Here is a 286,401-nt window from a genome sequence, read left to right as displayed (position 1 = left end):
CACAACTTTACCTTCACTACCATGTCAGGATAAAACTTCTGTCGTTGTAAGCCACCCAGTTTTGGTAATTTGTTATGGCAGCCACAGGAAATTAATACAATGTCCAATTCCAGGGGTTGTAGTAATTGATTCACACATGGGCACATGACCCAGTTAATGCATTGAGACTCTATTACAGGGCATTTGCTGGAGCTGCTGGGAAAGGGAAGCTCTTTTTGCCACTAAGGCAACCCATACTAGGAAAAGATAAGCCTAGAGCTGTTTGGGGCCTCCATGTGGAGACATCAGCCTAACATGTTGAAAAAGACAGAGACAAAATCTAATGTTGCTATCATTTGATCTTCTGTATCCAGCCATATCCAAAGCCAGTCCTATCCCTGGACTTTCAATTACATCAGCCAATTAATTCCCCATTTTACTTAAACCAGTATGAGCTGGGTTTCTGTCACAAGCAGCCCAAAGAAATCTAACTCATAGAGTCTTTTCGTTACCTGCATAGGGTTGTCAGATATATATGAATTGTAGATAAAGAACAAATAAATTTTTAGTGTAAGTATGTCCCAAATATTGCATGGGTCTGATACCATATGTGTATATATTGTTGTTTAACTGAAATTCAAATTTAACTTGGCATCCTGTTTTCTCGGTTTTGGGGGTTTTTGTCTTTTGCCAAGTCTGGCAATCCTATGTTGAAAGAAGGTTTTTTATTGATCATCTGAAACCTTTGAAAGACCAGTTGTTATAGTACAAAGGAAGATAGACATAATCTTTATTCTAAGTAGATACCTCACAATTTTAGGCATTTGAATTACTGTCTTCAGTCTCTTGTATTGACCGGGGCTGTAAAAGAATGTGATTATAGCCTCATAATGTCACGAACCTTCATATGATTTGAAGTTGAGAAGGACACATTATCAGTTTTTAATAGCCTGAGCAATACTGAGCAAAGCAGTAGAAAGGTGCCTGAATGTGTTGAGACACCTACAACAAAGATGTAAAAATAAATAAATAGGGCTTCCTTGGTGGCGCAGTGGTTAGGAGTCTGCCTGCCGATGCAGGGGACACGGGTTCGTGCCCCAGTCCGGGAAGATCCCACATGCCGCGGAGCGGCTGGGCCCGTGAGCCATGGCCGCTGAGTCTGCGCATCCAGAGCCTGTGCTCCGCAACGGGAGAGGCCACAACAGTGAGAGGCCCGCATACCGCAAAAAAAAATTAAATGAAAGAAAGAAAGAAAGAAAGAAAGAAAGAAAGAAACTAGTATTTTAAAAACAAAACAAACCAAAAACAAACAAACAAAAAACGGATGCTCTTCCAGAGCTGCTTTCACAGTTTCCTCTACTTGGTGTGATGTACCCATTAGGGTGTGGTCCAAATGCAAAGGATTATGGGAGACCCAGCTGGAGGAGCAGAGGAGGGGGCCAGGCAATGACCATTGAGCAGGTGAGAAAAAACAAAATGGCCAAGCCGAGGGTCTCCTGAAATCTGGAGACCGGCCTGACGGCATGAAGTCTGGCATATATAAAACAGTACCCCAGCCCAGGATATACGGGAATAGTGTTGTGTATTTTTTGCACCCAGATGCAGTGTTGAAGAAAAGAAGGTTCTTCTACTTTACTAATGCTTGCATGTCTTTTGTTCTCAAAAGCCCCTTCAAAAGACTTCTGTGGTAGATTAGTTCTTTAACCTTGAGACGTATATCTAGAATGAGGGATTCACAGTTTGTTTTAACTGTGCAGCAAAGGTAAGAATACTTGAACACTTACAAACTTGAGAAGTTGCCTGGCTCAACGACTCTTCCACTATTGCTTATTTTTCAGTGATGTTTGAGAAAGGAGGATATTTTTTGAAAATACAGTTTGAAATGTCAATTGTGTTTCAGTCGTTTCTGCCCTTTGTTTTGATGTGGATTCTTTTTCTCACGCAAGTATATAGTTGAGCACTGTGGAGTAGAATACATGCATCCGATTCTGCTGTCTGAGCTTTTGCTTATGTTTCCACTGACTGACCATCTTACCAAATCTGGCAAGTCCCCCACGCCCAGCAAGATCTTCTCACAACTTGTGTTAAGAACTACTTTGTGTCACCTACGGTGACATAGTGAGATCACACCCTTGTGGGTATGGGATGGGTCATGCCCAGTAATCGTCTTCAGAAAGAAAGAACTAAAGTGGGTGGGTCAGTCTCCTTGGCCTGGAGCAGTGGTTCTCAGCTGAGGGTGGTATCCTGCACCGAGGGAGCATTTGGAAATGTGAAGAGACTTTTTCTGTTGTTCTAAATTGTATTTTACATATAACATTGTGTAAATGTAAGGCGTATAACATGTTAATTTGACGTATTTCTATATTGTAATATGATTGCCATTGTAGCGATATTTAGCACCTCTATCATGTTTTGTAATTATCATTTCTTTTTAGTGATTGGAATAATGAAGTTTAGTCCCTTGGCAAGTTTGATGATTATAATCTGTCTGTTTATAAGTCTGTTTTTAAACAGTGATTCATGGGGGTGGGGAGAGGTCTGCTATTGACCTTAATTGGGGATCCTACACAGCAAAAAATGCTCCTACCCCAATGCCATTAGATTCTCTGGTCTCAACAGAGAGCCTAACGATCCAGTGAGCAGTACAAGGATAATCACACTATGGAAGGACCTGGAAAAGATCTTTATTCCCTGTAGGGTTCCACCCTATGGGACATGAACTTTAAGCACAGAAAGGGTGCTTTGCTGTGTTTATCATTTTAGGATTGGGTTCCGCTGCCAGTGACAAGAAACCCAAATAATAGTGGCTTAAGCCCACAAAGTTCCATTCTCTCACAGATGAGTCTCCAAGTAGACAGTCTTGGCTGAAGTAGTAGGTCTGCAGAGTCGGCAGGAATTCCAGCTCCACTGCTCTGAGGTGTGGCCTTCATCTGCATGGTCCAGGATGGCTGTTTAAGCTGAAGCTGTCACTTTCACATTCCACCCAGATGAAGGAGAAAAGGAGAAAGAAGAGCTTGTTCTCTCCCTTTGAGGACACCTCTCAGAAGTTGCATGTGACATTTCCATTTACATTCCTTGGCCAGAACTTTGTCTCATGTCCATTCCTAGCTGCAAGGTAGTTGGGAAATAGAGGCTCCTATTCTGGGTAGTTGTGTGCCCAGCTGTGGGCACACAGAAGAAAGAAGCAATGTTTAGCAACAGCTAGCAATTTCTGCCATTCCTAGCAAGGCAGATTACCTACATCAATGAAGTGAAGCCCTAGTATGTTATTAAAGCTGGTCCAGCCTTGACTAAGTAGGGAAAGAAAAAAAGTATTGACTTGCCTTGGCCCCAGAATTCTTTGACACTCCTCCCATTGAGACTGGGGCTGTGTCTCCTCCCCATAAATCTGGGTGGGGACTTACGACTGCTCCAACAAATAGAGCACAGCATAACTGATGTCATACAAGGCAGCATAGCTGCCCTCTGGCTTTCTCTGGGATGTTCGCCATTGGGACCCAGACACCACGCTGTGAGGGAGCCCGGGCCACATGGAGGCCACATGTGGGTGTTTGGCCGCCAGCCCCAGCTGTGGTCTTAGCCAACAGCTACCATCAACTGCCAGACCTGTGAGTGAAGAAGCCTCCAGATGATTCTCCCTCGAATTCCAGAGTCACCCACTGCTGTGACCTGAATGTGTCCCACCGCCAGATATTTAACCCCCAAGGTGATGGTATAAGGAGATGGGGCCTTTGGGAGGGACTAGTGCTTTTACAAAGAGACCCCAGAAAGCTCCCTTCTCCTTTCACCATGTGAGGACACAGTGAGAGGTCGGCAGTCTGCAACCTGGAAGAGGGCTCTCACCTGGTCCTCTGACCTCCAGCACCATGAGAAATAAATTTCTGTTGTCTTTAAGCCACCCAGCCTGTGGTATTTTGTTACAGCAGCCTGAATGGACTATGACAGCCTTTGGGTTTTCCATCTGACTGTGACTGCAGGAGGGACCCTGAGCAAGAAGTGCCCAGCTGCGTCTAGTCAGCACCAGGGCTTTCGGGAGGATCACAGAATGATTATTGTCTTAAGCCACTGCGTTTGGGGGTGGTTGTTTATGCAGCAACAGATAATCAGAACAGACCGCAGAACACTGACACTTTAGTATTAACTGGTTTTCCAGTGCATTCCTGAGGCCAGTGTGTGTCAATCAATCAGGAGAGACATCAAGAACACAGTAAATCAGGGCCCAGTGGGGCGGGTGGGTGGGGATGGGGGTAGAGATTGCGGAGAGAGAGGATGTTGCTTAGAAAGCGATGCAGCTGCTCTTCATCATCAAGGGCATGTTCTTCCACCGTCAGCCTTGGTGGCACTAGTTCTTCACATGGTACATTCAGAAGAAACCACGTGATGTGAATAAAAAAGTAAGGAAGCTGGGAGCCAAAGTAAAGGAGGAAAATGTGTTATGTGTGCCAAGGGACTGTGACTGGAAATAGAGAAAGACAAGAATCCAAAAATCTAAATTATATTGTCCACTGTGTATATTTATACCACATCTTCTTTATCCATTCATCTATTGATAGGCACTTATTGCTCTCATATCTTGGCTACTGTGAATAATACTGAAATGAACATAGGGGTACATATATCTTTTTGAACTAGTGTTTTGTTTTCTTTGGAAAATAACCCAGAAGTAGAATTGCTGGATCATTTTGTTCTCCATAGTGCCTGCACTAACTTACATTCCTAGCAACAGTGCACGAGCATTCCCTTTTCTCCACATCCTCGCCAACACTTGTTATTTGTGGTCTTTTTGATGGTAACCATTCTGACAGGTATGAGGTGATATCTCATTGTGGTTTTGATTTGCATTTCCCTGATGATGAATAGCGTTGAGCATCTTTTCATGTGCCTTTTGGCCATTTGGAAAAATGTCTATTCAAATCCTCTGCCTATTTTTTAATCAGGTTGTTTGTTTTTTTGATGCTGAGTTATATGAGTTCTTATATATTTTGGATATAACCCCTTATCAGATATATCATTTGCAAATATCTTCTCCCATTCAGTAGGCAGCCTTTTTGTTTTATTAATAGTTTCCTTTGCTGTGCAAAAGTTTTTTCGTTTGATGTAGTCCTGTTTTATTTTTGTTTTGTTTTTCTTGCTTGAGGAGACATATCCAAGAAAATATTGCTAAGACCAATGTCAAAGAGCATACCAACTATGTTTTCTTCTCGGAGTTTAATGGTTTCAGGTCTCACATTCAAGTCTTTAATCCATCTTGACTTTATTTTTGTACACTGTGTGAGAAGGTAGTCCAGTTTGATTCTTTTGCATGTAGCTGTCCAGTTTTCCCAGCACCATTTATTGAAGACAGTATCATTTCCCAATTGTATAATTTTGCCTCTTTGTCATAGATTAACTGACCATGTCAGTGTGAGTTCATTTTCGGGAGTCTTTATTCTGTTCCATTGACCTACATGTCTGTTTTTGTGCCAGTGACATACTATTTTAATTACTATAGCTTTGTAGTATAGTTTGAAATCAGGTAGCATGATACCTCAGCTTTTTTCTTCTTTCTCAAGATTGTTTTGGTTATTCAGGCTCAGGACCACAAAATTTTAAGTAGACACACTTAAAAATTATTGATGGGGAATTCCCTGGTGGTCCAGTAGATAGGACTCGGCACTTTCACTGCAAAGGATGCAGGTTCAATCCCTGGTTGAGGAACTGAGATCCCACAAGCTGCGTGGTGCAGCCAAAAATTTAAATAAAAATTAAAAAAAATAAAGTGATAACTTATTATTTTTTAATTATTTGTGACCCCAAAGAGTTTTTGATCATGTGTGTTCCACTATCAATATTTTAGAAATTAAAAAAACATTTATTACTTTATTTAAAAACAAGTTCATTCCATGTTAACATAAATAATACTCTTCACATTACCTTGTGGGAAATGGGGCTCAGAGGACTGGCATGAATGTTGATGCCTCTGCCTACTGCTCTGGCTGTGATTAATCAACTGTCCTTTGTCTCTGCCTCAGAAGTCTCCCGTCTTCTATGAGCATCTGTGACACCATGATATGCTAATTTGTACCCTTTGAAGGAGGGCAAAACCTCAGCCCTTCACAGTTCTTGAAATAACCTCTAACTGAGACTCAGCATACCTTCCATTTTAATGTAGCAATAGACCTCACTGTATTCACAGTACCCATGACTTTGTAACCAATAGAAAACACAGGTATTTTCATAACATACCATATTTGTATCAAATATCTCTAAATAACATTTATGCATATCAACACTTTGAAATCAAGGTACTTAATCTTACTGATATATTAAACAAGCATGTATATTACTATATCACAATTTGTTTTTTAATATATTGACAACTGTATTTCAACATGATTGTTTTCTTTTTCTTTTATTTTTATGCATTTAACATTTTTATTGTAAGAAGGGGTCCATAGACTCCTGATCTAGGCACTCTGTTCATTGCCTGAGGCTCTGAATGGCACAGGAAAACGAGAAAGAAAAAAAGTTTCAATTATTGGTGTTTGAATTTTCCAAGCCCAGGCGTCAGGGAGAAATGGAGGGATGCATGCATGTAGAAAGAGATTTGGAAGACATGAAAGCAGTAAAAAGCCTTCTGTACCTGAATCTGGAAGGGAGTCCCTGGACTGGGGGGAGGGGATTGGACACAAGGGTGAGACTGATGAAGTCTGGATGGGGGTACAGAATGTGAAGGGTGGATTTCACTTCTAGAGGCCATCAGCCTCCTCTTGACATCCAGGAGGCCTCATGGGGGCTTCTCCAGCCTGCGGCCCACCTGCTCTCCATCTGAGTGAGCCACAGAACTGCCTCACCTCAGTCTACCTTCTCAGAGACTAGTGAGGCCCCCTTCCTCCACAGCCAGAAGCCCCCATGCTGTACCTGTGTCAGTCACCAAATTGTGTTCAGTCCCAAGCAACTCACTTCTCTCCCATTCCATAGCCCAGGATGCAAGCCTCATGAGTTGTAGGGTGGCTCTAAGCCCTTAGAGGGATGGTGCATTGTGGAACAGAAGGTCCCCTGGCCTATATATTGGGTCACCCCTATATTGAGTGAGATTAAACAGAACCATCTTGAGGTTTTCCTCAGCATTGGGTTAAGAAAAACTCTATCAGATATATACAGGAGAGGAAAGAGGTCTGGAGGTGTGTAATAATTTGCCCAAGAGATAATCTCTCCCTATTTTTAATGTCTGTGAGCTAGGAAATGCAGAGTTGCCCCTTTAGCAGGCCTGAAATGGCTGTGACCCCAGATCTGCCATTGTGTGGGAGCAGGTACCCCCCTGCCCTTCGTTGGTGCTGATTTCAGCATTGTGCTCCTATTGCTATGGTAATGAGCCTGCATAAAAGAGAGGATCAATCAGGGCTACAGTTTGACATCTGAAAGGAGTCAGAGTAGAGAGACATGAAAGTTTGAATTATTGATGGAAGAAATACAACAGTGTGGCCAGCTTACCCCAGGGAAGGAGAAGGGGCAAGAGAAGAGGCACATTTTGGGAGGCTCAGAAGTAGCTTGTCCTACCCCCAACTATCTCCCTGAAAAGCCTAACTGTTCCAGATGTCTGATTTTGCACCGTTTGTACTGTATCTCCTTGTGTGTTTACCTACATATGTGTATTTTTAAGCAAACCCTCCAGAGATGAAGAATACATATATCAAGAGAGTAAGGCATTTGATTTTAAAATTTTAAAAAGACATTTTAAAAAGATATTTTCTGAGCTTCCCTGGTGGCGCAGTGGTTGAGAATCTGCCGGCTAATGCAGGGGACACGGGTTCGAGCCCTGGTCTGGGAGGATCCCACATGCTGCGGGGCAACTAGGCCCGTGAGCCACAGCTACTGAGCCTGCGCGTCTGGAGCCTGTGCTCCGCAACAAGAGAGGCCGCGATAGTGAGAGGCCCGCACATCACGATGAAGAGTGGCCCCCGCTTGCCACAACTAGAGAAAGCTCTCGCACAGAAATGAAGACCCAACACAGCAAAATAAATAAATAAGTAAAAGATCTTTTCCTTTTCCCCTATCAGAATAGAGCACCATTCACATATGGATGGAGCAGCTAGAAAGGGGCATGTGTGACAAAGAAGAATGAGGAGAGAATGGAGAGAGGGTTGCTGAAGATGGGCTTGTGAATTGCCTAAGATTCCAGGACTAGTGATAAGGAAAAAATCACTCAGAACACTGACAACACCAAATTCTCACAAGGAAGTGGAGCAACAGGAACTCTTATTCAATGGAACAACCTCTTTGGAGGACAGTTTGGCAGTTTCTTAAAAAACTTAATATACCCTTCCCATAGGATCCAGCCATCATGCTCCTTCCTTGGTATTTACTAAAAGAAATTTAAAACTTATGACCACACAAAAACTTGCACATGGCTATTTATAGAAACTTTGTTCATAATTGCTAAAACTTGGCAGCAGCCAAGGTGTCCTTCAGTAGTGAATGGATAGATAAACATTGGTCCATCCAAGACAGTGGAATATTATTCAGCGATAAAAAGCACTGAGCTGTCAAGCCATGAAAAAGACCTGGAGGAAACCTAAATACCAATCACTAAGTGAAAGAAGCCAGTCTGAAAAAGGTTACATACTGTATGATTCTAACTGTATGACATTCCGGAAAATGCAGCTATGGAGACAGGAAAAAATCAGTGGTTGCCTGGGGTTGGGATGGGGGTAGGATGAATAGGTGAAGCACAGAGGACTTTTAGGGACTCTGTAATGATGGATACACGTCATTATACATTTTTTAAAACCCATGGAATGTATAACACCAAGAGTGAATCCCAAGGTAAACTATGGACTTCTGGCATGATATATCAGTGTGGGTGCATCTGTTGTACCAGATGTATCACACTGATGGGGATGTTAACGCATGGGGTGGGAGTAGGGGGAAGTATATGGGAAACTCTACCTTCCTCTCAATTTTACTGTGAATCTAAAACTGCTCTTTAAAATAAAGTCTTAAAAAATAATGATAAAAAATGGTAGGTTGTACTCTTATAATTAAAATGTTACTTAATCATGTTTCATCTTGGTATAAATTATTTATTAATATACATTTGTATTAGTTTGCGAGGGCTGCCATAACAAAGTACTATAGATGAGGTGGCTTAAACAACAGAAATTTTTTTCTCATAGTTTTGGAGGCTAGAAGTCTGAGCTCAAGATGTCAGCAGGGTTGGTTTCCCTTGAAGCTTCTCTCCTTGGCTTATAAATGGCTGTCTTCTCCCTGTGTCCTCACATGGTCTCCCCTCTGTACCTGTGTCCTAACCTCCTCTTCTTATAAGGACATCAGTCATATTGGATTAGGGCTCACCCTAATGACCTTAATTACCTCTTTAAAGACTATCTCCAAATACAGTCACATTCTGAAGTACTAGGGGTTATGGCTTCAACTTATGAATTTTGAGGGGACACAATTCAGCCCATAACATGTTTGTAAAATAAAGCTGTTCTGTTACTTGTAAGCAGTTTTCTAAAAATGGCTGTGGTAACATAGAATTAAATAGACATAATTCCTTCACTTTATGCTAAAACAAGGAGTCGCTAGCTCTGCTCTTATTAAAAAATATAAATAAACAGTAAAGACTCAAAAAGAACACAGGGGCCTCCCTGGTGGCGCAAGTGGTTGAGAGTCTGCCTGCCGATGCAGGGGATACGGGTTCGTGCCCCGGTCTGGGAGGATCCCATATGCCGTGGAGCGGCTGGGCCCGTGAGCCATGGCCGCTGAGCCTGCGCGTCCGGAGCCTGCGCTCCGCAACGGGGGAGGCCACAACAGTGAGAGGCCCGCATACCGCAAAAAAAAAAAAAAAAAAAAAAAAAAGAACACAGACCTGGAAGTCTCATAAATACTAGTACAAACATCTGTGACAATAGCCAGCAATTCCCAGTGATTACCATCTGTCATATATGGTGTTAAATTCTTATTTACTCCCTGCAACAACTCCATGAAATAGATACAATTATTATTATTATTTTACAAATAAATATAGGCTTGGAAGGTAAGTGACTTGCTCCAGTCACAGGAAGTGGGAGAGGAGAAGTAGGGCTGAACACCAGGTGCCTCAGGCTCCAGAAGCCAGACTAGTGGCTGCTTTGCTCTACAGTAAGTCCCCTACATACGAACCTTCAAGTTGCAAACTCTCAAAGGTGTGAACATGTGCTCGCAAGTCCAATCACATAGGTTAGTTCACGTGTCTGGCGTACATTGCCACATGCATGCATCCTCTACAAGTGGTTGTGCTTTTGTGTACTCTACAGTATTGTATAGAGTTACAGTAGTACAGTATCTTTACTTCAAGCCCAGTATGTCTGGAAGCAAGCGTAAAAGCAGCTGTTTTTATAGCTGATACTGCTAAGTCTCCTATTGCTGACGATCCTCCAGCTCCCACCTCCTCCCCCTCCTCCAGTCAGTAACTCTTCTTGCCTGTTCACTCTATGTGTCCCTGTATGCCAGCTGTTGTACTGTACTACTGTACTTTTCAAGGTACTGTACTGTAAGATTTAAAATGTTTCCTTTATTTTTTGTGTTTGTTTATTTTTTATGTATTATTTGTGTGAAAAGTATTATAAACCTATTACAGTACAGTACTATATAGCTGACTGTGCTAGTGGGGTACCTAGGCTAACTTTGTTGGACTTACAAACAAACTGGACTTAAAAATGCGCTCTTGGAATGGAACTCGTTCATATGTAGGGGACTTACTGTACTTGACATAGTTCATACTCTGATGGTGCTCCAAGTTCATAGACACCAGCAAGAGCCTTTCTGACCAAGGCCTCTTGGTGACCACAAAACATGAATTCAGATCCGGCTCTGTGTCCTAATACAAGCCTGGGCCACCATTTGGTAGCATGGTATTCTTTTCCTATATGCCCAAAAGTGGTGTTTTCATGAGGTAGAAATGAAACTTTTTGGTATTTTCTTGTATGGAATATTTAGATACAGTGAAATGCACAGACACTCGCTGCATTGACAAATGGATTTACCTGTGTAACCACAAAACCTGCCTGAATTCTTGTCCAGCCTCTTATCAATTTCTCCTGATTTAGCTGAAGGACTGAGGTCTTCACAGTGAGAATTCAGGGTGGACCTTAAATGGAGAGGCAGCTGTCGGCATCTTGGCCTTGAATCCACATCACATAATGAAGCTGTGTACATCGCAGGAACTTAAGGAAACAGCTACAGAGCCTGTCACCTGGGGTGCCTGTTTGAAAAGCTAATGTTGGGCCCCATCTTTAGGAATATTGATTCCATGGCTAGAGTGGCACCCATAAATGTGGATTTTAAGAGAAGATCCTAAGTCATTACTCTATGCTTTGAGAAATGTTGCCTTGGGAGTGAAGGAAATGAAGTAGACACAATTTTGACAATGTACGATTCTGAGAGACTCTTCCAGCAGCCCCCACACCAAATCAAGGGGTGTGTATTAGTGTGCTGGGGCTGCCATTAGAAATTACCACAAACTGGGTGGCATAAAAAACCAGAAACATGTTTTCTCACAGTTCTGGAGACTAGAAGTCTGAATTCAAGTTGCAGGCAGGGCCATGCTCGCTCTGAAGGATGCGAGCATAAAGGAGGATGCTTCCTTGCCTCTTCTAGCTTCTGGTGGCTACTCACAATCCTTGGTATTCCTTGGCTTATAGCTACACCATGTCTGGTCTCTGCTTCCTCTTTTCACATGGCTTTCTTCCCTGTGTGGATCTCTGTGTATCCTCTCCTCTTACAAGGACAGCAGTGGTTGGATCTAGGGCCCACCCTAATCCAGTATGACCTCATCTTAATTTACGTCTTAGTTATATCTGCCAAGACCCTATTTCCAAATAAGGTCACAGTCACAAGTACTGGAGGTTAGGTTAGGATGTGACATATCTTTTTGGGGGATACAATTCAACCCATTACAGGTTCTATACTCTGCTACTCAAAATATGATGCTCAGACCATCAGTACTGGTCTCACTTAGGAGCTGTTAGGAATGCAGAATCTTGGGGTGTATCCCAGACCTACTGAATCAGAAACTGCATTTTTAACAAGATGCCTGGGTGATTAATCTGCATATTAAAGTTTGAGAAGTGCTGTGTTACAGGTCCAAATAGTTCGAAGTAAAAAGGAACAAATGTTCTTTTCACACCTAATCCTGGGAAATAAGGGTTTGTGTTCCCTGGAATTTCCAGCTATATTCCATTTATCCAGTTGGAATCATCTCTTTAACCCCACAGCAATAGATTCTTTTGAGAATTTGCTCTGTACTTAGTTTTACAGATGGCAGAGACTAATCCTTGTTCCCCATTATCTGTTCTCTTCTTTTCAGCAGTATCAACCTTGAGTTTCAGTGGGACATATGACCACCCTGAATATACTTTCCATTTTCCCAGCTTCCCTGGAAGCAAAGCTTGCCCATGTGGCTAAGTTACTTACAGCCAGTGGGATGTAAGGGGAAGTGATGTATGTATAATGGTTTCTGGGACATAGCCTTAAAAGGAGGGGATGTATACTTTCTTTTCTCTTTCTTCCATCCAAATGAAGCAGAAGAAAGGAAATAAATATCAAAGTGGAAATCAGTAATATAGAAAACAAAACAATAGACAAAATTAATGAAAATCTGATTTTTGAGAAGATTGATAACATTGATAAACTTCTAGACAGACTGATCAAGTAAAGAAGAAAAGATACATATTACTAATATCAGGAATGAGATGGGCGACAGCTACAGATGTTAAAAAGATAATAAGGGAATAACATAAACAACTTAATGCCAATAAATTCAACAACTTAGATGAAATGGGCAAATTCCTGAGAGATATAAACTCTAGACATAAACCCTAGCTCACTGAAGAAAAGCATACATAACCATAGTAACCCTATATTTATTGAAGAAATTGAATTTGTAATTAAAAACCATCCCATAAAGAAAACTCCAAGCTGCTATAGTCTGAATCTTTGTGTCCCTCCAAAATTTATATGTTGAAACCTAGCCCCCGAGGTGATGATATTAAGAGGCGGAGACCTTTGGGGTGATTAGCTCATGAGCATGGAGCCATCGTGAATGGGATTAGTGCCCTTTTAAAAGTGGCCGGAGAAAGCTCCCTTGCTCCTTCCACCATGTGAGGATAAAATGAGAAGTCAGCTGTCTGCACTAGGACGAGGGCTCTCACCAGAACTCGACCATGAAGGCACCTTAATCTCGGACTTCCAGACTCCAGAACTGTGAGAGAGAAATTTCTGTTGTTTATAAGCCACCCAGTCTGTTATTTTGTTATGGCAGCCTGAATGGACTAAGACACAAGCCCCAATGGCCTTACTGGTGAATTTTAAAAAGGATTTAAGGAAAAAATAATAAAAATTCTACACAAACTCTTCCTCCAAAATTGAAGAGGAAGAATAAGCAATACTTTCTAACTCATTCTACAATATAGGGCCAGAATCACCCTGATCCTGACACCAGTCAAAGGTAACACAAGAAAAAAAAACCTGCAGACCAATATCCTTCATGAATATGGGTGCAAAAATTCTAATATTTTAACAAGTTGAATCCAACAATATATTAAAAGGATAATACAACATGACCAAGTGGGGTTTATCCAGGAATGCAGAGTCATTTTAACATTTGAAAATCAGTTATTATAATTCACTATATTAGCTAAAAAAACAAGAATAAATCATATGATCATCTTAATAGACGGAGAAAAAGTGTTTGACAAAATCCAACGTTCATTTCTTATAAAAGCTCTCAGCAAACTAATAGTAAAAGGGAACTTCTTCAATCATATAGAGGGCATCTGCAAAAAACCTGTCTGATGTCATACTTAATGGTGAAAGACTGAATATTTTCCCCCTAAGATCGGGAATAGGACAGGGATGTTTTCTCTCACCACTTTTATTTAACATTGTACTAGGGGTACAGTTGGACAAGAAAAATAAACAAAAAGCATCCAGATTGGAAAAGAACAAGTAAAACTGTCTTTATTTGCACACAAGTGCATCCATCAGAACATTCCATCAGAATATCAGATGGAATGTGAAAAAAGAAATAAATAAAATAAACAAAAAAAACACTAGAACCATTTCTTAAAAAGTTAAACATATATCTACCATATGATCTAGCCATTCCACTACTAGATATTTAAACAAAAGAAAAGGAAATATTCATCCATACAAAGACTTGTACACAAATGTTCATAGCCACTTTATTTGCAAGAGCCCCAAACAGGAAACTACCCCCATCCGTGGGTAAATGGATAAGAAAGAATGTAATATATCAACAGAATAGAGTACTCCTTAGCAATAAAATGGAATGAACTATTGACACACACAACAACATGGATGGCTCTCAAAGTAATTTTTCTGAGTGAAGAAACCAGTCAAAAAGAGAATAAATATTTGTATGATTCCATATATATTTTAAAAGTCTACATTTTTTAGAATTGGAATTGTTGAAAGGTGATCAAAAGGTACAAACTTTCAGTTATGAGATAAATAATTACCAGGGCTGTAATGTACAGCATGATGACTGTAGTTAACACTGCTGTGTGATATGTAGGAAAGTTGTTAAGAAAGTGAATCCTAAGAGGTCTCATCACAAGGAAAACATGTTTTTCCTTTTTGATTTTTCTTTTTGTTGTATCTATGTGAAATGATGGATGTTAACTAAACTTATTGTGGTGATCATTTCACAATATACGTAAATGAAACCATTATGCTGTGCACCTTGATGAAATAAAATTTATATTTTAAGACAGGACAAGAAAAAATTAAATATAAAATTCTCTTTGTGTGTCTGTTTGGGCCTCCTCCCTCCCTGATGTGCAGTGTGCATCTGCATTACACATTAACCAGGGGAGCTCTGGTTAATGGGAGAGCCAGCTCAACCGTAAAGATCATTTTTTTTTTCTTTCTTCTGATGCTAGTAATATAACTTAAAGAATAGTGTTCTTTCGCAGCTCTGTGGGGGGTCACAGTGACTTGCTGCTTGCTTTGTACGTGCTTACCTGGACTACGTATCCTTGGTGAACTTTATGTAACATATCAGTATGTCATTTTGATGTATGACCCTTTGTCTCAAAAAGTGTATTCGACTTCCAGCGGGAGGAAGAGTTCTCAGAGCTTTCTGAGAATCTGCTTCCACGGTTATAATTCTCAGTTTGGTTCTAATAAAATTCCCTTTTTTTCCTCTTAACTTGATAGTTAATTGAATTTTCTTCAACAACCTTAAATTTATACTGTGATGTGGGTCAACTCTATCTCAATAAAACTGGGGGAGGGAGTCTAGAAAATGCAATTTATATGGACAGAAAGCACATCAGTGGTTGCCTGGGGTTGAGGAATGGTTGGGGAGGGTTGGGAGGGCCTTTTAAACACTGAGGTGAAAATTAAATTAAATTAAATTAAAAAGTAAACGCCAGAGTGAACTAAGGAAAAGTCCTAGAGGACATTAAGAGACGTGATTAGAGGTAATGCCCATTCCAGGCAAAGGTTTGCCTTTCTTAGCATTTCCTCATCCTGATGTATTTATTAAGGAGGATGCTAAAAGCTGAGACAATTATATTAATGATAATTATGGATGTATTTGCTACAAGCAGACAGTTTGTGGGCAAAACAAAAGAAGGGAATGGGAAATGAAGTCTCTCCCTCATGCGCTTCTTCCTAAAATAAAATTCTGCATTATTAATGTGGTAACGCATATTTTAGAGGGTAGCTAGTAATCTTTGCTTTAGTGGAATATGTATTTTCTAGGACATGTTTAATAGGAAGATAATTCTTGTAAGCTCCTTGCAATTATAATGCATCTTTATGAAAAATTAGAACTTTTAATATTCAAATATTTTAAATATCTCTTTAAAAAGAGAGAGAGAGAGATATGATTCTGCCACCTGTGTCTGCTAACTGGTGCTTATTGAAGTTGGTTCCTACCCTCCCACAAAGACTGCATGACAGGGGCCTTATCCTTCTTGATGGTCACATTTCAAAGGAAAGGCTCTGTTTGAGAAAGACATTCCTGGGTTGTAGAAGATACATATACTTCTCAAAGAGACAGGACAAAGGACTTACAATTGCAAGTTTTCTAACATAAATGCTCTAAGAAAAGGGAGGTGGAGGCTTATCAGGTCTTGGCTGGAACAAACAGTAAATTCTTTTGGCAGCCTGGGTTTTCCCAGGCAGGAATCTAGGGGGGCTGGGTCAACCCCGGGACACAGCGTTAGGCTACTAGGAGCCAAGTTAGAGTTTGGTCAAGTCTCTTAGTGTTGGGATTGGATGGAGTCTTTGTGTTGAGAGATTTTGCAATTTTCAATACATAGGTCAAACATCAAATTATACACTTTAAATGTGTACAGTTTATTGTCTGCCAATCATACCTCGATAAAACTGCCTTAAAAAAGAAAACACAGCATTGTAAATTAACTATATTTCAATTAAAAAAAGAAAAGGGAGGAAAAGAGGGAACCAGAAATTCAGCTTTTTTCTTTCTTTTTTTTTTTTTTGCGGTACGCGGGCCTCTCACTGTTGTGGCCTCTCCCGTTGCGGAGCATAGGCTCCGGACACGCAGGCTCAGCGGCCATGGCTCACGGGACCAGCCGCTGCGAGGTATGTGGGATCTTCGCGGACCGGGGAACGAACCCGTATCCCCTGCATTGGCAGGCGGACTCTCAACCACTGCACCACCAGGGAAGCCCTCAGCTTCTTTCTTGATAAAGAGTTTCTTTGCTTTGGGACCAGATGTGACCACGGCATAAGGTTAAAAAATACCTTGCTCAGACACAACATTTCCTAATGTTCTCAGAAATAACTTAGTGTCTTTGTAAACACCAATAGCCCCAGGATCCAAACTTTGGCTTAAATTGATCTGATGGACAATTTGACTTTTTTTTCTTACCAAAATGGAAGATTTGCAATACTTCCTGATAATTTGCTCTCGAAATTTAGCATAAACTGTGCCTTAAGAAGCGGCATAAGTGCTTTTGAGTTTCATTTTTTGAATAGGTAATACATTCACATGATTCACACATTAAATATGTATACAGTGAAAAGCTCTCCCTCCTGCTCTTCATCCAACCAACTCCCAACCTGCAAGAAGATAATAAATGCCATTAGTTTTTTGTATATCCTTCTAGAGTTTTTTATGTATACGATGCGCACTCTACTCTATACCACTGATCGTTTTGTCTACCATTACGCCAATACCATGGTGTTTTAAATAATGTAGCTTTATAATATTTCTTGAAATCATGTACTGTTAGTTCTTCAACTCTGTTCTTTTCCAGACTTGTTTTGGCTCTTCCAGGATCTTTGCACTTCCATTTGAATTCTAGAATCAGTTTAGAATCAGAAAAAAAGCCTACTGAGATTTGGATTGGGATTGCATTGAATAAACAGACACACACACACACATTTTTGCTTCTCTGTACCTCAGATGAAGAATGCTACTCATAGGTGTCTTAGAAATTATTTTAAGTTAAATTCAAAAGATACTGAAAGATAGTACATTCATACTATAACAAATTCAAAAATAGTGAAAAGTATGTCCCATCCCACTCACCCCCTCTCCAACTCCTGGTCATGCAGTTTTTGTCCCTAAAGGAAATCTCTGTTACCAGTTTCTTGGGAATGTTTCTGTGTTTATTCTCTGCATATTTATATCCTCTTCCTCCCCATTCTCTGCCTTCGGCATGAATGGGAACACATCATACACACTGTTTGCTCCTTACTTTTGTCAGTGTCCAGTGTGTTCTGGGCTTGCTCCCTGTCAGCACATATGGCTCTGCCTTGTTCTTTTTAATGGGTGCATAGTCCTGACCTCAGTGCTTTAAAGCCATGTATTTATGTGATTCATCCTCCCTTTGCTTAGCTCTGGAGTTTGTGAGGACACAGGCTTGACTTTGGCAGGCTGGGTATCAGCTCAGTGCCACTTTTCTATTCCACCCCATCTTCTTGTGCACTTGCGGGTCCAAGCGATCGTGAGTTTACTAAGGGCAGGGACTCCAGTCTCCATAGTTATATCCTCCACCACAGGTAATGTTCTACAAATAGCAGATACAAGGAGAGAACACAGCACAAAGTTTAGATCCAACCAGCTTCAACTTTGTAGAGCAAGCAAGAGGGACTCAGCAAGAATTAGCATCCTTTCAATTAGTGAGAAGCTGGTGTCTTATGGACAAAGTCTGCATACTTGAAAGGCTGCTCTGAGGTCGATGATAACACCCATCTGTTTGGGGGTTCATTTATATGGAGTGTTTGTCTTCTAGAATTTCCTCACAACACCCTTTAGAAAGGATTTTGAAAGTAGTGGAAAAATCAGTATGTGCAGCCACCAACGGGGGAAAAAAGCCAGCCATAGTTATTCACGGTCATTTTAACAATCAAGCCATGTTTGCCCTGCGGGTGAGGAGGAGAGAAAACAGGCCTGTGTGAAGCATTTTCTACAGCTGAGCTCAATTGACCTGTCAAAGAAGGCTGGGTCACTTCTCCCGCTGAGCCCCCTCTCAGGCAGTGTGTACTTTTGTTGGGAGCCAGCTGGGCCCCCAGACTTTGGCAGTGTTCCTTTGGACAGAGTGATGGAACAGCTGTTCATTCATGAAGAAAACTGGCTGTCTCCATACAATCAAGGTTAACTTGACTCCGTTGAGATATTTGAGTGGCCACTGGGTCTCCTGGCCTGGCTGCCATCATGCCTGTGGCTTTTAATTGGGCCCCTTGAGTGTTTGCACTACCGTGAAATAGGCATGACCTGGGTCAGCTCCCCACTAGAGTTGGGAGCCTTGAAGCTAAGGAACCTATGGGTGAGGCAGGGCGGTTCTCCGAGTCTCTTCTAAAATGATTTTGAAACCGATAGTATGTGTGTCTGTAAGATCTAGCCTGGAGGAAAGTGCTGTGTTCGGTTTGTGACTTATTTTCTTGGTGGCCAGCTTTATATGTTGTCTAGCTTTTACCTTTGTTTTATTACTTTATTAAGTAGCTGTCACAAGAACAGGGACCATTTCCTCCATATTTGGAGTCTTGTTTGACTTGATACCTCTAGATATGTGTCCTAGGGGCAGGACAGGAATAAAGACCCAGACATAGAGAATGGACTTGAGGACACAGGGAGGGGGAAGGGTAAGCTGGGACGAAGTGAGAGAGTGGCATGCACATATATACACTACCAAATGTAAAATAGCCAACTAGTAGGAAGCAGCCGCATAGCACAGGGAAATCAGCTTGGTGCTTTGTGACCACCTAGAGGGGTAGGGAGGGTGGGAGGGAGACACAAGAGGTAGGAGATATGGGGATGTAAGTATATGTATAGCTGATTCACTTTGTTATAAGGCAGAAACTAACACACCACTGTAAAGCAATTATACTCCAATAAGGATGTTAAAAAAAAGAAAAATAATCATTATATGTGACCCAAACTGGAAAATAAAGTGAATAATAAAAAAACTAAAAAAAAAAAAAGTGTCCACTTTAGAGATAAGAGTCTTGAGAATTAAAAAGTATGGACAGTTTTTATCCTTCAAACAAAACTGACATATTTAAACATTGGTAATCAGTAAGATTTGTCAGTATGCCTTTCAATAATCATCATAGTATTTACAATATTTATAAATCATAAACATAAATTCATATTGCAACAAGTTATTGACAATGTCCTATAAACCTAAATGCACCATGAATGCAAAATAAATTATTAGAGTTCATGAGCAGTACTTGCACCTGTTGAATTTTTTATGACCTTCAGCATTCAGCCCCCTGTTCAAAGAGGAGAGCAGCTTTGCAGTACAAGATTTTGCTCTAGCTGAGGACTCAGGTTACTGAAGAATTTCAGTTTAGGCCTTAGTGGATCCGCCTCTTCTTGGTTATTGTAAAAGTCCACAAGACTTTGTTTCCTTGATATGCTAGACATTTGTCTTGATAAAGCTCCATCAAGGGGGCCTGAGAGAATCTCCCTGGAAAGAAAACTACAATTTATTGATGATAAGGATGAAGGTGAGGGTGATGATTACAGTGATACAGGCATTGTGAGATGGCCATAGCTTGAAGAAGCTCATGGCAAGGGTGACAAGCCACAGCAGATTTATGGAACATGTATGCACTTACTCAGTGGTATGGGCTGAGTTGAGTCCCCCTCCAACTTCAGGAAGCTCTAACCCCCAGTGTGCTTGTATTTGGAGATGGGGGCTTTATGAATTAAAGTTAAATGAGAACCTAAGGGTGGGGCCTTGATTTGATAGGATTAGTGTCCTTTCCTTATAAGAAGGGATGCCAAAGAACTCTCTCTCTCTGTCTGCCATGGGGGCACACAGTAAAAGAAGGAGAGAGAGAACACAAACCTGATCATAACCATACTGGTATTTGTCTTTAACCAGTTGGTAACATTTTAGTGTTTCTTCTCTTTCTTTTTTAAGAGAAATAGGACTTGAATAGACATATGTCCAAAGAAGAAATACAAATGGCTAACAAATGCATGAAAATATGCTCAACCTCACTAATCATAAGAGAAATGCAAATCGAAACCACGGAGACGTCACCTGATACTTGAGAGTAGGATGGCTACTATTAAAACAAAACAAAACAGAAAATAACAGGTGTTAGAGAGGATGTGATAAAATTGGAACTCTTGCACACTGTTGGTGGGAAGGTAAAATGGTACAGCTGCTAGGGAAAGTAGTATGGAAGTTCCTCACAAAATTAAAAATAGCACTACCATATGATCCAGCAATCCTACTTCTGGGTATATATCCAAAAGAACTGAAAGCAGAGTGCTGAAGAGATATTTGCATGCCCATATTCATAGCAGCACTATTCACGATAGCCAAGAGATAGAAGCAACCCAAGTGTCCATCAACGGATGGACACATAGACAAAATGTGGTATATACAAGCAATGGGATATTATTCAGCCTCAAAAAGGAAGAAATCCTTGCACATGCTACAACACAGATGAACTTTTAGGACATTATGCTAAGTGAAATAAGTGAGTCACAAAAAGACAAATACTGTATGGTTCCACTAGTTTGGGGTACATAAAGTAGTCAAATTCATAGAAAAATAAAGTATAATGGTGGGGCTGGGGAGAAGGGGTAAAAGGGAGTTGTTGTTTAATGGGTACAAGGTTTCAATTATGCAGGATGGAAAAGTTCTGGCGATCTGTTTCACAACAGTGTGAATATACTTAACACTACTGAATTGTACAGTTTTATAAAAAGTATATCATAGTCTCAAAGTGATGTTTCCAATTCAAATGTAGGGCTACAGAGTTTTACTTAATCTCTCTTATTTTACAGCTCTATCCCTTCTCTCTCTCTCTCTCTTTTTTTTTTTTTTTTTTGCTGTACGTGTGCCTCTCACTGTTGTGGCCTCTCCCGTTGCAGACCACAGGCTTCGGACGTGCAGGCTCAGTGGCATTGGCTCACGGGCCCAGCCGCTCCGTGGCATGTGGGATCCTCCCGGACCAGGGCACGATCCCGTGTCCCCTGCATTGGCAGGCGGACTCTCAGCCACTGCACCACCAGGGAAGCCCCTTGGTCACTTTTATTCTTACTTTTTTTGGTCCTTTGCCCATTTTCCTATGGGGCTGTTTGTCCTTGTTTATTGATTTATGAGCACTCTTTATACTAAGGAAATTAGGCTGTTATATGTGTTGCAAACATATTTTTTCAACTTGAATTTTTTCCTTAGCTCTGCAAAGGATTTTAATTTTCACTTAATCAAATCTGTCAGTTGTTTTACTTATTTATTTGCTGCAGGCTTAAATAGGTTTTCTCTCCAAGACTTTAAACATATTCTTAATGCTTACATTTATTCCTTTATGGGTTTTAGTTTTTACACTTGAATCACTGATATATCTCAGTATTACTTTGATATGAGGCACTCTATAATTTTACCTAATGAGATGCATAAAGTCCAAACTGTATTAAAGAAAAATGTGCCTCAAGATAACACACTGTCTGGGTATAAATTAATTACTGACGTGCAGTGTCAAAAAATTTAAAAATCAGTGATCTTTTTCTTGAAAATTTATTCTAAAGAAATATCTTTTTTAAAAAATAAAAAGTTATATGCATGAACACTTTTCTATACATTTTACTTACAATATAAAAAATTAAAAACAAACCATGTTTAATACTAATTAATTGTGTTATTTTAACTTGAAATGTTTCCTTTAAAATTTTAATTGTCAAACTATATAAAAATATGAAAAATACATATAACTTATTGTAAAGAAAATACAACATTGTATTTATCCAATGATTTCAATATATAGTGCCTTTATATGAGGGAAAAATGAAAATGGACAGGGTTTACTCTGAAAGTCTGGGGTTTTTTTTTCCTGTTTTTGATTTTCATTCTTGTTACAATGTTTATTGATGCAATAGTTTTTTTTTAATCCCATCATATTTATACTATTATAAATATCTGTAAATCATAACTGGATTAAAAGTTAAAAATGCCTTTTAGGCGACTAAGAAAAAAGTAACTACAATGAGAGAAGCAAGAAGAGCTACAATCCTGCAGCTTGTGGAAGGAAAACCACATTCACAGAAAGACAGACAAAATGAAAAGTCAGAGGGTTATGTACCAGATGAAGGAGCAAGATAAAACCCCAGAAAAACAAATAAATGAAGTGGAGATAGGCAACCTCCCAGAAAAAGAATTCAGAATAATAATAGTGAAGATGATACAGAACCTTGGAAAAAGAATGGAGGCAAAGATCTAGAAGATGCAAGAAATGTTTAACAAAGTCCTAGAAGATTTAAAGAACAAACACCTAGAAGAATTAAAGAATAAACAAACAGAGATGAACAATACAATAACTGAAATGAAAAATACACCGGAAGAACTCAATAGCAGAAAAACTGAGGCAGAAGAACAGATAAGTGACCTGGAAGACAGAATGGTGGAATTCACTGTTGCAGAACAGAATAAAGAAAAAAGAATGAAAAGAAATGAAGACAGCTTAAGAGAGCTATGGGACAACATTAAATGCACCAACATTCACATTATAGGGGTCCCAGAAGGAGGAGAGAGAAAAAAGACCCAAGCAAATATTTGAAGAGGTTATAGTCAAAAACTTCCCTAACATGGGCAAGTAAAGAGCCACCCAAGTCCAGGAAACGCAGAGAGGCCCAGGCAGGATAAACTCAAGGAGAAACACACTGAGACACATAGTAATCAAACTGACAAAAATTAAAGACAAAGAAAAATTATTAAAGGCAAGAAGGGAAAAACGACCAATAACATACAAGGGAATTCCCATAAGGTTTACAGCTGATATCTCAGCAGAAAGTCTACAAGCCACAAGGGAGTGGTACTATATATTTAAAGTGATGAAAGGGAAGAACCTACAACCAAGACTACTCTACCTGGCAAGTATCTCATTTAGATTCAGTGGAGAAATCAAAAGCCTTACAGACAAGCAAAAGCTAAGAGAATTCAGCACCACAAAACCAGCTCTACAATAAATGCTAAAGGAACTTCTCTAAGTGGGAAACACAAAAGAAGAAAAAGACCAATGAAAACAAACCCATAACAATTAAGAAAATGGTAATAGGAACATACATATTGATAATTACCTTAAATGTGAATGGATTGAATGCTCCAAACAAAAGACACAGACTCGCTGAATGGATACAAAAGCAAGACCCATATATATGCTGTCTACAAGAGACCCACTACAGACCTAGGGACACATACAGACTGAAAGTGAGGGGATGGAAAAAGATATTCCATGCAAATGGAAATCAAAAGAAAGCTGGAGTAACAAGACTCATAACAGATAAAATAGACTTTAAAATAAAGAATGTAACAAGAGACAAGGAAGGACACTACATAATGATCAAGGGATCAATCCAAGAAGAAGATATAACAATTATAAATATATATGCACCCAACATAGGATCACCTCAATACATAAGGTAAATGCTCACAGCTATAAAAGAGGAAATTGACAATAACACAATAATAGTGAGGGTGTTTAACACCTCACCTACAACAATGGACAGATCATCCAGACATAAAATTCGTAAAGAAACACAAGCTTTAAATGACACAATAGACCATATAGATTTAATTGATATTTATAGGACATTCCATCCACAAACAGAAGATTACACTTTCTTCTCAAGTGCACATGGAACATTCTCCAGGATAGATCACATCTTGGGTCACAAATCAAGCCTTGGTAAATTTAAGAAATTGAAATCATATCAAGCATCTTTTTCCACCACAACTCTATGAGATTAGAAACAAATTACAGGGAAAAAATGTAAAAAACACAAACATATGGAGGCTAAACAATACATTACTAGATAACAAAGAGATCACTGAAGAAATCAAAAAGGAAATCAAAAAGTACCTAGAGACAGATTACAATGAAAACATGACAATCCAAAACCTATGGGATGCAGCAAAAGCAGTTCTTAGAGGGAAGTTTATAGCAACACAAGCCTACCTCAAGAAACAAGAAAAATCTCAACTAAACAATCTAACCTTACACCTAAAGGAACTAGAGAAAGAAGAACAAACAAAACCCAAAGTTAGAGAAGGAAAGAAATCATAAAGATCAGAGCAGAAATAAATGAAATAGAAACAAAGAAAACACTAGCAAATATCAATAAAACTAAAAGCTGGTTCTTTGAGAAGATAAACAAAATTGATAAACCATTAGCCAGACTCATCAAGAAAAAGAGGGAGACAACTCAAATTATTAAAATTAGAAATGAAAATGGAGAAGTTACAACAGACACCACAGAAATACAAAGTATCCTAAGAGAGTACTACAAGCAACTCTATGCCAACAAAATGGACAACCTGGAAGAAACTGACAAATTCTTAGAAAGGTATAACCTTCCAAGACTGAACCAGGAAGACATAGACAATATGAACAGACCAAACACAAATTTTGAAATTGAACCTGTGATTTAAAATCTTCCAACAAATTAAAGTCCAGAATCAGATGGCTTCACAGGTGAATTCCATCAAACATTTAGAGAAAAGCTAACACCTATCCTTCTCAAACTCTTCCAAAAAATTGCAGAGGAGGGAACACTCCCAAACTCATTCTATGAGGCCAAAATCACCCTGATACCAAAACCAGCCAAAGATACTACAAAAAAAGAAAATTACAGACCAATATCATTGATGAATATAGATGCAAATATCCTCAACAGAATACTAGCAAACAGAATCCAACAACACATTAAAGGATCATACACCATAATCAAGTGGGATTAATCCCTGGGATGCAAGGATTATTCAATATACACAAATCAATCAATGTGATATGCCATATTAATAAATTAAAGAACAAAAACCATATGACCATCTCAATAGATGCAGAAAAAGCTTTTGACAAAATTCAACACTGATTTATGATACAAACTCTCTAGAATGTGGGCACAGAGGGAACCTATTTCAATATAATAAAGGCCATATATGACAACACCCACAGCAAACATCATTTTCAATGGTGAAAAACTGAAAGTATTTCCTCTAAGATCAGGAACAAGACAAGGATGTCAACTCTCCACTATTATCCAACATAGTTTTGGAAGTTCTAGCCACGGCAATCAGAGAAGTAAAAGAAATAAAAGGAATACAAATTGGAAAAGAAGAAGTAAAACTGTCACTGTTTGCAGATGACATGATACTATACATAGATAATCTTAAAGATGCCACCAGAAAACTACTAGAACTAATCAGTGAATTGGGTAAAGTTGCCAGATATAAAATTAATGCACAGAAACCTCTTGCATTCCTATACACTAACAATGAAAGATCCGACAGAGAAATTAAGGAAACAATCCCATTCACCATTGCAACAAAGAGAATAAAATACCTAGGAATAAACCTACCTACACAGGTAAAAGACCTGTACTCAGAAAGTCTATGAGACTTTAAGACACTGATGAAAGAAATCAAAGATGACACAAACAGATGGAGAGATAAAACATGTTCTTGCATTCGAAGAATCAATATTGTGAAAATGACTATACTACCCAAAGCAATCTACAGATACAATGCAATCCCTATCAAATTACCAATGGCCTGGGCTTCCCTGGTGGCGCAGTGGTTGAGAGTCCGCCTGCCGATGCAGGGGACACGGGTTCGTGCCCCGGTTTGGGAAGATCCCACATGCCGCGGAGCGGCTGGGCCCGTGCGCCATGGCCGCTGAGCCTGCGCATCCGGAGCCTGTGCTCCGCAACGGGAGAGGCCACAGCAGTGAGAAGCCCGCGTACCACAAAAAAAAAAAAAAAAAAAAAAAAAATTACCAATGGCCTTTTTTACAGAACTAGAACAAAAAATCTTAAAATTTGTATAGAAACACAAAAGACCATGAATAGCCAAAGCAATCTTGAGGGGAAAAAAAGGAGCTGGAGGACAGACTCCCTGACTTCAGACTATTCTACAAAGCTACAGTAATCAAGACAATATGTTACTGGCACAAAAACAGAAATATAGATCAATGGAACAGTATAGAAAACCCAGAGATAAACCCACGCACCTCTGGTCAACTAATGTATGACAAAGGAGGCAAGGATATACAATGGAGAAAAAACAGTCTCTTCAATAAGGGGTGCTGGGAAAATTGGACAGCTACATGTAAAAGATGAAACTAGAACACTCCTTAGCACCATACACAAAAATAAACTCAGAATGGATTAAAGACCTAAATGTAAGACCAGAAACTATAAAACTCTTAGAGGAAAACATAGGAAGAACTCTCTTTGACATAAATCACAGCAAGATCTTTTCTGACCCACCTCCTAGAGTAATGGAAATAAAAACAAAAATAAACAAATGGGACCTAATTAAACTCAAAAGCTTTTCCGCAGCAAAGGAAACTGTAAACAAGACCAAAAGACAACCCTCAGAATGGGAGGAAATATTTGCAAACGAATCAACAAAGGATTAATCTCCAAAACATATAAACAGCTCATGCCACTCAATATTAAAAAAAGAAACAACCCAATCAAAAAATGGGCAGAAGACTTAAAGAGACATTTCTCCAAAGAAGACATACAGATGGCCGAGAGGCACATGAAAAGCTGCTAAACATCAATAATTATTAGAGAAATGCAAATCAAAACTACAATGAGTTATCACCTCACACTGGTTAGAATGGGCATCATCAGAAAATCTCCAAACAACAAATGCTGGAGAGGGTTGGAGAAAAGGGAACCCTCTTGCACTGTTGGTGGGAAGGTAAATTGATACAGCCACTATGGAGAACAGTATGGAGGTTCCTTAAAAAAACTAAAAATAGAACTACCATATGACCAAGTAATCCCACTACTGTGCATAAACCCTGAGAAAACCATAATTCAAAAAGAGACATGTACCACAATGTTCATTGCAGCTCTATTTACAATAGCCAGGACATGGAAGCAACCTAAGTGTCCATTGACAGATGAATGAATAAAGAAGATGTGGCACATATATACAATGGAATATTACTCAGCCATAAAAAGAAACGAAATTGAGTTATTTGTAGTGAGGTGGATGGACCTAGAGTCTGTCATACAGAGTGAAGTAAGTCAGAAAGAGCAGAACAAATACTGTATGCTAACACATATATATGGAATCTATAAAAAGAAAAAATGGTTCTGAAGAAACTAGGGACAGGACAGGAATAAAGATGCAGATGTAGGGAATGGACTTGAGGACATGGGGAGGGGGAAGGGTAAGCTGGGATGAAGTGAGAGAGTGGCATTGACATACATACACTACCAAATGTAAAATAGATAGCTAGTGGGAAGCAACTGCAAAGCATAGGGAGCCCAGCTCAGTGCTTTTTGACCACCTAGAGGGGTGGGATAGGGAGGGTGGGAGGGAGATGCAAGAAGGAGGGGATATGGGGATATGTTTATACATATAGCTGATTCACTTTGTAATACAGCAGAGACTAATGCAACAATGTAAAGCAATTATACTCCAATAAAGATGTTAAAAAAACCAAAAAAAGACACATGCACCCCAATGTTCATTGCAGCATTATTTACAGTAGCAGGTCATGGAAGCAACCTTAATGCCCATGACAGACAAATGGATGGAGAAGATGTGTTACATATATACAATGGAATATTACTCAGCCATAAAAAGGAATGAAATTGGGCCATTTGTAGAGATGTGGATGGACCTAGAGAATGTCATACAGAGAGAAGTAAGTCAGAAAGAGTAAAACAAATATTGCATATTAATGCATATATGTGGAATCTAGAAAAATGGTACAGATGAACCAGTTCACAAGGCAGAAATAGAGACACAGATGTAGAGAACAAACATATGGACACTAAGGGGGGGAAACGGGGGTGGAGGGTGGGGGTGGGATGAATCAGGAGATTGGGATTGACATTATACACTAGTATGTATAAAACAGATAACTAATAAAAACCTGCTGTATAAAAAATAAAATAAAATTCAAAAAAAAGTAAGTACAATGAGATATTAGTTTAGAAAAAGATGACATGGTAATGCTATTTGAGGTAAAGAAAATCACATTGATTTTAAGAAGAATAAAATAAAAACAAAATATTTTTTTAAATCTCATAAATGTGGAATAAATAAACAAATAAAGTTGTCACTGCCAGTATTCAATCTGGGAAAGGAACTGGCCACAGAGATAGAGAAACAATATGGTGAAGTTTATATTGTTGTCCTTCACTGGTAAACGTTTAAAAAATAAATTTATTTATTTATTTATTTATTTATTTATTTATTTATTTATTTTTGGCTGCATTGCGTCTTCGTTGCTTGGCTCGGGCTTTCTTTAGTTGTGGCAAGCAGGGGTTACTCTTCGTTGCGGTGTGTGGGTGTCTCATTGTGGTGGCTTCTCTAGTTGCGGAGCATGGGCTCTAGGTGTGCGTGGGCTTCAGTAGTTGTGGCGTGCAGGCTTTAGTAGCTGTGGCCCATGGGCTCTAGACCGCAGGCTCAGTAGTGGTGGCGCAGCCTTAGTTGCTCCGTGGCATGTGGGATCTTCCTGCACCAGGGCTCGAACCCATGTCCCCTGCATTGGCAGGCAGGTTCTCGACCACTGCGCTAACAGGGAAGCCCTTAACTGTCAAACTTAGTAGCCAAGGCTTTTTGTCCTGTACAAGGCAACACATTTCTTTACAATTTCCAAAAGAAACTGAATGAGTTGTTTTGTTCTGGTCTTAATAGACTGTTTTTTGTTTGTTTGTTTGTTTTTGTAGGAGTTTTAGATTTATAGGAAAATTGAGTGTAAACTACAGAGAGCTCCTATAACCCTCCCCACTCCCAGTTCCCTATCATTAACATCTTGTGTTAATGTGGTACCTTTGTTGTAATTGATGTGCCAGTGTTGATATCGTATTATCAGCTAAAGTCCATAGTTTCATTAGAGTTCATCCCTGTTGTTCTATATTCCTTGAGTTTTGACAAACATGTAATGACATGTATCCACCATTATAGTATCATTCAGAGTAGTTTCACTGCCCTAAAAATCCTCCGCACTCTGCTTATGCATCCTTCCCTCCCCTCAAGCCCTTGGCCACCACGGATCTTTTTACTATCTCTATAGTTTTGTCTTTTCCAGAACGTCATCAAGTTGGAATCATACAGGATGTAGCCTTTTCAGATAGGCTTAAAACTTAGTAATATGCATTTATGTGTCATCCAGGTCTTTTCATGGCTTGATTTATTATCTGCAAGTACCAGAGTTTGTTTATCCACTCACCTGTTAAGAATGTGGGTTTGGTTTTTAATCATAGGTTCAGTTTTAATCAACTTTAAGTGGTTAATGATAAACCTCCAGGTATGCTTGTACAATGAAGTTCCGGGGTGAAAGTAAAGGGAAGCAACAACTAAGTGGATTAAAGGTTGGAAACAGCCTACTACTGTTGAAAGTACTATTCTGACTTAAAAAAAAAAAAAAAAAAACGCCAATACCAAAAAAAACCCTTCTTATTCCCATATTCTTTCATCTTTATTATACAATGAAAATGATCAAATACCTGAATATGATGAATTCATTTTCTGTTTGAAGATGCACCAAATCCATTTTAATAATTACAATTCACATAATATATAGTTATTATGAAAAAAACTAGAAAATGCAGGTTGGCAAAAATAAGAAAATTTAAAATACCATAATTCTATTCATTACCTGTTTGTATAACTGTTTGTATGCCTGTGCATATTCTTTCATATTATTCCATGTATTTGTGTATATGCATACATCATATAAAATTCATTTCAGTGGATGTACTGTTCAGCTGATTCTTATTATTCCCAGTAGTTATGTTCTACAAAGTAACCACCAACACTGAATTCTAGAATACTGAACCATTGCTCCTAGAGGAAATACAGGGTTGGGTTCCTGGGAGCCTTTGATCACCACATTTTCACCAACGGACCAACACATAACCTTGTTTTATGTATGTTTCTGTTTAACGATCACTTATTATGTATATAGCTGGTTCACTAACATTGAACTCATGGCCAACAGGACGATAACTGCCTGAATGAAGCTTATCTAACACACATATTTTCTCTATAAGACACATCGCAGACTTCTTGCACTTAGGAACACTAGTCAGCACTTCAACACTATATTTGGCCTCCATTTTAAACAGTGGAATCACCAAAAAAGAGCACAAAAATATAGAAAATGTGGCACTAAATAGACAGCAAAAGGACACTTGCTTATAGTATGAGAGCTGAAACAAGACGGCAGAGTGTCATCTTGTCTGATCTCAGGTGGGAACGTGCACATCAAGATGACTCAAATTTTTGGCCTCTCCATGCATGTCTGAAAATGACTTTGATTTGGAAGTTACAAATCAATTTTAGCAAGCAGGCAGATTCACAAGTAGGGAATCTTCAAATAACAAGGATTGACTGTATGTATGCCAAAATCAAGCACGCTGTTTTGTAGGCGGCACTTTCTTCCTAATATATGAGTAAACACTTTCCACATCAACAAGCATACTTCCTCATGACCATTTGTCATGGGTTAAAAAGTATTTTATTGTGTGCCTATAAGAACATTGATTTAGACAACCTGATTTTCCAGTGGCTGCTATAACAAATTACCACAAACTTGCTAGCTTAAAACAACAGAAATGTATTCTCGCATAGTTCTGGAGGCCAGAAGCCCAAAATCAGTATGACTGGACAGAAATCAAGGTGCTGGCAGGGCTGTGCTCCCTCTTGGGACTCTAGGGGAGAATCCATTCCTTGTTTCTGCAGCTTCTGGGGGCTGCAGGCATTCCTTGGCCTGTGGCCACCTCACTCCAATCTTCAAGGCCAGCATCTTCAAACTCTCTCTGCTCTACCTTCATGTCACCTTCTCTGTGTGCCCAGTCTCCCTCTTGTCTCCCTCCGATAGGGACACTAATGATTGCATTTAGGGCCCACCCTGATAATGCAGGGCCTGTGAAAACAAAACCTCAGACACGGAGCTAGGATGCAAATTACATTTGCCTTAATCAAGCCTAAAGACACAGGTTCTGGAGGGGCTTCCCTGGTGGCGCAGTGGTTGAGAGTCCGCCTGCCGATGCAGGGGACACGGGTTCATGCCCCGGTTCGGGAAGATCCCACATGCCACGGAGCGGCTGGGCCCGTGAGCCATGGCCGCTGAGCCTGTGCGTCCGGAGCCTGTGCTCCGCAACGGGAGAGGCCACAACAGTGAGAGGCCCGCGTACCGCAAAAAAAAAAAAAAAAAAAAAAAAAGACACAGGTTCTGGTAAGAAGGGAGCAATGGGTGAGGGCAGCTCCAGGGTCTCCTCATGGGAGACAGGCTTGAGGTGAGTGTAGAAATGGTCAGAGGTCCAGGCCCACACCATAGGAAGACCCAGACCAGTGTGTTTTAAAACTCTTGTATCCCCCAGCCAACCTTGGAACCTTAACACAATTCATTTATATGGCTGCAAATATTCTCTTAGGGAAGCTATGTCACCCAGGGATGTCACCTAGTTCTGAGTTCGTATTCTTGCTGTGTCGTCGGTGCCATATTTTGGTATCAGTCATAAATCATGTAATAAACTACTGTAATCATGTGATGATGAGCTTATCATCATTGCATGCAAGCATGTGTTTCTTTTTTTTTTTTTGCTGTATGTGGGCCTCTCATTGTTGTGGCCTCTCCCGTTGTGAAGCACAGGTTCCGGACGCGCAGGCTCAGCAGCCATGGCTCACGGGCCCAGCCACTCTGCGGCATGTGGGATCCTCCCAGACCGGGGCACTAACCCTTGTCCCCTGCATCGGCAGGCGGACTCTCAACCACTGCGCCACCAGGGAAGCCCAAGCATGTGTTTCTTGTACACAAGGCCTGGGTGTGGGGAGCAGAGTGCAGCAGGCTTGGCCAAGGCCAGCCACCCTCCTGGCATTTCAGGGACTGTGGCTACAAAGGCTAAGGTTCTGCCGTGGTAGGAATAGAATCTGGAAGTGGACAAGAAGCTAAGGATCTGCCCAGGGGACTAGAGCTGGGACGTGGGGAGCTTCTGAAGAAGTGAAGGGAGTAGCTGTGGGGCTGGATTGAATTTGAAAAAAACAAAAACAAACAAACAACAACCATATATATATATATATATATAATTCACACACGGTTGGAGTTCAGGACATACTACCACCCCAAATATGGCACCTTAGCATACTGAATACTTTATGCTGGAGGAATTTGAGCAATGGCAGGTGCAGGAAGGATTTCTGGTCTTCCCCTGAAGCAAGTCATAAGACTTTCACGTGAGAGGTGCCTTCCCTATACCCAGAGGAAAGGGGATGCTGAGGAATCTGAACAAACAGGTCTTGCTGTTTCTTCCAGTTTACCAAGCTTACCTCATACCCTTCTGTCCTATTGTGTTTCCCCACAAGTCCCTGCTCTCATCAAACTTGGCATAAAAACTCAGGTAAAACTCTTCCTTCAGACCTTCCTTCCCTTATGGAGGCTCCTGTATCATGTAAAACTTATACGAAATAAACTTGTATGCCTTTCTCTCATTAATGTGTCTTTTGGTACAGGAGCCCCAGCTGAGAAATTAGGAGGGTAGAAGGAAAGATCTTTTTCCTCCCCTACAGCACGAAGTCAAGGAAAGCGTGGACCTACATTGAGGGTCCCCATGCTCCAGGGATAAAGGGACTCTGCAGTTTGAGGAACTGACAGGGGACTGACAACGCTTATTTTACCAAATACAGTTATATGGTGGAGTTGGGGAAATAATTATAAATAAGATCTCCTCACAACCCAGCAACATCCTCTCCACAAATGATAGAAAAGAACGAAACAGTTTCATTATTGAACAAGAGTTGAACAAGACTGTGGTGTACATTCCAGGTCGTCCACTAAAGAGGTTGCAGAGATGGAGAGAAATCCCTCCCCTTTGTATAGCCAGGCAGATAAGTCCATTACATACATGTGAACTGTCTTTATCTAAGGGAAAAAAATAAATAAAAATAAAACTACCCAGATCTTTCTGACAAGCAGGAAGTTACAATTCGGAGATAGCACCAAGGCTGGATTCCCTCAGGGACAGGAGACAGGATACCATCCTTCTTGATGTTCACATTTCAAAGATTTGGCTCTAAGGCCTCAGAGAAAGACACTCCTGGGCTGCACAACTGGTGTGAGTTTTACTCAGCTTCTTAAAAAATATACCTACATCTCAAAGAGACAGAGGAAGGATTTACCATGACCAGTTTCCTAAAGGGAATGCTCTAAGAAAAAGAGAGGGAGGGAGTTTTCTTTCCCTTTTGGCACCAGGGAAAATTCAAGCATTTTGTAGATCTTACTTGCCCATACTGATGGAGCCTGTCAACCATGGTCGGTTTCTCCTTTTTCCACAGCAGCAGAGTCTGAGCAGGTTGCAAAGTTGCCAAGTGAGAGAGTATATTTCTCAGCCCATCGTGCCGCTGGCTGTGGTTCTGATACTAAATTCCTGTCCAGTAGTAGACATGAACAGAAGGAGAGTGTGCAACTTCTGAGTCCTCTCCAACCCCAAGAACAGACTGCCTGCCTGGGGTTCTCTACTTTGATGTGTCCGTGACCCAGGTTTGACCACATAGACAAGGAGATCCCACCTGAGGGAGCAAGATAATAAGACTGAAGGACCCTGGGTTCCTGAATGAGTGCATGAGAAAGGCTGCCCCACCAACCGTCTACTCACCATGGGACAGTTATGTGAGAGAGGAATACTCCTCTCTCCTCAAGACATTGAATTTGGGGCCTTTCTTGGTACAAAAAGCAGTTAGTTGGTCATTACTCTGAACAATACAAGATATTAAAATATATTAGTATACATATTCATATTACATATAAATATGTAGTATATATATCAATGTTCTGTATTGTTATGTATATCTCACCTATTGTGTGTGTGTGTGTGTGTGTGTGCACATGGACACGCATGGGTCTTACCTTCTATTTACTTTACCAGTTCATAAAAGAAAAATATTTTAATACCAAAGAGTAGGAAGAGAATTATTTATCTTAGAAAAAAAAGTGTCCTTTTACCTCCATGAAAACTCAATACATGTCCTTATTTTTCCCATTGTGCAACTGATCAATAAATGATCTATTGTGGACCAGCTTCAGAACATGCGTTGTTCTTTGGGAATCCCTGTTCTTCATTATGGAGAACATAAGATCTGATTTAACTGTACATATAGGGCACACAACAAGTAGCAGAAAATAGATTGTCTAAGAAGGGGCACAGAATACATTATCCCAAAATATGGCACTTTGGCAAGTGGATTATTTTGAGCCGAAGGCAATCATGACCCAGCAGACTCAAGAAGTTTCACCTCTCTCTTAATTACCTAAAAGAATTTGTTATGGAGTCCAAGCTCATACTGGTCCCCACATGACAGGCCATCAATCAAGAAATGAGGCGTTGGGGCAAGGAATAATGACTTAATTTGGAAGGCCAGCAGATGGAGAAGATAGTGGACTAGTGTCCCAAAGAACTATCTTGTCCAGATTTGGATGCTAGTTTCCTTTATAGAACAAAGAGTGGGGGTTGAGGAGGTAAAGTAAAAAAGACTGCTAAGTTGTTGCAAGCATTTCCTGGTTCCAGTCAGACTCTGGAGAGGATGTGTTAATTTCTTCTTGCCTGCAGCCATTCGCAGGTGGGCCTGGTCAGGATGTTTTCTGCCAGCTAAAAAAGGTATTTTAGCTTAAGCTCAGGCAGGGGAGGCAGGGTTCCTGCAGATGGGCCATTATGTGTACTTTAAGTGGTAGGCAACAACCCTTTAGTGATTAACTTGTAGCAAAAGCAATAAAATACAAAGTTTAAAGTGAAAGAAAGGGGGCTTCCCTGGTGGCACAGTGGTTGAGAGTCCGCCTGCCAATGCAGGGGACATAGGTTCATGTCCCGGTCCGGGAAGATCCCACATGCCGCAGAGCAGCTGGGCCTGTGATCCATGGCCACTGAGCCTGAGCGTCCGGAGCCTGTGCTCCACAATGGGAGAGGCCACAACAGTGAGAGGCCTGTGTACTTAAAAAAAGAAAAAAAAAAAAAGAAAGAAAAGAATAGTGCAAAAAATGCAGTACTGTATATAAAATAGATAACTAATAAGAACCTACTGTATAGCACAGGGAACTCTACTCAGTACTCTGCAATGACCTATATGGGAAAAGAATCTAAAAAAAGAGTCATTACATGTATATGTATAACTTTGCTGTACACCTGAATCTAACACAACATTGTAAATCAACAATATACTCCAATAAAAATGTTTTAAAAATAGTGCAAAAAATGGAAACTATAGAATAATTGCACCTACATACAGGTAAATTTTCTAAGTACAATAATAGGAAATAGAATCCAGAAATGCATTTTAACATCTATACATTCATATACATATATTATTAATAATTTAATCGCTCACCATTATTTCTTGCACTCTGAGTTCTTGCTAAAGTACATAATTTACTAGTAGGTTTTTCAGCTGGAGATTGTGGATAGTAAGCAATTTTAGCTCTCATGTTTTAAGGTGTATTTATTTTACCCCTACTATTTAAAGAGAGTATGGCTGGTTAGATAATTCCAGATTGACAATTGTTTTCCCTCAGGATGTTGAGTATGACACCATCACCTTCTGACATCTATTATTAAAGAAAGTTCAACTATCAATTTGTCATTTCTTTTTATGTAATCCATCTTCTCTTTTTTGCAGATTATGTTTTCCTTTCTTGCTTAATGCTCTACAATTTTGCTACAGTGTTTCTTGGCGTAGATTTATTTTTATTTTCTTGCTAATCACTCTGTGAGTTTTTTTTTTTACAACTTTATTGGAGTATAATTGCTTCACAATGATGTACTAGTTTCTGCTTTATAACAAAGTGAATCAGTTATACATATACATCTGTTCCCATACCCTTTCCCTCTTGCGTCTCCCTCCCTCCCACCCTCCCTATCCCACCCCTCCAGTCGGTCATAAAGCACTGAGCTGATCTCCCTGTGCTATGCGGCTGCTTCCCACTAGCTATCTACCTTACGTTTGGTAGTGTATCTATGTCCATGCCTCTCTCTTGCTTTGTCACAGCTTACCCTTCTCCCTCCCCATATCCTCAAGTCCATTCTCAAGTAGGTCTGTGTCTTTATTCCTGTTTTACCCCTAGGTTCTTCATGACATTTTTTTTTCTTAAATTCCATATTTGTGTTAGCATATGGTATTTGTCTTTCTCTTTCTGACTTACTTCACTCTGTATGACAGACTCTAGGTCTATCCACCTCATTATAAATAGCTCAATTTTGTTTCTTTTTATGGCTGAGTAATATTCCATTGTATATATGTGCCACATCTTTATCCATTCATCCGATGATGGACACTTAGGTTGTTTCCATCTCTGGGCTATTGTAAATAGAGCTGCAATGAACATTTTGGTACATGACTCTTTTTGAATTATGGTTTTCTCAGGGTATATGCCCCCAGGACAGCCTCTTCAATAAGTGGTGCTGGGAAAACTAGACAGGTACATGTAAAAGTATGAGATTAGATCACTCCCTAACACCATACACAAAAATAAGCTCAAAATGGATTAAAGACCTAAATGTAAGGCCAGAAACTATCAAACTCTTAGAGGAAAACATAGGCAGAATACTTTATGACATAAATCACAGCAAGATCCTTTTTGACCCACCTCCTAGAGAAATGGAAATAAAAACAAAAATAAACAAATGGGACCTAATGAAACTTAAAAGCTTTTGCACAGCAAAGGAAACCATAAACAAGACCAAAAGACAACCCTCAGAATGGGGGAAAATATTTGCAAATGAAGCAACTGACAAAGGATTAATCTCCAAAATTTATAAGCAGCCCATGGAGCTCAATAGCAAAAAAACAAACAACCCAATCCAAAAATGGGCAGAAGACCTAAATAGACATTTCTCCAAAGAAGATATACAGACTACCAATAAACACATGAAAGAATGCTCAACATCATTAATCATTAGAGAAATGCAAATCAAAACTACAATGAGGGGCTTCCCTGGTGGCGCAGTGGTTGAGAGTCCGCCTGCCGATGCAGGGGACATGGGTCCGTGCCCCGGTCTGGGAAGATCCCACATGCCGCAGAGCGGCTGGGCCCGTGAGCCACGTCTGCTGAGCCTGCACGTCTGGAGCCTGTGCTCCACGATGGGAGAGGCCACAACAGTGAGAGGCCTGCGTACCGAAAAAAAAAAAAAAAAAAAAAACTACAATGAGGTATCATCTCACACCAGTCAGAATGGCCATCATCAAAAAAATCTAGAAACAATAAATACTGGAGAGGGTATGGAGAAAAGGGAACACTATTGCACTGCTGGTGGGAATGTGAATTGGTACAGCCACTATGGAGAACAGTATGGAGGTTCCTTAAAAAACTACAAATAGAACTACCATATGACCCAGAAATCCCACTTCTGTGAGATTTTTTAATTCAAGATTTCATGTATTTCTTCATTTCTGCAATTTTCAAACATCGCTTCTTTTCAATTCTCCCTATCTTCTTCTGCAACTTATATTGGATATATTTCTGAATTTCTCATTCTACACTCTGTACCTTTAACTTCTTTCATAATTTTCTCCTTTATCTTACTGTGTTGTGATCTAGAACACTCTCTGTCAGTGCTATCTTCCAAATCATTAATCCTCTCTCTTCAGATATATCTAGTATGCCATTGAGATAATTTATTGAGGGTCATTATTATTATTACTATTATTTTCTTTTCAAAGACAATATTTTTCATTCCAAGATTTCCAATTTTTTCTTTTTCAAATCTTGTTCTTGTTTCATAAATGCTACTTCCGTCCTCATGTCTTTGAGCAGTTAGTGTATTATTTTTAAGTTCTCAGAATGATCTCTATATCCTCAGGTGTCACTTCTTCCATTTGTTGAATTTAACTACTATTTTTATGATAATGGACTTCTTCATATGCTTAAAATATTTTTAAGAGCTATTCTTGCTTGGGAGTTCGCCTTCATATGCACCCTTTTTCATAAGATCTAAATTGCCTCAGCCTTGGGTTTCACTGGTCCCAACCAGGTCTTATATTAGCAGATCAGTTTGGATCTTTTACTCCCTAATAATGGTTTAATATTGAAACTTACATGCATATTTGTATGACTCAGTTTCTATTTTCCATGTTGCCACTGCTTCTTTGCTTTTCTTGTATAAATTCAGTGCTCTCAAAAGCAAGATCTATATCCAAGATGTTTTAATGAACTACATATCCAGTTAAGAAGAAGTTAACTTTCTTGGGTAATCAACCTGAGGATAAATGACCAAAGACTTTTGTACTAGAGGTGGGGAAATAGGATGAGGCGTCTGCTGGCTCCCTACAAATCTCTTCTCACTGTTGTACTTTATGTTTATAAATTCATCTGAAGTGCAGCGCTTCCACTTCACAATCCCCTTGTAAAATCTCCATTCCAGATCCCTTAGATCCATGAATTGTTTTTCTGAAAAGAATCATATTTTCAAAGAATCACATGATGGCCTTATTTAACCTTCAGTTATTTAGAGATGCTTCATGGACAGAATAAATCTTTGATGAACTCAAGTCTCCTTCTCCCTTGTGTTCTTGAACTTTCTGAAGCTTTCTGTTTCTGAAGCTTTGTAAACTAAGGGGGAACCTACAATGTTCATCTCCTCTAAAGCCGTCCTCCAAATGGGGAACTGGGTGTGTCTGGCTAACTGGGCTGGAGTGGACCCTGAAGGGCCATCGCACGTAAAGGTATCTCCTCTGGTGCAAATGGAGAGAACTGCAGAGCACTGGGGTCTACTGGGAGTAGAAAAGGATCCTAATGAGTGGTTAAAACAAGGAGGAAGATTGATCAGAAATACATATTGCTAGTGTCATTTCTTCCAAGAAGTGTAGTGTAAGCCCTGAGTATAAAAGGGCAGTGATTTAGCTAGAATTTGGCTCTTTTCCCTACACTTTCAGGACCTACCAGCTTGGGGCATCGTTAGTAGTTGTAATCCTTATAAGGAGGCAATGAACCACGGAAAAAATCAAGCCAAAATACGCTGCATATTCTCCTACTCAGCAGCCATTTCCCTTTTCCTTCCCTTCCATTCTTTTCATGGCTAAATAAATTGTAAACAAAAACAAAAACAAAAACAAAAAACAACAACAGAAAAGCAAGGCCTAAGGCAGCAGCTTGGCTGTAAAACCAGAGGCCAAAGAGCAAATGAGTGTAAGGAGTATCAGGAGTATCAGGAGTATCAGGAGAACAGGAGAAACATGGGTAGAGCAAAGAAGCAGGAGGGCTGGTCTATTTCTCGTAGGTGACTGTATCATCTTCCTTGTGTGGTGATACTTGAGCAGGTCACCTCTGGCCCAGATACTGCCCCTGTCCCAGTCAGGCCTCCATCCCTGGGAAGGGCTTGAGTTTCTCTGAGTCTGCGTGGTATGTCTTTCTATAAGTCTTTCTATATATTCTACAAATGCCTGAAGTAGGAGACCGGGGCCAGGGACTGTTCCTTGAGTTCAGATCTGGCCATGATGTTCAACTGTCTGTTCCTAGGGCCCAGCTGCCAAGTTTCAGGGAGTCTGACAAGATCTTGGCAGGCCTGGCATAGCAGGAAGGACAGGGATATTTGGCAAGGCCATAGGATGGATGATTTTGATCAGTGAAGAGCTTTATTTAGTGATCTGTGGTGGACACTATAGGTTGGCTCACTCTATACCAAGTAAAGTCCTTTTCTGCCTTCCTCTCCTCAGAGGGTGGGAAGCTTAGATTTCTATTGAGCAGCCTTCCTTGCAGTAAGTGGTGGCTATGGGACACAACTGTGGCCAAGGAGATGTGGGGAGAGGTCACCTGAGGAGGGGTGTTCTAAGTAGCCAATGTGGCCCTTTCTCCTAGCTCCCCTTCCTCCCTGGAATACGTCCATAGCACCTGGAAGTGAAGAAGACATATTTGGCCATGAAGACAAAAGCCACACATAAAAAGATGGGGGAGCATAGGTTCTTGACAACATCAAAAAGCATTGCTCTTACTCTTGTCTGCCTCCAGATGGAAAAATAGAAAAACAACTCTTAGCTGATTTTTTCTGTTATTTTTGGTCAAACACATGTCTAACCTACATGGTCCTATAGGATTGATCCTGAGCAAGAGCAACTCATTTGATATGAGAAGAAAAAAAATGGTGGCACCCACTCCCTTTTCCTCCCCCAGTTCTTGGTGCTAGTAAGGATATATTCTAGAATATTCTTTGGTATATCAGGAGTCCTAAAGTTCTTCTGGAGTAAGAATACTTTAGGGCTGGCTGGCTGATACAATAATAGCAATACTAGGCAATATATGATAGTAAAAGACGAATTGTTACTATTAAACCAAAGGAGTTACTGGAGATTCCTCATATGGATGCCTATTTGGCTTCATGCATATTCCTTGAATAGACAGGACATGTCCCAGAGATTCTAACTCCAAAATCTCAGGAAATGAGGTCATGGAGGCAGAGGAGAGATTTCAACACAGAGTCTGAAAGGGTTCATGAGAGAACTCCAGAGGTTAGGTAGACAGCAGGCAATCCATGTATTAGGAAGAAAGGACAATGTGGCCCATGTGGGTGGAAAAGCCATAAATGTTCCAGACCTATCAAACATCAGCACTTCAGCACTTCTTTAGTAAGTTTTTTGCCAATTCTTATTGATTCTCAACACTTTCTATGCTTCTTCCTCCCCAGTCCCAGACTTTACTTATGTACATTTGTGGACTGTCTAGGCTGTTCCTACAATTTTCCTAATTTCCACTTCTGCCTGGGCTCCATAAGATACTAAGTGTGACTCTATCAAAGGAATTTGAGACCTGAATTAGGCTCTGTCAAGACATCAATGTAGGGAATTACAGCAAAGATTCATCCAGCATCTTGGACCAAATATGATCAGAGTAATAAATCTATTTCTTTAAATTTGTTCCTTCAGACACTATTTTTAATATAAAAATGGTGGTGTCAAAACATTTGCTGGTCTTGAGTCAAGAACCTACTGCAGAGGGTCTCAAATATTTTATCATTGATTTAATCTATTTTTATAGCTACACAGAATGACAAAATATTACTTCCCTTGCTTATGCAAGGAAAACGGAGACCTTAGGAAGAAGACACCCCATCCTTGCTAAAACCCACCATCATGTTTTATAACATTTTAAACTTTCTCTGTATGGTCTTTTGCCTTATATGGGTGCCTCCCTATTAAAAACTCAGATACAGCTCACTCAGAGTTCCTTCACTCAGATTTCTTACACACTCCCTTACTCAGTTTCCTCACCCCCTTCCCTCATTCAGAGCACCATCATACCCTCTTTCTCTCAGAGTTCCCTCACATCTTCCCTTAAAAAAGAAAGGAAGGAAAGAAGAAATAAAGAAGGAAGGATGGAAAAAAGAAAGAAAGAAAGAAAGAAAAAGAGAAAGAAAAAGAGAAAGAAGGAAAGAATCAGTTATGAAGAGTTTCCTTTTGTTGTTTGTGTCATTTTGAAAGCCTTGATAGAGATGTAATAATAAGGAAAGGATAAAGGTTCATGAAAAAATATTTTTAAAAACCTCCAATTGCAGTTAAGGCAAGATACTTAAGAAAAATCATTACTCAATAAACACTTACTTCATGAAACTGGAAACAAATAGTGAGTCCAAGTTTAACTGGCTCACTTTATAAATGCTTAAGTGCCACATCTAAATAATACACCCTTTCAGGGATGAATCTGAGATTTGGCCCTCAGATGTTTGATTCCCTATTCTCTACTCCCCCTTGTCACTGTAGGGAGAAAGGGCATCAGCCCTGAATCTCAGAACTGCAAGATTCCCCTGCGTCAAGGACTCTAGGAACCTAGGTACATTTTGCAGTCAGATTTCACTCATTTTCTTCCATGTGGCATCATCTGTTTAGATTACCTGGATCGACTAATAAATGTTTAGGAACTTTATCTTCAAAGATAAACTTTTCTGGCGAGATAGTCGGAATGCCCAGTCTGCACTGTATTTCGGTGCTCTGAATCCTCTTCTGTATGGCGACCAGTGACATCGATTTGGAGTGATCCATGAGAATCTCATAAGGAAAAGTGTGCACGGGCGGAGGGATCCCATACAGAGAGATTCTCTTCTGGGATTTGGAGAGTCTCTCCACTGGGGAGAGGGATCTGGTCAGCAAGCTGCGGTGTAGGAGTTCAGTCATAGATTCTGGCCCTTCTTCTTTTCTCACCACCTTGCACGTGCAAACAGGTTGGGAATCCTCTCCTCTCCCATCAGTTCCCCTGGTTCCATTCAGGTTTTGACTGAGGATTTTCTGTGCTTCACTAGGTGAAATACAGTGAGTTTTTAGGAGATTCGATTTCTTGTCCTCCTTATTAAAATTCTCAACAAATGCATATAATTCTGGCAGCTATAGAAAAAAAGTGGGAAGTCATGAGATGGATGAAAATGTCATTGTCTGTAGACCCACAAATCCTAGAACAAATAGGACAGCAACCATACGAACAGAAGCATCTATATCATTGAAAGATATCTTTGCCTAACTAACTAAAACAAATTAATTGTGGCAATGTGGAACAGAGACCAGAGGGTCGAATCTCAGATTCATTCCCCCAAAGGGTATTATTTTGTCACATCATTAAGCCTGCATTATAAAAGAAGCCCATTAGACTCGGAGTCTAATGTCTTTAAAGATCTTTCCAACTCTAAAATTCCATGAGTGACCATGGAGAGAGACCGCTGCGGCGGTTTGCGACCTCTGTTTTGAGTAAGGCTACATTTCTTTTAAGGAAGAAAGGGAGCCAGTTAATCTAGATATCAAAGCTTCATCCTGGTGTCCAAAGGGCTTGAATGTTCAGGAATGCAGCAAAAGGAAGCTGTAATTGTCCTTATTCACTGAAATATTTTACCAAAGCAAATAGGTTTGTGGAGTGTTTGAAAATAGTTGCTGGCAGAAAAGACAGGAAATGTTCCCTCAGAGTACCCTTCTCTGTCTAAAATCCTGTATTGAAGGAATAAAATCCTATTTCTAGAGTATTCTGCCTACTAATCCTATTACTTCTAACAGGCTTCTTAGGCCCTTGATTGGAAGGCCTAGGAGGCCAAAGTGAGATCCTGCATCTGGGCCTTTTGAGCCCACCCAAGTGCAGTTTCCCTTCAGTCATGGTCGGTTCTATTGCAAGAGCAGCAGATAGGAAGGAAGCTAAAGTTGGTGCAAGGCTCCTTCAAAGGCATTGCCATCATCGTGAAAACACCTTAGCACCCATGCCTACCTGCCGGGAAGTGCTGCATTTTGCTGTAACAACAAAGGGTAAGTCACCAGAGTGAACTTTTTGTGTTTCCGATGGCCCCCAGCCATGTCACTGTGTATTCAATAGTTGGAGTTTGTACCATTCTTGAATATAAAGTGTGCTGTACCCTAAATACATACCGAACATGTCAGAAGCTTGGCTGCCGTATCATCTTTACTTGGATCTGTGTCTCTATTGAGGAACATTGCACTGGGATTTTATTTTCTGACTCCTAAAAGATCTAAATAAGGGAAGACCAAATGAAAGATCAAAAATTAGATGAAATACAAGAGAGAAAGGTAACGCTCTTTAAGTCTTTGGAAGGTTGTAAGACACTTTCTAATTTTATACCCTTAAAATTTTTCTTTTGTTGTCTCCTTACTCTGTCAGTCAAATTAATTACATTTCAACCAAATCTTTTCTCTGAAACACCTCAAATTCTTACATGACATGTATGTTCAGGCATTTAATACTGGTTCAAAGAATCCTATATGGACTTTTAAAATTTTTTGGTTTTATATATTTTTTTTGATCAACTTTCAGTTCCTCTGAAGAACAACTCACGTACCTCCTTATCCAGGAAAAGTATTTTTTATTCAGGAGAAAAAGGCTAACAATAACGACAACAACAATTAATGTTTTGAAATAATTTGCTTTGGGCCACCTATATCAGTAAGCACTTTACATATGGGATTTTTGTTTAATCCCTTTGTGAGAGATTAAAAATGGCCATAGAACCTTTACAATTGGCATCGTGGAAGTCTGCTCCACATTTGACCCTGGACTGGCCTTGTGCTTGACTTTGACTGACAGCATAAGTCAAGGCACTGAGGTGCTTTGCAGCGTCACTTCATACTCTGGGAAGCCTGAGCCACCCAGTGAAGAGAGGTCCAGTTTCTCCCTTCTGGAGAAACCAGGTGAAGTCAAAAGCCAGCACCAGTCCCTATACACATAAATGAGGCCATCTTGGATCACAAGTCCCACTGGTGCCTCCAGAAGACCTCCACTGCATGAGCAACTCTAGATGAATCCAGATGGAGAAGAACCACCCAGCTGAGCCAGCCAACTCCAAAGTTATGGCACATAATGAATTACAGTTGTTTCTAGACACTGAATTTTGAGTGGATTGTTATATAGCAATAAATAACAGATAAACCCCATGATATTTCACATTCTTGGTCTGAATTATTCCAGTGAATCTGGGTTGGTAGATAGGGGAAAGTATGTGGGAAAAGGACTTCCTGGGCACCACTGTATCCTGATTGGTGACTGTGGTCACTGGGATGAGTATCAGAGATGAACCCAAAATGCTCATTTGGTGTTTGGGGATGAAGCAAAAACAACTAGGTTCTTCCCCCTTCCCAAGCAAAGTGGGAAAATCCAGAATGAATATATACATATATATTTGAATACATACTCATTCTGGGATATCTATTTATTGTTTGAAAATATCTATCTATATCTGTATGTCTAAAATATAGATATATATCTAAATATATTATTGTCACCACTGAGTCCACTATATCTGTCTGTCTATCTATCTATTTATCTATTTTTTAAATCAGGGAATTCCCTGGCGGTCCAGTGGTTAGGACTCCACACTTTCACTGCCGAGGCCTCGGGTTCCATCCCTAGTCGGGAACTAAGATCCTGCAAGCCTCGAGGCACGGCCCGGGGTGGAGGTGGGGTGGGAAACAATGACAATATAATGCATCACGCCTACCCCCCTTTCCTACATTTGGGCAGTGGCTTCACAGACTTGTCCATCCCCGACCAGTTAAAATACGACTTGACTGTGCTTTCCTTTCGACAATTCCTGCAAAGGAAACTATTTCTCTAACCTGCTTCATCTAAAACCTCTGGAGTCTCGTGGTCAGCGATGACTTGTTTTCTGGGGTGTCGCCCACCACGGGAGAGCTGCCTTCTCCCATTACCAACAGACAAGACGTTTTCTTGCCCAACTGCTCTTAAGGACCTCTCCGTCTCATTGAAGGGTCAGGACACAGAACGCTACAACAGAACATTAGCCAACGATGCTTTTATCCAGTTGAATGCTGACTTCACTAACATACTCTCACTCTTTGCCTGAGCCAAGTTGATGCCTAAACCTGGATTAGCCATTTAACGCAGCCTCCCATGAAGAGCGTTCCTGGAAAAGCCATGAAAACATAGCCAACGGTGTGTTACAGATTCACGCCACTGGAGGGAGCCCTTGCAGGGGCTCTTCAGCACTTCTATTCATGTTTTGTCATTCCCGGAAATGCCTACCGTCATTTCTAATTTTACCAAGATCAAGGGCATCTCACAGGAACTCTTGGGTGGTATCCTCCTCTCCACTTGCTATCATACCCAACTTCTCTCTGCTCAACTAGTGGTAACTGTCTATCCCATCCAGAGGGGTATATTTTATCCTCTTCCTAACTCGTGAAATTGTTCCCCTTCCTCCTTTCCCTTCAACGGGGAAACAACGTTTTCTCCTCTTTGTTTATTGTTCTCTTATCTTCAGTCTCATGTTCCCCAATGACTCCTTCCTTTCTTTACAGACAAGTAAAATCTCTTCCATTTGGGGAAAAAAATACAGCTTCTCTTGACTCTGATCCTACCACTAACCCTCAAACTTTCTCTCTCTTTTAACTCTCTGTACTTACTATTTTTAATATTCTCATGACCTATTCTTCAGAATTATGACATTTAGCTTCCACCCCGACTGATGAACCAAAATTGAATACTTGAAGGCAATAGTGACTTCTTAATCATCAGTTCTAATGTTGTTTTTACAGTCCTCATTTTCATCAATCTCAACTCTTAAGTGCCCCTTCACTTTGAAAATGGTTTTTTAAAAATACCTTCCTTATTCTTTCCAAACGCATTGTAATGATTCTAGCAAGAAACCTGATTGATTTCAGATTTGGACTATTGGAATCATCTTCTGGTTTCCTTGCTCTTACATTATTATTATTATTAAAAAAATTTTTTTTTTGCAGTACGCGGGCCTCTCACTGTTGTGGCCTCTCCCGTTACGGAGTACAGGCTCCGGACGCACAGGCTCAGCGGCCATGGCTCACGGGCCCAGCCACTCCACGGCATGTGGGATCTTCCCGGACCGGGGCACGAACCCATGTCCCCTGCATCGGCAGGCGGACTCTCAACCACTGCGCCACCAGGGAAGCCCTATTTTTTATTTTTACTTTTTTACCTCTTTATCCAGCCATTCATTAGCTCATTTTTCAAACTTGTCTCCTTATTACTTTTAGGATAAAATATAAAATTCCTGACCAGATTTACAAAGACTATCTACAATCTTCTCCTAACACTTTCTCATCATTTAAAAACCATATTTCTGTGTCACTATAAGGCAGCTGGGCCAATTCATTTATTTCTGAAACAATTTTCTGTGCTTCCATGCATTCTTCCTTGAGGCTTGTTCACTCTGACTTCCCATATAATCAGCCAGAATGTTAATTTAACATTCCTTCTCTTTTATGCCAATCCAAATAAAAATATAACTTAAAAACTATGTAATAGAATTGAAGATGAAATTGAAGGAAGCACAATGTTGAATAGCTTTTGTGGGAAACAAAAGCAAAAAGTAGAACAGGAAATGGAAATAAAGAAAAAGTTAAAAATTACTTAGGGAGGGTTTAGTTATAGTCAACTGATTTTTTACACAGTTGCCAAGACCATTCAGTGGGGGAATGAATAGTTTTTTCAATAAATGTTGCTGGGACGACAGGATATGCACATGCAGAAGAATGAAGTTGAACCCCTACCTCAATCCATACACAGAAATTAACTTAAAATGAATCATAGACTTAAACGTAAGAGTTAAAACTGTAAAACTAGAGAAAACATAGGAGTAAATTTTCATGATCTTGGGTTAGGCAATGGTTTCTTGGATACAACACCAAGAGCAAAGCAGAAACATTTTAAAATTGATAAATTGGACTTCATCAAAATTAAAACCAATGGGCCACTCCCGAGCATATATCTAGAAAAGACAGAAACTCTAATTTGAAAAGATACATGCACCCCAATGTTCAAAGCAGCACTATTTACAATAGCCAAGACATGGAAGCAAATTAAATGTCCATCAACAGATGAATGGATAAAGAAGATGTGGTACATGTGTGTGTGTGTGTGTGTGTGTGTGTATTACTCAGCTATAGAAACAAATGAAATAATGCCATTTGCAGAAACACGAATGGACCTAGAGATGATCATACTAAGTGAAATGTCAGACAGAAAAAGACAAATATATGATATCACTTATATGTGGAATCCAAAAAAATGATACAAATGAACTTATTTACAAAACAGAAATAGACTCACAGGCATAGAAAACAAGCTTATGGTTACCAAAGGGGAAAGTGGGGGGAGGGATAAATTAAGAGTTTGGGATTAACAGATATATACTACAATACATAAAAAAGATAACCAACAATGAATATAGCACAGGGAACTATATTCACTGTCTTGTAATAACCTACAATGGAAAAGAATCTGAAAAAGAATATATATAATTCTCTCTATATATATATAACACACGGAATTATATATATATATATATATATATATATATATAGGGTGGGCCAAAAAATACCTTCGGTTTTTTAAGTAAAAATGAAAGACACAGTTTTCATTTTTACCAAGAACTTCATTGAACAACATATTCACCCTTTTGTTCCACTACCTTCTGCCATTTTTCAGGCAACTTCATAATTCCATTTTCCCAAAACTTTTTATCTTTTTGAGTAAAGAGCTTTTCCAGGTGTCTTTTACAGTCTTCCAGGAAATTGAAATTTTTTCCATTAAGAGAATTTTGTAAAGACCAAAATAAATGGAAATCCAAAGTTGCAATGTCTGGTGAATAAGGTGGATGAATCAGAACTTCCCAACCAAACTGTAACAGTTTTTGCCTGGTCATCAAAGAAACAGGCAGTCTTGCGTTATCCTGATGGAAAATGATGCGTTTTCTGTTGACTAATTCTGGACGCTTTTCGTCAAGTGCTGCTTTCAGTTGGTCTAATAGGGAGCAGTACGTGTTGGAATTAATCATTTGGTTTTCCAGAAGGAGCTCATAATAGAAATCTCCCTTCCATCCCCACCATATACACACCATCACCTTCTTTGGATGAAGACCAGCCTCTGGTGTGGTTGGTGGTGATTCATTTCACTTGCCCCACAATCTCTTCCGTTCCATATTGTTGTACAGTATCCACTTTTCATTGCCCGGCACAATTTATTTTAAAAACAGAACGTTTTCATTACATTTTGGTAGTGAATCGCATGTGGAAATATGGTCAAGAAGGTTTTTTTCGCTTAACTTATGTGGAACCCAAACATCAAAGCGATTAACATAACCAAGCTGATGCAAATGATTTTCAGCACTTGATTTGGATATTTTGAGTATGTTGGTTATCTCCCGCATGGTATAGCACTGATTGTTCTCAGTTATTGTTTTGCTTTGGTCGCTATAAACTTCAATTGGTCTACCAGACCGTGGAGCATCATCCAGCAAGAAATCTCCAGCACGAAACTTCACAAACCACTTTTGACACGTTTGATCAGTCACAGCACCTTCGCCATACACTGCACAAATCTTTTTGTGTGTGTCAGTTGCATTTTTACCTTTCTTGAAATAATAAGACATAATATGCTGAAAACGTTGCTTTTTTTCTTCTGTCTTCAATATTAAAATGGCTACACAAAAATTCATCAATTTTGATGTCTTTTTAAAAATGCATGCTGATGTGACAGCTGTCACATACAATCTAACAAAATTGTTTCGAATGAAGTTAAAAACAACTAAGTGCTACTAGAGCCATCTTATGGAAAAAAACGAATGAACATTTTGGCCCACCCAATATATAACACTGAATGCTTTGCTATATGCCTGAAACTAACACAACACTAAATCAACTATACTTCAATTAAAAAAAAAAAAGAAAACCAGTGTGTATTCCCCCAAGTGTTCTATATAGGCTTGCCTCTTTTTCCATCAGCTCTATCAACATGAAATAATTTTAATGTTTTTATCTTTGCCATTCTGGAGTCTTAACTGTCTTCTTGAACTACTTATGTCTCAGTTTCCTTACTGTAAAAACAGGGCTAATGATAGCATCTATTCATAGAATTATTATGAAGACCAAGTTAGTTAATATATGAAAGGACTCAGAGCAGCATCTGGCACATAGTAAGCACTATAAATGTTTGCAATTATTATTACTTTCCTTGATGATGTATGGTCCACCTCCATCATTTTTTCTTTTTAAAAAATTATTTATTTATTTATTTATTTATTTATGGCTGTGTTGGGTCTTCGCTGCTGTGCGTGGGCCCTCTCTAGTTGCGGTGAGTGGGGGCCACTCTTCGTTGTGATGCGCGGGCCTCTCACTGTCGTGGCCTCTCTTGTTGTGGAGCACTGGCCTCAAGGCACGCAGGCTTCAGTAGCTGTGGCACGTGGGCTCAGCAGTTGTGGCTCGCGGTCTCTAGAGTGCAGGCTCAGTAGTTGTGGCGCACGGGCCTAGTTGCTCCGTGGCATGTGGGATCCTCCCGGACCAGGGCTTGAACCCGTGTCCCCTGCATTGGCAGGCATATTCTCAACCACTGTGCCACCAGGGAAGCCCACCTCCATTATGTTCTATTAGTTCTTCAGAGTCCCAGTAAATTATTATGGGCCTTTAATTTCTCAAAGTTTAAAAATTTATTATACCTTTTAGTATTTTGTTCTGTCTTCTTCTTTAGTAACACCTAGTATATGTATGTTGGTTCTTCTATATTTTCTATATCATCTTCTTATAATCTTGACTTCTTTGTTCTTGTTTTCAATATATTCTTTTGTCTTATCCCTTTTTTGATCTTTTTTTCACAGAGCCCATGTTTTATTTTCTTCCAGAGCATGGAAAAATTTTATTATAAAATTGTCTTGTTTCCTTGAGTAATTCTTCTTCCACAGACTATGCTTCTTAAAAAAATATTCACATGAAATCCCTTTATAATGACCGTATCAATGTGTGTCTTTAACAATATTACTTTATCATAGTCACACAATTAAACATCCTTTTTTGCCCAGGAATACTGACTGCACTGTTGTGCCACCAGGTGGCACTCATTGGAAGTCTGCCTCCAATGTTTCCTATAACTTTTTCTTTCAATATCTTTCTCTCCTTCCTCCCTCCTTCCCTCTCTCCCTCCCTTCCTTCCGTCCTTCCTTCCTTCCTTCCTCTCTTGACTGATTTTTTGGCTTTAATTTATGGTATGCCTTAATTCAGCAAATACTTTACAATGTGTCCGTTACTGGACTAAGCCTTAGGAAAGACAAATGAAGTAACTGTGTGTGCAAATAATAAGGAAAGATTTCTGACATTTACCAGTATTTATTGGACACCAGTTATGCCCCAGGCACTGTTTAAGTCCTTGGCATACATTGTCAAAGAAAACAAAGATTTCTGTTCTTGGGAAGTTTACATACAGGGGATACACACAGAAAATCATATATATAATAAATGAATTAATAAGTGTGAAAGTCCTAAGCGCTGTAAAGGAAATAAAATATATCAGGGTCAAGGGGATTGAGAGTGCTTGGGGGCCGGGTGTAACTTAATAGTGTGGTCAGGGGAGAGCTCATTGAGGTACCATTTGAGCAAAGACTTGTAGGGGGTGTGAGCCTTGAGGAAAACTGGGGGGAACCTTCCAGATGGAGAGAAGCCAGGGCAGAGGCCATATGTTGGCTGCCTGGAGGAAGAGCAGGTTTCAAGAGAAATGGGAGTGAGGAAGTGAGGGGAAGAGGGCAGAGAGGAGGGGGAGGAGGGCTCTGTGTCCTCAGGGTTTTGGAAGCTGGCTTTCCTCAGAGAGAAACCCAGAGCCATCGCAGCCTCTGTGACAGGTTCTGACTTACATTTTTAAAGGGGCACTCTGGCAGCCATGTGGAGAGACATATTGTTAAAATATGTTCTATCCATATAATGCTAATTGTACAATATGATTCCACACATTAAAAAAAAGAGCTGGGAGGAGATATGGGGATATATGTATATGTATAACTGATTCACTTTGTTATAAAGCAGAAACTAACACACCAATGTAAAGCAATTATACTCCAATAAAGAGGTTAAAAAGAAAAGAGCTGTATGTGTATTTTATGTAGGAGAGAAAATATATTTGCATTTAAAGTGAATATATATACATAGATGTCAATTCATAGCAAATCTTCTGGAAGGATATGTACAAAATTTCAACAGAAGGGAGTGAGTAGGAAGGGGATGAATGGGGAGCTTTTGTTCTTTACTATTTATTAATGTTTTGCATTTTGCTTGGATTTTTTTTAATAGTAAGCATGTGTCCCTTTTGTAATGCCAAAACAATTAGACATTGTTAGAGACATGGCTGACTTCCTGCTTTAAAGAGAAAGTGGTGTATTATGGAAAGAAAGATAAACCTATGTCTTCGTGTATCAGTGGAGTTACTAATGTACTCGATCACGTGATAGGCCCTTGTGAGGATACTGAAGCAACATCTGAAACAATTCCTACTCTCAAGAATATCTTTTGATATAGAAAACTGGTCATAGAGAGTTCTCTCCTTCTTGAACACAATATAGTGACAGTAAAGGAATTAGTTGTTTAAGTATAAAACTACTACTAAAACAAAACAACAAAGGAAAAACTTAGGAGGTGGGCCAGGAAATGGTTTCACAGAGAGAAGGTTGGCAAACTTCCACTGCTCTCCAACACATATACCCCCCAGGGGTAAAATGTGAAGAGATAAAATCAGGATACCGGAAGCCATTAGGTATTCTGAGTTCATTGGGAGTGGTGGCTCAGGCCTCCCAGCCTCCTCGAGGGAATGTGCTCTCCTGCTGTCTGGGTTCACCAAGCCTCTTAGACCCTCCCCACGCTCCCACAGGCTCTAGCAGCCTTTGGTAAGCCATTCACCCTGAGTCTAACATTCAAAATCCAGGTTCACTTTCTCCCATGCTTCCACCACTATCTATCTCCCTACAGCATCCTTAGGTTTTGTAATAATAACTAGTCCCCACACCACAGGTCATTGCATTACAACTACTATATTGTATCAACTTCATGTTTTAACATGATTGAAAAGTAGGATGCATTTTATAATCAACAGTGATTGGTCTCACAGTTGACATTGGCCCAGCGGCCGTCAAGACTATTCTCATGGTCTGTGTTTGCATGAAATCAGACATGGCTGTTGACAATGCCATCCATTCTCCTAGGTACATGTGTTATGGGTAGTACTGGTTGAATTTAGTTGCTCTTTGAAGTGTTTTCTAAATCTGCGCCTTCCAGTAGGGTAGCCACTAGCTCTGTGTGGTTATTGAGTGCTTAAAATGTAACTAGTCCAAATTGAGATGTTCTGTAGTACGAAAAAAAGAACAAAAATATCTCACTCAGGATTTGAATGTTGGTAACATGCTGAAGGTATACTATTTTAGATGTATTGGGTTAAATTAAGATATGCTAAAATTAATCTTGGCTGTTTCTTTTACTTTTTCTAATATGGCTACTAGAAAATTTAAAATCACATAAGTGACTTCCATTCTTATTCTATGGGACAGCACTGATCTAAAAATTAAAACTGATTTGGTAATGATCATAGGTAGGTGCTGAAAAGAACAGCAGATATATGATACAAGTTAATGTCTAAACAGTCTAAAGGGCTCTTCTCTAAAAGAGAGTAGGTATAGCATAAAAATTATGTCATAACAAAGCATGTCAGAGTTAAATGGGAATGAATAATTATGAAATTCCACATGTCCAAAACCCAGCCTAAGAAATAGAATGTCAGGAACACCACTGAAGCCCTTTGTATCATCCTCAATTCCATCTTCTGCCTTCCTCACTCCAAGAAGTAACCGACCTCCTGAATTCTGTGTTTAGCATTCTCTCTCTTTTTTTCTTCAGTTTCCTTATACGTGCATGCATCCCTAAATGACATATTGTCTTTTTGGCATGTATTGGAACTTTATGTAAATGAAAGCATCCTAATAGATTTCTCCTGCAACTTGCTTCCCTCTTTTTAAAGTTTTAATTATACCAAAATATACATAATATAAAATTTACTATCATAACCTATGCGTACAGTTCAGTACTGTTAAGTATTTCACATTGTTGTGTGACAAATCTGAAATTTTTCACCCTTGCACAACTGAAACTCTGTACCCATTGAAAAACAGCTCCCTATCTCCTCCTTCCCCTACCCCCTGGCAACCACCATTCTACTCTCTATCTCTATAAATTTGAATGCTCTACCTCATATATGTGGAATCATACAGTGTTTGTCTTTTTGTGACTGGCTTATATCACTGAGCAAAATGTCCTCAAGGTTGATCCATGCTGTAATAGCATGTGTCAGAATTTCTTTCCTTTTAAGACTGAATAATACTCCATCATTTGTGTATACCACATTTTGTTTATCCATTCATCCATTGATGGGCACTTGGGTTGCTTCCACCTCTTGGCTATACAATGCTGCTATGAACATGGGTGTACACTTTCCCTGTTTAGTGTCAGCTGGAATTTTTTTCTTAGCTTGCCTCCAAGTCATTCTGATTGATCCATTCAGTGGGTCGTCACACAATTCTAATGAAAAGAAAATATTTATCACAGTTCTTAAAGCAAAAATATGACCTAAAAACTATTTTTTCCTATGTGTGAGAGAAGATGCTCTTATTCTAATCTTCCCCCAGGAATCATGATGATACTTGGATACTAGGTCTGTTTCCACATCCAACAGATTTCCTTTGACAGTATTTCTATTAAATAGAAAAGCTCGGCTCCCAGTTATAGGTCTTGTGAAATGATAGCTCGTGTTTGCGGGTCCTGTCAGGTGGCTTATGGTCTTAGGAAGCGTGATGGGGCGACATCCCTCTGAAGGCTCCTCCTATTGGCACGTCACATTCCAGAGATGGACAGTTGACCATCTCAGCCAAGGAGAACAAACAACTTGCCAATACATGCTCCACTTGTATTTGACTCTGAGAAGCATTTCTTCATGTTCTCTTGCAGAGAGAGAAATCACATCTCTTTAGATGTGATTTTAAAGGACACCGAAATACACCCCATTGATTTCTTTCACTTTTTCAGGAAAAAGTGAGGAAAAGTAAAACACTCGGTGACTTAGCCAACTGTACCACACTTTGGACTTAAGCCTAATACTGCATGTTCCTCATTTATAGCCCGAGTTTTCAGTCCTGATGTACAGGTTCAAGCTGTGCAGGGACTGATTATACAGCAAGGACACCCTGTGAGCAGCCACTTAAAGCAGTAAAACTGGCCTTTATTGGCATTATCAACACATGAAAGACAGGAAAATCTCCTTTGCACTTCAAAAACATTTACAAATACTTTTCTTTCAACATCTAGTATACTTGAGTGTGAAAATGGGGTGTAGACTTTATGTGTACTATTTAAAGAATTAAAAAAAAGGAACCAGCATGTACTTACACCCAGGTGAAAACAGAATGTCTCCAGAACCTTAGAAACCCGTGGATGGTTTTCTCCAAACGAGGCACCTGCCTCGGGTGACCATCACCTCAGTTCTTGTTGTTCTCTATGGTTTTACACAGATTCATGTATCTCTAACACAGTAGTATTCCCCTTTGAAAACAGAATGGCAAGGCAGCTGTGAAAGGAAAAACTGGTGTTGCCCTCATTAGATGCAGGCTCAGCGGGAAACAACCTGCACAGAGTTGGGGTCCTTGTCCAGCCTTGGCTTCCCTGTGCATTTCAAGGACACTTAGGGGGAGTCAAAGGCAAAATCATGATCAAGTCCTGGGTAAGGGAGTGTTCATCACAGGTGGGGCATCTAGTAGGACGAGGTCGTGGGTCAGAGAAGGCAATCCAGCAAAATATGGTCAGGGCAGGGCGCTGCTCTGCATTTTTTCTATTTTCTGCAATTTCTGCTCATGATGGTCAACCTTCAAATCTTAAGAATGGGTCAAAACAGAACTTCTCTTTGGGATGCAGTACATACCCTCTGTTCACTTCTTCTCTCTTGTTTTTTATCTGGTTGTCTTTTTCATATGCTTTTTGGAGCATTTTCCTTCACTTTATCTTTTAACACGTGTGTGTGTGTGTGTGTGTGTGTGTACACACACACACACACACAAATTTAGCTTATATGAACAGTTCTTATCCTGAGTGTTCCTTTTCATGTCCTTCTTTCTTGTTTCATGATATATCTTCTCCTACGATACCTTCTCCTATCCCTCTGAAGATACTGTGGTTGTTTTTTTGAAGTTTTCTTCTGCCAACATACACCCACCCCTCTTTTTCTGTTTGTTTTGGCCCCTAAATTCCAAGAAAGAGGCAGGGTTCCCATGTCTGGTGATCTTTACTTTCTGCTCACGAATAGGAATTAGGTCCCAAAAAGCTGGCAGGAAGCCCTGTATGCATGGATGGGGCTGGTAGACCATTTGGGGAGAATCCCTTGACGTGAGTATCCAGGTCTTTCCTGGGCTGGTAAGATTCCCTAGAGAAGCTTTCCATTTTCTGGCATGGAGGTGAGAGTCTCCCTGCTGGAGAATGTTGAATGCAGAGTGGAGGAAGGGGCTGGGGGTCCACACTTATTAGAAGTATATTCACAAAATCTCTTGTTTGGGTTGTGTTTGTTGGTTGTTTTTTGGTATGGTGCTCATACCCTCTGCTGGGCCTGGCCTCCCCCAGGAGATCCTGTTTTAGCTTCTCCACAGAGACAAACTTTGGGTCCAGCTAGAGGCATGGAGTGGGGAGGGCACCTAGGGATATCTTTCTCGTACAGTGCCCACTCAGCTGCCCTCTTAGCCCACTTTCCCTTCACCCTTATTTCCAGGAACACCCAAGTCACCTGTAAGTGCAGCCTTCTGAGAATCCTGAGGCTTAAGTTCATCCAGGCCTCAGTTTCCTCAAGTCCTCCAGCCAGTGACGCCTCATCCATCTGCCTTCTAGCTTGCAAATGTTATTGATGTTAGCTTCTCTCCAGATCGCATCTTTGTGTTATGTCTTTAAAAAAAAAAAAATCCTTGTATTTCAGCTTTGTTCGGGTGTCAAGAGTCATGAAATTACTTACAGGTTTCAATCCATTGTCTGAAGTTCAGGAATCTCACTCTTTCCCCATTTCTTTGCATGGCAGGATGAAAATGCAGTGGCCACAAGTTGATTATGTGTGCGGTTTTCACTATATCTTCCCAAGCTAAAGCAAAACCAAGAGGCAGCTCCCTGGGAAGGAGAAGGAGTGTGGATGGACATTCAGAGACAGTTCCTTCATCTCCAGAGCAATAGCCTTCCTCACTGCTTCCCCCAGGTTTCCTTCAGTGTGGATACCTGGCCATCTATTTCAGTCAACAGCCCACCCCCTGAGGTGTCTTTTCACTTTGTTTTTAAAGAGAATGAAGCACCTCTGTGGCTTTCTTCTTGGTGTATATATATAACATATATATATATATCAACAGCTCACCTTTGCAATTAAAAATGTTCTGTCACATGGTATACTGTTAATATTTGTACAGTAAGATCCTGGATAAAACTCTTGTTAATAGTTCATTTTGTTTCTCTCTGAGCATAAATATGTGATTAACTTGTAGGTTTATGAGATTCTTAACAATAATGTAACACGTACCTGTTTTTGCTTCAATAAGTAAAACTTTGAATAACAGTTACTCTGTGTTTACCAATGAAATTAATCAATTCTGTCCTGAAAAGCATTTTTTGTACTTGTTCTGGGAAAATTCCATTGGTTGATAAGAATGTCACTGTCTTCACTTGTTGAATGACTCAAAAGCCTCAGCGGTATCCTCCAAGCAGGAATTAAAACTTTGCAGGGAGGTCTTGGACAGTGAGCTTTGATCTAATCAAATTCAGTTGTCAGATATTCATTGTGGCACCTCCTATTCAGTTTCAATTTTCAACCACTTTGTGTAAAATCATCACACCTGCAGATTTGCTTGACTCAGTAAATCCTGACATTCTACATTATCTGGAGTCATAGGTACTTTGTGTGTTCATAAGATTATTCGTATCTGTAGGATATATGTCACTATTTCCATCACTATTTTATGCTTCAGTGAACACTTTTGAGCTACTGATCCTTTTTAAAAAGTGAACTTGAGTAGACTATAACCCAATAGCAATAACAAAGATTGCAAATTTGATCAACATAAACAAGCCAATGGTATGAAAAATACATTAACCATGATGAACCTCGTTAGCCGAATGTTATGTACGTCAATCTGATCAATGGAGTCCTTACGGGAAATGCTCCACATTGGAAGAAACAATGGTTACTGAGAACAAAATGGTATTTCTGTGAAGTCATGATAATCTTACATTTCCAATTCATGAGGCATGATCACAACTGTTTTATTGCTTTTTCCTCTGAAACACCCAAAGCCCCTGTGGTGTCAGGAGAGATCTCTGCGTTCCCTGCTCTGGGGACACTTCTAAGCAACGGAGCCTCCCTGGGGGGCAAGTGAGAGCCCAGGGACCTGAGGACTAGGGATTGAACCCATGTCCTTGGCAGCGGAAGTGAGAAGTCCTAACCACTGGACCCCCAGGGAATTCCCTGACTGGTTTGTTGTATTTTTTTAGTGGAATAATTGCTTTTTTAAAAAAAATTATTTATTTTATTTATTTATTTTTGGCTGCATTGGGTCTTCGTTGCTGTGCACTGGCTTTCTCTAGCTGCAGAGAGCGGGGGCTACTCTTCATTGCGGTGCGCAGGCTTCTCATTGCGGTGGCTTCTCTTGTTGCGGAGCACGGGCTCTAGAGTGCAGGCTCAGTAGTTGTGGCACGTGGGTTCAGTAGTTGTGGCGCATGGGCTTAGTTGCTCCTCAGCATGTGAGATCTTCCCAGACCAGGGCTTGAACCCGTGTCCCCTTCATGGGCAGGAGGATTCTTTACCATTGCACCACCAGGGAAGCCTGGAATAATTGCTTTTTAAAAACTTGAGTTTTCTTAGGAATGCAACTATATTGCTAATTTAATACAAGACTTCTTTTTTTTTCTATAATTAATAAGCTTTGTTTTTTAAAGCAGTTTTAGGTCTAAAATTGATTGTAAAGTACAGAGTGTTCACATATGCCCTCTCCCCATCATACACAGTTTCCCCTATCATTAACGGCTTGCATTAGTGGGATACATTTGTTATAATTGATGAACCAACAATATACATTATTATTACCTAAGTCCATAATTTCCATCAGGGTTCATTCTTTGTGTTGACTTTATCCTTAGGGTGTTGACAAATGTATAAAGACATGTACCCATCATTGTGTATCATACACAACAATTTCAGTGCCCTAAAAGTCCCGTGCTCCCACTTTTTACCTTCTATAAGCCATGCTGGGTTAGCCTTCCTAAAAGAGATTTCTGATGAAGATTTGCTCTTGCTTAAAGCCGTCAGTGGCTGTCCAGTGGCCCATAAAGTACAAGTTTGTTAGCACTCGGACTTCTCACCATCCAGCCACAGCAACACCTCACCTGTGTCCACCACTGCTTCCCTTCCAGGTGGTTCTACTTCTGTCACTGCTTCTTGACATTCTCCACATGTGCCCCTCACCTCTCCAGTCCCTGCCTGTTTATGCCGGTCTCCCCACTTGAGGGCCCGGGGCCTTCTCCCCAGAGCTGCAGTCTCTCAGAGCCCATCTCAGGAGCTGTTCCTGTGACATCCTCCGTTCCCTCGTGGGAGTCATCTCCTGCTTCTCGGAGCCTCCCTGACACTGTCCCTCTGTCTCCTCAATGGCATTTACAGGCAGACCTTGCGTTATTGCGCTTCCCAGATACTGCATGTTTTACAAGTTGAAGGTTTGTGGCAACCCTGTGTTGTCACATGATGGTTAGCATTTTTTAGGAATGAAGTATTTTTCAATCAAGGTATGTACATTGTCTTTTTTAAGATATAATGCTACTGTACACTTAATAGACTACAGTATAGTGTAAGCATAACTTTTATAGGCCCTGGGAAACCAAAAAAATGTGTGTGACTCAGTTTGTTGCGATATTTGATTTCTTGCTGGGGTCTGGAACCCAACCTACAACATCTCCGAGGTCTGCCTGTATCATTTTCCAACTTGTTTAGTTGTCTGATTTTCCCCAGTTGAGCAGAGTGGATAAGAGAATATGCTCTGGAATCAAGGCCTTTCTGGTTGGCCTTTGACCTCAGTATCGGGTATACACATATGTAACGTGGGGACGATTTGCATGGTGTGAACTAGCTGGAGTTGTGTGAAGATTAAATGAGCTAATTCACATGGTGTCGACAAGACAGTCTGGCCCCCAGGAAGTGCTCTCACCATCATTAGCTGTTTAATTGCTACTCCTACCCTTGTCCTCACACCACGCTCCTCCTGGAGGGCAAGTTCCTGGGAGCCCAGGGCCTGTCACATTCATCTCTGTGTCCTCCACAACTCAAGGCTCAATAAAGCCTTAGAGCAGGGGCTCAATAGACGCTTAATGATTACATAGCTGGAGCCCTGCAGTCACACATGAAAAGCAAGTCTAAAAAACAAACCAATGGGGCTTCCTTGGTGGCACAGTGGTTGAGAGTCTGCCTGCCGATGCAGGGGACACGGGTTCGTGCCCCGGTCCGGGAGGATCCCACGTGCCACGGAGCGGCTGGGTCCGGGAGCCATGGCCGCTGGGCCTGTGCGTCCGGAGCCTGTGCTCCGCAACGGGAGAGGCCACAACAGTGAGAGGCCCACGTACCACAAAACAAACAAACAAACAAAAACCAATAAGACAGATCTCCACGTGGTGATGGTGGCGATTCTTTGAGCAATCTCCAAACAAACCAGCCCCCATCCTCCCCGAGCCCATTAGAAAGAAAATGGTCATGAACATCTTGTTGTAATGCTTGCAGTTCAGTATGTTGTGTTACAGGGTCTCAGGGGATGGGGCAGTGGGGCAGCTCGCGAGCTTCAGGAAAGGTGTGGGTGTCAGTATTTTCAGAAATGGGAGAGAATCAGTACCTGGCATAGGCTCCAGGGAAGCCGTCCGTTTGCTTCTGGTCCACTTGGTAGAGGCAGCAGCACTTGGCCTACAGGCTGGAATCCCAAAAGGAAGAAGCCAGGCTCCCAAAGATGGAAACCTAGAGAAGAGGGACACCATTCTGCTCAGCAACCCAAAGGCAGAGGCTTAGAGCTCCTTGGTGTATCTTCTAATTCCAACCGTGCCCACCTATCTCTGCACCTACAACCCTTTCTACTCTACTTCTTTTGATACCAAAGAAAAGCTGTGCAGCTGTGGCAGGGCTTACCTCCCCACCTCTTCCCCAGGGAACCGGCAAATACACTGAACGGGATTTGAGGTCACTCTGGAAAGACTGCCCAGGGGTCAGCACTCACGGTACCACGATGCGTCTATGGGTGATCCAGCACCTGAAACGTAAGGCCGCACACATGCAGGAAAGAAGGAAGCAAAGATGCTGGGTGGGGAGCAGCAGAGGTGGGGGGGTGGGGCTGATCAGAAACAATGTGATCCCATCCAAGGGAATTGCCGTGGAGAGCTGCCCGTGCTGACTGTCCTGAGCGCTGCAGACAGTCCCCAGGGAACCGACCTGCTCAGGACCTTCATTGGTTGGATGGACAGTGGCCTTGAGGACTGACAGGCCTGCTGGGGCAGGAGGAGGAGGGAACACCTGGCAGCTGTGGATGGGAGCCTTGGGATGACTAGTTCACTTAGCTCCATCACTCAGGTTTGGTGCAAGAGACAGCTTGTCCCTCTGAGCTGGTTCTGAAAAAGGGGAGAGAAAGTTCTCTGCCCTTTTTTTGACCTCTTCCTCATTCAGATTCTCATCTCTAGCGAGGCTGTAACTCTTAAGGCTGGATGTGGGGAGAGGGAGAAGAAAGGACACCAGGCGTGGTGAGGGCAGAGCCATCAGTGGGCATGTGGTGGAGAAGGCAGGATGTGCAGAGACGGAGGGGAGACCGTGTGGGCTCAGTCCTCACCACTGCGGCCAGCTTCCCGTGACTCCTTGAAGGAGCTGAAGGTCTCCCGACCTGATTCCTAGACATGGGCCCAGCCGCCATCTGCCTCCCGGCTCTGATTTTTTCTGTCTCTCCCTCCACCTCCCACTTAACCCCACCCCTCCTTGCTGAGCCCGGACTGGCTTCCTTTTCACTTCTCTGTGCTCTCATTATGCTCCATGAGTTATCAAGCTCTGAACTTACCACTTGTTTTACAATTCTTCATTTATGTAGCCAGGTGTTTCATGAATTTACGCGCCTGGGGGCAGGGGCCGGGTTGCATTCACATGTAGCCCCGAGGCCTAGCCCAGCATCTGGCACAAGCCAGCTTAGGAACTGCTGAGTAGATGAGTAACTGCCCACTGTGACATATGGACAGCCTCAAGGTCATAAAAACAGCTGTGTGACCCTAAAGGTCAGGGGATTATCTTCCTGCTTGAGGGTAATGGGTAGAGAATGGAGAGATGTTTTAAAAAGTGAACATTAAGGGCTTCCCTGGTGGTGCAGTGGTTAGGAATCCGCCTGCCAACGCAGGGGACACGGGTTCGAGCCCTGGTCCGGGAAGATCCCACATGCCACGGAGCAACTCAGCCCGTGGGCCACAACTACTGAGCCTGCACTCTAGAGCCCGAGAGCCACAACTACAAAGCCCGCGTGACACAACTACTGAAGCCCGTGTGCCTAGAGCCCGTGCTCTGAAACTAGAGAAGCCACCGCAATGAGAAGCCCGCACACCTCAACGAAGAGCAGCCCCTGCTCTCCACAACTAGAGAAAGCCAAGACACAGCAACGAAGACCCAGTGCAGCCAAAAATAAATAAATGAAATAAATAAATTTTAAAAAGTGAACATTAAATAGCTGAATTGTGAATATAATTTCTAATCAGTCAAGTTTTCCCTTCTATATGAACAAAGTGCAAAGGAGATGTCAAGGCGGCTAAATAACAGGGGGCAGACCATTGCTCCCTGCATCTGCCCAGAAGATTCGGTTGGTCGTGCTAACTCTCTACATGAGCCAGGTAGCCGTGCTCTGGACTCTGTCCTCACCCTTAAATGGCTGCCTGCTCAGGAGATTGTTACAGCAATCGTTGAAAATTCTGCCCAACGACCATTTCCCCGGAATGGAATCTGCTGGTGTATTAGTGTTCTCCAGAGACACAGACCAGTAGGATAAACACACAACACACACACACACACACACACACACACACGCGCACAGTCGGCTCTCAATATCCTCGGACTCTGCATCCACAGATTCAACCAACAGTGGATCAAAAATATTGGAAGAAAAAAAATTCCAGAAAGTTTCAAAAAGCAAAACTTGAATTTGCTGTGTGCTGACAACTACTTGCATAGCATTTATATTGTATTTATGACAATTTACATAACATTTACACTGTATTAGGTATTGTAAGTAATCTAGGGATGATTTAAAGTATACGGGAGGGTGCAAGTAGGTTTTATATATGGAACTTGAACATCTGAGGATTTTTGTATTTGTGGAGGGTCCTGGAACCAACCCCCTGCAGATATAGAGAGACGAAGGTATACATAAAAGGTGATTTATTATGCAGAACTGGCTCACACAATTACAGAGGCCAAGAATCTTTGGTCTGCAAGCTAGAGACTCAGGAGACCCAGTGGTGTGATTCAGTCTGAGTCAAAGGTCCTGAGAACTAGAGGAGCTGGTGGTGTAAATCCCAGTCCCAGAACAGGAGATGAAATGACATGTCCCAGCTCTACAGTGGGGCAGGAAAAAAGGGGGACAAAATGTGCTTTCTGCTGTTTTTATTCTATTTGTGCCCTCACTGGATATGATGATGCCCACCCACATTGGGGAGGGCCATCTACTGTGTCCTGAGACACCCTCCCAGACACACCTAGAAATAATGTTTAATCTGGGCACCCCTTGGCTAGTCAATCTGACATATAAAATTGACCGTCACCATTGGGTAATTAAGTAATCTGGTTAATTGAGAGTCACCAGCTTTTAAAAATTGTTGGGAAATATATATAACATAAAATTTACTACTTTAACCATTTTTTAAGTGTAGTGGCACTAAACACATTCATATTGTGCAGCCGTAGCGACTATCCACCTCCAGAACTTTTTTATCTTCCTAAACGGAAACTGTGCCCATTAAACACTAACTTCCAATTCTTCCCTCCCCCAGCCTCTGGCAACCACCATTCTACTTTCCTTCCCTGTGAAGTTGACTCCTCTAGGGACCTCATATAAGTGAATCATACAATATTTGTCCTTTTGTGACTGGTTTATTTCACTTAGCATGGTGTCTTCAAGGTTCATCCATGTCATAGCATGAGTCAGAATTTCCTTATTTTATTTCTTTTTTTGTGTGTTAGTTTCTGCTTTATAACAAAGTGAATCAGTTATACATATACATATGTCCCCATATCTCTTCCCTCTTGCATCTCCCTCCCTCCCACCCTCCCTATCCCACCCCTCTAGCTGGTCACAAAGCACTGAGCTGATCTCCCTGTGCTATGCGGTTGCTTCTCACTAGTTATCTATTTTACGTTTGGTAGCGTATATATGTCCATGCCACTCTCTCACTTTGTCCCAGCTTACCCTCCCCCCTCCCCGTATCCTCAAGTCCATTCTCTAGTAGGTCTGCATCTTTATTCCCGTCTTGCCCCTAGGTTCTTCTGACCATTTTTTTTTTTTTAGATTCCATATATACGTGTTAGCATATGGTATTTGTTTTTTTCTTTCTGACTTACTTCATTCTGTATGACAGTCTCTAGGTCCATCCACCTCACTACAAATAACTCAATTTCATTCCTTGTTATTGCTAAGTAATATTCCACTGTATATATGTGCCACATCTTCTTTATCCATTCATCTGTTGATGGCCACTTAGGTTGCTTCCATGTCCTGGCTATTGTAAATACAGCTGCAATGAATATCTGGTACATGACTCTTTTTGAATTATGGTGTTCTTAGGGTATATACCCAGTAGTGGGATTGCTGGGTCATATGGTAGTTCTATTTTTAGTTTTTAAGGAACCTCCATACTGTTCACCATAGTGGTTGTATCAATTTACCTTCCCACCAACAGTGCATGAGGGTCCCCTTTTCTCCACACCCTCTCCAGCATTTATTGTTTGAAGATTTTTTGATGATGGTCATTCTGACCAGTGTGAGATGATAACTCATTGTAATTTTGATTTGCATTTCTCTAATGATTAATGATGTTGAACATTCTTTCATGTGTTTGTTGGCAATCTGTATATCTTCTTTGGAGAAATATCTATTTAGGTCTTCTGCCCATTTTTGGATTGGGTTGTTTGTTTTTTTGATATTGAACTGCATGAGTTGCTTGTATGTTTTGGAGATTAATCTTTTGTCAGTTGCTTCATTTGCAGATACTTTCTCCCATTCTTAGGGTTGTCTTTTCGCCTTGTTTATGGTTTCCTTTACTGTGTAAAAGCTTTTAAGTTTCATTAGGTCCCATTTGTTTATTTTTGTTTTTATTTCCATTTCTCTGGGAGGTGGGGCAAAAAGAATCTTGCTGTGATTTATGCAATAGAGTGTTCTGTTCTGTCTATGTTTTCCTCTAAGAGTTTGATGGTGTCTGGCGTTATATTTAGGTCTTTAATCCATTTTGAGTTTATTTTTGTGTATGGTGTTAGGGAGTGCTCTAATTTCATTCTTTTACATGTAGCTATCCAGTTTTCCCACCACCACTTGCTGAAGAGGTTGTCTTTTCTCCACTGTATATTCTTGCCTCCTTTACCAAAGATAAGGTGACCATATGTTCATGGGTTTATCTCTGGGATTTCTATCCTGTTCCATTGATCTATACTTCTGTTTTTGTGTCAGTACCATACTGTCTTGATTACTGTAGCTTTGTAGTATAGTCTGAAGTCAGGGAGCCTGATTCCTCCAGCTCCGTTTTTCTTTCTCAAGATTGCTTTGGCTATTCGGGGTCTTTTGTGTTTCCATACAAATTGTGAACTTTTTTCTTCCAGTTCTGTAAAAAATGCCAGTGGTAGTTTGATAGGGATTGCATTGAATCTGTAGATTGCTTTTGGTAGTAGAGTTATTTTCACAATGTTGATTCTTCCAATTCAAGAACATGGTATATCTCTCCATCTATTTGTATCATGTTTAATTTCTTTCATCAGTGTCTTATACTTTTCTGCATACAGGTCTTTTGTCTCCTTAGGTAGGTTTATTCCTAGATATTTTATTCTTTTTGTTGCAATGCTAAATGGGAGTGTTTTCTTAATTTCAGTTTCAGATTTTTCATCATTAGTGTATAGGAATGCAACAGATTTCTGTGCATTAATTTTACATCCTGCTACTTTACCAAATTCATTGATTAGCTCTAGTGGTTTTCTGGTAGCATCTTTAGGATTCTCTATGTATAGTATCATGTCATCTGCAAACAGTGACAGCTTTACTTCTTCTTTGCTGATTTGGATTCCTTTTATTTCTTTTTCTTCTCTGATTGCTGTGGCTAAAACGTCCAAAACTATGTTGAATAAGAGTGGTGACAGTGGGCAACCTTGTCTTGTTCCTGATGTTAGTGGAAATTATTTCAGTTTTTCCCCATTGGGGACGATGTTGGCTGTGGGTTTGTCATATATGGCCTTTATTATGTTGAGGAAAGTTCCCACTATGCCTACTTTCTGCAGGGTTTTTATCTTAAATGGGTGCTGAATTTTGTTGAAAGCTTTCTCTGCATCTATTGAGATGATCATATGGTTTTTCTCCTTCAGTTTGTTAATATGGTGTACCATGTTGATTGATTTGCATATATTGAAGAATCCTTGCATTCCTGGGATAAACCCCACTTGATCATAGTGTATGATCCGTTTAATGTGCTGTTGGATTCTGTTTGCTAGTATTTTGTTGAGGATTTTTGCATCTATGTTCATCAGTGATGTTGGCCTGTAGTTTTCTTTCTTTGTGACATCTTGGTCTGGTTTTGGTATCAGAGTGATGGTGGCCTCGTAGAATGAGTTTGGGAGTGTTCCTCCCTCTGCTATACTTTGGAAGAGTTTGAGAAGCATAGGTGTTAGCTCTTCTCTAAATGTTGGATAGAATTTGCCTGTGAGCCATCTGGTTCTGGGCTTTTGTTTGTTGGAAGATTTTTAATCAGTTTCAATTTCGGTGCTTGGGATTGGTCTGTTCATATTTTCTATTTCTTCCTGGTTCAGTCTCAGAAGGTTGTGCATTTCTAAGAATTTGTCCATTTCTTCCAGGTTGTCCATTTTATTGGCATATAGTTGCTGGCAGTAATCTCTCATGATCCTTTGTATTTCTGCAATGTCAGTTGTTACTTCTCCTTTTTCATTTCTAATTCTATTGATTTCAGTCTTCTCCCTTTTTTTCTTGATAAGTCTGGTGAACAGTTTATCAATTTTGTTTATCTTCTCAAAGAACCAGCTTTTAGTTTTATTGATCTTTGCTATCATTTCCTTCATTTCTTTTTCATTTATTTCTGATCTGATCTTTATGATTTCTTTCCGTGTGCTAACTTTGGGGGTTTTTGTTCCTCTTTCTCTAATTGCTTTAGATGTAAGGTTAGATTATTTGATATGTTTGCTTCTTAAGGTAGGATTGTATTCCTATAAACTTCTCTCTTAGAACTGCCTTTGCTGCATCCCATAGGTTTCAGGTAATTGTGTTTTCATTGTCATTTGTTTCTAGTTTTTTTTTGTTTTTTTTTTTTGCGGTACGCAGGCCTCTCACTCTTGTGGTCTCTCCTGATGCGGAGCAGAGGATCTGGGCGTGCAGACTCAGCGGCCATGACTCACGGGCCCAGCCGCTCCGTGGCATGTGGGATCTTCCTGGACCGGGGCACGAACCCATGTCCCCTGCATCGGCAGGCGGACTCTCAACCACTGCGCCACCAGGGAAGCCCCTCTAGGTATTTTTTGATTTCCTCTTTGATTTCTTCAGTGATCTCTTGGTTATTAAGTAGTGTGTTGTTTAGCCTCCATGTGTTTGTATTTCTTACAGATTTTTTCCTGTAATTGATATCTAGTCTCATAGTGTTGTGGTGGGAAAAGATATTTGATATGATTTCAATTTTCTTAAATTTACCAAGGCTTGATTTGTGACCCAAGATATAATCTATCCTGGAGAATGTTCCATGAGCACTTGAGAAGAATGTATATTCTGTTGGTTTTGGATGGAATGTCCTATAAATATCAATTAAGTCCATCTTGTTTAATGTATCATTTAAAGCTTGTGTTTCTTTATTTATTTTCATTATGGATGATCTGTCCACTGGTGAAAGTGGGGTGTTAAAGTCCCCTACTATGATTGTGTTACTGTCAATTTCCCCTTTTATGGCTGTTAGTATTTGCCTTATGTATTGAGGTGCTCCTATGTTGGGTGCATAAATATTTACAATTGTTATATCTTATTTCGGATTGATCCCTTGATCATGGTATAGTGTCCTCCTATATCTCTTCTAATAGTCTTTATTTTAAAGTCTATTTTGTCTGATATGAGAATTGCTACTCCAGCTTTCTTTTTTTTTTTTTTTTTTTTTTGTGGTACACGGGTCTCTCACTGTTGTGGCCTCTCCTGTTGCAGAGCACAGGCTCCAGATGGACGCGCAGGCTCAGCGGCCATGTTTCACAGGCCCAGCCACTCCGCAGCATTTGGGATCTTCCTGGACCAGGGCACGAACCTGTGTCCCCTGCATCAGCAGGCGGACTGTCAACCACTGCGCCACCAGGGAAGCCCTCCAGCTTTCTTTTGATTTCCATTTGTATCGAACTTCTTTTTCCATCCCCTCACTTTCAGTCTGTATGTGTCCCTAGGTCTGAAGTGGGTCTCTTGTAGACAGCATATATATGGGTCTTGCTTTTGTATACATTCAGCCAGTCTATGTCTTTTGGTTGGAGCATTTAATCCATTTACATTTAAGGTAATTATCGATATGTATGTTCCTATTACCATTTTCTTAATTGTTTTGGGTTTATTATTGTAGGTGTTTTCCTTCTCTTGTTTCCTGCCTAGAGAAGTTCCTTTAGCATTTGTTGTAATGCTGGCTTGGTGGTGCTGAATTATCTCAGCTTTTGCTTGTCTGTAAAGGTTTTAATTTCCCCATCAAATCTGAATGAGATCCTTGCTGGGTAGAGTAATCTTGGTTGTAGGGTTTTCTCCTTCATCACTTTAAATTCGTCCTGCCACTCCTTTCTGGCTTGCAGAGCTTCTGCTGAAAGATCAGCTGTTAACCTTATGGGGATTCCCTTATGTGTTATTTGTTGTTTTTCTCTTGCTGCTTTTAATATTTGTTCTTTGGATTTAATTTTTTTGTATTTAATTTTTGATAATTTGATTAATATGTGTCTTGGCGTGTTTCTCCTTGGATTTATCCTGTATGGGACTCTCTGTGCTTCCTGGACTTGATTAACTATTTCCTCTCCCATATTAAGGAATTTTCAAGTATAATCTCTTCAAATATTTCTTCAGTCCCTTTCTTTTTCTCTTCTTCTTCTGGGACCCCTATAATTCAGTGTTGCTGTGTTTAATATTGTCCCAGAGGTCTCTGAGACTGTCCTCAATTCTTTTCATTCTTTTTTCTTTATTCTTCTCTGCAGCAGTTATTTCCACCATTTTACCTTCCAGGTCACTTATCCGTTCTTCTGCCTCAGTTATTCTGCTATTGAGCCCTTCTAGAGAATTTTAAATTTCATCTATTGTGTTGTTCATCATTGTTTGTTTGCCCTTTAGTTCTTCTAGATCCTTGTTAAACATTTCTTGTATTTTCTCCATTCTATTTCCAAGATTTTGGGTCATCTTTACTATCATTATTCTGAATTCTTTTCCAGGTAGACTGCCTATTTCCTCTTCATTTGTTAGGTCTGATGGGGTTGTGCCTTGCTCCTTCATGTGCTGTGTGTTTCTCTGTCTTCTCATTTTGCTTAACTTACTGTGTTTGGGGTCTCCTTTTCACAGGCTGCATGTTCGTAGTTTCCGTTGTTTTTGGTGTTTGTCCCCAGTGATTAAGGTTGGTTCAGTGGGTTTTGTAGGCTTCCTGGTGGAGGAGACTAGTGCCTGTGTTCTGGTGGATGAGGCTGGATCTTGTCTTTCTCATAGGCAGGTCCACGTGTGGTGGTGTGTTTTGGGGTGTCTGTGGCCTTATTATGATTTTAGGCAGCCTCTCTGCTAATGGATGGGGTTGTGTTCCTGTTTTGCTAGTTGTTTGGCATAGGGTGTACTGCACTGTAGCTTGCTGGTCATTGAGTGAAGCTGGGTCTTGGCGTTGAGATGGAGATCTGTGGGAGATTTTCGCCATTTGATATTACGTGGAGCTGGGAGATCTCTTGTGGACCAGTGTCCTGAATGTGGCTCTCCCACCTCAGAGGCACAGCACTGATGCCTGGCTGGAGCACCAAGAGATTGTCCTCCACATGGCTCAGAATAAAAGGGAGGGAAAAAAGAAAGAAAGAAAGAAGAAGATAAAATAAAATAAAGTAAAATAAAATAAAGTTATTAAAATAAAAAATAGTTAAAAATTTTTTGTGTAATAAAAGAAATAAAAAAGGACAGAACCCTAGGACAAATTGTAAAAGCAAAGCTATACAGACAAAATTACACACAGAAGCATACACATACACACTCACAAAAAGAGAAAAAGGGGAAAAAAATACATATTGTTGCTCCCAAAGTCCACTTCCTCAATTTGGGATGATTCATTGTCTATTCAGGTATTCCACAGATGCAGGTTACATCAGGTTGATTGTGGAGATTTAATCCGTTGCTCCTGAGGCTGCTGGGAGAGATTTCCCTTTCTCTTCTTTGTTCGCACAGCTCCGGGGGTTCAGCTTTGGATTGGGACCCACCTCTGCGTGTAGGTCGCCTGAGGGCGTCTGTTCTTCGCTCAGACAGGACGGGGTTAAAGGAGTCGCTGATTCGGGGGCTCTGGCTCATTCAGGCCGTGGGGGAGGGAGGGATATGGATGCTGGGCGAGCCTGTGGCGGCAGAGGCCGGCGTGAGGTTGCACCCGCCAGAGGCGCGCCGTGCGTTCTCCCGGGGAAGTTGTCCCCGGATTCCGGGACCCTGGCAGTGGCAGGCTGCACAGCCTCTCCGGAAGGGGGCTGTGGATAGTGGTCTGTGCTTGCACAGAGGCTTCTTGGTGGCGGCAGCAGCAGCCTTAGCGTCTCATGCCCGTATCTGGGGTCCGCGCTGTTAGCTACGGCTCATGCCTGTCTCTGGAGCTCCTTTAGCAGCGCTCTTAATCCCCTCTCCTCGCGCACCAGGAAACAAAGAGGGAAGAAAAAGTCTCGTGCCTCTTCGGCAGCTCCGGACTTTTTCCCGGACTCCCTCCCGGCTAGCTGTGGCGCACTAGCCCCTTCAGGCTGTGTTCACGCAGCCAACCCCAGTCTTCTCCCTGGGATCCGACCTCCGAAGCCCGAGCCTCAGCTCCCAGCCCCCGCCCGCCCCGGCCGGTGAGCAGACAAGCCTCTCGGGCTGGTGAGTGCTGGTCGGCACCAATCCTCCGTGAGGGAATCTCTCCGCTTTGCCCTCCACACCCCTGTTACTGTGCTCTCCTCCGTGGCTCCGAAGCTTCACCCCCGCCACCCCCCATCTCTGCCAGTGAAGGGGCTTCTAGTGTGTGGAAACCTTTCCTCCTTCACAGCTCTCTCCCACTGGTGCAGGTCCCATCCCTATTCTTTTGTCTCTGTTCATTCTTTTTTCTTTTGCCCTACCCTGGTACGTGGGGAGTTTCTTACCTTTTGGGAGGTCTGAGTTCTTCTGCCAGCGTTTAGTAGGTGTTCTGTAGGAGTTGTTCCACAGGTAGATGTATTCCTGATGTATTTGTGGGGAGGAAGGTGATCTCCGTGTCTTACTCTTCTGCCATCTTGAAGCTCCTCCCAGAATTTCCTTACTTTTTAAGGCGGAATAATATTTCACTGTTACCCAACTCAGGTCTGGCTGAGTTCTAGGTACTGTCAGGGCAACCCAGGCTACAGGCTCAGCTTTATCTGTGACAGTTCAGGGGTGGCGTATTGGTGGTGTTAATAATGACCATGAATGACAGCAGACAAGGTGCGGTGAGAGAGGCGTGGTCTCTACAGTGACTCAGGTGGATTTTATGTGCCTAAGCTTATTGATTTTTTGTAATACAGATTTGATATTGTGTTTGCTGTCTTCCTCTGAGGAAAAATATCTGAATTTTTGTAGTATATATTATATAGAGAGACGTTTGCTATGTTGAGAGTAAAACATAATTTCCTACAATAATCTGGGTTTTCTCCCCTGTAGATTGGCTTAATGCCAAATTGCTTTGTTTCAAATAAGTGCTATCTTTCTCTACCCTGAGGTTTATCTTTTAACATGAAATTTCAGAATTACAGATTCTCAAATTTGTAGACAGGGAGAGCTCTAATCCCACCCTTTCATCATGTATAAACCTCTTCTGAAATACTGGAGAAGCGCATCCATCTCCACTTGAGTACCTGGGGTTGCCCCTCCCCCTGTGGCATTCCCCCCCCCAGTTGTTACAGCCTTCTCTGCCTGCCTGCTAGAGGGCACATACCATGTTTTACTCGTTTTTCCACAACATGTTTTACTTACTTTTAGTAAATTGTATGTGTAAGATCCTGTGAACATATAGGTTTTGTCAATTCTGGAATTCCCAGGGCCTCAAAAAGTCCTAGTATAGTGTAGGTATGGAATACGTTTTTGATGTTTGATAGAATGAATAAATGGATTGAATATTGGAAAATAAGGAACAAGAAAAGATCTGTTGCAGCATCAAATAAGTCTACTTAATTTCCTCACAAAAGTGAAGGAAGTCCTACATATTTAATTTATTTTGTTAAATTTGATAATGTTTCTGCCCGAGTCCTCATGAAGAGTTTCAGCTAGGTCAGTGCACTGTATAATCTTTTGATGCTTTTCTTAAAATGTCCCTAATTGTTCATAAATAACCATCAATAGACACACCATCAAAAGACAATTTCACAGCTGAATAATTAAGACTTTATCATCGTGGCTTAAAGGGCAACAGTAATAAGTGGTCAGTATATTTAGGCTACATCTAATGCTGACAAAGAAGATTAAAAAACATCACCAGGCACAAAAGCACAAATTGATTCCACTTATATGAGATACTTAGTCAAATTCATGGAGAGGAGGGTTGAAAAGATATTGTTTCATGGGTACACAGTTTCCGTTGGGATAATGAAAAAGTTCTGGAGATGGATAGTAGTGATAGTTGCACAACAATGTGAATGTACTAAATGTCACTGCACTTTACACTTAAAAATGGTTAAAGTGGTAAATTTTATGTTATGTATATCTTACCACAAAACAAATCTCCTAAGAAAGGAAAGGCCCTGGGATTTCCCTGGTGGTCCAGTGGTTAGGAGTCTGCGCTTCCAATGCAGGGGGCCTGGGCTCGATCCTTGGTCAGGGAACTAGATCTCGCACTCCTCAACTAAAGATCCCGAGTGATGGAGCTAAGACCTGGTACAGCCAAATTAAAAAAAAAAAAAAAAAAAAAAGGCAAGGCCCTGTGCCACCTTATATGGCCAAAGAAGAGCCATACTTTTCCCTTCTTTTTAGTCTTCCTGAGATGTCATATTCGGTCTTTGTATTTGAGAAGGTTCTGAGTCACGTGCATTAGGATAAAAATGACTTGTGGACCCTCCAAGTCACCTAGTTCTCCTGGTTAGGCAGTGGTGGCCGAGCTGGGGATGCCAGCTACCAAGGAAGCTACTAAGAAGAAATGAGGCTTGGGTCCCTGAGATAGTCTTAGAGTTTCAGAATACCTTAAGGAAATCATAGTCAGCACTTACAGAGTTAAAACTGCCAGGTGAACTGTCCTAGCCTTTGAGTTCTGTCACCTCACGGGTATTTCATGCTAATTGGAAACCCTACCGTGGGTGTTTAGTAAAAACGAACATGGGCATGAATTATCACTTAATACACCAGGCTCTTCCAGAGATAATTAATTTTAAAACTTGACACTCAAAGGTGGTCTGCAGAGCAACAGCATGGGCTCCATTTGGGCCTTGCTTGGCTGGATGTTCAGAACCCCAGACCATTGGAATCAGGACTGCATTCTGACAGGATTCCCAGGTGACTTACATACAATCCTAAATCTTGAGAAGAATTGCTTCAAGACTGGACTCCACGAAGAACAATAAAAAGGTACTCTATGGTGAACAGTTTGGGAATTACTTGTTCATGGAAGTAAAACCATGAAGTAACTCACAAAGTTATCAAAAAAAATGAGGGTTTTAAGCTGGGGGACTATTGCCGGACAAATCCCTTGCCTTCAGGAAGGTTGAGTTCCATGCAATTACCAAAGATTCTGTGGGAGTGACGGAGGATGTTGACATCCCACATTCCACAGAGATTTTTTTTTTTACATCTTTATTGGAGTATAATTGCTCTACAATGGTGTATTAGTTTCTGCTTTATAAAAAAGTCAATCAGTTATACATATACATATGTTCCCATATCTCTTACCTCTTGCGTCTCCCTCCCTCCCACCCTCCCTATCCCCTCTATCCCCACCCCTCTAGGTGGTCACAAAGCACCGAGCTGGTCTCCCTGTGCTATGCGGCTGCTTCCCACTAGCTATCTATTTTACGTTTGGTAGTGTATATATGTCCATGCCACTCTCTCGCTTTGTCACAGCTTACCCTTCCCCCTCCCCATACCCTCAAGTCCATTCTCTAGTAGGTCTGTGTCTTTATTCCTGTCTTACCCTTAGGTTCTTCATGACATTTTTTTTTTCTTAAATTCCATATATATGTGTTAGCATACGGTATTTGTCTTTCTCTTTATGACTTACTTCACTCTGTATGACAGACTCTAGGTCCATCCACCTCATTTCAATTTCATTTCTTTTTATGGCTGAGTAATATTCCATTGTATATGTGCCACATCTTCTTGATCCATTCATCCGATGATGGACACTTAGGTTGTTTCCATCTCCGGGCTATTGTAAATAGAGCTGCAATGAACATTTTGGTACATGACTCTTTTTGAATTATGGTTTTCTCAGGGTGTATGCCCAGTAGTGGGATTTCTGGGTTGTATGGTAGTTCTATCTGTAGTTTTTTTTTTTTTTTTTGTGGTATGCGGGCCTCTCACTGTTGTGGCCTCCCCCGCTGCGGAGCACAGGCTCCGGACGCGCAGGCTCCGGACGCGCAGGCTCAGCGGCCATGGCTCACGGGCCCAGCCGCTCCGCGGCATATGGGATCCTCCCAGACCGGGGCACGAACCCGTATCCCCTGCATCGGCAGGTGGACTCTCAACCACTTGCGCCACCAGGGAGGCCCTATCTGTAGTTTTTTAAGGAACCTCCATACTGTTCTCCATAGTGGCTGTACCAATTCACATTCCCACCAGCAGTGCAAGAGTGTTCCCTTTTCTCCACACCCTCTCCAGCATTTATTGTTTCTAGATTTTTTGATGATGGCCATTCTGACTGGTGTGAAATGATATCTCATTGTAGTTTTTTTTGTGTGTGTGTGGTACGCGGGCCTCTCACTGTTGTAGCCTCTCCCGTTGCAGAGCACAGGCTCCGGATGCGCAGGCTCAACGGCTGTGGCTCACAGGCCCAGCCGCTCCGCGGCATGTGGGATCTTCCCGGACCGGGGCACGAGCCCACGTCCCCTGCATTGGCAGGCGGACTCTTAACCACTGCGCCACCAGGGAAGCCCTCTCATTGTAGTTTTGATTTGAATTTCTCTAATGATTAATGATGTTGAGCATTCTTTCATGTGTTTGTTGGCAGTCTGTATATCTTCTTTGGAGAAATGGGTTCCGCATCTCGAAAGAGGCCGAGGGTAGGGTGGGGACATCCAGCCCTGCTCTCCCTCTGAAGGCTGGTGTGGCCTACCTGGGCCCAGGGGGCTCAGCTGCTACTCCTCCATTAAGGCAGGTTGCTCTCTACACAGGAATTCTCTTTATAGCTAATCAGCTACTAAGAGAATACGATTTCTCTGTATGATTACATTTTTAGTTCTTTTCAAACAAGCTACATGGTCATTTGAAAGAAATGCAGCAAATTTCCCCCAGATTTTAATATGGGACAATAACTCCTTAATGGCATGGAAACTCTCATTTCTGTGAACTCTTGCTTTGACTGATAATCCGTGGGTCAAAGGGGCTAGAACTATAACGTACTGAGTGTGCACTCTAAGCTGGATGCTGTTTATATGCAGTTATTAGCTCATCAACTTTCCCCAGTTCTGAGCTTGTTCTACGGAAGAGAAAACAGGCTCAGAGAAGTTACCTAATCTGTGCCAGGTCTCAAGGCTACAAAACGACAGAACCCGTGATTCAATCCAGGTGCACCTCACCCCCAACTTCTCCCTTTGCACACCAGCCTCCCATGAACGCACTAATGTTGGCATCCCATCTGTATTTACTCCACACTGAAACTGTCTCCCTGGCCCGGGGCACGTCTGCCCTGAGGCACAAATGGGACACTGGTAGTTAAAGAGCTTTGCAGGCTGTGAAGTTCCTTACAGCTGGTTAGATGGCAGCGGAATTACCAGGCAGCTTACCACCACAGGCTTTTGCATTTCCCTGGTCTCTCAGCCACCAAAACAAGATAAGAAAAGCTGATTTGTAAAGGTATTTCCTGCTGAATGAAATCTAGGAAGTACTGGAAACCTAAGGGACATCTGATCTTCCAGGGGTTTTTCTAATCCCATTCCACCCTTTCCCCTTTGAGAAAAGAAATCCTTCTTGTGGGTGCGGAGACAGAGGGCAGGGAGGCGCACTGCGGCCATGCAGCACGGCACCCCCATGCCCTCGGCTCCCGGAATTCTCCAAGGGGTGTTTCAGTCACAGTGGCCCGAGCACCCCCAATTAGCATCCTGCTGTGGAAGAGTGGGCTTCTAAACGTGATCTAATAACCATCATCAACCATCGACTCTGCCTCTGCGTGAAGCTCCCTCCACAGCAGCTGACAGCCTACATGTCACACAGGGGCACTGCGAAGTGACCTCACAGGACACCCGAGGTATGGAGCGGAGCTTGGATTTATAGGATGCAGAACAGACAGAACACCATATGGCTGTAGGGGTTATTTTGCCAAAAATAATTACCGTGTGCCTGGTGCTAAGTGAATATGAGAGAAAATGATTGTGCTCTTGTCTTCAAGAACCTTTCAATATTGTGCAAAAAACCAAACCAAAACCCAAACACCAGTACAAGCATTGCTAGTGTGACCGGCCAAGAGCCACAAAATGATGGCCTGTCTCGGTTGCTGTGTTGAGTCCCGCCCATTTCACCTAAGCCTTCCTCACACCAGCCCCTCCCTCAGGTCCTCATTGGGGTTTTGCAGTAGCTTCCTCCTGTCCACCCTCCTCAGGGCAGCCTCCTGCAGCCTTCTCCCCCTCCACAGGGCAGCCAGGGTGACACTGCTAAGTACAGTCCTTTTGATGAGCCCCTTGTGAAAACCTTCCGCAGCTCTCAGCACCCACAGAGCCTAGAGCGAGCCTACATCCCTGCCTTGCCTTCCATCCCGTCTCCTGACCCTTCTGTGCCTCACAGTCTTCTGAGTGCTTAGCTTCCTAGCATGTTTCTAACCCTCTTTAGTTTCGTTCATTCTCTTCCCTCTTCCCCAAATCTCTTCTAAGACTCGGCTCAGGTGTCATAACCTCTTAGATACTTTTTATTTTTTATTTTTTTTGCGGTACGCGGGCCTCTCACTGTTGTGGCCTCTCCCGTTGCGGAGCACAGGCTCCGGATGCGCAGGCTCAGCGGCCATGGCTCACGGGCCCAGCCGCTCTGCAGCATGTGGGATCTTCCCGGACCGGGGCACGAACCCGTGTGCCCTGCATCAGCAGGTGGACCCTCAACCACTGCGCCACCTGGGAAGCCCTCTTAGATACCTTTTTAAAAGGGCACCTGCAATCTCGGCTCTTATCGTGATGTGCAGTGCAGCCTAACTGCGAGGGGCAGGGGGCTGGAGCCAGATGGTGTGGGGTGTCACCCTGACTTGGCCACTTACCACGTTGCCTTAGGTCAACTGTTTGGTCCACGCCATATTTCAGTTTCTCATCTACGAAAAAGACAGTCATCAGACCTACTTCACTGGGTTGTAGTGAAGACTGTTAATTAGAACAGTTCCTGGCATGTAGCAAGTACGGAGTAAATGCTATTAGCAACACTTACCCTATTCTTTTCATTGGTGTCTGTCTCATTTGTCAACGCTAAGATCTTTCAGAGATGGTCTCTGGTTATCTGTGAAGCCTAAGGGATGGCGGAGAGCAGGTGCTCACAAATACGCCTGAAGGTAACTACCGCAGGGAGATGAACATAAAGCTCAGATGACAGAGTTGGAAAAAGCATTCCCTACTGAGAATAACAACATGTGAGAAAGTAAGGATGAAATTTGCGTGGGAGGCTGTAGAAGCAGCTTGGATGAGGTGAATGACCCTTATAGTGAAAAAGGGAGAAAGGCAATACAGAAGGAGAAAGGGAATGAGGACTCTGGAGCCCAGAGCAATCTGCAATGGTCTGTCAGTGGGCTGCAAGGGGACCCCAACAACTAAAAGAGTAGATGCAACAGAATCGGGTGGGGAAAATCCTGGCGGCAGGGAGACTGGTTAGGAAAGTAGAACATTACTTATTAGTAGCAACAATGGCTGCTATTCACAAACCCTGCTCTCTTAAAAGAAAAGGCAATTTTATGATCACAAAGAGGCTACATTTTTTTTTATTGGCAACTCAATCTATATATATACAGTATTGCACAAATTATAAGTGGGTTGACAGTTATATTAACAATACAAATTCATGAGCATTTACATAAAGCTACTGCTCTAGCAGGTTTTGCTGCATTTTGTGCCTGGTACTTTAGTAAATATGACAAACATAAAGGAACTCAGCTACTTCAATTCATAAGAAACGGCTTTCAAAAAAAGCAAATATGTCATCTCACAGAACACTTAATATGTCAAACCCAGGAAAATTAATAACTAAATGACAAAAGGAACACTGTTAAAGAAAAGTTGCTGATAAAATGTCAGGTTAAAATATTAGGCTTAAAAATTTTAGCAGTTGGACTTAGGACCCAGAGTGTACACACCATATTGGGAATTATAAGAAAAGATCCCCATGTTCTGCTTCACAATTACTACTACCTTCCAAAAGAACAGTTCTGGGTGGCTACAATGTCTTCTTCCCTGCTAGTATAAACGACTGTTCCACAGTCCTGGTGAAACAAGATGGTAATTCACATAAATGGGCTTTAAAATAAGATTCTTCTCACCCCAAATAAAATAAAACTAAATATGCTCTCCAAATTACAAAGCAATCTTATCCAAATGTTCACCAGATAAATAAGCCAGACCACCCATTTACCTTCACTGACTGCCTCGGAGCGCAGGGCTGGCGTGTCACCTACAAGACGGGGAGATGTGGGTGATCCTGGCTGTGCCCCTACCCAGCCTGCAGTGTGAGGGGGTACAAAAGCCCTTCAGCTTCCCCGGGTATAGAACTGAAGGGATGGGCTAGATGGCTTTTAAGAGAACTTCTGACTAAAAGGATCTAAGTCCGCTTGAGATCCCATATCCGAGCAGACGCTTAGGGTGGGCAAAAGAAATGGACTTAAAAACAGGTGGGTGAAGTATTTACCTTTTGATCCCATCACTCAGAACTATTCTGCACTACAGTTCAAGGAAATCTTTGTCCAATACTTTAATGGCTGGGGATGCTGCAGGGTAAGCAAATAAGGCATCTGACAATGAAGTTTTAGATAAAAATGTAGAAACGCTGTGCCCAGTTTGGGTAGAAAAACAGTGCACCACCACCACACCACACCAGCAGTCAAGACTTCCTGCCTCTGAATTTTAAAAGCCATCCATCTTGTTGGGAGATGTACGTTCAATCCTTTCAAAAGATCTACCAATCTACACCTATTAAGAATATGTTTTCCAGGGCTTCCCTGGTGGCGCAGTGGTTGAGAGTCCACCTGCCGATGCAGGGGATACAGGTTCATGCCCTGGTCCGGGAAGATTCCACATGCCGCGGAGCGGCTGGGCCCGTGAGCCATGGCTGCTGAGCTTGCGCGTCCGGAGCCTGTGCTCCGCAACAGGAGAGGCCACAACAGTGAGAGGCCAGCGTACTGCAAAAAAAAAAAAGAATATGTTTTCTGAAATCCCCCCGGGAAGGCAACTTCCATGAAACTAGCTCTAACAGAAAGGATGCAGGAAGGAGAATTTAATTGCAGGGTAAAACTTTTTTTCTTTACAGATCAGAAAGACGACACAAAGAGAGCAATAGATTCTCATTTTCTGTCTCCTATAAAGGACACAAGTATCAATTCTTCTGGAATCTAACACACTGGCTTCATTTTCAAATGCATCACTTTATTTTCCTTGTAAGGCAGCCATACGTTACAAATCTTAAGCATGCGACAGTCCTATGACTTCTTCAATAAGCCGTAGAGCTTCCACAGCTCTCCTGGGGCCTACAGCCCGAGCAGTCCTGAGGAGTCAAATGTTAAAGCTTTCTCCACAGCCACACGTTCCTTTGATGTTTGGGTTATTGAACACAAACTCACTGGATAATTTGTCTTCAACATAGTCCATTTCTGTTCCTAAAAGTGTTAGCTGTGCTTTCTTCTCGATGAACACTCTGACTCCTGGGGGAGAAGAAAACATGAGTTATATAAAGCCTGCCATCCCATGGAACCTGCTGATTCAAAGCACAACTGAACTTTAAATAGTAACCACTAACAAACGTCAAACAAGAGGCTTTTGGGGCTTCCCTGGTGGCGCACTGGTTGAGAGTCCACCTGCCGATGCAGGGGACACGGGTTCGTGCCCCGGTCCGGGAAGATCCCTGCGGAGCGGCTGGTCCCGTGAGCCATGGCCGCTGAGCCTGCGCGTCCGGAGCCTGTGCTCCGCAACGGGAGAGGCCACAACAGTGAGAGGCCTGCGTACCGCAGAGAAAACAAACAAAAAAACAACAAGAGCCTTTTGAATCTGTCTCATTATTTTCTTTAAGGGATGCAGTGCTCAGTTTTCTGTCCCCTTTCCTACACAATAATCTATGTCAAAAACAATTGTATTAAGCTAGACAGTTGTGTACAGCAAATTCTATGACAATTCTGTGTAAAACTAGAATTTGCCTTTCTTCGCTATACTTCAATTTGCTACATGAAGAAAATGTGTATATTCTCAGTAAGAGTTCTGTAAAGATGGAGTGAATGAGATTAATGAAAATCCTGAAATGACATTTGTACACACAACACACTGCCAAGCCTAGAGAAACACAAAGGACTATGATATAATGGGCTAGTTTAATAAGACTAAATCATAAATCAGTACAAGCAGTTCTGCTTTTCTGCTTATGGACCTGAAAACTGATAATAACATAACTCCCTAGTTATCTCTACCTACCTAGTTGGTAGAGGTGGGCACCTTCATAAATACTAATGGATTAAGAAAGCCTTCTTCCTTATAAAAAACTGCATCATTACTTAAATATGAACTATCTTTATTAGATCTCTTCTTTAAGATGAAAAGTTTCAGGTTTAAGATACTTTTACATATTGATTTTAAAAATAATATATTATTCCTGTCTTACCCCTAGGTTCTTCATGACATTTTTTTTTCTTCTTAGATTCCATATATATGTGTTAGCATACGGTATTTGTCTTTCTCTTTCTGACTTACTTCACTCTGTATGACAGACTCCAGGTCCATCCACCTCACTACAAAGACAAAGACCTACTAGAGAATGGACTTGAGGATATGGGGAGGGGGAAGGGTAAGCTGTGACAAAGTGAGAGAGTGGCATGGACATACAGACACTACCAAACGTAAAATAGATAGCTAGTGGGAAGCAGCCGCATAGCACAGGGAGATCAGCTCGGTGCTTTGTGACCACCTAGAGGGGTGGGATAGGGAGGGTGGGAGAGAGGGAGACACAAGAAGGAAGAGATATGGGAACATATGTATATGTATAACTGATTCACTTTGTTATAAAGCAGAAACTAACGCACCATTGTCAAGCAATTATACTGCAATAAAGATGTAAAAAAATATATATATATATATTAACAAATGTCTTTACTGATCAGTAACTTAAGTGCAATAAAAAGAATACACATCAAGAACCCATGAAAACTGGCTAATGGTGCACACAAAGCCAGTGCTGCAGAACCCATGCACGCTGAAACTCCCCTGAGGTTGTGGCAGTATTTATTTCGTTTTAAATAGATTTTATCAGATTATTGGGTAGGGGCAGGGACTGGGGGGGCGGGAAGGGCAAAATATAATTAAAGCACTGCAATTTTTAATAAAATTTGGAAATAGACCCTTCTAAAGCAGAAGATGACATTACTTATTTGACATAGATGCTTCACACCAAAGTGGCTGCTTCATTCTGAAGTTTTATCATCTTAAAATCTTTCTGCACACAATGATAACCTTTCATAACTGAAACAAATAAACAAGTTTATCCAATAATCTATCACTTAGTTACTAAGAGCGCAGCCTATGGAGTGAACTTGATTGTGTTCAAATGTTCATAAGGCCACTTACTGGCTGTGTGACCTTAGGCAAACATATTTAATCTCTCAGTGCCTCAGTTTCTTCATCTGCAAAATGGGGACAATACAGTACCATTCTCATTTTAGTTGCTGTGTATAAATCAGTTAATATTTGAAAGCCTGTCGAACCGTGCCTCCCTCACAGTGAGCACTATGTACACCATTCCTACTATTATCATCATTACACTCCATGCTACACAAGGCTAAACATTTTAGGGAGAAGAAAGTGTCCAGAAAAAGTTTGCTTAAAACTCACCATCTTGAACAACTTCTTCATCAGAGTCTCCTTTTGTCTTTGTATATTCCAAAGTGTAGGAAAGGCCATTACAACCCCTGGTTCGGACACCAACTTTCACACCAACCTGAAAAGGCATTGTAAAAATAAACTTAGTTTTAAAGTAGTACAGATTAAACAGTTATATTAATAAAAGCCCTATTTGATAACATTCATTTCTTCAAAAGCTAAAAGATAAATATTAGATTTCTGGCTATAAAGAGTCCCTTTAGGAAGTATAAGCAGAATGGGAAACCAGCATTTAAAAAATTTAACTACTGTACAAATATCATTACAACATTGGCAGGGATCCAAAAAGAATAAAAACCAATTATATACAAAGAAAGAAATATAGAGGGAACACTGCCCCCCAAAACTACAGTCACCAGTACCCTAAAAATGAGCTTGTGTGTTTTTTCCTATTTTCTTTCAGTCTTTGTCTCATATATAATCTAAACATGGGTTTTTTTTTTTTGGCCATGCCATGTGGCTTGTGGGATCTTAGTTCCCTGACCAGGGATTGAACCTATGCCCTTGGCCATGAAAGCTCAGAGTCCTAACCACTGGACTCCCAGGGAATTCCCTAAACATAGTTTTTATTAGAGCAGAAATAAAAAATTTATTCTCTACTTTGTTTTTTTTCCCACTTAAGACATCATTTTCCCATGTAATTAGCTTTTGTAATATCATTTGCAACTAATGCCTACATAATATTCCACTACACCTAAAGCATGTTTATTACTTAACCATTACTATTAACCATTTTGTCTGGGAATAACATTTTTAAGGGAAGAGTTTTAATTCCAAAAATGAATAATCACCTTTTTAAAAAAAAAAAAATCTGATGGCAGAGACTACCTAAGAAAACTGGACTTTCTCAAAAATGTTTTTGCTTCACCTCACCACGTGAGATGTTCCCAGGATATTTCCCTATGGTTAGGTTCACCAAGGTTCATAGGTCATCACCTGGCAATCCTATTGCCTCTATGTGACATGGGGCCTTAATTCTGTAAACATTCTCAAGTACCAGAAAGCAAAAGCCTGCAGTCAACACAGACGTTAAGAAGTTTAAAAGGTGGCCAAACAGCACTTTTAAAATACCAATGTCTACCTCAATGTAGTTTTCTAACAATATCTACCCAATTCCTATCTATTCTTGAGTCCTATCTGCTTTCTCGTGTGTGTATACAGCATTATCATAATAAGTATCATTTTAGCAAGCAGATCCTGATTCCCTGAAAAGCAGTAACACGTGCTTGCTCCAGGAAAGCAAACATAAAGTGGGAAGACACCTGATGAAGAGCGTGAGTTAAATGTTAAGCTGTTTGGTGGTTCTGATGAGTTGAAGCATTCAGAGTATTCTCTTCTGTCTTCAAACAAGGAGACAACTATAGCTTTATTCACCTTCAGAGTGACAGCTTAGAGAATGTGTAAGGGAATTTCACATATTCAACATGATAAATAATAAACTGCCTGGCTGAAATTCTGGAGCATACGTCATAAATACTTGTTTAACTTAGTTTTTATCTTTGCAAATAGGAAGACTCAAACAAGCAGGAAGTCCAACTATTAGGAATAGAGAGACACTTAAAAGAGTATGTGAAAATACAGCTTTAGGTAACTGGAGTTTGGAAAAGGGATTGCTTATGCCATAAATGACACCTGATGAAGTGTTTGCTCAACCCTTTTCATGACAATATGAACAAACATCCCTCAACTCTACAAAAGTGAAATTGTGTCAACTGGTCAATTTATACTCTAGTCATTAGTCTACCCAAATTGAGTTGGAATTGAGTTGGAACACTGATATACTTAGATTTAATAATTCTTAGGGGGAAGATGATCGAACTCCTGTTATATTGTAATACAGGTTGTACAGTGGAACTTAGAAACTACTCTGTAGTCTAATTATTGAATATTAATAGTCTTGGAAGTCATTTACAGTATCCCTTAGGCAATGAACAATGTGCTAAGATTAAGATGGTACGCACACCCCTTGCCCAACAATTCTACATCTACGAATACAGCTTACGTAGATGAAATAAGCTATGCCTACAGATCCAGAACAACGGGCCTGGCACACTACAGATGCTAAATATTTGTTGAATAATGTTTGTGGAAGCACTGAATGAGAACAACCCAAAAGACCTTTAATATGAGAGCCTGGCTAAATAAACTTGCTCAACGGAATATACTAGTATATGCAGCCATGAAGAGAATAAGGATCTTTATGTTAGGATATGGAAAGGTCTTCAAGCTATACTATTAGGGGCAAAGCAAAGTGCAACCACAGTGTGTGTGGTATGTTCTCACCTAAGTAGGAAAAGAGACACACACACAAATGAAACAAGCAAAGTCTAGGCCAGTGGTTCCCCTCAGGGAATTAGTTTTGGTTGTGAGAAGTCTGGCACAGGCCAGAGATTCTGCTAAACATCCTGCAATCCACTCCCAACAAGGACTATCCCGTCCAAAACATCAACAGTGCTGAGGCTGAGAAACCTTGGTCTAGGTAATAAAATGCACTGATGATCTGTGCAAGGACACGAAGAGGCTGCCTCCTGGAAGGGAGAATGAATGAAGAATGTGGGGTGAGAGAGTGACTTCCTTTTCATAACACCCTGTTGTGTTACTTGCATTTAAAAATCATGAGCATTTTTTACTTTTTAAATAAAAACACCTAATTAATGAAAGCACACTGTTTATCACAAGATAAATTCATTGTGAAAATACAACTTCAATTTTTTACTAAATATTTGTCTGACTGGTTTTACTTACGTGTTCAGGCTTATCATTAAGAAGCTGTTTTATCTTGTTTACTGCTGAAGGTGTCTGAAAAAAGGGAAGGTTATTAAGTTGTTACAAACTTTGCATTCTTCAGCCTTATATTTCCTAGTATTTAAGACAACTCAAGCCTATCTTTAGCAAATTCATGTGGTGAATTTATGTTCCATTCTAATCAGAGTACCTTGTGGATTTCATACACAAGCATATGAACTCTACTCAATTAAAAGCATTTTTTAAAATATCTACTAGCAACATCCTCTTCATCCCCTGCCCCCACCCCCCCAGTCAAGGTCAGCTCCCTGTCATAATCTCTGTGGTACTATCTACTCACATCACAAATGTAATTTTTCTAGTCAGCATCTATTTCGAATTCCTACTTTATGCCCAGCAACAAGCACATTGCCTGACACACAGAAGGCACTCGACAGTCAATGAATGATTTCAAGTACCACATTGGGAAAGCCAACCTTCAGGCATTTTTCCTATTGATCATTATTAACTCTATTGCTCATTCTGTTTACCCCAAATCTATTTCAGATCCATCAAAATGCACAGCTAGAGGAAAAAGTGATACCAGCATCAAATAACCCAGTGTGTGCCTCTCGTGCCAGTCCCACGGAATATTCACAGAGATTAACTGATTGATTGATTTTGGCCGCGCGGCACGTGGGATCTTAGTTCCCCAACCAGGGATCGAACCTGCGCCCCTTGCATTGAAAGCACGAAGTCTTGACCACTGGACCTCCAGGGAGGTCCCTAGTCACAGAGATTATTACATCAGCATCTAAGCATCTAGATGACCAGAACTAAGCTAGTCAATAATAGAAACAAGAACATGGAAGAGTTTTCAGGAGAAATGCTGTTTAACCAAGCCCAGTTGTCCTCAAAAATACTTCATGCGTAGATCAGCATTACAAACAAACCCCAATTTCCTGAGGAGGCTGTTAGGGAGAAAGCCTGTCCCAGGGCATTCCTGGTCCACTTCCTTGCTGTGTACCAGCCCATTACTTGGCTTAAACAGGGATAAATGTCCCTCCTCCTCAGGATTCTTGTGAGGATTAAATGAACGAATTCATGAAAAGCATTTAGAATAGCACCAGGAACAGAGAGCTCAACATAAGCCAGCTATTATTATAACAATGAAAATGTATTATCATGAAGAGATCATGTCCTTCCTACTTCTTGTTTTACTAGCTCCTCTAGCTGGCAATGCTGAACCGGTCCTCAAGTTTTCTATACAGGCATTTTCCTGGTTTGTGAAATCTCAGAGTGGACATTATGACCTAAGAGTGGACATTATGACCTACAACTAGGTAGTAATCGTAGCCAGAACTCAAGCCTGTGCTGGGGGTACAGACCTGATGGATGGCCCGAGTGTGCTCTTTCACCCTGTCTGGTGGGGACTTGGCCAGATGAAGATGCTGAAGCAGAGTCTGGACCCAATTTAGAAAAGTCATGAAACCAATGTAGAAGGTTGACACTATCATTAAAAAAACAAAACCAGGGCTTCCCTGGTGGCGTAGTGGTTGAGAGTCTGCCTGCCGATGCAGGGGACACGGGTTCGTGCCCCGGTCCGGGAAGATCCCACATGCCGCAGAGCGGCTAGGCCCGTGAGCCATGGCTGCTGAGCCTGTGTCTCCGGAGCCTGTGTGTCCGGAGCCTGTGCTCTGCAATGGGAGAGGCCACGACAGTGAGAGGCCCGCATACCGCAAACAAAAACAAAAACAAAAACAGGGACTTCCCTGATGGCGCAGTGGTTAAGAATCCACCTGCCAATGCAGGGGACATGGGTTCAATCCCTGGTCCGGGAAGATCTCACATGCCACGGAGCAACTAAGCCCGCGTGCCACAACTACTGAAGCCCGGTGCTACAACTAATGAAGCCCACACGCCTAGAGCCTGTGCCCCGCAACAAGAGAAGCCACCACAATGAGAAGCCCGCGCACCGCAACGAAGAGTAGCCCCTGCTCACCGCAACTAGAGAAAGCCCGTGCGCAGCAACAAAGACTCAACACAGCCAAAAAACAAAAACAAAAATCACAGAACAGTGCACTGCACTGGATAAACAGTGAAACTTTGATTTAGTTATTAACATACGGTGTGTATGTATTTCTTATTGTGTCTCACTTAAAAAAAAAAAGTTAAATAAATCACTACCAGTGGGTGGTTTATAAAGGCCGTTTCCCATGGTTCTATCAGAACAGGAACCAAGCAGATCAACGACAGGGAACAGGATGGGGGTGGGGGGTGGGGGGAAGGAGGAACTTCTGCAGAATTATTTTTATTTATTTATTTTTTAAGATCACAGTATGTTAACCTCAAATAGTTAGAGAGATATTAATGGAAAAAATTTTTTTAAACGCTTAGTTACACTTCTAAATGATTGCCAGTAAAAACTAGCTTTCCTAATTTTCATGGTGATATTTCCCATGTGAGTCTTGAAGAAATTAATCTAATTACTGTCAAATTACAATCAAAAGATTTCCAGTAAATTAAAAAAAAAAAAAAGGCACAGCCATGGGAAAATACTCACTGGAAGTCCAACCTGATGCGGAGCCTTGGTTTATTGCCAGCAGATGGGAGGTGTAAGCTCAGGGCACACATACTACGCTGCCCCACCTGTTTCTTTTCATCCTGACCAGGGACTGAACCTGGGCCATGCAGTGAAAGCGCCGAATCCTATCCGCTGGACCACCAGGGAACTCCCGAGTCTCATGTGACTTTCTAAATTATCTAATTTGGTTTTTACAAAAGCAATATATTTCCTTCTTTTCTCAACTCTTAGTAGAAAACACTTAAACAGCAAACAAAAGCAATTCACAGAGAGTGGTCCACTTACCACAAAGTGGTTGATGCTCAACATTTCATACTGAAAGGAGCTTAAGAGAAAAATTACCTGCGTGCCTGGGAACTGTCATTACAGGAACCAAAACATGTCTTAATTTTCTAGTGTCAGGCAATAATCAAATATACCCCACTGGGAGGAGTGTTACTGATGATGTATAACCCTGCTGAGAGTCCACTTCAGGGTAAAGATATGGTTATTAGAACTTTCCAAGCAATGGATCTGAATTTCAGAACAAGTCAGAATGACTAAACAGGGGAACATCTAGGACTTAAGATCATTCTGGGAAATAGTATAAAAACTTCAACAAAACAACATGCTGCAAGCCTAGCGGCCCTCCCATTTCAACATACTCCCCCAAACAACTAAGTTACCCATACCCACCCAAGAAAGTTATGTAGAATCAATGAGTCTAATTCACCTGAGATTTGGCCAGTGAAATAAAATTCAAGAGGCCCTTGAAACTCAATGAAATATTATTTCTCTCATATGTGTATCACAGAACAAGACATTCTTTCAAGTGAAAGAGCATCTGTGAGTGAGATATTTTGGCCTTAAAAAAAAAAGATTTCTAGTCTGTTTTTGTGGTTGAAATTATGGGAGAAGGCACTGTACATAAACGAATTTTTTGACTACTTCATAGCAACATACTTTTACTTTATCCCATGCCATAGCGTTTCTATTCCTTGTAGCAGAAACTTTCCATCCTCAATACTGCATTTCCTTAGTCATTCCCCAGGTAATTTTCATTTTTTGCTGTTTAAGGAAACAAGATTAAAACCCAAAGTTAACTCCACGATTATGTATACTAAACATGAGCCAACAACTACAACCTACTTTCGTTTCATTGTAAATCTGGCATTTTAAGGTTTAAAAGATGGTAGATAAAGGGCAGCCAATGAATAAATTTCAGTATATTTTGTTTGAGTCATTCTATAACAGCTATGGCATTATGATGCTGTTTCCCTTTTGTCTTTGCCTATTCCTGTACATGTAGGTAATCACAGTATATATTCACAATTTTGTAGCCTACTTTTGAAAGTTTAACATGCTACTCATTTGATACATAGTAACATACATATATTCACTGTTTCTTGAGTACTTTCTAGGTGCTTAATGGTTTATATGCATCATCTTTTTATTCTTTCAGTTCTGTGATTTAGGTATTAAAGATTAAATAATTTGCACAGGGCTAGTAAGTCAAAGAATTAAGAGTTATGACTCCCAAACCTTTAAAAAAAAATCATTACTTAGAATGACTACATATCTCGCCAACAGGATTTACTCTTACTTATTTAACTGGCCTTTCACTGTTAGACATTCAGGCTACTTCCAATTGTTTCCTGTGTAATGCCCCTTAAATTGCCTCCTATACCAATCTTACAGCTTGGTCACTGTTCCAAAGGACTTCTGGGGCTACTCCTTCAATGAAAAAACACCTCCTTGAGCCCCCATGTATTTAACATCATATTGTTTCCAGACCCTTCTCAACCAGGAGCTGCTAGAAATTAAGCCCTAAGGCACCCACTGTATGCAATGAATTAACTTCTCTCTTGTGCATCAAGAATGATGCTGGCTATGTACCATTAATCTTCACATCTTTGGTTGAACTTTAGGCCAGTTGTGGGTATATCCCTATAACCCTAATTAGGGCTGCAATGATTCTGCTTTGTACAACAATGGAAATAAAGGCCTCTGCTTGCAGTGTAGCGTTAAATCTTCAAGTTCTCCAGTCATATTTTATTCTGGCTCCTATACATACAATTCCATTCACAATTCCTGGGTCTGCAGCCAAGTAGGGAAGGGGGATGTCATCCTCCTTGGATGAAGGCTACTGACTTTGATGTGGTGGGTTGAAACCTTATTCTATCAAGGACCCACCCCTGGTTGCATAAAAGTGCCTGTGACCAGTCTTTGAAGTCTTTCTCTCCAGCAAACCACCAATCCTCTCCTGGATTGACATCAGTTAACACAGGTAATCTGGCTCTGAAAACATGGAATCATGCTTTTATTTTATCAATACCTTTTCCTAACCTCTCACTGACTAGACTGCACAGGTACAGCACTTCTCAAAGGTTGCAACATGTCGAATTCCTGATGTCAAAATTTATACTTAGCTAACATTCATCATCTCTTCTTACCCGTTTCATTGAACTATCTCATTTCATTTGCTCTCATCTGTCTTCACTCATTAGTCCTTTGATGATTTCACTGCTTTTGCACTTAAATGAACATGGTGTTAAACGTTTGCAAAAACACTTGAAAATTAAGCACAGATATCAATACATGCATGCCAGTATGTTAAGACTAGGAACACATGCCAGGATTAAAATAACTGCAAGCCTGCTACCACAGACCTTTGGTGGAAAGAAACAGGGATGTGCGTTGGCACCAGCTAAGATCACAGGGAAAGGGACTAAAGTCTGCTAGACAGTTAAGTAGGATAAATTCAGACAATGGACTCCTGCATGCTAATTCGAAATGTTGATCAAAGGCAACACAGAGCCCTTGTGAACTGAGAACTGACATGACAAAGCAGTGCTGGTAGCAGAACTGGCCTGGTAAGCCGGGACAGGTAATGAAGCATAAAGGAGCAAGCGTGGATTGAGAGCTCAGGTCTGAGAAAGTGGGCTGGGTTACTGTTCCTAGTAATTTCTAGAGGTGCCAAAGGCCTGGCCCATGACTGTTTCCCAAGAGGGTGGGAAATGTAGGTCTTAAATGTCTGATGACTAAGTAGGAACGGAGAGAAAGGGTATGACCCATGCCAAATGGTGGAGAAAGAAAAGGCAAAAAAGTGTCTCCACACTTTCTTACTCTTCCTGGCTCTATCAGTACCAGTGGTAGAATTCTTTTAATTTCTTTTTTTTTTTTTTTTTTCTTTTTGCGGTATGCGGGCCTCTCACTGTTGTGGCCTCTCCCGTTGCGGAGCACAGGCTCCGGATGCGCAGGCCCAGCGGCCATGGCTCACGGGCCCAGCCGCTCCGCGGCACATGGGATCCTCCCAGACCGGGGCACGAACCCGTATCCCCTGCATCGGCAGGCGGACTCTTAACCACTGCGCCACCAGGGAGGCCCTTAATTTCTGAATAATTTTTACTGAGATTGAAAGGAGACGCAAAGTATGAGTAGTGCTTTCTAGTTCTTATGATTTCAAATCTTGGAGAATTCTAAGATTTGATGGTGTATCTTTCAGACTGGAAAATGGGCTTGATGGTACAGAAAAAAACAATGTAGAATACAGTATCACACAAAAACCGGATAACCTCCTTATGCACCTAAAACAGTGACCCATTATAAAAATATATTCTCCCACCTGATCATGACCTTCTCCTGTTTTGCTGAAACGAATTTTCCGGCAACAGGCCTTCTTATGGCATTAAATTGAACGGAATCCACTATTCAATTTAATCTGTTTTCCCCAGTCTTCAGGAATTGAGTGTTTGCACAAAGACTTCTTTACCAAGAGTGGGGTGTGTGTGAGAAGAATGCTGAACTGATCATAAGATTTCCTATGAAATTAATCTTTCAAAACTGCAAATAGTGACTGCTTAATGGACAGGGGGTTTTCTTTTGGGGCCAGGTGTTTTGGAGCTACATAGAAGTGACAGTTGCACAATACTGTGAATGTACTAAATGCCACCGAATCGAACGCTTACAAGTGGTTAATTTTATGTGAATTCAAAACACAAAACAAAACTGTGCACTACGTCGGGGATCCAGCATGCGCAGTAAATTCTGTAAGTACCTGCAGCAAGTTTCCTTTGAGTGTGTTTGACCTTTCACCCAGAGAACGCTGTAAACTCACTCAGGGTGGAAATTTATCCTTCTTTGTCCTTTGTTAGAGCTACCACGGCCTAGGACCGCTGGAGGCACAGAGTGCGTTTCAAAGCCTCTTCCACCCCAGACACCAGGAAGTAACCCTTTGTGCACTGCAGCCTTGATCTCTGCAAGGGGGAGGGCTTTGTTGTCTCCGCGCTATCACCGGCGCTCCCATATCACACTGTGGTCCTCCAGCCGGGCGAGGCTAGGCTCGGGTCTCCCCAAGCGCCTCAAGGGTAGGAACCCTGGTTCATTCACCCAGCTGAGCCCGGCACCTGGCATTTCGACCTCTAAGTAACCCGCGACCTCAAGCACTGCTGCCGCGGCAAGACCCTCCGCGGCCCCAATCTCCGGAAAAGCCGCGCCTGACCCCCAGGGGCCACGCTCGCACCGCCCCTCGCCCCTCAGCACGCGGCGGCGCGCGGCCCGCTGGGAAACGTAGTTCCCGGGCGCCCGGCTCCCGAGGAGCAGCCCCGCCCGCGCTTGTTTATCTCCCCAGCAGAGGCGAGTTAGGGATGCGGACGATGCGGCGGCTGCGGAGCGGGTCAGGGGTCCCGCCGCCCGGCCGTGCTGTGCCCTGCCACCGTGCCCACCTCGCGGGGGCGAAGGTGAACCAATATAACGGGCCTGGTCGCGCGCCCCAGCCACTCACCAGGGTGAGGGCGGCCCGGGTGGGCTGCAGCTTCCTCTTGCTCACAGCCCGGACAGTGGCCCGGACTAACGAAGCCGACATCCTCGCCGTCCCGGCAACCCGATGCCTCGGGCCGGAGCTCGGCCACCTCAGCCTCTCTCCATGGACACGGCGGGCGCATTGACGCCACAAGCTCCGGCGCACGGCGCCCTAGGCCCCGCCCCTCGTGGGCCCGCCCGCGCCATCGCCATTGGGCGGGCCGTATGAGTGACGGGCGTGGGGCGGGCCGTATGAGTGACAGGCGGAGAGCGTGGCTTGGCGCCCGGGCCGTGATCATGTGACGCGGGGCACAGGGGTCGAGGGCAAAGTGGTAGCTCTGCGGCAGGTCCCCGCGCGCTGACTCACACCGGACTGGGGCACATGGAATGAGCTCGGACTTGTCGACTCTGGAGGCGCGCCGTTCCACGCCCTGCCTTCTGGGCAAGGTGCTGCCCCGCCGCTTGAGAACTCAGAGGAGTCTACCGGCCGGGGAGGTGCCGTTCTCAAGGGCAGAATGGATTCGAGGCCCGGACAGCTACGTTTCCGTCTTCCTTTTTTGTCCAGCTAGACAGTTCTTCTTAAGAGCGTAGAATTACCGCAGATTCTCAATAAACATCCTCCTTCTCTCCCCCGCCTTTCCCCAAGCTGCTTGGGATGTTGAAATATGGTACTAACACAATGTTCGCTTTAGGTTGGAATCCAGCTTTACTGTAAGATGTGACTGGGCAGCTCGGGGAGTACTTTTATAACGAGTACCAGTCGATAGCTTGATGGAATACCTGTTGCTTGTCAGATCTTGTGGCTGCTCAGGGACTTCTGCCCTTTAATTCGGCAAACATTCCTGAGCCCCAGGCATTGTCCAGCCAGCACTATACCCAGGCATACACAGAAAGCCTGGTAAACGGAAGGTCCAAGGAAGAATTGGAGATCCTGGTAGGAGAGAAGTGCAGCAGGGGCAGCAGATGGGAGGAGAACATCAAGAAACGCGGCATTTCTAAGTGCTAAAGGGAAAAAGGAAGGAGGGGGTTCTGTGGAGTCTTGCTGGGGAGGATGGATTCTTGCTCAGTGTTTTGACGTGGAAAGAACCAATCAGTGAAGTGTTTTTTATTTTTATTTTTAAATGCTGGGCTGGGTTGGGCGAGGGCTCCCCCTCGTCCCCCCGCCGCGCGCACCACCACGGGCGAAGTGTGAAGTGTTTATTAGAACGCAGTTTATCTTTCATCCCCTAGAGCCTACAGGATTGGATAGTTCAGAATTCGTTAAGTAATTTTCTGCTACTGAGATGCAATCGCATTGACAGTAAGAGAATAGTTGTTTTCCAAGCCCCTATGTGCACAGAAGAAACCGAGTTTAGGAGACGGTAGTGTGGAATCGTCTCTTGGTTTCATCTTTAACTAGGTGGGTGATTTGACTAGGTGGTGATCTGTGACTAGGTGGGTGATCACGTTCCTTCTCATGCCTTGTCTCCTAAAGATATGGTGAAGCTTAAATGAAAAGGTCTTGGAAGACTGCACAGCACACAGCAGCACTCCATAAACGGTGCTAATTGGTAATATTCAAAGATGCCATAAATTGTGAAAATACTCCGTATGATACAATGTCATTATACATTTGTACAAAGCCACATAATGTGCTACACCAAGAATGAATCTTAACATAAACAGTGGACTCCAGGTGACAATGATGTGCCCACGTAGGTTCATGGATTGTAACAAATGTCCCACTCCGCTACAGGATGTGGACAGTGGTGGAGGTTGGTGTGCTGCAGGGGCCGTAAGGGAACTCTCTACTTTCTGCTCAATTTTGCTGTGAACCTAAACCTGATCTAAAAAATAAAGTTTATTAATAAAAATGTAAAAAAAAGATGCCATGTATCATTTTTATCAATTATTGAAAAAATGTTATACAGTTATGCAGCACTGTTCAGGTTTCAGAAGAACCCTTGAGCACGTTATCTCACTGAAGCCTCACTACTTTGAGCCACACAGAGCAGGAGCGTTGGCATGGCTATTTTATAAATGATGCTTAAACTCAAGCCGTTTAGTATAGTGCCTTAGACGCTATTTAAAAACTCTAGTCCTAAATTTTCTGATTGAGGATCCTGTGTATGACTAATAGCTTTCTTTCCTCTATTTAATACACACTACTCAGTTTTTAACTTGTTGGCTGTTTTGCATGTATGTGCTCAGCCACATAATCTACTTGTCAGTGGATCAGGCATACCTAATGTTACTTGAAAATGGTGCAGATCCCTGAAAGAAATTGGCATGTTAGAAGAAAATGTCTTCTTTATCCAGTCATCCGATGATGGACACTTAGGTTGTTTCCATCTCCGGGCTATTGTGAATAGAGCTGCAATGATGTGGCACATATATACAATGGAATATTACTCAGCCATAAAAAGAAACGAAATTGAGCTATTTGTAATGAGGTGGATAGACCTAGAGTCTGTCATACAGAGTGAAGTCAGAAAGAGAAAGACAAATACCGTATGCTGACACATATATATGGAATTTAAGAAAAAAAAATATCATGAAGAACCTAGGGGTAAAACAGGAATAAAGACACAGACCTACTTGAGAATGGACTTGAGGATATGGGGAGGGAGAAGGGTAAGCTGTGACAAAGCGAGAGAGAGGCATGGACATACATACACTACCAAACGTAAGGTAGCTAGTGGGAAGCAGCCGCATAGCACAGGGAGATCAGCTCAGTGCTTTGTGACTGCCTGGATGGGTGGGATAGGGAGGGTGGGAGGGAGGGAGACGCAAGAGGGAAGGGATATGGGAACAGATGTATATGTATGACTGATTCACTTTGTTATAAAGCAGAAACCAATAAAAAAAAAAGAAGAAAGTGTCTTCATGACTATATAAAAAATGTGTGCTCCTTTATCTCAGAGCAGCAGCTGTTGTGTGTTGAAGTTAGGCGGGTGTGGGGACTGTTGAAGTGGTCGCAAGCTGTAACCACTTATAGATTTCCACTAATAGGTTAAAAATGTACAACAGGGAAATGTTCAACACTGCACTTCAGGATTTAATTTCAGGGTTCTAGACATTAAAAAAAGTTTTTTCTTAGTAAGACCACACTTGATCCTCACTACTGTGGAAGGGCAGGTATGATTTCCATTTTACAGGCAAGGAAAATGAACTGCTAAGAGGTCAGGGGGATTTGCCACACTCTTAGCTGGAAAAATGGCAGAGCCAGAACCTAATTAGGCCTAGAATCCCACTCAGTGGAAAGTGTGCTAAATTCTTGACTGCTGCTGTCCAAACAAGCCTGCTTTCAAAGAAAAAAAAGTACCGAGCACATCTTTGCAGTTTTAGGGAGGTTTGTTAAATTGTTTGCTTTTCAACATTTTTTTTTTTTTTGCCATAATACTGAACCCTATTGACTTATCTACCCAGGATTTTTTCCACTAGGGGAATGTATATATATATATATATATATATATATATATATATATATTTGAATAAACTGAAGTTATCTGAGAACATTTAATAACATTTCTAAGTGTGCACATTCCTGCTACTGTACACACTGAGCAAGAGATTAAAAAGTATAGATTGGGGGTATAAAAAATGGATTTCATATTTTTGTTTGTTCCTGAGACAAAGAGGAAGGGAGAACCCTGGTGGTGGGGCATTTTTGGAGCTTGTAAGAGACAGACCAGCTGCATCTGCAAGATAGCCACACCCTGGAAACTGGACTCAGCATGGAGCAGATGTTCCTGTCCCCCAGCTGGGGTGCTGAGAAGGGGCTGTGACCAGCATCCAAGTAAAGGGAGTGAAGAGAACCAAGGGCAATACATTATCCAGGTCTGCTGGCAAACACTAGTCACTGTCCCATTGATTCAGTGTGACGAACTGAAAATCAAAAAGCTATCAAATATATTGGGCAGAATCTACTTTAGAAATCAGAATAAAATGTAGGAAACTTTCAACATTCTTAAAAGGATATATGAAAATATGGTTTCTATGAAAAGGAAGATAATAAGAACAAACTAAAAGAATGAGAGGAAAAGGAAGGTGGTGGGTTAGGTAAGTTCAAGAAAGTTAAAAGTGCAGTAACAAACTTCATGTTAGAAACAGCAAACAGCAGAATGACACTAAAAATCAAGCCAGTCACGTGGAGGTTAAACTTGACAAGCTTTCCTAACCAGAAAGGAAAGAGATGATAGGGAGAGGCATTTGAGAATAGACAAAAGTATTTTTGAGAACTAAAATTATGAATATAGATATTCTCTCAAATTAAAAAAAAAAACCTTAGGTGGGGAGAGACATTGGATTCACTTTTGTTTCAGACAAATGTCACTGATACAAAAGTTACAGGGAGAAACAAACACAGAAGCATCCAAGCAGAAAAATAAAACCTGTAAGGGAACAAAAATCAGGTTGGCCCCAATCTCGTTACTATGCCAGAAGACAACAGAATGTCATCAACAGTCTTTCCAAAAAAAGTGACAAGAATTACGTGTCCAGTCGACTTTCATGCACCAAGGCAAGAGAAGAAGAGAGCCGTGGAGGAAAGTCAGGTAGAGCAGTTTTAGCCCAGGGTGCTTAATTCACTTGTTAATTCATGAGTTTCTGTTCATTCAAAACTGAGTAAGGAATAATCCCTAATTCTTTCTAGCACAACTTCCCTACTCTAAAGTTAAATTTTTTTTTTTTTTTGGCTGCCCCGCGTGGCGTGCAGTATCTCAGTTCTCTGGCAAGGGACTGAACCTGGGCTACAGCAGTGAAAGCCCCGAATCCTAACCACTAAGCCAAAGGGAACTCCCCTCTAAAGTTAATTTTGATATGATTCTTTTTTAGCTGGAAAATGTCTCTAATTTGTTTAAAAGCAGGGCACACAAAGTGTGCTACTTTCTGAGCCCTCTTCTATCTGGGAATGTTTGCCCAGCAAGCACCCCCTGCAGCCCTTCCTATGCATTCATCCCCCTAAATCTGTGCCTCTTACTGGCACATTCCCAGGACCTGGCAGGCGTCGGGTGTCAATAAACACCAGATCGAATGAGCACATGTAAAGGCAACACAGGATAAAGAGGAGCAGATCTGTACTGCCCTTAATCCTTGACCTAGTTTCCTCAGGAAATTTAGGACTCTCAGTGGAAAGTAATGTGGATAAAGTTACAGGTTGAAAATGTGATTTTATTTCAAAATGATAAATAAACCAAGGCATAGTTTAGACCATGTACTACTTCTGAAGGGCTTGTGAATTAGAGAAACAGTTCCAGGAGGGCTCCAGTCAGACCAAAATGATACCAATCAAACTCATGATTGGCAGAGATAGCCTCTTTAATAATCAGGGATTTTAAAAGTCCTCCACCCTAATTTCTGAATATCATAAAAAGTAAAAATTACTTTTGTCATTTTTCCTTTGAAAATGTTTTTAGCAGCAAACAGGACTCTTGTTTTCCTTACTTCATTTTTATGACCATAGTAGTTATATGTCAACTTACTTAAAATTAGAGAGGGAAGAAAACTAAAAGCCCCTCAGTGGCACTGCTCATCCACGGAAGGCTCACATAAATAGGTACGCATGTTCACGTTATCACTTCTTCTACAAATATCAATAAAGTAAGGTTTGTAAATCGTAAATACAGTAGTGGCAGTTCACACATATTTGACACGCTTTCACACAAGGATTCAATCAACAACAATAAATATAATTTCCCCTCTTCAAAACAAACAAACAAAAAGGATTTATAAGGAGAAAAAAGGATTAATTTACTTGGAGTTTATCAGCACACCATTTTTAGTGTGCTTTGAAAGAATTAAAAAGCATGAAATTGTGTTCCTGAATACTGGCCCATAGTTACATTTTTTTTTAAACCTGTCTTCAATACATACATCATGGCTTTCTATTAAAATCCTTAAATCTACAGGGATTTGTAGTAGGTAAGACTATATTAAAATTTTTTCCTCATTAACAATTTCATTAAGTTAAAAAAAAATCTGACATTTCCCTTAAATGTTAAGTTGAAGCCTGATCTATGCTGCTGTGTCCTGTGAAATGAACCTAATTTTCAAAGTGAATAGGAACGCCTGAGTGGCCATTTAGAGTGCGGCATTTTCCTTCCCTCATGATTCCTGCTGGGTCCTCTTCGCTGAGGCTTTTCCCTGAGTCATATATTTACTGGAAAGGCTACCTAGAGGAGGGGAAAAAACAAAACCCAACATAAATGAAACAAGCTTCACTTTATCGTAAACGCCATACAATTACTTCTTATTGTTAATTATTCACAGAAACTTTTCATACTGGTCACTTGTTTTGAATCAAGTAATTTGGCTAGATACATTGTAACAAAGTATATATAGAATATTATCTATTAAACGTAAGCCTCGTCACATTCTTTCTAAATGCAGACGAGTTGCTAGAGTGACATCATTTTAATACATTTGCATGCTCACTATTTACATATTGGTACAGAAGGCCAGGTGAACTTTTAAAGGCTCTGCTGTGCATCTGCAACCAAACAGAATAGATTGCAAAGAATACTTTGGTCAGAAATATATATCTTGCATCATTACTCTGAAGACACGAAGCTGTGAATGGTGATATTGTAGCCATAAGTCATTGATTTAAAAGAAAAAAAGGAAATTTATTATATTTACAGGTGAAGGACAGAAATAAAGACTGCTAATTAAATGCATACCACAGAACAGTTAATAAATTCTGTTCTGGAGTCTAAACAAATAGATCAACGAAGCAAGAAAATTGAGAAATTCTTAAGTGATTACTTGTAAGAAAGTAGTATATAACAAAGGTTATACACATTGATTATATACATTTCAAACCAATGGGGGAAAGTATGGATTGTTCAATAACTGGTATTGTGTCAAATAAGTAATTTTGGAAGAAAAGGGTTAGATAAGTTTCCTTCCTCACATCATACTTTTCCTCCCCACCTAATTCCAAATGAATTATAGAATTAAATATAAGAGAGTCAAAGTATAAGAAGTAGTGAATATTTATACAATCTTGGGGTGGGGAAAGAGTTTCCTAAGTACATCACATTATGTTTTATTTATGAAAAAGGCTTTCTATGCTTAGTACTAAAGAAGTTACAAATCAATAGAGAAAAGATGAACACCAATAGATAGCTGGTGAAACAAAAAGCAATATATGAAAGAGAAAAAAACAGCACATAAATATCTAAAAGATATTCAATATCAATGGGTAATCAAAGAAATGTAAACAAGATCCCAATTCCTAACCACCAAATTGTTTGAAGGAATATCAGAAGGACAGGGAAGTGGGTAGAAATTTTGGTAAAGGAATATTCATACAAACCTTACAATAATTTAAGTATGCAAACAACTCAAATGTCCAGAACTTGTGATATGACTAAGTATATCATGAACACAATAGGATTATTAGGTATGCAGAGGATAATTAATAACATGAAAAAAGCAGGTTATAAAACCATATGAATAATATTTTCATTAAAACTAAAAATTAAAAAAGGAAAAAGGAAAAACCCTACCAATCAGATATTTGGCGCCTCATTTTCCTTATCTGTAAAATAAGGGCAATAACACCTACCCCCTTGGAGTTATTGTGACGATTAAATTAATTAATACATGTAAAGCAACTGAATAGTACCTGGCACATAGAAAGTACTCAATAAATGCTAACTATTATCATTACACTGATGTAAAAAGATGGGAAGATTTTACCTCCAAAACCTAAATAATAGTTAATGCTCTAGAACGGGACAAGTGTAAATGGCTTTTATTTTCATTTTGCTTAAACTATACTTTCTAAAATGTCCAAAGCCAAAATATTAAGTATGCAAATATAAACTTATGCCCCCCAAAAGCAAACTTTTCGAAGCAGGACATCTAGATAGTCAACTCATAGTGAAAAATCAGTGCTATGTCAAGAAGATTCAAAGCACTCTATTTGTATATAAATACGATATTTATACCACAGAGTGTCTACTGGTCAAAAATACACATCTTTGATATTCTGAACTGCACAAAGTATTGAGGACAGGCTTTTCACTCGAGGGACAAAAATTTAGATCACTACACCTCATATTCTACACACAATTCAGATGGATTAAAGATCTAAATAGGAAAAATAAGGTTTTAAAGCTAACAGAAAAAAATATAGATGTATATCTTTATAACCTCAGGCTAGGGAAGAATTTCTGAAAATTCTAAAATTTTGAATTACATGTCCAAGAAAATGGACATGTAAAATCATGAATTACATGTCCAAGAAAATTAATCAGGGAAAACCAATCATCTGATTATCTCAAAATTAAAAACTGAAGTGGCAATAGATACAAGGTGAAAGATAAGATATACTGGAGGAAGATATTAGGGAAGTATACAATAATAAATGCTCAGTATTCAGAATGAAGAACCTTTGTAAATTATTAAGGAAATGATAATGCAACAGGAAAATGGGCAAATGATCTGAACAGATCATTTATAGAAGAGGAACTCCAACTGGCCAGTAAACATAGAAAAAGGTGCTTAGCATCACCAGAGTCAAAAAAATACCCAATAGAACAACACCAAAGTATTTTTCACTCAATAGATTTGTAAGAATAAACACTGCTGATGGGAGTGATAATTGTTTCAACCAATAAGAGGGTATACGACAGTATCTAACTAAACTGAAAAGGCACATATGCACATATGAAAATGCGTTATGGCCCAACAATTTGACTTCTAGGTACTCAAACCCTATAGAATCTCTAAAACATGCTCAAGAAGACTCACACAAGAATGATCACTACAACACTGTTTATAATAGGAAAAAATCAGAGGTAATCTAAATGTTCATGTACTAGGTAATGGCTACATAAAATATTCTGTATTTGTATGATGCAATACTGTAAAGAAACAGGCTAACTCTATATACAACAACATATATAAATTTCAAAATAATTTCGTTAAATAGATATAAAAAAGCAGGTTGTAGAACATTCTTATTATACAGTGTGATATGTCATTTAAATTTAAATATTCACCAAGGATACGTATGTTAAAGGATACATATGTAAGGGCTTAAAAAGAACGGGTACCTGAAGTCATAATAATGGATCCTCTGGGATGGAGCGGGACATGACAGACAGAATGGGCCTGGGGTAGTCACCATCTTAACCTTTTATTAACAAACGATTGAAAAGAAAATGTGAAAAAATAACGCCAATTCTCTAGTAGATGGGTAGTTGTTATATTATTTGTACCTTTAAAAATATTTTCCCCCAAATGTTAAGAAACCATTCTTTTCTAAGAATAGTACTTATAGTTTTATTACTGCATCACTTAAACATGTAATCCCATATATATATATATATATATATATATATGTATATATAAAATCTCATCATACCTGAAGAAACTTCATATAAAAAATTCACATGTAAAAAGATAAAACTATGGGACTTCCCTGGCAGTCCAGTGGTTAAGTCTCCACACTTCCAGTGCAGGGGGCACGTATTCGATCCCCGGTTGGGAACTAGGAACCCACATACCGCATGGTGCGGCCAGAAAAAAAGATAGAACTGCTAGAAATAAAATATGAATTTTTATGCAATCTAGGGAAAGAACATGAAATTCTTAAAATTGTGTAAGCATGACTTGAAACTACCCTAAAGTTGGCTAGATCAAACTACTAAAACAAACAAATGTATGTATGGAAAAATAAATCATAAATGAGGCTGAAAGAATAATAAACTGGTGGTGGTGGTGAAGGCTACTGTAACACATTTGACAAAGCATGAATGAATTTCTAAGTAGAAAGAACTAAAGACAAAAATGAATCCTTAACGAAAATACAAAGATATAACATGAAGAAATACAAATGAAAATGTGGGAAATGTTAGTGTTCAATGCTAATAGTAGAATTTCAAGCAGACTGGCAAAAAAGACTACCCTAATGAAGTGAGGGTATGGAAAGGTTGTCAATGACTCTCTGAGACTGTCAACAATCACAACACGCCATTAATCTCTGTCCAAACATGCATACTTTTAAACCTATTATCCTCCTAAACGGGTATTTATCCTGAGGAAATAACTAGACAAACATGCAAATATACATTATAATGTTTAAACAGTGGTCTTCAACCTTGGGTACTTGTATTCCTGAACAGCATAACAGGACAAGTGCTTAACATATTCGTTGGGCAATCAGAGAGTTGACCACAGTGCTTCAATTTCTGAGTTCTTTCTGAGAATGCCTTTGTGGCCCAGGCTTTGGGCTGGTTCTCAGGAATCACACCACTTTTTCTTTCCCCTTTCACAAGACAGAGAGGCATACCTTCTAACCATCCACCTCTTAATGTGGTACGTTGCCCCAGGGTGAAAAAAAAAAAGCCTTGGGAGGCAGGGAGGCACACAAAATGCTGGTATCTGTGACAAAATATGAATGCCTCTAATAAAAACCCAAATTTTTAGCTTTCATAAAATTACACCGATAGCTGATGACCATCAAAATAATTTCTGATGATGCATTACTATGTGATTTTTGGTCATTTAATTTAAAAGGAATGAAAACAACTGAGTGGCATTGTTGTAATACATCTTCCCTTCCCAGACTCCTAAAGGTATTTCTTATTACTTTTAATTTGCTATCATAAAGACTAATGAGGTTTCTCAATGTTTACCAAGTATAAAAACAAAAAGATTAGGAATAGAAATGATTCACTGTTTCATTCCTGCAATAAGTAGTACTGATCCAAAGATGAATTAATGCATGGGGGAAAAAATCCCATCTAATTAAAGGACAGTCATTTTCAGTAAGTAAACATAAAAAGCAATTTTTAATCAAAATTTGTAACATTTGGTTAATTATATTATTCTTATAACTATAAAAATAATTTAGAAGAAATTTTTACACTTTGAGATTTAATAAAAAGCTTAAAAATTCAATTTATAAAAGAAAATCCAATTTATATAAACACTTCTGTTGCAGATAAGTATGATAGGCTGGTCAATAAAATGCTTGAAATATATATGATAAAAGGTATCATCTTAAGATAAAATTCCATGGAAGTGAAACAAAAGAATTCAAGGTGAAAAATAAAAGATGTAAAATTTCTGCAATAATATTTATATTTCATTTGATACACTTAAGGCTGATTTAAAAGTTTCGTTTTTAAAATGCCAATATTTACAAAAAACCTCCAGAAATTACATGTTTTGCAATTATGATGAAAAACTGAGATATAAACTTAAACACATACAAGGAGATACATTGGTGGTTCAACATTTTGGGGAAGAGTATGAGAGCAAAAAAGTTTTGAAGACACCGACATAACAAATGTTTGAAAAGAGCTAGTTCATTAATAAGGAATGGTTAAATAAATAATGTATATTCATATACTGGAATATCAAGAAGGGTATGAAAAAGAATGATCTATATTCACTGATACTAAGATCTCCCCATATGGTTTTTTTTTTTTTTTTGCGGTACGCGGGTCTCTCACTGTTGTGGCCTCTCCCGTTGTGGAGCCCAGGCTCCAGACGCGCAGGCTCAGCGGCCATGGCCCACGGGCCCAGCCCCTCCGCGGCATGTGGGATCTTCCTGAACCGGGGAACGAACCCGTGTCCCCTGCATCGGCAGGCGGACTCTCAACCACTGCGCCACCAGGGAAGCCCCTCCCCATATGGTTTTTAAAAAGTGCTTCTATTATTTTAAATTTACTATCATAAAGAGAACTGTGTTTTTGTTTTTAATAAGTAGGCTTTAACATTCTGGTTAAGGAAAAAAGTATACATCATCATGAAGGAGAAAAGATATCCGCCAATCTCTTATAGTATCTCCAATTTTTTTTTTTTTTTTGCGGTACACGGGACTCTCACTGTTGTGGCCTCTCCCGTTGCGGAGCACAGGCTCCGGACGCGCAGGCTCAGCGGCCATGGCCCACGGGACCAGCCGCTCCGCGGCATGTGGGATCTTCCCGGACCGGGGCACGAACCCGTGTGCCCTGCATCGGCAGGCAGACTCTCAACCACTGCACCACCAGGGAAGCCCAGTATCTCCAATTTTTAAGATTTCAAATCCTGGGATTAAAATGGAATAAACGAAGAGACAGGTAGTTTCTTTTGAAAAGTAATTTTCTTTGCAAAAACGGTAGAGGATTAAGAAACATAAAAATGTTAGTTTTTTGAGATTCTCATACTGAACAGTTTATGACTATGGTTCTCCAATCTCCACATACTTGTTTTGTTAAACATTTCCATTATATATTTATCCTAGAAGTTAGAGAGAATTACAGCATGGTTGGAGACTTTCTGTTAACCACAGTAATAGGAGTAGTAATAATTTATTGAGTGATGTGTGCCAGATGCTGTGTTAAGGGCTTTACATATATGAAATTAATCCTTACAATTGCCCTGTGAGATATTAGCCCCAATTTATCGACAAGGAAACTGAGGCACTGACAGGTTCGATAACTTGACAGAGGTAATGCGACTATTAATGACTGAGCTGGATTTCAAACTCAAGTAAGTCCGATTTTAATGCTCGTATTCTTGATCATTCTTCCGAACTTACTGAACACCTAAGGCACTGTGTTGGCTGTGGGTATGTGGGGGAGGGAGGAAACAATGAAGATCAAGGAAATTCATGGAATTCTCTATCTACTACTATCACATTTGAGAGTTAAGAACTATACGTAGCCTAGTGGAAAGGAATGGAGGGAGGTATCAGGAGAGGAGAAGAGAACTTGGTTGAGTGCTTACTACTGAATGGGTGCTTTAATCTTCTCAGCACCCAATGACACAGATGGTGCTACTGCCAATTTTATAAATGTGACATCTGGGGCTCAGAGCAGCTAATCTCTTCTAAGGTCACTATAACTGATGTGTGAGAGCAGGGGCTGTCCACACCAGCAGGCTCTTGTTAGGAAACTACCCACGCATCACAGAGAAATAAGCCTGTGAAAAGGAAGAGCTTTTCGGAAACTTAATACTACTTACAGTTGAGACATATTTCACATCTATAACAACATAGATAACTTGTATAAATTTACCATGGGTAAATTTGACAGTCTTAACAGTTGTCAATAAATTAAACTTGAAGTTTAATTTATTGGAAAGGATAAATTTTTTTTTTTTTTTTTTTTGCGGTACGCGGGCCTCTCACTGTTGTGGCCTCTCCCGTTGTGGAGCACAGGCTCCGGACGCGCAGGCTCAGTGGCCACGGCCCACGGGCCCAGCCACTCCGTGGCACATGGGATCCTCCTGGACCGGGGCACGAACCCGTGTCCCCTGCATTGGCAGGTGGACTCTCAACCACTGCGCCACCAGGGAAGCCCGGAAAGGATAAATTTTAACCACCTATGTTTTCTTTTCTGGTATAAAGTAAACCTATTTATTGTAATAAACTTACTACAGGAAAAAAAAAGTTAAGTTTTACAGTTATTCAAAAGATTTATAATATGTAAGTCTTTTACTCAGAAGACAATTTATTGAAATCCTTACTGTCAATTGGTAATGCCATTTCTAGGCATATGTCTAATATCTGTATTTCTCCCCCACTTAAAAAATTATACAATTATAATATAAAGTTTTACTCTCAAGATGTGTAAAGCCTTTAGCAGAAGCAATGCCGACAGATGCCCTGCGGGAATATCAACCCCATCAGCAGCCCCTGCCAATCTCCGCCCTCGCTGCATGCAGCTACAGTTCTAAGTGCTTTTACGAGGGTTTCTCAACAGCCATACCAGGCAAGTGATAGTAGTGCTATCATCCCCTTGTAACAGATGAGGAAACTGAAGGAAGTGGAGGCTAAGATCACAAAGCTAGAAATCACACCATGCGATCTGATGGCAAAGCTGATATTCAGAAACACCTTATCCTTGGCAAAACAAATATCTCAACTAAGCAAGAATCAGTATTTTCTCACATATAATGTTCTGGAAATGCCTGTTCAAGGCTGAAGCTTGTAAAAACAACACTCTATTGCCTTGCTTACATCTGGTAACTATGTGATCCTCAAACTCTCAGAGGATCTACTGGAAACAATCCCACAAATTGCAGTGGAGTCTGTTTCCCAAACACTTTCATCTGTTGAAGCAGCTTTCAGAAGCAGCCTGTCAATCTCCTCATCCATCTTTCATGGCTGCTGCCATTGTCAATCAAATCCTCTCACGATAGGCCCCATTCTCTTTTCACACAATTTCATTTTGAGGGTTTTCCCAGTAGAACTTTTCTTATTTTTAAGTCCATGCATTCCACTGACAGCAATTACAAGACCTTCCCAGGAAAGACCTGCTCTCCCCTGTTCTTACAGTCTCCTATGTCTTTACCTTTCATGGACACCATATTCCCCTTTTGGGTAAGGGTGACAATTCTCTGAAGATTTCTGTTTCTCTTTGAGGTGTTCTACCTCACTCTGCATACCAACCTCAATACTCAGGCCTTTAAAATATTTTTTTAAATTTATTTATTTATTTATGGCTGTGTTGGGTCTTCGTTTCCGTGCGAGGGCTTTCTCCAGTTGCGGCAAGCGGGGGCTACTCTTCATCTCAGTGCGCAAGGCCTCTCACTATCGCGGCCTCTCTTGTTGCAGAGCACAGGCTCCAGACGTGCAGGCTCAGTAATTGTGGCTCACGGGCCTAGTTGCTCCGTGGCATGTGGGATCTTCCCAGACCAGGGCTCGAACCCGTGTCCCCTGCATTGGCAGGCAGATTCTCAACCACTGCGCCACCAGGGAAACCCTGGCCTTTTAAATTTTGATTGTAAAGAGATTTGATGCCATTTCAAATGTTCTTCCCAATCATTAAAAAAAAAAACCCAACTGTAAAATTAGCATATCATAAAAATAAATGCCTACTTCTATGTAGATCATTTTATATACTGGAGATAATTCATCGTGGTACTGACAGAAACGGAAGTACTTAAATAATTTAATAATTCAATTAATTTTTCTCTTGTTAACATTCAAAGTAGAAACAACCAAATACTCTTCACCTGGAGCTCTCAGCTTTCCCAGGGTGAGATCACTGTGCCCTGGCTTATTTCAGCCTGGTTTGGTGAAAGCTGGGAAGAGCTCTCTCTACAGTGGGACTCTGGAGGCTGCTGAGGCTCTGAGAGCACTCTCTCTCAGAAACCGACACCTGATGGTAGATACAGATTAGCCTCTTCACACTCTGTAACTAACACAGGCACCTCGCCAATCTAAAAGCAAACATTCTTTGCACATTAGCAATAAGACACAATATGTAAAAGCTGAGCATAAGATATGTGGCTTGTTTTACATTATATATAAAAATGTCAGGTTATATCAATGAAGTTTTAAAATTTCAAAAACTTAACTTTTCTCATCAACTATACAATCAAGTTAAAAAGAGCACAAATGCTCTATTTGCTTATATAATGTTCCTCCTTTAACTCTACTTTATTGAAGATTAGAGAGAGAGAAAGAAAGAGAAGGCCTTCACAGCCTCCCATTTCCCCCTCCCTTTTAGCATTTTTCCTTAGGCCTGGGGCCTGGATGGGGATGGGGCACTAACCCCACCTGGCACTAACCCACAGCTGAAGTTAAGTAGCCTACAGTTCTTCCAGCACTTCTCACCACAACTCTCTACAATCAGGTTTTTCTGCCCTCCACTCCAAAGAAATGGCTCTTTTCAAAGTCACAGTGAGTGACTTCTGTGTTGCCAAATAAAATGCTGAATTCTCAGTCTTCGGTGCACAGACCTATGAGCAGCAATTCGCACGAAGTCAATTCTCCCTCTTTGAGGCATTTTCTCCATTTGGGCTCCGGGACCCAACTTGCTGCTGCTTCTCCTTCCCCATGAACCCCTTTTCCTGTGTCTCCTTGGTTTATTTTGCCTGAGCCTCTACATGCTTTTTCTCTTTTCTAAGTGATCACAGTCAGACCCAGGACTTAACTACCATCTATTATACACTGAGCATCCTCAAATTTGTATCTGCAGCCTGAAATTTGCTCTAAATGCCAGGCTCCTATATCTACTTGGCTACTCAACATCTCTACCCAATATCTAGCAGGTCTCTTAAAACTCACACGTCTAAAACCGAACTCTATTTCTCCCCATAATCTGTTCTTCCTGACGGTTCCCCAGCACAGGAAATTCAAACTCCATTCTTCTAGCTGCTCAGAGCAAAAATCACAGTGTCTGCTCTGATTCTCAAAATCTCATGATTTTTTGTCATGTTTTATCATCTAACCCATCAACAGATCATGATGGCGCTACCTTTAAAGTCTCCAGAACATTAGCAGTCCTCACTTCCTCCACCCCCTTCCACCTACATCTAAGCCATCCTCCACTCTCCCCTGAACTATAGCAGGAGCCTCCCTGTTGGTTTGAATTTTCACCCTTGCCTCCTCACGGCATAATGAACCTTTTAAAACAATTCAGATAATACCACTCCTTTGTTCAAAACCCTCCAACAGTTGCCCATCTCATGTAGAGATAAAAATCCCATCCCTACCATTGCTGAAGGAGCTGCATGACCCACACTTGTATACCCGTGACCTCACCTCCCACCGACCCACCTCACCCTCATCCCACTTAGTGTCACCCATCCAGGACAAAACTGTTCTCAGCTCTGTTGTAAGAGTCTAACTCCAATTTCCTCTTGGCTTGCCTCTTTCTTTCACTTGACTCTCTGCTTAAATGTTACTCAATCAGAGAGGCCTCCTCCCTTCCAACATTCTCTTTCCCTTTTCCTGCTTTATATTTCTTAGCATCTGTCCCACATGAAATATTTGTCTCTCTTCTGACAAGAATGCAGAGTAAATGAGAGAAGGGGCTTTGCTGGTTCACTGCTGCTTCATCAGTGTTTAGGCCCACACCCTGAACTTAGAGGGGGCGGGTGGGTGGGAGGTGTGGCTTAATAAATATTTGTTGAAGGAATTAGTAAATGACGCAGCCGAGAGAGAGAGTGTTCAGGTCAATGATTACTTTCTTTCCTTACTTTGGTGCATGGTAAATGATCTCCATGAGGAGAATACATTGCTGACAAGACAGTGGCAATTTCAAGGCAGAAACAAAAAGTATAGAAGAGGAACAAGTAAGTAGACTATGGTTCCTACTCAAGGATGGTATAAGAATCACCTAGAACATTTAAAAAATACACAGGCCTAAGCCTAGCCCCTGAAGCATCTGATTTAAGAAATGAAGGTGGGGGCAGGGTAGCTGTATTTTTAGAAGTTCCCCAAGTGATTCTGATGTCCAATCCCTGTTAAAACCACTTATTCAAAGGAAGTGCCTCAAAAGGCATGTGGTACACTATGCAGTAAATAAAATAACACACATTTTTTTTTTTCAAACCCACATACCTGACTGGGGACTCAAAAATATAGATGTTTTTTGTTTCTTTTGGTCTTCATGTAAAAGCACTGCCTAAAAAACGAAATAGACTGGTTTACAAAGTCGAAAGGAATAGCATCCGAAACAGCCTGAAAACTGTAACTAAATCCAAGGAGAGCTGAAATTAGGCATGTGGGTGGCAGAACTTTGCAAGTTAATCAACAAGCAAGACACATCTGCAGGATCCCTTAAAGCACACCCGGCGAGCTGGTGCACAGGAAGCTCACCGCAACCTGCGCCTCGGGCAGAGCGGAGGAGCCACAAGGATGGAGACAGGGCCTGGGGCAGCTCAGCACCTCCGAGCACCTGGCACAGAGCTGCTAGCACTCAGTACGTGTTTGCGGGAGAGACAGAGGATGGGAGGGCTTCCTGCTCAGGCCTGAGCTAGGTTTACCTGAACAAATGTGCCAGTTGGTCTCAAAGGGCTAGGTGAAGAAGGGGATCCAAATACACAATCAGATTTAGACAGACCTGAGAAAGAAATCAGCACTTTTGGTTCCTACTTTAAATCGAAAGTAGTAGCCCTGTTTCAAACTTGCACAGAAAGATTTTCTGTTGATATGACAGAAACTCTACTCAGTATACTGTGTGGACAAAATAATAACATATTGGAAGAAATGAGTGGGAGCAACATAATTTTTAGACAGAAGCTGATTATTTTTAATTGCTCTTGGAGGAAATTCACCATACTCTAGCCCCACTCCTCCCCTTTTTATTTTACTTTTATATTATGACTACCTGATTTAATGTGAAAACACTGCAGTCAGAAGAAACCAAGATTCTAGTGCTTTCTGTAGTTTTGATAATACCCCATCCCTGCCCCAGGATATCCCATCTCTCTTTGATTTGCTACTGCCGGCTAGGCAGCCAGAATCACCACTCTAACTACTTTTTAAAAAAAATTTTGGTCAGATCTTAGTTCCCCGACCACAGATTGGCCCACAGCAGTGAAATCGCCCCGAGTCCTAACCACTGGACGGCCAGGGAATTCCCTGCTCTAACTATTTTGAGAGATTCACTAGTAGGCAACTTAAAACTTGCTACTAGCTAGAAAGAAGAGATCCATCCAAGCTGCGGGAGGACAGGGGCATTCCTTCACCACTTTGTTGTACCAAAGAGGAACGCAATGCTCCTGCTCTGAGTAAACACAAGACCTGAGTTTTCTGAAGGGTAGCCTACAAAAGGAATTTTGGTGAGACTATATTACATCTTATCTATACTGTTTACAGTTTCCTCATCTGTAAACTGGAGATATCAATAATACCACATTTAATGGGGCTGTGGTGAAAATGAGATGAAATTACCCATCATAAGTGCTCAATGAATGTTAGCTATTGCTTTTAATTTCTTTTAAACATTTTACCTCTCATAATTACAAAAGAAGATAATTTTATTCTGGTATACGTCCCTTGTTAGGGCAAAAAAGTTTGAGTTTGAATTCCTTAGAAGTAGGACAAGCTGAAGCTGTAACTTTCATAAACATTTAAGTCCTATTTTTAAATCAATAATGAAAACAATTTAAAAATATACTTCTTTTCATATAAAGCTCATTAAAAAAAAATAAGGATAGCTGATCTAAAAATTTTCTACCTTAAAAAAAAGAGATACTATATTGCTGATATGATATCATAAAATGGAAGAGAGGTATTAGTGTTCCAGGAACAACAAGGACTAGAGTGAGTATTTTAAGGAAATTGTCAGTGCTGACATTTTTCTATGCTGCACATAAACATTTACAATTGAGGACAGGAACAGGGTTACCACTTTAATCAAAAACATTTCTCAGGGTTTCATTTCCATGCTAATCAAATTCCATCCACTTTCACAGGTTTGTTCTGAGAAAAGAGAGAGTCTTGTAAACCATAACTTATCCCCCCCACACAAAGAACCCTTACCCTTAATAGTCTGTTAAAAAGATGCCCATAACGGACACTTCACTCATTTAATAGAATAAATGGATTAAGATCTGACAACTCAAAGGGGCAAGATCTGTGGATGATTTTCAGCTATGGACTGACAGTATCAATATATTTTTCCTCATCATAAGAATAATCATGCTCACTGCAGAAAATTATTAAAATGATGAAATGCAAAGACAATCCTCTGCAGGTAGAGGCACCATTAACCGTGTAACCCTTCTACTTCTAGTCCCCTTTCTAGGCCTGTGCGCACATGTATTTAAACAACAATACAAGCGGCTCCTGCACGCACTGTATGGTGTCCTGAGATCACTCCCCCGTGGCCCGGCAGCGCTTCCATTTCAAAAGTGCACACACTGAGTAGCAAAGCTCAAGTGGTAGCTTGTTTTCTGGTCACTTAGGTTACATTTTTTTAGGTACTGGGGATTACCAGGTCTTCGATTCACTGATAATCTTATCAGAAAAGTCAACCAAATGACTCTGATAAGCCTCTCAAAAAACCAGCAATAAGTGTTCAAGACATATAGAGGATCAGAAGTAAAGGCAGGAGAGGTGGGTTCACCTTCTTAAAAATAAAATCTTTTCCAGTAAATAGATCTGTTAAAGAAATAAATATAAATAAAATAGTTAAGAACTCTAAAAAAGAGATTTCCCTTGAGATGTGAGTGCAAACATCAAGGTGTGATGGGTGTGCATACCTGAAGAGCCTTTAAACTGTGGGCATTCCTTTTTAATATGCCCTTCTCTTCCACAAATAAAACAACGTTTTTCTCTTAAGTCTTTGTCGTCTTGTCTCTTCCATTTTTCCACTGGTGGCCTGAGAATTTTCTCTCTCCCCAGGTCAACAGCTGCCCTCACTGGCTTGGCTTTCTGAAGTGTGCACTGCATGGGCTTATCTTCTTTTGTTGATACCTCCCTCTCTGTGTACTTGTTTTGAATTTCTTTGTCTTCTTTGCTTCTTTTCTCTTTGTTCTCGGGGTATCTTTGGTTCAGTGTATCTTCCTGATCTCGCCGTCGCCTCACTCTGTAGAAAATATAATATTAGTAGGAAAAATCTGAACAAAAACCTAAATAAATTCCTAAGGTCACTTCAGGTTTAGGAGACAACCAGATATAGGAGGCATCAGAGGGAAAAACAAGAGTTTAACAATTTAAGTGCATCTTCTCTATTAAGAAGCAACCTCAGGGCTTAAGGGTGTAGTTTTTTTCATTCTCACAAGTACTCTAGTGCTGTAAAACCAGTTTTTGCAACTAGTGGAACTCCTTAATTTAATACCTACTCTGATACTGATGCAATGAAACTCAAATTATCCTTGGAGTGATTTCTTAAACCTTTCTGGCCCATGAGCATTCTTTACCAGCACTGGAAACTTGAGACATGAAACTTCAGGTTCACAAGGAAACAGTGGTTATAAGGAGATTTATGTTCTTAAACTGTCAAAATTATTTCTTCCTTGCCCTACATGATCAGTGACTATTATCTGAATAAAAATAAAGTACTAAATAAGAGCCTTGAATTCCAGATGGTGACTTATTTTAAGTGGCATGTTTTTAAATGTGAATATTATCATCCAGTTAAAAATACCACCACCACCCCAAAACAAGAATATGTCCCAAGCAAGCAACCAAACCTATGTCCCCCTCTGCCCTCCTGCAATCATTATCATAAGAAAGCATGGTGCCCAAATTGAGTAGGTCACTATAGCAATTATTAAGAATTAAAATGCATACAAGTGAAGGGTACTACAGTGCAGTAAAGTATTAGTGAGTCTAAATTCCCACACAGTACACCCCAGTTATTGTACATAGAAGTGTAACTGAGATCCTAAAAAAAAAAAACCATTTTACTTGTCATTGACTGAAATGATTCTGAACTCCTCACTGCTGTAAAAGGGAAGAATTTCAGTTTCCTCTTTTGTTCTTACATCCCTGTTGGACAGTGTGATAACCAAATGATCAAGTGATGATTAGGGCTGTGCCCCAGATTAGGAAAGGTGACTGGGCCTGGAAGACTGTCGCCTGTACACCCTAGTTAATCCTAGTCATCTGCACTTAAAGCCATGTTTTAAATCACTTCATTTTCATGGTAAAAAAAGCTCAAATTTATCTGAGAACTGCTGGATTTAATACGTTTATTTTCTGTTACAAGAGAACCTCATTTAAAAACTGGTACAGCAAGAAAACAAAAACAAAACCACCCCTTTTGAATATTTGCTTACCTTCTCCTCATAGGACAGTCCTTCATGAAGTGTCCAATTTTCCCACAAATTCGGCAACATCTATCATTTGGGGCCAGCTCGCCTTCAGTTAGCACTTCTGGATCAAAAAAGTACTCCTAGCGGAATATAAATATATAAAAATCTGAACTATTAATATGAGATCCAAACACAAAAACTAACCAATATCAATCAGGAATCTCACTGACATACCAACATCGACATTATTAATTTTAATAGTTATTATTATATTGCTTAATTCTAAAATCTAAAACCATTAGGAGGTCTAATTCAGGATAGGCTTACCTAAATTCATTTTTGTTTATTACTATTCATCATGCAGAACACTGTTGAATCATAAAGATAGCTTGTTCCCTTGCACACTTCTGAACAAAAGCATTACACATCCCTGTGAGTCAGCTTTCTAGGACTTGGGGGAAGCTGAGGCCAGGTACAAAAACTTCATTTTCTCATAAAATGAAAAGGCTAAAACCTAAAAAGAAAGAAGCTATGTGCTGTTGCTTTGTTGTGGCTTCTGAAGGAAAATATCAGAGGAAAGGAAAGACAATGGTCTGGACTCTAGCCTCTTTGCCACCAAAATTAAGGTGGGTACCAGCAGAAGTGGCATCCCCTGGGAGCTTGTAGGACATACAGGCTTGGGCCCCACCCCAGACCTCCTGAATCAGAACCTGCATTTTAACAAAATCCCCAGGTGATTTGTTTGAACAAGTTTCAAAAGCACTGGTGTAGAAGACCACCACAGCAGTATCTAGCAAAAACTAGAGGTAGAGATGTAACCAAATGCTGAACATGCTTATACACCCAATAACTTAAGGTTCATTTTAAAAGTCTTTATTAAGAAAATTAATGCAGGAAAAACCCCTTTGTTTTTAATATAAAACTCTCTAGCTCCTAACCCCTTCCCATTTTCTCTCACTGAAATGAATTTTTATAATGCAGTTTTGTTTTGTTTTTAATGAGTGTGGTTCCATAAAAACCTAATTATTAGGTTATATGAGAACAGACAGATCTTTAGCACAGGCAGCACTGACTCTCTCTTGTCCCATTAAGGGATTTATTACTCTTTGCAAGCAGACTGGAAAAATCTAGATGTCATATGAGGGGGTGGGGGATGTCCTTGGATATGTGCAAACTGGGTTTGCAGAGGCTGGTATGGAGCTGAATGCTTGGTGGAACAGCAGTGCCACCAATGTGTGTTACCGAGGAAAAGCAGCAGCAACAAAATTATTAATTTTCCCACCCAAACTCCTCTTCCGGCTATCTCTTCCTGTTCTCCTGATAAATGGCTTCAAAACAGGGATGTTTATTAAAAGGTTTTTATCTTGGCTAGACTCACCAAACTTCCAGAGTATTTAGATTATTACTGAAGTAAAGTATACAAATTAGGTGCTTAAATGGCTTTTAGAATTGGTTTTTTGTATTTCCAACACTTACCATTTTTGAGGGGTAGTCCTTTGGAAATCCTTTGACTGGAATACCAAATACTCTTCTCCCATTTATAAATGCTTTCATTATAAAATTTGTCACTAAGAAGAAAAGAGTAAAGGCTCAATTAGAGGGATTAAAAGGAAAAGAGATGGAGTTAATATTTATAAACAAAGTAATAACTTACTTTTCCTTGATAATCCAGCTCCAAGATTATGATTCAAATCAAATGGATCTAAGTAAAGAAAATTAATGAAAACAAAAAAAGATAATCAAGTAGGAAATACCAGTATTCATACATTAAGTGAGGTCTATATAACAAGAAGAAAGTGTTACATACTTTATCATGAATAAAAGTATTAAATGACTGCCTTTTTAATGAGTTTTAAGTCTATAATACAACTAAGTAATAATATATATATTCCTAAATATAAGGCAAGTCTTCCCCCAAAAGTATCCATCATTAAAGAGGGTATTGCTTTATATTTGAATCCTTGAAGAGTCCTTCATATTATGAGAAGGTGCTTCATTCTGAACCACAAAATACTGTTTGGAGAAGACATATTAGTCTGATATTACCTAATCATGCTAGTTTTACAGGCATATAGAGGTCACAAATATATTTAAAACATTTTAGTACTGAATGCTCCTGCTAATTAACAGCCTTTAAAACATCATTTTAGAAAATAATTTATCATGAAGCTCATAAAACATAAGATAAATGAAAACATACACAGACACACACACCTGTCCCAGTAGCATACCAATGGCTATCTGGATCTCCATTTCCAGTAAAAGCTTTATATAAAGACTCCTGGGACTTCCCTGGTGGTGCAGTGGTTAGGAATCTGCCTGCCAATGCAGGGGACATGGGTTCGATCCCTGGTCCGGGAAGATCCCACATGCTGAGGAGCAACTAAGCCTGTGCTCTACAGCCCGCGAGCCACAACTACTGAAGCCCACGTGCCTATAGCCACGCGGCAACGAAGACCCAATGCAGCACCCCCCCAAAAAAAGACTCCCGTATGATCTTTTTTTTAAATCAAATGGTTTGTGTTAGAATTTATTTATTGATTGATTGATTGATTGACTGGCTGCGTTGGGTCTTCGTTGCTGTGCGCAGACTTTCTCTAGTTGTGGCGAGCGGAGGCTACTTTTCGTTTCAGTGCACGGGCTTCTCTTTGCGGTGGCTTCTCTTTGTTGCGGAGCACGGGCTCTAGGTGTATGGGCTTCAGTAGCTGAGGCGCACCGGCTTAGTTGCTCCACAGCATGTGGGATCTTCCAGGACCAGGGCTCAAAACCGTGTCCCCTGCATTGGCAGGTGGATTCTTAACCACTGTGCCACCAGGGAAGTCCCTCCCATATGGTCTGAAATGTCTGCATCTCAAATGTCTTAGATAGGTATATATACATGATGTATCTGAAATATTATTCGTTAGATGATCCAAAAAGTGGTAGAAATGATGGAAAAAATGCTGATGTCAAAGATGTATGTGAGATCTGAATAAACTGGTTCATGAAATAAATTCAGGTAAAGCACTATTTCTAAGTCAAAATACTATTTTATATTTGATTTAAAATAAAAATACACAGAATAATTCACAATTTAAACATTATGTGTAGATATTTAATTATTTCCAATAAATGTCGAAAAACATATTTAAGAAAGCAAAGGAAAAAATAAACCCAAAACCTTTTTTGGGGATCATCTCATTAAGAAAATGGAGGATGTATATGGTACATACAAAAGGAGTAAAGAAGTAAAAAGAGGCATTCCTTCTGGTTGTCTGTTATGCTTCTAATGTATAATAACTGGGGTATACCATTTGGGATTTAGACCCACTAAGAGTTTACCGGTGTATAGGACCCTTTACTCAGTTTAACCCTATACTAATAATTGCTATGAGAAGGTTACCTTTCTAATAGGTTTGGTCATGCTTTCTTCTGGTGATTTTTATGTGTGTGCTATGTGGAAGTATTTTTGGTTGTTTGCTTGGTGTAGCAGAGATACTACGATATTAGCTATTGTACAGACACTACAAACTACCACCACTGAAATTTCTCAGTTCTAGAATAACTAGTTAAAAGTCTTCCTTCTAATATAGCCTATTACTAATGGCTTGTTTGTAAATAATGTAAAAGTTAAAAGCAAAAGATAATGAGGCTTCAAAAAATTAAGAAAAAAATATTAATAATTGGCAGACCATAAGTACCCACTGTGATTCTGGAAAGGTTTAAGACAAAGTTCTATGTTTTTGACATATCAGATACCAAAAAGTTAAAACTGTATCTATAACCCATTGTCATCTGAATTTAATTTTACAAATGTTCACAGTATTTTAATACTGTCAATAAGCAGAAGTAATGATAAAAGCATAACCTAAAGTAACACATTATTTAGGTGGTATGATTATATTAAAACAAAAATAAAAAAGGACCAAAATCAACAAAATATTTAAGCCATTTCTCAATTCATTTTTAAGCATTTAAACTCCATTTTGTCTTTAAAATTAAAAATCCCACAAATTGATCATTTATATGTGGAATCTAAAAAATAAAACAAACAAATGAATGTAACAAAACAGAAACAGACTCACAGATATAGAGAACAAACTAGTGGTTACCAGTAGGGAAAGGGAAATGGGGAGGGGCGAGATAGGGGTATGGGATTAAGAGACACAAACTACTATATATCAAATAGATAAGCAACAAGAATATACTGTGCAGCACAGGGAATATAGCCAATATTTTATAATAACTTTAAATGGAGAGGAATCTATAAAAATATCGAATCACTATTTTATACACAGGAAGCTAATACAATATTGTAAAACAAGTACACAACAATAAAAAAAAACCAGTACTGAGCAACCACTGAAAATAATTTGGTGAATATATAAATATATATATAGTTAATAAAAAATCTACAAAGATAGAAACAAAAATCTCCCAAAGTGGAAATAAACTATCAAATATCAATACAAACACAACGGCCCATGGATCTTAGCATTCAAGGAAGGCTTCAGCATGGGCGAAATAAATGGCAAATTTTATATCTAACTACTTATAGGTAAACTTCTCCATCAATAAACAGCAAATAAGGATCTTGAAAACTGACTTTCGGTGGTACTCTTCAAACCCTCACTTAGGAAGGTTTTAAAAGTCCCACTATTTTGAAGCTGGCTTACCTCTATAGCAACCTTATTCTCCAGTACCTGTTAAACACAGGTAAAGGGCTTGTCATGGTGAACAAAGACTTTTGGATTTGTGAGAGACCCCACGGGAGGGCATCAGCCATTTAAAAATAAATCTTTAAGTTGGAAACAGACAAGTCTGCCTGATGTGGACAGTAACGGGATGGCCGCAAGGCACACCCCGATCAGTGGCTCATGGCTGCTCTGGAAGAGCTCTGCAAGGATGAAGAACACCCTCACAGTTCAATCTCTATATTCTATTCAGTTTTAAGTTTGATTTTATTTGTACCTTCAATAACAATGTATTTTGATGTCCACTGTTTCTTAAAGGTTGTAAGCAGACTTTTTCTCCTGATGCTAATAACATGTTCTTTAAAATCAAATTCCTCTGTGTAGAAACGAAGAAGTCCCAACCATAGCTGCCCAACAGATTCTGTATTTTTTCCATATTCTGGCCAATAGGTGGGCTAGAAATAGAAGGAACAAGAGATATCATGCTCTATAGTAAAGTGTTAATATTAATAGTCATTTGTATCTTAGGGAGTAAATCTGGATTTATTTTAATTAACTAGAGTTTAAATACATAAAAATACAATTATATAACCTTTCTTTTATATTTTAAAATATCATTTACATGAGTTTATTAGTTTCTACCCTATGACTTGGAGACAGAAAGAGCTCAGGGTTTTAAATGCCAAACCTCAGAATGCATGTTTGTGGAAGAATCTGGAAATAAATTTTAAGAGCCTTGGTGACACCTGGTTATTATATCTCTGTAACTGAGAGCCTTTCCTAACTCTCTGTAGGAAACCACAGAGCAAATATTTGTTCATTTGGAATAAAGTTACTTGACCATTTGGAATTATTAGGCATTAAAGAAATCCTGGATATAGTCCCTAGAAACTCACCTGGCTTAAAAAAAATGTTTTCAACTTCAAAGGAATCATCTGTATGTGCTATTTTTTTTTACTATCATAATATAAATAAATATTACAAGTGATAATATAGTTGTTGACCATCTACACTACAGCATAGGATAGGTAACTTTCAGTCAAGGATGTAAAAAATCTTTACTATTAAAATACGTACCAGTTCATCTATTTGATCAAAAAAATAAATATTCCAGCCATCAACAAATATTTCAGGTTTCTTTTCACCTTTGTATATCTGAAATTAATTTTTAAACTATTAGTATGGATTACAAACTTAATGCATTGATACAAAAACTTGTAGGAAAATAGTAAAAATTTTAACTACAGAACCACAGAATTTTAGAGAAGGAAGAGGGCTCAAAGATCACCCAGCTCTACAGATGAGAAATACAATTTCTTTTACTAATACCTCTTGAAGGACAGGAATGACTGGTGGGTTCCTCTGCTGGAGAAAATATAGCACCATAAGCGTGTATGCATATGACGATAAGCTGCCTCTAGAAGCATCACCAATATCGCACATCTGGGGGGAAGGAAAAGGAGGAAGGAAAGACCACCAATGTCTTCTGCTATACTTGCATCTATTCTATTGTCACTAAGAGTAAGGTGCTTCTAGAGGGCACTAATATAAAAATTACATTTTCAAATGCTAAAATATGCCAACAAAACCAAGTAAGACCAACCAAAAAAATAAATAAAAATCAAAGCAAAACAAACCCCAACAAAGCTGTGGAACTATCAGCCAGAAGCAATATTAGGTTACCACGTAAAATTTAAGCAACAAAATTTATCTTGCTGAGTAGGGCTTCTCAAATAGTTAAAAGCATTTGACATGGCTATGGTTCTTTAAAAACACTCACTTATCTTTTCTTTTTCTTTTTTTAATTGAAGTATATTTGATTTACAATATTATATTAGTTTCAGGTGTACAACATAGTGATACAATATTTTTATAGACTATAGTCCCTTTAAAGTTATAACAAAATAGGGAATTCCTTGGAGGTCCAGTGGTTAGGACTCTGCACTCTCATTGACGAGGGCCTGGATTCAATCCCTGGTCAGGGAACTAAAATCCCACAAGCCGTGCGGTGAGGCCAAAAAAAGTTTTTCCAAAATAATGGCTATATTCTCTGTGCTGTACAATATATCCTTGTTGCTTATTTACTTTATACATAGTACTTTGTGTCTCTTAATCCCATAATACCCCTATCACTCCATTTCCTCTTCCCACTGGTAACCACTAGTTTGTTTTCTGTATCACTGAGTCTGTTTCTGTTACAGACTTATGTTTTCAACAAGGTTGAAGATGTAATGAGATTTCCTGATAAATCACAAGAGGAAGCATACTCACTTTTGTAAATACTTTCATGGTATAGCACAAATATTTCACTCTGGGATCAATGGCTGAATAAGCAGATAAGAGCCTTGTGTTATGAAGGGCCTGTTAAAAGGGAAATTACACTATAAGTCTACCAGTTAGAAGAACAAGTTTTAAGATGGAATTTTCTGAAAAGGTTTACACTGTAATTCATTTTAGGATGAAGACATTTAGGCTGAAACTAGTATTTTTCCCCTGAAGACAAACTTCTTGAACTTACTAGATAAGAATTATAAGTGACATCTGATCTCAGGCCTCCTTAGTCTAAACATTCCTAGAAAATATGGGCTATTAAAATAATCAGTTCCATTTAAGTCAATGTAAGATCTGCACCCCCCCTCCCCGCCCATTATTCAAATTAAATGTCCTTAGGGGCCAGAGAGGGCCAATAAAGCCCTGAAATAAACCAAGTATGAGACCAAAGACACACACACACACACACACACACACACACACACACACCCACTCCAAAATTAAAACAAAGTTCAAGCCAAACAAAAAGCACTTGCCACTCTGACCTCATTTTAAATGAATACTAATATTAACTCAATTCTATGTTATATCTCCAGCTTCAGAACACTGCCAGGCACTTAGGAAGCACTCATAAATAACTACTGAAAGAATGAATTGGATGAAATGAATGGCTTAATTTTACTGAAAGATTGTGTAAATTAAGAGATACTTGCTCCCCTTAATCTCCATAAAGAAAAAGTCTAAAGAAAATCTTACCAATGTGTTATACAAACTGATGTCCACTTCCAGACCACTTCTCAAATGGAAGAACTTTACAATTGGCACCTTTGCTGTTGTAATAGGCAAGATGTTTCTCAGCCCTAGGTTGGGGAAATAAGATAGTGTCATTAAATACAGCAGCAGGGGATATAAGTTGCTCTTACGTTAATGTGAGTCACTAAGACTAGTCAAAGAATTCTCTGTTATTAACAAACATCTGGGAAGACTCTTCTGGCAAAGTTTACATTTGTTAAACACATCAATATCTGAAGTACAAGAATGAACAAGGCAGCCACTGCTCTTCAGGAACTCAATGGATCATGTGCATGTGTATAGGGCTGTCAGTCTGATAAACACCACAAAAGAGGAAACTACTACAGAATCTGGACTATGTGGGCCCTACCTATTCTCTCCATATGACTACACATATAATATGGAGAAAAGCCCATGGGGTAATCATCAGAATCCTCAAAACAAAAATTACTCATCCTGGAGTTAGAAGCTATGTCAGTAAAAGAAAGGAATCAACTTCAACAGAGAAGTAAATTGCTTGAGCTAGGCTTTGAAAAAGAACAGGCAAAAAAAGAGAAGGCTGAGGGGATTTACCAGGCAAGGAAAACTGCACAGGGAAAGGGTAGATGCCTGAAGCAGAACGGCATGTTCAGGGAACTTCCATGGAATTGTTTAGGCTACAGAGTGGACTTGAGGGAAAGAAATAATGAGTAATAGGAGATGTGGTAAAAACTGGGAAGAGTCCAAATAGGGAACATATACATCCTTAGAGGCAAAGAAATGCCAATGAACTGGTGTAAGTTGGGGAGAATCACTGACCACATCTATTTAGACAAGGTCCCTGGCAATGGATAGTCTGGAGGCACCCGGAAGAGAGACTAAGTGACCATTATAAAAACTGACCTGGCAGAGAAGCAGTAAGACATGTGTGAGAGCATCCATAACTGGATGGGTTGGGGAAGTAGAAGTAGGGGTGATAAGGGAGAAGGAGGGCTGTAACAGTAAGACCATTTCCTGAGTACCTAGATTCCTTTACAAACATTACCTCCTAAGACCATTCACCCTTACCCAAAAGATGAGGAAACAGAGACCCCGAGAAATGAATGTGCTTAGGAATGTGCAGCTGGTGAACTGTGGAGCTGGGATTCAAATCTAGGTATGACTGAATCTACTGAACCTAGTCTAGGACAGGCTAATTATCACTTCATTCATTTTGGTGATTCCAAGGAAGCCAATGTCAATAAGCAAGAAAGAGGATTCAGAAGGACGAGCAGGTAGTGGTGGCTGTAGCAGAAGGGAGGCAGTAAAGAGAAAGATGAGCTCATCCTGAGAAGTTGGGGTTTGAGCTCCTTCTGAGAGAGTTAAGTGGTGATGGCTAGAGGGCAGATCCCTAGTGGTCTGGAATTTAGAAAGAAAGTACACAGATGAAAGAAATTTCAGCAAAAAAGGTCTGTGTGGGAGACAGAAGTCTAACACACTGATAGGGAGGAGAGGCAAGGAAGCTCGTACTTACTGAACACTTAGCATATGTCAGGCCCTGTAGTTTAATGTATTGCCTTTCTTAATCTTAAATGCTATTACTGTTGTTCCTGCTTTAAAGATGAGAAACTGAGTGCTCATAATGAAGTTGAGTGACTTTTGGGGATCACACAGCCAGAAAGCGGGGACCGAAGATTTAAAACTAGAGAGTCTGATTCTAGAAGCCCCATTAACCACTTTGCTATACTGGCTCTAAATTAGATATCCTTTTTCTCAATCTCCTTCCCATTCTAGAATTTGACCCTGTTAACCAGTATGACACTTCTAAGCCTGTTCTCTAGGATTTATTCATAGCACATCATCCTGGTTCCTATTTTACCATTCCAATAGCTCCTTTTTCAGTGTCCTTCCCTAATTTCTACACTCAAGAATTAAAGCTTGGTCCTCAACTTCTCTCAAATGCTCCCATGGAATTCTGTTTTATGCTTGGCTTCTGTCTCTCTTTCTTCCTTCAAGCATTTCAATAGAAAACTGTTTCATTTTGTTCTTTAATCCTAACTGACAACTCCATATTTCTAACTGCTTGCTGTACTGTTAACTCTCGGAGATTATACCTTCATGGCACGCTGGTGTTCTCTGCAAACATTCTCATTTCCCAAATACCCAGACATCAGCCTGAACCCTTACTTTCTACTTGTAGGTTCCAATTCTAGGAAATTTGCCTTTGGAATCTCTCATATTCTTTTCCTTTTAGGATCACTGGCATCTGGTTAAGGTCCTTCTGCCCTGTCACTTAGCTTATATCTTCCCTAAGAGTTTATCAGCTCCCTAAAAAAGTCTAAGTTTTGCTTTTATTGGGTTTCTCCCCTCTGAAGAAAGTTCAGTGGCTTCCAAATATCTACAGACTTCACCTTATCTCCTAATAGTTCCCACTTGAAATTCCTCTCAAAATGTACCCATCTTCTCACTGTCCTAAAAAATATATTACAGTGATTCTCACACTCACATCCATGCATCTCAGAGATGACTTCTCTTCCTATCCTTTTCAAATCATGTTCATCATCATCAGAGATCAGAAAAAGCCCATCCCTTCCATGAACCTCCCCTACTCAACTCTTTTCCCAGAATCTCTCTCTCTTCAGAAGTTATTTAATACTTGCTGTAGTTTCTACAACTCATTTTAATAAATGAATACTACCACACATTGTTACATAGCCTGTGAGATTACCTTAACTTTGAGATCTGAAAGCTGTCAAAGACCTGTATAGACTTATTTTTCTACCATCCCTAAGTGCCCAACACAGGGCTGAGCACATAACAGGTACCCAATAAAATACATGGGGAGACTGCTTTCTTAATCATAGTCCTGTAGCTATTATTCCATTTTTGTTCCATGCAATCTGCATTACATTGTAATCTGTATGTAAAAGTCATTTCTAGTCTAAAAATGACCTATTTTTAACATGGTTCATTCTTAGGAAATACACACAGGTATTTAGGGGAAAGGGGCGTGATGTTTGCAGCTTAATCTCATATGGTACAGAAAAAAATTGTGAGCAAGCAAGAGATAGAATGATCAATCAAATGTGGTAAAATGTTAACAACTTGTGGATCTGAATGAAGGATAGACAGAGTTCTTTATACAATTTTTGCTGCTTTCCTTTAACTTTGAAATTATTTCAAAATCAAAAGTCAAAACCTAGCTCAGCACTAAATAACTAATAGTCACGGAAGCTTAGGAATTTAGTTTCTTTGCATAATCTTCAAAAATAAAAATAAAAAAGCACATGATCTTTACAGGTAAAATTCCCAAAATGCTTATTTCAATGACCAAAAAAATTATATCAAAGCATATTAAAAAAATAGTGATGTGCTAGGTTTTCATTAGGAGTAAATCAAAATTAAATTTTTTCCCCCTGTTATTTAAATAACACAGTATCCTCTTTAAACTCCTGGAAATAAAAAATGCAACAGGGACTTCCCTGGTGGCGCAGTGGTTAAGAATCTGCCTGCCAATGCAGGGTACATGGGTTCAAGCCCTGGTCTGGGAAGATCCCAAATGCCGCGGAGCAACTAAGCCCATGTGCCACAACTACTGAGCCCGTGCACCACAACTACTGAAGCCCACGGACCTAGAGCCCATGCTCTGCAACAAGAGAAGCCACCACAATGAGAAGCACGTGCACCACAACAAACAGTAGCCCCCGCGTGCAGCCACGAAGACCCAACGCAGCCAAAAATAAATAAATAAAATATATTTATTAAAAAAAGAATGCAACAAAAAGGGGCATTCCAAGTGCATATTTATGTGTATGTATGTATGTATGTGTGCAGGCCCACGCTGTGAATTTAAGTCTACTCTTCACTAAGATATAAGAAAGCTTTTCATGGATGGTGCATGGATTTTAAGTTCCACAAAGGCAACGACAATATCTTGCTCACTTTCATTTTCAACTCTTAGCACAGAAGTTTGATGAACCACAGTTTAAATGAAGACTCTCACTGTTAACAGCATCCATAGCTGCCTCTGACAAAGAGAGGCAGGAGAATATGCTAATGGCATTTCAGCTCTGTGCACAATTTACAGAATCTGTATATTTTACAGCTGTAATTACTTGTTCAGGGTCACACACAGCTAAACAGCTGTAAGTACAATCCATCACCCTAGTCCATGGTGCTTTCCACTACACTTCACATCACTGCGAGCAGCCCCTACACTTTGATTTACACAATGCTGATAAGGCAAAGCGATTCCCAAAATTTCTTGCGTGGTATATACTTTGTCTTGAAATAAAACTGACAGAGGCAAAAACATGCACACACATATTATAACCAATTCCTCAGTTTTTCATACTTAATCACATAAGATTTTTTTTAAAGACATCAATACCATAAATATTATATGAACCACTACACTGTTTCATTGGCATTCATAAATTCTAAGTATGCAAAACACTAATAAAAAAGAAAAGTATTTTTTAGAAAAAGCTTATAGAGGTACCTGAATGTTTTTTGAGGACTCTTGCCAATTCTTCAATAGTTCTTACACAGTCCAACCCCTGCAAGAAAAATGGCACGAACAAAAAAAAAAGGCACAAATTACTGAATCAGAAATGGAAGACAGGTTCCTAACCTGGTTATAGTTTCCATTTCCTCCAGAAATAACAAAATTAACTTCAAATTATTCTACATACATTTTTCCCTTTTAGGCGAGCGTTAATCCTCATTCATAGGAATATCCTAAGGATATGGAAACCCTCATTGGGTTGCTCTTGGAGGCACAAGAGAGGCTGAAATCAGTGCCTCCAGAAAAGTCTCTGAACCAGCGAGGATCTCCATTTTTCCCCGCTATGTAATTATGTCACTCAGAAGTACTCTTTATGTGACAGAATTAATAAGAGGGAGCTTCTGTGGCCCGTCTTATTCATTCTGGGTAGACCTTCATTACACTTTAATTAAGAGCTGATGAAATGCTGTGGAGAGTAATTAAGCTCAGATTATTTCTCCACAGGGCCAGTAAAAAATATAATGCACAAAAAGAAAGTCATACAGGAAATATGAATAATATTTCAAATACTTAAAAACATTCGGGCTGAAACATTAAGTCCTTCTGATGGCTATATACTTCCCAGAATATATTTGGAATTTAATTTAGAAATGCCCTCAAGACTAGTTTATTAATCATGTAAAAATTCAATCTTGATGATGTATTGGGTTGGCCAAAAAGTTCGTTTGGGTCTTTCCAGAACTTTACAGGAAAGCCCGAATGAACTTTTTGGCCACCCGATATAATCAGGTCATTCTATATATTGGACCCAATCTTGCTTATCCACCTTATTCACCATGGTCATGCTAGATAACTTTTGACTATTTTCCCAAATCAGATACATCCTCAAAGGATAAAAACTTGAAACTCAAAAGAGGCATAAAAAGATCCTGAGCAACAGCAGCATCACTCCTTTGGATATACAGCATTTGGACTGTTATAAATAAAAAATTCAGTACTTCTCAGACTTTACACCTTTTTTCAAAAGTATTTTACATTTTATAAATGTCTTCATATCCATGAGGGCTGGCAAACCTTTCCTGCTTTGTGGACCATATGGCCTGTTGCAAGGACTCAACCGTGAAGTTACAGAGTGAAAGCAGATGTAGACAATACATAAATGAAGGGGTGTGGCTGTATGCCAATAAAAACTGATATTTACAACACAGGCAGTGAGCCATAGTTCGCTGACTCCTGACATACATGATCCAAGCTGATGAGCACAACCGTCTCCTGAAGCAAGAGGATCTCACTTTCATATTAGAGATTACCAACCAAAGACCACATGTTTAAGGACTGATGAATCAAGTCTGTCTTGAATTCAGTTTAGCACTCTCCTATCACTGTACCACATTGCCTGCCTACTAAAAAACTTCTCAGAAAACCTTACTTTGGCATATTTATGTACCTGAGTCAGCCTAGTGGCTATGCCAATGGGACACGGGAGAGGCTGGTTTGGCTTTCTAGAATTCCCAGATGTTGCTTTCAAATCTAGTTTGCACTACAAGTTGCAAGCAGAAGGCTTTCTACTCCTCACATTCACTTCTCAACTTCTAAGTTATCTGACCAGACAGATTGTGCCAAATGGCATACTCCGCATGATACACCCTGATAAATCGGGAAAATACCATGCTGTATTGTCAGTCAAGATTGTCAAATCACACTCCACAGCAAATGGAAGTTTTACGTGGTCACTGTACCTCAGCAGTTTCAAGTCCATTAATTGTCATACAGACGTCAAGGTCACTCTGTTTGAACCCAAATCCATTTTTGGAGGAGCCAAACAAGCTCAGTTTAGTTCCTGTTAGGGATATATGAGAAGTCATACCTAATTACCTGAGTACATTTAATTTTCTGATTGAAACAACTCTCTCATGAATCAAAAATACCCAGTTGTTAACTGTCCTATAATAATCTCATTATAATTATGTTCTTTTATTAACTAGTCATTTATTATAAATTATCTTCTCTCAAAATTTACTATAAATAAATAAATACAAGCTATAGAAGACATGAAAGATTATCAAATGCCACTTTCTTCTTAAATGCAAGGACATTTCAAGGAAAATGTGGATCATCTCAGCACATTTAATAATGTAAGCTTACTACTTTCTAAATAAATTCACTTTTTACAGGTCTGAACTTTGACTCTAAACCTAATACTAAATGAAGTTCACTTGTGGTATCTGCTAAGCAAAATACTACATTGCATCTGTCTTTTCTATTGGCAAACTAGGATTGGGAAGACCAAAAACCACCCTAGGTATATCACAAAACAACTGAAGCCCTGTCCCCACCATCACTGCAAGACTGCTTTCTTAGTCTCAAAATTAATGTTGTTGTAACACATGTACTCATTCTGAAGGAAAGTCACACTATCGTTCTTTTCATAAAGGTAAAAAATTATTTACCTGGAAACTCTTGTCTTATGAAACTTTCCAGGTTTTGCCGAATATGTTCACGTGCCTGATCTTCTAAAATAGTTGGAGAAAAGTCCTCTGTTTAAAATAAAGATACATTCAGAAACAAAGATTGTTCACATTCTCTGAAAAATTATATTTTTTAATAAAACCTAACTGGCTTTAAAAAAAAATAAACAAAACTCTAAATTTTGTGTGTCTTCTCAGTAGACAGCATTAAGCAATGTAAAATAATGCCTCGTGAGAGAGTCTATCACCAAGAACTGCTCCTGAGATGTAAAGCAGTCTGAACAAGGGTTCTGCTCCTGGGTTTCACAGAGACCCAGAGCCCTATGAAGGCAGCCTTCAGGGAACTCCCCCCAAAGGTGAACGTAATAGTTTGTGAGCATGTGCATATGTATGTATTTTTTCTAAAGAGAACCAATAGTTTTCTTTCACACTTATACTCTCTGAAGAGGTTTAAAAAAGAAATCCCTGATTAAGAATAAGTGTCTTCTGGCACAGACAGACAGCTCAAGGTGCAGCAATGTGATGTATCACATTCTTCCACTCTAAGCAGCTGCCATGCCTCTCCATCGAATGTTTTTCCTTGTAGAACTTTATACCTCTGTATACCAACACTTCCCCAAACTGGTGCTCCTTAAAGGGCTGTTATAAAGGTTATTAGCATTAATTAAAAAGTACTCTACGCTCAAATTTTGGAAAAGAGTTACATAAGACTAAAGAGTTGAATAAGTTCTTTACCATAGCATTTCTCAGAAGGCTTTATTATGCTAATGTGCCCTGAAAACCTCTATGGGAGGGGGCAGGATATAGAGTTATTCCCTACTTGACCTATGGAATACTTCTTGTGACGAAATATGATTAATGGCAGGCACCTAGAAAAACATTTCAAGGAATACCAGTTAGGAAATGATAGTACTCCAGTCTTAAGACTTAAAAGATTCTCCCTCCGTGTCTTTAACAATTTTTTATTGCATGTCCCAAATGGAACAGGATACACAGAGCACTGTGGATACAATGGAGAATGGAACAGACTTAGCCCCTATAATGAAGCTACTGGGTTAGTGATTCAGATAACTCTTGAGAAAATGACAATTTTTTTTTTTTTGCGGTACACGGGCCTGTCACTGTTGTAGCCTCTCCCGTTGTGGAGCACAGGCTCCGGACGCGCAGGCTCAGCGGCCATGGCTCATGGGCCTAGCTGCTCCGTGGCATGTGGGATCTTCCCGGACCGGGGCACGAACCCGTGTCCCCTGCATCGGCAGGCGGACTCCCAACCACTGCGCCACCAGGGAAGCCCGCCAATTTAATATTCTGACAAATCAAAAGAAATGTTAATAACTTACTGTAACACTGAATGCAAACTTGATCTAAGATATTTGAAAATTTGGGTGTTAATGGTGGCAAAGGTTCCAGCTGGATTCTTTTGAAGTCTTCGGGACAGTCCTTCTTTAGATGACCCTCTCGTTTGCATAAACTGCATACTACTGTAGGAGACTGCAGGAAGATGGCAAAGCAAATAATATAAGATTTAAGATAAAACTTTATTTACCAAATAAAGGGGTCTTGAATCTTTTTTCCAAAGTACACATTCTACTTCTCACATTCCAAAGGAATGGAAATATAATGGTGTGGCCACTCCAAAGTATCTGAGATGGGGACACCCTTTTGGTACACTCGGGAGAAAAAGGCAGTTAGTTTTACTACCAACGGCATTACTTTTCTCCTCTGCAAATTCCTGAGAGATTAAGGAGGGAAGTGGACCTAGAGGTTGCACTGGAGTGAAAGAGCAACTTGTTAACCACTACCAAGAGGGGAGAGCCCTGTTTTAGTACACAAAAATCAGAAGTACATGCATTAAAACTCTTTCAAGTCTCCTAGTGCCATGTCTAGGAGTGGCACTGATTACCTTGCCTTTGGTGAAGGTGAGTTTACTAAATTCATAGGAGAAATCAGACTGATCCGCAGTTGAATTTTCCTCGCATACATTTTCTTCTTTAAGACTGATTTTATTAAGTTCCATTAGTAGATTTCCATCCACCTGGTGTTTTCCACATTCCTTCAAGTCTTCACACTTAGCAGATCCATCTAGTTCCTCATCCTCTTCAGACAGGGCATCCTCATCCCCTGATCCAGTGTAGGTGTTGTCTAACTCATCTTCATTAGCAACATCATCCTCATCTTCCCTTCGGGAAATGGAGAGCCTGGGTTCTTCCTCCTCCTCCTCTTCCTCCTCCTCTTCTTCATCAGAGTGAATGATTCCCGACGTCTGGCCCTGTCTTGAAGGGGTAAAGTGGCTTAGAGCATCTCCAAGTTCGTCTGTACCTTCAATGCTTTCTTCATCAACATCAGCCTTGTCATCTAAAGTAGCAAATTCATCACACTCTTTAGCTGTAGGATTTTCGAAGCCTTTTAAATCCAAAGTGCCATCAGTCTCGTTATTTCCTGGGCTGCCACAGATGACAAGCTCTCCACGTTTGCTACTACTTAAAGCTTGATCATCAGCAGTCAAAGGATGCTTGCCCTCCATTCCACATTTTTCTTTCTCATCTTTACTTCCTGTTTCTTGATGATGTACTTTAACATCCTCAGAGTCATCACAAGTGACCTCTGCCTTGATATAGTCTGAGTATTCCAGGTGGACACTGATGTGTGTGTTTCCCATTTCCTCTGTTGATGGGCTTTCAAAGCTTTCAGCAGTCTCTTTAAGAGTAAGTGACTGTACCTTGCAGGTGCTTGCAGTTAAACTGGCAGCACCAGGACCTTGAGCCAAAACTGAGGTTTTGAGTTTATCACCTTTCGCCTGTACATCCGGATCACGTTTTGCTACTTCTTTAGAAAGTTTGGAAGTACAGGGATCAGTACTCAGAGGCTTTGGAAGGCTGGATTTTGTAATTTTGTGTGGAAGAGCAAAATATTTATACGTTGTCCTTAAACAATGAAGTATATATTCAAACACAGGTTGATTATTTAGGGTCCTTGCCACATTTCTTTTAACAGAGTAGGGATCTGTAATGAAAAAAAAAATCTGCTACTTCATACACTTCTATTTCATGTTTTAAAAATTAGCCTGCTATAGATAAAGACAACAAGTAAGCAACAGTAAAATTTATCATGTATCATATGCTTTTTAAAAAACTGGGGATGGGGAGTAAGAAGATACAGTTTAAAAACGAAAAGAAATGCTTTCTTAAACATCTGCTCTCTGAAGAGAACCCATTCTGTTCAGAACCAGTACCCCTTCCCTATTCTGTTCTGTGACTGCGGAGGTTGAAAAAAAAAAAAAAAAAAAGATGTCATCAGTGTGGCTCTTGTGCCCTCGGGAAGTGAGGTCTTCCCGCCAGGCTCTGCTGAGTGCTTAGCCTCCCCACTCAGCCAGGCCCTGCGGTTTGTAGAGCTTACCTCCACTCTTCTGCCCTGGGAAGCCCCATCACTGAACTGGCTGGACTGAATTCAGGGGCGAGAGGGAGGCACCAGGAGGAGACACCACTTCTCTCAATCTTTTCTCCTCCCCTAGAACTCCAGCAGGTTAGGCAATTGGCCAGAAGAGCTGAGCCAGAGAAACTGCAGGGGAGGGTTTAAAAATGTGAGATCCCCATGACTGCACACAGAATTTATGCAAAATGCAAAAAAACCCTCTTATGCAATATAAGGCTTGAAAAAAATCAAGCAAAAATAAAAGAATTCCATTTAGGAGGTTCTTTAAATTATCTGAAGGAGGAGAATTAAGATTTCTAGTGGGGTTTCCACCTCCTGACTTTGTAAAGCTGAGAAGATCTCAGACACTTAATGAAATCTACAGGGCACATCAGTATGTCTTTTATACAATGGTTTCAGTTAAATGAACCTTAACTCATTTAAGAGTTTAAGTGTTTTTTTTAAGAGAAAAGGTGTTTTTATGAATAAGTTCTAAATGTTACTTCAGATATTCCAAAAATAACTATCCTTTTTCTCTATGGAGAGGAATCCAATGAAGAATGTTATTTTTCATGAGAAAAGGTATTTTCCTCAACCTTTGTAAAACTAAACAACATCAACAACAATCCATGAAAGGAGTGAATCTAAAAATCCAGAAATGAGAACAGCAAAGAGGAAAGCAGGATTTACACATCACTTGGAAAAGACTTTTTAAGCATTTCAAGTTGTTAAGCAATTTACAAAGAAAATAAGGACACAGCCAGCCATTCTTTTAGTTGCTTAAGTGATTAAGATGTTTTGTTGCAGCACTTAAAAAACCCAGGATGAACAATTTGGTCCCTTGGAATGACTCACTGTAACACATGCAAGATTCTAGCTATCTATTTCACTTTTGGGGTCAGGCCTACCTCACATGTAGGAGCTGAAAAAAGACTGAAATAAAAAGCATGCTGTTAGACTGACACCTTAAAAAAAAGGTGGGGTGGGGAAATTAAAGATAAACATTTTGAGGTACCTTCAATGGCAATGCGCTTTTTGGGCCAATCCTTTGATTCACGAGATACCGATTCTTTGACACGGATACTTATCACTAAATCAGCCAAATTAAATTCTAAAGCATAGAATCGAAGCAATTCCACCCAGAGCTGCCCAACTGGTACTGAAGGCTGGTGCTTTAAATCAAACATTAATGATACCTATTAACAGCAAACAGAAAACACGCAGGTTATTTCAGATGTCAGTACAATCTGAAAAATAAGAGATCATTCAAGCATCAAATTTAAAAAAATCTGAAAAACCTTAGCAAAGATATGAATTTGACAGCCTATCTAGATAACCACATTCTAGGTTCTATTTTGATTGTAGGAAAACAGCCTTCCTTCACTGAATTCCCAGGATTAAAGTATGTTAAAATCTAGTCATTATCATAGGAATAGACAGGCAGTTTTATGTAACCAGGCAGCACTCCTTATTTTGAAGTCTTAAGGGCAGGTGGAGAGAACTGTGCCCCGACTGCTACTACTCTCAGCACTGAGCTCTCCCTGTTCCTGCCTCTGGAGGGTGCCTTTACACAGTTACACACAGAAATGGGCTGCAGCTAGAGGCACAGAGCAAAAGGAAAAACACTCCACTCACTTGCTCTGAGAAGCTACATTAAGTTCATTGAATCTGCCAGTAGCAACTGATTTTAAAGTCAAATAAATAACTCTTGATATCAGAAATTAATACTAAGTTTTCCACTCACAGACTCATGACAAGTTGGGACATACTGTGATGGAATATAGTGGAAAGTATAAAGGACTTAGAAAAGAAAAAAATTGGTCCAAATACAATTTTGCCACTTCACAGATCTTAACTGCTCTGTGACTTAGCTTCTTCTTTCTTGGATTGGCAGTATAGCACAGAGGCTAAGAGAACTGGCTTTGGAGTGGGACATGCTTAGCTTTCAAATCCAGCTCTGCCATTTATTCGCTGTGTCTGATCCTGGTGAAGGTATATAAGCTGTCTAAGCCTCAGTTTCCTCATCTGAACAATGGGGATCACAGTACCCACCTCATAGGGTTGTTGGGAGGACTGAGTGAGAGAGTGTCTGTTAAGAGCTTAGCACAGTGCCTGGCACACATGTTCAAAAAATGGTCGCTACCATTATCTGCAGAGTAGGGATGATACCACCTATAACACAGGATAGTTATGAGGATTAAATCAGAAACAAGGGAAAGCATCTGGCAGACTGGCTGCTCTCTGTATTTTTTCATTTAGGTATAGTCTTTTAAATACAAGAAATCCATATACCATTGAAACAATGTCACAACTGTAAGATGCTCTTAAGAGGTAATCTGGTTCAACTCCCATATGCTACAAGAGAAGGAACTGAAGTCCAAAGAGTGACTTGTCAAAGGTCTCAATGCCCATCAGGAGCAAAATGAGGACAATGTCTCCTGACCCCAGTCCAGTGTTCTTTCACCGCACCATGCAATTTCGACACTGTCGAGGTCTCAGTTTCAGAAGTGGCAGCATGATTTATCTCTCCAATTAGCATTCAAATGAAAAGATAAAGTATTTAATTGGACTTGCATCAATAGCTTTTCCTTCTAGGGTATACAAATTTGTTTCCAATCGCACTTTATTATATCAAGCTTCAAAACAAGTGGTATGGTATTTTATTAATGCCACATACTTATTCACTAAATCTTAACCACAAAGGTTCTGTGAAATAAGATAAAGTTATTAGGTGGACTTACAAAGCAAAACTGATTAAAAATGGAAGTTGTCTAGGTCCCACACACTATAGTTGAGGACACAAAGAAAACCCCAGAAATGGAAAGCTTCATTAGATCTCACCTCTTTATCCATATATTCAGCATTACTAAGGATTTTTAAGCATCTCACTGAAATGACTTGATAATATCATAACATGGAACTTAAGAGACCTTTGACATATCTAGACTAGTGGTACTTACACTTTTTGCTGTTGTTGTTGTTATTGTTTCTGCTTTTCTAACGTAGAGAACACTTTCTTTCTCAAATAAAGTAAGACTAGCAACTAGCATTTACCGAGTGCTTACCACATGCTCGGCACTGAGTGAAGCATTCTATAAATCAGTGACTATGAGAGGGTACCAATATCATCCCCATTCACAGGTGAGGAAACTGGGGCACAGAAAGATTAAGTCATCTGCCCAAAGACACACAGCTAGGAAGTGGGAGAGCTGCATTTGTGTTTGTCAATTCAAATATTCTGGCTCCACAGCTTGTGCTTTTAGCCACTCCTGGAACCCCAAATAGAAAACTGATACCAGCAGCATGTTCCGGCGGCAACAGGGGTAGAGTGCCACCCCAACCCTCTTCCCCTCAACTCTCAATGATTCCAGAAAACACACCTGGAGAACGTATGATTCACCATTATCTCATTTTAGGCATGAGTAAATAAGGACTAAAAGAGTGACATGACCTGTTAGTGAAGAGCTAGGATTAGAATCTGGATCTCAGAAGTATTTTGTGGATATTACTGTCATTTTACCCCAAAGGGTTATGGGGAAGCTCATGGAGTCAAGGCCCATTTACCAATTTGGGTCAGAATCCTATTGTTATTACTAATATAATTACATTGTTCAGATTTTTGTTTGAAATTCTAATGGCAATTCTTTCCTTTCGCATAAATTCTCCTGCCCACCCCTAATGGTATGGATACGCACAAGCACACTAGACCACAGACTTATTCACTGTTATTTTAGTAATTTGAGCTTAGTTAACTTTTCATATATTTAAACCTCATAATACTATCTAAGACCTAAGCTCTTAGAGGACAGATGGGAATTTATCTTTGAATTCTCAGCCTCTTTCATAGCACCTTGCACACACAAGAAACCACATGAGTAACTGGGGATTCAATTATTTGAATTTTACCTTTTCTCATTACTTGTCTATTCAAAGGACTGAATAGACTAGGAAACTAAACAGCCACGAAATGGTTAAGACAGTTGAGGAAAGAAGAGAGGAAGAACTGAGTAACTCATAAACTCCACAATTAACAACAAATTAAAAATAGACGGTAAAACTAGCAACAAGGGAGAACAGACCTGTCCCCTTTTAACGGGCATTTCTTTTGGTGCCTCTTCTTTTGCTGAGTCTGTGTCCCCTGCAGCATTATCAGTGTACTCCCAGACCACAGAGTCTTTCTGAATTTCTTTAAGGTTGAAATTCCCTAGTTTGTTTAATGAGAATCCTTCAATCTGGGAAAAATTAGACACATACTATTATAAGGCAGAAACGATTTTATATCAAGCAGAGCATATTAATCCTGGAAGAAATGAAAAGTAACATACTTTAGTTCACTGAAAATATAAAAGGTATTTTTTAATAAAAGGAGTATCTTTGAGACATCTGTAAATTTAAAGGAAAAATCAAGGTTTTGATTTGCAAAAGAATTGGTGATTTTTGGAAATAATTCTTTAGTAGATAGTCTAAGAGAAGGCAACATGGCCTAGGCCTAAGGTCATGGTTCTGGAATAAAACCACCTGGGCCCAAATCTCACTCCCTCATGTACTAGCTGTGAGACCTTCAGTAAGGTCCTCATTTTATTTAGGTTTCAGGCTCTTGTAAAAAGGGATAACACTAGAATCTCCTTCATGGGATAGTTATGGAATAAAATAATGGACACAAAGCATTCAGATACAGGGTATGGCATATAGTAAGTGTTTAATAAATATAAAGTGTTTCTTTTGACATTGTTAAGATGCTAAAGAAAAGTCTAGGCTCAAAAGGTCTAAGAAATGTGGAACAAATGTGAACAGATTTCTTTACTGTAGGTACAAAGGGATGTATCACAGCCTTTTAGACAGGTTAATGTACATAATGAATTGTGGGGTGGGGTGTGTCTGTGGTAGCCCCAGTTCCCCAATGTATTTCCACATCAAATGGACTACTTCTTTGGTCTAGCAGACAGAGCAATCCTAAAACAGAAGACATCATGTCACTGACCTGCTCATGACAGTTTCCTTCTTACTCAGGATGAAATTCGGTCTTTTCTAGGGCCTAGGTAATCTGGTCCTTTGCTACTTCTCTGACCCATTTTCTCGATCTGTCCTCCTGGCTTGGAGCTGACACCTGCTATTCCCTCTGCTTGGAAGGCTCTTCTCCCTAAATCAGCTAACCCATGCAGTGAGGAACACATTCAGGCTCTGCTCAAATATCTTGGACTCTAAATAACTCCTACTCTTTCACTCTCTGTCCTTCCTACCCTGGTTTATTTTTCCTCAGAGAATTACCACCACTTGATATGTACTTATTTACCTTTCTCACCTTATGTAAGGTGTTTCTCCCGCTGCTTTTGAGTTTTGCTCTTTAGTTTTGGTTTTCAGCAGTCTGACTATGATGTGCTAAGCATGTTTCTCTTTGAATTTATCTTACTTGAGGTTTACTTGGCTTATTGAGACTGTAAGTTTGTCTTTTTATCAAATTTGTGAAACTTTGTTTTTTTCTATCCCCTTCTCTTGCTCCTCTCCTTCTGGGGCTCAAACTACCCATAGGTTAGATTTTTTTGAAATTGTTCCACAAGTCCCTGAGGTTTATTTATTTTTTAACTTTTTTTCTTTTTCTTCTTTAGATTAGTTTCTACTTATCTATTTTCATATCTACTGACTCTTTCCTATGTCACCTCCACTCTGCTATGATGCCCATCCAGTAAATTTTTTTAATTTAAAATAATGTATCTTTCACTTCTAAAATTTCCATTTGGTTCTCTTTACACTTCCTAATTCTCTGGCTGATATTCTCTATCTCTTCAGATTATTGCAAGTGTATTTCCTTTGTCTCATGGAACAGTTGTAACAACTGCTTTTAAAGTCTTTGGTATCTTATCTTGGGCTTGGCATCTGTTGATTTCTTTTCCCTTGAGAGTGTGTCCCATTTTCTTGGCTCTTTGTATTGTTGAGTATTTTTGGATTGTATTCTGGATATTGTGATACTATAATGTATTGTGAAAATTCTGGATTCTTTATGTTACTCCAATACGTGTAGCTACTTTTGTTTTATAGGTAATTAACTTGCTTAGACAAAGTGCAGATTGTCACATCTCTGGGAGACAGCAGCTCCAACCTCAGCTCAGTTTAGTAAGCCTTGGCTCTTAACTGTCTTCAGTCTGCTTCACATGTATGGTTTATAAGTCTGTCATTTATTTAAAAAATTCTCAGTCATGGGCTTCCCTGGTGGCGCAGTGGTTGAGAGTCCGCCTGCCGATGCAGGGGACGCAGGTTCGTGCCCCGGTCCGGGAAGATCCCACATGCCGCGGAGCGGCTGGGCCCGTGAGCCATGGCCGCTGAGCCTGCGCGTCTGGAGCCTGTGCTCCGCAACGGGAGAGGCCACAACAGTGAGAGGCCCGCATACCGAAAAAAAAAAAAAAATTCTCAGTCATTATTACTTCAACTGTTTCTTCTGTTTCTTTCTCTTTCTTCTTCTCCAGGTATTCCCATTATACATACATTACAACCCTTAGTAACTGTCCTACAGTTCTTAGCTATTCTGTTCCATTTCTTTTTCATTCTTTTGTTCCTCTTTGCTTTTCAGTTTGAGAAGTTTCCATTGAATAAAGCTCACTGATTTTTTCCGCAGCTTTGTCGTTTCCTGATGAATCCATCAAAGGCATTCTTCATTTTTGTTAGTTTTGATTTTTAGTATTTCCGTTTGATTCTTCCCTCGAGTTTTCATCTCTCAGCTTATATTACCTATTTGTTTCTGCATGTTGAACATTTTTTCCTTTAGGGCCCTTAGCATATTCTTGTTTTTTAAACTCCTAGTCTGATAATTCCAATGTTTGCTGTTTCTTCAAACTATGTTTTCTGACTTTTAGTATGCCTTGTTATTTTTTTGTGGAAAGCTGGGTAAAATATAGGCCTGTGGTGTGAGGTTTTCTTTTACCTGGCTAGGAGTCAGGCTATGTACTGTTTGTTGTAGCTGTACATGTCAAGGGGCTATAACTTATGCTGGTATCCTTGTTTTTGTCTCCTGTATTGCTTTTGGGTTTCCCAAGAGATTTCTTCTTATATGAGGTCTGTCTGTTGTAAACCCATTATTACACCGGAGGCCTAATGATGCTGTAGTAAGGTGTGAGGGGAGAGGAAGCATTCTATAGTCCTATGTTCAGATCTCAGTCTTTTAGTGAGACTGTGGTCCTGGGCTGTGACCTTCACAAAGTGCTTCTCAGTCCTGCCCACCTGAGGTGAGACAGGAAACTACAGAGGGTTGGAGTTGGTATTTTTCCTTTACCCAGGACAGTTAGGCCCTGATAAAACTTAAGGTGGTTAGGCTCTGGTAAAACAGTTTCCCTTGAGGGCAGGTTTTTGTTTCTAACAGCATAATGCTCCAGGCAATTTCAAAATGGCTAGCTTTTCCCTCAAATGGGATTTTTCTTAGATTTTTACCCTGAGAAACTGGTGGGCATTTTTGGAGATAAAACTCATGAAATCAGCCCCCTAAGACTGGCCCCCTTATTGTTTTTCACTTTCAAGCTTATCCAAACTGAGTCTCCAGAATCAGAGTCCATGTTTTCCTACCCTGGTGGCCGTTCCATGGGCAGGATTCTGTTCCCTGGGCTTATGCTCTGACAAGTTATATATTTGCCTGTCTCTCCAATTTTGGGGGCAGTGGTTTTCCTCATGACCTCAGTTCTCTGATGGATCTAAAAAGAGTTGTTGATTTTCAGCATGTTCAGTCTTTTTCTTTTTGTGAGGACAGAGTATTGACTTCTAATCTCCTTATATGGCATGCTGGACTGGTTCAGAAGTCAGTCAGTGATGTACTGAGTTCCCACACAGAATTAAGGGTTCCACTTCTCTATATCTTCCCTTTCTGTTTTTTCTTCCCCTTATTATCTGGTGGCCTTAGTTCCTCTGGCCAGAAAGAGGACTGGTTTTTCTACCAGGGTTGCCTTCAGGGGTAAAGCCACTGAAAAACAGAAACTCACTCTGTGTTGGTCACTTGCTACAGGTTTTGACTTCTCTCCAAAGTCTGTTTGCATTTATTCAGTCTCCAGAGCCTTCACGTTGTTGTTTTATGTATTTTGTTGAGAATTTATAGCTGTTATCTCCAGAAGGATCACTTGTTTTAGGAGTTCACACATACATACCATAAGTGGAACTTGCCTTTCTATTGAAGGGGGAAAGGACTACATCTGTTCTCCTACCTGTAGAGTTCCAGGAACTCTACATTCCTGATCTCATTTCAAAAATTTGCAGATGAGTCTTTCACCAAGGCTCAGAGATTAAATAACCTGTTCAAGGTCACAAGGATTTAAGTGGCAAATCCTGGGTGAATCTCAGGGCTGCCAAACTTTAACACTACTCTTCTTTCTACTATATTATCTGGCATCCTTAAAGTGTAAATAACTGTTTCCTAAGGGTTACGTTTACATAATCTAAAATACGGAAGATTCCAAATAATATCTACTAGTAAAATATTGTTGTAGGGGATAAAAGATGCTAAGAACACAGGGTTAAGCCTATTCATCATTCACAACTCACATATCAATATCTAATGATAATAAATGGGAATTTTAATTGGGAGTAAAAGGTCAGAGAGATAATCTCCAACATGGAAGAAATCTGAGTAGGTTGGGAGAGAATGGCTGAAAGATTTTTGAAAACACAGATCTGAGCACAGAGATACAATACTCTCAACTTCTTGACAGAGAATTTAGTCTTATACATATGTGTATTACCTTCAGGGCCCAGTACAGTGACTAACATACAGAGTGCTTTAAAAATTTTGAAGGAGTTAACAGTTTAGATACTTTCATGCACATAATTTTAAGGTTCTCAATAGATTTTCTGCAGAAATAGTGATATAAAATATCTGGCATGAACAAGGCACTGAATTTCTTTTCTCTCACTTGCTTCATATTTTTGACTAAAAGACCCTAGCAGAAGCCAGCACCCTGATACTGGACTAGTTTAAAATGCCGAACGCTACAGATCACTTTGGTTCAGGCAGCAGAGTTTGCCCTATTTGATACACAGAATTCAATCTAGTATTTGGCCACCACATACTTGTTTTTGTTATTGAATCATAAATCGTATAATCAAAACCAAATTCTGGGTCACCTTAGAGAAATTCCAGTACTACTCCCGAGGAAATAATACACTGGCCATAGGAAAGGGTATTCATGCTACTCTTAAGCAAATCCTGAGGAGAATCCCATCACCAGAATAGAAGCATTTTTTTTTTTTTTTTTACTGCATCCTCACATCAGTGACAGATGCCTACTTTAGAGATGATGAGGACACAAGAAAAGGCAGATTTCACTAAGACATTAGTGAGCATGGCAATGCATCCAACCTCTTCCAAGGCTTTTTGTTTGGCATAGGAGTCCAACTGGTTTGGTTCCATCTTAAACTCCTGTCTCTCTTGGATCAAAGTGAAAAGAAACCTTCAAAGACTTTCACAGAATCCTATTGGGGTCTGATGAAAAGGGTTATTTATCAACTAAGGCTTGACTTTGTTCTCTCACCCTTTTTTCTACCAGGAGAACAGACTAGCAAGGATACCCTGAGTTTTTTCATTTCAGTACCACAAGCACAAAGAGAGCTCCCTTTAGGCAACTGGGTCACAGCACAGCAGACTGCAATCCCTAATGCCAAGACAGAGTCTATATAGGACTTATTCTGCTTTAGTCTTTATTCTCAGGGCCTGGCAGACAAAGGTCCCTGCTTAATTCTCAACTTATTAAGTATAAAGAAAAAATTCCTTAAAATCTTATATATTTTTTATAGACCCATAATTAAGGGCTACTGCTCTAGAACATCTCCTTAAATGACAAGAATCCTGCGTATGGTAAGAAGACTAGTTAAAATACTGGATGTACCAAAGTAAGCTTTCACCCAGTGAGCCTTTTTATAAAGTAAGTGTACAAGTAAGATTTTTATCAAGATAAACACCTAGGGATTAACAGTGAGGTTTCCAAGAGAATGAGAAGAACCTCATTTTGACTTTGGGATGGCTTCTTCTTAAATCTTACTATTTAAATAAATCAGCTCAACTTAAATTTATCCAGAAAGAAAGAACAGTCACATCACTGAAGTCTAATTCATCTTAAAGATTATAGCAAAATATTATTCAAGAGGTGACTACTAAGTTCTGCATCTTGTGCTATAGGTAGCAATTTCAGCACTTATATTTTCTTTTCTTTCACAGGGAACGGGGTATAAAGAGAATCAAAAGACTAGAAATAGAAAGTAAGTGATAGCGAAGCAAAAGCTTCCTACAGTCTGTCTGGAGGTGATATATAAATTCAAGTATCAAATTATAAAACTGTACCCAAAGAAAGTGTGTACCAAATGATAATATAGGTTCACATTCTCTTGTCTGAAAACCTCAGGATCATGTGTTCCATAAATCAAGAGTTTTTTCAGTTTAGAAAAGTAACAGTGTCCCTAAGCAGAGTACAGGGCAGCATCCTGAGTCAAATACATTAATATTTCAGCAGTGAAAAGTATGAATATTCACAATAGTAGGATAAATAAATTCATGTCAGTTCTGGTTAGGTTTTTAGACTCTGAAATTATACACAAGGGATTGTGGCCCTGTAATAAAATCAGTATCAGATATATAAGCAAAAAAGTTTTATACCCATGATCCTAGATAAACAGGCAGAAGGGGTTCTTTCCTCTGTTGAAGAAAGAAAATGGCCATCAGGGCAAACACATAAGGTGGCAAACCTCCTTCTTCAGGGCGATCTATACTGCAAAGCTACAAATGAGAGAAAAGAGGATAAGCATTCTTTTGTACTTGTCAAAAAGTACATTCTTTTGTAAACTTGTCATTTACGCAATTTGGTCTAAAACCCGTTACTTCATTTCCGTGTGTCACATGATTTACCCCTCCAAATAAAACTCCACAGCGACAAAATACTTCCTTGTACTTTTGGGGTAACCAAATATTGTGGTTTTGAGTGAGTTTCAATTTCAAATTTTTCATTTTGTTAACTAAACTCATTTGTGAAGGGCCCTAAAACTAATATTTGCTGTTTTATTTTTTTGATATCCATGGTAAATCCATTCACTTGGTTCAAAAACTTGTTAATGAAGTCAAAATGATGGTTCACTTCCAACTGTAAGCCAAATGGCTTTGCTCAGTTTGATGGTCCCCTCACCCTTAGCTACTATCTTGAAAATGCATGCTTTGGTCAGAAAGGCGATTAGGGGAGAATGTAGGCAAAGTCATTAGCGCTAGCAGAAATAACAACTTAGAAAGCATGGCCTACTTAGTGATGAAGGAGGAGGCTGCTTTCAAAGCACAGCACATTGTGATTATCAATTCACCCAGTTAAGAGTGGGACATCCTCTGTCCCTGTTGGGTCCTGGACCCAAGCAACAGGAACTACATATTGTTACGGCCATGTCTTAATCGGTAAAGCTTTGGCTTTTCTCTACACAGAATCTCAATTTTATAATCATGATGGGACCTTATATTTTGGGGAAATGTTAGATGCTCTCATGCTTATTTGAGCATTTCAATAGGATACCATATTTAAAACACTGTAGAAATGTAAAGCAAGATCAGATAGTGGCTTTCATTTTTGGGGAGTCTCTGGGTATATTACTGGAAATGGTATGAGAAGCTTCACCTCAAACTTTCCTGTGCCTGAGAATCACTGCCAGAAACTAGTTAAAATGTAAACACTTGGTGGGTCACATGAGAGTAATGTACTTCCTATTGATGATATTCATCTTATGAAGCTGCAGCTTCATTTATAAATGCTTTTGGACATTGTTTTTTCCTCAGCAAAGACCTGGTTTATTTACAGTGTATTTGATTCATAGGGTACAAAGGTAGGAATATTGTGATGAGTATATTTTCTTGATCTGCAGAAAATGATTTCTTAACCCACTTGTGGGAGTCCTGCGCTCTAAACTGACTTTTCACTGATGGCCATAATTTGCCTTAATCCACACACGTTTTTATCAGGTTTTCTTGACAACCTACATCAAGAATCTTTAAGCAGCGTAATTTTGTCTCTCTTAATTGAGCAGGACAACATGAACAAGATCCAGCCCCAAACTGAGACTAAGGGATGGGGGGCTTTAGTTAGTGAAGCTGATCAAGCACAGACAACCTTATAAATTCATGAAATAAAGTGAACTTGCTTCCAAGGATGTCAGCTGAGAAATCCATAGAAATCCCTGCTACACAATTAACATGGAAAGAATTATGGTTTGAGACAGACTCGTACAAAAATTAAGATTCTGGGAGAGTTGCATTTTTCTGAGGGTAACAGCAGTGCCATTCTACCAATAGAAAGGGGGAAATGGGAGAGGGACTGACAGAATTCTCTTCTGCTGTTATTTAAACTATGTGTTTTTGAATTTGCCTCCAGCCAATGAGAGTAATGTTAGATTTAGGACACATCACTGAAATGCCAGCTGGTTGCTTCCACTAACAAATATATGGAAATAGCTTTCGAGGTATTTTTTAAACCATCAAAATTTTACTTTTGTTTGGTGAGGGATCAGAACTACAAAGAAAAGAAAAAAAAATGTAAACACTTGGGCCATAACTCTGGGATTTGACTTACAAATCTAATTTTTAATAAGCATCATAAAGCATTTTGATCTTTTGAGCAATATGTCATAGTGAAATAGAAACTGAATTTTTCTTTCTGTACACATTAAAATTTCTGTTCTAATACTCAGATGCCAACTCCCTTGATGTCTATAAATATGCATCCAAACATTTAAGATTAAATGAACCATGTAAAAATCAAAGCATACTGCTTATGCACACATAGAATGTGCATTCATTTAAAGAACTCAAACCTACCTTTGCCCAGTGCCTAAAGGCAATCACCAAAGGAACCAGCTTTGATTCTAGTTTTCCAAGGGCAGTTAAATGATTTGTTGTCAGACAAGCATTTTCATTTCCTGCACTCACTTTACAAAGAAGACCACTGGTGGGGGTAGAGGGTGAGAATGGGAAGGAAAAAGAGAAAGTATTATACAGGTATCAGGTGGCTTTTACACCACCACCAACTAATTTACACTGATAATAAATACTTCTAACTCACTAAACCTTTATGGGTCATCTCAATATTGGATTAAAAAAGATAGGACAGGGCTTCCCTGGTGGTGCAGTGGTTGAGAGTCCGCCTGCCGATGCAGGGGACACGGGTTCGTGCCCCAGTCCGGGAAGATCCCACATGCCACAGAGCGGCTGGGCCCGTGAGCCATGGCCGCTGGGCCTGCGCGTCTGGAGCCTGTGCTCCGCAACGGGAGAGGCCACAACAGTGAGAGGACCGCAAACCGCAAAGAAAAAAAAAAAAAAAAAAAAAAGATAGGGCAGCTGTCTTCCGAGTAAACTTTAATTTTCAAGAACTAAAACTTCATGTTTTCATACATTAAAATTATTTTTTGGGGAAAATGCAAGTAAGGAGAATACTGTAAAATGTTTCAAATGGGAGTATGAATTCATCTTTATAAGGGCAAGAGTGTTTTCCCTAGTTGGAGGAATCTGCCTAATGGCAAATCATTACAGCCTACAAACTACCCATTTACAGTGGTAATGGTAATACTTCCAGATGGAGAGAGAGCCGGGTGAACTGTTACTCAGCACTGTTTAAAATGCTTCTAAAAAGGATGGCAAATAAAGGTGATTAGAGCAAGTAACTATTTGACAGAGCTGTTTTTTACTGAAATGGGTCAAAATGCTTCTTTCCTATATTTTTTCTTTTTAAGTAATTTTACCCTTTTAAAAATAAAACACTTTTTCCTCTTGTGTTAAACAGCAACAGTAGAGGGAGAATGCTAACAGGAAGCTTGTGAAATTAACCACATAGGAGCTTACAATTCTAGAAACTGGACATTAAGATGGAGTAAAGTACAAGTGCTTTTGGCAAGTTGGTATTTAATAAACAGCTTAAAGAGGCAGAGACCTTTGCTTTTCTCTGCACACCACCACTGGCACCCTAGCGTGGAAATCTGCATCAACATCAATAAAAGAGTCTGGAAAAAGAAAAGAATATCAGATAGGTTAGTTAACTAAGCCTTTGTTTAAAAGCACAACTAGATAAAGTACAAGTACCAGTTGTGAATTATCTGCTTGGCCTTTTGAAAGACCATTACAAAATAAGGTTCTCAAGAGATGATTATGAAATAAAAGTGACTTGAAAAGGAAAAAAGTATTATATTCAAGAATCAAGTAATCACATTAATTTAAAATCCTTATTTTGAAAAACTAATGTCTGATTAGAAATGACTACATTATTGAATTAGAACATTTAAATGTTATGTGGGTAACATAATTAGAAATATGAATAGGACATTAAAAAAAATTGCTGCAAAAGCTACTAAAATACGTGGGGTCAAAATACATGCTGACTGAAGTAAGAAGAAATGTTCAAATGTTTCATTCAATCAAAACAAAAAGGATGGGAAAGACTAATTCAAGGGATGAGACAATTTAATGAGGCATATGGAAAGCACATAAGCCGTCAAGCCCCAGCTGGACATTACTCTGGACAACTGATAAACCTAATTGGGAACAACTATTTGTTGATTCATTCATCTGGGCTGGGCCACACTATTTATTATTTGTAAAGTATTAATTTAAACCATGGAATAAAAAAGATTATCCTTTATTTTTTTACCCTCAAGAGTAAATTTTACATATTTTGATTCTTTTTAGTCTCAGCCTAGGGCTAATATAATCTTTATAAATTATGACAGTATCACCAAGCTAAAAGCTTTACTTACAAAGTAATTATTCTGCATAGTAGGACAACTAACAAGACTCTAATTAACTTGCTAATAATTCATGGGCATTTGCTTTAGTTTTTTGTTTGGATATTACCCATATAAGTAAATCAAAAAACATGACTTCCTATTTTCAAAGTTTGAGAAATAAGATATTCAAATTATAGACAAATGAAAAATTTAAGAGCAAAATGTGGAAAGAATTTGGCCTTACCACTGTTCTTTAAACATTCTTGGACAAGTAAGAGAACATCTGGCTGAGACATCTAGGAAATAAATCAGTGAATATATCAAATAATCCATAAGTACTTTTGCTTCACTGAGATAATACACAGTCGTCTGAAATTACCCAAATTCCTTTCCAAATTAGAAAGCACCTTGCTACCACAGTAAAGGAATTAATCATTGTGCTGTGTGCACACATCAGTCAGACACAGAGAGATGGGCAAAAAGAGCATGAGTGTGGGCAAAAAGAGACCTACTACGCAGTTAACTCCTGATTCACTAATTCCTGAGGTAATCAGCCTCTCAGCAAATCTCAAAGTTGTGGCTAGAGGTTGTCAAATTGTTAACAATATTACTTCTCACTCTGTGAGACTACTTCAACAGATTGCTTACCTGGGTCTCCACTTTAGTCTTGCCTTTCTCTATTAATCCTTGCTCCACACAGGAACCAAAACCACTTAAAAATCATACATTAGATCTAGTTGTGACCCTCCTTAAAACTCTCAGTCTGGCTTCTTAATGCCCTTAGGTCAAAATGAAATTCTGGCTTCCTGTATGTTGGGCCCCAGACTACTCCTCTATCCTAATCTTAAACTATTCTTTCTCAAGGTCCCTTCACCACAGCCCTTACAATTTTCCCTTCAGCGCCTTGAATGGCCAAACTCACAGTTTGCAAATGATGTGCCCTCAGGCTGAAACACTTTTTTTTTTTTCCTTCGAGGTGCGGGCCTCTCACTACTCTTTTACCCTTTCATTGTCCCCACCCATTTTCATCTTTTAGAGTTCAGTTTAAATGTAATCCTTTCAAAGGGGCCTTCAGGACAGCTGTATCTACACTCTTATTTTCTCTCACAGAACCTTGTTTCCCTGCATAGCTCTCATTATAATTAATTATACATACATAATTACTTATCTCCTTCTCTACGTATGAATTCCAGGAGGGAGGAATGGTATCTGTTTTGTCCTCTAGAACCTAGTATGGTGCTTGACATATACTCAAACTCACTGAATATTTGCTAAATGAATGAATGACATGAAATCAAAATAACTGCTATGCTGGTAAATTATTAAGCAGAATTTAAGGTTAAAAGAACAGTAAAATCTATTGGTCAGCTGAGCATGTAGCTATAGCAGTCAGGGATGGCAAGGAATGAGCAGTTGTGAAACAGAACATCTGGGGGAGCAGACTAGGAATCATTTTTATTTTTAAGTAGCAACCCAAGTAAATGGGCATAAACCATTTGCAAACTGGCCTGCAGGAACCACCAGTAAGTAAATGGATAATCTACCAAAGTCCCTTCCAGTTTTAAAGTTCTGACTCATCAACATCTTTTTGAACCATGTTTACACCAGAAATCTAGGCTAGGTGTAGTTCTTCAAAAGCAGAATTATTTTTACAAGGTGGGTGTATATAAGAGGAAACTCAGGAACAAATTAAGCTTGCAGGTCATAAATGTTTATATAGATACACAATTTGAAATCTGAAATCCTTTCCTGCCATTGGAAAGTTGACTTATCAAGATAATTTAATCCTTTCAAGTTAACAGACCTAAATTACCCCATCAGATTTACATGGTTAGAAGACCAGTGTCTAAAGAAAGTATGAAAGATCTGTAGAATAAAAAGAAATGCGCTAAAATTGAAGGCATGCAGAAGAACATAAAAACAGCAATTTTAGGAAAAACAATGCAGTTTTAGGAAAAAAAACATCACACTTAAACTGTCTTCAAGTATCTAAAATATATCCATATATAGCTCACATTTGGGGAAAAAAAGAATTTCTGTACCACTCTGTGAAAATTCTAACACTTCACTTTGTACTTACAATGGCTGGAAATTGAATGTCAATGTTTATATCCGAATTTTTGAAACCCAATCTGCTACTGGATGACCCATATAATCTCAGAGAACAATCTAAAACCAAAAAAAATTGAATAAATACAAGTCATAAATAAAGTAAAATTTCTCAAAAGTTATTACAAGACACTGCTATTTCAGAAATGTAACCATCAATTAGAACTACACACAAAAGAAAAACTGTTCAAGTCTGGCATAAGCAAAGAACAAGAATGGGTGACTCTTTGCTCGTCTTCATTTTATTTTATTTAAAAAGGAAGACTGCATTGACTGCAGTTTAGTTTAATAGCCACTCTTTTCATATCAGTTGTAAAACATGTTAAAACTTACTCTACTATTTCATGTTTTGTGCAGAAAATACTATTTGAAATGATTTTTAAAATGTGGAAGTCGAAAAGGGATGCCTAACTTTGCTATACGTTTGTAAACCTGATAGTATGTATATACTGAAGAGTTAATGCAAACCCTTCACCTTTTTGAAAGCGTACATAGGTATAATTTACTATAAAGATCATGTTTCAGTAAAACAATAATTACAAAAATCAGCATAAAGTTACTTTTCAATATGAATACTCATTGTATTATGAACAAAAAGCTTAATTTAACATAATATAATCCCTCTAGGAAAAGTTTAGAAAATAATTGTAATATCACTGATATAACTTAAAATGTTAGGCAGCAAGCGATTCACAGTTCAGAGTAAGACGTGTGTATGTGTACCACCTATATTTATTTTGTAGCATTTTTCCCAATGTTTTACTATTGTGCCAAAAAATTACCCCTTCTTACCAGGGGACCTTGTATTTTTTTTTTTTTTTCAGGTTTGTTAAGTCAAACAACTTCTTTGGGTTTTAACAGGTTTTCCATGACAAAGCACATTCAATTTTACAATGAAAATCTATGGCAAAAATCAAAATTACAGGGCCTCCCTGGTGGCGCAGTGGTTGAGAGTCCGCCTGCCGATGCAGGGGATGCGGGTTCGTGCCCCGGTCTGGGAGGATCCCATATGCCGCGGAGCAGCTGGGCCCGTGAGCCATGGCCGCTGGGCCTGCGCGTCCGGAGCCTGTGCTCCGCAACGGGAGAGGCCACAACAGTGAGAGGCCCACATACCGAAAAAAAAAAAAAAAAAAAAAAAAAAAAAATCAAAATTACAAATGACTTCTCAGGAGCTTGTCTACAACATAAAGGATGAGACACCTATACAGGGGGATGAGCAGAATCTTGCCCTTTATTTTTTTAACAGATATATATTAATATGAATCATATACTATATGAATGATCTTTCAGTAGAACAAACAGTTTTATGGGTGGTACGGCGATAAATTCAAATAGTGATTTCAACCCTGGCTGTGGATCAGAATCACTTGTGGAGCTTTCAAAAAAAATAGTTTTCCATGGCTCCACAGACATAACTTGGAAAAATCAATTCAACACTGTATAAAATCTCTTACAAATTAGTTTTGAAAGCTCATTTTAGATGGTGCAATTCTTTTAAGTGAGGTTAAATAGAACCTTTTATGGACACAGATAACCTGAAAATGACTCCAGGATATTTTTCTTTATTTTAACTCAAAATATTGTGTCAATGTAAATAGGCAGAAAGGTGTGGTGATCATTTTGTAATGTATAAAAAATACTGTATCACTATGTTGTACACCTGAAACTAATATATTGTAAGTCAACTATACTTCAATTAAAAAAAAAGAAACTGAACTTAGAGGTGGAAAGTAAATAAATAAATAGAAAGGTAAACAGATATACAAGAGTCCCATGGTGCTCTAATAATATGGGGCATGTAAATGGACAGACACAATGAAACTCACAATGAAGACAGGTTAATGACAACATATGTAAAAGTCTTTGTTACCTTAGCGTAAGCCAGGAGAAACAAAAACATACAATAAAATTGAGAGCTTCAGGACATGGCAAATCAATTTCTATTAGGCAAAAATTACTACTGGTAGGAAAAATGAATGGGGTACTTTTAGGTAGCTAAAAAGAAAAACAAATCTAGAAAATACCTGGTAACTTGTGCTGGAACACATTTTCCATGATACGTTTAATTTCTAGTCTCTGTTCCAAGTTCTCATTGTGTAAGCCAAACTCCTGTACCACTCTGTCAATGGCAATACCAATCGCACTTATCTGGGAGGGTGTAGGCGGGGGTAACGTGGTGAGCAACTCTTCCTCCTGCTTCTCCTTTTAGGATCAATGTTGAGATTAAAAATGACTCACACAGTTTTTACCTTCTACCGTTCACAGAGACAACACCCTGTACAGTATTCTGGAATATTTTTCTTAGCCCTCCTTCTCACTTTAGCTGTTTTAGTCTTCATCTTATCAAACACGCACACACTTCTTTATGCACATAAAGTGATAATAGAGGGAAGACAGGAATAAGGAAAAAGTGTAAAGAAAGAACTTTAGAAACAGCAATGGCAAATTATTTACTTTATTATTACTGGCCTAAGGACATATATCTAGGTCCTACCATTGGCTTCATTCATCCTGATACTGTCCTAAGGAAATTCACAAGACTGCCCAGCAAACATATCTGACCAGTATAAAATATTTTGGTCAAAATAAATTCAGAAATATAAGTAGCAAAATTACTAATACCATAATCTTAAGGAAAGTCATAAAGATGACAAGTAATAACTGACAAGCAAACGTATTTGTTTGGGTTATAGTAAACTTACCTTAATGTTTTTCTTGTGCCTCTTCTCTTTGATATGCTTATGAGCAAATGCAATGGATTCAATTAAAACATCACAGAGTTTGCAGGTGTACTTTGCTGTAGGGTAGTTTCTCGGTCGCTACAATTTGAAGAGATTTGTAGAGACATACACATAAGCACATATTTATAGAGACACATAGAGAGAAAGATGTACAGAGACAAAATACAGGTAAACAAAAACTGGCCAGGAGATGATTTCTCATTCACTTTAAAAACCGTTAATATAGTACTATCACTCTTTATCACTATGCTAATAATCATTTTTTAAAAGTAATTCTTAAAAAAAAAGTAATTCTATTAAATTAAACAGTATCACTTTTGACTTGTAGTGCTTAAATACCAAAGTAGGATATATAATTCATCAAAGCACATGTTCCCAATTACTAACAGATTAAGCCAAAACAAGGATTTTAACTACCAAATAAAGGCTGTTACCCTTTTCAGCCTGTCTATGCAGTCTCTTTTCAATCGCTCCTCAGCCTGCTGTAAGCCCAGTAGCTCCTTAGTTGAAAGCACAGACTCATCAATCACAGGGCCTTCCAAGTCTCCATCCTGTTCATTTTCCTCATTTCTAGTCCTCCGTGGCTTCCTAGGTCTGGACCTCTGTTTCTTGTTTTCTTAAGTTAGGGGGAAAATATTATTGGCAATACTGAATAACACCACTCTGAGTAAAAAGCAGAACTTACATATTTATTAATGAAATCATGTGATATCTGAATGACATATGAACACAGAGCAAGAGGAAAGGTATACCTCTCCCATGGATAAAATGCTTAAATACTCTTAAGCTCCTCACATTTGGATACACCAATCCACAGAAACCATCTTTTTGGAAAACTTAAAAGAATTCTACTTCAACCATAAAATATGATTTTATCATCTCTTCCTGGTATACTGCTGAGCATACTCAAGCAATAGTAAAAATTAACCTTTGAAGTACACCTGTAATTCTAATGTGATTAATATATCATAATATATAATGTACATGTATCTAACGCTTCCTAGTACACCTGTAAGTATACCTGGTATTCTAATGAAAACTATCCACATCTGTTTTCATTTTTTATAAGTGAACAGTCTCAATGGAGCAAAGATGGACAGTCTATCTCCAAAGAACTCAGAAATCAACTACATTCTTATCTGGAGTGAAAATCCGTCACTAAATTGTAAATTTAGCATTCACATAATTGGGCCCTCCCCCACATTAATATCAAGAAGTCCAAGCCAAAACTGTATTTACTGAGGATAACTATTACCCATTTTATCTTTACTTTCATTTTAGCTTCTTTGAACAGCCTGCACACTGAGCACATTTCAAAGGAAAAAAACAATTAGCAGTTGAAATAAAAGTTTTCTACAAGTACAGACTAATACATTTGTTTATAAACCCTGCTGTTAGTTCTACAGTCCTTATAACTGATAAATGAATCTATTCCTTTTTTAAACTTATAACTTTTCAACTTCAGTAAAACTGAAGATGCCTGTGGAACTGATCTACAAAAAATTGTTTTTAATAGCTTTGGTAATTTCTATCAAGTTCTGAAAATGAAGCTACTAGTACCACATAAGAGTAAAATGAAATTCATTTCCTCAATTAAAAGTGTGACAAGTGGACTGAATAGTTTTTAAATGGCTTACCAAAAAGTACTCTCTGAAAATATAAACCTACTGAAATGCTCTGCATGAGGTAACTGTCATGTCAAGTTTTCAGTGGAACTCATTACTTGTATAGCAAGTATGATGAATCAGTCGACTGAAAAGAAATTATGTCAGGAAAGGGACGTATAGGACCTCTAATTTTAAAAATAGCTATCGCCAACAGCTCTAAAGGAAAAGCAGCAAGCACTGTACTCAAACTACCCTAAGATGAATATAATGAAATTCTGCAAATACAGCAGCAATTAAAAAAATTAAACAAGTATTAGGACAAATACAGTTGTTGTTTTTTTTTAAAGCAATCAAAATGGGACAAATAGAATACTAAAAGGTAAGTAGTCAAAAACGGTCTATTGCTTTTTAACACTCCCCCTATGCCCAATTAAGGATAGTGCTCCTGGTCCCCATAAACCTTTGAGATAAGCAATTCTTTTAACTCAGAAGTGTGTCTATTCTCATTTATTTTGCTTATCAATACAAACTCTAAATAACTGCATCTGACTTCAGTTTTCAGGGCAAAGTTTCTTAGGCAAACACTCGTTAAAGGTTTACACTAACATGTGCAACATCATCAGAGAAGTCCATCGTTAGTTCACAAAGCAAAAACTGATATGAAACCAAACTCCTTTTTTCATCTCCTCTCTCTGGATCACAAAGGCTTCTCACTATATTTGCTATCATTTTTCTAAAACGAGTGACTTTAATTTCCCTCCAAAGAGCACAGTTAACTCCTTATTTTATACACAGAAGTGGATGGCTGCACAAATTGTCTGGTGATGACAATAAATGCAGCTACCAGTACTGAGTATTTTCTCATGCGACAGATGCAATGTAAGCACTTTATGTGCACTGGCTCAGATTAATCCCTACAGTGATCCTGTCATGGATGCTAATATTATCCCCATTATACAGATAGGGAACATGCTGGTCCAAGAAAATAAGTAACTTGTCCAGGGACACATGACTAAATCCAATAAAGGGATTTAAAACAGAGATTAGAGAATGGATGGAATTCTGAAATTCATCTTTCTATCTAACAGTATAAGAAAAATCCCTTCTTGTAGCAAACCCATTCACATCTAAAATAGACCAGAACTCCCCACCCCTTACTTTGTTTAAAAAAAAAGGCAGGAACTGACAAGGCAATACAAACTTCTGAACTGAATTTCATAGGCCTGCATGGTAAAAACAGTTAAAATCTCATTGGAGGGAATCTAGAAAGGCAAAGCTGGGTATTGCTAAAAAAATTCCCATAATTACTTAGAGGAAAACTACCTGGCTCATCCCAGGCTTTTTGTAGTAATATGAATTTTCTATATACAGTACTCCAAGTTTCTCATATTTTATTTGCATATGGTCCATTACTCCATTCACAAAGGACAAGTGCATCTGAGCGGATATTTTCCAGCTAAGATCATTAATGGCATTGTCCCAAATATATTAAATTGGCAATCTAGGATATATGAGGAATGAAGTAGGGGAAGTAAAGTAGAACTGAAAAATAGAAAGTTAGTATTAAAAAACAAAGCAACTCTAAGATAATTTTCATTACATCTTCTTGCATCATTTAATAAGACCCTTCCTTATTAAGATATATGTTTGATTTAAGGAAAATTTCAGGCCCTTTAGTGAGATCCTTTTTAGGATCCTCTGAGTATAGTGTAAAGTCTATATTTTAAACTGAATTTCTCGCTACAGTAAGCAATGTTATGCCAAAGCTTAATATTTTCTTTATGAAGATTTTTCAAGGGATAGAAACTGAACAGTCCTTCATTTGGAAACTGAAAGCACACAAATATAATTTTATATATCGCAAACACAGGAGTTTTGGATTGACTTCAACAAAAAGATAGTAAAAATGCAGGTCCTATTCAAAATCACTTAAGCTTTGCTTTTAAGACTAGACAGGAATATAGAATAAGAGGTTTTTGGTCTGCAAACAGTCTCTTTTAATATCTATCTGGTTGCAAACTTCTGACCTATAAATCTTTCTTTTGGTAATGCTGCTTAAGATCAACTTTTTCTTTTCTGAAAGACCAACAATTGGTAACTAAATTAGAATGTCCATGTCTCAACTGGACACAGTAATAAAGAACTACTTAAATATACACAAACTTTTAGAATCGAAAGGCCAGAAATTATGAATACGTGTTCAGTTCCCTCTGTCAGATTCCAGGCCGAGTTCATGGCCAGAGCAGCACAGTACTTGATTTCAGTTCCACTTCCTCATCTACCAGTCTGCATAAACAAGTCTGGATAAATTTAACCTCTCCAGAGACACAGCTACCTGTTTTGTATTGAATAAAACTGTGATTCTACCTTTGATACAGCATGACAGAGCGCTGCAATTCCTTCAAGTTCTTTTTAGCTTAAAGATTTACGAGGCTGGTTGATTCTTCTGTTCTTCTGCTACATGGACAAAATCTATTCACCTTTTAGAAAAAGGTATAAATAATAACTCTGGGGCAATTATTATCAAGCACATAGGGTGCTAAGAAGGCTTTTGGTTTTACTGAAACTAAAAGGACAAGCTTTTATCTTATCTGAATTTCTGACTTTCTAAACAATGTTTTTCAACCTGTTTACCATGTTCACTTTTGAGGAAAAAAAATCTTGCACTATCCTTCTCTAGAGATTGATGCTCCACACAAAAGACACATATCCCTCCGTAGCAGGAGATATATGCAGTCTACATCATGTTTTTATATAGAATAAGTTTTTTTTTAAGTTTTATATTCTGTCATTTATATTATAGATATTCATTATTCAAGTACAAAATTAAAATACATAATTTAGAAAACACATACATACCCCTCAGAAATTACGGTATATCCCCAGGGGGATATCATCACCCTCTTCTGTAAAAAGTACCAATGGGAAATATAGTTTTACTAAAGTAAAATAAGGCTTGTGGCAAAGTAAACTTTTAAAGGGAAATACATGCAACATATTGAAGTTGCCCAAATAACATGATTACAATCCTTAAAATAATCACAAAATAAGCAGAAACTATGAAAAATTGGAATTGCATTGCTGAAAATATTAAAACTCATTTGAATGAAAAATAAAAGACATTGCTGACATCAGGGTTGTAATCTGACAAGTTGGAAACATTACCAGGGCTTCCTGCTTCCATTTCTGACATAGTTTCGAGGCTTGTCAGGTCTTTATGAAATAGTCGTCTTACAGTTCTGCACCCTCTTCCATCTTGCCACCTATACCCATCTTCACTTTCTTGAAAAGAGTCTTTTCTTGGTCGGTTTGTAACAGGAATTCTAGGTCCAGGTTTGAATTCTCTCCAACTGTCTGAATTACCAGCAAGTTCATCAGATAGCCATCTTTTACTCTGATCTTTGTGGTTGTCATTCATCCAAGCGGGTTGACTGTAAATTGGGTTCTTAAATGCATATGGGTTGCTAGAAACAGCATATGGTCCTTTTCTGGGGGTATTCCCATAGTTCCCTGGTGTTCCTTTTCTTTTTGGAAGGCCTTTTTCCATTTTACTGCTATGGCCTTTAGCATAATCATCCATTATTAAATAATCTTGTTGGGGGTGACCCCTTCTGAAATCCTCATCATCTGTAGTCCCTCGCTCTTTAGCACGCCTCACAAAATAAGGTTTTGCGGCATCTCCCATGGTCTTTGACTTCAATTTTCTTACTCTTCACCTGGAAGAAGGCATTTTGGAGACAAACTATAACAAGGTATCATACTAAGTTCACAAAGTACCACACATTTATTGCACAGATGCTCAAAAGCTTGTAAGAAACCCTTCTTTTCCTAATTTCCATCACGCTCCAATAATTAGTGCGTTATGCTAGAAGTTAGGAGGCTTAATTCTATAATATTCTTCATAGATATTATATAGATATAACAAAAGCTCTTTTCTTCAGAACCCCCCCAAAAACCCCCCAAAACCAAATACCTCACTCCAAGCTTATACTTTAGAGAACTCCCCAGTCTTTTAAAAACAAGCTGGCAATTACTTTTAAGTGTTACTACAAAGTAACCGAAACTTTGTGAACGCAGTACATCTCTCAACTCCACTTTTCAGTCCCTTCTACGTACCCTGGCACCTCGGCTCCGCTTGCGACTATTCAGAACGACAGGCTTCGATCTCTTGGGCTACGGAGGGCTCCCGACCAAGGCTCCGCTCTGGTCAGTGAGGCTGGCTTTCGGACCAAGGGACAACTCAAGCTAACGCCCCCAGTCCTCATCCTCCCACCCCAAACAAGTTTGGTTTTGTCACGAACAGCAATTCTCCCTCTTCGATCCCCATGGGACCGCCCCACCCCCGATCTGCCTCGGTTTCCACCCTTTGGGTCGGAGGCGGAGAAACAGGAGGCGTCTCCGCAGTCCTGGCCAAGAAGCCACCGCGGGGACCAGGAAGCAGGAAGTGACCTGCCTCCTCGAAAGGGTTCCGGGGTCTCCCCGGCCGGACAGGGGGCTGGGGCCGAGTGCCTCCACCCAGATCCCTTCTTCTCCAGCCCCCGCAGGGTATGACACAAAGTGAAGACGCGGACTAGAGAGCCTGAGAGCTCAGCCCCACCGGCTCGGGGGTTCCCTGGACCTCGCAACTGGGGAGAGGAGGCCGGCGGAGGATGGAGCCAACGTATCTCCCGGGCCGGGCCCACCCTCGACTGTGCAGACCGGAGAACCCACCCAAGACCCTCCCCGGACGCGAGTCTGACAGGGACACGGGGGGAAACGGTGCCCGTGAGCACTCACCATCTCCGCCGCGGCCCCCCGCCTCTTCCTGTCCCGGCCGGGCTCCCTCTCCGTGTTTTCCTCCAGCCCCACTTCCGGCGCTCAGCGCTGTCTCATTGTACGCTATTGGAATTCGGCAGTGCCCCGTTCCGAGCGCTCCGCCGCGCACACCGGAAACTCTCGCCACGCCGCCGCTCCCGTTTCCGCCGCCGCCGCCGCCGCCGTCGCCTCGCGGGCGCATTTCCCGGGAGTAGGGTGTTGGGCGTTGGGTTGGGGTCGGAGTGCAGGCTCTCCGCTCTTGTTCGCTCGGAGCTGTCCTCGCCTGGGCTCCTCTCTCTCCTGTGCTTTTAAAAGCACCGGGGAGGCGTGCGGAGGAAGCCTCTGGTTCTCTGGGAGAGAAGCGAAGCCCGCGGTCGTGGCGTAGCCGCGTGCCCAGGTCGGCTCGGAGGCTCCCTTTGCCCCTGGATGCTCCTGGTTACCTCCAGGGCAAGTTCAGCGTGGGTCTGAGGCCTCGTGGCGCTCGTGCTGTTTTTCTGATAATTCGAGTGATTGAAAGCCTCAGTGAGGTCTTAATGGCCGACCCTAGCTTTTAAGCCTCCGCTGTTCATCCAGATCACAGTATGGCTCAGAGAAAGAAATGCTGTGCTTTTTTCTTGGATTGTGTACGGATTTGTTTCTCTTAAAAACAAAATCTGGTTTCGCAGAAAATGTGTAAACGCAAAGGATGACCAAGGAGGGCATTCATATTCGAATTTTCAAACGGAGAATGTTTTAATGCAACTAGCAAACAACGGGGTTCCTTTCTTCTCTCTTTCTTTTCCATTGACTTTACCTTCCTTGCTATCTGCCGTGTTCTAAATGCTTGGAAAGCCTCGAGCAACTAATAAAATTAGGGAGCTTTGAGAAAATGCAACAGTTTTGATTTCTCTTCTCTTTAAGGGTATTTAAATTTAAATCCATGAGATTCTGTGGGGATAATGGTCTTAAAATGATCACATTAGTACTGGCTGTTGCCAGGCACCGTTCTGAGGGCTTTGCAAATAATTACTCATTTAATCCTCACAACAGTCCCACTAGGAGAATAGCATTTATCCCCCTTTTAAAGATGGTGGGCGAAATAGCGTTTATGGTGAAGTAAATGGAACCGCTGGAATCCAAACCCTAATGAGGCAGAGTCTGTTCTTAACCACTGTCTATACTAAAGGTGATTTAAAACAGGTAGGTACAACTTTTGTACAATGCTTTATCTAGATACTTTGGTTCTGAAAATACATGACAAGCCAGTAATCTGACAGGCAGACAGTGGCCTTTTATGGAGTCCAAAGGGAGTGTGATGATACATTATTACATTTATTATACGGAAGAGCAGCACCACCACACCCAGCCGAGTAACTCTGTATGGAACAACCGGTTTAGGAAAAGTCAGTCTTGACTGTCTAGAGTTCTAGGGGAGCAGTAGAGGACACATCTTTTTAAGAGTTTAAAATATTTTTTATTTGCATTTTCTTCAATGTGTTTCCCAAAGCCTAACTTCTTTTCAAAATGTATTTTTAAGATTCATCTTGAGGATAAATGAGGCTCTCTAAAACAAGATGCAATACTAATCAAAAGATATTGACAGGTAAGATACCTCTTTCTGTCAGTATTGTACTGTAATGGGAATATAAATTGGTCATGGAGTTCATAAAATCCAGTTGAAAAGTTTGGTTTGATTCTTTTTTGGATGTCACTGGAGGGCATACTGATTTTCTCAGAATCTTTGCAGTGATTGCATCATGGTCCAGACATATTTCCAACAATTTGGAGCAGAAATATGGGGCTGTCTGCGTTAGAGTTCATTAACAAATCACAGAGGGCTAACAGAATCCCGTTTCTGCCTGCCGCAAAGTCTCTTAGTTTAAATTATTTCAGGACCTTATATTTATGACCTAAGAAGTTGTGTAAAGTAAAATAATTCTGTTTCCAGTGCTTGTTTTCAAACCTTAGGAAAGTCAGTGAGCTAGTATATGCTATGAGTTAAAACCTAGACTGTGCTGTTCCAGAGTCAGCCATTTATTTAGGGTCATTCATCCGTTTCATTTTTTTCAACAGATGTTGAATTCCTGATATGTGCCTGATATATGAGAGAAATAGTCACAGTCCCTGTTTTCAAAGTGTTGAAAAATATGGTAAAGGTAAAAAATGTCCTGAAATTGAAAATTTAAGACTTCGCTTAGATGAATATACTTTTTTTCCTCCTAAATTTGAGCTAATGTTACTCTGGGGCTCTACTTCCCTCTGGGAACTATGGAAAAAAAAATTTAACTTGCCAGTTAACATATCTCAAGTCTTTGCTAATTTAAATCATATCTTTGATGGTTTGGTTTCTTGGATATATGCCCTATTGTTCAGATTTCCTTCTCCACTTCCTTTGCATGCTATCTGGAGATGTGATGATCTGGAGTCATATGATTGGAAAGAAGTGTCCCTAGATACACATCCACAGGCTCTTTGAGGGGGTCCTCTTGCTTCTTTGGTCTTTCTAGGCTCTGTTCTTTGCCTTGTTGCTGGATATCTGATGATGAGGTCTGAGACTCATGGACACGTGGTTAGTTCTGTCAGCTTAGTCCATCTCCAGTGGTTCGCTGTTGCCAGCTTGGACCAATCCTACTACACATGATGGCATCATGCATCCCTCTTGGGATCTAGCTGCAACTCCCAGGAGATTTTCATTGTGGGTGGTCCACTACTTCCCCCCAGTTGGCAATCTCCTGGCTACTTTGCTGTCTGTCTTCCTTGGCATCAAGAAGAATCCAGGAACATCTGGATTCTTTTCAAGAACACAAAGAATCTCAAGTATGCCTGAAAGTGCCAATTTCAGTTCTCTGCTTGACTGTGTCCTGCTGTTATTTTCACACTCCTGAAATCATCCCATGTTTCTCTTCGGTAGTCTGCTTCCCCCATGTTCCAATCTGGGGATGGGCCACATGTTTCAAACTTTTCCCTCAACTAATCTCACCCTCTGAGTGATGGAAAGTTCTGCTCCCCTCCCTGTTGTCATGGAGACTAGCAGCCCCATCTTTCCTTCCTCTCCCTACTTCCAAGTTTCAGCCGCCCCTTTTCCCATGAAAACTTAATACCCAACTCCCAGCCATTTCTTAGGTCCCGTTGCCTGCTTCTCATCTCCACAATCATCAAATGCTGCACTCTAGACTTTTTTAGGTTCCCCACAGCCCTGCCCCCCACGGCTTTCCTGGGATCGAACTTCCCAAGAGGCCTTTGAGTATTCACTGGATCAGGAACCTGAGAATATCCCTGGGCTCATGTGCTACCCCCTAAAACCTGCAGCCCTCCCATTGCAACTGAAAGCTGAGGGTTACCTGAGGCTTTTAGAAGTCACCTCTAGGCCATCTTCATCTTTACAGACCCAACCCCCAAAAGACACCAGGAAGCTGCTGCCTCTCTCCTTGCCAAGCAGCCCAGCACAGATGAAGTCCTTTCTCCCAGCACTGGACACAGGGCAGTGATGGAGAGAAATCAGGTCTGGATTATTCAGAAGAAAAAAAATCCGTATCTCCTTCAAAAGGAGATATAGCTAGTGGTGGGTAGGTCTGTGGCAGTGTTGGTGATACAAAGATGGGAGAGGAAGGAAGGAAACTTCTACTGATTGTGTAACCACTGGGCTGAGCACTCAGTACTTGTGTCTGATTGTCTTCTCGCAGTTCTACAATTTGTGAGTTAGTTAGAAAACTGAGGTTCAAAGAGTAGTCATAGGCTTATGGTAACATGGCTTTACCGGCCTATTCACAACGTGACCACAGCCTTTTAGACTTCAGTGTTTATATTGTTTTTACTCTACCATGCACCAAGCTCCTGTGCCCTGACTGAACCCTCACACCGTCAGGAGCTAGTGTTCCTTTCTGAATTCTCCATTTTTTTTTTTTTTTTTTTTTTGCGGTACGCGGGCCTCTCACGGTTGTGGCCTCTCCCGTTGTGGGGCACAGGCTCCAGACGCGCAGGCTCAGCGGCCATGGCTCACTGTCCCAGCCGCTCCGCGGCGTGTGGGATCTTCCCGGACCGGGGCACGAACCCATGTCCCCTGCATCGGCAGGCGGACTCTCAACCACTGCGCCACCAGGGAAGCCCTGAATTCTCTCTTTTTTTTTTTTTTTTTTAAATTTTATTTATTTATTTATGGCTGTGCTGGGTCTTCATTTCTGTGCGAGGGCTTCCTCTAGTTGCGGCAAGTGGGGGCCACTCCTCATCGCGGTGCGCAGGCCTCTCACTATCGCGGCCTCTCTTGTTGCGGAGCACAGGCTCCAGACGCGCAGGCTCAGTAATTGTGGCTCACGGGGCTAGTTGCTCCGCGGCATATGGGATCTTCCCAGACCAGGGCTCGAACCCGTGTCCCCTGCATTGGCAGGCAGATTCTCAACCACTGCGCCACCAGGGAAGCCCCAATAATTTGTTTTATTTTAAATCTAAGTAAAACATTACATTTTATATATTTTGAGGTTTTATTTAGATTTATCTTCTATTTATGATATTAAATTCCTCTATAGTTGTGGTATAAAATCTTCTTTTAAAATATATAAATTAGGATAACACAGGGAACTCTACTTAATGCACTGTAGTGTCCTAAATGGAGGGGATATATGTATATGTATGGCTGATTCATTTTGCTGTGCAGTAGAAGCTAACACAATATTGTAAAGCAACTGTACTCCAATAAAAATTAATTAAAAGAATATAAATTAGGGCCTCCCTGGTGGCGCAAGTGGTTGGGAGTCCGCCTGCCGATGCAGGGGATACGGGTTCGTGCCCCGGTCTGGGAGGATCCCATATGCCGCAGAGCGGCTGGGCCCGTGGGCCATGGCCGCTGAGCCTGCGCGTCCGGAGCCTGCGCGTCCGGAGCCTGTGCTCCGCAGCGGGGGAGGCCACAACAGTGAGAGGCCCGCATACCGCAAAAAAAAAAAAAAAAAAAAAAGAATATAAATTAAAACATATCCATTTAAGAAAACTAGTAATAATTATCAAGAGATGTCAAAAATCATGAAGACGATATACATATGATTGAACTTTGGGGAGCACTGGACCCAAGGGAGAGAAGAGATAATGCCCAGAATTAAACACTGAGGCTGTCCAACATTTAGACATTAAGAAAAATAAGAGAACCTGATAAAGAAGACCAAAAAAGGAGGAGCTTCAGTGATAAGAGGGAATTTTTTTTAACATCTTTATTGGAGTATAATAGCTTTACAATGTTGTGTTAGTTTCATTGTGAATCAGCTATATGTATATACATATATCCCCATCTCCCCTCCCTCTTGCGCCTCCCTCCCACCCTCTCTATCCCACCCCTCTAGGTGGTCACAAAGCACCGAGCTGATCTCCCTGTGCAATGCACTAGCTTCCCACTAGCTATCTGTTTTACATTTGGTAGTGTATATATGTCAGTGCCACTCTCTCACTTCGTCCCAGTTTACCCTTCCCTGTCCCTGTGTCCTCAAGTCCATTCTCTATGTCTGCATCTTTATTCCTGTCCTGCCCCTAGGTTTATCAGAACTGTTTTTTTTAAGATTCCATATGTATGTGTTAACATATGGTATTTGTTTTTCTCTTTCTGACTTACTTCACTCTGTATGACAGACTCTAGGTCCATCCACCTCACTACAAATAACTCAATTTCGTTTCGCTTTATGGCTGAATAATATTCTGTTGTATATATGTGCCACATCTTCTTTATCCATTCATCTGTCAGTGACCACTTAGGTTGCTTCCATGTCCTGGCTATTGTAAATAGAGCTGCAAAGAACATTGTGGTACATGACTCTTTTTGAATTATGGTTTTCTCAGGGTATATGCCCAGTAGTGGGATTGCTGGGTCATATGGTAGTTCTATTTTTAGTTTTTTAAGGAACCTCCATACTGTTCTCCATAGTGGCTGTACGAATTTACATTCCCACCAACAGTGCAAGAGGGTTCCCTTTTCTCCACACCCTCTCTAGCATTTGTTGTTTGTAGATTTTTTGATGATGGCCATTCTGACCAGCGTGAGGTGATACCTCATTGTGGTTTTGATTTGCATTTCTGATAAAAGAGAATTTCATAGAGTGTAATATATAAAACTTTTCTCTGAGCCGTTCTGGCCTGATGGATGCCAAATGTACCAAAAATGCTATGTCAAGACATCCAGGGGTTCCGTTGGGAGGGGAGGTTCCCCAACCAGCCTAGGTCAAGGCATTTAACTTATGACATTGGGTGGGGTTAACACAGTGACTCAAATTTCCAGAAGCAATCCCAGCTAAGTATCATCTATTGCTTTGAAACTATTCTCTCCTGAGCCAAAAAGGTAGAAATTGAGAAGGGAGAAAAGTAGTGAAGAGGATGGGAAAGTAGTATTTAGAAGTCAAAGGTGGTGGAAGTGGGGGAAAGCTTCGCAATGCAGAGAGAGAAAATGAAGCTTAAATTAGGGCTGTACCAACCATATATAAGGAGAAAATATAGGTTGAAGAGTAGTCTTCATTACAGAAAATGGAGTAGACTTTGATTAAATAAAAATAGTAAATAAAAAATATTAATGGCTCTAATCTTGAACTGTTCTAGTATTCTTTAACCATTGTACTTTATCCCCTGGGCATGGAACAGACCACAGTGCTTCTCTGAGTGGGGCTGCCAGATAAAATGCTTAGGACATACTTACACTAAAAAAAAAAAAATTGCTCATTTATTTGAAATTCAGATTTAACTGGGTGTCCTGTATTAACTAATTAATTTTGTTGTTGCTAACTTTGGCTGTCTCCAATATCTTCCGGAGGCTTTCTGCTAGAGCTTGAACTCTTGGCAAGGATTTACCCAACTAAAGAATACTTACTGGTTCTCATGTTATCTAAGTATATCTTACTATGCTGTCTTCTTGCAGTGACCATATAAAAAGCTCCCTTTCTCCCCCAACCACGTTGTAGTTTGAAAAATAGCAAACCTATAGAAAATTTGCAAGAAATGTACAATGGATATCTATATACCATTTACGTAATTCAACAATTTTAACACTTTGTCACATTTTCTTCCTTTCCCTCCTCCCTTTTTTCCTCCCTTTGTGCATATGTGTATTGTTTAGCTGAACCACTTGAGAGTTAGTTGCAGATATCTAGACACCTAGGCCCCCAAACTCTCAGCATGTATCTTTTAAAAATGAGGATATTTTCCTCTGTAACTACAGTGTAATTATCACACTCAGGACATTTAATATTGACATAATGCTACTTTCTAATATGCAGTCCATATTTAAGTTTCTGCAATTGTCCCAGTAATGTCCTTTAACATTTTTTTTTCTTTTGGTATTCTAGATTTGAGCAAGGATCGTACATCGTATTTATTTTCATGTCTCTGTTCTTTAATGTAGCACAGGTTGACAGTCTTTTTTTTTTTCATTCATAATATTGACATTTTTGAAGAGTCCAAGTGCATTCTTTTGCAGATGTCTGATTGTTTCCTTATGGTTAGACCTAGGTTAAACATTTTTGGCAGGAATACTAATAGGTGATATATCACACATCTGAGTGTGTCACAACAGAGGATATATGATGTGAATATGTCCTTTTGATAATGATCAGTTGGATTATTTGATTAAGGTGTTATCTACTGTATTTCTCCATTATAAAGATTCATTTTTTCCCTTTGTAGTTAATAAGTGACTTGTGATGGGTTATTTTGGACTGTGTGAAGGTCCTGTTTCCCCATATTTCTCCCAATGGTTTTAGTATCCATTGATGATTCTCTCCTGAAATCAAATATTAATATGGTAGTTGTGAAATAGTGACTTTCTATTTCTATCATCTCTTTTATATTTATTAGTTAGCATTCTTCTATAAAGGAAGTCTTTCCTTTCTCCTCCTAATCACTTTAAAATTAAAAAAAAGTCAGTGTAGACTCATGGATTCTATTTTATTCAGTGTGTTATAATCCATTCCTGTCATTATTCACTTTGATGCTCATAGTGTCCCAAATTTGGCAAGTGGCAGCCCCTTAAACAGGTTCTTATATCTCTTTGACGTATCTTCCTTAGTATTGAGTACTTCCTTAATTTCTGGCACTAGAAAATGCTCCAGGCTCACCTTGAAATTATGCATTTTCCCAAAGGGTTTGGGGGATGGTGTTTAGAAAACAAGCCCTGGGTGCCATGTGTGCTCATTGCTCTGGGGTGAAATTGCTTTTAGGTCCTCTAAATGGACAGTACTAGAAACACTTTTTTAAATCCATGAGTTCATAATGATACTTTAATTGATATCCCATCCAGTAGTATAGAATTCTACCTCCATTCCATATTTGTCTCTTTGTTCTCCCACAGTGAACTCCCTGCTTCCTCAAAACATCAATGTATTTACTCATTTGCTCACTTCTATAACATACACAAAACAGTTTGAGAATTACTTCACCAACATTATCCAAAACAAGCTTACCAAGTAAAGTTTGAGATTTTTTTTGTCCTTAGAATATATCCCACTGAAAGTGTATAGTCAGAATAATTTGTTATTATGTTCAGATGTTTTTTGGATTAATTCTTTTTTCTTTGTAATTGTATTATTAACTTGGTTATAATCAAGTTAATTCATTTCTTTCACTTTCAGGGCCTCCTACCCACCCATTCTTGTTGATTTAATTTATTTTTTTTAATATGTGAAATGCTTAACATGGTTCAAAATATGAAACTATATAAAAGTTATATTCAGACAGGTCCTATCCCCTCTCCATCTCTTCCATTTCATTCCCCCAACCCCCATAGATAAGCAGATTTATTTGTTTCTTGTTTATCTTTGTTTTTCTTTTTTGTAAATATAAATGATACATGCAGCACTATTTACAATAGGCAAACATGGAAGCAACCTAAATGTCCATCGACAGATGAATGGATAAAGAATATGTGGTACATTGGGACTTCCCTGGTGGTGCAGTAGTTAAGAATCTGCCTGCCAACGCAGGGGACACAGGTTCCAGCACTGGTCTGGGAAGATCCCATATGCCACGGAGCAACTAAGCCCATGCGCCAAAACTACTGAGCCTATGCACCACAACTACTGAGCCCACGTGCCACAACTACTGAAGCCCGCACGCCTAGAGCCCGTGCTCCTCAACAAGAGAAGCCACTGCAGTGAGAAGCCCGTGCACCAAAACAAAGAGCAGCCCCCGCTCGCTGCAACTAGAGAAAGCCCACATGCAGCAACAAAGACCCAATGCAGCCAAAAAAAAATATGTGGTATATATATATAATGGAATATTCTCAGCCTAAGAAAAGAATGAAATAATGCCATTTACAGTAATGTGGATGGACCTAGAGATCATCATGCTAATTAATCAGAAATAGACTCACAGGGACTTCCCTGGTGGCACAGTGGTTAAGAATCGCCTGCCAGTGCAGGGGACATGAGTTTGAGCCCGGTCCGGGAAGATCCCACATGCCACAAAGCAACTAAGCCCGTGTGCTGAAGCCCGTGCACCTAGAGCCCGTGCTCTGCAAGAAGAGAAGCCACTGCAACAAGAAACCCGTGCACCTCAACGAAGAGTAGCCCCCCACCTCACTGCAACTGTAGAAAGCCTGTGCACAGCAACAAAGACCCAATGCGGCCAAAAATAAATAAATAAATATTTTAAAAAAAGAAATAGACTCACAGACATGGAAAACAAACTTATGATTACCAAAGGGGAAACAGGGGAGGGATAAATCAAGAGTTTGGGATTAACATATACACACTACTATATATAAAATAAATAACCAACAAGGACCTACTATATAGCATTGGGAACTATACTCAATATTTTGTAATAACGTATAAGGGAAAAACTTTTCAAAGAATTTTGGTGGTTTTATGTACACAAGTAGTTTTGTAATGTATTAGAGGGCAGTGACCGTCAAGATAAAGCATTATTTTGTAATGATATTGCAAAACAGTTTGATACGTGAGATTAAAAAAAACGTTATCTGATTTGAATAAGTCGTGTATTTGCCTTTGCAATTTGGAGAAAGGTTAATAATAATCTCTTTATTTGGTGTTACAAAAGGCTCTCACTTTAACCTGTGAGGTATGTTGGGCAAGGGTTATTACCCTATTTTATAGATGAGGAAAGTTGAGACTGAGAGAGGTTTGGGGAATAACCCAAAGCCATGTGACTAATAAGTGCCAGAGTCAGAATTAAAACTCAGGCTGTTTGATTCCTAATTCAGTATTCTTTAAGTAACGGAAGACTAAATACTGAATTATGAATTTACATACTGGGCATTTGTATTTTGATGGTGGTTCAGAATTGAGAGTTTTTCTTGTATGTTGATGGAAAATTCATTAAAAAATACTAATTATTTAATGAAATCACTAGGTTAACAAAGTTAATTAAATGTTTACTTTTCTGATATTGGGCATGCTATTACACAAGCTGTCATTGATTGGTAGTCAGTAGAGATGCTGAGGAAAGTGGAAATAAAGTGTAAACAGGGGTCTCACTTGACATTTTCAGGCTTTCTTGGGGGTTCCTGTCAATTTCCCTGTGATGACTTCCTACTGCCCTTAAGATAAAGACTGACACCATCACATGGTCCACAGTCTCCGAGGAGCCTGTTCCTTCCCCGCCTTCCAGCGTCATGCTGCCCATTCTCCCCGGGGTCTCTTTTCCCTAGCCACACTTTGCCTTCTCTCAGTCTTCAAACCTGCCACCCCAGGGCGTGTACACATATTCTTCTTCCTGGGCTGCTTCCCCCCCCCCCTTTCTTCACCCAGTTAACATTCTCATCACTCAATGCTCAGATCAGTAAGATCAATAAGATCACTTATTCAGGGAAGCTTCTCTGATCTCTCTGGCTGGGCCAATCTCTCTGTTATATTCTCTCATAGTATCATGTGCTCCTTCTATATAGCACTCCTCACAATCATAATTTTACCAATGTTTGTGCAATTTTTTTTAAAAGCTTGTTATGGGGATTCTTTTTAAAAAATATTTATTTATTTATTTATTTTTGGCTGTGTCGGGTCTTAGTTGCAGCATGCAGGATCTGTGTTGTGGCGCGTGGGCTTCTCTCTAGCTGTGGCACATGGGTGGCGCACAGGCTTCTCTCTAGTTGTGGCATGTGGGCTCCAGAGCATGTGGGTTCTGTAGTTGTGGCATGCAGAATCTCTAGTTGTGGTGCGTGGGCTCAGTAGTTGCAGTGCATGGGCTTAGTAGTTGTGGTGCGCAGACTTAGTTGCCCTGTGGCATGTGGCATGTTAGTTCCCTGACCAGGGATTGAACCTGCATCCCCTGCATTGGAAGGTGGATCCTTAACCATTGGACCACCAGGGAAGTCCCTTGTGCAATTATTTGATCAATGTCTGCCTCTCCCACTAGTGTGCAAACACCAGGAGAGCAAGAACTCTGGTTTTGTCACCATGGTGTTCCACAGCCTAGTGCGGTGCCCGGCACACAGTAGGAGTTCAACCAATACTGATGCATGAGTGATGGTGTGCATGGTTACAGGTATGCATGAACCCAGGCAGTTCCCTCAACTTGGCATGCCACTTTCATACATTCTCATTTTCTCTAGGTCTTTTTGACCTTTCCATACCTGCTTATGACATTTTGAGCCTTTAATAGATGCATGTATGTTTAATCATATTACCTCTCTAGCTCCTGATTCTGCATGTGTATTCTGTTCTGTAACCTCTGAACTCAGTAAGCTTTCATGGGTTTAGTGGTATTCGTGAGAATTTGAGGAGCTGTCTCCTCCATTGCTACCCAGCCTCCCATCATTTCACTGACTCTTCTTCCTTCTCTCTCTCTTCCAATTTCCTCTTCTCTCCTGACTCTTCTTCCTCTTCCACTCTAGGAGTGTCACAGGCATCTTACCCCACGCAGGATAATTTTGCAGAAGCCATGGTACCAGCCAACATCTGTGACCCTGTAGATATTCCCCTTCTCTGAGTGGACTGACCCAGGCCTTTTCCCAACAAAGATAGACCTTGTGGAAGATAAAGTCTAGTACTAGCTACTAAAAGTAAGTAATAACAAAATAATACATCATTATGTTACATTAGAATGGTATCATTTCTGGTCAAGTTTGAAGACTGTCCAGTGCTCTAGCCCATGGCATTGGGGGAGAGATTGGTGAAAGGGAGGATGAGAGGAAACGAGGGTAATAAATAACTTTCTCACACTTCCTAAGGTGTGTTCTTCCTACTGCTTACCTATCTCAGGTCCTTCCTACAATTACTTCCAGCCACCATCTGTCTCCCCATTTCTTCCATCAGATAGAAAAGATCACATTCTCAAGTGTTCCTCTGAGGACATTTGGGCAAAATCAGATTGAGGACAGACCATTTTAATATCTGGGATCACCAGGTAGTGCCTGTGGCCAATTCAGGGAGTCTGTATCTTAATGTGCCATCTTCCTCTTGTAGTCACTTGAGCCTGTCAGAGTTTTCAAAGTGGGTATTTCTGCCATCCTCAGTTCTTCTTTCAGGTTTTGTTGCATTTCCTTACCCAGAGCTATTTTGTACAAGCATGTCTCATGATGTTGTCACTTTAGGGTCTGAGGTTTTGGTGCCTACCCTGGAGAACTTTAGCTTTATTCTGTTCCAGGTGTTCATAAGTGTGAGCGTTTATCTAGATAAATCAACAACGAACTGCCATCCCAGTCCACCCCAACAGTTCTGGAGCCCTTTTTGTGTGCCCGGAGCTGCACTGTGGCAATTACCTGCATTATCTCCTTATATTCTTACAGCTGCCCTTCAAGACAGACCTGACCATTATCCTCATCATGTAAGTGTGGAAACTGGGACTTAGAGAGGGTAGTTAGCTTGTCCTAAGACACACAGCTATGAATAGCAGAGCCAGGATTTGAACCTCTGACTCACACCGAAACCCATGAGCCTGAATGTCAAGCTATTTACCACGGCTGGGGGAGGAAGGTGTGAGGAATGAAAACCAGTGTTTTGTTAGGTCAACAGATTTGTTTACACTCTCTGTATAAACAGTGAAATTTCCCCATAGGAGTCACATCAGAAGAGACAGTAACGCCTAAAAACACATTGGTGAACTTGACTCTGCCTTAACTGCTGTTAGTTCTTGTTTTCACTCATCAGTGTCTTACTTTTCTTTTGCTAACATCTTTTTGTTATTCATTAATCAAAAAACCTTAACCAGCTCTCTTTTGGAATAACTGTTTTTATAGTTTTCTAGAAAAAAACCTGCTTCCCTTTTCACTTTTCCCTAGGATCTCTTTCCACAAAAGGCCGTATCCCTGAATTTGTATCATTCCAGGCATTAGAGTATCAGGGTCAGAAACCGGTGTAGGTTTTTTCAGATTATTTGCTTCCTTCTCCTCCCCAAACACACACAGACACACACATGTTGCTTTGCATACTCATTATTAAAAATACAGACTTAAAAACTCTCAGAGGCAGGTGGTCAATTAATTAAGATGACTTCAAAATATGTTGAGTTTGTGTGTGTGTGTCGGGGGTTGGGAGCTCAGTTGCAGTCTCTAGATCTAGATCTAGCCCACGGTGAACCAGCTCTGGGGCCCACTTACAGACCACAGAGGTTTATGCAGCGGGAGGGCTAACAACATCCTCCCTTCTAGAAAAATGGAGTGACTCAGAATACAGATGTTTCGCCTACCCTTGCATTTGCAATTAGGAGCTGGCTCGGCAGTTCCCAGGGAGTCTTTGAATCATCTGTTCTTGTATTTTCTCATGCCACTGTTCTTTTTAGAACAATCTAGGACGTGTCAGCTGAAAAGAAAATTACTTGCAAAGAGAGACTGGCTTTTTATGTGGGGGTGGGGACAGAGAGTTCTCTTTCTCCCTCTCTACATGGGAATGTGGTGGAGAGAATGAGCTAATAATTGTCAGAGAAATAGATGAGTTCTCACGAACCCAGATACCTGGAGAACTTCATGGTATGAAGCAGTTTAATGTAACTCAACTTTACTCCTGGTGTGTAATAAATAACAAAGACATGATCATTTCACTTTAATAAATAAATACTAACACAAAGGAGATGAACCAGAGAAACCTGAATTTTCGGGCAGCCTCATGAAGTAAAAATAAACTGAGTACCTTTTTTTTTTTTAATTTATTTATTTATTCATTTATTTAACTTTTGGCTGTGCTGTGTCTTTGCTGATGCACGTGGACCTTCTCTAGTTGCTAAGAGCGGGGGCCACTCCTTGTTGCGGTCCACGGGCTTCTCAATGCGGTGGCTTCTCCCGCTGCAGAGCACGGGCTTCAGGCACACAGGCTTCAGTAGTTGTGGCCCGCGGGCTCAGTAGTTGTGGCTCGCGGGCTCTAGAGTGCAGGCCCAGCAGTTGTGGCACACGGGCTTAGTTGCTCCGCGGCATGTGGGATCTTCCCAGACCAGGGCTTGAACCTGTGTCCCCTGCATTGGCAGGCGGATTCCTAACCACTGCGCCACCAGGGAAGCCCCTGAGTACCTATTTTGAAATCATTTTTGATGCAGTGTGCCCTAGGGCTGTGTCACTGCTGGTATTTGTTTTTTCCATCTACATAAGAGTGTCCCAGTCCAAGCAGATTTAGAAAAACAGATGGTTTGTTTAGATGAGGTCCTGTATTGCCCTGGCACAGGAGAAAAGACCTTATTTTTTTTATCTGTCAAATATTTGCATAAAGCATTTTGTAAGGCATTAAAACCTGGTTTCCACACTCATATTTTATTACTCCTTCATTTCCTGGGATTCTGGGAGGCGTGGTGGAAGCAGAGACAACAGTATTAGTATCACAGAATTTTAGAGCAAAATGTACTTCAGAGGAATACTCCTCAAGTGTTCCTCAAATGTATGTTCATGGACTGATGATAATTAGGAAACTTTCAGCATTTGAACAGAATGAAAAACAAAGAAACAAGAAAGTGATTTTTGCATAAAGCAAAATGTATTCAATTTAAAATGAGATTTTAAAAAAGAATATCTGTTCTACTTTTCTGATTTGGGGGGGAATGAAACCTTTATTCTCTACCTTTTCTTTGCTGCCCCTTTTTTTGTGAAGGAAACCAGAATATGTCACCCCAAAACATGTCTCTTTGACAGAAAAAGTTGTTTTGAGCTGAAAGCAATTAAGAAGCAGCAAATGTAGGAAAAGCTCCCTGCTTTCTGCCTAAAGGCAGGGTATAAATTCCTTTTTTTTTAGTTTTCAAATTTTTTTACTTTTTTGGCACAACTTGCAGGATCTTAGTTCCCTGACCAGGGATTGAACTTGGGCCACAGCAGTAAAAGCCCAGAATCCTAACCACCAGGCCACCGGGGAACTCCCTGTAAATTCTCCTTTTACTGGAGATAGACTCTCATCAGCCCAGAGACACCAGAAGAATCTGCAAACAAATCTTACTCCACTAGTGTCCTCCCATATAGTTACCTCCCCACAGTTTGCTGCTCTTGGAAGTCTAAAACTGCTTTCCTTTGTCCTATCATTTCTCTAGAGATTTATTGTTCTTGGTTGAAGATGCTATATAAGCTAGAGTTCTAAGCCACCGCTTTGAGTTATTCTTCATTTAGATTTCTCCTGGCTGATGTGAGCTGCATGCTTTGTTTTTCTCTTGTTAATTTTTTGTTGTTGTTGTTAAGAGCCCCAGCTGAAAGCCTAAGACAGGTAAAGGTAAAGTTTTGCTTCTCTTGCACCTGTCAGAGGAGAAGAGGCTCACGAAACTGAGACCCAGATGGGGATCAAACTATCACTTTGGTCCTGGGCTGGGCAAGGGCTCAGCAACACTCTAAATCCAGTCCAGAGGGCAGTCTTCTCCCTCCCTTGCAACCAAATTCAACCGGGTCCACTCCACAAGGCTGATCTCACCCAGTCACAGGCAGAGAAGGTGGAGCAGAGATAGAATTATGGATTGCTAGAGTGGGCTGGGCTTAGCCTGCTTAACTGCACAAAGAGACATACAGGTGCAGTAAACTCTCACCCAGACCTTGCCCACCAGTGAACTATACCCTGTGAATGTCAGCTCATCGATCAGATTAGGTGCTTCTCTTCCTTTTGGATGGCAAGAGCATGGAGTGGAAGCTCTCTTTCCAGCATAGGCCTAGACGTGGAAATGTTGAAGGAAGAGCCTTCCTCTATGAATCAAAATGGAGAGTTCAGAAGGGCTGGGTTGGCTGTAGAATTTAGTAAAAGAGCCTCGATGCTTTGACGGTCTCATTGTTTCTGGCATCACTGCATAGCTAAGGGTTGGAAAGAATCGTGGAAGAGAATCGTACAACGGTGTTTGTAGTTCTACAAGCAGGCTAAGAGGTTTTTTATGATTAAAAGTTTTAAAATTGTAGTAAAATACATATAAAATTTGCAGTCTTAACCATTTTTAAGTGTACAGTTCAGTGATATTAAGTACATTCACATTGCTGGGTTACCATGACCACCATTCATCTCCAGAACTTTTTCATCTTCTCAAATTGAAACTGTACCAATGAAATATTAACTCCCTCCTCCCTCCAGATCCTGACAGCCACCATTCTACTTCCTGTCTCTATGCATTTGACTATTCTAAGTACCACATATAAAAGGAATCTTACTTATCCTTTAGTGACTAGCTTCTTTCACTTTTAGCATAATGTCTTTAAGGCTGATAAGGTTGGATCATGTGTCAGAATTTCCTTCTTTTTTAAACTTGGCTAATAATTCCACTGTATGTATCTAACTGATTGTCCTCTATGGGAACTTGAGCCAGACCCTCAACGTGGCAGCTGGTATCTGTTGTACCAATAGTTCTGGGAATGGCCTAAAAATGCACAGGGAATCCTAGCATCTTCCTGAGTGTAGAGCTGGGGAGTGGAAGAAGATGTGGGATACATTCTTCACCTCAGCTGAGAAGCACAGATAGGGCAATCAAGGAGACACAGGAGTGCTACAATTTCCATGGCTCCTCTCTCAGGATCCATCCCATTGGAAGCTTGCATGTGGATGGTACCTCTAACCTCTGGCTTGTTCCTAAAAGTGCCTTTTGTGCCCCGGGGATCCATGATCTTCTGTCTGTAACACTCATGAAAGAGACAATTCTGCTGTCAGGATTGTGTTCTTGAGAAGATTCGAACCATACAGCAATCTGAGTGAGAGAAAATGTTGAACCTTAATGTCTTCAGACTTTAATTGACCCAGGTCAAAGGATTTCATGTTTGGAATTCAACCTCTCTTTGGAAATGTAATCGTTGATGTAGGTTTAGGTTAAAATTTGGGCGTTTATGTGTTGCTGGCTTTGTGTTATTTAGAGTTTTTTAGACTTTTGTCTGGTGTTCATTGCAAGATCTCTGGTGAGTGATGTTGAGTATTGAATGGAATATCATTTGGAATGGAAAACAGAAAAAGCAATGAATTTTGGCCTATAGTGTATATGGCCTTAAAGTCATCTTAACATTCTGTTTTGACCTGCTTCAGAGTCTTCTGGGGCGGTAGCTGAGCTGCCCACTTCTCAGCCCCCAGAAGCAGCCACCAGGACAGGTGTGGGGAGCACAGGCCCAGCTCATCTAGGCGGAGGAGTCACCTTCCCTGACAGGCTGTGCTGCATCTGACTGGCGTCAGGCGTGGTTGCTAAACCCAATGCCTCCAGAGATGCCAGCTAGCATTCCCTTATTGAGCTTTATGAGGCACCCTATTACTCTGTGGGGCATTTGGCACTTGACCAACCCCGTTATAAAGTTGTTTTCAGTCCTTATTTGGATCTCTGTGTCAATTCTTCACTGATTGTAGTGAGGGTGAGAGGAGGGGTGGGGTGAGTAGATGGTTGTAGTTGTCGACATCTTGAATTTATTTTGCACATAAAGGGTTGGCAAGCCTATGTTAATCCTTAAAATTAAAAAAAAAATTGTTTTTCAAACTGACCCATGGACTCAATTGTCTGGGATCCACCTCTTTAAAGACCACACAGAACTACATGATTACTTTATAAATGAGGAACCCAAAGCCCAAAGAGTTTACTTAACTTGCCCGTGGTCATAGATGGTGACCAAGCTCTGCCAGCTCTTTCCTCCAAACTATTTAGAAGTCCCATTTGAGATGTAGAACCCCTTGTGCTTTCACCCACTAGGATGCACAGCACCATGATATTTGCTCCAGGACACACAGTGGTCTAGTGGAAGGTGGGAGAGACCTCTGGTCCTGGGCTGCCGTGACTATCATGTCCATGACATGGGAGGCTGAGATGGGAAAATAGGGTAAATCCAGCTTCCCTCCTTTAAAGCCACAAAATGGTATAGCTGAAGATAATACCTGGTCCTATCTATACCACAGACATATTGGGAGGACCAAATTAGATAACATATGTGTGAATGCTTGGAAAATTTTGATGTGCGATCTGAAAGCAATGTTAGTCTGGCTGGCAAGACCTATTTGTGTGAGCACTTGTAGAATCAGCATCGTTTTACAAGCATGCTTCAAGCACCAGATTTTCGAATCAGCCTTTGTATCTCCGTCTAGTGAAGACCCATCCATGAGATACGTGAAAACATTCTTTTTCATTGATTTTTGAGTACTGAATTCAGCTGCCACTAATGTTTCCAATTAGTGTAATGAAGTGTGCCATTGTCACACAGACATTTTTCAAATTTCAGATAGAAAAACATCTTCCTTAAGCTTTCCCTCTCTATAGCCCTTCTTAAAGATTTTGCTATCTTTTAATGTCATGTTCTAACTCCTAAGTAATTTTTTTCTTTCTTTTCTTTCTTTTTTTTTTTTGTGGTATGTGGTCTTCTCACTGTTGTGGCCTCTCCCGTTGTGGAGCACAGGCTCCGGATGCGCAGGCTCAGCGGCCATGGCTCACGGGCCCAGCCTCTCTGCAGCATGTGGGATCTTCCCGGACCGGGGCACGAACTCGTGTCCCCTACATCGGCAGGTGGACTCTCAACCACTGAGCCACCAGGGAAGCCCCTAAGTAATTTTTTAAATGAGCTTTTCAGAGTCTTTTATTATTCTGATAAAGTTCAGTAATTCAGTTATCATTTTATCTGTTTGAGCCTGGTATTGGAAAGATAAGACATCTAGTATAATTTACAAGGAGGAAAATGTAGGAAAATGAGAAATTTAAAACATATTAAATAGCAAGAAACAAAACAGCCTTTTATAACTTGCTTTTCTTGCTCTAGAACATTCTAAGATTTAGCCTGAAGTGAGGACCTATCTCTTCTCTAGTTTGCTTTGTCGTTTCTAAAATGTGATTTGATTCTATTACGTGTTTCCTATTGGTACCTCTGTTTCTGATGTCAGAATTTGACTTTCAGAACCACTGTTGAGTTGAGTGCCAGTAATTTCTAAGAAGTGCTTGTCTCATCGGGAGGGAAGTGTCCTAGTCCATTCAGACTGCTGTAATGAAATACTGCATGGCTTATGAAAAATAGAAGTTTATTTCTCACTGTTCTGGAGCTGGAAGTCCAAGATCAGGGTGCCAGTGTGGTTGGGCGAGGGATCTCTTCTGGGTCTCAGACTTCTCCCTGTGTCCTCACATGGTAGAAGGCCCGAGGGAGCTCTGTGGGGCCTCTTATATGGGCACTAATCCCATTCATGAGGCCTCTACCCTCATGACCTAAGCACCTCCTAAAGGCCCCACCTCCTAATAACATCCATCACGTTGGGTGTTAGGTTTCAATATATAAATTTGAGGGGGACACAAACATTCAGTCTGTAGCAGGATGTGTTGAAAACCAGCTGGTAACCTGCGAATGAAAATGTGGTCTGCCCAGGAGAAAAGGTATCACTGTCATAAAGCAAAATAAACGTTACAAATACATCTTCTTGTCCATTTCTAGAGTGCCCCCCATGCCTTCATTTATTCAATAAATGTTTTTTAATTGCACATCATAATGTAACAGACATTGCTCTAGACACGGGATACATCAGAGAACAAAACAGGAAGAAAAAAAAGGCCAAGATCTCTGCCCTCCTTGAGCTTACGTTCCAGTGCTGCTGGACAGCTTGTGTAACAAATAACCCAGTTGTCCTGTGGGAAAGGAGGCAGTGGACATCAGGAAAAGGACGAAGCAGGGCTGGGGAGCAGAAGTGTGTGTGCAATGGGGTGGGATGTGGGGTCAGGGGTACTGAGATCTCTAAACTGCCCAAGGTGTGCGGGCCTGGCCTGCTGGTCCCTCCCAAGGCTGATCAATGAACGACCACCTAACCCTGGCACCCCTCACCTTCCCCTTTTATTTTCTTTCCTCTTTCTCCCTTGGTTCCTTGCATCTTCCCCTATATTCCCCTGTCTTTCTAGGCTCCTGTGTCTCTTATTCTAACATTGCACTGCTTTCCCTCTCCATTTTCTTTCTTGTATCTATACCCCATCTTTAGTCTTTTTAGTGTCTGTATTATTATTTTTCCCATCATCTATGACCCTCTCTCATTCTCCTCTTCTCTCCTTTGAATTTCTCCTTCTTTCCCTCTTTTCTCCATGCTTTTTCCAACCTATCACACTGGAAAGAAGGAAAATACCACCTTAACGACCTGCGTATGTGATTGGAGTGAAAGGGCCACATGGGCCACAGGGACATTGGGAAAACCAAGCCTTATCTCCTACCTTGTTTCACAATAACGTGAAATATAGTCTAATTTTTGAAGTATGATTGTTTTTCGTAGAATTGTTACTTAATGCAAAGCAAGAAGACCATGGTGGGTGTAGTTCCCAAGAGTTTATTCTGCAATAAAACAGGCTTTGAATCCAGATAAGTAAGCAAATATTGATAGTACGCATTCAGTTTTTTTTTACAGAGCCCAGAATTCATTTTTCTCCACACTAGGTGGCAGTGGAGTCAAAGAAAAACATTCAGAGCAGCTTTGGTGAGTTTTCCCACAAAGCTGGATGAGGATGGAGACAGAGCAAAATCTGTATAAAGAGAAAATTAAATTACAACAGAGGTGTGATATAACACTAACACGTCACATTCTCATTTTGGAAAAATGTGTTTGGGGCTGTGGCTCTTTACAGAGTAAGTAAAGCATTAGAGATCTAACTCCTAATAATACACGATGTAACTTTTTGTTGGTAAAGTGAAGATTTTAATTTGAGTTTGTCCTTAAAAATAGCTACTAGGTTTGTTAATATATATGTATATTTCTGAGTCTTTTTTCTGCCACTCAAGATCAGTTAGGTCTCAGAGGACATTTACTGTGGAAACTGGAAACCCTGAGGAAATCAGCTCTTCAGTGGTTTTCAAATATTTTAGTAAGAAATTTAAGAGTAATATACTCAAGATTCTCAAAATAACAATAAAAATAATAAATATACAGAGGGGAGATAAAACAAATGTCTTAAACTGTTAGCAGTTGGTGAACCTAGGTGGAAGGTATATGGTATTCATGGTATTGCTCTTGTAACTTTTCCAGAGCTTTAAAATTTTTCAAAATAAAAAATAGAAAATGGAAAAAAGCTAAAAAAATCTTATTTGTTTGGGTGAAGAACTGGAAACACATTGAATGTTCAATGATTGGGAAATAGTTAAGACATCTTAAAACATTTGTTCAGTGGAATATATATGTCCATTATATGATGATGACATGTGAAAATGCTTATGAATAAATGGTGAATGAAAATGACGGGCTATAAAACTTTATACAGAGTAGGATCTCATTATAGTTGGAAAAAACACACCTTCCAAGAACTAAAAATAAGATCTACTTTACCAAGATGTTAATCTCTATCTAGGTACTTGTATTGTGGATGATATTTATTTTCATTGTGTTTTATGTATTTGTATTTTCCCCAACTTTTTATTATGAAATTCTTCAAACATTCAGAAAATTTGAAAGACTGATACAATGAACATCCACATGCCCTCTACTTAGACTCAACAGTTGTTAGTTTTCTCATATTTACCCTATCTATATCTATCTATGTGTATCTGTGTATCTGTCTATCTACATTTGGAGTTGGCAAACTAAGGCCAAGGCCAAATCTTGCTTATCACCTGTCTTTGTACAACACTGATAAATTAAAGAAGGGTTTTTACATTTTTAAGCAGCAACATTTTAACTAGTTATACAGTTATCTACAAAATATCCTTGATTTTGTCTTTTGGCTTATAAAGCCTAAAACTGTTACTGTCTGGCCCTTTACAGAAATATTTTGCCAACCCTGGATCTACATACACACACACACACACACACAGAGACACATATACAGTTTTTGCTGAATCATTTGAAAAGCAAGTTGCAGACATTATAACATTTCTCCTTCAATTACTTCATTAATGCATCTCCTAAAAATAATACTCTTACTTAAACATAATAGTTATCTCGCCAAAAAAATGAACAGTTATTTCATAATACCATAAAATACCCACCCATATGCAAATTTGTGTGACTGTGTTTGCAAACTTTACAAAAATGAAAATGAATAACTTTATAACAATAAAAAATTTTAAAAAATCATATGTTACAGTCAACGTGAATTTTTAGCATCAATTTTATTATACAAGGGATTTAGGAAAATTGCTCTATGCAGCTACTCCCCTGGGCATTTCAGGGTCAAAATTTAATGTGTTTGCAGGTCAAACAGCTCATATTCTGTAACGCATTCAGTGTTGGTGGTCATATTATTGTTTCTGTAGTTGTAGGCAGGAAAAGGTATGATGCTGTGTAATTTTTTCTTTGCATTTAAAAATATCTCTAATATCTAATAATTTCTGAAGCTGGGTGATTGGTATATGGGAGTTTGCTGTACTATTTCTTCTACCATTTTGTGTATGGTTAAAAATTTCCGTAATAAAAAATATATGTATATACAAATCACTACAGTAATAGCCTTGACTTGTGACCTGTATCTGCTAAGGCAAAGTTGCTTTTAAAATATGTCAGAATGCTAAAACTTAAATGTGAAAATTGTGTGTGTGTTTGTATGAACCTTTTATTTTAGAATAGGAAACCTGGTAGTTATGGCAAGCAAAACATAGAAAGATCGGCTTAAAATTTTGAATGGATTTTGAGAAAAGGCTACTTTATCCTTTGGGAGCCTCGTTTTTGTAAACATTTCATTTTTTGTGGGATGTGAATCATGTGTTGGAATCACCTGATTTAGCTGTGGTATAACTAAGTCTGGAGGGTTTGGGGGACACTCTGTTTTTAAACTTCCCCACCGCCAATCATGATTATGGTTACATGAGATTCGTGTCTTGAAAAAAGAGATCTGTGTTCCAAAGCTCTGAAATTATTTAAACCATGTACTTTGTAAGCTCATCTTTGTTCTCTTTGAGCCATAATGTTATGTCTACTTTTACCACAATCATGTGGATAAGGAACTGTCAGGTCAGGTCCTCTCCCATCATGCAACAGTGTAGAATGTGCTTTACAAAGTCAATTGAAATCTCTCTTCTTGCTTTATGAAGAGGTCAAAGATAAATATTCTAGTGCATTTTTTTTAAATGGAGATAATCACATTGTGTTTTTTAGTAAGGAAAAAGTATTAATAAAAATTTGGGAAAGAGTTACAGTGGGCCCTTGAAAACCCTTGTGGATAAAAAATGTGATGCTATTATATTTTTGGAAATGTAAAACATACAGATTTTTAATGTGCTCAGTGAGATACAGAAAGTTATTAATTATGGAGTGTTAAATTCATGGCAGCCAGATGTGCTTGAATTTGCATAATAAATATTCATTCTTTTGGAAAGAAATTGTCACAGAACATTTTCTTCCCATTGAGTAGGAAATGTACATGTATTACCTCTTCCCCTTTGCATGTTCTCCTTATTATAGGATAATCTACTTTCTGGCACTTCTTTATCATATTAATATAAAATCTATTTATGTATATTTGGCTTCATGTGGGTTCATGAAGCAACTTTTCATCTGTTAATGTCATTTTTCCAACAGATGGCTTCTTTCCTTCATCTTTTCATCATATATTTATTTGTCACCTACTACAGTTGATTCTTTTTTTTTATTTTTTATTTTTTTTATTTTTTTATTTTTTTCTTTTTGTGGTATGCGGGCCTCTCACTGTTGTGGCCTCTCCCGTTGCGGAGCACAGGCTCCGGATGCGCAGGCTCCGGATGCGCAGGCCCAGCGGCCATGGCTCACGGGCCCAGCCGCTCCGCGGCATATGGGATCCTCCCAGACCGGGGCACGAACCCGTATCCCCTGCATCGGCAGGCGGACTCTCAACCACTGCGCCACCAGGGAGGCCCTACAGTTGATTCTTATTACTCACAGTATTATTATTTTCTACAGTCACCAGGAACACTGAATTACTGATACTAAAGCATTACTCTTAGGGAAAATACAGAATTAAGGTCCTAACAGTCTCTGGTCACATTTCTGTAAATTGGTCAATATATAAACTTGTTTTATGTATGTTTTTGTTTAAGGAGACTTTATTTAATATATAGTTGACTTATTAACATTGAACTCACAGCCAGCAGCACTAAAACTCATGCCTGAAGGAAGCCTATCTGATACACATACTTCCTCAGTAAGGCACATCACAGCCTTCTTGCACTTAGGAATACTGGACAACACTTCAGCACTACGCTTGGGAGTCATTTTAAACAGTGAAATCATCAATGAAAAGCACAAAGTTGTGAAAAATGTGGCACTAAATAGACCACGGAAAGGACATAGTTTGTATTAGGAGAGCTGAAATAAGAAGGCAGAGCCTTCTTGAACCGCTGTGAGGAAAGCATGTAATACTGCGCTTGGCAAGTAGTAGGTTCTCAGTTAGGTACGTAGGGTTGGTGCAGGGATGGGTAGCTTTACGGAGAAGGTGACTTTTTTTTTTTTTTTTTTTTTTTTTGCAGTACACGGGCCTCTCACTGTTGTGGCCCCTCCGGTTACAGAACACAGGCTCCAGACAGGCTCAGCGGCCATGGCTCACGGGCCCAGCCGCTCTGCGGCATGCGGGATCTTCCCGGAACAGGGCACGAACCCGTGTCCCCTGCATCGGCAGGCGGATTCTCAACCACTGCGCCACCAGGGAAGCCCAGAAGGTGACTTTTGAGCTGAGCCTTGAAGTGTGAGAGAGGTGTCCATGGTGAACTACTGGTGGTGGGGGGGGTGTATATTGGGCTTCTAAGCCCTTTGTGGTTTTGTACTTTATATGCCCCCTTCTAGTCAAGCCTGGTGCTGGGAACATAATAGTTACTCAGTTAATAAATGTTGACAGGTTAGTTGGGTGGGTGAGTAAAAGGGGAAGCGTCCCTTTATGATCCCTTTGGTATCTGCTTCTTTGCTAAGCCACCTATTTTCATAACAACACATATCTTTGGCACGTTATACACCAATCTGTGGAGATTTAGTCTGTAGTAATTGAACAAGAGATGGTACATACTTCAGCTAAGAGTTGTATACTTCCAAATTGATTTTGAGTAAGAATGTGGCTGGAAAATTGAAGACAGGAAGAAAGAAGATAAGAAAATGTGTGTGTGTGTGTGTGGAGGTTGGTGTGTATGTGGGTGGGTGTGGGAGAGAAAGAGAAAAGTGACATACATCAATGTGGGTGAGTCTTAACAGTGTGATATTAAGTGAAATAGTAATTGTCCAAAGAATATATGCAAATATATCATCTAGAGAAACAGGGTAGCACCATGATCAAGGGATCAAAGCTAAGTCACTAATGAGGGGCCTCTGGATGTGATTTACATAGCACATAGCATCACTTCTGTGGTATTCCTGCCAAAAAAGTGTATCCTGAATGCAATAGAAAGGAAACATCAGGAGAACCCAAATTGAGTGATGTTAACAAGATACCAGACAAATATTAAATGTCATGAGGAGTAAAGAATGGTGGAGGAAATGTTTGAGATTAAAGAAGACTAGAGACACACAACTGAATGCCATGTGCAAATCTGAATCAGATTTTTGTACTTGAAAAAATTGCTGTAAATGCTGTTATAGTAAGTCCCCTACATATGATCGAGTTCCATTCCGAGAGTGCATTTGCAAGTCCAATTTGTTCATAAGTCCAATAAAGTTAGCCTAGGTACCCAACTTTTACAGATAATGCCAGACACTTGAAGTAAGTTACATGATTGGACATGAAAATGCACATTCACATCTTTGAAAGTTCACAACTTGAAGGTTCATATGTGGGGGACTTACTGTATTGGGATAGTTAAAAATGGACTGTTGCTAAAATATAAGCATAGTATCAATGTTAAATTTCCTCATTTGTGGTTATGTAAGAGATTTTCCTTATTCTTAGGAAATGCACACTGATGTGTTAAGGCAGTGATCCCCAACCTTTTCGGCACCAGAGACCGGTTTCATGGAAGACAGTTTTTTCATGGATCAGGCAGGGGTGTGGGGGGGGAGATGGTTTCGGGATGATTCAAGCACATTACATTTATTGTGCATTTTATTTCTATTATTATTACATTGTAATATATAATGAAATAATTATACAACTCACCATAATGGGGAATCAGTGGGAGCCCTGAGCTTGTTTTCACTTGCCACTCACTGATAGTGTTTTGATATGAGTCTGCAGGCAATTGATTTATTGTGGACTCTGTGCAGTCAAACCTCTCTGCTAATGATTATCTGTATTTGCAGCCACTCCCCAGTGCTAGCATCACTGCCTCAGCTCCACCTCAGATCATCAGGCATTAGATGCTCATAAGGAGCTCACACCTAGATCCCTTGCATGCACAGTTCACAGTAGGGTTCGCACTCCTATGAGAATCTAATGCCACTGCTGATCTGACAGGAGGTGGAGCTCAGGTGGGAATGCGAGCGATGGGAAGCGGCTGTAAATACAGATGAAGCTTCGTTCACTTGCCTGCCACTCACCTTCTGCTGTGCAGCCCGGTTCCTAACAGGACACAGACTGGTAATCGTCCATGGTCCAGGGGTTGGGGACCCCTATGTTAGGGGCTAAAGAAGCAAGATATATGCAACTTATTTTCAAATGAGTTGGAGAATAATAACTCTCTCTCTACAAACAAACAAATACATAAATAAAATATAAATAATATGTATCAGTAAGGCTCTATGGAAGTTTATGTACTATCCTTGAAACATTTTTGTAACTTTGAACTTATTTCAAAATAAAAAGTAAAAAGAAATCTATAAAGTAAGGCTAAAACAAAGAAAGAAGTAGATAACAGCACCATACCTTTCATAAACTTAAAAAACTAGAGTAAGACATTTTTTAGAACTACATGTAGAAACAATAACACTGTATTAAAATAAAGAAAGGAATGATGGCCAGGATTTGGCATGGTGGATACCCTGGGTCAGGGGGCCAGTGCTTAGGATAGAAGGCTACCAAATGTTTTGCTGTAGGATATTGTGAGATCCCCCTTTTTGTTTCAATAGTTGTTAGATTCATTGGTGCTTATTACATTATTAAAAATAAGAAATTAGAAAAAACATGAATCAAATAAAAGAGGGCCATGCATGGAAACTGCTGAGAGTGTTATGAAAGATACAATATGATTAATCTATTGTTTTCATCTGAGGTCAGTTTAGAAAAAAATAGAAAGACAGGGAGTGAGAGAAGGAGGGAGGAGGGCAGAGGGAAAGAGAGAGAAATGGAGAAGTCAAGGAGCAGGAAAAGAACGGGGCATCAGGTCTTTTGAAGGAAAAGAAAAAAATAAAACAAGTCTGAAGAAAATAAACTGAAAAAATGAGTGAGGAAAGACTGAGCATATTTCTGAGAGAAGCGAAGAACAGATTGGAGGAAGTCGAAAGAATGAGAAATGGGAATGCTGAGGCAGAAGAAAAGAGTACATGGTATTTCTGAACCACAAAAGGGACACTCTGTCTCCACAGAGGAGTGTCAGCCAAAGGGCCAGATTCCAGGAAAGGGTGATGTGGTTAAACAACACACCAAGGTTTGGTCTAACGGAAAGCTGACACTCAGCCAGCTGGGCTTTTCCAAAAACTTGGAGAGTTGTGGTCACTTCTGGCTTCTTCAATACTCCAAGCTATTAATTAGGAGGAACTGCTGGATTAACCTGTGGCCATAATCACCTATGATGGGGGCTTATGCCCAGATGCTTGTTGTGGGTAATTGAAGGCACTCCTCTGGGAGCTGCCATCTTGTTTCAACCTCTGGTGCCCAATGTGGGAGCAGTGCATGCTGGGAGCACGCAAGGGAAACTGGGAATTGTGCAAAGTACAGATGCATTTTTCAAGGAAAACTGTCACTCCTGATAATTGTCCTGCAGCCTCTGGGTGCTCAGTGATAATCAGCCAACGAATGACTGGCTTTGTCAGCATTGACATCACCGGAACACTCTGGAAATACTCAAGCTGCCTCAAAGGTTCAGTCTTTCCTCTGTTTTGCTCTATGACCTTTGGAAAGAAAACCAACCAAAGAAAATGACTCTGCTGGAGTGGGGGAGGGGTGATTCCCGCTTGCCAGGAAATTCAGTCTGCCCTAGTGAGGGGGAAAACAAGGACTTCTACGATCTGGCTCCTGCTTCCCTAGCCTTTTCTGTGACTGCTCTCACCTTGGATCTGTTCTTGTGTTGAGTTAATCACAGCCCCCTGAATAAATGATGATTTCCTTTTATCACTCCATCCATTTGGAAGGTCCTATTTCCCTGTTTCTCTCAACCTGGGGAATGAATACTTTTTTTAAAGTTAAATAAATGCTCTGTTCGAGTGGTACTTCTTCCATAAAACTTTTCTTGATACCCTGTGCCTCTGACCATCCACATATACACAGAGCCTCTCACCCCTTGGGAATCCCTCTTGTGTTCTTTGGATGTCTTTCCAAGCGAGAGCACTTCACTGCATTGATTTGTCTTCTCCTACTTCTGTCTTCTGAGGGCAGAGCATTAGAATCAGTGTTCAGTGAATGTCGAGCAACTCTATGAATGAATAATGCCATATTAGTGCTTTACACCCCTTGCCTCATTTAAGCCTCACACAGCCCTGGAAGGTGGTTACTATCAATATTATCATTAATCCTGTCCTTACAGATGAGGAAAATAAGGCTCACAGAGGTTAAGTTATTCATCCAAGATCGTACCATCATTAAGTCATAGAAGTTGGATTTAAACCTAGATAGTCTGACTTCAGAGTCCTCCCATGACAGCATGACCTCCTGAACAATCATGAGTTACAGGTGGATTAAGATGCTGAGCATTTTTACCCACTGTAACTATTTCCAGGCTAAGTGTAATTATTATGCAAGGTCAATAGTGGTGAATGTTCATGAAATTTAAGACATGGGCTTTGTCTCAAGGAGTTTGAATCACTTGAGAAACTCCAACTAATATCTGGAGCATTTTGTGAACAATGCAAAATAATATGCATTCATACATGTATGTATTTTTGGCACTTCTATGTATGAGGCATCTTGCTATAAATTGTGAGGACTAGAAAGAAAAATGAATATAATAACTATGCCATCCCAATTTTCTAGGATGGACTGGATTTTTTAAAATGACGGCTTTATTAAAATATACCATACGTCCATATACCATAAAATTAACTCCTTGAAAGTCTGCAATTCAGTTGTTTTAAGCAGATTTACAGAGTTCTGCAACCGTTACCAGTAGCTAATTTGAGAACATTTTCATCACCCCAAAAGGAAATCCTGCACCCATTAGTGGTCATTTTCTCTTCCCCCTGACAACTCATTGAGCCCCTGACAACCACTAATCTACTTTCTATCTCTATAGATTTGCCTATTTGCAAAATAGATTTCATTTCTATGAAATCGATTCTATTTGTGGAAATGGCCGAGCTGATGATCCTAAGAGTCATGGAAATGCAAGGGACCCAGGACAGCCAAAATATCTTTAAAAAGAACAATATGTGATTTTCATGTCTGGTTTCTTTCACTTAGCATAATGTTTTCATCCATGTTGTAGTATATATCAATGCTACATTCCTTTTAATGACTGAAAAATATTCCATTGCATGAATAGTATACACATTTTGTTGATTCATTTATCTGTTGGGGACAACTGGACTGCTTCTACTTTTTGGTTGCTATGAACATCTGTGTACAAGTTTTAGTGTGGAAATGCATTTTGATTTCTCTTAAGTTTATACCTAGGAGTGGAAATCCTGGGTCATATGGCAATCCTGTGTTTTATTTTTGAGGAACTGCCAAATTGTTTTTCAAAATGGCTACACCATGTTATATTCCCTCCAGCAATGTATGACAGTTCAAATTTCTCCACATCCTTGCCAACACTTCTTATTATCTATCTTTTTGATTATAGTGATCCTAGTGCGTGTGAAGTGGTATCTCTTTGTGGTTTCAATTTGCATTTCCCTGATGCCTAATGATGTTTACATTTTCTCATGTGCCTTTTGGCCATATGGCTTCTTTAGGAATCTGTTTATTCAAGTCCTTTACCCATTTATAATTGGGTTGTTTGTTGTTTTACTGTTGAGTTGTAGGAGTTCATTTATTCCACATACTAAACCTTTATCTGATGTGTATATATATACTTTTTTCTCCCATTCTGCAGGTTGTCTTTTACTTTCTTAATAATGTCCTTTATGCACAAATTCTTTTAATTTTGATGAAGTCCAACTTATCTACTTTTTCTTTTTTGCTCCTGCTTTTGGTGTCATATCTGAGAATGCATTGTCAAATCTGAGGTCATGAAGAGTTCCCCTCTTGGAAGATTTTCTTCTAAGAGATTTATGGTTTTAGCTCTTTAGGACATTGATCTGCTTTTAGTTGATTTCTGTGTATTGTGTGTGGTAGGGATCCAACTTTATTCTTTTGCCCATGGATATCCGGTGGTCCAGGATCATTGTTGAAGGGACTATTCTTTCCCTAATGAATGGCCTTGGCATTCTTGTAGAAAATCAAATGGCTATAGATATATGGATTTATTTCTGGTATATAAACCAGGCCATAGATGTATGGGTCTATTTATCCCATTGATCTATATGTTTAGCTTTATGCCAATCTCACATTATTGGGTTTTTAAATAATTAATTAATTAATTAATTTTTGGCTGTGTTGGGTCTTTGTTGCTGTGCGTGGGCTTTTCTCTAGTTGTGGAGAGCTGGGGCTACTCTTCTTTGCGGTGTGCAGGCTTCTCATTGCAGTGGCTTCTCTTGTTGTGGAGCATGGGATCTAGGCACATGGGCTTCAGTAGTTGTGGCTCGTGGGTTCTAGAGTGCAGGCTCAGCAGTTGTGGCACATGGGCTTGGTTGCTCCATGGCATGTGGGATCTTCCTGGACTAGGGCTCAAACCCATGTTCCCTGCATTGGCAGGCGGGTTCTCAGCCACTGAGCCACCACAGAAGCCCTCACATTGTTTTGATTACTGTATCTTTGTAGTAAGTTTTTTTTTTTTTTTGGCCTTGCTGCATGGCTTGCAGGATCTTAGTTCCTCAACCATGGATTGAACCATGTCCCCTGCAGTGGAAGCACAGAGTCCTAACCACTGGACCACCAGGGAATTCCCTGTAGTAAGTTTTGAAATTGAAAAACATGAGTTCTCTAATTTTTTCTTTTTCAATGTTATTTTGGCTGATCTGGGTCCTTTGCGTTTCCGTTTGAGTCTTAGGACCATCAGCTTATAAATTTCTGCAAAACAAGGTAGCTAGGATTATGAAAGGGATTATGTTAAATCTGTAGATCAATTTGGGGAGTATTGCCATCTTATAATATTAAGTCTTCTGATTCATGAATGCAGGATGTGTTTCAATTAATGTAGGTGTTCTTTAAGTTTTTTAAATGATGCTTTGTAGTTTTCAGTGTATATTCTTACACTTCTTTTACTAAATTCATTCTTGTGTATTTTTATTATCTTTTATGCTATTATAAATTGAATCGTTCTTTAAATTTCATTTTTGTATTGTTCATTGATAGTGTATAGAAATACAATTGATTTTTGTATATTAATCTTCTATTCTGCAACATTGCTGATTCAGTTATTAGTTCCAGTATTTTTTTTGTTTGGATTCTTTAGGATTTTCTATATACAAGATCATGTCACCTGTGAATAGAGATAATTTCACTTCCTTTCCAATCTGGATGCTTTTATTTCTTTTCCTTGCTTAATTGCTCTGGTTAGAGCCTCTAGTACAATGATGACCAGAGACGATGAGAGCAGACATTCTTGTCTTGTTCCTGATCTTGGTGGGAAAGTATTTAGTCTTTCTTCATTAAGTATGATGTTAGCTGTGGGATTTTAGTAGAGGACCTTCATCAGATTGATGACACTTTCTTGTATTAGTTTTCTGAGTGTTTTTATCATAAAAGATGTTCAATCTTGTCAATCTCTTTCAAGATGATCATGTAGTTTTTGCTCTTCATTCTATTAATGTGGTGTACTACACTGGTTGATTTTCATATGTTGAACCAATCTTGAATTCCTAAGATAAATCACTCTTTGTGGTGGTGTATAATTCTTTTTATAAATGGCTAGGTTTGGTTTATTAGTATCAGGTGAGGGGTTTTGTGCCTATATTCATGAAGTATATTGGTCTGTAGTTTTCTTCTCATGATGTCTTTGGTTTTGGTATCAGGGTAATACTCACGTTATAGAATAATTTTAAAGTGTTTCATATTTTCTATTTTTTTGGGGGGGAAGAATTTGAGAAGCATTGTTAATTCCTCTTTAACTCTTTGGTCGAATTTACTAGTAAGGCCATTTGAGTCTGGTCTTTTCTTCGTAGGAAGTGTTTCAATTACTAATTTTATAGCAGAATCTGTATTCAGATTTTGTATTTCTTTTTGAGTCAGTGTTGGTAGTTTCTGTCTTTCTAGGAATTTTTCCATTTCATCTAGGTTATCTAATTTGTTGGCATATAATTGTTCATAGTATTTTCTTATGATCCTTTTTATTTCTATAAGGCTGATAGTCATGTCCCCTCTTTCATTCCTGGTTTTAGTAATTTGAATCTTCTCTCTTTTTGTTATTGAACAGCCTAGCTAAAGACATGTCAATTTTGTATTTCTTTTGTTATTTTTCTAGTTTCTATTTCATCTATTTCCACTCTAATCTTTATTGTTTCCTTTCTTATTTTTGCTTTGGTTTTAGTTTGCTCTTCTTTTTTCTAGTCTAAGGTGGAAGATTTGGTTATTGATTTTAGATCTTCCTTTTAAATGTAGACATTTAAAGCTTTAAATTTTCCTCTAAGCACTACTTTGTCTGCATTCCATAAATTTGGCATGTTGTGTCTTAATTTTCATTCATCTCAAACTTTCTTCTAATTTTCTTTGTGATTTCTTCTTTGATACACTGGTTATTAAAAGTGTGTTGTTTAATTTTCTCATGTTTGTGAAAATCCCAAATTTACTTCTATCATTGATTTCTAATTTCATTCCATTATGGTCAAGGAACATACTTTGTATGATTTCAATCATTTTAAACTTATTAAGGCTTCCTTTTTTCCCCTAACAGACAGTCTGTTCTGGAGAGTGTTCCACGCATGCTTAAAAAGAATGTGTATTGGGCTTCCCTGGTGGCACAGTGGTTGAGAGTCCACCTGCTGATGCAGGGGACACGGGTTCATGCCCCAGTCTGGGAAGATCCCACATGCCACGGAGCGGCTAGGCCCGTGAGCCATAGCCGCTGAGCCTGCGGTCCAGAGCCTGTGCTCTGCAATGGGAGAGGCCACAACAGTGAGAGGCCCGTGTACTGTGAAAAAAAAAGAATGTGTATTGTGCTGTAGCTGGGTGGAGTGTTCTATCAATATTTGTTAGGTCCAGTTGGTTTATAATATTTTTCAAGTCTTCTGTTTCCTTTTTGAACTTCTGCCTAATTGTTCTACCCATTATTGCAAGTGGATTACCAAATATTATTGCTGAATTGTCTATTTCTTCCTTCATTTATGTAAATTTTTGCTTCATATATTTTGTGACTCTGTTATTAGATTCATATATGTTATAATTGTTATGTCTTCTTGATGCATTGACTCTTTCATCATCATAAAATCTTCTTCCTAAAGTCTGTTTTACCTGATATTAATATAGGACTCCAGCTCTCTTTTGGTTACTGGTTGCATGCTATATCATTTTTCCATTTTTATACTTTTCATCTATTTGTGTCTTTGAATCAAAACAATGTCTCTTATAGACACCATATAGTTGGATCATTAAAAAAATCTAATCTGCCAATATCTGCCTTTTGATTAGAATGTTTAGTCCATTTACATTTAATATAATTACTGATAAGCTAGGATTTTGCCTGTCATTTATTATTTGTTTTCTATATATCTTATATCCTTTTTGTTCCTCTAATTTCTTTATTGCCTTTTTTCTTGTGTTAAATAGATATATTCTAGTATGACATTTAAATTCTCTTGCTGTTGTTTCTTTCACAATGTTTTATGAATTATTTTCTTAGAAATTACCCTGAGGATTATAATTAACATCTTTTTAAATTTTTTATTTATTTTTTATTTTTTGGCTGCATTGGGTCTTAGTTGCAGCACGTGGGTTCTTTGTTGCGGCATGCAGGATCTTTCATTGCAGCATGCGGGCTCTTCATTGTGGCACGTGGGCTTCTCTCTAGTTGTGGAGTGTGGATTTTCTCTCTCTAGTTGTGGCATGTGGGCTCCAGAGCGCATGGGCTCTGTAGTTTGTGGCACGCAGTCTCTCTAGTTGAGGTGTGCAGGCTCAGTAGTTGCGGTGCACGAGCTTAGTTGCCTCGTGGCATGTGGGATCGTGGTTCCCCAACCAGGGATTGAACCTGTGTCCCCTGCATTGAAGTCAGATTATTTACCACTGGACCACCAGGGAAGCCCCTAAAATTAACATCTTAACATGAAAAAATCTAATTTTTATGAATAACCAGCTTAATTTTTACAGTATATAAAACTTTTCTGATGGACTGTATTTAATGTAATATTATTCTTTTCAAAACAGATGGGTTGTTAATATGATTTTATTTTTGTATGCTTTTTAAGATTTCTTATATAATTCTATGTCAGGTCATGTATTTCTTGCTTCAAAGAACTTTTAATTTAGTTGAGGAAAAACCACAGATAGATGTGGAAAGTCAGATGGCAATGAAATCTTTAAATACTAATTCAAGGCAATAACAGACATGAATAACATCTAATTTGTTGCCATACAGCTGTATACCAACATGTCTAGATAGAAAATGTGTAGTGGCTTAATAACAGGACATTTCAGAAAAATCAGAGTTGGTGTGAGACTCACGGCCCAAGCTGGTCAAAGAAGACTTCACAGAGTTAGAATTTGACCAAGTTTATGTGGAGGTGTACAAACTCATTGAAAGGTAAGGAGAACAAATGGGAACTCACTAAGCTGGCTTCTGTCTTTTCAATGAGAAACAGGGGATGAGGTCACTTGTTCACTCTTAAGTCCGCAGCACCTAGAACATTGCCTAACACATTATAGGTGCTCAGTAGATATTTACCAGATGACCAAATAAGTGAATTTGGTTGAATACATCAGTTAGGGGTGTAACTGCAACCTTGGAAGAGAGACGATACATTCTGAAACATCCACTTTGGACTACTTGCTATGTAATTGATAAGGGGGAAATAGCCATTTAGCCATCCTGTAAGGGGAATTCAATTGCTGGCATCTTTAGACCATTGCCATTATGCCTATTAGTTTTCAATTACCAGGGACACTGCAAGATTTTCACTTTTACTTAAAAAAATCTGTACATCTAAACACTTTTCTGGGAATTCAGAAACAATTGAAGGTGGACACTGTATATGTTTGTATATTTCAGTGATGGAAGAATGGGGTGGCAAAAGTTTTGCAAGTATTGAGAAGAGAGGTAATAGGAAATGTGTGGGAACATTGCTTTGAAACATCTGAAATGGCTGTATTATTATTATTATTATTTTTATTTATTTATTTATTTATTTATTTATTTTTTATTTTTTGCTGTACGCGGGCCTCTCACTGCTGTGGCCTCTCCCGTTGCGGAGCACAGGCTCCGGACACACAGGCTCCGCGGCCATGGCTCGCGGGTCCAGCCGCTCCGCGGCATGTGGGATCCTCCGGGATCGGGGCACGAACCCGTGTCCCCTGCATCGGCAGGCGGACTCTCAACCACTGCGCCACCAGGGAGGCCCTGTATTATTATTTTCCTTTCTTAAATTCGTTTTCTGGTCTTTGACTATCAAGGGTCATCAACATCAGAAAATTTCAATAGTTCCAGCAAATATCAGCAAAAATAACTGAATAGAATTTATTTTTAAGGGTTTGAACATTTTTTAACATCTTTATTGGAGTATACAGGTTTATATTAGCTTGTTAATGTGATGTTTGGTAAAGGTTCTGTAAATCTTTGGTTAAGGTTAACTTTAAGCAACTTAAGTGTCCATCGACAGATGATTGTGTAAAGAAGGTGTGGCACATATATACAATGGACTATTACTCAGCCATAAAAAGAAACGAAATTGAGTTATTTGTAGTGAGGTGGATGGACCTAGAGTCTGTCATACAGAGTGAAGTAAGTCAGAAAGAGAAAAACAAATACTGTATGCTAACACATATATATGGAATCTAAAAAAAAAAAAAAGGTTCTGAAGAACGTAGGGGCAGGACAGGAATAAAGACATAGAGAATGGACTTGAGGACATGGGGAGTGGGAAGGGTAAGCTGAGATGAAGTGAGAGAGTGGCATGGACTTATATATACTACTAAATGTAAAATAGATAGCTAGTGGGAAGCAGCCACATAGCACGGGGAGATCAGCTCGGTGCTTTGTGACCACCTAGAGGTGTGGGATACGGAGGGTGGGAGGGAGATGCAACAGGGAGGAGATATGGGGACATGTGTATGCATATGGCTGATTTGCTTTGTTGTTCAGCAGAAACTAGCACAGTATTGGGAAGCAATTATACTCCAATAAAGATGTTTAAAAAAAAAAGAAACTTGCATTATCCCTCTATCTCTTGGTCACTGGAGAAAGGAATCTTGCTAAAAGGCTGAGAGTTCTGAGGTTAAATTCATCTTTAACTGCACTTGCAAAGCCAGTAGAGGGAGCAGTGTACCTATCCTTTGATTTCTGGGATTGAAAATAAGTGCATAGGCTGGTTATCCAGGCTCAAAAAGAGAGAAAAAGGAGTCTGAGACTATGATTTGGTCTTTGGGGATCATGATTTTATGTTAAGGAATTAGCAGAGTTATAGAATTGTTTTATTACCATTGGAGAATGTTGATAAGGGTGGTGCATGAAGATTGTTTTTTTCTGTTTTGCTTCCCTGGTGAAAAGTCATTGGAGCATTTTTGTTCCAAGTCCACAAAAAACTGGCCTGAATAAACTCATCAACCAGATTAGATTCTGGGTATCCAGGATTGCTTGCGTAATGGGTTGGGCATTTTCGCTGATCCTTGAAATCTTTGATGTGGCTGCAGAGTGGGAGCTGGGATGCATTCTTCCTCCCTGTCTCATCAGCTCCCATCCCGCAGGTCTCCAATGTCTGCGCTACATTATCTCCACAGCTGACTTAGCAGAGATAGGACGCCTCCTGTTCTCTTCTGTCTTGCCTGACTCACTCCCACAGTGTTACTCTCCCCTAGCAACAGGGCGGTGGGCTGAGCAAATGAGGCAGCAACCCCTCCTCGCCAGCTCTCACCCCCTTCTGCAACTGTCTGTTTATGCAACATTTTGCTCATTCTTTTTCTATCAGATTCTCCCAGTGTTTCCAGGTACTTATTCAGAGGGGCTTATGTGGGGCTCTTTTCTTTGCCTTTGCTTATCTTTCAGCATGGAAATGAATGCTATAGTAATATCATCAGCCCATCTTTTTTAGCATTTCTTTGGGATACAATTCTTTTGACGTTCACTTTTGGTCTTGTGATATCTCTTGTACTTCTTGAGCAGGTGTTTAAATCTCTCCTTTTAGTTTAGCCTTTTTCCTTGTTTATACCTTCTCTTTCCAGCTAGAAGGTGAATTAATATTGATATTTATGGCTGAAGATAAGCTCTTTTCACCTAGATCCTGGTCTTCTACATGAGTCAAGGCCTTTCTCATTTGGCTAAAAGTGTTTTAGAGGAAAAATATATAGAAATTCAATACTAATCAGTAATTCTGCCCTCCACCCTTTAGTAAAAAGAAAAAGGGATTTGTACTTTATGGGATCAACTTATTTTCTCCTTTCCTCTTGACAGGTTTTGGTAAATGTCCAATTCCAATAATAAGTTAACATTTTCAGTGTCAATCCAGGTTAAAAAGTAAGTAAACTCTGTTTTGTTCTTGTTCTCTTTGGCCCTTTCTCGTTGTCACCTTTAGCCACTGCCCCCTCCCTCACTTTTTCCCTAACAAGTCACAATCTGCCCTGTGCTTGTTTCAGGTCAGTATGCTTGGAAGGAGAATTCCAGTCTATTGCTTGGTTACTCACTAATCACTCTCATGTGACATGCTTTGTGAGACAGACTAACTGTTGGCCATTCTCAAAGTATAGCTATGGTGACAAAATCATTACAAATGTCTTCGGCCACTTTATTCAGAAAAGATCTTAAATATAAGAATTTGGGAAAGGCAGCTTTATCTTTTAAAGATAAAGTATCTCATCTGTTTTACCCAATTTTGCAATTGGTTCAGAGGTCAAGAAGGGACCTGGATCTCTCTAATCCTCAACACCAGGATTGAGATGGAAAAATTGAGTTGTAGCTGTTGTTGTTTTGGCTGCACTGTGTGGCTTGCAGGATCTTAGTTCCTTGATCAGGGATTGAACCTAGGCCCTGGCAGTGAAAGCTGAGTCCTAACAAATGGACTGCCAGGGAATTGCTGGAAAAGTTGAGTTTTGAGGGTTGGGGGGAAGTGGAATAAGTTTGGAGAAAGGCAGAAACCCAGAGGGCAAGGCTATTATAATAGAGGTGGAAGAACTGGGACAGAGAGCTCAGAATGAGGGACCAGATTTTGTGAGGATTCCAGGTATGTCTTATGTCAAAGGGAAATGAAGGTAGAGGGTTATAGAGACTGAGGATAAAGAGCAAAGTTACCATGTCTGAAGAGTCCTTACTGTTGACTTGGGAGTTTCAGAGTTTGGTGAAGGAAGTTCAATTCATCATTCTACTCTGAGAAATAGAAATCTTATTGCCTTAGTGACTATTTTGTCTGATGTTAATATAGCTACTTTAGCTTTTGATTGTTGTATGTATACTTAGTATATGTATTTCCCATGTTTATCAACCATTATATGTCCTTTGATTTTAGGTGCATCGCTTACAAACTGCATAACCTGCCTTCTGAATTTTTTTTAAAAACTCAGTTTGTTTTCATTTAGTCCATTTAGCTTTATTATGGACTTTCCTTTTGTCTCACTTTTTTCTAGTCCTCCCTCCTTTCCTTTTTTTTAAAAAAAATTCTTCTTGACATCCTTTGAATTTATTTTTTATTTTATTTTAATTTTTTAATTTTAGTTATTTTAATTGAAATATAGTTGATTTACAATGTTGTGTTAGTTTCAGGTATACAGCAAAGTGTTTCAGTTATACATATATAGATTCTTTTTCAGATTCTTTTCCCTTATAGGTTATTACAAAATATTGAGTATAGTTCTCTGTGCTATATAGTAGTTCCTTGTTGGTTATCTATTTTACATATAGTAGTGTGTATACATTTATCCCAAACGCCTAATTTATCCCTCCCCCTGTCCCTTTCCCCTTTAGTAACCATAAGTTTGTTTTCTATGTCTGTGGGTCTATTTCTGTTTTGTGTATAAGTTTATTTGTATCATTTTTTTTAGATTCCACATATAAGCGTTATCATATGATATTTGTCTTGTCTGGCTTGCTTCACTTCATATGATAATCTCTAGGTCCAAAAAACAAACAACCCAATCAAAAAATGAGCAGAAGATCTAAATAGACATTTCTCCAAAGAAGACATACAGATGGCCAAAAGACACATGAAAATATGCTAGACATCACTAATTAATAGAAAAATGCAAATCAAAACTACAATGAGGCATCATCTCACACTGTTCAAAATGGCCATCATCAAAAGGTCTACAAATAATAAATGCTGGAGAGGGTGTGGAGAAAAAGGAACTCTCCTATACTGTTGGTGGGAAAGTAAATTAGTACAGCCACTATGGAGAACAGTATGGAGGTTCCTTAAAAGACTAAAAATAGAGCTACCATATGATCCAGCAATCCCACTCCTGGGCATATATCTGGAGAAAACCATAATTTGAAAGATACATGCAGGGACTTCCCTAGTGGCACAGTGGTTAAGAATCTTCCTGCCAATTCAGGTGACATGGGTTCGAGCCCTGGTCTGGGAAGATCCCACATGCCACGGAGCAACTAAGCCTGTGAGCCACAACTACTGAAGCCCACGTGCCTAGAGCCCATGCTCTGCAACAAGAGAAGCCACTGCAATGAGAAGCCTGCATGCCACAATGAAGAGTAGTCCCTGCTTGCCGCAACTAGAGAAAGCCCGTGCATAGCAACGAAGACCCAATGCAGCCAAAAATAAATAAATAAATAAATTTATTAAAAAAATAAAAGGAAGATACATGCACCCCAATGTTCATAGCAGAACTATTTACAATATCCAAGACATGGATGCTTCTTAAATGTCCATAAACAAATAAATGGATAAAGAACATGTGGTACATAACTACAATGGAATATTACTCAGCGATAAAAAAGAAGGAAATAATTCCATTTGCAGCAACATGTATGTTTGTTTCTAAATTTTTTTCTAATTCTGTTTTTGTTTGGAATTTATGTCCTCTCTATCTTTATGTCACTATGAAAGCTAATTTAAGGTATATGCCTGTCAAAGTTTAAGTTAATCAGTATCCTTATTCTCTGATAAAATAGACCTCAGAAAGCTTAAACTCTATTCACCCTCCTTCTCCCTTATACACTATTGCAGTTGTATTTTATCTCTAGAATATTTTCTGCCACAAATCAGAGTATTATCATTGTTTTAGGCAGAGACTTTTAAAGATTTACTTATCTATTTACTACTATAGTATCTCTGCTCACCATTTTTTTTTACATCAAATCCTTTTGATCTTAGACAATACTCTTGCCTCAAGTACAGGCCTTACAATGTTTCAGTTTATCTGAAAATGTCCTTATTGCACCTCATTCTTGAAAAGTATTTTTCCAATATTTTATTATGAAGATTTTCAAACATATAGCAAAGTTGAAAGAATGTTATAGTGAACACCCATATACTCACCACCTGGATTCTACCATAATTATTTGAAAAGAATATTTGCTGGAACTAGGGCTCCAGATTGCTTGTTATTTTCTTTCTTTCAATGTGTTATCTTCTGGCTTCTGGTGGATGTATATCAAGAAGTCAGCCATTGGTCTTTTTGCCATTTCTCTGTAATCTATCTTCTCTCTCTGGCTGTTTTTAAAAATTCTTTTCATCTCTGACATTCTTCAGTTTCACTGTGATACATCTAGTGTATGTTTGCTTGGGTTTCATTGAGTGCCATGATCTGAAGACTGGTGTCTTTCAGCAATTCTGGAAAATCTCATCCATTATCCCTTTAAATATAATTTCTTCTTTATTCTCCTTAATAATTCCGTCTGCAGCTACCTTAAGCTGACTTCTCCACTTAAGATTCTTTGGGTTATCTAAGCACTCAGAATTGGTACCAAAACCTTAGTGAGGGCCACTGAATGAGTACTAAGCCCCAGGAGAGATTTCCCCTTCTCTCCTTTCCCTTTAGCTTCAAGGATGGGGTAAGCAAGTTTCCATGCAGTCCTCTTCCTGTGTGGTGGAGTTTAGTTCTTTTTCACTCTCACTGGGCAGGTGTTACCCTGTGGTGTCTCACCTTTATGCAGGGATAGTCTGTCACATTCTCACTGCCTGTCTCTCCCTGCACCGCCCTCCTCCTTGAAGACATGAAAATGGGAACTCATTGACTCTAGGAATGCACAAAACTTCAGGTTAATTTCCCTCTTCCTCAGAGTTGGTGCAAGTTAAGTAACACACACATAGAGATTCTGGGTAGACCTGGCTGGATAAAATGGGCAAAAGCACCATGAGTCATTTCAATGCATGATTATCAGAAAATTAAATCCAAGGAAAGCTTCTTCCAATCAAATGCTGGACCATCTGGGGACATAGATTCCCAGATAAAACTCTCAGTTACCTGACCCTGTCCATTTATGGGGAAAACATAACTTTTAGAAGTTATCAGTAATCCAGAGATGACAAATCACCCATACAGCAAAGTGGGGCTCCATAAATATAAGGTTAATTTGAAACTTTTGTTTTCATTCTAGGTAAGCTTTCTAAGCATTTAGAGACTTTTTTTTTTTCTTTTGGTATCAAGTTGACTTTTTTGGGGGACCAGATGTAATCTCAGGACTTTTTGTTTCATTCTAATTGTTAGAATTGTGTTTATACTGGCTAAAACTATGCATGTTATTTATAGCAGAAATTATTTGTAAGTACAGTCTTATCATTCATCATCAATGCTTGATAGTTTCTGTAAATATTTCAGGCTGTAAATTAAATATCACTTGCTACTTGACTACATTTCTTTCGGTAGTTTGTGCCAACTGTGTTTTGACCATATCTAAAAAAGTTATGTTGTAATTTGTTCTTTTGGCATATATTATGTGTACTTTGGCAGTTAATGAAAAGAGATGCACTTCATGAAGATTTAAGTATTTACATCATTATATCATCTTAATATATGATTCAGTGGAAATACATACATATGTTCAAAGAAGAATTGTAAGTGAATCTATGCTTTTTACATTAGGAGAGTAAAGCAAATGATGAAAGAGTGTCCTTAAAGTGCTGTGTTGCTATTTATACTTCCTAAATCATGGAACTGTGGTGGATTTTTAGCTACATTTCTCATGTAACAAGCCAGTAATTATGTAATCATTATTTTTATAACCATTATTAGTTGGCCACAAGCACACTTGGCAGTAACTTCTTATTCTTTTGATGCTTTGTATATTTAACGTTAGATCATTCTTATTGTCTTTCATTATTTCATCTTGTGGGGTGTCAACTTTGCAATCATGTTCAATAAAAGTGAGAAACAAATATATATGTGAACAAACATATGAAACCCATTGAACAAAATGGAGCTTTTAAAGCAGTAGCACATCTCTTAATAATACGTAATTTATTATCAGAGAACCATTTAGACATTGGACAATATAACTGAATCATATGAGTGCTGCATATTATTTTAGATATTAGTATTATTTCTCACATATGAGCCATGGGTTTTCAAATTTTATTTTGAAATAAATGTATCTGCCTACTGGAATATAAGTTCCATGAGGACAGGGACTTTGCTTTATTTACCATTAATTTGTAGTTTAAGACATAATTGTCACCAAAATCTTTTACAATGAACAAGTTAATGTTTAATTAGGAACTAATTAATAGTGGAAAATATTTTAGTAAACAGAAGAAATCAAATGTAGTCTTAATTTCAGTCAATATTTCTTCAAAACTATTTATTTAATGTGTTTTGTGGCTACCGGGTTAGGTGCATACAGATTTAAAGCAAGTATATTTTCCTGGTATATTGTTCTTTTTATCATTAAATAATGACTCTCTTAATTTGAAATAGTGTTTTTTTTTGGTCTTAAGATCTCTTGGTCTAATATTGCTATACTGGTTTCTTCCTGCCCTCTTTCACTCTCTCCTTTCTTCCCTCTCTCCCTCCCTCCTTCCCTTCCTTCCCCTTCATCCTCCTCCTCCTTCCTTCTCCCCTCCTCCTTCTCTTCCTCCTCCTCCTCCTCCTCCTCCTCTTCTTTCTTAGTATTTGCCTGGTATATTCTCTTTCATCCTTTCATTAGCTTACATTTGACCTTTTTGAGCCATTGTAGATATGTTTATAGAAAGCACATAGCTGGACTTTTTTGTTTTTTAAGATCTTGTCTGAGAATCTTTGCTTTTACAGGCGCATTTGTTTCATTTACAGTCACTTTGATTACTAGCATATTGGACTTACTTTAATCATCTTATTTTGTGTTTCTATTTCATGCACCTTTTCTTTTTTTCTTTTTTTTTTGCTTTTGCTTTCTGCCTTCCTAACTTGTCTTGGAAGGACTGAGTTTCTTTATTCCTATCCTCCATTCCAACCACCAATTTGGAAGTTCTGTGTTTTATTTCTGATCTTTTAATAGTCAATCTTAAAATTTTAACATCAACACATGACAATACAATCTAATATTAATTAGTAGCTTTAGATACGTATTAGCTTTCTCCTCCCATTCCAAATTCCACTGATTATTTTATCATACTTAAAATAATATTCTTATTAGTCAATGCTTATTTAGATTTACAAATAATCGCTCATCATTGCTTCACTTTTCTTCTTCCTGAAGGGCATATGTCTTTTAATTTTAGTTTGAATCATACAAAATTGTCTTTTTTTTTTTTTTGGCTGTGCCACACAGCTTGTGGGATCTTAGTTCCCCGACCAGGGATTGAACCTGGGCCTTTGGCAGTGAAAGCCTGGAGTCCTAACCACTGGACTGCCAGGGTATTCCCTGAAATTGTCATTTTTGTGCATCAAAAATGGCCAAATATCAGACATTTCATGTGGTTCAATCTAATAGTCATTTCAGGGAGGAATTGTAGGTAAACTTTTTCAGTCTAAAAATGTAAAAATGGTTTTATTTCACCATCACTTCTATATAATTTAGCTATGTTTACCCTCTACCTGAGTTATTTTCCCTCATTGCTTAAAGATATTTCACTGCCCTCTGGAATCATCATTGCTGATGAGAAGTCTGTTGTCAGTCTAATTGCCATTTATTTATAGATAATTTGTCTTTCTCATTCCTTTGTTGTTGAAATTTTGAAAGTTTTCTATAACATATCTGGGTGTGGATATTTTTATTTGTTTTTAACTTAAATGATGTTTGCCCTTCATTTCTAGAAGTTCCAGAAATGGCTATTTTTTCAAGTTGGCCCATTCATTTTCTGTTTCTAATATTTTCCTTATGGTTTTTGTTCCTTCATTATCTCTTTATTAATTTTAAATAAACTTGTTTGTAGTCTCACACTATATATAATTTATATTTGGAGAGTGCTAATTTTCCTATTGATTGCATTTTCTGAATCTCCTCCATTGTGTCTTGACTTCTCATTGGGTTTATAAAATGATTTTCAGCTATGGTAACTCCCCCACCCCCACCTCCACCCTCCTGGGATTTTCTTAAATCCTTATTTCCAAAGAGTGGTTTCACATTTTCTAGGGTACTAAGAGTGCTTTTTATATCAACAATTTTTTTTGGGAGGGGTACGTGGGCCTCTCACTGTTGTGGCCTCTCCCGTTGCGGAGCACAGGCTCCAGGCACGCAGGCTCAGCGGCCATGGCTCATGGGCCTAGCCACTCAGTGGCATGTGGGATCTTTCTGGACCGGGGCATGAACCCGTGTCCCCTGCATCAGCAGGCGGACTCTCAACCACTGTGCCACCAGGGAAGCCCATATATCAACAATTTTTATGTCAGTATCAACTGCATGGTTTGTTGTAGCAGCTACATGATTTAAACCCTACATCTGTGTATAATGGGTACCTGGGGTTTTGATTTCTCACAGTTGATTTGTTTGTCACCCAAGTCCCTGGAGAGATGGTAAGCTTTTGAACTGCTTTTACAGTTAGGTGGGAGGAGTGACTTTAGTCTTTTCATGGAGGAGGTAGTTCTTCAAGGCTCCATGCTTTACATGCGATGTCCAACTACAGGTCTTCCCTCTGTGTAGACATTTTATCTCCTGTCCTCATAGAAGCATTAATCCTGAGCCTCTATGGTCTGTGATTGAGGTTGAAGCTGCTGTTGGGGCCTCGCTTTCCTCTGGCCTTGATTTCTCTTTATCTGGCACAATGGGGATTTTCTAATTTTTTCTAACTTGGGTATGTGTTAATTTTTTTGTTTTTGTTTTTTCTACATTTTATTCATTTAGTTATGGCCTGTTTCTTGGTTTATGTTTCTTTGTTGTCTTTTAATTCTATTTTGACTTTTTTTGTTTCTTCCAGTTGAAGCACTAACATTCTTTGTGTGTTATATTTTAAAATAAACTGTATTATCTTAAAAAGTTGATATAAATATAATCCATAATACATGTGCAACAACTCCTCTCTTATCCAGATGGCTTTTGCTTGGTATTTACATTAAATGCATGTATTCTTACAGTTGTGAAAATCCAGTTTGTTGAAAGTTACCCACCTCAAGATGGAGGACTTTCCCTAAGAAAGTAGGCACAAACTTTTCAATGATAAGTTTTCTTCTCTCATCCTTATTAATTTAGAATGGTGAAATTAAGGATTTTGAGGTTATCAGTGTCCAAAGGCTAATGTAGGATTTTTAAAGCAAGACATTCTAGAATAATCAACCAGTTTTCATTCCTCTTTACTTTTTATTCTTTTCCTCTTACAGATTTCAGACAGCAAAAAGTAACCAACCACTCACCTTGCAGGATCATTAGGTCTTAAAGATGTTATCTTCTTGGATAAATACTTGTTATTTAATTATATATTGTTTTTCAGTGGAGATTGCTGATTTTTAAAAGAAATGATAAATTGGGGTTAGTAAATCCTACTGTTTGTACTAAGGATATTTTATTTATTGAGTCTTTTGAGAATTGACAGACACTCTGTTCTATTTTTATGGGCTTTTGAAAATAAATTAGAAAAAACAGGTAACTAGAATAACTTTTACAACATAGCAGAACATTTACTGTACATGCACATGGGCACACACAGCCATGCCATGCCATCAACGTCATTTTCATTTACTTTTTGTTTTTTCTGGCAACAGTAGAACATGCCCTGACAACCCGCCTTCCATTATAAATATTTTAAAAACTAGGCAGGAGAGAGTCATCCCTTAACCACAGTCATAATGTAATGAAGGATACACACAGCTGCAGCAACACTCTGTAATTACTTAATTTGTTTTTGACAGATCCCATTTGCAGAGGAGAGGAAAGTATGAACCACACATGAGTAAGGATTTTATATACGCCTGAATTTGTTTGTTGGTTGTGAATATTCACACATTTTCTTGGAAAATGACACAAATTATGGGGCAGGAAATCAAAGCCAACATCACCCTTTTCCCAGCAGAGAAAAGCTCAAGATGTTTGCTGTGTATGGAAAGTTGAAGCAAAAACTCAAGCCAGCGTCTCCTCACCAAAGGGAAAAAGTACTAAATTAGCAATCACATTCCAGTTTGTGGCATTAGAGCGGGAGAGTGAGTTAAGAATGTAGGCCTTGCTCATCAGATGGAAGAGCTTATTTTAATGAGTAAATGGAACCTAGGACAGGCCACCATTTATCCCAAACCACCTTTCATAATAGTTATGTGTTGAGTGGTGTGATAACTATTTCTATGTTTTCAATAACCCAGCTATTGGGGTTCAGGCTGCTCCTCATCATGCACTTCTTAGGTAACTAGTGTTGACCTACATAGAACGGAGGTTGATGGGGCTGTGGGATGTTTCCTGGATCTCCTGAGACATGTCCTGAGTTGTCTGGAACTGAAGACTTTAAAGGGACTGGTCTTGAAGTGGTGTTAGGGCAAGATGGAACCCAACGATCAGAGATGTGTAATTGTGATTTGGTCTCTTTTTGGGAGTATGAGAAGTCTCCTTCTACCCCAACTGGGAGTTGTAGTGGGGTTAACAAATCCATACAGTTCTGTAAGGGGATGATGGAAACCTTACAAAGTGGGGAACACAGAGCAATGGAACAATTTGAGTTATCTCAGAGTTATCATCAGTAGTCAAAACTGTGCTTTTGGACACAGCAATTGGGCCTGATTAAGAGGCTGTCTGTCACCTTAGGAAGATGGGTTAGGGTAAATTATATCTTACATAAATCAGAGTAAGGAACTATAATAAAGGGTATATCATTATTCTATTAATATTGTATTGAGAAACTAGGCAGAGCTCTGGAATTATTTACCTGGTAGAAATCTGACCAAGTAGAGTTAAAGATCTGTCTGTGCTTTCTCTGTCCCCGATTGTCTTGATTCTTTTTGGCAACAGGATTCCAATGCATAAAACCATATGCAAATGTCATAAGCAGTAATTAAAAGCAGAGTCACATGTGATTTAGTTAGCTTACCTTGAAGAAAGTTCTTGGGAGGAGTTTGGGAAGATTTGTTCCTTGCAGAAGGAGGTCATGAAGGGCAGGTATTTGAGTTATAAAGAGTCAACTTGAGGCTGTAGGCTCAAGAGAGCTCCTGGGGATGCTGATCTGTCATTGCTCCTGCTCCTTTGATCAAGTCATGTAGTTGTGGTCAAATCATGTAGTTATATATTCACATTGTCTTGCATGTTCTCCTCAGTAGGAAGGAATTTAGGCCTGGGGAGATGCAGACATTTCCTCTCAGGTGTCCTGAGTACTTTCGCCCAAGGTCATTGTCATCAGACAACCTGTGACTAAGATTGTTTTCCCTGCCCTTCCCAGCAGCCCCCAGCCTCGGGCTTCCAGAGCAGACATGGTGTCAGAATTATGCTTGATCCTGCCTAAAGACAACGGGGGTGTATAAACGGTAGGGTGCTGAAGGTTGTGGGGCATCTTTATCCTCTCTTATGTCATCTCATTCCAGTATTCAAGGTCAGTCTCCCAAAGAGCACTTCTTTTTTTTTTTTTTTTTTTTTGTTGTGGTACGTGGGCCTCTCACTGCTGGGGACTCTCCCGTTGCGGAGCACAGGCTCCGGACGCACAGGCTCAGCAGCCATGGCTCACGGGCCCAGCCACTCTGCGGCATGTGGGATCTTCCCGGACCGGGGCACAAACCCGTGTCCCCTGCATCAGCAGGCGGACTTTCAACCACTGCGCCACCAGGGAAGCCCACAAAGAGCACTCTTTTAAGCTATGGTACTTAAGGCAGTAGTCATCTTTCTTTACAGTCCTATCAAAATGTTATTTGATATTTTCACTAGTGGACACATTTATACATACTTGAAACTTGGAGAGTGATTTTACTTGATAAATCTCAGCAGCTTAATATATACCTATAAAGTTGGTCTGAAGGCATTGGCAAATTATAGATGAACTTATTCAAATCAAAGGCCTATGGTCCCTTATTGATTTTTCAAGTTTTTTCTTTCACATTAGAAACATTTAAACTTTGATTGCTTACAACTTAGTTCTTCCTTTTTACACAGCATTGTTTAATGCTAGATTATTCCTGAATATATATAAATCCTATTTATAAAATTGGTACCTTCTAGTTAAATTAGATAAATCTAATTTATCAAAAATAATCCTGACAGTGGAGTTAAGATGGCAGAGGAGTAGGAAGATGTGGAGTTCACCTCTCTCCACAGGTGCATCAGGAATACATCTATAGATGCAACAATTCTCATAGAACACTGGCTGAACACTAGCCAGAAGACCTTGGACACCAGAAGGGACTATAAAGATCCTTGCATAACTGGGTAGGACAAAGAAAAAAGAAGTGAGAAGGAAGAGGAGAGGAAGCAGGATGGGACCTACACCCCGGGGTGGGGGAGCTGAAGCAGAGGAGAGATTCCTGAATTCAGGGAAACCCCCTCTCTGATGGGGAAATCAACTGGGACAGAAGAGAAGCATTTGAGGCTGTCGGAAGAGGGTGAAGCAGCTGATCTGTGTGGCACATGGGACAAAGTGAGAAATACACAGATGGTCTGTATGGCGGCCCTGTGTGCCCCGGACTGGGACGTGTGTTCACAAGTGTGCAAGGGGCTGGAAGCTGGAGTGTGGGGATTAGGGAAATGGCCTGGGGCAAGAACTGCTGTTGGCTGTGGGGAGACAGACTGAGGGGATGGGAGGGAGGAAGTCCACAGCAGGGAATGCTTATGGAGGAAGACTGGACTGCCATGGAAGCAGGTGCTACTGCTGAGTGACACGCAGTGGGAGGAGCCACTGTTGTAGCCTCTCTCTCCCTGTATGCCGGCGCCTGCCAACGAACAATAAAAGAAGCTCTCTCCGAGCTGGCCCTCACACACTGGCTGCCGGGCACCAGAAAAAGCCCGGCCAGGGCTGGCCCTCACTAGGGCCATATCTCTTGCGCCCATGGCCACTGGCTTCCCTGCACATTTTGCGCTGCCACGGCTCCCACGATCCAAGCAGTCATACTACCTCTGTGCACTATCCTCACTGGGGCAGACCCAAGATCTCCAAGGAAGCCTCAGGAACAGACTACTATGGGTGGGCCACCTGCAGAGGTGGGGACAAAACCAAAGCTGAACCCCAGGGATGGGGTGACTAAGGAAGAGTATTGAAAATCTTCCCATCAGCTGCACAAGCTGCAGATTATATCCCCACAATCACCAAGGTAGACCCTGCATCTATGGAATATCTGAGTAGACAATGAGTGTTCCCACAAATGAAAACGGTCTAGCTCTGGCAGCTGTAGACTTTGGGGGCAGCACATGCAGGATCAGAGTCTGAGTGGTCCTCACAGGGCCCACGACAGGTCCAGAGACCAACCCAGAGGCAGAGGAGGGCCTCTTGGGGAGGCGGAGATGGGCTGCGACTCACAGTGCGTGCAAGGACAGTGACAGCTGAGACCCCAGGGAAACATAATTATTACTATTAATTGTATTATGTTTTGATTCATTCTGTTGTTGGTTCTGGATTTCTTTTGGTGTTTTTTTGTTTGTTGTTGTTTTAGGGTTTTTTTATTTAGTCTTTTAGGAACTTCGTGTTTTATAACATATTTTTAATTTTTATTTTTTTAATATATTTCTATTTTACTTTGCTTTTCTGTTGTTCTGTGTTCTTCTTTTTCTTCTTTTTCTTTAATATAGTTAAAAAAATTTTTATATTTCCATTTCTACTTTGCTTTTCTGTTGTTCTGTGGTTTTCCCTTTTTATTTTATTATTTTTTTAAAATCATTTTTATCAGTTTGTTCAGTTTCCTTGCTTTATTCTTCAGTAGGCACACTATTTTGGTTTTGACTTTAGGTTTTGTGTTTTTCTTAGTTCTGATTCTAATTGTCTGATTTCGTTTTGGGGTTCTTCTCTTTGGTTATTCTCTTGCTTTTTGTTTTATTTGGTCTGTTTTTGTTTCTTTTGCAGTGTGTGTGTTTCCTCGTTTCTGTTTTTGTTTGATTTTGTTTTTACCATTTCTCTGGGGTTTTGTTTGTCTTTTTTTTCCATAATAATTTTTTAAAATTTCTATTTCTATGTTGCTTTTCTGTTGTTGTCTTCTTTCCCCTTTCTCTTTTTCTTTTTTTTTAAATCATTTTTTTGGTTTGTTTTGTTTCTTTGCTTCATTATTCAGCTGGCACCCTGCTTTGGTTTTATTTTCTGGTTTTGTGTTTTTGTTCCTTTATAAAATTTTTTTATTTTTTAAACAATTTTTTAAATGATATTTTATTTTATTTCTTATTTATTTATTTTTTGGCAGATCTTTATTGGAGTATAATTGCTTCACAATACTGTGTTAGTTTCTGTTGCACAAGAAAGTGAATCAGCCCTATGAATACACATGTCCCCATATCGCCTCGCTCTTGACCCTCCCTTCCATCCTCCCTATCCCACTCCTCTAGGTCATTGCAAAGCACCAAGCAGATCTACCTGCGCTATGCTGCTACTTCCCACCAGCCAACTATTTTGCATTTGGTAGAGTATATATGTTGATGCTACACTCACTTTGCCCCCGCTTTGCCCTCCCACCCCATGTCCTCAAGTCCATTCTCTGTGTCTACCTATTTATTCCTGCCCTGCAACTAGGTTCATCAGTAACATTTTTTTTTCTTTTTAGATTCCACGTATATGAGTTAGCATACAGTATTTGTTTTTCTCTTTCTGACTTACTTCACTCTCTATGACAGACTCTAGGTCCATCCACTTCACTACAAATAACTCAATTTCGTTAGTTTTTATGGCTGAGTAATATTCCATTGTATATATGTGCTGCATCTTCTTTATTAATTCATCTGTTGATAGACATTTAGGTTGGTTCCATGTCCTGGCTATTGTAAATAGTACTGCAATGAACATTGTGGTACATGTTTCTTTTTGAATTATGGTTTTCTCAGGGTATATTCTTAGTAGTGGGATTGCTGGCTCATACAGTAGTTCTATTTTTAGTTTTTAAAGGAACCTCCATGCTGCTTTCCATAGTAGTTGTATCAATTTACATTCCCACCAACAGTGCAAGAGGGTTCCCTTTTCACCACACCCTTTCCAGCATTTATTGTTTCTAGATTTTTTTTAAATTTAATTTTATTTATTTTTTTATACAGCAGGGTCTTATTAGTTATCCATTTTATACATATTAGTGTATACATGTCAATCCCAATCTCCCAGTTCATCACACCACCACCCCCACCCCACCACTACTTTCCCCCCTTGGTGTCCATACGTTTGTTCTCTACATCTGTGACTCAATTTCTGCCCTGCAAACTGGTTCATCTGTACCAATTTTCTAGGTTCCACATACATGCGTTAATATACAATATTTGTTTTCCCCTTTCTGACTTACTTAACTCTGTATGAGAGCTCTAGATTCATCCCCGTCTCTACAAATGACCCAATTTCGTTCCTTTTTATGGCTGAGTAATATTCCATTGTATATATGTACCACATCTTCTTTATCCATTCATCTGTCGATGGGCATTTAGGTTGCTTCCATGATCTGGCTATTGAAAATAGTGCCACAATGAACACTGGGGTGCATGTGTCTTTTTGAATTATGGTTTTCTCTGGGTATATGCCCAGTAGTGGGATTGCTGGATCATACAGTAATTCTATTTTTAGTTTTTTAAGGAACCTCCATACTGTTCTCCATAGTGGCTGTATCAATTTACATTCCCACCAACAGTGCAAGAGGGTTCCCTTTTCTCCACACCCTCTCCAGCATTTGTTGTTTGTAGATTTTCTGATGATGCCCATTCTAACTAGTGTGAGGTGATACCTCATTGTAGATTTGATTTCCATTTCTCTAATAATTAGTGATGTTGAGCAGCTTTTCACAGATGGCTTGTTGGCCATCTGTATGTCTTCTTTGGAGAAATGTCTATTTTGGTCTTCTGCCCGTTTTTGGATTGGGTTGTTTGTTTTTTTAATATTGAGCTGCATGAGCTGTTTATATATTTGGGAGATTAATCCTTTGTCCATTGATTCGTTTGCAAATATTTTCTCCCATTCTGAGGGTTGTCTTTTTGTCTTGTTTGTAGTTTCCTTTGCTTTGCAAAAACTTTTAAGTTTCATTAGGTCGCATTTGTTTATTTTTGTTTGTATTTCCATTACTCAGGAGTGTTTTTGCTACGTTTTCCTCTAAGAGTTTTATAGTGTCCAGTCTTACGCTTAGGTCTCTAATCCATTTTGAGTTTATTTTTGTGTATGGTGTTAGGGAGTGTTCTAATTTCATTCTTTTACATGTAGCTGTCCAGTTTTCCAGCACCACATATTGAAAAAACTGTCTTTTCTCCACTGTATATCCTTGCCTCCTTTGTCATAGATTAGTTGACCATAGGTGTGTGGATTTATCTCGGGGCTTTCTATCCTGTTCCATTGACCTATATTTCTGTGTTTATGCCAGTACCATATTGTCTTGATTACTGTCACTTTGTAGAATAGACTGAAGTAAGGGAGTCTGATTCCTCCAGCTCCATTTTTTTCCCCTCAAGACTGCTTTGACTCTTCGGGGTCTTTTTTGTCTCCATACAAATTTTAAGATTTTTTGTTCTAGTTCTGTAAAAAATGCCATTGGTAATTTGATGGGGATTGCATTGAATCTGTAGATTGCTTTGGGTAGTATAGTCATTTTCACAATGTTGATTCTTCCAGTCCAAGAACATGGTATATCTCTCCATCTGTTGGTATCATCTTTAATTTCTTTCATCAGTGTCTTATAGGTTTCTGCATAAAAATCTTTTGTTTCCCTAGGTAGGTTTATTCCTAGGTATTTTATTCTTTTTGCTGCAATCGTAAATGGAAGTGTTTCCTTAATTTCTCTTTCAGATTTTTCATCATCAGTGTATAGGAATGCAAGAGATTTCTGTGCATTAATTTTGTATCCTGCAACTTTACCAAATTCATTGCTTAGCTCTAGTAGTTTTCTGGTGGCATCTTTAGGATTTTCGATGTATAGTATCATGTCATCTGCAAACAGTGACAGTTTTACTTCTTCTTTTTCAATTTGTATTCCTTTTATTTCTTCTTCTTCTCTGTTTGCCATGGTTAGGACTTCCAAAACTATGTTGAATAATATTGGTGAGAGTGGACATCCTTGTCTTGTTCCTGATCTTAGAAGAAATGCTTTCAGTTTATCACCATTGAGAATGATGTTTGTTGTGTGTTTGTCATATATGGCCTTTATTATGTTGAGCTAGGTTCCCTCTATGTCCACTTTCTGGAGAGTTTTTATCATAAATGGGTGTTGAATTTTGTCAAAAGCTTTTTCTGCATCTATTGAGATGATCATATGGTTTTTATTCTTCAATTTGTTAATATGGTATATCACATTGATTGATTTGTGTATATTGAAGAATCCTTGCATCCCTGGGATAAATCCCCCTTGATCATGATGTATGAACATTTTAAAGTGCTGTTGGATTCTGTTTGCTAGTATTTTGCTGAGGATTTTTGCATCTATGTTCATCAGTAATATTGGTCTGTAGTTTTCTTTGTTTGTGACATCTTTTTCTGGTTTTGGTATCAGGGTGATGGTGGCCTCATAGAATGAGTTTGGGAGTGTTCCTCCATCTGCCAAATTTAGGAAGAGTTTGAGAGGATAGGTGTTAGCTCTTCTCTAAATGTTTGATAGAATTCACCTGTGAAACTATCTGGTCCTGGACTTTTGTTTGTTGGAAGATTTTTAACTGTAGTTTCAATTTCAGTGCTTGTGATTGGTCTGCTCATATTTTCTATTTCTTCCTGGTTCAGTCTCAGAAGGTTGTGCTTTTCTAAGAATTTGTCCATGTCTTCCATGTTGTCCATTTTATTGGCATATAGTTGCTTGTAGTAATCTCTCATGATGCTTTGTATTTCTGCAGTGTCAGTTGTTACTTCTCCTTTTTAATTTCTAATTCTATTGATTTGAATATTTGCCTTTTTTTCTTGATGAGTCTGGCTAAATTGTTATCAATTTTGTTTATCTTCTCAAAGAACAAGCTTTTAGTTTTATTGAACTTTGCTATTGTTTTCTTTGTTTCTATTTCATTTATTTCTGCTCTGATCTTTGTGATTTCTTTCCTTCTGCTAACTTTGGGCTTTGTTTGGTGTTCTTCCTCTAGTTCCTTTAGGTGTAAAGTTAGATTGTTTATTTGGGATTTTTCTTGTTTCTTGGGGGATGCTTTTGCTGCATCCCACAGGTTTTGGATCATCATGTGTTCATTGTCATTTGACTCTAGGTATTTTTTGATTTCCTCTTTTATATATTCAGTGATCTCTTGGTTATTTAGTAATGTATTGTTTAGCCTCCATGTGTTTGTGTTTTTTACATTTTTTTCCCTGTAATTGATTTCTGATCTCATAGTTTTGTGGTCATAAAAGATGCTTGATATGATTTCAATTTTCTTAAATTTACTGTGGCTTGATATGTGACCCAAGATGTGATGTATCCTGGAGAGAGCTCCGTGTGCACTTGAGAAGAAAGTGTATTCTGCCACTTTGAATGGAATATTCCATAAATATCAATTAGATCTATCTGGTCTATTGTGTCATTTCAAGCTCGTATTTCTTTATTTACTTTCTGTGTGGATGATCTGTCCATTGGTGTAAATGTGATGTTAAAGTCCCCTACTATTATTGTGTTAATGTCGATCTCCTTTCATGGCTGTTAGCATTTGCCTTACGTATTCAGGTGCTCCTATGTTGGGTTCATAAACATTTATAATTCTTATATCTTCTTCTTGGATTGATCCTTTGATCATTATGTAGTGTCCCTCCTTATCTCTCGTTACAGTCTTTATTTTAAAGTCTACTTTATCTTTTATGAATATTACTACTCCAACTTTCTTTTGATTTCCATTTGCATGGAATATCTTTTTCCATCCCCTCACTTTCAGTCTGTATGTGTCCCTAGGTCTGAAGTGTGTCTCTTGTAGACAGCATATATATAGGGGTCTTGTTTTTTATCCATTCAGCTAGCCTGTGTCTTTTGGTTGGGGCCTTTAATCCATTTTCATTTGAGGTTATTGTCAATATGTATGTTCCTATTACCGTTTTCTTAATTGTTTTGTGTTTGTTTTTTGTGGGTCTTTTTCTCCTGTTGTGTTTCCCACTTAGAGAAGTTTCTTTAGCATTTGTTGTGAAGCTGGTTTGGTGGTGTTGAATTCTATTAGCTTTCGCTTGTCTGAAAAGCTTTTGACTTCTCACTGAATCTGAATGAGATCCTTGCTGGGTAGAGTAATCTTGACTGTAGCTTCTTCTCTTTCATCACTTTAAGTATATCCTGCCACTCCCTTTTGCCCTGAGGAGTTTCTGCTGAAAAATCAGCTGATATCCTTCTGGGGATTCCTTTGTATGTTATTTTTTGTTTTTCCCTTGCTGCTTTTAATATTTTTTCTTTGAATTTAATTTTTGTTAGTTTGATTAATATGTGTCTTGTGTTTTTCCTAGGGTTTTTCCTGCATGGGACTCTGTGCTTCCTGGGCTTGGGTGACTATTTCCTTTCCCATGTTAGGGAAGTTTTCAACTATAATCTCTTCAAATTTATTCTCAGACCCTTTCTTTCTCTCTTCTTCTTCTGGGACCCCTATAATTTGAATATTGGTGCATTTAGTGTTGTCCCAGAGGTCTCTGAGACTGCCTTCAATTCTTTTCATTCTTTTTTCTTTATTCTGCTCCTCGACAGTTATTTCCATCATTTTGTCTTGCAGCTTACTTATTCTTTCTTCTGCCTCAGTTATTCTGTTATTGATTCCTTTTAGTGTATTTTTCATTTCAGTTGTTGTGTTGTTCATCTCTGTTTGTTTGTTCTTTAGTTCTTCTAGATCTTTGTTAAACATTTCTTGTATTCTCTCAGTCTGTGCCTCCATTCTATCTCCAAGATTCTGGATCATCTTTACTATCATTACTCTGAATTGTTTTTCAGGTAGGTTACCTATTTCCTCTTCATTTATTTGGTCTTGTAGGTTTTTACCTTGGTCCTTCATCTGTGACAATTTTTTGCCATTTCATTTTTTATTTTTATTTTTAATGAATGGGATTATATTCCTGTCTTACTTGTTGTTTGGCCTGAGGCTTCCAACACTGGAGTCTGTATGCTATTGGGTAGAGCCGGGTCTTGGTGCTGAGATGAGGAACTCCGTGGCACTCGCTCTGATGAATATTCCTTGGGGTCTGATGTTCTCTGTTAGTCCAGTGGTTTGGACTCAGAGCTCATACCGCAGGAGCTTCAACCCGACCCTGGGCACATGAACCAAGATCCCAAAAGCCACATGGGACAGCCAAAAAAAAAAAAAAAGAGGGGGGAAGGCCTTGGCTGTGGAGGGTGGGATCTAATCAAGGGCGAGGTTTGGGTGGTGGGCGGCACCAATGCTCAGGACCCACAGGGTTGGAAAAGGCCCTGGGGGTTGTGGAGGGTGGGGCTTAGGCTCAAGGAACAGAAGGGTCCCAGGAGTGCCCCCACCATTTGTCTCAGAGGGCAGGGGACCTCTCCTGGCAGCCCAGCGGGCTTTCTGGCCTCGAGTGGGCAGGGAAAACACCCTCCTCTCCACTCCTGGTCCTCAGGTCTGGGAGGGCCCCTCCTGCCTGCCTCTCCTGATCTCCCTGGCCTCCCTCCTATGCCCCCAAGACCCACGCAGCCTCGAGCGGTGTTTGGAGGACTGGGGAGCGGCCTGGGAGCTCAGCAGGCTCCCCGGGCCCAACGGGGCAGGGCAGTCGCCCTCTGATCCTCTCCCCCTCCTCCCAGATGGCTCCTCCACCCTTCCTCTCCTGATCTCCCTGGCCTCTCTCCTATACCCCCCAGGACCCATGTGTCCTGGGTGGGGCTTTGGAGAGGGGGTACTGGCTTGGGACCTTAGCAGGCTCCCCTGCCCGTGTGGGCCAGACGATTGCCCTCAGGTCCTCTCCTGCTCTTCCTGGAGAGTACCTCCATCCTGCCTCTCCTGATTTCCCTGGCCTCAGGGCTGCCAATCGTGTCTGGCCTCCACTTCTCCTCCCCACTCCATCCCCCTACTTCCTACCAGTTCACTTTGGGGTTCCTCCTGTCTCCTTGGTCATCAGAGTCCCCCACCAGCGGCTGGCAGGTGCCCTCACTATGGGGAGACACTAACTCCATGTCTTTCCACACCGCCATCTTGACTCCACCTCCTAGTTTTCTTTTTAATAGTTTTATTTCAGTCTTCATTTCTTTTGTTTGTTTGGTTGTTCTCTGCTTTTTGATTTTATTTGATTCTGTTTTTGTTTCTTTTGTGTGCGTGCATGTTTCCTTGTTTCTGTTTTTGTGTTTTTTTTTTTTTGTGGTACACGGGCCTCTCACTGTTGTGGCCTCTCCCATTGCAGAACACAGGCTCCAGACATGCAGGCTCAGCAGCCATGGCTCACGGGCCTAGCCGCTCTGTGGCATGTGGGATCTTCCTGGGCCGAGGCACGAACCCATGTCCCTTGCATCGGCAGGCGGACTCTCAACCACTGCACCACCAGGGAAGCCCTGTTTTTGTGTGTTTGATTTTACTTTTCACTGTTTCCCTGGGGTTTTGTTAGTCTTTTATTTTTTTAATCCCCTTTATTTCTGGGAAGAGCAACTTGTGGTGTTTTGGCTTCTCGAATGTAAGTTGGGCCTGAGGCTCTCGGGTGGAAGCACTACGTCCAGGACACTGGACTACTAGAGAATTTCTGGCCCCAGGGAAGATTAATCACCAAGAGCTCCACCCAACTGCCTGTAGCTCCCAGCACTGGATACCTCACACCAAACAACAAACAAAACAGGAACACAAACCCACCCATTCAGCACACAGACTACCTAAAGTCATGCTAAGCTCACAGACATTCAAAAACACACCACCTGACACAGTCCTGCTCATCAGAGGGAAAAGACTCAGCTTCACCCACCAGAACACAGGCACCAGTGCCTCCCATCAGGAAGCCTATGCAAGACACTGGAACAACCCTACCACCAGCGGCAGAGAACAGAAGCAAGAAGAACTGTGACCCTGCAGTCTAGGGAAAGGAGACCTCAAATACTGCAAATCAGACAAAATGAGAAGACAGAGAAATATCTTGCAGGCAAAGGAGCAAGGTAAAATCCACAAGACCAAATACATGAAGAAGAAATAGGCAAACTACCTGAAAAAGAGTTCAGAGTAATGATAGTAAAGATGATCCAAAATCTCAGAAATAGAATAGAGAAAATACAAGAAATATTTAACAAGGACCTAGAAGAATTAAAGCACACACAAGCAGTAATGAACAACAAAATAACTGAAATTAAAAATACTCTAGAAGGAATCAATCACAGAATAACTGAGGCAGAAGAATGAATAAGTGAGCTGGAAGACAAAATGGTGGAAATAACTGAAGAGGAGCAGAATAAAGAAAAAAGAATGAAGAGAATTGAAGACAATCTCAGAGACCTCTGGGACAACACTAAATGCACCAACATTCAAATTATATGTGGCCCAGAAGAAGAAGAAAAAAAGAAAGGGTCTAAGAAAATATTAGGAGAGATTATAGTCAAAAATTTCCCCAACATGGGGAAGGAAATAGTCAATCAAGTCCAGGAAAGGCAGAGAGTCCCATACAGGATAAACCCAAGGAGAAACACACCGAGACACATATTAATCAAAATAACAAAAATTAAACACAAAGAAAAAATATTAAAAGCAGCAAGGGTAAAGCAACAAATAATATACAATGGAATCCCCAGAAGGTTATCAGCTGATTTTTCAGCAGGAACTCTGCATGCCAGAAGAGAGTGGCAGGCTATAATTAAAGCAATGAAAAGGAAGAAACTACAACCGAGATAACTATACCCAGCAAGGATCTCATTCAGATTCGATGGAGAAATCAGAAGCTTTACAGACAAGCAAAAGCTAAGAGAATTCAACACCACCAAACCAACTTTACAACAGAGGCTAAAGGAACTTCTCTAGGAAGGAAATACAAGACAAAGAAAAGACCCACAAAAACAAACCCAAAACAATTAAGAAAATGGTAACAGGAGCATACATATCGATAATTACCTTAAATGGAAATGGATTAAATGCTCCAGCCAAAAGACACAGATGGGCTGAATGGATACAAAACAAGACCCATATGCTGTCTACAAGAGACCCACTTCAGACCTAGGGACACATACAGACTGAAAGTGAGGGGATGGAAAAGAATATTCCTTGCAGATGGAAATCAAACGAAAGTGGGGTAGCAATACTCATATCAGACAAAATAGACTTTAAAATAAAGACTATTACAAGAGAAAAGGAGGGAAACTACATAATGAACAAAGGAGGAATCTAGGAAAAAGATATAACAATTGTAAATATCTATGCACCCAAGAGTGGATCACCTCAATATGTAAGGCAAATTATAACAACCATGAAAGGAGAAATCGACAGAAACCCAATAATTGTAGGTGACTTTAACACCCCACTTACACCCAAGGAGAGATCATCCAAACAGAAAATAAATAAGGAAACATAAGCTTTAAATGACACATTAGAGCAGATGGACTTAGTCAATATTTATAGGACATTCCATCCAAAAACAACAGAGTACACTTTCTTCTCAAGTGCACATGAAACATTCTCCAGGATATATCACATCTTGGGTCACAAATCAAGCCTTGAGAAATTTATGAAAAGTGAAATCGTATCAAGCATCTTTTCCGAACACAATGCTATGAGACTAGATATCAATTACAGGAAAAAAACTATAAAAAATAAAAACACATGGAGGCTAAACTATATGCTACTAAACACCCAAGAGATCACTGAAGAAATCAAAGAGGATATCAAAAAAATACCTAGAAACATATGACAATGAAAACACGATGACCCGAAACCTATGGGATGCAGCAAAAGCAGTTTTAAGAGGGAGGGTTATAGCAATACAATCCTGCCTCAAGAAACAAGAAAAATCTCAAATAAACAACCTAACCTTACACCAAAAGCAATTAGAGAAAGAAGAAGAAGAACAACAAAACAAAAAACCCAGAGTTAGCAGAAGGAAAGAAATCATAAAGATGAGATCAGAAATAAGTGAAAAAGAAATGAAGGAAATAATAGCAAAGATCAATAAGACTAAAAGCTGGTTCTTTGAGACGATAAACAAAATTGATAAACAATTTGCCAGATTCATCAGGAAAAAAAGGGAGAAGACTCAAATCAACAGAATTAGGAATGAAAAAGGAGTAACAACTGATACTGCAGAAATACAAAGGATCATGGGAGACTACTACAAGCAACTATATGCCAATAAAATGGACAACCTGGAAGAAATGGACAAATTCTTGGAAAATCACAACCTTCCAAGACTGAACCAGGAAGAAATTGAAAATGTTAACAGACCCATCACAAGCACTGAAGTTGAAACTGTGATTAAACATCTTCCAAAAAACAGAAGCCCAGGGCCAGTTGGCTTCACAGGCAAATTCCATCAAACATTTAGAGAAGAGCCAACACCGATCCTTCTCAAACTCTTTCAAAATATATCAGAGGGAGGAACACTCCCAAACTCATTCTACAAGGCCACTATCACCCTAATACCAAAACCAGACAAAAGTGTCCCAAAATAAAGAAAATTCCAGGCCAATATCACTGATGAACATAGATGCAAAAATCCTGAACAAAATACTAGCAAACAGAATCCAACAGCACATTAAAGGGATCATACCACATGATCAGGTGGGGTTTATCACAGGAATGCAAGGATTATTCAATAAAAGCAAATCAATCAATGTGATACACCATATTAACAAACTGAAAGATAAAAACCATATGATCATCTCAATAGATGTAGAAAAATCTTTTGACAAAATTCAACACCCATTTATGATAAAAACTCTCCAGAATGATGGCACAGAAGGAACCTACTTCAACATAATAAAAGCCATATATGACAAACCCACAGCCAATACTATTCTCAACGGTGAAAAACTGAAAGCATGTCCCCTAGGATCAGGAACAAGACAAGGACATCCACTCTCACCACCCTTAGTCAACATAGTTTTGGAAGTCTTAGCCTCAGCAATCAGAGAAGAAAAAGAAATAAAAGTAATGCAAATTGGAAAGGAAGAAGCAGAACTGTCACTGTTTGCACATGATATGATACTATATGTAGAAAATCCTAAAAATGCCACCAGGAAACTACTAGAGCTAATCAGTGTATTTGGTATCCTTGCAAGATACAAAATTAATGCACAGAAATCTCTTGCATTCCTATACACTAACAATGAAAGCTCAGAATGAGAAATTAAGTGAATAATCCTATTTACCATTGCAACTAAAAGAATAAAATACCTAGGAAGAAACCTACCTGAAGAGGAAAAAAAAGACCTGTATGCAGAAAACTATAAGACACTGATGAAAAAATCAAAGATGATACAAACAGATGTAGAGATATACCATATTCTTGGATTGGAAGAATCAACTTTGTGAAAATGTCTATACTACCCAAAGCAATCTACAGATTCAATGCAATCCCTGTCTAATTACCAATGGCATTTTTCACAGAGTTAGAACAAGAAATTTTACAATTTATATGGAAACACTAAAGACCCCGAATACCTGAAGCAATCTTGAGAAAGAAAAACAGAGCTGGAGGATTCACTCTCCCTGACTTCAGACTATACTACAAAGCTACACCAATCAAGACAGTATGGTACTGGCACCAAAACAGAAATATAGACCCATGGAACAGTATAGAAAGCCCAGAGATAAACCCACGCACATATGGTCACCTTATCTTTGACGAAAGAGGCAAGAATATACAGTGGAGAAGAGACAGCCTCTTCGATACATGGTGCTGCAGAAACTAGACAGCTACATGTAGAAGAATGAAATTATAATACTTCTTAACACCATAAACAAAAATAAACTCAAAATGGATTATAGAACTAAATGTAAGGCCAGACACTATAAAACTCTTAGAGGAAAACATAGGCAGAAGACTCTATGACATGAATCAGAGCAAGGTCCTTTTTGACCCACCTTGTAGAGTGATGGAAATAAAAATAAACAAATGGGACATAATGAAACTTAAAAGGTTTTGAACAGCAAAGGAAACCATAAACAAGACGAAAAGACAACCCTTAGAATGGGAGAAAATATTTTCAAATGAAGCAACGGACAAAGGAGTAATCTCCAAAATACACAAACAGCTCCTGTAGCTCAGTATCAATAGAACAAACAACTCAATCCAAAAGTGGGCAGAAGACCTAAATAGACATTTCTCCAAAGAAGGCATACAGACAGCCAACAAATACGTGAAAATTTGCTCAACATCACTAATCATTAGAGAAATGCAAATCAAAACTACATTGAGTAATCACCTCACACTGGTCAGAATGGCCATCATCAAAAAATCTACAAACAATAAATGTTGGAGAGGGTGTGGAGAAATGGGAACCCTCCTGCACTGTTGGTGGGAATGTAAATTGATACAGTCACTATGGAGAACAGTATGGAGGTTCCTTTAAAAAACTAAAAATAGAACTATCTTATGACTCAGCGATCCCACTACTGGGCATATACCCTGAGAAAACCTTAATTCAAAAAGAGACATGTAGGGCTTCCCTGGTGGCGCAGTGGTTGAGAGTCCGCCTGCTGATGCAGGGGACACGGATTCGTGCCCTGGTCCAGGAAGAACCCACATGCCGTGGAGCGGCTGTGCCTGTGAGTCATGGCCGTTGGGCCTGCGCGTCCAGAGCCTGTGCTCCGCAACGGGAGAGGCAACAACAGTGAGAGGCCCGCGTACCACACACACACACACAAAAAAAGAGACATGTACCACAATGTTCATTGCAGCTCTATTACAATAGCCAGGACATGGAAGCAACCTAAATGTCCATCGATAGATGAATGGATAAAGAAGATGTGGCACATAGATACAATGGAATATTCCTCAACCATAAAAAGGAGCGAAATTTAGTTATTTTTAGTGAGTTTGGTGGACCTGGAGTTTGTCATACAGAGTGAAGTAAGTCAGAAAGAGAAAAACAAATACCACATGCTAATGCATATATATGGAATCTAAAAAAACTGGTACTAAAAAAACAAAAAACAAAACAAAACAAAGAACTGGTACTGATGAACCTAGTAGCTTCCCAGGAATAAAGATGCAGATGTAGAGAACGGACTTGAGGTCACAGGGGTCAAGTGTAAGCTGGGATGAAGTGAGGGAGTAACATTGACATTTATACAGTACCAAGCGTAAAATGGATGGCTGTTGGGAAACTGCTGCATAGCACAGGGAGACCAACTCTATGCTTTGTGATGACCTAGAAGGGTGGGATAGGGAGGGTGGGAGGGAGGCTCAGGGAGGAGGGTATATAGGGATATATGTATACATATAGCTCATTCACTTTGTTGTACAACAGAAGTTAACATTGTAAAGCAATTATACTCCAATAAAGATGTGAAAAAAAAAAAGGAAATCCTGGAAGAATTCAAAGTGGAAAGAATTAACTAAAGGAAAAAAATACTAAAATGAGGAAACAATATAGATTACTGGAAATAAATTATTGACATTTAAAACTTTGCAAGAACTTAATGGCACCATCTATGCTCCCCTCCCCCTTCATTTTCCTTTTTTACTTTTATTTTTTCTGTTGTAGTTGTTATTTCCAAGGGTAATTTATGATCATTATAACTATTTAAACAACATAAAGATGTAAAATGAAAAATTTTATATTCCCTCCCCCCAGCTGCATCTGCTTTAACCAAATGTTAATAGCCTAGAATTAATGATTTCTTTCCACTCCTTTTTTTGTCCATACAAAAAAGATATATATATACACACACACACATAGAACACATATATTCATATACCTTATATACCTACATAGAGGTTGTTTTTGGTTGTTTTTTAAAACTAGGATTACAGCATACATATACTCTATGTATTAAATTGGATTTTCTTTAGCCTATGCTCTCATTTTTCTTTGCTGAAGAAATTCAGCAAATTTCTTTTTTCACTTTACAAAATGTAGAATTCCCTGTGGTGTGATAGATGTAGATCCAAACTCACTTTGAAAAATAAAGCTGTGTAATATTTCATATTATTTAGGCCTCACAATTTATTCAGCCAATTGATAGACATCATATAAGAAATGCATATCCACTTCTTTCTTAGGGGAAATATAAGATCAGAAATATGAAATCATTCTTAAAAGGGAAATATGAATTTTCCTTTTAAGAATGAAAGTTGAGCACTAAACCATCAGGTTCTTGCTAGCTCCATTCTCAGGGCTAAGGAGAAGCTGAAAAATAAGTGCTTTTAAGATTTGTTCTTAAGTTCCTGACACATAAGGAGAAAAAGGCAAGAATTTTCCTATAAACTTTATTTTGTACACATGTGTAGACTCTTTATAGAGCTTAGTTCTTTCAAACATTTTAGGAACATTGTTTAGATAATTGCATAGGTGGTCATAAAACAGTGGTTATTGTGAAAATTGATGATGATTTAAAAATGTAACAGCTAATGTAAATGATTCATCAGGAAGCTTATTAAACCTTTCCTAAGGTCCATTGTACTCCAAATCATTTTGTCTTGCGGGTGTTAGATGAACAATGCACTTAGATATCTCTTACTGTAGTAGACTTAAAGCAATTTTTGTCTGTAAACCCAAACACAATGCATTGTGTCTTTTGTTAGCATTTTCTTCCACAATACTTAAACCATTACAAATAACCAGCAATCAAAGCACTACTACATAGATCTTTATGTATTGCCACTTTACTCAAAGTGGGCTTCCTGAGTTAGAGAGGGTAGGCATTTTTTACTTTTTAATAGAGAGTGGCAGACTACCTTCCCTAAGAGATAAAGCAATTCATATTGCCCTGTCTGATCAAGTTGTTTTACTACTTTAGAAAGGGACATTAGGAGACACACTGGCTTCAAGCTGCCATCTTTCCAGCTGGCTTCTTATTTTAAAGTATGATATAAATAAATAGTTTAAATTATTCCTCTCTGGTCTTAATTTGCTGTTGAGATGAGAATTTAGAAATGGTATACAGTCCAGGGGCTTCCCTGCTGGCACAGTGGTTAAGAATCTGCCTGCCAATGCAGGGGACATGGGTTTGATCCCTGGTCCAGGAAGATCCCTCATGCTGCAGAGCAGCAAAGCCCACGAGCCACAACTACTGAGCCCATGTGCTGCAGCTATTGAAGCCTGTGTGCATAGAGCCCGTGCTCTGCAACAAGAGAAGCCATTGCAATGAGAAGCCCGTGCGCTGCAATGAAGAGTAGCCCCCACTAGCTGCAGTCTGCACACAGCAAAGAAGACCCAAAGCAGCCAAAAAAAAAAAAAAAAAAAAGAAAGAAAGAAATGGTATACAGTCCAAACACAAGTCCCCCTTATCTCCTACTCAGATTTTTTACCCATTTTCTCCAAATTGCTATTAGAGATGAATGGGACTTGCAGGTCTAGAAGACAAACAGATGAACACAATTGCAAGATTAGCTGTTTCTCTATTTGGATCACAAGGAGGAAAACACCCCACATTACCTTTCATCGGGGCTCTTGATTATGTTGTGTTTTTCCATTAGGTTTTCTATCTCTTGTGATTTACCAGTTGATGAAGAATAAGGAGAACTATACTGTGGGGCTAGAGTGAGATGGAAGGAGAAAAAAATGAAAAACCAGCAAAGTAAAGGTTAGTTAGAATTCCAAGTTGTAATCTCCCAAGTGTCATATGCTCTGTGGGATCTAAATGAGTACTTACTGAATTTTCAGAGGCAATAAAAGACCTCCTTTGCTCCTACATTTAATAGAAGACCTACTTTTAACTGAGAGATGAAGTTATACTCAATACTTTCTGTGCTGACTCTGGAAAGTGGTTTGTTGTGATTCTTCAGAGGATGGATTGAAAAAAAAAAAATCCTAACTGATAAAATGAGACTTGGTTAAAACATTGGTTTTCATTTAAAAAATTATGGCCTGTTATATATCAAATGCTTGTATCTCCTCAAATTAATATGTTGAAGCCCTAACCCCCAATGTGATGTGTATTTGGAAACTGGGCCTTGGGGAAGTAATTAGGATTAGATGAGGTCATGAGAGTGGGGTCTTGGTCCAAAGAGATTAGTGCTCTTTTAAGGAGATACCAGAGACTGCTCTCTCTCTCTCTCTCTCTCTCTCTCTCCATGCACATGTAGTGAGCAAAGGCCATGTGGAAGAACAGCAAGAAGGCAGCTGTCTATGAGTAAGGAAGAGAGCTCTTGCCAGAAACTGACCCTGCTGGTACCTTGATCTTGGACTTCTAGCCTCCAGAACTGTGAGAAAATAAATTTCTATTGTCTAAGCCACCCAGTATGTGGTATTTTGTGGTTGTAGGGCAGAAGCAGCCACAGATGATACATAAATGAAAGGGTGAATGGTTATGGCTGTGCTCCAGTGAAGGGGCTTAGGGAAGAATTTGGCCTTCAGGTTGTAATTGGCCAACCTGTGTCCTAGACTATCCCACACCCTCACCACTCACCAGGAACATAAAAGCCACCATAATCTTCTCAGGGCAACCTCACCCAGAGCCTCATTATCAGAAGACCAGGTTTATCTTTGTGTTGTTTCATCCCATACAGGTTGTCTTAAAAGCCTATGACTTTCTGCTCATGACCAGTTACTGCTATGACTTCAACATGCCCAAGAGTGCCTAAGTAGTCTTGTCCTTAAGCCAATAACCAGTTATATTTTTTATTGTTTTGTCACATCATGATTAAACAATGCAACAGTAAACCCAATAGCCAAAAGTGGCAAATCTCTGGGTCATATTGTCTTAAACAAAATGGTCATTTAGGTTTATGAAGAGTAGAGAAATACCTGCATTTATTTTTCTCTGTGCATGTTTTGAATTGTCTTAATTACACTTAATTTACAATGAGTTGTAGTCTGAATTGGGAGTTTGCTGGAAAGTTCTCATAGACTGACCCTCATCCTAGAAGTGGCCTTTAGCAGCTGCTTTTCTTCATTCAGGTCTCTGTTTAAAAGCATTTTCTGAGAAAGGTCTCCTCTGACCACCTTATCTAATAGAGGACCACTTGTATCCCCTCAGCCAGCTTTATTTTTCTTCCTAGGACTTATCACTGTTTGACATCATATTATATATTCATGGATTGATTATCTGTCTCTAAGTCTAGAATGTAAACTCCATTGAAGACTTGTTTTTTCTCTTCACTGTTGTATCCCTCAGAATCATAAACAGTGCCTGGCACATAGTAAGTGCTCAATAAATATTTCTTGAATAAGTGAATGAACTAATTGGAGGCCAGAATTATTTCCCAAGTTTGAGTCCTTCTCTTGGACACCAACCTCGTGTTCCAGAAGCTCTGAATACAGAGTGCTGCTCTGTTCTGGCCTGTGTTCACACAGAGGTTGTAAATAGCCCATAAACCCTGGGTCTGAATCAAGGAACACTTGTCTGAAATTCCAGGGGTCAATTCTTCATGGATCCTCTGTTCCCATTGCCCGCCTATATGCTCAAATGTCCTTTGTCTGCACTGTAGACCCCATCTCACCTCTGCTTCTAGCAGCTGATGTTTGCCTGTGTTTTTCACACACACCTTTTGGTCTCATGCTAGTTTACACTCACTCCCAACCCGGCCCAGCCAAATCCATTTGGTGTTTTTCAAATGACGGTAGAAGATATGGTATAGGTGATATATTTTAATTTTTGTAATGGTATATGTGCTTTGATGTGTATTACAATATGACTCTCATATCACACCCATGCTTTATAATAAACAAAAAACAAATTTAAGTAAAAAGATCACATACTGTATGTTTTTTTGTGTGTAATGTTGGCTTTCTATTTATTTATTATATTGAAGTATCGTTGATTTACAGTGTTGTGTTAGTTTAGGTGTACAGCAAAGTGATTCAGGAATATATATATATATATATATATATATATATATATATATATACACACACACACACACACACACACACACACACATATATATATATATTCAGATTCTTTATACGTTATTGCAAAATGTTGTGTATAGTTCCCTGTGCTATACAGTAGGTCCTTCTTGGTTATCTATTTTATATACAGTAATGTGTTTATGATAATTCTAAACTCCTAATTTATCCCCCCACCCTTTCCCCTTTGGTAACCATGTTTGTTATGTCTGTGGGTCTATTTCTGTTCTGTATATAAGTTCATTTGTATCATTTTTTTATATTCCACATATAAGTGATATCATATGTTATTTGTCTTTGGCTTACATCACTTAGTATGATAATCTCTAGGTCCATCCATGTTGCTGCAAATGGCATTATTTCATTCTTTTTATAGCTGAGTAATATTCCATTGTATAAGTAACATACTCTATGAGTCTTTATTAAAAGACAGTCTGGAAGAGGCAGATTTATAGGGACAGAAATCTGTGATTGCCAAGGCCTGGGGGTAGGGGTGGATGTGGACAATAAAGGGGCCCAAGGGAAATTATGGGATGATAGAAATATGTATCTTGATTGTGGTGGTGGATACACAACTGTGTTTATCAAAATTTATCAAACTGCACACCTTAAAAGAGTGAATTTTACTGTATGTAGACTATATCTCAATAACCTGCCAAAAATTAAATCAAAAGAATGAGTTAGTTTTAAAAAATTCCAATGTTAATGATGAAAAATCTGAAAGTGAAATTAAGAAAACACTCCCATTTACCACTGCAACAAAAATAATAAAATATCTAGGAATAAACCTACCTAAGGAGACAAAAGACCTGTATGCAGAAAATTATAAGACACTGATGAAAGAAATTAAAGATGATACAAACAGATAGAGAGAAACACCATATTCTTGGACTGGAAGAATCAACATTGTGAAAATGACCCTACTATCCAAAGCAATCTGCAGATTCAATGCAATCCCTATCAAACTACCACTGGCATTTTTCACAGAACTAGAACAAAAAAATTCACAATTTGTATGGAAACACAAAAGGCCCCAAATAGCCAAAGCAATCTTGAGAAAGAAAAACAGAGCTGGAGGAATCAGGCTCCTTGACTTCAGACTATACTACAAAGCTACAGTCATCAAGACAGTATGGTACTGGCACAAAAACAGAAATATAGATGAATAGAACAGGATAGAAAGCCCAGAGGTAAACCCACACACATATGGTCACCTTATCTTTGATAAAGGAGGCAAGAATATACAGTGGAGAAAAGACAGCCTCTTCAATAGGTGGTGCTGGGTAAACTGGACAGCTACATGTAAAAGAATGAAATTAGAACACTCCCTAACACCATATACAAAAATAAACTCAAAATGGATTAAAGACCTAAATGTAAGGCCAGACACCATCAAACTCTTAGAGGAAAACATAGGCAGAACACTCTATAACATAAATCACAGCAAGATCCTTTATGACCCACCTCCTAGAGAGATGGAAATAAAAACAAAAATAAACAAATGGGACCTAATGAAACTTAAAAGCTTTTGCACAGCAAAGGAAACCATAAACAAGATGAAAAGACAACCCTCAGAATGGGAGAAAATATTTGCAAAGGAAGCAGCTGACAAAGGATTAATCTCCAAAACATACAAGCAACTCATGCAGCTCAATATCAAAAAAACAAACAGCCCAATCCAAAAATGGGCAGAAGACCTAAATAGACATTTCTCCAGAGAAGATATACAGATTGCCAACAAACACATGAAAAAATGCTCAACATCATTAATCATTAGAGAAATGCAAATCAAAACTACAATTAGATATCATCTGACACCAGTCAGAATGGCCATCATCAAAAAACCTACAAACAATAAATGCTGGAGAGGGTGTGTAGTAAAGGGAACCCTATTGCACTGTTGGTGGGAATGTAAATTGATACAGCCACTATGGAGAACAGTATGGATGTTCCTTAAAAAACTAAAAATAGAACTACCATACGACTCAGCAATCCCCCTATGCCCACTGGGCATATCCCCTGAGAAAACTATAATTCAAAAAGAGTCATGTACCAAAATGTTCATTGCAGTTCTATTTACAATAGCCAGGACGTGGAAGCAACCTAAGTGTCCATCGACAGATGAATGGATAAAGAAGATGTGGTGCATATGTACTATGGAATATTACTCAGCCATAAAAAGAAATGAAATTGAGTTTTTTGTAGTGAGGTGGATGGACCTAGAATCTGTCATACAGAGTGAAGTAAGTCAGAAAGAGAAAAACAAATACCATATGCTAACACATATATATGGAATATAAAAAAAAAGAAAAAAGAAAAGAAAAGAGAAGAAAATGGTCAGAAGAACCTAAGGGCAAGATGGGAATAAAGATGCAGACCTACTAGAGAATGGACTTGAGGATACGGGGAGGGGGGAAGGGTAAACTGGGTCAAAGTGAGAGAGTGGCATGGACATATATACACTACCAAACGTAAAATGGATAACTAGTGGGAAGCAGCCGCATAGCACAGGGAGATCAGCTCGGTGGTTTGTGACCACCTAGAGGGGTAGAATGGGGGGGTGGGATAGGGAGGGTGGGAGGGAGGGAGATGCAAGAGGGAAGAGATATGGGGACATATGTATATGTATAACTGATTCACTTTGTTATAAAGAAGAAACTGACACACCATTGTAAAGCAATTATACTCTAATAAAGCTGTTAAAAAAATAAAAAAAATAAAATAATCCAGTGTTTAATTATAAACATGGTATGTAGCTATGGTAAAAGGTGGTAGGCAAATGATCAGAAGTTGTAAAATAGTGTATTTAATGATAATTTCAAAACTGCAGCATTGCTTAGCATTGCATCAGAGCATTACTTAGAATATTTTTGTCTCCCTTTGTTTCTCTATTTCATCTGTGGACTGAACATCATTTCACGTCCCTATGGCCTAATCTGTCTCTTCCTCCAGCCACCACTGCTATAATCAATTTCATAGGGCTCTGACCAGTTACATGCGTGTGCAACTCAACTGTGTCTTGCCTCAGGCAATGAAACCACTTGATTCTCACTGATGTGTACTCCAGATGCATATGAGAGATTACTTTGTGAGGCAAACTGTGTCCAACCTGCAGGGTGGAGCCTGGAACTAATTGCTTTTCCCTTCCCCTCATGAAGTTCCTGAGACAATCCTGTAGGATGGAGCAGCCAGCCCCCTGTATCGCTGGCCTCTTTGTTCTCTCTCTCCCTTCTGCTTTTGCTCCCCCTTTCCCTTATTCCTGCTCCCTGGGACTGCACTCTCCCATAAAAATTTTTTTTCAATTGTGGTAAACTACACATAATATAAAATTTACCATCCTAATTGAGATATAATTGACATGTAACTTCATATTAGTTTCAGGTGTACAGCATACTAATTTGATATTTGTATATATTGCAAAATGATCACAGCAGCACGTCTAGTTAACATCCATCACCTCACATAGTTACAAATTTTTCTTCTTGTAATGAGAACTTTTAAGATCTGCTCTCTTAGCAACTTTAAAATATATAATACAGTATTTTTAATTATAGTCACCACATTGTACATGTTGGAAGTTTGTACCTTTTGACCACTTTCACCCATTTCCCCAGCCCCCACCTCCTGCCTGGCAACACCAATCTGTTCTCTGTATCTATGAGTTCAGTTTTTTTTTTTAAATTTCACATATAAGTGAGATCACACACTATTTGTCTTCCTCTGTCTGACTTATTTCACTTAGCATAATGCCCTCAAGATCCATCATGTTATTTTTAAATGGCAGGATTTTCTTCTTTTTTTATGGCTGAATAATATTGCATTTTGTGTGTATGTGCATGTGTATCACATTTTAAACCATTTTTAAGTGTACAGTTCTGTGGTATTAAGTATTGATACATTTATATTGTTATGCAATCATCGCCACCATCCATCTTCAGAACTCTTCATTTTACACAACTAAATCCCTATTTCCATTAAATGATAACTCTTCATCTCAACCCCCACTCCTGCCCCAATAAAGTTTTGTTCATTGATTTTGCCTAGGTTACTACCTTCTCGGTAACCCACACCCAAACTCAATTCCACACCCAGCCTGTCTTTGTTCTTTTCTTTTTCTAAAAAACATATTTTTTATTTATTTTTGGCTGTGTTGGGTCTTGGTTGCTGCGTGCGGGCTTTCTCTAGTTGCGGTGAGCGGGGGCTACTCTTTGTAGTGGTGCGTGGGCTTCTCATTGCAGTGGCTTCTCTTGTTGCGGAGCATGGGCCCTAGAGCGCGTGGGCTTTGGTAGTTGCCACGCATGGGCTCAGTAGTTGTGGCTTGTGGGCTCTAGAGTGCAGGCTCAGTAGTTGTGGCACATGGGCTTAGTTGCTCTGAAGCACGTAGGATCTTCCTGGACCAGGGATCAAACCCATGTCCCCTGCATTGGCAGGCGGATTCTTAACCACTGCGTCACCAGGGAAGTCCTGTCCTTTATTAAAATGGAGAATCTGTGAAAAATAGCTTTGATATGTCAGGATGTGAATTATAATTTTTGTTTATTTCTTCTTTGTTGGACTTGGTTTCTTCTTCTTTAAAAAATTTGCCATTTAGCTCTTAGATTCTACATCTTTTTTTTTCACTCATATATCGAAGAACTCAAAAGTTGAGTTCTTGATGTGGGTCAGGGACATGGGCAGCTAGAAGTTGGTACCCTGTGCCCCTACAGCTGCATATGTCTCCACATTTTCCTTTGTTTGACCCTTTTATATGGCTTCCATGGCATTTGGAAAAATATTTTGTAACAGACAGACATTATTGTGGCCTTGAGACAAGTCTCTGAGACAACTGTGCTTGCTACTTGGCGCCCTTTGCTCCAAGTAGCAAACACAGTTGCAGTCACTGGCTACCCGATGGCTGTGGATGAAGCAGGCTTCGTCCTGAGTCCTAGGGATGGTGAGGGTCCAACATCATGTGGAAGTGCAGCCAAGGATAACGGTGGAGCCCAGAGCTTCTCAAACATGGCTTCTTATCTCCCAGGTGCATGAGGGTGGGGTTTCTCCTGTGCTTTTGCATATGGTGTGTCCTCCTGAGCACTCTATTTTGCTCAGTGGAAGAAACTGATCTTATATTAACTTTATATTGAAAACAACAAATCTACTGTATGGGGAAAATGCGAATTTTCCATTAATTTTTATGCTATATAATATTTACAAATGCTGCCTAAATGTCTCAGAATCTCTAGGGTGTGTGAATCTACTCTTCTCTATCATTAGGGTTTCCTTGGAAAAGTCTGAAAAGGGCAGTGTTAAAGCACTCCTTGGCCTCTTTGGCCTTGCCCTCTTTTAGTAAGTGAGCTTGAACTTGGTGATTTTCTGTCCCTTTCCTTTGAATTTGAGTGTTCCTGACCTTGGCTTGACCACCTGGCTCTCACCTCTTATGTTCTTGACCTTGCTTCTTCTTTACTGATTCTCTCCTCTGGTTCAGATTTTTTTTTTTTTTTTTTTGGCTGCACCATGTGGCTTATGAAATTTTAGCTCCCTGACCTGCGCCCTAGGCAGTGAGAGCACAGAGTCCTAATCACTGGACTGACCGCCAAGGAATTCCCTGGTTCAGATTTTTTACGTTTAAGTTTTTATTTCTGGTCTAAACTCTGTTTAAAATCTTAGCCAAAGGCACCTGGGTCCTCCTGACATTTGGGCAAAATGAAGCAAAGGATAAAAACCGTACAGGACTTCCAGTTCCTTGGACATAATTTCCTCATTCTTCCCTTTATTCCTGTGCTTCTTTCTCTCCATGTTTTAGATGACCTCCATGTAGTTATTTTAAATGGCTGTTTTATAAGCAACCTTTCCACTTCAAAATGTCTCCAAACTTTCTTTCCTGTTTGCAGACGAGCTTTTCTTACCAGGGTTGCTGCCACTATGCTAATTTACTGTCCTTTAACAATCAGATTTCTTGTTTTCCCCAAATTTTTCAAAACCTGAGAATTAAATTTCCAGAAAGGCCAAACCACTGCATTTCATCTTGACTAATTTGTCATATGGGCAGACTTCCCACTGCAAAATCAGCATGAGGTTTTTTTGTATTTTTTTTTTTAAAGAAAAAGAAAGCAGTATGATTCTTTGGCAGACACTCACCATTACTTTACCACTAATCTGATAAAATTCCATCCCTCCACTCCCCAAAAGCAAATTTTGAGCTAAACTTTCAACTCTTTTTTTGGAAAGGAGGTTAAACAAATGCACTCAATTTTGGGAAACAGATCTCCTCTAAGCAAGGCAGGCTGATCTACATTCCTGCATTTCTCATGCTGCAGAAGGAAAAGTTCATAAATGTAAGGGAATGCTTTTCTAAAGTTATCTGTGAAGGGAAAGGAATAATTACTTCTGTGTGGTTCAAACCTGGGCACCATCCAGATTCCCCCAATTAGCTGTGAGAACAGTGCCTGCTATTGTGTCTCAGGTTTACCTTGAATTCTCCAAGGACATGTTCTTTTCTGATAACCATGAATATTAGAAAGCAGGATCCTACAAGATTCTTCTTTCTTGTCTTGAAGCAAAAGGGGCCCGTATGACTACAAGAGAGGTTAAGAGACAAGCAATTGCTGTAAGCATTTCATTGCCAGGGGGTGAAAAGGAAACTATGACATCATTTTTAATATTTTCTTAGGGAAAAAATTAGAAACTTCTGCATTATGAGGGGTGACTGGATACAGATACTTCTTCATGCATGGGGAAATGGTGGGAGTTATAAAATTTGTTTATTTTTCTTTACTTGTGTAGCCCTGTTTTTCAGTTTGACTTGTCCTTCTGAAGTCACCCTGGCTTAGGGGTAAAATTAAGATGAAAATAAGTAACAAATAGGCTCTACCTCTACAAATTCAGAAAATTCCAGATTCCCAAATTCCTCTTACACAGTGTTAGGAGTCCACATGGAGTAATTTCTCATGTGCTTCCTGGGTGCTACGTGGCATCTGCCATTTCCCGCCTTTTCAGGTGTGGTTCACACTGGAAAGAACAGACTGCCATATTGTCTTTCCTGATGACCCTGATACCTGGTATTAATGTTTTAGGGTCTGTGTTGGGAGCATCATCGTTAATTCTCACCTGTTAAGACACCACTGCTGGGACTTTCCTGGTGGTCCAGTGGTAAAGAATCTGCCTTACAATGTAGGGGACGTGGGTTTGATCCCTGGTCAGGGAACTAAGAGAGAGAACTAGAGAGAGAAAACCCGTATGCCACAACTAGAGAGAAACCTGTGCTCCGCAACAAAAGATACCGTATGCCTCAATGAAGGTACCGCGTGCCGCAACTAAGACCCGATGCAGCCAAAAATAAATAAAATTTAAAAATAAATAATAAAATAAATCTTAAAAAGAAAAGACACTACTGCCAATTGGGATGCCTACTGCAGGGGTGAGGCGTGGCAAAGCTCATGCCAAGACTGCTGGTGGCTCTTGTTCATGGTGCTACCTCTGCACAGAGGTTGTTCTGAGAAAGCCATTGCCCCAGTGTGGCTCCATCTGTGCTCTCAAAGCACCATGGAGTATCTGTGGGTGTTTCTTTCCTTTTAATAAACCTGTCTCAACTTAGGACATGAGGCATGTGTCCCTAAGACTGGCAGAGTAATCTGCACAACAGGCACATATTTTATTCAGAAATCTTCCTCTCTTATTTGGCTTCTTAGCGTGAAATGGACCTAGCATCAATTAACCTTGATAATTTCCCCTGTGACTCCTTTGGCCTTTGTGCACATAGCCTGTTCTCAGATGTGCTTGGGTATGCCTTACTCTTAGAGTGAGAACAATTGAATTAGCATGACTACATGCATTTGACTCCATCCCATGTAGGGAGCAAATGTATGAACTAGGAATGTAGTGTTTTGCAAGATCTGTCCAACACACGGATCAGAATGAGGTCTCTGCCTCACCTACATAGGCAAGGACAGGCCTATGTTTTGTGTATGTGTGTGTGGCAGGGGGAGGTAGAAATTCTGGAGCCCACTTCAGCATCTTTTGTATAGTAACTCCCAAATCTGTGATTACAGTCTAGATCTTTCTCTGCTGCTGAATCTCATCTTCGCCTCAGAATGATTCTCCTCCTATGATCCCTGTTTCCATCAATGGACCAACCAGTTTTTGTGCTAGAATCATCCTTACATCCTCCAACACCTGCACAACCAAAAACTCAATTACCAAATTAAACACTAAACCTCTGATAATTCTACTATTATGGAAAGGGACAGAAGGGTGAGGTCTATGAGACCTGTTTTTTCTTTAGGAAAAAAGTACTGGAAAATAATACTCTAATAATTGAAACACTGAAGTAATACTCCTGTCTTAATAGGAGGAAAACTTTTCCCTTATAAGTATTATGGGATGAAACCAATCAAAATTCTTTTTCTCTCACTTATTAGTATCTTCAATAGCCAAAACAACGTAGGCTTTAACTTGGCCATATTTAAGACATGAAAAAGAATATATTGTCCTAAATATAAGCATAATTGGGGAACACACATTTAGTGAATTTGCCGCAGGTGTGTACATTTTCCCCTTTAGGGCAAGGTAAGGAAATCACTATGTGTAATTATTTAGAAAATGGTGGCTGTACCCTGCACTGTATATTCAGAAACATTTTATAGGATTTAAAGGGAACAGATGACCCATCTGTAAATGCCTCTCAAGAAACCAGTCAAAATAGAAGGTGGATCTATTTGCTGATGGCTGTCTAGATCTGTTGAAGGGAGGTCTCCAAGACATCCTGGATGCCCTGGGGTCCTGGGCAGGGGAAAGGAGGCCTCCCAGTCAGATGGACTCTAAGTTTTTCTGTGACTGGAGACCAAGGGTCACATGATGGGCTCCATCCCATCTGTAAGCTTGGTTTAGTGTGGAACTAAGTCATGGCTGGACCCACTGAGGGAAACCTTGTCTCATCTGAACCTGTGAATTAACAGTTTAACTAATTGAACATCTAATTCAGCTAGTTAAATATCTAACCAACCTGCTTTTAAACGTCTGCTACAAACCCTGATGGTTCTCTGCAGGGTTAGTTTTACATGAGCTCAAATAGCTGCAGGAGATTTCAGATATCTTGGGATACATAAGGGAGCGACTCTAGAATAAGGTAAAAAGGCACTTCCAGGGGTTTAGACGTTCTTCACTTCTAGCTCTCACATTAAAATGGAGCCTTAGGTCCTAAGACTATGTAATGTATTATAATTTATGCTCTGGTGGAATAAAGAGTTATAATTTTCCAAAAACAAATTGTCTTGAGAATTCAGTAAGGGTTTCCCTTGGTGAAACAATATTTTGCAGTTTGCAGTAATACAACAAAAGGGCTACTGAAGGTTGGTTTATCCACAATGAGACATTTGCACAGAGCTTAGTTAAGTCAGCACGAATGTCAAACCAGAGGAGCTTCAGGTATTGGCTTTCCTGACAATTGGCTATGTGGCTTTAGACAATTGATTTAAATATGCTTCTTTTTTTCTTTTAAAGATTATCTCTCCATTTACTTAGATTTTATTTGATTTCTTTCCACACTGTTTCATAGTTTTCTGGTCATAGATTTGTACATATTTTCCTAGATTTATAATTATTCCATTTTTGTGTGCTATTGTGAATGGTTTTTTTAAAAATTTCAGTTCTGAATATCTGAAACCAACATAGTATTGTATGTCAAGTATATTTCAATAATAAATTAATTAGTCAAAAAATGTCAATTCTGATTGTTCACTGTTGGTGTAGAGAAAATACACTGAATTTTGTGTATTGACATTGTACTTTGCTATTTGTTTTCTCCCTTCTCTGTCATCGAGACATGAGATACTGAGTTCATTTCCATTTCTGTCCAGCCCCCATGGTACTGCAGATCTCTTTTTTTCCTTTTTCCTTAAAAAATTTTTTTTATCATTGTGAGAATGTTAAGCATGATATGTACTCTCTTAATTTTTTTTTTTTTTTTTTTTTTTTTTGCTGTACACGGGCCTCTCACTGTTGTGGCCTCTCCCATTGCAGAGCACAGGCTCCGGACGTGCATGCTCAGCGGCCATGGCTCACGGGCCCAGCCGCTCCGCGGCATGTGGGATCTTCCCGGACCCGGGCACGAACCCATGTCCCCTGCATCGGCAGGTGGACTCTCAATCACTGCACCACCAGGGAAGCCCAACTCTCTTAAATTTTTAAGTGCACAATACAATATTGTTAGCTATATGAACAATGTTGTACAGCAGATCTCTTGAACTTATTCATCTTGCATAACTGAAACTGTACCCATTGAACAGCAAAGATCTAAACATTCCGAACTTCAGTGTTTCTTTTTTTTCCCCAGTGTCTATAAAGTTTTATTGGAACACAGCTATGCACATTAATTTATGTATCATCTATGGCTGCTTTTGCATTGAAATGCAAGTTTTTTTCACCCAGCTTTATTGAGGTATAACTGACATAAAACACTGTGTAAGTTTAAGGCGTACAACATGATGATTTGATATATGTATACAATTGTGAAATAATTACCACAATAAGGTTAGTTAACACTTCCATCTTAGATCTCTGGAACATATTCATCTTCTAACTGAAAGTTTTCAGTTTTTGTCAACATCTCCCTATTTGTTCCACCTCTAAGCCCCTGACAACCGTCATTCTACTCTCTGCTTTGGTGAGCCTCACTTTTTAAAATTCCACATATAGGGCTTCCCTGGTGGTGCAGTGGTTGAGAGTCTGCCTGCCAATTCAGGGGACACGGGTTCGTGCCCCGGTCCGGGAAGATCCCACATGCTGTGGGAGAGGCCACAACAGTGAGAGGCCCGTGTACCGCCAAAAAAAAAAAAATTGATAAAATTCCACATATAAGTGAGATCAAATAGTATTTGTCTTTCTCTGACTTATTCCACTTAGCATATTACCCTCAAGGTCCATCCATGTTGTCATAAAAGGCAGACTTTCCTTCTTTTTACTGACCAAATAATATTTCATTGTATTTACAAACCACACTGCTTTATCCCTTCATCTGTTCGTGGACACTTAGGTTGTTTCCATGTTTTGGCTATTGTGAATAATGCTGCAGTGAACATGGGGAGCAGATATTGCTTCAAGAGAATGATTTCATTTCCTTTGGATATATACCCAGGAGTGGGATTGCTGGATCATATGGTAGTGCTCTTTTTAGTTTTTTGAGGAACCTCCATACTGTTCTCCATAGTGGCTGCACCAATTTATATTCCCACCAATAGTGTACAAGGTAAAGGTGTGTTTCTTATCTGTGAAGTGGAGCAAATAATATCTATCTGAATTGTTAACTCTAGCCTTAACATAATGCTGTAAAGTGTTTATGAGAGAGTTCTGTGCTTCCTGTGTACAGAGACACTATTATTAATTGCCTTATCTCTGGAGGTGATGAGAACCGTCCTGAACGGAGTTGTTTGTGGAATGTTTGGTACTGGAGCTAGCACTCACACATCGTATTCTAGGTGTTTACATGCCATTTTCTCCCACTAGACTGTGAATTCCTTAAAGACAGGCAGGGCTTTATTGGTCTCTGACACCTAGTAGGATCCAGGTGCATGTTTCTAAATAAATAAATAAAGGGCTCAGATCCTTAACCTCAGAGCTGCTTAAAATTTTTTAGTAAATAATTTGAAGAAGCCTAGATGTCAGGCTTTTCCCCCCTCCTTTCTCCCTTCTTTGACTAAAAAGCAAGGAATGCATTATCCAGACGGTTGGCTGGAGGGAGATTTTGGTAAAGCAATTAACTAGAAATGTATTATTAAATGTCAAACCCACCACAAATTAGCATGAATCTAAGACTTGTGTTTTATGGGAGAATTCTCACGTTATTTTTTTCATGATTTTTCTTTGAAACTATTTTAACAATTTGCCATAAGAATATTTTGGGTTTGGTCAATTTATTGTACTAGGTTTTTTCCCTAGAGGTGAATAGTTTTGTTGAACAAAATTCACTAGTTCCATATCAAATCTACAATATAAGATTGTTGAATGTGATTTTTTTTAACTTTCTAGACTAAATTGGAAGCTTACGGGCATTGAGCCTAGAAACATATGCTGATGTAATTTATATGTAGAAAATCTGTGTTCATATTATTAATAAAATCACTATTGTGTTCCAATCTTTGTTCTCTGGGGATATATCTTAGTAAATCACTTCCTGCCATTCAGATACCTCAGATCTCAAACTGCCTGAAGCTTTAACAGATTCATCAGAAAATACAATTCAAAAATCCAAGAAGGTTACGATGACAGGAAAAGCATTCCACATTTCTCCTGCAAGGGTGGGGAGGGGACAGGAAGGAAAGGAGAATCTGGTTCTTCTATGTCTGAAAAAAGACAGTTCAGATTAATTACTAGTGCCTTAAATAAGAAACAGGGAAATATCCTCCAAAGATGCAGTCACTTTAGCCTGCCATAAACATTTGGTACTCATCCTCAGGGTCCAGGAGCAGAGAAATTTAGACACGTGTGAAAAAAGTCAGGCAAACACATCTTTAAAAATGAAAATTGGAAGTAAAATGCATTGTGCTCAGAGTTATCAACTTTCTCTGTATCTTGAGTCTGTCACTTTAACAACTCTGGAATTTTCGAGGTTTCTTGAGTAGGTAGGTATCAATATATACTATGCTCCCCCCCCCCCGGATAGAGCATATTTTACCAATTTAGTTTACAAAGCGAATTTAGGTCTTCCCTTCGTGCTTAACTTACCTGTAATGTGTGGGTTCTAAATGTGTTTCCATCTTCTGAGGACCATTCTCTCCCATTGCGTTGCCAAGATGTGCTGTCCAGATGTGAAAGGCTAGGTCACTCTTAACATTTCTTCAGAGCAGGGATCTCTTAGTGGAAGAGAGTATGTTATTTATACAATGACAGGTTAGCAAAGGATGTCTTCTGTTTGAGTAGACAAGATGCATCTGAACTTTCGTTTCTTTTCCTGTGCAGCCCTGGATTTCTATTATGGGGGATGTGATAGAGAAGGGGCTGAGAATTTGGAGAAGGTTTGAAGAAGATGTCAGATTGATTCAGGTCTATTATTTTCCAATTCTTGAACACTCAGGTTTTATGTGCTTGTTGCTACCTGTGAGTCTGAATTCTTGGGAAGCAGCCTAAAAATGCTGGCAGGTCTGCCTTGCAGGTTATCGACGCTGGTTCTACTTGGTAACCATTGGTGTGTTGATAGGACCAGTGACATGTGTGAATCAAGATCATTCAAAAGATGAATTAGATGATTCTGGCTTTTTTCTATGAAGAACTGACCCTCAGCAGTTAGATGTAACCCTCATCATTACATCAGTTAGAAAAAAAAATCCATTTTTGAAAAAGGGAAACACAAATGAAAGGGAAAGCAGATGGTCTGAGAGGCCATGTAGTTCTGTGCATTGATTCCACCCATAAAGGGGGGTTTGATAGTCCCAGCTGATCAAGAATACAATAGGACTCTTTATATTCCTTCTGCTTCTCTTTTCCTTGTCCTTATAATTAGTTTTCCAGCACTTAAATAAAGGTAATCTCAGTGGTTCTTGCGCTTGTTTAGACCCCAAACATTCTGCACAAGACACCTTGAAAGCCCTGAGCTATGTATTGCGTTTAACACATCATAGTAGGAAAAAAAAAAGAATTTGGAATTAGAAGATTTGGGACCTAAATATTGGGCAGGCACTTTACTGAATGGTTTTGTGTCAATTTCTTAACCTTTCTAAATCAGTCTAATATGCCCAGTAGTGGGATTGCTGGGTCGTATGGTAGTTCTAGATTTAGTTTTTTAAGGAACCTCCATACTGTTCTCCATAGTGGCTGTATCAATTTACATTCCCACCAACAGTGCAAGAGGGTTCCCTTTTCTCCATATCCTCTCCAGCATTTATTGTTTGTAGATTTTTTGATGATGGCATATACCCATATGTGTATATGGTTTATACCCATATGGGTATATGGCATATACACATAATTCAAAAAGAGTCATGTACCACAATATTCATTGCAGCTCTATTTACAATAGCCAGGACATGGAAGCAACCTAAGTGTCCATCGACAGATGAATGGATAAAGAAGATGTGGCACATATATACCATGGAATATTACTCAGCCATGAAAAGAAATGAAACTGAATTATTTGTAGTGAGGTGGATGGACCTAGAGTCTGTCATACAGAGTGAAGTAAGTCAGAAAAGGAAAAACAAATACCATATACTAAAACATATATATGGAACCAAAAAAAAAAGAAAAAGAAAAACGGTTCTGAAGAACCTAGGGGCAGGACAGGAATAAAGATGCAGACATAGAGAATGGACTTGAGGACACGGAGAGGGGGAAGGGTAAGCTGGGACGAAGTGAGAGAGTGGCATGGACTTATATACACTACCAAATGAAAAATAGATAGCTAGTGGGAAGCAGCCACATAGCACAGGGAGATCAGCTCGGTGCTTTGTGACCACCTAGAGGGGTGGGATAGGGAGGGTGGGAGGGAGACACAAGAGGGAGGCGATATGGGGATATATGTATATGTATAGCTGATTCACTTTGTTATACAGCAGAAACTAACACACCATTGTAAAGCAATTATACTCCAATAAAGATGTTTTTTAAAAAAATCAGCCTAATAAGTAAAACAACAATAATAATATCTTTCTCACAAGGTGGTTGTAAGGATCCAATGAGATATATTACATTGAACCATTGAAAATTAATTTTTTTTGACCTTCACAAAGTGCTATTTTAAATGGGCTATTTTAAACTCATATAAGCAATGTTTTGAAAATTGTAAAATACCATGTAAAATTTTAGTTAAAGTAAAAAGGTACTTTTTCTCCTCATTTATGAGGGAGAAGTGGAACCTTCCTAACAACTGGAGAACCAATGTTACCGGAAGGTATGTGTAGAATTTAAGGAGAAAGGCTGAGGAAGATGATGATATATAAGAAAATGAATTTTTATTCTTTGGGCAACCTTTTGCTACTTTAGTATGGAATGGTGATTATGTTTATCCATTTAATGAGCTGTATATATGTGAAATATTCACACCATTCCATGTTAATTCAGAAACTGAGCCACTGATATTAATAAACCATTATCCTTTTCAAAGGACAAAACATTCCCTATTCAAGCCTCTCAATAAAAACCCTCCAATTTAATAGGATTAATGAGGTCATTTGGATGATATTCACACATTGTGTAAAGGAAAAGTAACTTGATGTTAAAGGTCATCTGAAATAAATGATCCATATAATATTTATTTTAAGAAAATAACAATGAGAAATATAACACCAGAATTTTCTTTAGGTGATTATAGTTCAAGTAAGGCTTAGGAAATAAACTGGCTAACAGTGGTGGGTATTACACTTGATAATGTTTTCTTCTTATCAAGTTGAGATATGTTATACATAAAGCATATTTCTGCTTCCCATCTTTCAGACTGATTTTCTGAAGCTATAGTTAATAGCTTAGGCTTAAATCCTTTAAAAATGATTGTAACAGTTGAAAGTGGAAGATTTAAAAGGGTAAATTCTCTGCATTAAGAGAAAAAGATCAATTAGGAAGAGCTAGTATTTTCCAAAGATGCAGGAATCCTGTAATTATATGGTTTCATGTAAAAATCAAATGAGGGTATTCACATTGAAATTCTCAGACATGAGTTTTTGGTCTTGGGTTTGGCAGTGAGTTATGCAGACTGTTAACCCATTTGCCCTTGTACTTTCACCAATAAAGACACTTCATAAAGGACTTGACTTTTAAAAAAAAATTATTGGAGTGTAGTTGATTTACAATGTTGTGTTAGTTTCTGCTGTACAGCAAAGTGAATCAGTTATATATATACGTATATCCACTCTTCTTTAGATTCTTTTCCCATATAGGTCATTCCACAGAGTACTGAGGAGAGTTCCCTGTGCTATACAATAGGTCCTTATTAATTATTTATTTTATAAATAGCAGTGTGTATATGTCATTCCCAATCTCCCAATTTATTCCTCTCCCTTCCTTTCCCCCTGGGAACCATAAGTTTGTTTTTTACATCTGACTCTATTTCTGTTTTGTAAATAAGTTCATTTGTACCATTTTTTTTTTTTTAGATTCCACATACAAGTTGTTCAGAACTGCCTCATTATGGATGATAAATTATATGGCCACCAAAGGTTCAGAGAGTTTTACTCTCAGGAATATAAGGTAGGGGCTTGAATATACCAGAACTTCCATCTGCCTCCTCAGGAGGGTACCAGGGCTATAAGAACGTTCACTGGTCCCCAGTTTTTGTGGTTGCTCCTGGTGTTATCCTCTTGTTTGCCCAAGGTGTTTGGTAACCTGGTCTTGTATTCAGCTTGTGAACGTGTCCTTGGAGTCAGCTGGTATGTTTCCTAGCTCCCTGGGAAACAGGGAGCCTGCCAGTGTTAGGGGAGAGGAGCAGTAAAGATGGAGTTGGTGGTGGTCTTGGGATGGACGTGGGGCTGAGTTACAGAAAAGCCTGTAGGCTCTTCCATCGGTGTTCTGTTGAATCACCTGGTCATGATCATAGCACTGGAGTTGGGAGTGGTCTAAGAAGTTAATCTAATTTCTCCTTTTGCCTCCAGTAGACCTATGCTGAGATTTTGATAGCCTGTGGAATCATGTTCTAGTATGTTATTGCAGCAGGTTTCCCCCTAGGCATATTTAGCAACTGATTCACCTGGAGAGTCTAACCAGCCTCAGCAGTGAATGTTTCAAAAAAATTAGTGCAGCAGGTTATTAAAATGGAAATATGGGCTAAAGTCCACCCCTCATAATTAAGATACAGTCAGCCCCCCATATCTGCATTCCTTCCATCCATGGATTCAACGAATTGCGGATCAAAGATATTTGGAAAAAAAAATTCCAGAAAGTTCCCAAAAGCAGGACCTGAACTTGCTGCACTCGGAAACTAATTACACAGCATTTATTGTGTACTTACAACTATTTGCATAGCATTTACATTGTATTTAGGTATTAAAAGTAATCTAAATTTTAAAAATAAATGTAATCTAGAGATGAGTTAAAGATGTTTGTAGGTTATATGCAAATATTATGCCATTTTACAAAAGTGACTTGAGCATCAGTGGACTATGTTATCTAGGGGAAATTCTGGAACCAATCCCCCTCAAATGCCTAGGGAGGAGGGAGAACTCTGTGTGTGTGTGTGTGTGTGTGTGTGTGTGTGTATACACACATATATACATGGATATACATATACATATATATGTATATCCATGTATATAATTCCAAAATGAGGGTGAAGGACAGGTTGGATATGGACAAAGCCCAGTCTCATTATTCCTGTATCCTTCCCACCCACATTAAGGTTATAACAGACAGATTTTGGAGATTAGAGCAGAGGATCTTTAAAACAATCTGTCTATGTGCTGCAAGTCCTCCCCAGCATTGGGGGAGAGCTATGGTTGTCTCTTACCTAAATCACAGGGAGATTGATTTTAATGGGACAATTTGGACTGCTTAATATGTGGCCCCTGCAGTTTGGTAGATAGAGTGACCCGGTGTTGGACTCAAATTTAGAAATCTATAGGATGACTGACCGACTGCCCCACTGCTGTGATGGTGAACCACGGGAGAGCTTCCCGCATCCCTGGGATCAACCTGCATTCAGAGTTTGTAGGAGCACAAGACCCATGAGTATTTCTTATGGACCAGGCTTTCTCATGAGAGAAAACCAGAGTAGGGTTGTCTCACTTCCTCCCCAGGCTTCCATCTGGAGGGGCATGACTTCCTCAACAGAAAGACACTAGAGGCCTGCCACTTGAAGTCTATTCGCTGCAGGAAAAGGCTCTGGCAACCAGCTGGACTAGAGAATCATTTGCCCAGATGGAAGGAATTGCAAGTACAAAATCCCTACCAATAGGGGGAAAAGGTATCTGAAAAACCCACAGAAATATTCAAGAGAAAGAAAGTCAGCTTTAAATAAATGTCAAGTCCAGAGAGCACTGTGGTCCTGTTGTCGGACAGTAGCATCCAAGAACATCTCAGCCTCCTTTTCTCTTCTCCTCTCCTTGCTCCAACTCTGGAGGGCTACCAGATGTGGGCAGAGGAATGGAAGATATAGATGGGGAAAGAGAGAATGTGCCCGCAGCATCTCCTCCTCCAACTGCAGCCTTCCTCTCTGCAGTGGACCAGATTTGGGGGTCATGAAACATTCTTTAAAATTTAAAACAAGATGAAAGCTTTACCTATTACATGTCATGGGGCATTTTAAATCTGAAATTGACACTGCTATGTGACTTGGAGTACAAGCTGTTCATGTTGTATAAAAGGGACAAGAAAAATAAAGGAGGCTGATCAAGTTTTCTTCTAGGGTCATGGGAAGAAATAGCCCCACAGAGCACATCTAAAAGGACAGTAGGGAATAAAAATGAAGTTCCTGTCTGATTTCTTTTATTTCCATGTAATGCTTACTCTGTTCTCTCAAGTTGCAACCTTTGATTTTAATAAATATATTTAGATTGTCCTTGTTTTCTAACAGTACTTAAAATATATCTGGCCAGGTCACAATTTATTAGTGTCACCTTTAAATTTGTTTACTTTGTTGTTGTTCTTCTTATGAGACAGTCCAAGAATTGAAAACACATTTTCAAATTGACACTAATGATTATTAATCAGTCCTTCCTGCATTGCTTTTTTTAGTTTTGTAATTTTACATTAGTGCTAATGATATGCTATTGTTTTTTTAACTGAAATAGGCCTTCCTGTAGTTGTCGACAAATAAATCATATAATTGTCACACACGCCTGCACAAATTATATTTGTTAGTCCTAACATTTATATGTCAAGTTTCTGCTGCTGGATGGATGGCATTAAAAAGGCACAGTACACTCAAATAGGAATTAAACTTGTCAGGGCAGCATTTTGTGAGGCTTACTGTTGACCTGATGCACACCAAAATTTAACTGAAATTGGTGTTTTCCCAATTCAGATATCCAACTGTAGTGATATACTTGGAGGGATTCCCTAACTCAAGTCATACAACGGTAAGCAAATAATTGAGAATAACTGAACACACAGTTAGGAATGTTAGGAATGGGAAGTGTATTATAAACAACAGATGGCAAATAGTAGATGATGACATGTTTCTGGGGTTAGTGTCTAATCTCGTCTCAGTGTGAATTAGTGAAGGTGTGGCTAAGAGAAAAGACTTCTCGATAATCCTTGGATTTTCTTTTTTAGTTTTTAATTTAATTTTTATTTTAGATTGGAGTATAGTTGATTTACAATGTTATGTTAGTTTGAAATGTACAGCAAAGTGATTCAGTTATACATATACATATATCCATTCTTTTTCAGATTCTTTTCTCATATAGTTTGGGATTAACATATACACACTACTATACACAAAATAGATAATTGACAAGGACCTCTACTGTATAGCGCAGGGAATTCTACTCAATGTTCTGTTATTCTTGAGATCTGCCTGGTCTTATCTCAGCCACTTGCAGCCCCGTGAAGGCTCGTGACATCACTTGTGTCTAGGAACCTGGTCCAGCCCAGCAGTCACCATCCCCAAAGACCAAGGAGCCCCCATGCAGGGTGCCAACCAGCAGGGAGAGACCCTGGCACCCAGGGAACTGGCTGATAAGACCCCAAAAGACTCTGGCTTCTTCAGTCACTACCTTGAAGTAATGGAACCAGAGTGTGGAGTCTGGGAAGTGGGATGGGAGGGCAAGCAGAGACGATATCTGAAGATAGAAGAGTTTCAGGGGCCTCTCTGGGAGTTGATCACAAAACCAGGCAATGAACTGCTTAGAACACACACGCTTATGGATCATCTTTCCTGCCTCCCTACCCATCTTTTGCTATTACTCTCCGGGGCTTACTTCTTTCGTTGGGAATCTCCCTTAAAAATCCTCCTTTATTGTATGTATTATTTATCCAGCAAATGTATCTTGATGGGGCTAGTGCAGTTCCTTGTGGGCTGTACTAAGAAGTTTGATTGAACAGTAGGGTTTTTTTTTTTTTTGTGGTACGTGGGCCTCTCACTGTTGTGGCCTCTCCTGTTGTGGAGCACAGGCTCCGGTCGCGCAGGCTCAGCGGCCATGGCTCACGGACCCAGCCACTCCGCGGCAGGTGGGATCCTCCTGGACCGGGGCACGAACCCGTGTCCCCTGCATCGGCAGGCAGACTCTCAACCACTGCGCCACCAGGGAAGCCCTCAGTTGTCATTTTAATTAAAAAAAAAAGGTCATGAAGTGATATGACCTAATAATAAGAGTTTAAAAGGTGCCCTGCCTGCTACATGGGGAATGGTCTGTTGATGGGCAACATAGAAGCAGGGAGGGCATGTAGGAGGCTGCTGCCCTGATGCTATCACAGGGGCCTGAAAAGGGGGAGGTGTAGGTCAGGACGGGGATGGGTGGACCAATTTATGACATAATTTGGAGATAGAAAAAACAATGTTTGGCTATGGATTGAATGAGGAGAAGAATGAGGAAAAGAGAGAATTAACAATGACTCCTGGGTGTGTGACATGAGGAAATGGATGGGTCATTTATGGAGATGAGGAAGATGGCAGGGGTGGGGGTCATGGGAGGATGACCAGTTTTGTGGGGTAAATAGGAACCTTTCAAACCTTTCATGGACTTGAAGGCACATCACTAATTCACCTCTTAAAAATCCCCTTTTCAGCTAAACAGTTGTCTACTTAATAAAATAAACGTATTTTTCTTTGTCCGTACTGGATCATAGTTGACTGTGTAAAGATAGTCATTAAAAAAAATCTCTCCCTTTTTAATTTTGTGACTCTTTGCCAACTTTTCTTCCCTACCCAATAGTGTATCTTTGGCTCATTTAATTTAAAGAATATATTTTGTCTAACTTTCTGCACTTGTGAACAAAACTTTATGTTTTGTCACCCCCAATTGTATGTCCTCTAGATCTCACGCTTTTATTTTTCAGTACATAGCCACTAATCATACTTAGACTTACATTTTTACATTTTAAATGGCCATTTTCCTTCATTCAATAGAAAAGAAGTACAAAGAAAGGGACAAAAGTCTTTAGTGTAAGCAATTTGATAAAGATATTTCCAGAGGAACTAAGGGGATAATTCAGGGTGAAAACTACTCTGGAAAATACACAATTTCTATTTTTTAAAATATGAGTTGTCAAGGAAAGTTTCATAAATCATTGGTTAATATTTGAAGACAAATATGGAATTAGACAGAAATGCTTTCCCCAGAAATATCCCAACTGTTCCCAACACAGCCTCAGAGTCTCACTTTCATTCAGGATCTGGATTGAACAATAGTCATTTTAGGACAGTGTTCCCCCATGCCAAGATTTTTGTGGCTGGGAAAGTCAAGAGAGAAATTTAGACCAGTCTTATTCTACTAGTTGCGTAATTTTCAGTACTAGTTTAGTAATCACACTGGAAGATAACAGCAGAATATTTCTAATTCAGAATTCCTCAGCCAATGATCATTTGGAATTTAATATTAGAATTTCCTCTGGACACCCCTTAAATTTTCATGAATCTATATTTTTCTGGCTTTTTGTGGCTATCACTTGTCTGAACCTGGTGGTCTTGATACATACACATTTTTAGAATCAAAAAACAAATCAGAACTTTACTGAGGCTGAAACCTTGCTGATGAGGCTTATATCTAAGAAAGAAAATAAGCACTTTGTTGAAAGTTCAGCATTCCCTGACCCCTAACTCTCTTTCCCATTTTTATATGGAAAAGCAGAATGGCAATAGTTTTTGTTAGGTGGAATATTAATGCTCCCCCTTGATGTGAGCTTGGTATTTGGAACATGGAGACCAGATCTTTGGTTTTAGGTTTGAAATTTACTCTGTGACCAGTTGGTTCATATCTTGACTTTGGGACTGTATTCCCTTTTTCCCTGGGATGGTGGTGAAGGGCTGCTGTAGGGCTTAATTTGTAATTTGTAAAACGCTTTGAAGAATAAAAGGACTTCATTGAAATAATAAACATTTTTATAACTACAACATCTATATTTGTAAGCAAACTGTTAACACAATTAAGGCTGTTTACACATCAAAAATAAAGACTTGGCCATGTTCCAGTTGATTTAATAAATGTAGATAGCTAAAAGACATACTTCATTACAGAAAATGGACCTTTTTTTTTTTTTCTGGAGAAAGAGATACTCCTGAACAAAACAGTTTCCCTGTCCATTCAAGTGAACTGAACAACTGTTAACTGTTCACTTTTATTTTGTAGATGCAATTCTACAAGGGTAGCAAGTGGTTTTAGTTGTTTCTTTCTTAAAGAAAGTAGGCACTTCTACTGACAATGGTAAGTGTTGGCAAGGATTAGGGTTACCTGGCAAAATGCAGGAGGCTCTGTTAAATTTGAATTTTAGATAAATAGGCATAATGTTTTGGTGTATGCATGTGCCATGCAGCGGTGTAATGGAGAAATAAATTGTAGTATATTCTACGATACAGTACTATACAGCAGTGAGGATAGACAAACTGAAACTGTATGCAACGATGGGGATGAATTTCAGAAGCACAATATTGAAGGAAGGTAACAGTCACAAAGAGTGCATACTGGATTATCCCATTTATATGAAATACGAAAAGAGACAAAACGAAGCCATGGGGTTAGGTCAGCTTAGTGGTTACTCTCAGAAGGCTGTGACTGGGAGGAGGCCCTGGGGTGCTGGTCATGTTCTGTTTCATGATCTGGGTGCAAGTTACATGTGTCTCTTCATTTTATGAAAATTCATTGGGTGTTATGGTCTCTGAACTTTTCTTTATGTATGTGATTTCTGAATACAATTTACAAGAAAAGAGAAAAGTAGCATGCTTTAACCTACTTTAACAAATTTCTTAAATTTAAAAAGTTTCCAGAGAGAAATTTGAGAAAGTAAATAATATTCATATAGTTTGCATTTATTTCTATATATGAATATTCTATGAAATTAAGATATCTATTTAAGCTTAAGGTTATGTTTAGATGATTATTTGTTCCTAAAAAATACTTCGAATGCATAAAAACTAATAATTTGGCTTTAATTATTTGTTCATATACTAAATAATTTTTTACTCAGTGGGGACTGCATGAAACAATGATTAACAGATGTGATCACAAATATTAAGTGAATTCTGTTTTTAAAAAATTACTTGGGTAAGAATAATATAAATGGATTAATGATGAATTCAAAGCAAATAATTATTTTAAAAGAGGGAGAAAATATCAACATTTATTTAAAATTGAAAAGCTTCCAAATAACTTAACGACTTCTACTGATGAGAAGGTACACCCTTTATCATAAACACAGAGAAATGACTAGTGATTTTTAAAATTGACTTGACCAGTAAAAACACACACACACACACACACACACACACACACACACACACACAATCTACCAAATATACATGAAATAAATATATATAAATATACAGGTCCACAATGAAAGACTTAATGTTCTAGTCATTGAAAAAATATATATGATGAAGATGGGAAAGTTTTTTCAGATGAAGAATGGTTTATCTTGGTTACGATACAATTAGTAATGTAGTGTTGTCCTTAACTGATGTTTGGATTTATTGTTTACAATGCACATGCAAGGTGTGATGACTCAGTAAAGTGGTTGATTTTAAAAATAAACACTCGAAAACTGATACATTACAGCTTATGTTCACTTCGGAAAATAACACTCATTTCGGAGTCTACAGTCCAGTTGGCTGTTGAGATGGTTACACTGAGTTATAGTCACTGACTTGTCCACCTTTTGTTAGTGTGTGATGGAGTCTACCACATCACTGTTCAGCTTTCAGGCCTTTTCCAGGTGTATGATCTTATAATTCTGACTTCCTTGATGCTTCGTTATTTGAAGGTGACACGAATAGTCACCACTTCCAAATAAGAAGTGTTTATAAAAGGTCAAAGAGTGGGTTTCCCTGGTGGTGCAGTGGTTGGGGGTCCGCCTGCTGATGCAGGGGACGCGGGTTCGTGCCCCGATTCAGGAGGATCCCACATGCCGCGGAGAGGCTGGGCCCGTGAGCCATGGCCGCTGAGCCTGTGCGTCTGGAGCCTGTGCTCTGCAACAGGAGAGGCCACAACAGTGAGAGGCCCGCGTACCACAAAAAAAAAAAAAAAAAAAAATCAAAGAGCGTCCACGATGCCCCAAACCAGATGGCTACAGTTTCTGGAAAGTAGTCAGGTAGAATGGTATTATGAAACACATACCCAGGCTTTGAAAACAGACAGACCTGTTTGTGAATCTCAGTTAAGGTGCTAACTAATTACCTTTGCAGTTTAATTAACCTCTCTAAGCCTCCTTTTTCTCCTCCTTAAAATGGGGACAATAGCATTTTATGCTATATATATATACTGTATATATACTGTATATATATACAGTATATATATATATATATATATATATATATATACAGTATATATACTGTTTATATATAAACAGTAAAAAGCATTTAATATGGTGCCTGTTATGAGGAAGACACTAAATACAATAAGCAGTAGATTAAGCAAACCAACAGAACAATAGCTTGTTTAGTTCTGAAATCCTTAGACCTTCCTCTTGTTGGTAGTTTTAGCTCTAGACATCATTATACTCTTGGTCAAGTAGAGGGTATATTTTACAAACAGGTTTACAAAAATAGAAAATAACTTTGCTGGTGCCAAGCTCTAAACACATTCACGCAGTGTGGCAAACAGCATCTTGCTTTCATTTGCTTACACGTGGCCAGCTGGAGCTAGGGCTGAAAGCCTTGCCTCTTGGGGTTGAATTCCATAAGATAAAAGAGTCAAACTGAAGTGGCATCTTAACTATCTTGGCCAGGTCTGTCTGTGGGTGACCTTGTCTATGGTCTTTCAAGTTTGTCTCATTTCTGACCTTCTCAAGATCTGCCTTTAGAATGAACCTATATGTAGGGACATGCATATATGTGTATGTCAATATTAATTAGTCTGAGGGCAGGAAATTCAAAGATGGCGGGTCTCATATACACCAGGTAGCAGAACTGCAGTGGTGCATGAAGCAGGAATGGTGTTCTGTGGAGATTTCATCCCTACCTTGCTTCCAGGGCACTGACTGTACTGTCAATTCCAGCCTTCTTAGAAATGAAGTAAGAATCTGTTGATTAAAACTGGCGGTTCCTCAGTGCTTGTAGAGCAACAGTTCCTGTTATAGTCAGAGAATTTAATGGACCCCTGCCCCCACGCTGTGGCTTGTACTTTCAATATCTGTTGCTTGAGAAGATACAAAATGGCAAAAAAGTACAGCAAATTTAGTGACATTTTATGAATGTGTATTTTATCTGTAATAAGCATTGACTCAACTCTGTGTAACAATTGACATTTCCAAATCTAGGCTTAACTCCTTTCCCTAAAAGAGCTGAATAAAGTTAGAGTTTTTTTTTTTTCTTTTTTAACAACCATTGGGAGTGTTCTTGATTTGCACTAATGTAACCAAAGGGCACATCTTGTTGTTTTTCTTAAAATAAGGTAACAATAACCTGGTAGGTGAATTCAGTCTTCCTTTGAGAAGACAGAAAGCTGCTTTTAAATATAAGATTTTTCTCACACTAAACAATGCCCTCCCTGCCTTTCCACTACAAGCTTCAGGTACTCTTTGTCTGAATATAAGGGTGTGTCACACACCTTTGTCCACTTCAAAAAGACAAGCATATTGCCTCTATTGGGGTACGTATCAGTCAGGATTGGCTTCATCATGTTGCAGTAACAAACATCTCCCAAATGTTAATGGCCTAAACCACAAAGGTTTGTTTCTCACTTACATTACACGTTCAGTGCAGATAGCCAAGGGGTTGTGCGCATTCTCTCAGAGACCCAGGGTGGCTAAGCAGCTACCACCTTGAATTACAGGCCACCGTGCCACATGGAATAGAGAACTTGAGTCTTGCAACAAGTCAGTATTCTGTCCTGGAAGTGACCCATGTCATTTCTGCTCTCTACTCATTGACCAAAATCAATCACATGGCCTCACCCAATCACCTGGGAGCTAGGAAGTACAATTCTCCCCTGAACCTGGGAGACTGATCACTCTGATGAACAGCACCAATGGCCACCACAACATTCTGAATAAATATTTGGTGACTAATTTACTTCCTTTCCTCAGAAAGAGCTCATGGATCTTTCTTACTTCCAGTTGGATTCTCTTTTATTTCTCTTCTTGAGGACTTAGAGATAAAAAATAGGCCCTATAGCATAGTATCAAGAATGCATTTTGTTTTTCAATCTGTTGTTCTCTTCAACTTTATTTTCCTTGCATTACTTATTCCACTCCTGGGACTTTCGACCTGTCATGTTCCCTCCTAGCTTTGACCATACTCTGAAAACCTGAGACTGAAACTTACAGGGCTCCTGACCAACATGGGAAAAAGCGTTTGCTTGGCTCCCTTTCTAGGGCCTGCCTTGTGTCACACTTTTTTCCCTCCCAGATGTTCTTACATTAGTATTATGAGATTCCTGAGCTTTTCTGAGAAAGCCCCACATTCTTCCCCCCACCTCCTCTACTGAACTTTCAACTCCAGAATCTCTTAGACCTTGTAAAGGTATTTGTGCTGAGAAAATCACAACCCTGGTTAGAGTCAGTTCTCTCTTGCAGTAAAAATAGGAGGTTTCATGAAAGAAGGAACTTTGCTGAAAGACGGTTCTAGCTGCTTCCTACATTGCATCTGTTCAGAGTTAATGCCCATGTTGTATAGCTTTAGTAACCATTATCTTGGTTCAGGCCAAAGCTGCAGTAATATAAGTTATCTACTCAGATATTAAAAATCGTAGCTGCTAAGAAGAACTGTACAAAACTAGCTTCTGCCAAAGTGAAAAGGTTTTGTATTTTTTTAAAAACAGACACATTGCTTGTAATCAAACCCTTTAAAAACTTTGGTGTATATTTAACAGACTTAAACTTTCCCATGATGAGATAGTTCACTCTGAGGTAAAACAGATAGATATGTTTATCCAAACATGGGTATAGCCTTACTTCCAAGCCCTTCCCTTAGAGCCATCTATAGGGATATATACAGCTATAGAAATGTCTTTGCAACAGAAAAATGCAATGGAAAATAAACCAGACCATGCCTTGCATTGAAAGCAAGTGATGTGATATATTGTAGGGCAGGCAATTTTAAACACTTCTGTTAGGTCAGGCTAATTTTCTAGCCTAAGATTAGAATACAAACATGGCTACGCCAATGTATGTGGATCTCTATATGAAACACATGTGAATAACATTATTTTTTGGAGAGATTATGGGCAGGCCCTTTCTTGTAAATATAATTATCTGGGATTATGGTTCAATTCCTGGCACTGTCGGTGAGGCTTAGGAGCTTTCCAGGGAATGGCAGTTTTTGCTCTCCGTGTGTCATAGCTCCATTTTGACCAAGAATGACAGTCCGTGAAGCAAGCAGGATTGTTTTTTTCCCTGCCAGGTGCAAGATGCTTCCTGTAACAAGAGCAGCATGGAAACTCCTTCCCAGAGAAGAAAAAGTGATAAAAAATGAGAAAAAAATTTCGAGTGACAAAAAATTGAATAGAACAGGCTTTTTACAAGTGTGTTTGCTTTGGTTCCACAAGGTGGCGGTAAATACGTTCCTAAGTAGCCATCTGCTTGGGAGAATAATGAAGCCACTCAGTGGCTGAGTAGTTACTGTGTGTGCTGCAGGAATTGATGCTGTTGAAACCAGAGGAAACGCATTTAAAGCCTGGGTGAGTGTTGTTCATGAGAATCTACCTCTGCAAACTGCTTCCTTAACTCTCAGGAGAGAATTGAATCAGAGGAAGAAAAGAGCAGCCGGACTTCAGAGAGTGAGGTTCTGCCAGCCACCAAGATGAGGACCATAGGACTTGCTTTCTCTTTACTATTGTCGTGACGTTTTCTTTAAGTTAGATAATTAGCAAGCCATCTGTTGGCCTTCAAGGCTGAAGATACAGTCTATAACTGAATGAGGAATTGGGCAAAAAGAAATTCAGAAGCACTGTCCTTAGAGCAAGCGGTCATAGAATGACCGAATGACACTAACATTAGTTCGTTTAGATTTTTACCTGGAAAGATAAATTCATTTAGAAGTTGAAAGGAGTGTATTCGTATAGTTAAATTTGTACTCCTTAAAATGTCAACCTTTTAGTCTGGATCAGTAGGATCAGAATGATTGCTTCAAAGCCATGCTTTCTGATGCTATTAATGCTGGAATAAGAACATGCAAGATTTAGATTAGATACAGGAAGTTTCTAAACTTGGAAATTTAAGTCCCTTTTCAGTAGGTTTAACCAAATTAGATGATTCCATATGAATTATTTAGGACCCTCCTAATCCTTTATCTGGATCCCTATCTCTCCGCTGAAGGGGAGGATCAGCCACTTGGAAGCACATGTTGGGCTACTCAGCACAAATGTCAACAAACATTGATTGGACAACCACTGTTCAATTCAGGCCCTGAAACTCAAGGATGAGAGAGGCACATTGTCTGCTCTTAAGGAAAGAAAGTCCCCTTCTTCTCCATCTCTTTGCAAAAATTGGTTAGTAGTCCTGTTTATGACCTTTGTTTTCATATAAAACTTGAGAGCACAGTTGATTAAGAATTGATCTGAAGTTTCCATTGGGTTCCTGAATAGGCATTTAGCTGTGCAGCTAGTCCTAGGTGAGTCTTTCTCCTGGCCGTTACATAGCTAGTGGAATAAGAGTTTTCATTAACTTTCCTTGGCAAGGGCTACACAATAGTTTTATTTTCCTCTCTGATCATAGGACGACCGATAGCTAGTAAGTAGTACTTTCTTGGGACAAAGTGAGGAAATAAAGTCTAATATTTAATATGAGCTTTACATTATTTGAAGACCTTCTTTCTAGTGAGCTCAGTCTGCTTCTTATAATGACTATCTCAAGGCATAAAACACAAAGAAGTGCTATGGTCCCCATTTTACAGATGGGGAGACTGAGGCAATAGCACATTAGCTCATCTGTTGGGGATAAAGTTCATAATGGGGTACTGTGGTATGTTGTATAGCATACGGCCTCTGTTTGACTAGAAAATGTTTTTTTTTTTTGTACATTAGGGAAAGGTGTACCTCCCTGGGCAGATGTAGCCCCATGGGTACCCAGCTTGGTAAAAGGAGCATGGGCTAGATTTCAATTCCTATTCACCTCCTTGGTTGAGTACCTTTGTGCAGTACATAACTTGTACATCTCTGTGCCATTCCTGTCCCTGTTACCACTTCATACTTGGGAATTAGACTCTTCAATGATTTGGCCAGAAAATTTAGCATTGGAAAATCCAGGAACATGGCAGATGTGTAAATGAGTATTTGTTCAATGAATGGATTAAGTCAGGCATTCCATCACGTGGGCCTGGTCACCTGGTACCATTGTATCACCATAGCCATGGAGCTCCCTACAAGGGCATGTTTAGAGCAGAGGTAGAGGTCAGGGTTAGGCATGGTTCTCAATTGAGTGCCTCTTCTTCCTAAGAATGTTATATTCATTTGGAAGTACTTGCTCCTAATTCTTATGCAAAAGAGGAATAAAATCACTAAGGCCACTTGGCATTTCCTTGGAGCTGACCACGTATCTATAAGTAGGTGGGGCACCCTGCATGGGAGGTGGGAAGAGGAAACCACCAACGGCCCTCCTCCTTCCATGTCCACAGGAGTCTTGGGCAAGAAGGCGTGGTGGAGGGTCATCTTAGGGTTCTATTAGACAGACTGAAATTTATGAATGGACCTGGACCTACTGATGGGAGCCCTCAGGGCGATAGGGCTTCAAATGCTTCTTCCCTTCCATCAGGGGTCAGAGAGATTGTTTAGTAAGCAGTTAGAAAAAAATGGATTCTTTTGTTCAAGGGCTTGAATAGCACCCTGTCATCTCAGCCATCTCTCAGATGGAATGGAGAGTATCAAGCCTGAAGCTTCCTTATTTAGAATTATAATCATTGGAGCAACAGAGTTTCCTCTTCCTCTTGCATCTTCTATCACACCCTGCTTGTTAGGCTAGGCAGGTCAGAGTAGGTTCTTGATTAATACCTAAAGGTTGCTGATAATGGCCAGCTTGGTCTAGACAGGGTGTGAGCCTGGGACAGGTCAGGTAGCAGATAACCCTCAGGGAACTCCTCTTTGCAAATGGCAGAATTAGGGCACCTTTTGCGTTGTAAGTTATTTTCACAATGCAACTGTGAAAATGAAATTTTCCTGCGTTGAAAAAGAGATCCTCCCCGACCTCTTGGGCAGCTCAAGTATTGTATCTGGATCCTTTAGGTCCTCAAACAAATATGATTTCTCTGTGTTCTTAATTTCCATATTTTGAACAAATTTTTCAACTGGTTGCCTTATTTAATTGCTTGGTTGTTTATGTATTAATCATTTGGGTGGGGCAAGGTGAGTGAACAGGTGGGAATGCCCTAATAAAAGGATTCTCTGACTTTCAAGAAACTCTACCTTAGCAGGCATGCAGCAAGATGCCTGACTCTGCCCTGACTTCTGAATTCTGACACACAGAATTTTTACTGCATGTACGGTTTACCCACCGGTCAATAGATTCCTGCTGCTATAAAGATTTTACAGCTGCCCAGTGACAATATGATGTTGAGGCCTGGAGAGAAGCATGGGCATTAAAGAATGTCTCCAGATGAGCAGGTGTACTCATGGGGGCAACCCCCGACCAGCTGAGGGGGGTGTCTGCTGGGGAATGTTACTTAAAGCTGAACTTTGCCTCGTGAAAAACAGAAAGATGCCTATTGTTATGGCAATGTTTCCAAGTAGGCATTGTTTCTTTTTCCTCAATAGGAATAACATTTCTAAGCATAATTTTGACTAGTGTTCCTTCAGGAGCAATGCTGGGAAAGATCACTTACTTATCTTCTAGCTTCTCGAGAGTTCCTAAGCTTTGTACCAGCTCCGGAGAAATTAGTACCTGAATTGTGGTCAGTTGATATAATGACATATTAGGCTGATGGTTGCCCACATGAAAGCAATACCGAATTGTGTATTTATTTTGCTAGGAACTTTGACTCTTTTCTGAGTGAACCTTTATAAATTTTAGAGGAGAGTACCTGTTTTTTTGCTCTGAATTTAAAAAAAATCTTTCTAATTTCAGTTTTTAGCATACCATTAGGCACATAGAAAGAGCTATAACTGCAGAACGAATAAACAAATGAGTGAATGGAATGGCGGCCAGTGCTTTCAGGGTACACTAAGCATTTTCCTGCATGTGAGATAGGCTGGGACCTGGGATCCTTTACCAGAGTGCTTGCACCTGGACAAACGTCTCCTCCAGCATCAGAGTATGAAGAAATTATAAGAGACCAAAAATAACCGCACGCATGCGCAGTTGGGGCAAATTATGAACAGCAAGATACAAAAAGGCCAAAACCCAGCTGCCACTTCTGAGGCGCCAAGAGCGAAAGCAGGGTCCTGCACATGATCCCTGCACACAGCACCACCAAGGGGGTGGCAGGCCACTTAAGCCATGCCTCCTGAGCCACCCACTGATCCGCCCTCACCCCATTTAAGGGACCAGCTTAGCCTCCGCATCACCCTCCCCGCCCCACCCTGCTGCAGCATGAGTCCTAGTAAAGCCTTGCCTGAATTCCTCATCTCTTATCAATTTCTACTGATTAAAGAGTCCAAGCACCTGGGTGGGTATCAAACAGGGTCTGCTGCATTATTGTCAAGTCTCCTCAAAACCATAGCCTCACTGATTTGGAGAAATCATTGAGCCATGAAAATGCTGCTGGTGACCCAAGTTTCCAGTGATCACTGGTGTGTCCATAGTCATCCCTTCCTTTGTTTATACATCCAAACACATAGAAATCACAAACCAGTACACTGAAGTGTTCTCCTCTTGTCCCATGAAACCCAGGGAGAAAAGATTTAAAAAGAGGGGCACATAGTTCAGCATTTTTTGGTTAGACCCCTTTTTTGGTTCTCTGCTTTCTCTCAGGCCTGTGCATGTGGACCAGTGTGAATTTGCATGGTTACCTGCAGACATAGTGCTCTAAACTTGGCCAAGCATTGATATTACTCACCAAACTCATGAGGTAACAAGGTCAAATTTCTGGATTGTGGATTTAGCCTCAGTAATTTATAGTCACACCACAAATGCCCAGTTGGGGTGTCAAGTCCTGTGGCCACACTCATGTTAGTGGCATTCCTCCTTGAGGATCTAGTTTGTGCTGTCCTATTTCAAACTTGTGTATTCTTTCACCACTAATTATATAACCTCAACAACTTCTGTTTGTTCCCTGCTTTGAAAAAATATAGTGATTTATAATATCGGTTATTATATGCACACTTTAAAATGTGCAATGGACCATTCAACACAGAAATTGTGAGACTCATTCATTCATTCATTTACTATTCTGAACACCTAGCACAGTGCCTGGCAGGCAGGAGTCAATCAATACATATGTGTGAGTGAATGAGAGAAAATTGCATGTAATATCCAGTTTTTGAAAAACATGACAAAGCTGTGAGAAGTTTTTTTGTTTTGTTTTGTTTTATTGAAATATAGTTGATTTACAGTGTTGTGTCAGTTTCTGTTGTACAGCAAGGTGATTATATATATGTATATACATATATATATACGTATATGCATATATATACATTCTTTTTCAGATTCTTTTCCTTTATAGTTTATTACAAGATATTGAATATACAATAGGACCTTGTTGCTATCTATTTTATATATAATAGTCTGTATCTGCTAATCCCAAACTCCTAATTTATCCCTTCCCTCTCCCCTTCCCCTCTGGTAACCATAAATTTGTTTTCTATATCTGTGAGTCTGTTTCTGTTCTGTAAATGAGCTCATTTGTATCATTTTTTAGATTCCACATATTAGTGATATCATAAAATATTTGTCTTTCTTGGTCTGACTTACTTCACTTAGTATGATAATCTCTAGGTCCATCCGTGTTGCTGCAAATGGCATTATTTCATTCTTTTTATGGCTGAGTAATATTCCATTGTATATATGTACCACAGCTTCTTTATGCATTCATCTGTTGATGGACATTTAGGTTGTTTCCATGTCTTGGCTATTGTAAATAGTGCTGCTGTGAACACTCGGGTGCATGTGTCTTTTCGAATTAGAGTTTTCTTTGGATATATGCCCAGGAGTGGGATTGGAGGATCATATGGTAACTTTGTTTTTAGTTTTTAAAGGAACCTCCATACTGTTTTCCATGGTGGCTCCACCAATTTATATTCCCACCAACAGTGTAGAAGGGTTACCTTTTGTGGGAAGTTTTTATTTATTTATTTTTAACATCTTTATTGGAGTATAATTGCTTTACAATGGTGTGTTAGTTTCTGCTTTATAACAAAGTGAATCAGTTATACATATACACATATCCCCATATCTCCTCCCTCTTGCATCTCCCTCCCACCCTCCCTATCCCACCCCTCTAGGTGGTCACAAAGCACCGAGCTGATCTCCTTGTGCTATGCGGCTGCTTCCCACTAGCTATCTATTTTACATTTGGTAGTATATATAAGTCCATGCCACTCTCTCACTTTGTCCCAGCTTACCCTTCCCCCTCCCCGTGTCCTCAAGTCCATTCTCTACGTCTACATGTTTATTCCTGTCCTGCCCCTAGGTTCTTCAGAACCATTTTTTTTGATTCCATATATATGTGTTAGCATATGGTGTTTGTTTTTCTCTTTCTGACTTACTTCACTCTGTATGACAGACTCTAGGTCCATCCACCTCACTACAAATGACTCAATTTCGTTTCTTTTTATGGCTGAGTAATATTCCATTGTATATATGTGCCACATCTTCATCTGTTGATGGACACTTACATTGCTTCCTTGTCCTGGCTGTTGTAAATAGAGCTGCAATGAACATTGTGGTACATGACTCTTTGAATTATGGTTTTCTCAGGGTATATGCCCAGTAGTGGGATTGCTGGGTCATATGGTAGTTCTATTTTTAGTTTTTTAAGGAACCTCCATACTGTTCTCCATAGTGGCTGTATCAATTTACATTCCCACCAACAGTGCAAGAGGATTCCCTTTTCTTCACACCTTCTCCAGCATTTATTGTTTGTAGATTTTTTGATGACGGCCATTCTGACCGGTGTGAGGTGATACCTCATTGTAGTTTTGATTTGCATTTCTCTAATGATTAGTGATGTTGAGGATCCTTTCATGTGTTTGTTGGCAATCTGTATATCTTCTTTGGAGAAATGTCTATTTAGGTGTGAGAAGTTTTTAATGCACAAAACATATAAGGTTTAATCCCAAGTACAATTTTAAATGCTTTACCTATATTAGCACATTTAATCCTCATAACAGTCCCTAGAGGAGCTTTTCATGGTCATCCCCACCTTATAAATGAACACATAGGGTAACTGGACACACGTGAATGTGGAGGAGGTTGTGCAAATCAGTGAGTGGCAGAACTGAGGTTTGAACCCAGGCATCCTGTGCCCAGAGATTGTGCCTGTAACCACGATCCCACCATGCCTCTCGAGTTGTGATGCTGCCGATGTTCTTAGGTGCCCAGGAGGAGCATGATATAAAGTTCAATTCATTAAAAAAAGAAGAGATAAGCTCTTTGCTCCAAGTTTATTCCAGACTTGAAGCAAATGTTTGTGATTTCGTTTAGGAGTTAGGGAGGGAAATTGGAATCCATCAAGGTACACATCAATGTACTGAAATCTTATCTCTGCTGATTTCCTATCTCGTATTTCATGTTGCACATAAAATACCTCTGGACTTCTTTGTCCTCAGAAACTCTCACAAAGGGCAATTGATTTAATGATGTCAATTGATCAATCTTTGTACTGTAGTCTTATCACAAATGTTACAAAACTATTATTATTGTGTTTCCTTTTGAGTAGCTATCGAGACAGTCCAGATCCACAACCAATTCTCATTTCTATGAAGCTTCCTCAGCATATGGTGGGTGTTCACGTCTAGACAGTCTGCCCGTAAAACTAAACTTGAAGATAAAGGATGATGAATCTGGATCGTGGATTCAGTTCCATAAGCACCTCCTGTGTTCTCTTTTTTATTTGTAATTTTTGATTATGCTTATTAATTATGAAAGTAATACATAATTGTCACAAATGAAAGAATGTGAAGCTATATAAAGAAAAAGTTAATACTTCCTCAACACAGGTGCACACACACACACACTCACACATGGACATTTCTCTCCCTCCTAGCATACACAATTGTAACAGCCAAGTATTTATCTTTCACATTTACCCCTATCCTAGTGAAAACATATACAAATATAGATACATATATTATTAAACACAGTGTGCATTTTTTTTACAGTTTAATAGACTTCATTTTTTAGAGCAGTTTTAGGTTCATAACAAAATTGATTGGAAGGTACAGAGATTCACCATATATCCCCGTCTCCACACATGCATAGCCTCCTCCATTATCAACATCCCCCACCAGAGTGGTCCCTTTGTTACAATTGATGAGCCTACATGCAATGTATTTTTTAACATAACAATATTTGCCAATATTTGACCATTTTGACCTATAAGATTGGTAATTTCATACAATTCAATATACTAGCAGGTCCATTGATATAGATTGCAATAATAATTTAAAATAAATGCATAGATGCACAAAATTCCCTCATGGTTATTTAACCATTCCTCATAGAGAGTCAGGTTGTTTCCAGTTTTTGAGAGCACAGCAATACTGCGGTAAACGTCCTTCACTGTCTCTCTCTCTCTCTTTTTCAAACAATTGTTTACAGCTATATCTCACTTTCTTAGAACATAACTTGGCACATGGAAGGTGCTCAATAAACATTTGTTAAATGACTAAATGAATGAAGGGGCTCTGATGCTGTCATGCCAGCTGTGTGACTCTGAGGCCACTCATCTGATTTACTAACTTGCCATTGGATGGGACCATGGGTTCTCCACAACACTTCTTATTCTTCTTCCGTCCTCTTGCCATTCACTTCTACCAGTGGCAGCCAGAGAGAGCTTTTTTTTTTTTTTTTATCATACTCACAGCTTCCTTTTTATTTCCTTAAAAAAAAGCTTTGTTGAGATATAATCCACATACCATACAATTCACCCATTTGAAGTGAATGATTCTGTGGGTTTTTAGCATATTCACAGATATGTGCCACAATTAGCACAATTTTAGAACATTTTCATCACCTCAAAAAGAAATTTCATAGCTTTTATCTATCTCCACTCTATCCCTCCTCCCTCTCCATCCACCCTCACCCAGCCCTAAGAAACCACTAGTCTATTCTCTGTCTCTATTTTGTCTCTACAGAGTTCCCCATTCTGGACATTTTTTATGAATTAAGTCATATCATATGTGATCTTTTGTGATTGGTTTCTTTCACTTAGCATAATGTTTTCAAGGCTCATCTATGTTGTAGTGTGTATCAGTAATTTATTTATTTCTATGCTGAATAATATTCCATTGTACAGATATACCTCATTTTATTTATCCATTTATCAGTTGATGGATATTTGAGTTGTTTCTACTTTTGGCCATTATGAATAATGTTATAAGCATTCATGTATATGCTGTTGTGTGGCTGTATGTTTTTTTCTTTTGGGTATATACCTAGGAATGAAATTTCAGGGTTATATGGTAACTCCATGTTTAAGTTTTAGAGGAACTGCTAGACTATTTTCTAAAACACCATTTTATATTCTCACCACAAGTGTTTGAGGGTTCCAATTCCTCCACATGTTTTTTTTTTTCCTCTTCTGGCCCATCCCATTACTGTCCAAGCTAGCTTGATTATGATATTTTCATAGTAGCTTTCTGAAAGCTCCAGAACATAGAGGATGCAAAATAGCATAGTGGTATGGACTCTAAAGACAAAAACCTTGTTTGAATCTAGCTTTGAGACTTTGGGAAGTTATGTATCCTCATTGTGTCTCAGTTTCCTCATCTATAAAGTCAATTCCTCCACATCTTTGCCAACATTTATTGTTATCTGACTTTTTATTCTAGTAGGTGTGAAGTGATAGCTAATTTTGATTTTGATTCTCAGTTCCTTAGTGACTAATAATGTTGAGCACCTTTTTATGTGCTTCTTGGTTATTTGTATATCTACCTTGGAAAAATGTGAATTAACCCTATTTTACCTGGGTTATTAGTCTTTTTATTCTTGAGTTGTAAGGGTTCTTTATATATTCTTGATACTACTCCTTTATCAGGTATACACAGGTTCCTTTTTACTGAAGTTCTCCTTGTGGTATTCCCCACTTTCTTCAACTCACCCTACTTGCTCTTGGGTGATGTGCCCACAAGACATAGAGGGAACCAGGAAGAAAGAGCTCCCTGTGTAAAAGTGTACAGTCTGCATGTCTTCAGCTGGCATTCAGGAGCATGTGTACATATCTCCTCATCCTAATAGATCCTAGCCTAATAAAGCCAGAACTGGTCTTTTTTGAAAATCACCTCATTGCAGGGAGCTGCTTATTGAGTAGTGGATTAATGTCCAAACCTCTTAGCTAATTAGTGTGGACCACAAATCACCCTTATGTAATTAGACTTGACAGTCAAATGAGAAGTCAAAGCAAATGTTTCAACTGAGTGTCTGCCCCTTAGAACCTTTGAGACAGCTGGACCGGCTGTTTTGTGTCTTCTCTAGTACAGTGCTGATAACTTCATGTTATGAGTAATATTTTCTGTTTTGCACAGTCAATTACTTCATGGAAAAATCCAAGGATGCTTTATATATTAAGGTTATTTTCTCAAGTCCTAAATGGAGATTTGATCTTGAATGATTGGATTTCATTCCAGAATGAGATATTTGTGGATTTCTCTGATGGGAAAAGTCAGAGTAGTTAAAAAGAAGACAAAACAAGTAGGACATATTAGTGGGGTAACTGTTAAGTTGCAAATGGAGAAAATAAAAATCACTACCCCAAAATCCCTCCCAATATTCCTTTGAAATCCTCTTAATAGATGGGTTATATCTAAATTGGTATCTGAAGCTGTTACTCCAAGGACATTCCTTTGGATAGATGCCTAACATTTGTCCTTTTATATAACTGTCTTTCATTACAAGAACAGACTGTGTAATGGTAATGGGTAAATGATAAATTTGGTTGTAATCACCAGCTGTTCAGAAACTGAGATATTCAGTCTGTGGCAAAATGAATATTTGCTTTTAATCTTGGTGACTTTAAAACCACCCTTTCTAAAGAAGACTGACAAAAAATATAGTCTTTTAAAAAACTGAGATATAATTGAAATATAATATTGTGTAAGTTTAAGGTGTACAATGTGATGATTTGATACATTTATGTACTACAATATGATGATGACTGAGTGTGTTGGCTAAAACCTCTATCACATGAAATAGTTTTCATTTTCTTTTGTGGTGAGAACACTTAAGATCTAGTCTTTTTTTAAATTTTAGGATTTTATTTATTTTTTTATACAACAGGTTCTTATCAGTTATCCATTTTATACATATTAGTGTATACATGTCAATCCTAATCTCCCAATTCAACACACCACCACCCCACCCCCACCACTTTCCCCCCTTGGTGTCCATACATTTGTTCTCTACATCTGTGTCTCTATTTCTGCCCTGCAAACCGGTTCATCTGTACCATTTTTCTAGGTTCCACATATATGACTTAATATACGATATTTGTTTTTCTCTTTCTGACTTACTTCCCTCTGTATGACAGTCTCTAGATCCATCCACATCTCTACAAATGACCTAATTTCGTTCCTTTTTATGGCTGAGTAATATTCCATTGTATATATGTACCACATCTTATTTATCCATTTGTCTGTTGATGGGCATTTAGCTTTCTTCCATGACCTGGCTATTGTAAATAGTGCTGCAATGAATATTGTGGTACATGACTCTTTTTGAATTATGATTTTCACTGGGTATATGCCCAGTAGTGGGATTGCTGGGTCACATGGTAATTCTATTTTTAGTTTTATAAGGAACCTCTATACTGTTCTCCTTAGTGATTGTATCAATTTACATTCCCACCAACAGTGTGAGAGGGTTCCCTTTTCTCCACATCCTCTCCAGCATTTGTTGTTAGTAGATTTTCTGATGATGCCCATTCTAACTGCTATGAGGTGATACCTCATTATAGTTTTGATTTGCATTTGTCTAATAATTAGTGATGTTGGGCAGCTTTTCATGTGCCTTGTGGCCATTTGTATGTTTTCTTTGGATAAATACCTGTTTAGGTCTTCTGCCCAATTTTTGATTGGGTTGTCTATTTTTTAATATTGACCTGCATGGGCTGTTTATATATATGGGAGACTAATCCTTTGTCCTTTGATTTGTTTACAAATATTTTCTCCAATTCTGAGGGCTGTCTTTTTGTCTTGTTTGTAGTTTTCTTTGCTTTGCAAAAGCTTTTAAGTTTCATTAGGTCCCATTTGCTTATTCTTGTTTTTATTTCCATTACTCTAGGAGGTGGATAAAAAAGATCTTGCTGTGATTTATGTCAAAGAGTGTTCTTCTTTTGTTTTCCTCTAAGAGTTTTATAGTGTCTGGTCTTACATTTAGGTCTGTAATCCATTTTGAGTTTATTTTTGTGTATGGTGTTAGAGAGTGCTCTAGTTTCATTCTTTTACACGTAGCTGTCCAGTTTCCCCAGCACCACTTATTGAAGAGACTGTCTTTTCTTCATTGTATATCCTTGCTTCCTTTGTCATAGATTAGTTGACCATAGGTATGTGGGTTTATCTCTGGGCTTTCTATCCCATTCCACTGATCTATATTTCAGTTTTTTTGCAAGTACCATATTGTCTTGATTACTATAGCTTTGTAGGATAGTCTGAAGTAAGGGAGTCTGATTCCTCCAGCTTTGTTTTTTTCTCTCAAGACTGCCTTGGCTATTTAGGGTCTTTTGTGTCTCCATACAAATTTTAGGATTTTTTTTTGTTCTAGGTCTGTAAAAAATGCCATTGGTAATTTGATGGGGATTGCATTGAATCTGTAGATTGCTTTGGGTAGTATAGTCATTTTCACAATATTGATTCTTCCAATTCAAGAACATGGTATATCTCTCCATCTGTTGGTATCATCCTTAATTTCTTTCATCAGTGTCTTATAATTTTCGGCATATAGGTCTTTTGTCTCCCTAGGTAGGTTTATTCCTAGGTATTTTATTCGCTTTGTTGCAGTGGTAAATGGGAGTGTTTCCTTAATTTCTCTTTCAGATTTTTCATCATTAGTGTATAGGAATGGAAGAGATTTCTGTGCATTAATTTTGTATCCTGCAACTTTACTAAATTCACTGATTAGCTCTAGTAGTTTTCTGGTGGCATCTTCAGGATTCTCTGGTCATTTGTATGGTATCATGTCATCTGCAAACAGCGACAGTCTTACTTCTTCTTTTCCAATTTGTATTCCTTTTATTTCTTTTTCTTTTCTGATTGCCATGCCTAGGGCTTCCAAATCTATGTTGAATAATAGTGGTGAGAGAGGACATCCTTGTCTTGTTCCTGATCTTAGAGGAAATGCTTTCAGTTTTTCACCATTGAGAACGATGTTGGCTGTGGGTTTGTCGTATATGGCCTTTATTATGTTGAGGTAGGTTCCCTCTATGCCCACTTTCTGGAGAGTCTTTATCTTAAATGGGTTTTGAATTTTGTCAAAAGCTTTTTCTGCATCTATTGAGATGGTCATATGGTTCTTATTCTTCAATGTGTTAGTATGGTGTATCACATTGATTGATTTGCATATATTGAAGAATCCTTGCATCCCTGGGATAAATCCCACTTGATCTTGGTGTATGATCCTTTTAATGTGCTTTTGGATTCTGTTTGCTAGTATTTTGTTGAGTATTTTTGCATCTATATTCATCAGTGATATTGGTCTGTAATTTTCTTTTTTTTGGAGTATCTTTGTCTGGTTTTGATATCAGGCTGATAGTGGCCTCATAGAATAGGTTTGGGAGTGTTCCTTCCTCTGCAATTTTTTGGAAGAGTTTGAGATGGATGGGTGTTAGCTCTTCTCTAAATGTTTGATAGAATTCACCTGTGAAGTCATATGGTTCTGGACTTTTGTTTGTTGGAAGATTTTTAATCACAGTTTCAATTTCATTACTTGTGATTGGTCTGTTCATATTTTCTATTTCTTCCTTGTTTAGTCTTGGAAGGTTATACCTTTCTAAGAATTTGTCCATTTCTTCCAGGTTGTCCATTTTATTGTCATAGAATTGCTTTTAGTAGTCTCTTAGGATGCTTTGTATTTCTGCGGTGTCTATTGTAGCTTCTCCTTTTTCACTTCTAATTTTATTGACTTGAGTCCTCTCCCTTTTTTTTCTTGATGAGTCTTGCTAATGGTTTATCAATTTTGTTTGTCTTCTCAAAGAACCAGTTTTTAGTTTTATTGATCTTTGCTATTGTTTTCTTTGTTTCTATTTCATTTTTTACTGCTCTGATCTTTATGATTTCTTTCCTTCTACTAACTTTGGGTTTTGTTTGTTCTTCTTTCTCTAGTTCCTTTGAGTGTAAGTTTAGGTTGTTTATTTGAGATTTTTCTTGTTTCTTAAGGTAGGCTTGTATTGTTATAAACTTCCCTCTTAGAACTGCTTTTGCTGCATTCCATAGGTTTTGGTTTGTTGTGTTTTCGTTGTCATTTGTCTCTAGGTATTTTTTGATTTCCTCAATGATCCCTTGGTTATTTAGTAATGTACTGTTTAGCCTCCATGTTTTGTGGTTTTCTCCTTTTTTTCCCCCTGTAATTGATTTCTAATCTCATAGATTTGTGGTCAGAAAAGATGCTTGATATGATTTCAATTTTGTTAAATTTATTGAGGCTTGATTTGTGATCCAAGATGTGATCTATCCTGGAGAACTTTCTCTGCACAGTTGAGAAGAAAGTGTAATCTGCTGTTTTTGGATGGAATGTCCTATAAATATCAATTAAATCTATCTGGTCTGTTGTGTCATTTAAAGCCTGTGTTTCCTTTTTAGTTTTCTGTTTTGATGCGCTGTCCATTGGTGTAAGTGAGGTGTTAAAGTCCCTACTATTCTTGTGTTATTGTCGATTTCCTCTTTTATAGCTGTAACCAGTTGCCTTTTGTATTAAGGTTCTCCTATGTTGGGTGCATATATATTTATAATTGTTATATCCTCTTCCTGGATTGATCCCTTGATCATTATGTAGTGTCCTTCCTTGTGTCTTGTAACATTCTTTATTTTAAAGTCTATTTTATCTGATATGAGTATTGCTACTCCAGCTTTCTTTTGATTTCCATTTGCATGGAATATCTTTTTCCATCCCCTCACTTTCAGTCTGTATGTGTATAGGTCTGAAGTGGGTCTCTTGTAGAGAGCATATAGATGGGCCTTGTTTTTGTATCCATTCAATGATCCTGTGTCTTTTGGTTGGAGCATTTAATCTATTCACGTTCAAAGTAATTATCGATATTTATGTTCCTATTACCATTTTCTTAATTGTTATGGGTTTGTTTTTGTAGGTTGTTTTCTTCTCTTGTGTTTCCGACTTAGAGAAGTTCATTTAGCATTTGTTGTAGAGTGTTTCAGTGGTGTTGAATTCTCTTAGCTTTTGCTTGTCTGTAAAGCTTTTGATTTCTCTGTCTACTCTGAATGAGATCCTTGCTGGGTAGAGTAATCTTGGTTGTAGGTTCTTCCCTTTCATCAGTTTAAATGTATCATGCCACTCCTTTCTGTCTTGTAGAGTTTCTGCTGAGAAATCAGCTGTTAACCTTATGGGAGTTCCCTTGTATGTTATTTGTCATTTCTCCCTTGTTGCTTTCAATAATTTTTCTTTACCTTAATTTTTTTCAAGTTGATTACTATGTGTCTTCGCATGTTTCTACTTGGGTTTATCCTGCCTGGGACTCTCTGCGCTTCCTGGACTTGGGTGGCTATTTCCTTTCCTATGTTAGGGAAGCTTTCGACTACCCACATCATGCTTCGCAACCTGCGTGTCTGACAACAGAAGGAGGAATTCCTAGAGAATCAGACTTTGAAGGCTAGCGGGATTTGATTGCAGGACTCGGACAGGACTGGGTGAAACAGAGACTCCACTCTTGGAGGGCACACACAAAGTAGTGTGTGCATTAGGACCCAGGGGAAGGAGCAGTGACCCCAGGGGAGACTGAACCAGACCTATCTGCTAGTGTTGGAAAGTCTCCTTCAGAGGTGGTTAGTGGCTGTGGCTCAACGTGGGGACAAGGACACTGGCAGCAGAAGTTCTGGGAAGTACTTCTTGTTTGAGCCCTCCCAGAGTCTGCCATTAGCCCCCCAAAAGAACCTGGGTGGTCTGTAGTGTTGGGTCACCTCAGACCAAACAATGAACAAGGAGGGAACCCAGCCCCACCCATCAGCAGACAAACGGACTAAAGTTTTACTGAGCTCTGCCCTCCAGAGCAACAACCAGCTCTACCCACCACCAGTCCCTCCCATCAGGAAACTTGCACAAGCCTCTTAGAGAGCCTCATCCACAAGAGGGCAGAAAGCAGAAGCAAGAAGAACTACAGTCCTGCAGCCTGTGGAACAAAAATCACATTCACAGAAAGTTAGATAAGATGAAAAGGCAGAGGGCTATTTACCAGATGAAGGAACAAGGTAAAATACCAGAAAAAGAACTAAATGAAGTGGATATAGGCAACCTTCCAAAAAAAGAATTCAGAATAATGATAGTGAAGATGATCCAGGACCTCAGAGAAAGAAGGAGTCAAAGATCAAGAAGATGCAAGAAACGTTTAACAAACACCTAGAAGAATTAAAGAACAAACAAACAGAGATGAACAATACAATAACTGAAATGAAAACTACACTAGAAGGAATCAATAGCAGAATAACTGAGGCAGAAAAACCGATAAGTGACCTGGAAGACAGAATGGTGGAATTCACTGCTGTGGAACAGAATAAAGAAAAAAGAATGAAAAGAAATAAAGACAGCCTAAGAGACTTCTGGGACAACATTAAATGCAACAACATTCACATTATAGGGGTCCCAGATGGAGAAGAGAGAGAGAAAGGACTCGAGAAAATATTTGAAGAGATTATAGTCACCAAGATCTAGTCTTTTAGCAACTTTGAAGTTTATAATACAGCACTGTTATCTATAACCACCTTGCTGCCCATTAGATCTTGAGGACTTATTTATCTACTAGTGGCCAGTTTGTCCCCTTAAACAACATCTCCCTGATCTCTCCCCTGCCCCCACCCCATCCCCTGGTAAGCACCATTCTCTGTTTTTATGAGTTTGGCTTCTTTAGATTCCATATCTAAGTGAAATCATACAGTATTTGTCTTTCTCTAGCTGAATTATCTCACTTAGTGAAATGCCCACAAGAGAGTCTTAATAAGTGTTGAAGATCAAAAACACTATGTGAAACCAAATTGCCAAATTCGGGTTGACTGGCCATATGAGCGTGGTGTTGACTATGGGAATGGATGTATTAAGGGAGTAGAACCCAAAGCTACGAACAAGGCTTCCAGGATGGTAGGCATGGAACCTTGTATGTACCTGACTTTTCTGTGCAGGCCACAGTGTATTACTCAAGTTTCCACTGGTATTTTCATTTTGGCTAGGAAAGAGCATAGATGTGGGAGTGAGACAGACCGGGCTTATACTTCTAGGTCCATCCCTCATCAACTGAATGATGAAGGACCAAGTTACCTGGTATCTCTGAGACTCTGTAGAGAAGAGAACCTAAGTATCTATAGGTTCATTGCAAGGAAAAAATGGGAATATATTTGCAAAATGCTTACTCCAGTAACTGGTCCAAGGCAGGCATTCTCCACATGCTACTTTCCTTCTCCTTTCCTCTTCATTTTCTGTCCCCTTTCCTTCCACCAAACTTGCTCCTCCACAATTTAGGCCAGTTCATCACTTGAACTCTTGGGAGAGCCTGCTTGATTCATGACTGAGAAAGGAGAGAGTGTCCTAATGCCCATCCTCAGATCTATGTTCAAAGTAGAACTCCCTTCCAGTTATCACTGGCCTTTTGGCAAAATTAACTGCAGTTCCCATCCCCTCTTTTCCTTGAACATGTTCTTACCAGTTATTCTTTTTTTAAATAGCAATATAATTGACATTTAACATTATATTAATTTTGGGTATACAACATAATGATGTGATATATATATATATATATATATATATATATATATATATATATATATAGTGAAATTATCACCACAATAAGTTTAGTTAACATCCGTCACCACACTTAGTTACAAAAAAAATGTTTTTTCTTGTGATGAGAACTTTTAAGATCTACTCTTTCAGCAAGTTTCAAATATACAATACAGTATTATTAACTATAGTCACCTCCCAGTTATTCTGGACCTTGGCTGTGAATTCCATCTGTCTTCTGTTCACCTTGTAGGTGTGTCACTTAAGAGGCAACCTAGGAAAAGAGAACCAACCCAATAAAATTATTGGTAATTTATAGATGAGTGAATCAACATAATTAAAATAGTTATGAAGAGGTACTCAAACACACTGGTAATTAGGAAAATACAGATTAAAGTAACAAAGAAAATAAGCTACAAGGATATATTGTACGGCACAGGAAATATAGCCAATATGTTATAATAACTTTAAAGTGTAATCAATAAAAAGTTGAATCACTCTGTTGCATACCAGAATCTAATATGATATTGTAAATCAACTATATTTCAAGAAAAAATTAAAAAATCATACACATACCAATAAAATCATACACACACAAATAAAGTAACAATGAAATACCACTGGCAAAAATTTAAAAGACTGTAATACCTACACATGGCTAGTAGCAAGGTGAATTAACACTGTGTTTATGAAAATAACCAGGCACCTGTTAATGAATTTAGCCATTAAAACGATCTATTAAAATTTAAAAATTCACATGGTTTCCAATCTAGCAGTCCATTGTTGTGACTGTATTCCTTAGAAATTAAAACATCAATATGGAAAGTTATATTTACAAGCACATTTACTGAAGCATTGTTAGTAAAGGAAAAAGCAAAAACACAAACAAATGCAAGCTGGAAACAAAGAGATGAAGGGTATCACCTCACCAAGGTATATATATATATATATATATATATATATATATAGTGTGTGTGTGTGTGTGTGTGGTACGCAGGCCTCTCACTGTTGTGGCCTCTCCCGTTGTGGAGCACAGGCTCTGGACGCGCAGGCTCAGCGGCCATGGCTCACGGGCCTAGCTGCTCCGCGGCATGTGGGATCTTTCCGGGCCGGGGCACGAACCTGTGTCCCCTGCATCGGCAGGCGGACTCTCAACCATTGTGCCACCAGGGAAGCCCTAAGTTATATTTTTAAGTACTGAAAACAAATAATTAGAGATATAGTAGAGAGAGTAGTATGGAATGAGAAAATAAAGGGTGCAGGGGAATCTGTATAATGTGATCCAATTTGTAAATTAAACATGGACCAACAAAATTCCAGGTGTGTGCTTATGATGATATGAGCATAGAGAAAAATAAAGACAATAACTTTAGTCTACTAACATGGGATACTGAGGAATTGTGGGGATAGGAAAAAATGAGGGCAAGAGAAAAAGAAAAGAAAAAAAAAGACTGCACTAAGCAGATCTCTGTCAAATATGATATAATTCCATTTATGTAAAATTAATGTGTGTATGCATATATGTATAAAAAAGTAGAAATAAAGGATTAGAGTTTGAACAACCAAATTGTAGGCACAATTGCTGTAGATTGAAAAAGAAAATATCAAAGTAATGGAGATAGCATTATTTTAGATTGTAAAACAAAAGCTATCCAATCAATTGGCAATGAACCCATCTATATGTATATGTGTGTGTACTTTTGTATTTGCATGTACTTACGTAATAGGGAAGAACAAATCTGACTCCATATTGGGTCTGTTTCTTTTACTTTAACCTTTGTATTCTAAAGCTTTTTCTTCCAGTTAAGAATGTTGCCTATAGCCTGAAATATACAGGATAGCCCATTCTCAAGGCTCTGTTATACTTTAAGGGTATAACATTTTTCCATTCATATAGAGATAAAAAGTTGTAGAACAGAGAATAACATTTATCTTGTTGGAGGTTTACAGGAACATTGTGACCTGACCTATGGGGACAGCTGCAAGAACAAAGGATTTTGACACCAAGAAGTCTTCAACAGCCAAAAACATCCCCTCCCCTTTTGGTATAAAAGAAGCCTGAATTCTAACTTGGATAAGATGGTTCTCTAGGACATTAGTCCGCCATCTTCTTGGACTCCTGGCTTTCTGAATAAAGTCATTATTCCTTGCCCCAAAACCTCATCTCCCTATTTATTGGCCTGTTGTGTGGCGTGCAGAACAAGCTTGGACTCAGTAACACTTGTATATGTGCCTAGAGAATGTTATAGAAGATGCACATGGACATGTTGGACAGCTTTTTCTTCATACATCTTGTGGAAATTTGAAAAAAATATTTATTAAAAAGTTTTTAATTATTTTTGTAATTTGAAAAAATGTCTAATAAAGGAAAACATTTCAAGATAATAAAAGATTTTTTCAAAGAAAAAAAAAAAAAAACCCAAGGCAAGCTATTGGTTATCAAGGGCTCAGAGGCACTTTACAATTCTGTTCAAAGAGAATCTGGTTAGTTACCTCAGTGGGCACTAACTCAATATTAAATAAGTTATTAGTGAGCTAAAAATGAAAATAATAATAAGAGGGAATGAGTGTATTCAGAGCTCGCTTTGGGCAGGACCCCTCCTAGTTCTTGAGAGTTTTGGCCAGAAGGCTAAGCTGCAATAGATTGTTCTAACCGTGACCTCTGCCTTGGAGGGGCTTATCTTTCAAAGGCAGGGCCTGGCTGATAAAGTGCCTAGACAGCATTTGTGGTTTTCTTGCCCAGCACACCAGATTTCAAATTGGATTGTCATTACAGCTTCCATGAAGAGTCCCAGGAGTTCTATAAACTCGAGGTTAAACCCTGGCCAGTACACAGAGACCTGGGAACAACCTTTCCAAAACAATCCTTTAAAAACACTTAAAAAAAAAATCTTTATTGGAGTATAATTGCTTTACAATGGTGTGTTAGTTTCTGCTTTATACAAAGTGAATCAGCTATACATATACATATATCCCCATATCCCCTCCCTCTTGCGTCTCCCTCCCACCCTCCCTATCCCACCCCTCTAGGTGGTCACAAGGCACTGAGCTGATCTCCCTGTGCTATGCAGCTGCTTCCCACTAGCTATCTATTTTACATTTGATAGTGTATATATGTCAATGCCACTCTCTCACTTCGTCCCAGCTTACCCTTCCCCCTCCCCGTGTACCCAAGGCCATTCTCTACGTCTGAGTCTTTATACCTGTCCTACCCCTAGGTTCTTCAGAGCCATTTAAAAAAGCTTTTTGCCTCAGTCGGAGGAGGATCAGCAGGAGGAAAGGAGGGACACACAGCATTATGTGGCTGTGGATATTCCATCATGCAAAGTCGTGAAGCTGATTAGAGACAGAAAATTAACGATAGTTTTGTTTTCCCACGACTTGAGGTTTGTCTCGCAGTCTGTGTTGAAATTCCAGATTCTTTTGGATCACTGTGATTGCTGAAATCCTGCTGATTTTTAAGAAGAGATGTTTGAGATTCAGAGAAGTGGACACTGAGTAGCTCCCTTTATCCGGACTTTTTGCCACACAAAATGGTGAACAGTGGACTAAAAGGCCTCTTCTGCGTTCTGCCTCAATGTCCTCCTACATTTTTCTTCCTCTTCGATTTGCTGTCATATCACAAGGCAGTTATAGATGTTGAATCAAAGTACATAAGAGCAGTGGAATTTTATCTCATGTGAATATTTATTTCATTGGAGATTATGAATCTCTTAAGAGGCCTGACATATTAAGCAGCCCTAATCCAGAAAATTCATAGACACACTGGCTAATTATGACAAAGACACAAGAATGCTGACTGACAAGGACTGGTGACAATTTCTGATATGTTAGGCCACTTGCAGTGTTCCCTTTCGATTTGTAGTTGTTGTTTTGTTTTGTTTTTTTTTTTCTAAAGCCAAGAATTCTATACAGATATGACAGGACAGCAGAAATATTTCTGGACATACTGCTTCCCAATCTTACTTAGAGAACACCTAGTCTTTAGGAAAGTATGGAATAATTCAGACAAAGTAAAACACTAGTTAATTTGGGCAAATTTGAATTCTTTGCATTTAAGCTTGCTTTTGGACAACCTCTTCTGAAGTAACTCCTAGGCTTGCCAAGACAAAAATCACCCAGCTTCAGCACTTTTCCTTCAAAGGAATGAGGCTGTTCATCCCTCAGTCTATATATTTTTATTCTTTAATTTCTCTTTTGGCAGTTTTGTAATATACTTATTATAAGATGCCTCAAATATCATGCTTGACACATAGTAGGCATTCAGTATGTACTTGTTATATGAAGGAATGCCACAATCATTAATACATTTAGTCAGGACAGGATAGGTTATGCTGTCGTAACAAAGAACCCTGAAATCTCAGTGGCTTAGCACGACAAAAGTACATTTCTTTTTTTTTTTTTTTTCGCGGTACGCGGGCCTCTCACTGTTGTGGCCTCTCCCGTTGCGGAGCACAGGCTCAGGACACGCAGGCTCAGCGGCCATGGCTCACGGGCCCAGCCGCTCTGCAGCATGTGGGATCTTCCAGGACCGGGGCATGAACCCGTGTCCTCTGCATCGGCAGGCGGACTCTCAACCACTGCGCCACCAGGGAAGCCCTATTTCTTTTTTTTTAACTTTTTATTTTATATTGGAGTATAGTTGATTAACAATGTGAAAATTTCAGGTGTATAGCAAAATGATTTAGTTATACATATACATGTATCTATTCTTCTTCAAATTCTTTTCTCATTTAGGTTGTTATATAATATTAAGCAGAGTGCCCTATGCTATAGAGTAGGTCCTTGCTGGTTATTCATTTTATTTTATTTATTTATTTAAAAATTTAAAAATTTAATTTTATTTATTTTTTTATACAGCAGGTCTTTATTAGTCATCAATTTTATACACATCAGTGTATACATGTTAATCCCAATCTCCCAATACCTTACACCACCACCACCACCCCCCACCGCTTCCCCACTCTTGGTGTCCATACATTTGTTCTCTACACCTGTGTCTCAATTTCTGCCCTGCAAACCGGTTCATCTGTACCATTTTTCTAGGTTCCACATATATGCGTTAATATACAATATTTGTTTTTCCCTTTCTGACTTATTTCACTCTGTATGACAGTCTCTAGATCCATCCACATCTCAACAAATGACCCAATTTTTATGGCTGAGTACTATTCCATTGTATATATGTACCACATCTTCTTTATCCATTCATCTGTTGATGAGCATTTAGGTTGCTTCCATGACCTGGCTATTGTAAATAGTGCTGCAATGAACATTGGGGTGCATTTTTCTTTTTGAATTATGGTTTTCTCTGGGTATATGCCTAGGAGTGGGATTTCTGGGTCATATGGTAATTCAATTTTTAGTTTTTTAAGGAACCTCCATACTGTTCTCCATAGTGGCTGTATCAATTTACATTCCCACCAACAGTGCAAGAGGGTTCCCTTTTCTCCACACTCTCTCCAGCATTTGTTGTTTGTGGATTTTCTGATGATGCTCATTGTAGTTTTGATTTGCATTTCTCTAATAATTAGTGATGTTGAGCAGCTTTTCATGTGCTTCTTGGCCATCTGTATGTCTTCTTTGGAGAAATGTCCATTTAGGTCTTCTGCCCATTTTTGGATTGGGTTGTTTGTTTTTTTAATATTGAGCTGCATGGGCTGTTTATATATTTTGGAGATTAATCCTTTGTCCATTGATTCATTTGCAAATATTTTCTCTCATTCTGAGGGTTGCCTTTTCATCTTGTTTATGGTTTCCTTTGCTGTGCAAAAGTTTTGAAGTTTCATTGGGTCCCATTTGTTTATTTTTGTTTTTATTTCCATTACTCTAGGAGATGGATCAAAAAAGATCTTGCTGTGATTTATGTCAAAGGGTGTTCTTCCTATGTTTTCCTCTAAGAGTTTTAAAGTGTCCAGTCTTACATTTAGGTCTCTAATGCATTTTGAGTTTATTTTTGTGTATGGTGGTAGGGAGTGTTCTAATTTCATTCTTTTACATGTAGCTGTCCAGTTTTCCCAGCACCACTTATTGAAGAGGTTTTCTTTTCTCCATTGCACACCCTTGCCTCCTTTGTCATAAATTAGTTGACCATAGGTGTGTGGGTTTAGCTCTGGGCTTTCTATCCTGTTCCATTGATCTATGTTTCTGTTTTTGTGCCAGTACCATATTGTCTTGATTACTGCATCTTTGTATTATAGTCTGAAATCAGGGAGTCTGATTCCTCCAGCTCCATTTTTTTTCCCTCAACACTTCTTTGGCTATTTGGGGTCTTTTGTGTCTCCATACAAATTTTAAGATTTTTTGTTCTAGTTCTGTAAAAAATGCCATTGATAATTTGATAAGGATTGCATTGAATCTGTAGATTGCTTTGGGTAGTATAGTCATTTTCACAATATTGATTCTTCCAATTCAAGAACATGGTATATCTCTCCATCTGTTGGTATCATCTTTAATTTCTTTCATCAGTGTCTTATAGTTTTCTGCATACAGGTCTTTTGCCTCCCTAGGTAGGTTTATTCCTAGGTATTTTATTTGCTTTGTTGCAGTGGTAAATGGGAGTGTTTCCTTAATTTCTCTTTCAGATTTTTCATCATTAGTGTATAGGAATGGAAGAGATTTCTGTGCATTAATTTTGTATCCTGCAACTTTACTAAATTCACTGATTAGCTCTAGTAGTTTTCTGGTGGCATCCTCAGGATTCTCTGGCCATTTGTATAGTATCATGTCATCTGCAAACAGCGACAGTTTTACTTCTTCTTTTCCAATTTGTATTCCTTTTATTTCTTTTTTTTTTTTCTGATTGCCATGGCTAGGACTTCCAAAACTATGTTGAATAATAGTGGTGAGAGTGGACATTCTTGTCTTGTTCCTGCTCTTAGAGGAAAAGTTTTTCACCATTGAGAACGATGTTGGCTGTGTGTTTGTCATGTATGGCCTTTATTATGTTGAGGTAGGTTCCCTTTATGCCCACTTTCTGGAGAGTTTTTATCATAAATGGGTGTTGAATTTTATCAAAAGCTTTTTCTGCATCTATTGAGATGGTCATATGGTTCTTATTCTTCAATGTGTTAGTATGGTGTATCACATTGATTGATTTGCATATATTGAAGAATCCTTGCATCCCTGGGATAAATCCCACTTGATCATGGTGTATGATCCTTTTAATGTGTCGTTGCTTCTGTTTGCTAGTATTTTGTTGAGTATTTTTGCATCTATATTCATCAGTGATATTGGTCTGTAATTTTCTTCTTTTGTAGTATCTTTGTCTGGTTTTGGTATCAGGGTGATGGTGGCCTCATAGAATGAGTTTGGGAGTGTTCCTTTTTCTACAATTTCTTGGAAGAGTGTGAGAAGGATGGGTGTTATCTCTTCTCTAAATGTTTGATAGAATTCACCTGTGAAGTCATATGGTTCTGGACTTTTGTTTGTTGGAAGATTTTTAATCACAGTTTCAATTTCATTACTTGTGATTTGTCTGTTCATATTTTCTATTTCTTCCTGGTTTAGTCTTGGAAAGTTATACCTTTCTAAGAATTTGTCCATTTCTTCCAGGTTGTCCATTTTATTGGCATAGAGTTGCTTGTAGTAGTCTCTTAGGATGCTTTGTATTTCTGTGGTGTCTGTTGTAACTTCTCCTTTTCATTTCTAATTTTATTGATTTGAGTCCTCTCCTTCTTTTTCTTAATGAGCCTGGCTAATGGTTTATCAATTTTGTTTATCTTCTCAAAGAACCAGTTTTTAGTTTTATTGATCCTTGCTATTGTTTTCTTTGTTTCTATTTAACTGATTTCTGCTATGGTCTTTATGATTTCTTTCCTTCTGCTAACTTTGGGTTTTGTTTGTTTTTCTTTCTCTAGTTCCTTTAGGTGTAAGGTTAGATTGTTTATTTGAGATTTTTTTGTTTCTTGAGGTAGACTTGTATAGCTATAAACTTCCCTCTTAGAACTGCTTTTGCTGCATCCCATAGGTTTTGGATCATCATGTTTTCATTGTCATTTGTCTCTAGGTATTTTTTGATTTCATGTTTGATTTCTTCAGTCATCTCTTGGTTATTTAATAATGTATTATTTAGCCTCCATGTGTTTGTGTTTTTTATGTTTTTTTTTCCTGTGATTAATTTCTAATCTCATAGCATTGTGGTCAGAAAAGATGATTGATATGATTTCAATTTTCTTAATTTTACTGTGGCTTGATTTGTGGCCCAATGTGATCTATCCTGGATATTGTTCCATGTGCACTTGAGAAGAAAGTGTAATCTGTTGTTTTTGGATGGAATGTCCTATAAATATCAATTAAATCTATCTGGTCTATTTTGTCATTTAAAACTTCTGTTTCCTTATTTACTTTCATTTTGGATGATATGTCCATTGTTGTACATGAGGTTTTCAAGTCCCCCACTATTATTGTGTTACTGTCAATTTCCTCTTTTATAGCTCTTACCAGTTGCCTTATGTACTGAGGTTCTCATATGTTGGGTGCATATATATTTATAATTGTTATATCCTCTTCTTGGATTGATCCCTTGATCATTATGTAGTGTCCTTCCTTGTTTCTTATAACATTCTTCATTTTAAAGTCTATTTTTTCTGATATGAGTATTGCTACTCCAGCTTTCTTTTGATTTCCATTTGCATGGAATATCTTTTTCCATCCCCTCACTTTCAGTCTGTATGTGTCCCTAGGTCTGAAGTGGGTCTTTTGTAGAGAGCATATAGATGGGCCTTGTTTTTGTATCCATTCAGCAAGCCTGTGTGTTTTGGTTGGATCATTTAATCCATGCACATTTAAGGTAATTATCGATATGTATGTTCCTATGTCCATTATCTTAATTGTTTTGGGTTTGTTTTTGTAGGTCCTTTTCTTCTCTTGTGTTTTCCACTTAGAGAATTTCCTTTAGCATTCGTTGTAGAGCTGGTTTGGTGGTGCTGAATTCTCTTAGCTTTTGCTTCTCTGTAAAGCTTTTGATTTCTCCATTGAATCTGAATGAGATCCTTGCTGGGTAGAGTAACCTTGGTTGTAGGCTCTTCCCTTTCATCACTTTAAGTATATCATGCCACTCCCTTCTGTCTTGTAGAGTTTCTGCTGAGAAATCAGCTGTTAACCTTATGGGAGTTCCCTTGTATGTTATTTGTCATTATTCCCTTGCTGCTTTCAATAATTTTTCTTTGTCTTTAATTTTTGCCAGTTTGATTACTATGTGTCTCAGCATGTTTCTCCTTAGGTTTATCCTGTATGGGACTTGCTATGCTTCCTGGACTTGGGTGGCTATTTCCTTTCCCATGTTAGGGAAGTTTTCAAGTATAATCTCTTCAAGTATTTCCTCTGGTCCTTTCTCTCTCTCTTCTCCTTCTGGGACCCCTATAATGCGAATGTTGTTGCTTTTAATGTTGTCCCAGAGGTCTCTTAGGCTGTCTTCATTTCTTTTCATTCTTTTTTCTTTATTCTGTTCTGCAGCAGTGAATTCCACCATTCTGTCTTCCAGGTTACTCATCCATTCTTCTGCCTCAGTTATTCTGCTATTGATTCATTCTAGTGTAGTTTTCATTTCAGTTATTATATTATTCATCTGTGTTTTTTTATTCATTAATTCTTCTAGGTGTTTGTTAAACATTTCTTGCATCTTCTCCAACTTTGCCTCCATTCTTTTTCCGAGGTCCTGGATCATCTTCACTATCTTTATTTTGAATTCTTTTCTGGAAAGTTGCCTATCTCTGCTTCATTTAGTTGTTTTTCTGGGGTTTTATCTTGTTCCTTCATCTGGTACATAACCCTCTGCCTTTACATCTTGTCTAACTTTCTGTGAATGTGGTTTTTGTTCCACAGGCTACAGGATTGTAGTTCTTCTTGCTTCTGCTGTCTGTCCTCTGGTGGATGAGGTTATCTAGGAGGCTTGTGCAAGTTCCCTGATGGGAGGGACTTGTGGTAGGTAGAGCTGACTGTTGCTCTGGTGGGCAGAGCTCAGTAAAACTTTAGTCCACTTGACTGCTGATGGGTGGGGCTGGGTTCCCTCCCTGTTGGTTGTTTGGCCTGAGGCAACCCAACACTGGAGCCTACGTGGGCTCTTTGGTGGGGCTAATGGTGGACTCTGGGAGGGCTCACGCCAAGGAGTACTTCCCATAACTTCTGCTACCAGTGTACTTGTCCACATGGTGAGCCACAGGCACCACCTGCCTCTGCAGGAGACCCTCCAACACTAGCAGGTAGGTCTGGTTCAGTCTCCCTTGGGGTCACTGCACCTTTCCCTGGGTCCCAATGTGCACACTACTTTGTGTGTGCCCTCCAAGGCTGGAGTCTCTGTTTCCCCAGTCCTATCAGAATCCTGCAATCAAATCCCACTAGCTTTCAAAGTCTGATTCTCTAGGAATTCCTCCTCCCATTGCCGGACCTCCAGGTTGGGAACCTGACATGGGGCTCAGAACTTTCCCTCCAGTGGGTTTACTTCTGTGGTATAAGTGTTCTCCAGTCTGTGAGTCACCCACCCAGCAGTTATGAGATTTGATTTTACTGTGATTGCGCCCCTCCTACCATCTCATTGTGGCTTCTCCTCTTTCTTTGGATGTGGGGTATCTTTTTTGGTGAGTTTCAGTGTCTTCCTGTCGGTGATTGTCCAGAAGCTAGTTGTGATTTTGGTGTTCTCTCAAGAGGGAGTGAGAACATGTCTTTCTACTCTGCCATCTTGGTTCCTAATCCCCTGGTTATTTATTTTAAATATAGCAGTGTGTACATGTCAATCCCAAACTCCCTAACTATCCCTTCTGTCTACCCTTCCCACCCCCCTAACCATAAGTTTGTTGTCTAAGTCTGTGAGTCTGTTTCTGTTTCTTAAATAAGTTCATTTGTCTTTCTTTCTCTGTCTGACTTACTTCACTCCGTATGACAATCTCTAGGTCCATCCATGTTGCTGCAAATGGCATTACTACATTCTTTTTAATGGCTGAGTAATATTCCATTGTATATATGTACCACATCTTGTTTATCCATTCCTCTGTCGATGGACATTTAGGTTGTTTCCAAAAGTACATTTCTTGCTCACCACAAGCCCTGATGTAAGTTGGCAGGTGGTCTTCTACATCTGATGAGTTGGAGATTCCCCTCAACTTGTGAGGTCATCATTTCAACAGCTGACTTCCAGACTAGCCCCAACAAAGGAAGGAAAGATGAAAGAGATCCATCGACTTTCAAGTGCCTTGGAATAGAAATGGCGCATTACTTGCTCTCACATTCCTATGTGCCAGTTGCAATCATGTGGCCCTGACCGAACAATAGGGGAGTATGGGAGATGCAGGGACCCCATGAATATTCATTGAACACTACAGGTCTCTGCTGACCTTGAATTTTAGGAAACAATGAGGTGTAAATTAAAAGCCAATGCAATATTTTCCATATTTGGTTGTCTAGACTTTATTACCTCTAATACTACAAGGGATTTTGTGGGCAAAATTTTTGATGATAAAACAAGTTTGGGAAATGCTGTGTACTATATTTAACTCATTGAATTTACAATGTTCAATTATTTATTAAAGGTTTTGAAAAGTTCCACATTAAAGAAAACTATTAAATTAGAATAGGCAAGATATCACAGAGAGAGGTCCGTTATTTATTTATTTATTTGATAAATATTTTTTGAATATCATTATTTGCCAGGTGTTAAGCTAGACTTCTGGGGGAAATTATATGAAAAAGATCTTTTCCTTGTTTACATGAAGATTAATTCTGGGAGAGGAGTATAAAGCAATTCCCTATGCGTGATCACATTACAATAATGGATAAATATTTTACATTTTCATCAATGGGTATCTGAGTCTTTTTAGGCCAAAGGAAATGGTCCTGAGGTTCATTCATATTTATTTATTTATTTTGGGCTGCATCGGGTCTTCATTGCTGCGCATGGGCTTTCTCTAGTTGTGGCAAGTGGGGGTTACTCTTCATTGTGGAGCATGGGTTCTAGGCACACGAGCTTCAGTATTTGTGGCACATGGGCTCAGTACTTGTGGCTCGCAGGCTCTAGAGCACAGGCTCAGTAGTTGTGGCGCACAGGCTTAGTTGCTCTGTGGCATGGGGGATCTTCCCGGACCCGGGCTCGATCCCATGTCCCCTGCATTAGCAGGCAGATTCTTAACCACTGCACCACCAGGGAAGTCCAAAAGTTTATTTTTTTAAATGTTATGTTTTTGAAATTAAAGAAAAGCAACCAAAGTAAACTAATGCATCCTTAAAATGTTCTTGTGAGACATTTTAATACCCAAGTGAGTTTTTTTTTAAGTACACTGTTTTGCGTTTTTAACATAAAATAATATATCTATGTTCACTCCACACACTTAAGTGTGTATTTGTGTATGTATGTGTTTTATGTGCCACTTAAAGTGTGGGGTTTTTTTTGAAGAACATTAACTGATTTAGGTGTTAGATACACTAGGAGATAGATAGCATTCAAGATTCATGTGTTTAAATTCATAGAAATATACTCTTGAACATAACATGGGTATAAACTGATGCATAGAAAAACTATTGATGATAATTCCATAATCTTTGTGGAATTTTACAAAGATGTTAACTTTAAGTTATCACATCTAAAAATATTAATGCTTTCTGGGTTGTGATGAAAACATGTAGAACTGAGAACATAGAAATTTAGGAAAAAGTGTTAATAAGCTTCCCCTTGGATATTCAGTGTAAATAGGAAAAGGGACTGGCAGGAGTAATTTGTTACTTTTTCTCTCTCCTCTAAGACAGCTACCAGGGAACAGGGAGGAAGGACTGGGGCCAGAGATCTTCCACCTGCCACAGCAGTGAGCAATCACTCCATCTTCAAAGTGATTTACAAACATTAATGAACCTTCCCAACAGGCATATAGGGCAGGGAGGTTATAATTACCCTGTTTTACAAATGTGAGATGGAGACACAAATAGGTTAAGTGCTTTGCTGCAGGCACACCGTGATTCCTCTGGTTAGAGTGCAGGAGGGCTTGCCTTCACCGGCTCCCCTCACACCTAGCCCCAGCCCTGCAGACACCAGCACTGTCCTGAGAAAAACACAGCCAGGTCTCCACTAGGATGGAGAGGGAGAGAAGTAGGGCCCCACAAGGTAATTCAACGGCTCTGTGTAGATATTCTCATTTGTTGTCTAAGGGCAAGGACTGAAAATGCCTTTCCACAAGGATATGCACCCAGTGGGCATTTGACAAGAGCCTACTGGTAATCACGGCGGATCACCCAGATCAGAAAGGAAACAGTCTTTCCCCTCAGCTATGTAGATAATTGTCCAATTTGACTTTTCCAAAGACTTGGCAGAATCTAGATTTCAAGCTAAAACAAAGGTTATCGCTCATCAACTGGTGGTTAACTCTTTCCCAGAAAGCTGCTTTAACGTGTAAGGCAGAGAGTTGACAAAACTGCATGACAAACATAAAATGATGTGTAGACTGGCAATCTGGGAATGAGTTATCAAGCCTATCTTGCTACTGTCCTAATCCTGTCACATTCAGATGTAGTAGGGGTTAGTATTGCTGGAATTCTGAAGTTGACAAAATATGTAAGGGAAAGTGTAAAGAGAAACTTTTAAAATAAATACAATTTGTACATTCATTTGCTATTGGTTAGGCAGAGAGTAAGTTTTGGGAAGGATAATAATCAGAGAGTGAGTAAAATTTTTAGGAACAGTGCTTTATTATAGCTCAAGAACTGATGAACAACTTCAGACCACCTTTCTATAATCTACATCCATGAGAATGGTAAGTGGGCAAGCTGACAGAAGGACACACATGCCGCTTATGGAGAAGGACTACACAAGCTCTTAGATGATCTATACATATATTGGACAATATACATATACATATGCATATGCATACGCATATACATAATGCACACAGATGCAACACACACATATATGAGGGATACCTTTTTCATGTATAAGTGTGTATAAGGAAATAAATACATAGAGCATACATTTAGTCCATTCCATTATACATTTTACACACGTGTGTGTTTTAGTTATTTGTGCAAATGTCCTAATAGGAAGGTAAGCTCCTTGAATCTGCGGGGACCATGCTTTTTTCATCTTTTTCACCCTACCCAAGACTGAGCAGTTTTTCCTTTTTCATATGTCAAATAACGTCCAAATATGTGTTGAATAAAGATGTAGTCTCAGCTCTCAAAAGTCTTAAAGCTCTGAAACACCATTCAGGATTGGCTTGATCTTTCAGAGCCTGCTACCCAGGAAATAAATCTAGAAGTCTCTCTTTGAAAGGGCTTTCTAAAAGACCCTGATACAATTACTCTTTTTCTAGAGATGGAGCCCAAAGATAAAGGTCAAAGTTTGTAATTTAAATGTCTTCATTACTGTCATATTTTCCTTATAACAATGAACTATGAACTAACTAGTGTTAAGAAAAATTAGGTGGGGCTTCTCTGGTGGCGCAGTGGTTGAGAATCTGCCTGCTAATGCAGGGGACACGGGTTCGAGCCCTGGTCTGGGTGGATCCTACATGCCGCAGAGCAACTAGGCCCGTGAGCCACAACTACCGAGCCTGCGCGTCTGGAGCCTGTGCTCCACAACAAGAGAGGCCACGATAGTGAGAGGCCCATGCACCACGATGAAGAGTGGCCCCCGCTTGCCACAACTAGAGAAAGCCCTCACACAGAAACGAAGACCCAACACA

General features: G+C 39.5%; 2 protein-coding genes and 1 long non-coding RNA gene across 14 annotated transcripts; 1 reads left to right on the top strand and 2 right to left on the bottom strand.

Annotated features, from left to right (window-relative positions):
* Nucleotides 1-78,786: 78,786 nt before the first annotated feature.
* On the bottom strand, nt 78,787-93,535 carry ISCA1 (iron-sulfur cluster assembly 1). Its single transcript, XM_060100475.1, has 6 exons — nt 93,419-93,535; nt 92,910-93,107; nt 92,526-92,714; nt 85,201-85,254; nt 82,408-82,513; nt 78,787-80,237 (listed from the first exon to the last, which is right to left on the bottom strand). Exons 1-6 carry the CDS (start codon nt 93,533-93,535, stop codon nt 80,089-80,091), a joined length of 813 nt encoding a protein of 270 aa, XP_059956458.1. The 3' UTR covers nt 78,787-80,088.
* A 4,137-nt stretch (nt 93,536-97,672) lies between these two features.
* Nucleotides 97,673-158,140, bottom strand: TUT7 (terminal uridylyl transferase 7). 8 transcript variants are annotated; one of them, XM_060101636.1, is made up of 30 exons: nt 157,985-158,140; nt 157,325-157,428; nt 156,374-156,924; nt 152,036-152,217; nt 151,563-151,679; nt 150,885-151,062; nt 148,832-148,920; nt 146,996-147,047; nt 145,962-146,031; nt 144,854-144,980; nt 142,664-142,783; nt 136,122-136,274; nt 133,058-133,238; nt 130,535-131,634; nt 129,972-130,122; nt 128,614-128,700; nt 127,903-128,003; nt 126,158-126,215; nt 121,663-121,766; nt 120,907-120,996; nt 119,965-120,078; nt 119,713-119,790; nt 118,913-119,090; nt 115,617-115,664; nt 115,439-115,530; nt 113,987-114,102; nt 112,466-112,791; nt 110,243-110,319; nt 109,818-109,881; nt 97,673-98,694 (listed from the first exon to the last, which is right to left on the bottom strand). In XM_060101636.1, exons 3-30 carry the CDS (start codon nt 156,891-156,893, stop codon nt 98,627-98,629), a joined length of 4,641 nt encoding a protein of 1,546 aa, XP_059957619.1. In that variant the 5' UTR covers nt 156,894-156,924; nt 157,325-157,428; nt 157,985-158,140; the 3' UTR covers nt 97,673-98,626. The 8 variants fall into 8 exon arrangements, 7 of the variants coding, with proteins under 7 accessions (XP_059957619.1, XP_059957620.1, XP_059957618.1 ...); XR_009532794.1 differs by adding an exon at nt 101,587-101,666 and having other exon boundaries at nt 98,626-98,694; nt 157,325-157,995; XM_060101637.1 differs by lacking the exon at nt 157,325-157,428.
* On the top strand, nt 157,631-245,155 carry LOC132492255 (uncharacterized). Of its 5 annotated transcripts, XR_009532797.1 has the most exons (7): nt 157,631-159,181; nt 159,519-159,584; nt 160,055-160,137; nt 169,794-169,961; nt 182,688-182,876; nt 242,797-242,890; nt 244,432-245,155. It is a non-coding gene; the product is annotated as an uncharacterized LOC132492255 (long non-coding RNA). The 5 variants fall into 5 exon arrangements; XR_009532796.1 differs by lacking the exon at nt 169,794-169,961; XR_009532799.1 differs by lacking the exons at nt 169,794-169,961; nt 182,688-182,876.
* The last annotated feature ends 41,246 nt before the right edge of the window (nt 245,156-286,401 follow it).

Source organism: Mesoplodon densirostris, chromosome 6 (genome assembly GCF_025265405.1).
Source record: "Mesoplodon densirostris isolate mMesDen1 chromosome 6, mMesDen1 primary haplotype, whole genome shotgun sequence".
NCBI classification, from domain to species: domain Eukaryota; kingdom Metazoa; phylum Chordata; class Mammalia; order Artiodactyla; family Ziphiidae; genus Mesoplodon; species Mesoplodon densirostris.
Note: the sequence above shows the minus strand (reverse complement) of the source record. Positions and strands in the feature narration are given on the sequence as shown.

Coding starts and splice junctions, on each gene's coding strand:
- ISCA1 (XM_060100475.1), bottom strand. CDS start 93,535: ATGCCGCGTTTCTTGATGTTCTCCTCCCATCTGCTGCCCCTGCTGCAC. Junction 93,108..93,418: donor GGCTTTCTGTGTATGCCTGG/GTATAGTGCTGG, acceptor AGAACTGTCTAG/CTGGACAAAAAAGGAAGACG. Junction 92,715..92,909: donor TCCATGTGCCCCAGTCCGGT/GTGAGTCAGCGC, acceptor GGCGGGGCCTAG/GGCGCCGTGCGCCGGAGCTT.
- TUT7 (XM_060101636.1), bottom strand. CDS start 156,893: ATGGGAGATGCCGCAAAACCTTATTTTGTGAGGCGTGCTAAAGAGCGA. Junction 136,275..142,663: donor CTGTTTATCTAGGATCATGG/GTATAAAACTTT, acceptor AATTTTTCCCAG/ATTGAAGGATTCTCATTAAA. Junction 115,531..115,616: donor AGCTGGATTATCAAGGAAAA/GTAAGTTATTAC, acceptor TTTTCTTCTTAG/TGACAAATTTTATAATGAAA.